This window comes from Lepisosteus platostomus, chromosome 4 (genome assembly GCF_059453375.1).
Source record: "Lepisosteus platostomus isolate fLepPlt1 chromosome 4, fLepPlt1.hap1, whole genome shotgun sequence".
Taxonomy (NCBI): Eukaryota; Metazoa; Chordata; class Actinopteri; order Semionotiformes; family Lepisosteidae; genus Lepisosteus; species Lepisosteus platostomus.
Genome location: NC_142614.1, coordinates 62848233 through 63078482, shown reverse-complemented (window position 1 = coordinate 63078482; position 230250 = coordinate 62848233). Strand labels below are relative to the sequence as shown.

Genomic DNA, 230250 nt, shown 5'->3' with positions numbered 1-230250 from the left:
AAAATTGAGGGGAAGATGGATGCAGCCAAATACAGGACCATTCTGGATGAAAACCTGTTGGAGTCTGCAAAAGACCTGAAACTGGGACGGAGATTTATCTTCCAACAAGACAATGATCCCAAACATACAGCAAAATCTACAAAGGAATGGTTCACAAATAAACGTATCCAGGTGTTTGAATGGCCAAGTCAAAGTCCAGACCTGAATCCAATCGAGAATCTGTGGAAAGAGCTGAAAACTGCTGTTCACAAACGCTCTCCATCCAACCTCACTGAGCTCGAGCTGTTTTGCAAGGAAGAATGGGCAAGAATTTCAGTCTCTCGATGTGCAAAACTGATAGAGACATACCCCAAGCGACTTGCAGCTGTAATCGCAGCAAAAGGTGGCTCTACAGATGCAGCCATTCAAAGTGCGCGGTAAAGACACCGCAGTACAGATACCGCAGGTAAGATGACACGCGATACCGCGGTGCGTGATTGGTTGACCGACAGGGGCACTCGTGGTCCGTTGGTCTGTCGTAGAAAGACTTACTGTACTGTAAACGTCTTTACTGTGCCCGTTGTAGATATTGAATTTTACCACTGAAGGGAAATCTTAGTAGCTGAGCATAAAAAGAATAGGAGCATACTGTAACGCGTGTGAAGGCCATAAACGATATTAATTTTGGAACGTAAACATACAGTATATGGCTGGTCTTGGTACTTTAAAGAAAAAAATACGCACCAGTATTCCATTTCTCCCTAAACATTGTAAGCTTCGAAGTCTTTAACTAACGTGATACCGGAGTCAACAAGCATACTTTTAGAATTTGATTAAAAGGGAATATAATATGGAATCGCGTATCTCAATAATTTAATAACGGTATGATTATATCCGTGTACTGCGGCAGAGCTATGTAGGGCTGTTTCGCCTGCCTGATCATGTGAGCTCCCTTGTAGCCTAGTGGTCTAGGTGCGTGACCACCAGCTGGTAGGTTGGGTGTTCGAATCCAGCTGGTACTGGACTTCTCATTTTTATTTATTTATTTTTTAATCGCGTAACATAAACATATTACCGTATGCAAACTGTACTGTATACAGTATGTATATGTATATTTAATGTCTTAACTGTGCCCGTTTAATTGAATTTAAAAAACATATTTAACACGAACATTAAGCTGCTTACATCTTCCGCCTGAGAACAGTCACCCGTTGCTACCCAACGCAGAATGGTGATTGGCTGACACCATCTGACACCCCTCTGATTGGAGAAAAAAGACGTGCTGGTGTGCTATACCAGGAAGAGGATTCTTTCCATTCAAAACGTGTATTTTAAAAGTTTAAGAAGTAAAAACCTTACAGCGTACACAGATTTCTAAACTGATCAGGATCGTTATCTTTGTCTCATGCATAATAATGTTCACCGCTCTGTCCAGCAAATTAATAATAAACTTTATTTTATATAGCTTTTTAAACGAATAAGTAATTAGATTGCTCATAAACCTAATCACTTGCTTTTTCTTTTTATTTAGGCTCAGATTTCAACTATAGATCGTATTATTAATAACCATAATAACAACCAACCAACAAAAACAACCATATAAACATAATACCAACCAAAAACATAGATAACAACCACAATACAAAATCAAATAATCAAACCATTTTACACTCGCAAAGTCATCCAATTATCATAATCCCGCCCCTTATGCAAAACCAAACCTTCCTCCCATCCCAGTTTATCCTGTTTATCATAAACAAAATCCACCTCAATTTTCAACATAAAGCATTACACAAAATCAATACCTCAACACTCCATACTCAACAACGATAATTCACAAACAGCCAGAACATGTAACTACACATTCCCAAACATACCTACTTTCCATAGCCCCGCCCCTTATGCAAAACCAACATCCCTCCCCTGTTCTCTCTCTCCCCTGGCGGTTGTAATTGTTTTTATTTTCAAATAAATTTTAGCAAAGTCATGTATTTTAAAAATCTTAAGATTTTTCTATTTATGTCTTTATTTAGTGGTTTCATTAGTGACAAAGGCTAAACTTTCTTGGAAAAATGTCTTTTATGTAAACCATGTTTGCTATTAATTCATTCAGGGCTAAAATATGTTCATTGTCTTCTAATGAAAGAAGGGTTCCTTTCGCCGTAGTCGAGAGCCTAGCCTTTAACTAGTAAGTACTGTATTTACTGGGTTTTTGAGGGGGGGGGGGTGTCTTTCGCTGGAAATCTCGCCTCCTACTTTGAAAATACCCGTGAAACCGGTTCAATTCGTCACAGCCAGCACTCCTGCAGAGAGTTGGGTTGTACTTGCAGTGTATACAGTACACGCGTTATGCTCTTCGTTAATGTCTGTGAAGTTTTATTTAATCTCTGAGCCATACTGATTCTTCTGGAAGCACACCAGTATTCCACTTTCTCCCTAAACATTTTTAGGATCAGAGTCTTACATGTGGTTATTTCGAAAACGTTTGTACGTGCTCCTTCTTACCATGTTACTGTTTACCGTTACTGACCATATTAAGTTTAAGTGCCTGTGGGCACTTTTACTGTCCGTGGGGGGTGGACTGTCTTTCATTAGAAGGTTAGTCTGTTCTACTTTGAGAATGTAGGGGGGGGGGGTGGGAAGTGCCCGCGGTCATTTAATTAGTATTAAAATCTTAGTTATCTTTCTAGTTCACAGGTTTGCATGCATAATTTAATTTTGAAAGCCACTGAGACATCAGGTACTACTGTTGTATTTATGAAAAAGAAACAAAACAAAAAACATACTAACAACTGTGCCATCCTACTCCTTAGTTAATACATTTTATTATTCATAAACAGTTAACATTGTTAGCAAAATATTTTGAATTATATTTAACCCTATTTTTTCTTTAGTTTTGTATTTAACTTATTATATGATAGTCAGACTTAATGTATATTAATGTATATTTGAACAATGAAAATATATTTTTACAAGATTTTACATTAAGCACTTAAAATGAATATGGTTAATAATAGTAAACTGTAACATGCTGTAACAAGATCGGTTAAACTTCGAAGAAAATCCTTTCAGAGAAAATGTTTCAGGTGTGAAGAACAAACCTGTTCCCACACACCCTGCCCCCACTACCATTAGAATATACACAAACATTTTAGCATTTCATTCAGAAGACCCTCACACCTGAAGAGTGCTGGCTGTGACGAATTAAACCGGTTTTACAGGTTTCAATCACAGATTGGGACTCAGTAAAGTAACACACAGCGCCAGTGGATTTGATAATACTGTACCTAACCAAAATCCGCAATATGGAAACAGAACCTGTGTAATTGTTGATAGATGATGTACTCGTAACATTTTTTCAAGACGAACTACAACATTTAAAAAATGACTTGTATGTACTTGATATCTCTAATCAATCCACGGGTCCCAGCACAAAACGAAAGTAAAACGCATACCGTTTCGCGCTTCTTATTAGTTGCTCAAAAGTAATTTGACCGTATGAAATGCATAATATAAACCTAGAAACATATACGTGAGCAGTACTTAAGCACTGTAGTATCGGTGTTAAGACATACCTCTCAAATACTGTAAATCAAGTTAAAAATATCTCAAGAACGATTCTGGTCGTAATGAAACCATGTTTCGTGTATGTTTTCTTTTTCATCTTGAAATAACTCATTTCTAAATACCTTTTTCACTGTTAACATCTTGTAGCAACTTTGCGACAAAATATACACTCTGACAGTTCATCCTGCTACCAACATTAAATAAAACAAATCTTAAGATTTCTATATTTATGTCTTTATTTAGTGGTTTCATTCGAAGCTTACAATGTTTAGGGAGAAATGGAATACTGGTGCGTATTTTTTTCTTTAAAGTACCGAGACCAGCCATATACTGTATGTTTATGTTAAGATTTCCCTTCAGTGGTAAAATTAGATATGAATATTCAATACTTAAACGGGCACAGTTAAGATTGTATACAGTACAGTTTGCATACGGTAATATGTTTATGTTACGCGATTAAAAAATAAATAAATAAAACTGGAAGGTCCAGCACCACCATTATGTTTATATGGTTGTTTTTGTTGGTTGGTTGTTATTATGGTTATTAATAATACGATCTATAGTTGAAATCTGAGCCTAAATAAAAAGAAAAAGCAAGTGATTAGGTTTATGAGCAATCTAATTTCTTATTCGTTTAAAACGCTATATAAAATAAAGTTTATTATTAATTTGCTGGACAGAGCGGTGAACATTATTATGCATAAGACAAAGATAACGATCCTGATCAGTTTAGAAATCTGTGTACGCTGTAAGGTTTTTACTTCTTAAACTTTTAAAATACACGTTTTGAATGGAAAGAAATCCTCTTCCTGGTATAGCACACCAGCACGTCTTTTTTCTCCAATCAGAGGGGTGTCAGATGGTGTCAGCCAATCACCATTCTGCGTTGGGTAGCAACGGGTGACTGTTCTCAGGCGGAAGATGTAAGCAGCTTAATGTTCGTGTTAAATATGTTTTTTAAATTCAATTAAACGGGCACAGTTAAGACATTAAATATACATATACATACTGTATACAGTACAGTTTGCATACGGTAATATGTTTATGTTACGCGATTAAAAAATAAATAAATAAAAATGAAAATGAAAAGTCCAGTACCAGCTGGATTCGAACACCCAACCTACCAGCTGGTGTGCACGCACCTAGACCAGTAGGCTACAAGGGAGCTCACATGATCAGGCAGGCGAAACAGCCCTACATAGCTCTGCCGCAGTACACGGATATAATCATACCGTTATTAAATTATTGAGATATGCGATTCCATATTATATTCCCTTTTAATCAAATTCTAAAAGTATGCTTGTTGACTCCGGTTTCACGTTAGTTAAAGACTTCGAAGCTTACAATGTTTAGGGAGAAATGGAATACCGGTGTGTATTTTTCCTTGTGATATTTTAAGCTCTAGTTGAATGATAGGTGTCGCATTTTAAATCATTTTCGTAGCTAGAAATTATGAAACGCCCTGTTAAAAGCAAGGAAGTTTTTATGCCCCGTTGAAGTAAAACAAAATGCCTGACAAAGTATGGCTTGGACAGATTCCAAGTGCTTGTACAAATGTGCTAAAGAAATTATACTTTGAGTATACAGCTTGTCCAAAGTCATCCATTATTAATACTATTAGTAATATCTTCAGTAAAGGCTTTGATGCATAAATATTTCTGATAAAGGTAGGTTGTGTACTTCTGTCCAACTGAGCAATCTTGCTTTCATAATATATACCAACATTTTAATGACTGATGATTAACATGCTGTAATACACAGTTCCAAATTAAAGGCTCAAATGCTGTACATGAGAGGTTAAGCTCCCCCTGGCGGTTTTACAAGGCGACGCCGGATAGTTAGTCACGTGACACACGTGACACACGTGATACCGCGTGATACTGCGTGATACTGTGACACGCCCACCGGGGTATGCCGCGAAATACCTCACCCATTTTGAATGGCTGCATCTGTACAAAGTATTAACGCAAGGGGGCCGAATAATTTTGCACGCCCCACTTTTCATTTTTTTATTAGTTAAAAAAGTTTCAAAAATCCAATAGATTTCGTTCCACTTCACAATTGTGTCCCACTTGTTGGTGATTCTTCACATAAAATAAAAATTTATATCTTTATGTTTGAAGCCTGAAATGTGGCAAAAGGTTGAAAAGTTCAAGGGGGCCGAATACTTTCGCAAGGCACTGTATGGACAAGGGGTGAACATGCAAACTCCACATAGTTGCCTCTGGTCAGAATCGAACCCAGGACCAGTAGCGATGTGAGAAAGCAGTGCTCTAGCAGCCCTGCACTAAGGTGTGGCTTAACATATATGATTCAGTTTCCTTACCATCTTATTTACCCATTTCATATAATCAACAGAGATCTGTGAATGATTTATTTGAACAATGTCTTAGTACTTAATTACCAATGTTTAATGCAAACAAGAAAGATGTAATTCGGTAATATTCCTGTTTCTTGGGATCTGCAACCCTGAAGATTCTTTAGGTAACTTCAAATTTCTCAGTAGGTACTCAGACTTTCATTCATTAGGACTTAACATGACAACATTCCAGCAGGACAGCACACACCCTTTTGCTGCTCATGTAAAAGTGGCTTACAAGATTAGAATGTGACAGATACAGTATGCTGCAGACAACTTGCTTGCCAGACTTGGGTCCTATTGGACATACGTGGGATGATCCTGGGACTACTTGTGTTATCTAGGATTCAGAGACCTGTGAATAGGCAGATGTGTGGCCTAGCATTGAGACCCACATTATGTACAGTATTAAACTAAATGGATGATTTGTTCTGATGACAAATTAACCATATTTAGCAGCATTATGAATTTACCTATGCCCTATCTGTTCATTTAAATTTCAGTGCAAAGACAGAAAAAATATTTTATTGTTCTGATAATTTGAATTCAATGAAGGTTGCAGATGTAAGTGATAGATTTATTTTGATGCAGAATATACATTAAAATAAAAAGACTGCTATAGAAATATAAATGAGTAGAACTGCCTACAACCAATGCTTTTCTTGTATATAAGTCTGAAAGATTAAACATTAGTTACAATAGCAGAAATCATGGTGTGATATACAGTGCAAGAGATGTGCCATAAAAATGTACTAAACCATAAAAGATTTTCTATGAAGTCAGCATTAACCAAAAAACAAAGTATAATACTGTAGGTGTTTTACTTAATGTTGTTAAACATAGCTGAGAGTAATTATTAAATGTTTAAGCATGGTTAGACCATTCTTACTCAAAATCACACTCTAGACTACAAAATTATTGTTTTTTTTTTTACTTTCTGTCCATGTGCATTTTCTTTCTTGCACCATTAAACACTTTTAAAACCTCTAAAAACTTTTTCTTGAACATCAATTCAGACAGTACACTAGAACCATATTCTGAAACTCAATGGAAACATTTACATCTGTACATCCCGAACATGAAGGATGAATTGTTCACATAGTGGTTTATGGCAATATGGATGGTTTGAGGAGTATACAGAGAGTTACTTAGTGATGCAGGAGGTTTTAGATGTAGGCAGTGTGGTATATAGTGATATAGGAGGTGGTGTTCTATTTCAGCTTCTAACAGAGCCTGTAGCTCTGATGTGTCAGCGGGGATTATACTAATCCTTTTGTTTGTTCTTTGTGTTTTTAAGCTTGGCAAGCATGTCTTTAAAACTGTCACATTAAAAGGGCCAAGACATTTGCTGGACATTTGATCCCACTAATTCTTGTGCAGTGGCAGTATCTTCCTAGCTATGGAATTTCCAGTATTTCTTTGGAAGTGACTTTTCTATATGTTTGTTTTTCTCCAGTTGACTTGTAATCTTTCTTACAGTAAATATTTCATCCTTAAGAAAACATCTCTTGCAGCTGAAATAGTCCTGAAAATATGATTTTAGACCATGTTACAAGTTATTACCCATTAGAAAAAACAACTAACACTCAATCCTGTTTTTCAGTTTACTGTTGGTAATAGGTTGAAGTATTATTGGTTAAAGGACAGACACAGGGTTATGTTTTCACTTCCCAGAAAGGTACTGGTTATATAATTATTGGTCATAAATCCTGGAAGCCAAACAATGAAGCCATGTTGGAGAAAACTTGAGAACCTGGGAAGAAGATAGAAGAAAAAGTCACACAGAAGTTTCCAGCAAGAACTGAGACAGCACTGCTCATCTCCATACCACACTTAAAAAAATCAACCAAATCTTATACTACAGTCTAATAGTCTACTATTAACTGATCAAAGACTCTTTGTCATATCATCCCATAGATGATAGATCTAGGAATCCACGAGCCATCTGTTTCACTAGGCAATCATGAATTACTGTGGGTGATGTCTGCACTTGATTATAAAATAGCGCTTGATGATGAAGCAACTTCTCTTTACATACAGTACGTTAGCAGGGCATCACTGTGCTTAGATGTTGTGGAGCACATAAAGGTACAGTATTTATATAATTACAAGTGCAATAAAAAGAGTTGCACATTTTCAATTAAGAGAACAATTTCCTTTTTGTATTTTGTATTATTTTGTATTTGTACTTTCCTCTCAAATGCAATATTTAGGGAGTGAACTCTGATCCATCTATATATAGATTATATATAGAGTATACAGCAAATGTTCATATACAGCAGCTATGACATATCACATAAACACCCAACTCTAAGTGTATTATGTTTATTAGGGACCTACAGAGATTTGCCGTGCTTTTAGAAACCCCCCATGTGTTTCCTGACTGCACGTAGAGAAAGCTCTGTTCTGTTATGATCATGCTGAAGTAATTATTTTTTCAATTAACTTGAACATACAACAGTAAATATGCAATTCTTGAAAACTGGTGTTTCAGCTGGTATAGTAAAGGGCTTAAAGAGAAAGATTCATGCTTCACAAGTTCAGATAAGACAGGTTCAAGTAAGGTCAGTCTTAATCCAAGAGGAAGTGTAGTCATGGCCTTTTTCTCAACTCTGCTTTATAGAATTTTGTTTTTTTTTTTACTAAACAACGTTAACAGTCATTGACCACAGTCTGTGTGGCAGGTAATCAGCTAATGAACTGGAATAGGAAAAGAGAGAGAGAGAAGACAGCATAGAAGGAAACTGAAACATCATTTATGTCAAGTCATTCATTTGGGGGGATATGACTTGACATAAATAGGAGGATTTTAAAGTCATTCCTTTTACTGAATCCAAGCAGTACAGCTGTTTCTTGTACAAAGGAAATGGGTGTGGTTGTGCTGTTTGTGACCAATTTGTTCCATTTTGTTTTTTTGTGTTTTTTTTAAGGAAAGGGGGGGTTAAAGGGGGTTGAAGGTGTTGACTCTACTTATTGTATCGTTTGACATAATAGGCTTAGAATGCATTGTTTTATTTTTTTTTATTTGTAATATTTTCTTTTTAAAAACTTTGTTTTCATAATGCAAATTCAACAGCAATGTAAAAAACTTCAGGAGATAGGACAGGGCATAGATGTGAGACTTAAAAGAGAAACTTCATTGCTAAATTCAGTACAGTTTACTTACATAAACGAGTGGAACAATTATCACCACAACAAAAGTGAGAAGGATTGTTAATAAATCTAACAAGAAGACAGAAATCATAACAGCCCTTTAAAAAAAGGGGAATGTGTGACATGGTAGTGATGCATGTTACATGCTTTGCGAGTATGTGTATATACAGGTTACCGCCAAAATAAAGGAAATACTTGAGTAAATGAGTAAACTACAGTATTTTGAAATACTGAAATACTGTACTTCCACACAGTTATGGTTCCTGACTTAATTAAGCAATTATCATGCTCAGAGTTATGTATAAAATGTTGGGCAGGCCCACTTGCCCATTATTTTGGCTACCATGGCTAGAAGAAGAGATCTCAGTGACTTTGAGAGAGGGGTGATTGTTGGGTCTCGTTAGGCAGGAGCTTCAGTGATGAAGACTGCTCAGCTTGCTGATGTTTCATGAGGAACAGGGGCGAAAGTGATGTTCGCATGGAAGTCTGAGGGAAAGACGTCAACTAAGGGAAACTGTGGACAAAAGAGCACACTCCTTGACTGTAATATCTATGCATTAATTAGAGAAGCAAAGCAAGACAGATGAGTAACTCTGAATCACTTGACTGCAAATGTCAATCTAAGGCGTGAGCAAGCAGTTTCAACAAGTACAGTCTGTCAAGATCTTCACAGAGGGATACTATGGTTTGGTTGTATTTCGTGAACTCCTTATTACAACCAAAAATCTACTTTTCCAAGTAAAGTTATATTATTAAAATTATATTCTACATTATATTAATTGTGAATTTAATCACCATTTTAACTAATGGTATTGAAGAAATTCTGCTCTCCCCAAGTCAGATTTCTGGACTGGGTCTTTAAATATTATAAAAGTGTTATTTTTAAAAGATAGTGGTCAACATTTGTTACACTTTTGTTCTGGAGAATCACTTCCCCTTTTTTTTTGCTGAAAAACATGCTAAAGTCCCCATTTTCAAGCAGCAATGTAAGAACCATTTGGAAGTGGGTTGTTTAAATTGTTCACTATTTAAATTGAAGGAAACAGGGGCACAATCAGTAATTTGGTATCTGAGATGTCAGATATAACTGATGTTACGCTGAGAGTAGCTGATAGTAAGGGATGAACCCTATGTGGATACAGGGAACTCGAAGAGCTATGAGCAGAATAAACAGGGAGATCCAAGGTCAAAGTCCAAACAAACAGAAGGTCATGAAACCAAAAGGTCTTGGAGCAATAAGTATCAGAGGGAGAATTCAGAAATCATGGTCAAAACACAAGGCAAAAATCCTGGGCCAAAAAGGGAAAGCAGAGATTATCTCGTGGAAAACAGGATGTGTAGCTCTCAAGATAAAAACCTAATACTGAGTGAGACTGAAACCTGGAAGGGGAGGCATGATGATTGGTTAACGAGGCCTAAATTAACCCACGCTTCCCCAGAGTGGATGAGGTACGTACTATCGGTTTGAGTGCCATCTGGTGGCAAGATGCTGGTACTGTAACAACTGAGTTACTAGTGAGAAAGAAATCAATATTGGAAAATGACTAATGAAGGGGTAAAAAGTAAGAATATTTCCTTGATGAAGTGTTCTTCAATCACCAACCAATATCTCTTTATCTGTCCAGTGCTGGGTTGATAAAAGAATTAAATGTGTCACCTATTATAATTGTTGAGTTTGCAAATTTGGTTAATGATAAGAAAAATGGGTGAAAAAAGAAGGGTCATCATTATTTACAATGATAAAGTTATTGTTGTTAATGGCAGCACTAATTATAATATACCACCCACCCCCCCCACACACACCCGCCCATTAGGGTCTGCAATGGAAATTGTAAGGCTTAGTGGTATTCTTTTATTTATCAAAATGGAATAGAATAGTCTTAGAATAGTCACTAAAATTGTTTGATTGAATGAAAGGTTATTAATTTCTGATGCTCTGATTTTGCTAAGTGATATGTCTGTCTATAATTTAATTAAGTGATTGAAAATTGCTTGCATACCAATGCCATAAATATTCCAAGTTACAAATTAAGTGATAGCATTATTACAATTTTTTTTGCAATTCTTGAGTCTGTTCAAATGCCTGTTATACAGTATATGCCCTTTGTACAGTGTGTTTGTGCACATGTGCATGCATTAAGAAAGCCAGTGTCATAATTCATAATTGTTGGTGTAAACATTGTTGTCACAACAGCTTTAACATTACAAATAAACTTCACCACAGTTATTCCAGTCAAAGACATCCAACCCCTCTTAATATCCTCCATTTCCTCTCTTAATAGCACTCTTCCCACATGTCATTATGAAAGTACCCAAAGCAACAAATAAACAAATCAGATACAGAACCCAACGATAAATCCCAATCAACGTTACAGTCACACAATCAACAGTACATGAAGACATAAAACACTGAAACATATACTGTATACAAAACAACAGACAATGGGAACTGGGTTTGCATCAAGTAGCATGGTAGAGTTTGCGCTATAGGGTAAAGTATATTGTTTCCTGTTTTTTACAGCATACATTGTAAATATACATCTTCTTCTGTGTACAAGCTTCTATGGGTGACATCTGTGTCACAGTAAAGTCGTAGGTCAACATTTTTGCTTTTCTTTTATATAAATAATAAGAAAGTAGGACTTGAGCCTTTTTACAATATACTATACTAGTAAAAATGTTACAATTTATAGTTTAAATCAGGGGTCTCAAACTCAAATAAATATGGGGGCTGCATTTGATAAAATGCTCAAATTGGCGTTCCGCATTCATACACATATTGTACAAAATGCATCAAATATTAAAAACTTAATTGAAACTGACATTTGTATTTCAGATATGTTGGTTAAGTTTACTCAACGTACTCCACATCATGTGAGTTTATTTCTGAAGTTCTTCATTCTGGCTACTTTGTGACAGCATTTTGCAGAGACCAGAATGTCAACATTAGGCCTGATACAACGTGAAGAAGCCAATCGCAATCGTACTCGTAAATGTTCATCGGTGAGTCTTGACTGTAAAACTGATGTGTCGATCTTCATTGATGAGAAAAACTGTTCACATACGTATGTAACTGCCAAACATTGCAATGATTCTAGCAGATGCAGAGACTAACCCGAGAACCCATTCTTCTACTTCTTTCTGTCTACTTTCTTTATTGACAGCATTCCATCGGCCAGCAATCAGGCAACAGAGACATACTCACCAACTCTCTGGGTTAACACACTCACAAGGGCTGTGAATCGGACACTTACGCAGGTTTAGGGTGGTTACAAGACAAGGGACAAAACAGGAGTAAACAATTAACGACTATTTACATGAGGTTTTATAGTCACTATTTACATAGGCAGGGTGACCTAGTGGTCACTCTGTGGACCCTCAGACCATCTCCTGGCTACAGTTCCCAGCCTGCGCTGCGGCGCATGCATCAGCCAGGTTTGCCTCCGCTTCATCACCTGGCGAGGGGGCTACAATATTTCCATGGCGATTATTGAAAGAGAAAATGAATCTATAGAACAAAAAATGTATTAAATGACCAAAACGACCAAAGTTTATTTTTACTTTTTGTTAGTCCATGTGAGTCGTTGTAGACCGCGTGTTTGAGACCCCTGGTTTAACTGAATGAATAGCTTACATTTAAAAATAATTTGAAAATTAATACATAGTTTATAGTTGAATTAACAATGTTTTTAAAAACAACATAAGAAGGTGTACAAACAAGAAGAGGACATCTGACCCATTTTGAGGTTAATGATTTACTGTATGTATGTAGGGATATACTGTATGCGATGCCTTAGAAGAGTATCAGACCCTTGCACAGTTTTCATATTTTATAGCTTTAAAGCTTGCAGTCATGACAAGCAATTGGACATTTGTGGTCTAAATACGAAGTCTTACTGTACACCTGACACAACCCCAACATAATACCTCACTCAGTCAAAACCATCCTAATGTCAAGCATGATGGTGGCAGCATTATTTTAGATTTTTGTCAGGAAGCATCCCAGTGTGGCAAAGTGTTTAAAATTGTAAAACTTTTAAGACTAAAGAAAACCTGCTTCAGACCCAAAACTGGGACAAAAGCTCACCTTCCAGCAGGACAGTCGTCCAAAGCACAAGGCCAGAACTACAGAGGAGTAGCTTCAGAAAGAAAGTGAATGTCCTTGAGAGGCCCATTCAAAGTCTTCAGTCCTCAAGGTTCTCAATCCTACTGAGAATCTTTGAGAAAACTTGAAATCTCAAAGCAACTTGAGGAAGCTCGAGAAAATCTGCCAAGAAGTAAAAGTAAAAAGTGCAACTAGCCAGTGCAGAAAGTTGGGAGAAACTTACCCAAAAGGCAGCTATAAGAGCTTCACAGGTCTGAACACTTCCACGCTTATATTCAATTAACATTTTTTTTTCTTTAGTTTTTGCAAACATTTACTGTAACATATCTTACACTTGGAAGTCTTCAGTGTAAGCACTCGGGTTTAAAAAAATACTATGTTTAAAAATACGTATATGCATCATTTTGTAATTTCACAAAATGGTAAATCATAGAAAGGGTCTGAATACTTTTGTAAGATGCTTTATATAAAGTATGCATAACTGTATTTTTTTTTCTATTGCAAAGGTCTTTATATCCATTGTGCTGCAAAGGAATGTTTACTCCATATACTGTAGACCTTTCGATACAACTATTATCTTTCTGTTTCCCTATTTCAGTTTATATGAAACTGGGCAGAAAGTGATTGACTTATTAGACTGACAATTTAACCATGATTACCTAACCCTCTGTGCATGTTAAGCCATGTGTAAAATGTTTCCGTTAGTTGTATTTGGTGTTGATTGCTTAAATAACCCGCAGCTGTATTCAGCTTCCTTTTGTGAAGCGGCTCCTGAGAAGTTCATCCCTTCAAAGTTTTTAACCATGCATCTGTGGAGTCAACAGGAAATTATTCAAGAGTGAGGGCTTCATGATTGTGGGTCACTAATACTCTTGGCTTTTTCTGCAGTCTGCTTTGTTTTTTCCAGTGCTAATCACTACATCTTGTAAAAGTAGACAAGCCAGGTCTCAGGAATTTCTGATCAAAGGAAAGACTACAAAACAACATCCTAGTAGGACAGCACATGCCCTTTTATCACGATTCCTGCATAAATAAGTGTTATTTCAGTTGATTCAGTGGTCTTTGGAATTATTGGTACCTCTTGATAAACATGAAGAAAAAAGTAATTATAAAACAAACCACATACTGTGGGTAATGACGGATTTTTAATTATGATGTTATGTGAATAATTGTCTTTTTTTTCTAAAACATTTTTTTCATTTCAACATTTAACTGTAAACAAGTAATGCTGTATTACCTGAAAACCAAAATTATAGGCACCCTTCAAGATCCCTTCAAATACAATCAAACACATCTGAACAAATAATATATTTATCTTGTTTGAGTTCAATTTTGTCTTAAGGAACTAATGTGTGTACTGTAGTGACTTCCTGTTTCCCTAGGGTATTACAATGACGAAACACGCACAGAAAAATCTTTTGTCATCCATCAGCTTGGGGAAAGGTCAAAGAACTAACAACAGAAATGAGGCAAACCATTGCTGATCTTCACAAAGCAAATGGGTACAAAAAAAAAGTAAAGCCTTAAAAATACCAATATCGACTGTCAGAGCTATAATTAAAAAATTCAACACCACTGGAACGACAAAGCCAGGAAGCCTATCTCATCCCCAGGCACAGTGAGAAGGATGGTGAGGGTGGCAAAGAAAAATCCAAAGGGTTCAGTTAAAGAAATACAAGGATTGGTTTCATCGTGGGGACATCTCATCTCTACAACGACTATTAGACAACACCTCCATGCCAACAAGCTATTCTTCTGGCACCCCAACAAAGGTTGCCAGAAGAAAGCCCCTGCTGTTGCGGAGGAACAAATTGAAGCACCTGGAGTTTGCCCAACGCTATTGGCACTTGGACTGGGAGTGAACCTTTTGGCCACAAACATCACAGGTATATTTGGCGTAAGGAGAGGGATACATATAGCAAAAAGAGATCATACCTACTGTCAAATATGGTGGGGGATCTTTGATGCTCTAGGGCTAATTTGCTGCCAGTGGTCCTGGAGCCCTTGTTAAGATCGATGGCATCATGAATTCTCAAAAGTACCAGGATTTTGGCCACAAACCTGGTTGCCTCTGCCAGGAGGCTGCGTCTTGGCCAAAGATGGATCTTTCAACATGGCAATGATCCAAAACACACTTCAAAATAAAAAAAGAATTGGTTGACAGAAAAGAAAATCAGTGTTTTGCCATGGCCGTCTCAGTCCCCTGACTTGAGCCCTACTGAAAACCTGTGGCCTGAGCTGAAGAGGGCTGTCCATAAACGCACACTTACAGTACAAAACCTCAAGGATCTGGAAAGGTTCTGCTTGGAGAAATGGTCTAGGATCCCTCCCAGTGTGTTCAACAACCTGATAAAGTATTACAGGAAAAGACTTACTGCCGTTATCCTTGCCAAGGGAGGCTCCTCCAAATACTAAAAACAGGGGTGCCAATAATTGTGTTTCTTAAATTTTGGGGAAAATAATTTATAATGTAACAGTTTTTTGTATTGGTTGATTCCCTTTAATCATTAATTCAAGATAATTAATTTCTTATGTTGGAAATATATTTCAGGGCTTAATTAATTTAGTATTTGTTTTATACTTATTTTTTCTTCATATTTATCAAAGGGTGCCAATAATCCCGGAGTCCACTGTATATGGCATTTCTGAGCCGTTTGTGATCACCCACAGACTTCCATTTGAATGGCAAAATGACATTCACATCCTTCAGTAAAGCTGAAGTTTACACCTGGAATGAGATTAGCATTAAACAGAAAAATATTATGATATGATTGACAGAAATATTATGATTATGAAAAAGGCTAAATTAGGGTCAGATGATTTGGGTGAATAAAATGTTATAAGCAATTAGTGTATATTTATATGATCTTTGTGGCCTTTTTTGGTGAAAGGTTGCGTGATTCCGGTTTAAATGAAATGATTTGATTTGAAATTGATTTGATTTCAGCATGTCATTACATCTTTCATTGAATACCTGATGTATACAGCTATGCTATCAGAATGATTTATCAGACATTCCTGATGAGGTATACAAGGTTATTAGGTTATTGCGTGTAAATACTTTTAAATAGCCGTATATACAGTAATCCCAATTCCCCAATTACCAAACTGTGGATAAGGGGTACAGATTTTTTTTTTTACTTCAAATAATTAAATGCTTCTGCTTTTCCTAACGTGTACTACCTGATATCAGTCCCACTACGAAGAAGAGCTCCAATCACAAGCATACAGTAGTAGCATTAATCATGAGGTCTGCTGGATCTAAGATCAGAGACGTCTGTGGTGGAAAACAATTTTCAACCAAGTGACAGGGCTACTGAAAAGGATGGCAAAATAGACCAACAGTAGCTCAAAGAACAGAGAACAGGATAAGGATAAGAGAGAAAGCAAGGCATGTAGAGAGCATTCAAGAGCAGTCTAGGCAACAGCTGTTTGAGCAGTCATTACAGCTAAGAAAGTCTGACTTCTATTAAACAGGTGAATGGTAGGATAATGGTTCCTATAAATCTTTGTTTAATAAATCTGTTAAAAAATAATAAATAATATTTAAATGCAATTATGTGGTACCATTATCCCAAAGGGTCCCAAAGTACTTTACATACTGTCCAAGAGGGAACCCATTTCATCTACCATGGAAGTACAGGACAAACCTGGATTACATAAACTGTGAGCCGGATTTAGCCAGGGCAGATTAGCACCACTACTCTTACAAACAGTGCAACGCAGTCTTTAAAGGCCAAGTAGTCAGGACCTCAGATTAACAACTAATCCGAAGGAGGACAGCATCTCCAACAGAACAGTGTCCCCTGAGGCAGTGAATTGGAAATTCTGTTCCTGAGACGGTGCCACCTAGTGGTCCATCTACACCACGTCCATCAGCGACCTGGTTTCCTTCGAGCTCTTCCGTTTCATTGCTCGGCAAGTTCATCAGACAAGGACATTTCTGACCACCTCTTCTTCCTCAAACCTCAATATACGAGTCTATAAGAAAAGGAAATGTCTTTAAATGTTCTCTTAATTGCCAGGTGACCCCTTCATAATAATCAGCAAACTTTACTTCTGCTTGACAATTGAGATTAAAGCTGTAAAATGTGTGGTATATCCAGATTTGCTATATATTCTTCAAAGCATACCCACCAAACCCTGTGACAGGAACCAACACAAATAATTATTATAATGCTGAAAAAACAACAAACAATGGCTGTAATATCTGAATTATTAAAGTTTAGATACAATACTGTAATATTACAACATTCTTACTTGCTTTTTAGGACTCTTTCAAAATAATGAACACAGAAACCTAAAGCATAAGGATAATACATGTTTTTATGGATATAAGATTTTAAGGGGGACATGTAAATTCAATTGATCCTAGAGAGAAAAATAATGAAACACAAGAACAAGATAGCTGTTTCTGTTCTTACAATATTCCTTTTGGTGTAAAAAGAACAAAAAAGCATCACTATACTGTATATAGCATTATACTGTATATGCTGTTACTCTTTACAAAACGAGAAAATGGATTCCAGTTAATAAATGGCTGAAACTCAAAAGTGGGCGATTTCCAGACATACGACGATACAATAAGCTGCAGATACTGAAATCTAATTACTCCCTGTTGTTATTTATTGATTGGATTATTGATTGATAGCAATTTAAAGACATTTCACTTTCACTTTATTTAGAATTTCAATTGAAACACAAAAGGCTATACTGAGAATTTTTTTTATCAACATTCATTTCTGAATCCAGTGAAAGCAAATGTACGGAGAACATTAAAATACACTTCATACATTGATCTATAATGAAATTGATCATGATTTTTCAAAACAAATTCTTAAAAACATAAGGACAACATTAAAAAAATATAATAATGACTGGTCCATCAATTCCTCATTGAAGTCTGAAAGCTTTACATTTAAAATTACTTTCTATTTCACATTGCTCTAAAATAATTTACTTACTAGGAACAGGATTTTACTCTAATGATAATGTGGAGGGGTGACAGATGTCCAGTTGTCACTGTTTTATAGCCTTCCAGTACATCACACTAATTGTGCTTTGTGAATTCCCCCAACTGAGTAGTGTAACACAAAAAAAGGAATTAAAAATTATTTATGAGTTGCTGTATTTTAAAACAAGGTCTGGAACAAGATGCCTTGCAATGCTGTTGAAGCAGTCTGTCTTCTTTCAAGAAACGACTGGATGAGATCTTCAAATCAATTAGCTATGAGCAAACTATTGGTTAAGACAGGCTGAATGGCCTTGCAGCTTTGTAACCTTTGGTATGTTCTTGTTAACCAAGAGACTCTATCTATTTTAGACTGAGGAAATAGCTTCTTCATATTATAATCACTGAATCAAAGTTCCAATTTCAGGAGGGATGTTTTAGTCGGCAGAAACATGTAAACCAAGTGGTCACCATCATCCCATCTCTTAACTTGCTCAAAATTTCGATTTTTACCTCCAAATCAGGCTGTTCTGGACTTGCTTTTCCCATTTGTACTTGTTCCTTTCCTCTTAGTACTTACCATATTGAGGAGAATGTCGCACGATAAAGAAAGCAGCAACGGGCTATAGGCTCTGTAACTAGTGTAACTGTGGGGTTTGTAAAGGGGTGGTTAAACACTCTCCCAAGTCTCCCGGAAATAAGCGTCTCCTCCCTAACTCCCGCCGGTGATCCATAATCTCCCGGAAATCGCCTCCCGCTAAAATTTTCCCAAATCTGCTACACAAGCCGCATCTCTGCACAACGAAAGTTTGCAAAGAAAGTGCGACTATTCAGCTGGGCGGGTGAGTTATAGCATTTATAGTGTATTGCATCTATATCAGCGAATAATTTAATTATATAGCTGTGATTGGTTTTCAAGGAGGACCAACCCCCCCTCTGCGATCCGCAACTTTTCGCGGGAGGGACGACATCCCTCCCCGCCGCTGAAATCAGTTTTTCAAAGTTGAGATATCTGGGATAGAGACTGGTATTCTCTTTTTAAAATGTATTTTAACAGTCGCATTTCCAACTGCTTCGTTCTCCTCTCTCTTCCTGGTATCACCCTTTTTCCTTGTCACATTATTTAGTGTGACCTATCAGCTAACAATAACGTTTTTTAACGTGAGCGTAATCTACAAACTGAAACAGAGAAGGTTATGTAACTGAAAAATAGATAAAATTTCCCAAAACGTAGTTTAGGTGTTTGTCGCGCCATATCTGAATCTGGGAACTTTCCCACATTATTTTTCATTAATGTATTCGTTGCGTGAAAAAATAGTTGTGTAAAACGCGAGTCTACTGTATATCTATTTCCTAATGTTCCAACCTGACAAAAAAAAACTTTGTCAGGTAGCAACGCTAACATCCACATTACAATGGGTAATGTTTAAAAAAAAAACATGCATTTGAACAATAGTTTAAATACGAATACCCAGTCATATAATGAAATTTGGTCTACATTCAACCCACAAGGTGTCACTATATAAAAAAGCACAGGGATGCGAAGCCCTGAATTGTATACCATATTTATATATATATTCAGTTTAAATGACCTCATGCAATCAAAATTGGAATACTGTAGCTACAGTATATACTTTTACTTAAGGATTCATGTAAAATTCAAGGTGTGTTTCTTTCTTAGTGTGTATGACTGACGGCTTCTTTTTGAAACTAAAATAAAGATTTTCTTGGATTTCTTTCTTGGAGAAAGCTGTGCAAGTTTGACAGGCTAAGGAATGCACTTGCTAGTTCTGGTGAAGGCAGGCTGGCAGGCAAGAGCGAGAGATGTGCTAGGATGACTAGCAGCGAAGGGGATGAGCTGGACAGGCAGACCGGAGGCGGACGGTGCAGTTAGGCAGAACTGAACAGGGTGGCTGCACAACACCGCCGGACAGGACAGAACAGGGTATACAGGGTGCATCTAGCAGGCAGACAGGTGTAACACTGATTCAGGCAAGGAACTGAGCTGTACTGGCAGGCTGGTTAGTACAAGAAGCACTTTCATTCACAAGTAGTAAGCTCAATGACAGAGCAGCTGACAGTGGGCAGGGTAGGGTTTAAGTATCCCGGAACTGATAATTAACTGAGGCAATTACCCTTTAAGTGGGAGCAGGGGATTGAGAACCTTCATTAGAAGAGTTATCAGTAAATCATAACACTAGTTGATAAATACTGTATAATGTGGATTTACAATTTGTTAGGGTTACAAATTCTTAATAAGGAGACAGATGCTGGATTATTGTTCCTCTTACTCATCAACTATACTTGCACAAGGTGATCCCTTTCATTATTTCTGGAATGAATCACTTAACTATTTGTCATGAATGTGCTACATCAGGACTATTCAACATGTGGTCTTGTGGTCCAATCTGCTGTAATGCAGTCACCTTCCATACTGCAAAATGGCAATCAAATAATTAAGGTGCTATTTGGGCCAGATTTCTATCATGGAGTGGATAGGTGTAGGCTCTGTGGTGAATATTCTTGTGCTACGTTAGATTAAATGTATAGATTCAGTCTCTTCCAAATTAACCTTTATTATCAAATCTTAGCTTTTGGGGCCTGAGATACACGTTTTGTACAAATACAAAAAAAACATGCTACTGTACATACAGTGGGTTAGTAACTAGTGGTGCTAGCTACAAATGTCCCCCAAACAGATCACATTCTGATACAAAAACATCAGGTCAGGTGGAAAAACCCTGCTGTACTCTGCTAGTGACCTTTGTTCTTGCATTTCAACTTTACATAGTCATCAGTAAACCAAGGCACAGTACCTGAAAACATGATGGACATTTACTAGTCCACTCTTTCTGTTTGGCAAATACAAGCATTTAATTCTGAGAAACCTCAGCTCACACTTAGTTAACAGTATGGCCATTCATCCATCACTTTGCTCTTTAAGCATTGTCATGCAGTACATTTCTGTATTCACTCTACTTGCATATCAACACATGCCACTCATTTCTTTGCAATGTACCATGGCCCATTATATGAGTTGATGTTAGATTACTGGTATTTTTCATTTTTCTACAACTGTAATAAATTATATTTACGATATAATTTTATATTCACCAAAATATCTGTAATTTTAAAATTGAATAAGATAAAGGTACTTCTGTCTGAAATATATATAAAAAAGTGAATGGACCAGACTTGCAAAGGCATTTGGTCATTTTCACTCTAGACTCCAAGGTTATCTTCCCCCAGTTTAACTAAGGCAGTTGCATCAGAGGAGGTCAGAAGGACCATTACAAAGCAACTATGGAAAAAATGCAACATTTATATTACCTCCTGGGAGATTATGGCTCTTGACTGGTCCAGATGGGAGAATATCTGGCAGGGAACCCAGCACCTTGAGTAAGGTTAAAAATGATTGGAGGTCATTCAGCTCATTTTACTCATTTGATTAATTTGCTGTTAATTTATTGGAGGTCCTCATTCAGTGCGCCTCTTTAAAGAAGCGTCAGTATCAGCATTGAAGGCATGACATCTATACTTTAGAATCCTTCTGCATGTGTGGAAGCTGCTTGCAAGCTTATCACGGTACTCAACTGTACATCAACACATAATTGTATTAGATTTATTACATATTTATATGAGAGGTGAGATTCTTTCCATTAGTTTTATTTATTTCAATACTCATTTTTTGTATACTACTTGTCTGAGGTTAGCAATCAGAAGTCAGAGTAGGAATTTCTAGACAATATACAATATAAAATGAGACCCGGGCACTATTTGTGTGCAAGAGAATTTCTATAAGCAAGTTTGTTGATAGCCGTTTTGTGTATTATGTTGAACTAAATCTACGTTTTTAACTTGGAGTTTTAGAGAGGAAATGATCAACTAAAAAATTGCAAAGATATCAACTTTCCAAATGCATTTTTAGATTAGGTAAAGAAATATGTGACTACAGAATAACAACTGGCAAGAAATGTTTTGCAGTCATTCACCATTTGAAACATGCATTAGGAAGACTAGCAGGTCCCCTTTAACCCAGCAGAAAAACAGGCACGCACTTCACATCCTAAAATTTATGAAGGCTGCTCTTAAAAATACTTCCACCCAGAAGACCACGATGAGCTTTAACAAAATTATTCTGGATTTGAAAACATTCCCTTGTCTCGTAGTTAAGCTAATTCATTTGACTTAGCTTAATATTCCTGGCATCTGTACCATGTGAGTCATTGAAACGTAAACCATTACCCCATACTAAAAAAAGAGGTTTGTGGTATATGAAACAGGGGACATAAGTTCAGCAATATTCATGTCATGAACATTAAATCTATTATGGCTTTGCTATTTAAGAAGAAAATGCCCTTACCTTTTGACCCTGTTGCCTGTGGAACATGGAACATGTAATGGCAAGGTAGTTTAAAGACTTGCCAATGTCTGCCTTTGAGCTGTTTATTATTATAGACAATGTTTAATTCCTTTCATTTCATGGCTTGTATAAACATTGGAACACAAATCATATTTTAATGACTCAATGCAGAAATCATTCATTATTTTATAACTCACCTTTTCATCTTAAACTACTTTGCAAACGTGATGTTAATATGGGGATGTCTAAAGACATGGCTGAACAGTGCCAAAGGCCCGAAATTTAAATAATATTAAAATAATAAACTAAAAATGTTTGGGGGATCTTGTAATTTTGTGACAATTGTTTCAAAAGGTACAAAAGGAAGACAATTTTTTCACTGATCCAACTTATATGAGTACTTTTACACAGAGTAGAGAACTATTACAAATTATATTTTAAGACGGAGGGAGTTATGCTTAAAGACTGTTCAATTTCCTACTCTACCAGAAAAAGACTAGTAGACTGGGACTATGTGCACAATAAAAAAACAACAACATTTAGAAGGTGTTCCAATTCAAAGAATGATGCTTCTAGCAATGTCAGTTTTTTCTTAATGTCCTAGAAAGTGACAAATGTACACTTAGATGAAAACAAAAGTATGCAGAAGACAAGGGAGGTCAGAAACATTCTCTTTTCACTGTCTAGCTTTTGATCTTGCCTAATTGTCCTTGAAAAAGTCCAGTTGCTCATTAAATTAGAACCATGAACCATTGGTCACTACAACTCTACATCCCAAGTAAATCTCACATGTCTGAAGTAATATATAGGCTGGGACTGTCTTTTTTCTGTTAATTATTTTATCTTATCTTTACAAGAGGTCCGAGGCTCAGAGGTCATGATCAAATATGTTTCTGGTGGAAAAAACACCACGAAACATCTTTTAAAAGTTACTATGAGACTCTTACCAAGATTTCAGACTTCACATTACTGAAAACAGAGAACACTGCCTCCTTTCAAATTCTCCCTAATGGCAGCATGTCATTGGTTCAGAAAAGTAGGTGTTCCACTAGTGTGCTTCAATTGGTAAACACTTATTAAGATTCTGAACATATCCGCACAGCTTTCAGGGAAAAAAGGAAAAATAAACACCCTCTTACTACAGCTGCACTCCTTTTTCAACAGATGGCCATTAATAATAGTCTTTAAAGTAAGAGGGTCTTCTATCCACAAGCACAAAATAAAATAAAACCTGTTTTCAACAGATCTCTCACAATTACGTGGAAGGTACAGTACTGACTTCTAGTACATGTTACCATGGTAACGTACAGGCTATTATTTTCTAAAGGCCAGGGAAATTTTGCTATTTAAAACAGGGAAGAAGAGATTGACAGAAAGAGAGAAAAGGAAATTAAAATATTATATTTTATATATAATTATAATTAAAAAATACAAAATAAAATACAAGTGGAATGAAGCATAAACTATGAATAGGTGAAAGATTTTTATGCCGTACACAAGGTTTAAAAGATTAAAAAATAATCTGTTTCACACTATTTCAGACAAAAATCTGGCTTCAGCTATTAAGAAAGAATGTTTTGGGGGAATCTTAAATTCATATGAAACAGAATTTTAAATTATGTCTTTTTCTTAAGAGCAGAAGACGAACTTTGGTCTGAAACATACTAAAACGTTTTTTTTCAATAATTTTAACCTTGTGTATGAAAAAAAACATTGTTTTGTCTGTCTATCGTATAAGTCTTTAAAACAAATGTGGACAAAGCATATTGAATATGCATCACTAAATAAGTATTCTCTTTAATGTCATTTAATGGTAGTGATAGCCTATATTAGAGCATTTTTACCATGCGTTGTCATGACACAGTTGACGTTGGAGCTAAAGCAAGAAAGCAAGTAGGCAGGTCTATTTTTGCTGCTTTGCGTAAAAGTGGCAGGCTGCTGTTATTAAGGAGGCTGCCAACAGAGATCAGTAATTTTGTTTTCTATTTTGGATCTTTCATTAGCACTACCTAACACGTTTGCTTTGTTTTCTTTCAAGAAGCAACAAGCACATGATTTACACCTCATAACCCTGTGTCGGAAGAGGTAGTTTAATTTTTATGACAAGATTTCTTCAACCAGAAATGAGGTACAGTACATCCAGCTATAAGTTACAAACATTTATTGTATCCCTTGCCACCTTGCACAGCTTTGACTCTACTTCTGAGTTTTATATTTGTCTTTTATCTTTAATATCTTTTTATCAATTATTTTATCTTCTGTTTACAATAGATCCTAAGCTTAAACATTTGAAGAATTCCACATTTGTTGACTTCTCACTCTTGGTTACTTGATGTTAATTGTAAAAAAATATAAGGAGAATGAGACATCCAAATAACCTAAAAACAAATGTTCTATTGTTTTATTCTTATAAATTCAGAAGTGGTATTAGTTTTCCTTATTTTTTTGTGTTTAAAGGTTTATGAAATAACCCCTGGACTGAAGGCCTTAGTGCGTTTTTTAAAGATGCAGATAAAATATTCAATTAAGAAAGTAAGAAAAAAGTATAAATACATTTTACATTTTTTTATCATTTTCTAACTATATACTGTATGTAGTCTAAGACAAGAAGATAATATCACTTTATTAGCCATATACAATTTTTTGCATTAGGAATTTATCTTTTTGCTTGGACTTGCTCTCCATTAAGAGAAGCTTGAGGTCAGGGTCAGCCATTTAGACAGCACCCCTGCAGCAGCTGGGGTTAAGGGCCTTGCCCAGGGGCCCAATGGAGTAGGAGTCCTCTGCCAGCCATGGGATTTGAACCAGCAACCTTCTAGCCACAGGCACAGATATCTAGCCACAGTGCCACCATTCCACCCTTTATTAAGCTCTTCTGAATCAAAGAGCTGAATGGCCTCTCATTTATAACCTTACTTTTATTCAAATCTTCAGTTAGGCACAGTCTTTTCAGATAGTAAAGCCAAGTGAGTGCCCTTCAGTCACAACATAAACAGCTAGAACATCTTATTGTGAGATGTGCAGTAGTCATCTAAATACTGACATACGGTACATCCCACTTAGAAACAGATCTCACTACGGTCTCAGAGGACAGCATGTCCCTGCCAAAGCTCAAAACCTCAAAACTCACTAGACCAGCCTTTGAATCTTCACACCTTTGAGACCTGCCCTCAAACAGTCTCTGTGAACTTAGTTTTTTAACATTCCTAATAGCATATGGAGTATCTGTCTAAATGATAAAACTCTTAAATAAAAATCATGATAAAAAAATAAAATAAAAATAAAAATGATAAAAATCAAACACATTTTGTGACCTCTAAGGGTTTCCTTCAAAAAAGCCAAAATAGTACACAACCATGTGCATGGAAATGGGAATCCATTAACTTAAACCCATCTTACCCTCTTCTCCCTTTCTTTCTCAAGAATTAAAGGCTCAGGCAAATACCCTATCTCATTGAGTCTGATTGGAGGAACTCCCAAGATTCCTTTGAACCAAATGGAGAAATCAAAGCAGGTGCAGCTAATGACTTAGGTAAGATTCACAGACCTTCACTTTTTTGCTTGGCATAAGATGATCTAAATCTAAAATACCTCTCCCTTTTCTTATTCTTCTCTCAATGGTTAGACATGCAACATTCTCTCCTCCAAAACAGAAATTGCAGCCAGGAGAAACTGAAGTCTCATTTCACTAGATCCATGAACAGAGCTGTAATATGTTAATTCCTTAGATCACTTAACTTGTGTCTCATCCCCTTGAGGTCACTCCCCACAGCTTGCTTAGGGGTTTTTAGAGCACCAATCACTTCATTCAGACCTAAACAGTCTCGTTGGAGGGAAATTTAAATAGGACAACTCCACACCCATATCATAAGACACAACTGTGTCTTGAACTGCCACAGAATAATTTCCCTGAAGTTTTTTATCTCTATACCCCCTCTGTTCTCCCCTAAGACAACCCTACCACTAGCTTGTAGACAGTTGGCAAAAGACTGTGTATAGTGTAAACAAATGAGAAGACTTTCCCGAGAAATTACTCTTCTTCCCACAGTCCAAATGGCTTAACCCTTTACAATTCCCATAAACATGTTTTTACAGTACATGCCAGGGCTCTATACAGTACATCTGAAAACATATGGGCTAAACATTATAAAAAGTAAACCCTTTTATCCTCCAACTTAATCAATGAAGGAATATGTCTCAAACTGTCATACGCTTCAAGGTTTGAAGATAATATTACAGGAACCCCCCATGGTCAAGTCCAAACTATATTCATGTCCAGTACCTTAACAGGAGGTGCTGTTCCTTTTCAAAATTTTCAGTTACACTATTTTTTTCATCAGAAATTCATTAAACATTATTACCACTACAGTCATAAAATAATTAGTCAATTTCTTTAACAAAAAATTCACTGTCATCACACTTCCTTTTTTCTGTTGCATTGAACACCTGGAAGGGCTGTGAGTCTCCCTCCAGGAGATTTCTCTACTCTTCGAGAGCTATGTTCACCACCAGTAGTTCCCTATCCCCTGCATTGCAATTGTGTTCTGCGGGAGAATGTTTACAGGAGAAGAAGGCACATACAGTGCCTTGCGAAAGTATTCGGCCCCCTTGAACTTTTCAACCTTTTGCCACATTTCAGGCTTCAAACATAAAGATATAAATTTTTTATTTTATGTGAAGAATCACCAACAAGTGGGACACAATTGTGAAGACTTTTTTAAATTATAAAAAAATGAAAAGTGGGGCGTGCAAAATTATTCGGCCCCTTTACTTTCAGTGCAGCAAACTCACTCCAGAAGTTCAGCGAGGATCTCTGAATGATCCAATGTTGTCCTAAATGACTGATGGTGATAAATAGAATCCACCTGTGTGTAATCAAGTCTCTGTATAAATGCACCTGCTCTGTGATAGTCTCAAGGTTCTGTTGAAAGCGCAGAGAGCATCATGAAGACCATGAAGACCATTTCAGGTTTGAAGCCTGAAATGTGGCAAAAGGTTGAAAAGTTCAAGGGGGGCGAATACTTTCGCAAAGCACTGTAGATACAGTTTATGTCATGATTGTAGTCCCTCCCCGTTAAGGGCGCTCCGGCCCTTTCACGTTTTCGTTGATTTTGTGCACCTGCTCCCTGTTCCAGCCCACCTTAAAAGCCAGACACTCACTCTGTTCCAGGCTCTGCACTGGAACACGGATGCCTGGAGGCCTGCCCACCACCAAGGTGCCTTACGTCCACGGCTTGAGGGCGTAGGCCTCCTATCGGCGTCCTGAACCAGCCTAGTCTGGGACCTGGAGCGCCTGGTCCCATCACCCCTTTTTATCTCCCTGACCCTTCGCCAGATCCGCTCCGGTTTTTAACTTTGTCCGCTGGATCCTGCTCAAGTTTTTAACTTTGTCATGTCTCTTGGATTGGATCACCCGGCTCAGGACTTTTGCCTGCTCTGGATTTCCCTTCAGACTCTCCTTGGACTGTTTGCCTGGACCACGCTCCCTCGAGCACCTGCACACCTTCGTCACGCTCCCCTGTTCGTCTACCAGCCCAGTTCCTCGTCTCCTCCCCATGTCTATTCACTACCTTCCGGATTGTGCTGTCTGCATAGGGTCCTAAAAACGCTTCGTAACAATTTAGGAGGATTACTTGACCTTTGGGATGAAACAGCTCCCCCACATCCGATGCATCAATCTCAACCTCGAATGGAAAGGACAGATATGGATGATGTAGAATGAGTGCTGAAATGAACCGTCTCTTTAGCTCCTTAAAAGCCCGCTGTGCCTCCGGGATCCTTTCTTTGTGAGTTGGTAATAGGGGCGACGAGGATGCTGAAGTTGCAGATAAATCTCCTTTAGTAACTTGTGAACCCAAGAAAGTATTGCGTTTGTTTCAAGGAGGCAGGGGGTGGCCAATCTCTGACCAGTCTCTGGATTTATTTTGAGCCTAGAGGAAGAGATGACGAGCCCTAAAAGGTCACTTCTCTTTGATGACATTCACACTTAGATTGTGAATGTGCATGAAACCTCAAGTGTAAGTGCAGTTAGTTACTGCAAGGGCAACTATACAGTAAATATAATTAAATTGACCAGACTCTAAGAAACACCTGTGGAAAAAACCCACATACTGTTACTGTATGTACTGTGAAAGACTATAATTGCATAAAATCTGTGTCGGAACAAAACTTTATTTTTTCATCCATTCATTTCCGAACAAGGTCATTCAGGGGCACTAGGGAACCGGAGTCTGTCTCGTCAAGCAGTGGACAAAAAGCAGGGTACACCCTGGACGGGACGCTAGTCCAGCGCAAGCCAGACACAAAGGGAGAAGCACACACTCACACCTAGGTCCAATTTCCCAGGAAGCCAATTAACCTACTAATATGTTTTTGGAGTGTGGGAGTAAATGTATCGCCTAGAGGAAACCCACAAAAACACGGGAAGAACATACAAAGTCCACACAGACAGAACCCCATGCCTGGAACTGAAGCCCCGGCCCCAGCAGTACAAGGCTGCAAAGGCTCAATACTCATGCCACCTCTCAAGCCTTTAAATTATTAAAAATACACAGCTGAAATTGACATAAGAGGTTGCTACACAGCCAGGGAGTTTTGCGGAACTATGGGAATTTTAAACACATGGCTGAGTATTACAATGTCAATCACATAAATATAAGTATCATGATGTTTTACACGAATGTACTAATAATAGGTTCATTTATCATTCTAACTAGATAGAGCAGAGTGAAGGCTTTTAAATTCGTATAATAAAATCTAAAATGGTCAAATTGACACAGTTTGGTTCTGTTCCAGCACCGAAATACTGTAGTCTATAAAATTTTGTATGCAGTCATTAAATTTACAATCTATAATTTTATCTGTCCTAACAAATTATAATTGTATTTAAGGATGTGTAAGGCCCTGCCAGTGGGGGCAGGCTTGCCTCTGAAGTTCAGATAATACGTTAACTTCTGGTAATCTAAAAGTGAAAAACCAATTTTCCTAAGACAATTTATAATAAAGGAACAAGTACAGGTTTATTTCATGCTGAAAAGGGAAGAAAGGAAACGCAAAGTGTTGTGTTCCTTTCTTCTCTTTCCAGTATGGAGTAAACCTGTACTTGTTCCTTTGCAGTCTACGAATGCTGACGGAGCTACCTACAGTACTTCAACTAATTTATAATAAACTCCATTTGGCAAGAAAAGTGACACAACAAAGGATTGGCTTAAATATTTCTATTTATTAATATTACCGGTCTATTCTAAGTGTTTTGTTGTAAGTACTTGTGCGATTATGTCTTTCGTATTGGTAGAAGGACTCAAACCATCACATAACAACAAGGGCTGGCTTGGCCTGTTGCCTTTTTTAATAATAATAATAATAATAATAATAATAATAATAATAATAATAAACTTTATTTTACATAGCACCTTTAAAGGTGGCTTCTCAAACCGCTTTCTGGGCTGCTGCACCCGTAGGTCTCTCTGAACTGTGAAGAACATGCTGTTGAGGTTGTTAATATTAATGTGTTTATATATTTATATAACGAAACATTAATATTTAGTTAATATCTATATTTAAATGTATATGTATAATACATGAATATTAATTAATATTTATAATATAAACAATATTTATATTTCATATTGTTAAAATGAAATGCTGATGCTTGTTTAATGAAATTCTATTTAGGTTTTGCAGTGGGAAATTCTAGTGAGAGGGGCTTCAGGTACAGGAGCAGTTTTGTAAAGGAAGTAGTGCTAAACATTAATGCAAGAGACTGATAAACAGTGGTTTACTCCTCTATAGCATTCAGAAATTGATCTTCATTTTGCCAGAACGTTCTGCCATCTGAAACCCTCTATTTATAGCAAGTCATTTATCAGTTAAGAATACTACCATCATAGTTTTTTTAATTGAACACCCCTGTGAAAGAGCCCCCTTTTATTGAGTAGCGTGACCAGGGGTCACCACATGAACCGCAACCTTGTCTTTCCATAACCAGTAACCATTTCTTAGCAGTGGCAATAACCTCTCCCTTCTGGAGAGGCCAGATTCTGGTTGGCCGGGTGCGGCCATTAACCATTTTCTTATTTGCCGGCGTCCCAGCCAGGAAAACAACCGAGGCTGCTATCAATATTATTCCGCTATGTTCACTGATTCATAACCTTGAGGGTTTGCAGAAAGGCTCTGAAGAAAGGTAACCTTTACTGCCTCAGGAACCACTTATATAGGAAGCTAAAGTTACCAGGTGCAGCCTATTCCATGATTTCCCTGTGAGAAACCGAAGAATGTGGCTCTCCTGATAAAACTGACTCCGCTGCTTGATGACTCACCCGTGCTCCCAACAGCAGCTTCGCTACAACCCCCCACTTCTGTCTTAATGCCATTTCTTCACTCGTTTACTGTATCTGGTAGAATCCTGATAATGCTTTGCTCTGTACTGATGCTTCTTCATACATAATGTGGGGGGCTGATCCACAGCAGAGCTAAAATTCAGACTTTATTTTTAATGAGTCAAACACAGATGTTTTAGGCTAAGGGAGTCACTTAAAACCATTAAATACATTAAAATTTCGCGTTGAATTACTTCATGCTTTACAATGCTATCAGATTTTATAACATTTTAACAAGTTTCAAAACATATCACAATATACAGTAAGGAATGTCTTTCTGCACATTAATCTTGTTGCTAGCTGCTACCTGTATTTTTGGCTGTCTGACTGGGGAAACTGGCAACTAGACTGCCTCCCTGCACAGTGATTGCAGCTGGTTAGACACAAAAATTATTACACAAACACAGGTTTTCTTCCAACTTTCCTTCTGACTCAATGTTGGAATATAACTACTGAACATTGCAATATACAGTGTAAACAGCCAAAGTCTTTAGGAAAAAAAAGTTGAAGAGAAGCAAACTACCACTTGTCCTAAAGTTCACTTGAGAACTAAAATGCGGCACAGAATGTAAAAAGTGTCTAAGTAATGTGGGAATGCTAACCCTAACCCTAGCCAGGGTTTCAAATGTGCAGTCCTGCAGGGTGTCTCAATCATCTCCAATCATCAGATTTGAATTTTTTCCTCAAACCAAAAAAATATGAGTCTCAAACAATCAAAACGTTTTTTAAAACCTCTTGGAAATGTATATTCTTTAATAATCCATCTTCTTTTCATTGAATTTTCATTGAAGTGAAAAATGCTGTCAAATGGTAAATAAATTGGCATGCTTTTAATGCCTGGCTAGGGTTAGGGTTACAAGAACCATAGAATTTTGCCCGCAGTTACACTTCTAGCTGCACTTTAAATGTTAAATGAAGAGAGTTTACCCATTAGAACAGGTATTCTTCACACTTTTCATCTGGCTCACTTTTGGGATAAAATCAATGAATAAGGGCAAAATCCAAAAAGGTGGCCAAAACAGTCCAAAAAGTAAAAGCGCAGATAGGAGCAAATTATCACTCATCCTAAGGATAACTGGGGAACCAAAATCCAGCACCGAGTGTAAAAGTGTCTAAGTAATGTGGGAATGCTAACCCTAACCCTAACTACGGTGTCAATTTTGCAATGTGTCGTTGAAGCCCTCCAGTCCTGTGACAAAACCTCTTGGAATTGTATCTGCTTCTATCATGTATCTTCTTAAGAAAACATTTTAAACTGCTGAAAAATACTGAAAAAATTATATTTACATGAGCATGCATTCAAGGCCTGTGTAGGAAGAAGCATTACATGTTGACTCATGTTGAACATCTAGATGCATGAGAAATTGCAAAATGAAAGGGTTTTACCCAGTACAACAGGTTTTTAACCACCTTTTCATCTGACTCAGTTTTGGAATGCAACTACTGAACGGTTCAATATACAATATAAGCAGCCAATAGTCTTTGAAAGCAAAGTTGAAGATAGGAGCAAACTACCACTTGTCCTTCAGTTCACTTGGGAACTAAAATGCGGCACAGAATGGGAATGCTAACCCTAACCCTAGCTGGGGTGTCAACAGAGCAATTTTGCAATGTGTGTCTGAAGCCCTCCAATGATCATATTTGAAATTGTTCTTCAAACCAAACAAATATGAGTCTAAAACAATCAAAGCCATTGAAAAAAAGATCTTGGAATTCAATCTGCTTCTATCATGTATCTGTAACAAATATTGAATGACCCTCCCTCCTAAAAATGTATTTTACATACAGAGTGTTATCAGTTTCCCAAGTTGTATTATAATGTTAATAATTTATATCCTTGAGTTATACAGTATGGCCTGAATATTCTGTTTTTGTTTTATTTGGAGCAATTAGACCATCTTTGCAATGGTCCTTTCCAATTCTGTGGAATCAGAAAAGAGATTAAAGTTCAGCTCATATTTTAGGAAATGAAGTGTGTCTTTAGAATCATTAGAAAAAACAGTGAAACCAATTCAACCAGAGCCTCCTCCCCAAACATACCTGTATTCACCTACTTTCTTACATAAGGTTTTCTATCCGCAGGAGGGAGTAGAGAGCAGAAAATAAGAAAGTATGAGTCATTTCATGTTAGATTCAGATTTTTTAGTTGAAACATTTGCTGAGCTTTTGTTGGAAAAAAAATCACACTTTATAAGTAGCAGAGTTTGTGTTTGTCAGATTCTAAAGAAGTTAAAGTCTGTGTGTGCTTGTAAAAAAACATCTCTCTTAGGGACTTCATGTCACTGGTAAACTTAGTGGTGCATTAAGAGTATCATGCTACATAGACTGTTTGACAGAAAATAATGCATGTCTTTGGAAAAGATACCCCAGAGGGAGGAATGCAACAATTGACCTAACATTACTTAAAAGTGTGCAAGAAGAAAAACATAGAACAAGCCAGCCAACAGGCAATGTCAACAGGGAATTGTATGAGTGGGAGGTCAGATGTTATCTTTAACCTGTGTAGACTCACAACAGAAGTCTAGCTATTGGTGAGGATTAGTGGAAAGAAAAGACTTGACCGAATGTTTTTGAACTATACTGATCATCACTGAGAATATGCATGCAGTCGATTTACAGGGATGCAGACCCTACTTTAGATCTCTGAAGGCAGAAAAGCTAGGTGTCCCTATTTGTATCAGCAAAAATTATTATGCAACAATTACTTTCTTTTTTAATGATACATAGTGTACAATACATTCAATCACAGCCAACAAATGAAATATTTTTTTGAGATACTGATTTAAAGATCTTTCAGCCATTCCAAAGACAAACTGAATCCTACTTGTTAGGGTATTGATCCGTTAAAAGACACTGGAAAGGAACATAAACACATCTAGCTTTATATTGAGGTGAGTGAGTGGGGATCAAGCATAGATCATCTGGTTTTAGGACAGACAGGTTGTCTGTGTAGCTGAGAATTTCCAGATCCTCTAAACTAAGCAACAGACACAACAAAACTATTCCTCAACTGACAGGGAGCTCATATCAATATTTGGCAAAGGTATTATGTCCAAAACTTGAAATAAACCATTTTTATATTTCTGGAAGTCAATGGATCTTAAGAACAGCTGAGGTGTTATTTGTGCTATATACAGTATACTCAGTTACTGTAGGTACAAAGACATACCTCAGCAGAGACAAATAAATCATGGATGTGTTTTATGGTGAACTTTGAACTGTGCTGAAATTGCATTTTTTATACTGTAGTAGATCTAAAAAATCATTAATCTCCCCATCTCTTTTTTGGCAAAAGCAATTAGTAGAATCTGAAATGGATTTTCTCAAAATTAAAAGTTCAAGACTATCCAGAAGCCTTGATATAATCTTCTTAAAATGTGACCATACCTGTAGCTTTAATATGGACATTTCTTTACTGATTACCAGAGAAGAAAACCTTGGATTTCATGGTCTGTAGAACCATGATAGCCTTGGGATGTATCAGTTGTAAACTGGCAACCTTCGCTTTAGTCATATAAAAAAAGAATAACACATTTGTTAATTTACTTCCAGATATTATTCAGGGATGTTTTACAGCCACCCTTTGCACCCTGTAAATGATGGATTCTTACTTTTGTTACTCATTAGCTCAAAATGAAACCAAATACAGTGTAGTTAAAAGTGTAGCCTTTTTCCTTGATTTGGTGGATATATGATCAACTGTCATTCTTATTAACACAACCATAAAAAGAGCATTTCAATTGAATCAGTTATTTTATTACTAGGTGTCATGATATTAAAGCAACAGCACCCATTCTAAACACACTGTTTGCATGTACAGTACAGCATTTATAATTAAACTGGTTTGACATTTTCAGGAATGCTCCCATTCATTCTTGTTTGCATTATGCACACACAATTGTTTGGATAATCAAAATCATTTATAAATCCATCTAACTTTTGCAATACTGAAAGAAATAAAAACTAACTTCAATCTAGAGACAATGTGGACATAGTACATTTACAATTTTAGAATTTCTTTTTACTGTTTTTGTTCAGTTTCAATTTCCATTACAAGTCACAGCAATATTTGTTTGCATTTATGACTGACCATAGAATGCCTACACTCTCAGGAAATTCCTTAGGCAGACTCTGCTCTTTCTAATTATTCACCTCTTAAAATATATAGGGTATTTTTGGTTTTCCTGTTTAAGCTTCATCTGGGGGATTATGGGCTTTGCACAAATGTAAACGCTCTACCTAAAGTGGGAAAAAAGAAAAATAGTTATTTTGTAAAGATTTTCTAGCACAAGCATTCACCCCTGTTAGTTGACAGAAACTGTCAATGTGTCAGGTCCCACTTAAAAGAAATAAATGCTGCTCCAAGTTTGGCAAAGATTGTAAGGCGCCAAAAGAAACAGACGGACGGTTCATTTCCAGATCCATCAAAATTAGCTGTACAGCTTGTCAGCTGCATTTTTATCACTTTAAACGTGAGCCAAGCTCTCAGGGCAGCACCTACTCCTGTCTTTTGTTTAAAAAACGGCTTCCACAGATTTGACCACTGACCTAGAAAAACATTTTCCCGTACACTTTATTGATTTATCAGATATTGCCCTCCACACACAACAAGGGCTGCCTGACCTGTCTACGTGAACAGTTGCTGCAGAGACAAAAAGACTTCAGATTATTATTCGGTTGTAAGGTCAGACAGTTCAATGCTGACGCACCTCTTATTGTTCATTAGAGAAAACCAGTGTAAGGGTCACAGATAAGAAGAGTAGAAATGGTGAGATAAAAGCCTGTTTATCATAAATCCCCTTGGTGTTAAGCACTCAAAACTGTACCTCCTGCTCTCACAAAAGGTATAGTCTATGTCTTGGCATGGCACCCATGATTCTGTTTCAAACACAGTGTCAAGAAAAGGTGGTCATTCAGCAGCTCTGTGCCTGATGTTCAGGCTAAGGTCTTTACTATTTCGTGCGCATAAAAACTGATGCAAGAGACAAACAGCTCCCCATCCTGGGGATTCTCTAACACTGTTTGAGTAGTACTAATGCCGAAAGTCTGAGATCTCACAGGTTTTATAATATTTTACTTGTGAAAACACACTATATCCCATCCAGGGAGTATCCTGCCTTGTGTCCATTGCTTCTCTAGTTAGACTCTGGCTCCCCCAAAGCCCTGTACTGGATACAGCAGTTAGAAAATGGCTGGCTGGAAAATGTTAATGTTTTAGCTGCTAGATTATTCACCCATATGGCCAACAGTCATATCACCCTGAAACTCACAACTGACAACCCACTGAAGCTAAGCAGGTGTGAGCCTGGTCAGTACCTGGATGGGAGACCTCCTGGAAAAACTAAGGTTACTGCTGGAAGAGGTGTTAGTGGGTGCATGTGGGCCCTAATGCCCCAGTATAGTGATGGGGACACTGTACTCTAAAAAGGCTCCGTCCTTTGGATGAGGTATAAAACCGAGGTCCTGACTCTTTGTGGTCATTTAGAATCTCAGGGCGTTTCTTGAAAAGAGTAGAGGTGCTACCCTGGTGTCCTGGCCAAATTTTCCAGTGGCCTTTACTAATCATGGCCTCCTAATAATCTCCATCTATGAATTGGCTTCATCGCTGTTCTCCTCCCCACTGAGAGCTGATGTGTGGGGAGCTTGCTGTGAGCACTATGGCTGCTGTCGCATCATCAAGCTTTCTAATAACATGCAACAACTTTCCAATGAGAGTTACTGTCTCATTATATTTCACGTTGTTCTTGAAGATCATCAAAATAGGAAATGTATTCATCATTCCTGCACATTTTCCCAATTTAGTGAGGCTAGAGCCTAACAAAGATGGGCTCTTTAATTGTTAAATCTGTTAACATTCATCCCAACACCACTACAGTAGCAGACTGAAGGAGTGGTTGGGGTTTTAGACCTGTAGCTAAAAGGCTGAGTGTTCAAATCCCTGGTGGGACACTGCTGCTCTATAACTGAGTGAGGTACTTCAGTCAGATCATTCCAGTAAAATGCTCAGCTGTATAAAGGGGGTACAAATGCAAGGTGCTTTGGATAAAAGCACCAGCCAAATAAATTAATAACAATACCATCTCAAAACAGACTCTCACACATCAATTTAAACAGAAGAGCTGTGTGAAAGTGAAGCCAATTCCCCTGTTTAGTCTCACAGTGTTACATTCCTCTGACTCAGTTCTGTCTGAGCACTGTACAGTGCCTTGCGAAAGTATTCGGCCCCCTTGAACTTTTCAACCTTTTGCCACATTTCAGGCTTCAAACATAAAGATATAAATTTTTTATTTTATGTGAAGAATCACCAACAAGTGGGACACAATTGTGAAGTGGAACGAAATCTATTGGATTTTTGAAACTTTTTTAACTAATAAAAAAATGAAAAGTGGGGCGTGCAAAATTATTCGGCCCCCTTGCGTTAATACTTTGTAGAGCCACCTTTTGCTGCGATTACAGCTGCAAGTCGCTTGGGGTATGTCTCTATCAGTTTTGCACATCGAGAGACTGAAATTCTTGCCCATTCTTCCTTGCAAAACAGCTCGAGCTCAGTGAGGTTGGATGGAGAGCGTTTGTGAACAGCAGTTTTCAGCTCTTTCCACAGATTCTCGATTGGATTCAGGTCTGGACTTTGACTTGGCCATTCAAACACCTGGATACGTTTATTTGTGAACCATTCCTTTGTAGATTTTGCTGTATGTTTGGGATCATTGTCTTGTTGGAAGATAAATCTCCGTCCCAGTTTCAGGTCTTTTGCAGACTCCAACAGGTTTTCATCCAGAATGGTCCTGTATTTGGCTGCATCCATCTTCCCCTCAATTTTAACCATCTTCCCTGTCCCTGCTGAAGAAAAGCAGGCCCAAACCATGATGCTGCCACCACCATGTTTGACAGTGGGGATGGTGTGTTGAGGGTGATGAGCTGTGTTGCTTTTACGCCAAACATATCGTTTTGCATTGTGGCCAAAAAGTTCGATTTTGGTTTCATCTGACCAGAGCACCTTCTTCCACATGTTTGGGGTGTCTCCCAGGTGGCTTGTGGCAAACTTTAGACGAGACTTTTTATGGATATCTTTGAGAAATGGCTTTCTTCTTGCCACTCTTCCATAAAGGCCAGATTTGTGCAGTGTAAGACTGATTGTTGTCCTATGGACAGACTCTCCCACCTCAGCTGTAGTTCTCTGCAGTTCATCCAGAGTGATCATGGGCCTCTTGGCTGCATCTCTGATCAGTCTTCTCCTTGTCTGAGCTGAAAGTTTAGAGGGACGGCCAGGTCTTGGTAGATTTGCAGTGGTCTGATACTCCTTCCATTTCAAGATGATCGCTTGCACAGTGCTCCTTGGGATGTTTGAAGCTTGGGAAATCTTTTTGTATCCAAATCCGGCTTTAAACTTCTCCACAACAGTATTACGGACCTGCCTGGTCTGTTCCTTGGTCTTCATGATGCTCTCTGCGCTTTCAACAGAACCTTGAGACTATCACAGAGCAGGTGCATTTATACAGAGACTTGATTACACACAGGTGGATTCTATTTATCACCATCAGTCATTTAGGACAACATTGGATCATTCAGAGATCCTCGCTGAACTTCTGGAGTGAGTTTGCTGCACTGAAAGTAAAGGGGCCGAATAATTTTGCACGCCCCACTTTTCATTTTTTTATTAGTTAAAAAAGTTTCAAAAATCCAATAGATTTCGTTCCACTTCACAATTGTGTCCCACTTGTTGGTGATTCTTCACATAAAATAAAAAATTTATATCTTTATGTTTGAAGCCTGAAATGTGGCAAAAGGTTGAAAAGTTCAAGGGGGCCGAATACTTTCGCAAGGCACTGTATCTCTCTTTTCTCTGTCTCTCAGAGAACCTAAGGGTATTACATGTATGCACTGTAAAGAAGCTGTGAAATGCACTGTACAGGTATGGCTCAAAATAGAGTCACACAAAGACATGTTTACAAATTTGTTGATCTATAATCACTGTGAACTAATACTGACAATATACACCAGCATTCAGTGCTGTTTAATTTGTGATATGCTACAATAAGATTTCGCTATTTCTTTATGGTTTTTAAGTGTTACACACCAGTTTGAGGATCTTCCAAATTCTGAAATGATGTAAACATTATTTGTTTTCCCTAACACCTGCAAGTGCAGTAACCATTGTTTTTCATTTCCTTCTGAAAACCTCATGTTTTCAATTAGCCACAGCTTGTCATACTCATTTCCACTAATTGGATAAAGGTTTAACCAACATGAGAGCAGCAATCTATTAACCTGGGATCATAAGCCTAGGCTTCCTTTAACAACCTTGGGGTTTCCAAAAAAGCACAGGAGTGCTGCAAGGTCTTTATAGATTTTTGAATTATTAACATGTCTAACTCTTTCAGAAAGAGGTATTGATAGAATATCAATAACATTAATTATTTAATTGCATAATGCTGGGCGGGTAGCCATTTGCTTCTCATTTGTCAGCACAGACCTTGAAGAAGTGCACTATAAGGGTACATGTTCCTGTGCTAATAAGCATAGTAATAGCTTCTTGGGGTACTGACCTACAGGCAGATGTAAAGGTTTGTAGACTACTTGGCTTTCATAGCTAACTGACTTCTGCAACTCATCCAAATGAAACAATCAATTAACCTTGGAAGAACATCAGAAGCAAACATTTGGATAAAATAAAGTTTTTTATGATACAGCATTAAAAATCACCAGCTGGAGCTCTTCAGAAACATACAAGGAAAACCCCATGCTGTCCCAATAAATTCTTAATGAAAAACTAGCCTTTTTGGAGGCATGGTATTTCCAAGGTATATCTACAAAGGTAATTGAGTTAAATGAACTGCATATTTCTTGTAAAGTGAGCTTGCTTTGAATTATGTGTAGTTCTTGATAACACAATGGCTGCCTTTTAAATGGCGATTATCTTCTCTTGGTTTACAAATGTCTGTAACACAGAGTGAAAAGAAGCAGTGGCCAAGGAATTGTGGGACTTGAAGAAATATTTCCAGAGTCAGACACCGTAAAACATTCATCAAATAACGGCAGGATGCTCCATCACACGCCCCAAACCTTTGTAATCATTTGTATCTGACATGGTTCAATGCAAAAAGACTTCACATACAAATTTATATAAAGTCAAATATGTAGCCATAAATATCAAAACAGTGAGAACTAAATGTGCTGGGCATTTTAGAAATGTAACAGTGATTGTGCCTTAAAATTTGTGATGATCACAATTAAGGTTTCTATACCTTCCTCCTCTCAATACTTGTTAAATGTGGTGTTAGTCTCACACAGAGCCTCCTGTTCAGCCATCTGTGTTGTGCAGTGCAGGGGCACACTGTGGCTGATAAGAGGTGTGGGGGGCAACATTCATATTTTACCTCTGTACTGTGTAAAGGATGCAAATTCAGCCTCTTGCAGATGTAATTTCACATTATCTTGAATTGCAGGTAACGGTCTGGAATTGCAGATAATTGGTCTGATATCTGCTGCCGACTGGCCTCTCACATATTATACTTCTGAAATCATTTTTTTTATTAGGATTCTAAGCGGGTGTTCAACGTTCTGTGTTTGTATATAAATGAATAGAGACAGAGATGATTTCCTCTAGGTACAGGCAATAGTTGATTTCTATTTTTGCTATAATTGTTACTGATTTCCAAGAACATAAGAAATGGGAGAAGGACATTTCTCCCATCTAGCTCATTTTGTTTCTAGCCAGTGATTGATCAGAGGACCTCGAGGCATATCAGCTTTGACAAAATGACTGGATAACTTGTTTCAAACTCTTTGTTTAAAGATCTGCTCCTAAGACTTAAATGCACTTCCTCTTAGCTTCCATGTGTCCTTGGTTTCTGTTTCACTGTTGATTTTGAAGAACCCCTTCGGACTGACCTCAAAGTGCCTTTGAGGATTTTAAATACCTGAATCAATCCCCTCTAGCTTTCTCTGTTCAAGCCTGAGAATACATTTAACTCTGCTGATTGGCAAGTTTTTTTACTCATTTAAATGACAAAATGTATGTTTTATTTGTATTTTTACTATTTCCTTCAATAAGCCCTTAAAACTCCATTTCAGTATACTTTTTAATAATCAAGGAATGTGTGGAATCTAAGTTTAAAAGACAGTGGTTCTCTGTGCAAAATGTCTAAGTGAATCCAGGTGCTGCCATTTACATTTCGAATGTTGAGAATTTGTCCATTGGGTTTTCTTATGTTACAAACTGTCATTTTTCAAAGAAAGACCATTTGTTGTACTTGAATATATATATATAGATAGATCAGATAACTTATACCAGATGTTTAAACCTTCACAATGGATGCTGTTTGTACATGTACTGTATCTACAGTCACAGACATTAATATAGACATACTGTAATCTCCAGCAAACATATGCACTAATTTATTAATTAGTTGATTTTTGTAATGACCGATATTGTCGAATCCATTTTATGACCATGTGAAATACAGTGCTTTTTCATTAAAGTTTATATTACTTAGATGTATTTATTGAGGCAATATTGTAAAAGCATGCATTGGATGATTTTTTCTTGAGCTACTGGATAGCTGTTTGACAATAATATCTCGGCTTAAGCTTGTGAGGATCTAGGAATATGTATTCATACTTTTAACTTTTAATTATCTTGTTAATAAACACAAAATAGAAATGTTGAATTAGTTTAACAGCATTTTTTCAACTTTGTGTAACACATTAATGTACAAAGTACAAAGCAGGACTTCAAAGACACTAACCCACATACAGTACAATACCTCTTTGTGTAAACATTCAAAGGACAGTGCTAATGTGTATTTTTTAATGAAAAAGGTAAATTCAAGAAACTCATTGAATTTGTGAAATTTGTCCAACTTCAACACTAAGTATTAAAACAAGATCAGTCAAAAAATGTACTGAAAAATGTTTATTGAGTGTTTTAGCCACAGTAAATGTGTCTTAACCCACACTTGGCCACAGGAACAGGATGCTGGATCCCCCATGCAGAGTGAGAAGTTAACCAAGTTAACCACTGCATGGGTGGAGATGGGCTGAAGGAGGGAAGCAAAAGACAAATGTGAAAGACAAAAGACTTATGTACAGTATTTTAAAAAAATAGGAAATGGTGTCAGGAATGATTATGATTTTGGACAGCTAAGGGAAATTGAACTTGAATGCTGTCATCCTTTCTAAATGTCCATTGTAAACTCCATTTTGTGTGACATTTTATTTTTTGAATGTTGAAGGGGTTATTCCATTTATAGAGTATATATATAGCTTTTTATTTTTTGTCATATTCTGCGGCTTGCTCATGATTGTCTTTGCAAGCAACATCATTTCTATAATCTGACCTGCAACTTGCATGGAGGACAGAACCCAGAGTGCCTTGGCTTCATTGTAAACAAGAATAAAAGAGGCATCTGCTTACAGCTAGTGTTCAGCAAGCTATGCATGACATCACATAGGAACAATTTACAAGCCTGCACACCTGCACAAGTTATTTGTCTGTGAAAAGGTTATTTAACAAATATTCCCGGAAAGGTGCTGTTTGGATGATTTAACAGGTGTTATCTGATCAAAGCATTGTACTTTTACTTTCATCCGTATATTAGCCAAATAAAGAAGTCAATATAATGGAACGATCAAAAGTGCACATTATTTTTTTATTCCTGTACATTATTCCTGAGAGTAAAACAGGGAAATGTCTTTTTGGAGCATGTACCACAGCTCAATATGTGTCATTTGTATCACAAATGCAGTATATGTTTCATTGTGTAGTGTTTACTTAAGGTGTTTTGCCGTCATTTAGTTAAAATGATGAGGCAGCAAAATATAACACCACAGAACCCTTGTCTTTTTCCATGTAAGTGCAAACTGGGTGAAGCTGTAATTAATTAAAGATTGTTTGGTCTGAAATAATGTGTGTTGTGGGCGATGTTATGTATGCCACTTAAACAAATTCCCAGCCTTTGTGCACCGCAACCTCATCTGTCACATTAAAGTGATCTAGTTGACCACAAATTTACCAAAAGAAAGGGTAGGCTGCTCATTAAGTGCTTAAAACCACATGCAAAAACCAGAGAGCTTCAGTGGTTAATGAGTGGTATTCTTAACTCCTTTTATTACATGCTGACAGAAGTGATAACATTGTTTTGTAGTACCATCTTTTATGATTTCCTCTATTTTAAAAAATGTATGACCTTCCAAACTAAATGGAAAAGAAACCATTTCAGATCTGGAGTACTCTATATGCCCATTAAAAATTCATCAAGACAAGGCTTTCTCTTTAGAGGGAAGACTGAGACATCAATTGAAGGCCAAAAGGTTCTCAACTGCTGATCTTTCTATTGTATTTGCAACAGGCACCAGTATCTAATTATTTATCAATTGATCTATATTATTATTGAATAATATATATTTTGTATTGACCTTCTTGATTTGAACTACTTTCCTGTCACTTGTGAAGGATTTATGCTCTGCTGGAGCCATTTCTCTCTTCTCTGTGAGATTCTTCTCAGTTTAGCTACAGTTTTGACACTGTGAATCACTAGATCCTCCTCAATATTCTAGTCTAACCTGTCTAACGAACTTGCTTGGCTCCATCATATTCTCAAAGGCTTTCTTATATCATTTTTACTGATGATACCCAACTCTGCTTGTCCTTCTAATTTTCTGACACACAGGTCTCCCCCCACATTACAGCACGTCTACCAGACATCTGTACACACTCACAGCTCCACCAAGACCCTTGGTGTTTTCATTGATGACAACCTCATGCTCTCGCATCTCCCACTACATCTCATCTTTGACTTCCTCCTGCAGATTCTAGTGCAGCAGCTGAAAGGTCCATCCAAACCTAATCCCCTACTCAACTCAGCCTCTCATCCAAGCCCTAGTTATCACATTCCCAGAGCTACTGCAATTCTCTTCAAGCTGGACTCCGTACATGTTCCTGTACCAACCATCAGACAGCTAAGGTTCATTCAGAGCGCTGCAGCTGATCTAATCTTCAATCTCCCAAAATACATTCATTTGGTGCATATCTCATACAGATCCAGCCATTCGAAAATGCAAGGTGGGCGTGGCGCAATATACAGCATATACCACGTTAATTGAAATATGATAATAGTTTCCAGAAGCACCTTGTAAAACTGCCAGATGGAGCTAATAAAACTTAACGTCTCATGTACAGCATTTGAGCTGTCACCAGAAAACGCCCGGTTTCGAATCCTGGTCACTGCTGAGGGACAATCTTTTTCCACTTAAGGATTTAATATACTCTTTAGACTTTTAATAATTTTAAACTGTGTATTGCAACATGTTAATCATTAAACATTAAAGTTGGTATATTTTATAATAGCAAGATTGCTCAGTACACAACCTTCCTCCTTTCATCATCAATATTTTAATTAAGTCTTTAACTTGGTAACTTACATGGGTGCTGGTTTTAATGTGCTTCTTCTCATATTAATATGGAGTCATGTAACTAAGCCGCCAAAATATTTTGGAAACATATTTTGGACATTTTGGAAACATTATGACATTCGTTTTTTTTTTCACCTTCAAGTATGTAACTATTACAATATGTAATTATGTAACTCTTCGGAAATTATTCTGTACACTGAAGAGTTATAGAGCAGACACTTTCTATATCGCCTCATACACTTGTTAAAATGTTCCAATTTTGATGCGATATGGAAGATATTATTACTAATATCTTGGACAGGCTGTAAGCTCAAAGTATTACCATGGTCCACGTTCTTTGTAAACGTCTGCATCAGTTTAACTCATTCAAGTGAGATTACGTGAAAACATTTTGCCCTTTCAGCTAAAGCCTTCCCTATCGAGCCGCGCGTTGGTGTAATGGCTTTGGCATGCGACTCCTGTGCGGCAGGCTGGGGTTTCGAGCCCAGCTCCCGGCATGAGCTTTCCTTTAACATCTAAACTTTCCTTTGAAAAATTAAAATAGCAAATATTATGGACACTTTATAGACATTTTTGATATTTCTAAATATCATATGTTCGAAGTTAAGTGATTTATTAATAACAACTAATAATTTCAAACTGCTTGTATTTTAAAATTGTATTTTGTTTGGGGTGATTTGTCACTCGCTGTTTTCACAACCTTCAATTTATAGAGGAGACACGATGAGTCTTTTCTTTTCAGCTTGGAACTAACTTTGACCTACTACAGCATATTCAATTGCAGCCGCTTCATGTAACGCAGCTCCGTACTTCTCGCAGGTTAGGACTGTTACACCCGCTGTTTGTTATGTAAAATAGACAGTTCTGCTCTGGAGATTTCCACTAGCATGCTCTGTTGTCTTTGCTGCTCTTTAATAAGGCAGCCAGCATTCAAACGAATGGCCTCTGACGGCCATGACCACTTTAATCTCTCCGTCTGTGTTCTTAAAGAAGGTTTTCCGAACCTTACATTACATCAGAAAGACTACAGAAACCAAAATTATCCTGAAGCTAGGATCACACCTTCCCCCTTCTCTTAACGACAGCCTACTTTTCTTCTAAATTTTCTCCATTCATTGAAGGTTTTATTTCACACCTCTCTACACCTGTTCTGACTTCACACCTCTTGATTGGCCTCTCTTTCTGTCCCCTGCTCCCGCCTCTCTCTCCTCCTCTCTCCCAACCTTTGTTCTCCCACTACATTACCTTTGCTTACTGCCTTGTCTTTCTCACACCTGAAGAAGGCTCCACGGCCGAAACGTTGTTTTCTTTCTTCTTTTTTTCAGCATGGAATAAACCTATTACTTGTTCCTTTGCAGCCTACGCATGCTGACACAGCTACCCACCTGAACTACTACAGCATTCAAATGTCCTGTTTTTCTTAACACTCTGTACTGTAGCCTTAAAACTTGAACAAAGACATGCCACATGCATACAGCACAATGTTGTATAGTTTTAATGCCACTAAAGTATAGCTTGTGGGGAATACATTTATTTGTCCTGCATCAAAGTTTAACTCTTTCAGAGTGCCCTACTTTTCAAACTCCAAGCGTTTCATTTGTCTATTGCTACAATATCGACAGCAATGTATGTCAAAATGTTTCAAAATTAACCACAAGTGAATGAGTTGAGGGATTTGATAATAGAGAAATCATAACAGATGTTTACAAAGAAAGTGTACTAATGTAATAATTTGAGCTATATTATTATAATTATATCGTTATTAATTTATTTAGTTACCCGATTCCATATTATATTCCCTATTGATCAAATTATAAAAAGTGTGTGTGTTTTTTACTGCGATAAGCGCAAATATTCATAGAAGAGGTTAAAACATTATAACTTTTTATGAAGTATATAAACTTAATATAGTCGTATGGAGCACGTAAAAACTTATCCAAAATAACCACAGTACAGCATGTAACTGAATGAAAAACTTTGATGCTCAAAATGTTTATGAAGAAAGTGGAATACTGGTGTGTATTTTTTATTTAAACTACCAACACCAGCCTTATACAGTATAGTTTACATAATATTTTTGTGTTCCTAAATTAATATTGTTTATGACCTTCAGACAAGTTATGCTCCAATTCTTTTTATGGTCAGCTACTAAAATTTCCCTTTTGTTGTAAAATTCCATATTAATATTCAATATTAAGCAGATTTAAACATGTGCAGTAAAGAGATTAAATGAAGCAATCGTTTCACTAACAACCAATCCACCGCTAGTGCCGCCTGTCGGTCATTTTGGCCAGCCAATCACGTACTGCGGTATAACGTGGTGAACTGTTGATAATTTCGTGCGGTATGGGGTTGTACTGTGCATTTTGAATGGCTGCATCTGTATGCTTCCCCCACCTCATCTCTCTACATTGGCTTCCAGGTACAGCCCACTTCTGATTCAAAGGTTTGGTGCTAGCCAGAGCTTCCAAGGGAACTGTTTGGTTCAGCATATCTCCAGACCACTCTCAGACCCCCTGTTTCCACTAGGACATTAAGAACTGACCCTTCTGGCTGACTGGTAATGCCAGTGCTGAAGGGCTGGAAGTCTGCTCTCAACCCCTCGGTGGCAGAATAAGTCTACCTGCCACAGTCAGAGCTGCAGACTCACTTCTTCTATCTTTTCCAGAAGAAACTGAAAACCCATCTCTTCAGTTCGTACCTAACCCCAAAAGCCTGCAACAAACCCTCACTGTCTATTCTCTGATGCCACCGTTTCCTGTCTTTCAAGCAGTACAGAAACTCCTAACATCCTAGCTTTTAATGCTATGATTACAGTTATATGCTCTGTTTTCATCTTGACTGGATATCATTGTAAGTTGATTTGGTTAAAGGTGTCTGCCTAATGAATAAACATAAATGTAAATTAATGTACTTTTTTTTCTTCATATGAGCTCACCTGAACAAATCATATTGTTTGATTCCTGATGTATCTCCTTGTTTCCAGCAACTACCGAAAATGTGAGCAGGCAGGTTAAGAACTTTGATTGATTGACTTGGCAGTCCAGGCATTCAGCACCAGGATTGATTTGTACATCCGAGTACAGATCTGTCATTTCGATGAGTTAATGTCTTAAACTACAATGAACTCTGAAAAGGAAACTGATCCATTTACTGCACTTTAAAAGAGTAATCGGGACTTCAAAATTCTCTTTCACTGTAAACATGAGGGTTTTATTTTTCATCTTTTAATGAGTAAATACTCTTCTTAGAATGAAGGGCTTTCTTTAATTTTCCCTGTACGTACACAGTTATGTTCAGTAAGTATTCACAATTTAAAGACAATACACAAAGCTTAAAACAGAACAGATGGCAGAATCCTGTGGCTTGGTGCTCAACACTAGACACTTATGGCAGAGATTTATCACCCAGGTACAGAAGTATGGTGTAAAAGTGAACAAGTCCTGTATGAGAGGAGCCGTTTGGACCATCTTGTTGAACCAGTTCTATACTGTATGTTACACTTATTTCTATGGGAAAAAATGCACTATACAGCTCGTCCTGTAAAGTTTACCACACTATAGGATGATTCCTGTAGTGCATGTATTCAGAAATATCTTGCATATAATTGGCATTACTAGTTGCAGCTACATTTTATTGAAAGGAACCAGGTTTTGGGATTTTAACTGCCAGAGTGGAAATCCAAATTAAATCTCTCATTCATTTTCTAACCGCTTCATCTAACTCAGGGTCACAGGAGCTGGAGCCTATCCCAGAAAGCAAGTGGCGAAAGATGGGGTACACCCTGGATGGGAAGCCAGTTGATCACAGGGCACACAGACATGCACACATGAACACCAGGGCCAGTTTTCCAAGTCTACCAGTATGTTTTTGGACTGTGGGAGGAAACCCATGCAAACATGGGGGAAAACATACAAACAGGCAGCAATGCTAACCTCTGCACCACTGTCACCCAGCATTCATTTAGAAAGAGTAATATACTACAGCACGGGTGCCAGGGACAGATCATGCAGAGGAGAAAAGACATTTTGAAAAGACATCTCCTTTGTAAGCCAGTCTGTACACCTTAGTCTGTGATATGCTCTCTTACTTTACATTGAAGTCCCGACAAAGGGGTTTTCAAGTATTTCCTTGAAAGTGGGACTAGATTATAGTTTCTCTTCTTTGTTTTTTATCACTTGTGAATAATAATAATAACAACAACAATAATAATAATAATTATTATTAAAAATAATTTTCTGAATGCTTTGGTGGGGAAAAACACAGGGGAATATATTAAAAGTCAAATCTCTAGGTTAAAGACATTATTTAATCAATCATTAGCTGAAAAATGATGTTCCTGAGAGCATAGCTCAAAGTTCTTTGCTACATGAGAAGTTTAATATCTTAATATAATTATTAGCTTATAATGCTTCGGATGCGATGTACTATGACAAAAGCATACAAATAAGAAAGATAAAATGCATGTAGTATGCAGAGTTCTGTAAGTTTCCACAAGTGCTTATATTTAGATGAAGCACAGTAACATACAAGTAGACATGTAGAGGCATTGATTTAGTCAGTATTAGAAGGACAGGAACTGTCAAGAAGTAAATCTGGGACAGGAGGATTTGAAAGTAAATGGCAGATTATGTATCCTTTGTGCAGCATTCCCTGGTTATTTCTCTCCATTTCCTCCTGCTTATTTGTGTTCACTCTACTGTTGAAAATGCAGTTACTGCATTATTGATTCCTCTGTTATGTTTTAAAAAGCATTTAGAATCGGCCAATTAGTTACTGCTTAATGTAAAATGTCAAAACAGACCTATCTACCCATTAACTGATCAATTGATTATTTTCTTCATGCATGACTTGATGCAAGTTTAAATTTCATTGAAGAAAATGAAGCCGGCTTAAGATAATACTGCTTTGTTTCCACTGGAGAAACACATTTATTTTGAATGAAAGAATTGATAGAAATGGTCTTGCTTAAAGTTGTGTCACTTTGAAATTGGTTTCAACAGGATATAAAGAAAGTGATATGCAATGTGTGTAAATCTGCCCAAAGTTCTTAAATCAGACTTGGGCTTTGTAAAAGGTTTGTATTCTCTATTCTGGAGAAGTGCAACACAGCAATTTTTATTGTAACTTCAGAAACAAGTTCCACTTTGAGAAATAAATGGCATACTGTAGATTTAACTTGAATTTATCGTGTGGCTAAATAATTTTACCAATATCAGTTTCTTAATTCAAGGACATCTGATAATAGAGATCATATAATCACAAATGTTAAAGAAAGCTACTTATTGATTGTCTTTAATACAAAATCACTAAGCGCTCAGAAACTCAATGATTTTATTGTGGACCAAATAGTGGATTTTTGTCTAACTGAAATGTGACATCTAACGACGGTTATTTGCTAACAATGAGGGTGTTCCTGCTGGATAAGTTTATATTGAGAAAGTTTGTGGGATTTTACATTCATTCAATGGCTGGATTTAAACAACGTAGCATCTCAGCCTCTGCTTCTTATTCAGTTAAATGGCTCAGTTTGTACAGTAACCAGTCTGTATATTATTTTTTCTGTATATTTCATCCTATTTCATTTGGGGTATCAATAAAACTTTAGGGCATTGTACTGTATATTATTAAAACATTGTAGTTTTTTAAAAATTCAAAAATATTTGAATCATTCCTGATTTTTAGAACGTTATCATTTCATGATTTCACAAAATGAATTAGTGCTCTTATTTGTGTTTTACTAAACATGTTGTATGTTATAAATTATGCTTAGCCACAGGTATATTCAGGTTGTCTCTGTGTTCACATAGACATTTTACAAAAACAGAAATTAATAATGCTGTAAAGATATGTCATTTTGCAGGATTATGTCACAAGCATTCTGCAAATGATATGGTATTAATGTCAGAGATGGCAACAAATTTGGGTGATAAAAAAATGATCATGTGACTTGGTCATTGTTTTACAAGTAGCTCGCTCAGGTTTCAACATTGACCATAGAGCTCTTCCAGTAAACCTTGACATTTGCTGTATTTGCTAAAGGCGACACACTATGGAATTTCTAAGTATAGAAGGTCCATAATAATCCATCATCAAATGAATTTAAACAGAATTTCAGGGATTTTTTCTTAAGGTGAGTGTATTAGAAAAAACCTAAAATATTTTGTTCTAAACAGTTTAATTTATTGGTATTATTGTGCATGTGTGCGCACCCTGTACATGTTCAGTACTGTAAAGCAATAAAAATGTGACAAATGAGTATTAGAACTATTAGTGTTGTTTTTTAAATGTCCCTGTGTAAGGAGAGAGTAAGCCAATTAGGATGAGTATTTAAAATGTTTACATCATGATCCACAGAAAAGGTCTCAATCTAATAATTTCATTTAATCTAGTAATTTCATTTAAGAGCATTGTTCTATAAAACGTGTTCTGTGGAAAGTATAGACAACAAAACCAACATGGCATGTCAAGTAAGCTTATTTTATTTCTCAAGCAAATGATTGTAACACATATTATTCTATTTATTACTTCAGTTCATGGCATTTGAAACAATACATATTTACCTATTTGCCAAATAATAACAAATCTTTATCATGGTTGACAAAATATTTTGAAGTCATCTTTTGAAACTAAAAGTTATTGATATTAGCATTTCATGTGTAACAATTACAGCGAAAAGCAAACACAGGATCATTATTGCATTCCAATTGCATATTAAAGTAATTACAGTTATGCAGTGCCCTCCAAAAGTATTGGAACTTTGAAAGTCTAAACTGGGATTTTCACATTGAACTTTAATGATCATTCTGCTTGAAATAAAACTTGACTTATACGTACAGCTCCTACTGTAGATACAGTATTTAATTTTTAAGAGTAATTTCTGATCTAAATGCTTGGGTCAATTTAAGAATATTATATTGAACTATATATAAGAACTGATATTTCTGAGTCTCTTTATTTAAAGAGGCAAAAATATTGGGACATTTGGTTGACAGATCTTGTTGGTCATTGTTTGTTGTTGGGCAATTAGACACTTATAAATGAGCTCGGAATGTGTTTTTTCTTCAGCTTTTGGAATGAAAGTCAAAATGAAAATTAAAGAACTTTCTGTTTAAGGAAAGCCACCAGTAATGAAGCTGAAAGAAAGAAAAAAAATCTGCCATAGAAACTGGGCATACAAAAACCAATAATTTGCCATTAATGGCAAAAGAAAGATATCACAAATATAATCAGCCAAAACATGGTTAACCAAGAGAAATGTATGCTGTTGATGACAGAAAAATTATCATACCTGTAGGTGTCAAGAAAAACCCTTACATATTTGTCAGTAAAATTATAATCAACTTCAGAGGTGGTATCAAGATGTAAGTGCAAGATGTAAACCTGGGACATGCAGTTTCAGGAGACCAAGATAAATGGATGAAGTATAATAGGACACATTGCTCAGGGCTATCAATTATCAATTGAGGGACTGGGTTGAGAGTATGCATGGTGGAAAGAGGCATCCCAGGATACTGGACAGAGCTGATGTTTCAGAGGGGTACTGTTGGACTATTTTTCTTTTTAGGGATTTATGTTTGGTATATTGGGGACTATGAAGTTAATATATTGTTTTGTGTTTCCTGTGTGGATATTTTTTTTTATTTTCATTTCATGTGTTCCATGTAATAAGTAATGATAGATTGTAGTAGTTAGAGGAATAAAACTTCTGTATTATGTTATATAATTATCTTGTGCTGGTTTGTGGGTGCACCATTCAAATAATCTTTTTTCTGGGAACAAGGGTTCTAACGCCTTTAAAATTGCTAGGTGGTGTAACTGGCTATTCCAAGTATACTGGAATTTAATTGTCACTAGCATTAACATACTCTGAAACTGGCTATAGGCTTGGAGTTAGTTTCATGATGGGAAAAGAACATCCACCCACATGTATGCATTCTTAGGTGAATGGATTAAAAAATAATGTTCTTTTTTATCTCAGACCCCAATAGCTGAGATGCAGCCACACAATTAAGTATCAAACACCAAGCATCACTGTAGCTATTAAACATATGTGATAAAATATATTAAACAGACATTTATAAGAAAGACGACTATCTGAATGTCTCAAAGTACCTTTGGAATTATTGATATTTTGTCTTTAATTTTGTCCATCAAAATAGTCACTACATTTGTCAGGTCATGGCTACAGTGTTCTGATGAACTCAAATTTGGGAGAAAGTGGTCTGCAGCTGCTTAATGTTTCAACTAATCTGAGGCTAAAGATAAACAAATGGATCATATTTTGGCATTTCTGTTTCCTTTAACACTGCCTCAATGATTATTCCATTATTGTGCCTTATAGTCAATAGTTGAGATTAACACTGTGACTATGAGTATTATTGATTGATATAAACTCAAGACAGTTTAGGGTACAATGTTGTTATGTTTTGATGTTAAAAAATGGGAATATTTAAGGGTGTTCCCTGCTATTAAAGTGGAACACAACCCTTAAATATAGTTTAAGGGTTTTGCTGGAGGTAAAACGAGTGAACAAATAACAAGAAGACTGTCAAGATATAGCAACACTGTACCAATGCTCAAGATGAAACTATTCCACAGTTGCTAAATGTTTTGTCTATTTTTTGGACTACTAGAAACTGTTAATCACATGTTTATTTTACATACAGCTGTTAATCAAAAAATATTCTGTATGTGGCTATTTTAGATTTTATGTATGTTACATGTTACATACTCTATACATACAGTAGTTTATATGTGCACAGATCTAGATTAGAAATAACATAAAAGAATTATACTCCTTTAAATGAAACACTGTGTTGATTTTTCTTTTTGAAGAGCTCAGCTGTTTTTTTTGTCCATCCACGTGTTCTGTACAGAAAAAGGGATCCCATTACCCCCAGGTGACCAGCACAGCATTGCAGCACAAACCTGACACTCACCCGATTGCTTTTATATCTGTTTACAAGCTCGAAACTTAACACTCTGCAGAAGCTGAATTACAGCATCAAAAAATGATTTAAATATTATGACAAAAATAATTGCATCTGGTATAACAAAGACAATCCATATGGGTGTCAGGTTGGCTTAATGATGTTTATATTTGCATATAATTGCACTTTGTTCATTTATTTTTGTAGCCAACATGTATTAACAGGCTTTAATCTTGAACCCTGTAAAATTACACTCATTGTCTTACAATCATTTCATTGTCAAAGAAGTCATGTTGCATTACGCAATTAATTAATATTTTGGCTGTGTGAAAAAATGACTTCTTGAATCAAGCAGTTCTGCACTATGTGTTACATGTGAACCTTTTCTGCAACCGTCTGAGAGCATAATACTTGCCAAGTATTATACTCTAAAAGCTAAAAGCTACTATAATATAATATACTATAGCCATTTTAACTATGAGCAAAGCATGGGTAAGGCAGAAGGGTAATGTTATAGCTCATGTTATGTGCACAACCAGATTTTACTAGTATTTATTGAATCCTGTCTGTTTTTGTAAGCAGGCTCAGAATCAATTAAAAATTTCAAACCTTAACCTGCTATCTGGGTTAAGTAAAAACATTCTTTTCTTTTTATGAATTATCTGTTTATTTATTTCTTTTTGATTTTTGGATTGAATGTGTTGTGTAGGTGTATATACAGTAACTTAAGTTCTACTTCAAAATACCATGACTGAAAGCTTTAAAGAAACTGTACTGTGCATTTTCACATTACCGTAGAAGTAGCCATTGTCCTATTGTGCAAGTCCTTCATGGCTAAAATATCATCTTGGGGAAAAAAGAAAAAAATAAGTTGTAGAAAATCTCCAAGGGAGAAAAAGAAAAATTGAAGGCAGTTTTAACCAAGAAAGTGAAAATAAGTCAAAGCGGTTTTGCAAACACTATTTGTCTTCAAATTGACTAAGTTACCTACATCCATAAATTCCTCTCCAGCAGACACACACTCAGTGCCCATCTCACTCTGTTCCACTCCAGTGAGTTTTTCCTTTTTTCCTTGTATTTCACTACCTTTTTATGCTTCAGTCCTCCATGTGACCTGAATATTAAGGGCCTTAAAAATAAATAAGAGGAGACTATAGTGCAAAGCAGTTATAAATGTTATAGTAATATTGTAACACTGCACCGCCATCAAAGTAACCTCTACTCTTCTACTCTTCTAAACCTTCTTTGCAAAACACTGAGGGAATGACTCAGCAAAAGGTACACATTACAGGGCTGACGCGTCAGCATCAGCAAGAACCAAGAAAGAACTGACCCTGAAAAAATATAATAAAAAACACTTCCGTTGAACAGGTGGAGAAGCAGTTCCTGGTCACACAGATCGTAAGTACTGTAACCAGAACTCTCCAAGTTCCTTCCCCAAAAGAGGGGAAGTCACTTGGTTATAATAAATTTTACTCAGAGCTACCTGTACATGATGCAAGGCAGGTCTATACTCTGCACGGAAGCCCAGTCCATCTTAGTGCTCAGGGCATAGATCTGTCTTCCTTGCTGAGAAGCAGCAGCTTTTAACTAATGATGGATTGTTTCTATATTGTTTCTAGCTTGATTAAGATCTTTATAAGTTTTTAACATCCCTCCAAAGTTGTATTTCCACAGCTGTAGTTTACTGGTACTGTACCTTTAATTTTAATTTCTGTAGTTAATGTCCTGACAACGTTTTACAGTTTTTATGCACATCATGTGTAAATAAGGGAAAATAAGGAATTGCACATACAGTACAGTATCAAGGAACTGGCAGGAAACCCATGATTTGGATAAACAAATATCTGTGAGAGCTCTACCTGTTCAGAAGCTGAATTTGTAATTTGAAAGGAAATATGAAAGCCAGTGTATTCCGTAAAAAACATCTTCTTCTAGGAAGTGTTCAAAGAGCAGACTAAAAGGTCCTTAATTTAACCTCACTGATCTTCATTGTGAAATAAGTAAAAAAGTCATAATATTACCTTTGGAAAGAAAAGTCACAGGAAGTTACTTAAACAGCTTTTGCAACATAGGTCAAAGAATTGTATAACAGTATATTTTTTAAATGATTTTATATTTTAACATTAATATAAGAGCATATTTATGACCACAAATATGGCAGTAATAAGAAATAGTAGAAACATTCATTAACTGAAAATGGGGTCTTAAAATCAAATACATGTTGTATGAAACTTGCATTTCACAGTTAGTGCAAATTAAATACAGGAAACTGTAAAATAAAATTATTTTAACAGCTCATGAATTTTCATTTTGGATGGTGATTACCTATTCTTATTCCAATATTATTTAGTAAATGTTATGATGTACTTAATAAAAAAATCAATTTAATTAAAATTTTGGATTCATAAGATGGATTTTTGTATGCTCTGTTAACAAATGATTAGCAAAATAAGGCTTGTTTTATGAATTTAACAAAGGATTATATTAAGCACATATTATATTAAACACTCATAAACTATGTACACGGGTGAATTTTATTAATCACGTGAATGCTTTTCTACATAAGTCACACCCAATAAAGCTTGAAAAGGAAATGAACTACTGTACATAACAAGACCTAATACTGAATACTGACTAGAGCTAACCACTGAAATAATGAAAACAGTTCTGCATTCTAGAGCAGAGGTCTGCAACCCTAGTCCTGCTGTACCATAGGGTCTTCAGGGTTTCTTTCCAGCTAAGTTCTAAGTAACTTAATTAAATTGTTCAGTGTTCACTTGCTTAATTTGGAGGAGTTAACATGCTTTCCATATCTCTGCTCATTGACCATTGTAAGCTACTTAGAAAACCTGCAAGACTGTGGCTGCCCAGGACCAGGGTTATTAACCTCTTGCTGAGAACGGTCAACTGGAATCCCATGTTTTGTTTAAAAAAAAGTGATGTGTAGGATTGTATCTACATCTGGACCAAATCAAAAGGTGCCTCTGGAACAATGAACTGTTGGTCCTGTATATATTACTTCTTTCCTTTTTTAATACATCTGCTTTATTTTAGTTTCATTGCATCATTTTTGTTTTCATTTATAATAACCCAAAATTTGGACCTTTAACTGCCTTGGCTGGAGCCCAGAGCCCTACCACATCTTCTACAAAAGGCTATAACCTTTTGATATGCATCACTGACTGAGGAAAAGTTAAATAATGTCGCCGCTTGGCACAAACATTCCAATTTATTATTACAAACTGCCTACCACATAGGAGGCATATATTAAATATATCTTCCTCTGAAACAAAATCTGCTTCTCTGTCCTAAATATGTTGTCCCACTGGTCTCTACTTCAGGTTCTACATATACTGTATTAAGATTTACCCTTCAGAAGTCTCTCTACTGGAGTGTACATTCCCTCTTTTCTTATTAATATTTCCAAGATATGTTGAAAACAAAACAACATAGGGGATATTAATTACTGCTTATACTAAGGTGTTGTCTTGGACAGCATGCTGGAAAACCATGTTTCTGCATTTGGGTTCCCACAGATTTTTTTAAAATAAAAATGACTCAAATAATGATGCTATTTTTACACTTAAAAAATTTGTTTCAAATGGTGTAATTAAAACTTCTATAAACTTTTCTTTATCCAGAAAAGAAGCCATTTTTTATTCATTTGTATAACATACTGGCATAACACCATTATTCTCTTTAGCAAGACATTTTGTAGTACAATAATATGACAAAATAAACCATGCAAAAAGGAAACATATTCTCCAGCCAGAAACTCTATCCCACTGCACCCATTTTCAGTAACCCCTTTATCTTTAGAGCAGGGCTGTCCAATCCCAGTCCTAGAAGGCCAATGTGTCTGCATGTTTTCCAGTCCTCTTTAAAGCAGCAGCACCTGAAGTGTTTGGTAAAGCTGTTAAGTTTGCCAAATTAAGCCAGTGTCTACTTTATTAGCTTATTAAGAACCGGGTTGGAAGGAAGACTTGCAGATACACTGTCCCTGCGGGGTCATGATGGGATGGCCTTGCCTTACATGGTGGAAGGGAGTCATAGCTAAGCATACAGTAGCTGGCAGAAGCTGCAAGGTAGGACCACTTTGGACCAGCGTTCTTAAATGTTTTTCACAAAACTGTTTTCTTTATCTTGGTTTTAAGTTCACTCTTGCCCTTGTTTCTTATTAACCTTTCCATAGTTAGAGTTTCTGTGTGTTTTTCACTATAAGCCATAAACAGTATACTGTACATTATATACTTTGTGATTAAAGTTGGCAGCAGAATCTACTGAATTACAGAAATAGAAATGAAAGGAACAGTAGAAACCCTTTGGCCTGTTTTTGTTCCTGTGTACCTTTAAGCCTGCAAGGAGCTGCCTTTTAGTCTTGTCCAAATGTGACATAAGGTAAAGTAAGTGAGCAACACTATTCTTTGGAATAAAGAGCTAATAAAAGTAAAAAAAATCTATCATCTCATTTTTTAACTCTTTGCATAAAACAAAAAGTTTGCATTTGCCTGCATTGCTTACTGTTATTTAGTCTGTTTTTTAAAGGCATATGCATTCCTGTAAAGCTCTTTCAGGAGTCCAAACTATCATCAATCCTTTAATAAGACTTCTAATACAGTATGGTACTGTGCCTCCCACACAGTGGCTTTGGAGTATTATATGACATCATATGTCATCCGTTAATTAAGAAGCATAGTCATTACAGTTTTATGACAGTCAGCACTATTTTGCATTTGCTTTCCACCTAACTTCATACACATACATAACTTGATCTTAATAACCCTTTTCCATAATTATTATAGCTCCTAAGCTGCCAAAATTTAAATTGTCACCCTAACGGACCTTCTGCGATAGCTCTGCAATAGGGTTAACCCAGCACTGGAAGAGACCGGAAATTAGCAATTCTGGGAGCATTTCACTCAAGCTATTGATTTTTATTTCTCTCCCACCAACCTTAATTGCAGAAGACCCAGCGAACCCACATTGGAAGTTCTTTTCTATTTGTAATCTCCAAGGAGTAAAAAAGTTCTCAATAAAATAACCACTTCTTCAGCTACTGTATCTGACTTTCTTCAGACATGACTACAGTAAGTATTCAACACCCCAGAAATACATTAACTGTGCCTTGACTATAGATATTCTAGATTAGAAGTAATCTACAAGAGAGGCTGCAAATATGATGCAGCCATTATAACAATTTAAAATGTCTAGCCAACAATAGAATAGAAGTCTTTGTGCTGAAAGATAGAGGCAATATCACTTTATGTACTACACGATGCACTTTCCCTGTCATAATATCTAAAATTTTCCAAAACAGCTGTAAATCATGTAGTGTATTTGACTCGTGTAGTTTCACCTTATGATCAGACTTCAGTTTTTGTTAGAAGTGGTGACATGAGGTTTGATTCTACATACTGTACAACGGCGTATAAGGCACATTTGGCACAGAGTTCACTGATATTAGCCAAAAGGTGCAAAAAATATCCTGGATTTGTATTCTACATCATCACATGCCAGTATATATTAGGTGCCATGATTTTCACAGGTGTTGCCATGATAGACAGCAAACAAATCTTTAAAATCAAATAAAAAAGCAAAGCATTTAAGCATGTATCTTCAATGGCCAGTTGATAAGAGCCATTAACACATTAACTAGTAAATACAATGACCATTTGAGCTCTGTGCAGAACAAATGCATATACAGTATCATCACAACCTGGTGCTAAAGCGATTCTGTTTTCAGCAGACACACTATTCAATTCCACATTCCCTTCCTTTCCCCTTAAAGATATTGATAAAAGAGCATAAAAGTTACCTTAAAACCCATGGATGCCCTAAATGTATAAATACACAAGTTCGTCTGAAACATTACAAACGCTACAAAAATGTTTTGTGCTGGTAAAATTACACTAGATTGTAGTCTTTTTAAATAAGCCCTAAAAGCAGAAGATCGATGGTCTAAGAAAGTTTGACATTACAAAACATCTTGCAAGTGTTTTGACAAAAAAACTCAACCAAATGCAAAATAACTATATTTTAATTAATCATTAATTGATCTTCTACATTCAGTTTTACTTTGAAATTAATTTAAGTCACTTTTTAAATTTTACTGAGATAATCTATTCATTATTCTTTATACCCTTACTTGAATACCCTTTTAACAATAATTCATTTGACATGCTAATTAAAATATCACCAAACTTTTGCTATATCATTATGTCATGTAATCAGTTTCTAATCAATCATTTCATGTTCCATTAGTACAGTGTAGTGCTACAAATTGCAGACTCACATTTTTGTTAATGCCTACAATGACAGCACAGCAGTAGCACACTGTAATGTGTTTCTCTGTGCAAATATCTGGAGCCATGAATTTTATTTCATGTTCAATATTTTGTGCATGGCTTAATTACAAATAAATTATTTTTACAATCTGGCAAATGTGGAGATACAGTGACACATACTAAAAGTAATTTCATCCAGGCATAATAGTATTACAAAATAATGCTGACAAATGAAGTTATGCTAAGTCTTCTCCATATTCATAATTATATTCTTGGATAATGTTGTGTTACCAATAGTTATTCATAGTTATCAATGGACATATTATTTAATAATAGGAATAATTATGACACTTACTTTACAGAATACAGGTGTCTCTTCCTCCATATATTTTCCAGCAAAGGGCATGAGTAATACAATTATACAGATGTCTGGTATTGGGTACAATTGAAATAAAACACACTAGCAGACCCTGAAAAAGAAGAATGGTGTTTTGGGTGGTTTGTTATTATGGGGATGTCAACAATGGCTCATAAAATACAACGTTCTCTTTCCACTTATTGGTTACAAAACTAAACTCATTTAACACGTGTATTAACTCATTTAACACGTCTGACCACTGATTGGTTAGATTTTGCTGAATAAAAGCATATTGCCTGTTCACTTACATCTTTGACTATTTTTTTTAATCACAAGCCAACAATCAAATGTTTTATCTCCTATTTTTGGAGCATAAAATATAACTGTGCAATTATAGTTTTTGTATTGCAAAACACCTTATGGCACCTTAAAATCAAATATATACTGTACAGTATATATAATATCCTTACACTTACAATATGTACCACTTATTTGGACACTCCACTCAACTTGCTTTACAGGTAGTGGGGACTCCCCTTCACCACCAATGTTTAGCACCCACCTGGAAGATGCTTTGGCAACCATAGTGCACTAGTATGCTTACCACACACCAGCTATCAGTGGAGAGGAGAACAGAGTGAGCCAATTCATAGTTGGGGATTATTAGGAGGCCATGATGGGTAAATTCCAGGGGGAAAATTGGCCACAGAGAGTCAGAACCTCAGTTTTATGTTTCTCAAGGACAGTGCCATTTTTAAGGTATAGAGTCCCTGTCACTATACTATATGTCACAAAGACCACAGGACGAGTGCCCCCTACTGGTCCCACTAACAATACTAACTTCCAACAGTAACCTTAGCTTTCCCAGGAGGTCTCTCCTCCAGGTACTGGCCAGGCTCACACCTAGTTAGTTTCAGTGGGTTGCCAGTTGTGAGTTGCAAGGTGATATACTGTAGCTGCATAAAACTATGCACATGTGTGTTTGTTTTTTCATGGTTTCATGATAAAAGGTGGGTGTGGATCACTCCATAAAGCAATGACTTGTTTTTATCAGGTTATTTCAATCCCATCAAAAGCAAATGTTGAAAAAGCACTAGTCCTGATGACGTCAGGTAGTTGATGGCACAGCAGATAAGGAATGATTGCTGATGATACTGAAGGTAATGAACAGATCTATCCACTGAACCTCCCTTCCAAATTACATTGCATTTTTTGCTTTTTTCTTGCTTAAAAAAACACAGAATGGCAATGATTAATTACAAACCAGGCAAAGTTCATGGCTTTTGAGATTGTGTTATCAATATCCATATACTCTAAAATGGCTACAAGCATAAAGTACAGTATGCATTAAGTAATGTGAAAAACAATTTAACCTAATGTACATTATTATCTTTGTGAACTATGAAGAAAGTCAATGGGCAGAATTTCAATGGGCAAGAAGACAGAAATGGATAACCCCCCCCCCCCTCCAAAATCTTGGACAATTTATGGATTCCGTGCTAGATAATGCACAAAAAATATAAACAACTCAAAGAAATCTAGGATTTCCACCAGATTCTGAAAAATATGAAGATACAAATGCAAAAAGAGGTCAAACTCATTCATACCAGGATGGCCAAGTTGTTACTGCAGAAGACACTTTAAGAATTACGCACTTTCAGTTTCAACTTTCATTTAAGGTGATTTTTAAAAATAATATTGCAACAAAATATTTTTACACAAAATATTGATAAAAGACTTAAGAACTTGTAATACATTTTCATTTTATCAAATGTACATAAATTCTCATGTTTGAGAAAAATTAATACCTGCAAACTTTCATTTAAAGCTAGCGGTGCATCTATTTTTTCACTATCATTGACAGCACATACAGTACAGAATAACAAGAAATCACTATTACATGGTGTAAGTTAAGATAAAACAATCTTAGCATTCAGAATATACTTAGTGTCATTGATAATACATAGCATTGACTGCATAATTTTTAATTAACTTTGTTTTATTAGGTTTGATCTTTATTGCAGTTATTTTTATATCCTTGACTGTATTAAATCAAGCCAAGCTAAGATAGGTATAAGCTGTTCTGGGCAGTATTAACTCTTTGTGTATAATTGGCCCAGACAATGTACTAACTGTCCATTGTTATCCTTTACATGATAGGGCTGAAACCTGATAGCTGAAAAGAAAAAATAAAGATATAAAATGCGTATATTAACTTTCTGTACACAGGGTGACTGGATGTACTCTAAGGGTCAGTTTCATCCTTCTCTTATAATGGGTTACTATCTTGATCTTAAACCTATAATGCTAAAAGCTCATGTCAAGCTGCTGCCTCTTCGGTTATATACAGTACAGTACAAATGTCTGGGTACATGTGGTATGTCTTTATGGTATGATGCCACACTTCTGCAGCTGGCACTAATTTCTTGAATGCAAAACAGCTGGAATGGTGCTCCAGACAGAACTAAACCTAACTAATAACAACATGACTGAATTACATTTCAAGCGAAGAAGAAATAAACACCATCGTGCATGTCCACAGATGAGCAATGCAAGGCTTTCTTTATACTGCGTGCACGGGCCATACTGACACTATGTGAAACCAAATTACCGTAAAATGCTGATGCACCCGCAAATCTCAAATTGGTAATCTATTACATAGCCTTTTTGATTACAAGAGCCCATTTTCCTCTTACTAACAGAATTGACTGTTAGAAAATTGAATTGTAATTTTAAGACGGTGACGTTTGATTTGATACGTTATTAATGCGTAAAACACCCAGATTTCCTGTAGAGAAAAAAAAATGAATGAAAAAATATTCAAACTCTATTCATTCTACCATACTAACAAGGTGCTTCTTAAAACCCTTTTTTAAAAAAAGCAATTGTCCCTTCTAACCATTTTCTATCCATTCATATTTCCCTCTGTATTTCCTTTTAATTCAATAAATCTATAATTGCTTCTGGGCTTTCTTACCATGCAGTGTGCTCCATGTCCTACAGAATAATCAGCAACACAGAGTAATTAATATACAATCCTAAAAGTTAGTTTGGTTTAAATCTTAATTTTAAAGAAATATTTTTTGCCTTTCCCACAAATACATTTACACAGTTAGGAACACAAAAGAATCAGACACATATGGAGCACATTCTTAACAGGTGACGATTAATGCCATTGCCTCACAGCTTTAGGTCGCAAGTTCGATTCGGGCTCTGTGGGGTTTGTATGTTCTCCTTATGTGTCTGCGGGTAATTGCTGGTTATTCCAGTTTCCTCTAAAAACGTGAAGGATAGGTTTGTACAGTGCATTCTGAATTCTACCCTATGGCAATATGCATTATTAACTGCTAACTGTGTAGTGCCTCAGAATCCAATGCACCTCTGAACTCTGCACTTTTTACTTGTCTACCATCTACTGTATCTATTGTCCTGTGCATTTATTGTTCTGTACTACAAGTTGTATGTTATTATGCTTCGTTGTGCTGTTATTATGTATTATTTCTGCCATAATTTATTATAATTTATTGTTTTGTAATGTACTGTGCACATTGAGTGTAAGTGTTGTTTATTGTACTATGTACATCCCAAGAGAACAGCACACATACGAATATCAGTCTACACGTACTTATAGTATGGCAAATAAATCTCACTCTGCTCTCTCTTTCTGTGTCTCTAAAATCTACAGCCTTGTGGAAGATGACTGGGCTCTCCCCTATTTACCCATAAATGCAGTAGATTTTTTGGCTCTCTCTCACCACTTGTTCCAATTGTGTGAGTATGCAGACAGACAAATTATTTCTAATATTAGAGGCATTTTGTTTTTTTCTTGTGGAGTTTTGTAGGATGATGGCTTTTACCTACTACTAATCTTACTCTATAAATCTAAAAGGATTTTTCACATTCAAAACCACATTTTGAATTAGATAAATTGGGGTTGCAGGTCTTGTTAGAACCTTTTCTTTGTGAAGTTCTCAGCATCTGTGAAACAAATTATAACTATCCAATGTTATCCAACCTACATTACTCTTCATAAATTAGATTACTGCTTTCTGTGTCTGTCCGGAACACTTTATTGTGCCATATTATATGGATAAGGAGAACTGAAAGTGGAGTGTCTTTTTCTTGATTTGGGGTGTTAGGTGGAGGATTGGGTTGTTAGGATATCCTTTATCATCACATTTAAAGTATAAAAGTGAAGAAAAGTTATAACACAATGGTTCCTAGGCGCGAGGTGGATGTCATAGGTATGTCTTGTGTAGTACAAAAAAGTGTTGAATTATTTAGGATAATTCCAAATACTTCACTGACGTACAGTATGCTTCAGTTTTTGTATTTTCTATACAGTCTACTCGCAACTTTCGTGCTCTCAACTTACACGGTTGGCTCTGGAACAAAAAAAAATTGAAAAAATCCTTTATTCTCTAAAACAATTTGTCAGGCACACCTACGACAACTAGTGAGCCTATACAGTTGTCTCCCATGAAGTGAGTCTCCTCCCCCAACCCCTCCCACTCAGTGACTCAGTGACCCGGCATCAATATTTCTGTGTTCTCTCATAGAGGAGCATCACAGTGATCAGTGTCTACATTTCTCTTTGTGAGAAAACAGATGGGAACCCTAAACTATGGCCCCTAAGCGAAAGTCAGTTAGTGAATCTGGTGGTGAAAAAAACTAAACCACTTTCTTTTAATGAAAAAATCAAAATATTAGACCAACTCAGAGGCCCCAGCTTTTTGGGGTCATAGGCAAGATGTTGGAAAGAGGTCCCTTCAGATCACAATTTGCTCATACTCTACTCTTATCAGCTTCCAAACCAACACTACTATTTAGAACAATTAAATAAATGAATTACTGTACAGTATATAAGTAGAAAACTTTTATCAACCAGTTTTGAACACTTAATAAATACCTCAAAAACAAGAATCATACATTTTACAAACATAGTGTATTTTAACTTTGAAAAATCAAGGTCGCTCAATAACAAGGGAGGTGAGATCAGTAAGGCTGAACAGATGGGAAAGTTTTATAAAAATGTTCCATAAATCAATTTACCTTGATTTTGACCAGGAGGCAAAATTGTCAATTAACTGATTTACGGATAGTAGTCAATCCTCTGCATGGCTGATGCTCATGATGGTAAGTTCACTGAGATGGTTTTGTGCCAGGCTTGACCTTGGGTATGTTTTAATGAACTTGAGCTCTGAAAAGCTCCTCTCTGCTCCCACTGCTGTCACTGGGAGAATGACTGCAATCCAAAGGGCTACAGGTTGGCTTTACAAAACCCTATTTAATGAAATACAGGAGAAACCGCAAGGAAAAGGAATGCATTTTTATATCGTTTACCTATAATTCCTGAACAGTCTCAGTCTTTTGTACTGATTATTCGCTTTCATGCTTTTTTCTGGCTGGACAGCACTGATTTTTAGCCAAGCAACCCACACGGCATGTGTGCAATTGCAGGAAATGTGAATCAGTTAACGTCTAATAAAACATCTCAAGTAGTCTATACTGTACTGTACGTCTAGCTTGAAAACGTGGCATGTCTACTGTTTGCAAGGGATGTGGATCTGACAGACTCAAAACCAAATGAAATACAAATTATTACATCATTATGCATATTATGCATTATTAGAATGACTTGATTTGCGTACCCTTCTTTTGAGATAACTTTTCCTGCTTTCACTTTCTGCCTTTTATGATTGGTAATTTTTTGACTAGACTTCCATTAGGATCATCCACTGCAGCAACAGAAGGAGGCACTACAGGGATTTTTTTGTTCACATTTGAACTTGCTGATTAAAAAAATACATTATTTTTCATGTTGAGGCCTCAGGGCCCTAGGCAATCACCTAATTTGCCTATATCCACGGCTGGCCCTGCTAAGAGGTGGCGTTTCAGTGACAGGTGTCGCTCGGAAATATGGTGGAAATGAATCCAGCATTTGCGTGATAAAAAACCATGAGAAACAAATTTGCGAAGCTGATTTTCATTTGTACTTTTATTTACTGTTTTTATACTTATCTTTAATATCTTGAATTACAGTTAGAGGAAAGTAGGGGTTTTCATAAGGGTTATAAGGAAAATGTGACTACACAAAGCGTCTTTAGGCACGAGTCAAAATCCCTAAACCCCCCATAAATTGTGAGCTCACTGTACAGATACTTTTTAATTTTCTGAAAAACATTTTCCATTGTCAGACACCTTTACATTAAGCAATGCATTATGTATTTTCCAAGGATATCTTTCAGTTGTTCTAGTTGTTGATCTTCTCTCCCACACTTTCCTATTCGTAGTCCAGCCTCACTGCCTCCACTTCAGTCAGTTGTACTCCCTGTCACTTTGAATCGTACATAGATAATCTTTGCTGTATTTGGGGAATGTGCTGTACCTTAATCCTTCCTTCATCTACTAGTCATTTTCTATTCATTTTGTTATCTACTGTAGTTTATCTGGATATAAAATCATGTGCTGGAAATATGTTCTAAAGCCTCTAAATGCTGTGATGGAAAAGATTTTTCTGTCACGAAATATGCAGAGTTTTACATGTATCAGAATATTTATGTGTCGATATTATCACATTGTATTATGACAGCTAGCTTTAATGAGAACTTTAAACAGGTGTAGGCTAGCTTTAATAGACACGTTTACTCCATTCATGTTTGTATTTCTACTGTAAAAATGATTCCACCACCCTCAATTTCTTAGCTGGCTACTAGCACGAACAGCACAGTGATCACTAAGCCTATATGGAAAGCTAAACATTCGTAAAACTTTTTACTCTTTACTTCGCAATGCAAGAAGCCTGCAGGGGCTTGCAATGACCAAATTTAAAAATGTCATATTCCCGTTGGTTGGATTAGTAAACTCCATTCTGTTGAAAAATGTAGTTTCTTTACTTAACCAACAGATGTCACCTCGCACTTTTATTGTACTGTATAAAGGAAATACACTTCCCTCTGAATAACATCTGCAGATATTCACCTGTTCTCCTGAAAGACTCTTGGCTTGCTCTAAACAAAACCCGTAATGAGATGATCTAAAATAACGTGACTTCTTTTCATTATGTCATTTTCAGCTGAAGATTTTAAATGAGACAAATAGCCATATAATGGGAGTAAAAGCTATGAAGTGAAGCTGTAAAACAATCAACTGTGTTCTGACAGATGGTAATGATAAGTTTCCATGCATCTACACATTAAGAAAAGAATTCTTGGAATAATAGTAAATATATTATTTTTTGGACTTTAACATTACAGTTCTATTGTTGACTTAAATAAATATACATATACAGCTTTCAAAATGTATTCAGAATCAAACTAATTACAAACACTTGTCAGCAATACTATTTTGCACATACTCTGGAATTATTTTAAATATTTAATTCTTCTAACTTTTTAATTTGGGTGAAAGAAATTTGATTTAAGTATGTACACTCTTCCTGTATCAAGTCCAAAATCCTTAACACTATTTTTTTTTATTTATATATTTAACTCTGTGTTCCTATAATATTTCAAATTAGAAATATGGTAAATAGCTGGGGACCCCAATGCAACATAACCTTTGGAATTTCAGGATTGTTTTTAGCTGCTGATTTTAGTCATTTACGATTAGTTTGGGTTGACACAGGGGACATTCCTGTATATGGAACAAAATCCATCACAAACAATTAACATTTTAAGTTTATGTACAGTATTATCCTATTTTGGAATAAAAAAAACTCTGTTGGATCCTTACATTCCAGCTTCCAGATTTTACTATTTTCACTATACATAATGCTGTCTCCCCCTGCTTTTCCTTTTACACATTGTTTCCTGAATCACCTGAAAATTCGAAACTTTGTTTTTTCTGTCAATAAACTTTTCTCTCCTGCTTTAACAACAGTGCTTTTAAAGTTACGCTATGCGCTATAGTTAGAAATCAGAATTATAATGTAATAGTGAAGTTACATTCACTATGCATTTCCACATTCTTGAATCCTCCAAAACTTAAGATTCTAAATTTAAAAAAATACACAGGATAATACAATATAAATCAAATGAGATGGGATTTCAAAAGGATTCTTGGAAGTGGCTGTATGACCTTGAATTCAAGCCAGTTGTAAAGTAAGTTTTTTAGAAGGTGGGATGTTTCTTCCAGATATCAAAGCACAATATGGCATGTGTCTACTGTTTGTCTCTCTGTACCCTTCTGTTTAAAACTAAGTGAGCATACAGTACTGAGCTCGTGAGCAGATCACAAGTCTACTGAGGCTTGGTACGTTATGTTGTCAAAGGTGCATCTGAGTTACAGCAACAAAAGAGAGTACTATTATAAAAGGTATGGTTATCCTCGGACTGTTTAGCTTTAAATGAAACAAACAGCACTAAAACAAAATTTGCACTACATCTTGCACTACAAAACAGGACCCTGCAGCACTTTGACTCACATCCTCACTAAAAATAATAATCCTGAAAATGTAGCTTTACTGAGGTCTGAAACAAAATTAGAAGCCTGTTAAGTAATATAAAAAGGTTTAGCACACATCTGGCCACTTGTGGTTTTTATTCCTATGCCAAGATCAGCAGGAATAGGGTAGCCTGTATTTGTTATAACAAACATGTTGTTAGGAACATCCGCTGCAATACTTCTGTAGTACTGTGGTGAGAGGGACTTTACACACACTTAAAGTCTACGCAAATATTAAAGGGCCATGAAATCCATGAACGCTACAGGCAATAAAAATATTAAACCCTGACTTCTGGAATAAACGTAGGAATCTAGATAATTTAATGCTAAACCGAATCCTTGCGGAGGAAGAGGAAATTGCAAATCAATGAACAAGAGTACTTCTGCTCAATGGAGGTGGCAACTTGCCACAAACCATGGGGTTTTGTAACAAGACTCTGTCATTCAAAAAAGTCCTTCTTAAGTCATGAAAGGAAAGGAAGGCTGCCAATGCAAAACAGGAACAGGATATTTGAAATCTGCTTCTTAAATCCATTAACGTCCCCCCAAAAAACACATTATGAGACCACATACATGTGTATATTTTTGATTGTTTTACATTATTTTCACGGAATCATTTCTAGCATTTTTCTAGCTGCATTTCTGAGGTTGATGTAAATGTTTTTTTTTTAGTTTTTCTTGATTAGAGCTTTAGTAATTGGCAGTAAATCCTGTGTCAATATCCATTTTTACTTGAATGGCCTTACTCTTGTAAACCTCTATTTGCATTTGACATTATAATCCCCTAATGCTAATGGCAGTGAATGTCCCCCTTTTGATATCAGCAGAGATTCCAGATTCTCTTTTGTGTGCAGTTGTTTTCCTCTGTTCTGTTATCCTTTCTGGAGAATACAGCTTCCCCATCTACTAGCATTTCTTTTTGTTGTTATTTTGGCATGCTCCTCTATTTTACGTCATACTCTTTTTCCACCATTTGTCCTGGTTTTAGGGCTCTTTTCTTTTTTATTTTGAAGTCTCATTCATTCATCACTGCTCTTATTCATTCCTTCTGTCTGGTGTGTTCTAAAGTCCCTTCGTTCCTCATTTGTCATACTGTTAAGTAGATTAAAACATTTTAGGTAGCTAGCAGGAAGTTTCTTTCCTAAAGTTTTATATCTGTAATTGAAAGAGATCTTTACAAACTCTGAACACATTTACAAACTCTACATTCCTCATAAGCAGCTGGAATGGTACCCAAACAAACATCTGAAATGTCCTGTGACACACCAGCAATAGCAATTTCACAGCTGAACAGGACATCTTTTTTTAAACACAGGGTTGACCTCACACTTGCAGATTGTGAAAAACAGAGCAATAGCTAACTTAATACACGTTTATGTCTACGTGAATTGCCACAGCTGAATTTTAAAAACCCACAGTATAAAAGCATCTGAGAAGAAACTGGAACGTTAAAATCAGGTTGATTTTTTTCAATCATTTCTTAAGTGGGAAGTGAGGAGCACAGATATTTTCAAAAAAGTAGTAGGAAGATATATTTTCTCTGTGATAGGAAGATACATTTTCCAAATTTAGATCCAGCCCAAATATTTAGTTTTCATGATGCATTGACCGATGGCACTATTTTAGTCTGGTTTAGTCAATTTGAAGAGAATGGAAATGTGCGGGATCTGTGGAAAATTACACTGGCCTTCCATCATTAGGCACTCCTCTCAAATCTGAAGAAGCATACTGTACAGTGTTGCTGGGGAGTCCTTTAAGAGCTAACCATTTATTACACTGTAGTTACACCTCGACTACAGTACAGTGAGAAAAACAATATGGTGATCCATATCATCTAGAGCTGGGGCAAACCAAGAATCATGATTAGAATCTACTGTACAGTATGTCATTTTTTTTCCCTGCAAGGATACTAGAGTGTATTATGGAATTTGACCAGATGCAGGGGAATGTGATTGAAAAAGAGGAGCACATACTGATCAAGATTTGAAATAGCATGAGGATTTTCAATGTTAGATAAATTATTAAAATATTGTAGAGTTTAAAGTGTTCCCAGTGGTATGCAATACTATGAAGAGAATAGATCAAACATTCTTTATGGAAGGAGGTTCATGTAATGTTTAGCTCTGTTTATTTTCAGAAAACGTACACCAGTGACCTATTCACGAGGGGAAGGGATCTAGTACCAAACTACAGCAGCAACACAAACCATCTCTCTCAGAACTGGATGAATGGAAGAGCACTGGCAGTAACAAGTGCAGAAGATGCAATATCATTAACGACAGCAAAATTAATCAATACTGTTTCATAACAACAGTTCATAAAGCAGTAAATCAAAATTTTTGCCTAATCCATATCTTAGTCACCCAAGGGCAGGGCTGAACTCTTACTCCAGGTTCCAAGCAGTGATGTCCAAGCCAAGTTCCCTGCAACTCTTTGCTACTGAGATCATTAAAACTGTGTGTAAGAGTCATATACTGTAAATAAACAAATATTTTACACAACACGTACTGTATGTACTGTACATAGATAAGGGTGATCTCAGCTACCAGTATACATCAGGGTTAGGCACCGGAAAGTTGAGACGTGTAGGAAAACAAATATAGAAGAACAATGAAAATATGGACAGCTCAGGACCATCGTAAGTGCATAACCTTTTCCCATGCAATTTAAAGCAGTTTTTCCCATATTAATTAATTAATGGAATAGAATCAGGTTAAGGACCAGAAGTCAAGCTGAGTGTGTTTCACTTGTGTCTAACTAAACAGTGCTGAGGGTCCTGTTATCAGTCAAGTGAGGCTCCTAAATAATGCAATTTATAGCAAAACACTTTTATCAATATCTGTGAGGAATAATGTAATTAGCTTGAGAAGTGTTGGCAACATAGAGTTCAGACACACGTGTATGCATTTAATGTACCTACAGTATAACTCATAAAAAAAATAGAAACAGCATTATCCGTTCAACTCAACTTTCAAATTGTAGTCTTGTCAAAACTAATAAGTCATTTGTTTCTTCAATGTTGATTTGTTTCCCCACACAATGTTCATGCATTTAAAGTTAGCATTTAAACCTTGATAAAGAGGTTAGATCAGCGAAATGGTTGTAAGAGCACAACTTTATCGCTGAGAAATAACAAATCCTGAGCAACAGCTTTGGCAACAAAAATAATAATTTTAATGTTACATTTTGCTCTTCACAGGTTTTTTTTTTTCATTTCTGTAACAAAATAATTCACCAACCATTAAAGTTGCTAGATTTTGGTGCTTTGAAAAATGATGTACAGTAAGTGCATGGACTTTTTATACTGAGTTCTTCAATTCATTAACATTGTGAACGTGGAACAATGCTGTATATAGCAGAGTGACTCATAATTCAGATAGTCTGTATTACACATCTGTTGTCCTGTAGGTATAGTAGTGTATTTATTGCAGCTGGCTCAGAGCAGTGTTAAACTTTTTACAGCATAATCTCAACACTCATTTATTCCCAGTGTTCTGCTAGAGAAAAATCAACTTTGCAGATTAAGTAAGATAAAACAAGAGAGGATACCATGCTTGTTTAGTCATAGTGCTCACCTATGGTGTATTTCTAACATAACATACAATGTATTTCTAACATAAAGGTGATGGTTGGGATGGTGCTGTTGCTGATGTGGTCAGATCATTATGATTTTAAACTTTAAGAAATTTGGTATGATTTCACTTTTGGGGTCTTTTGGCAGGAGATGTAGAGGAGTTACCACTAATAGAGGGGGAGGGGAGGCTGTGGGGCAGGAGAAATGTTTTTGTTCTGTATTTGATTCATTATGTTCACAAAACAGGTGTTCATTCACGTTTTATGAGGTATGTTTGTCTTGGGTTTGAAGCTTAAGTGAATGAATGCACTTTGTGGCAGCCATGTGGTTCTTATTTTCAGTTATGCAAATATCACCATCTTCATTCAGGTCCTTTCCAAGAATATAATTGTACCCTTATGAGGTAGAGGGTCCCCAATGAATTCTAAGGTCATCTTGCCGAGATCTGATGAACCACGTTTTGCTCATAATGGACGTAAAATGAGCTAATTTGGGTTCATTGTGCAGTTCATCCCTGAATAAATTGAAAGACCTTATGCATTGTAATTGGTTTTCCCAAGGCCTCACCATCAACCAGCATCTTCTGCAGAGCAGGCTGAATTCTCTTTGTTGCATATTTTAGAACCAAGCCCTAACACTGACCCTTGTCTTTTTAATTTGTTAAATTAATATTAAATTTCATACACACCTGTCTAAATATCTATTTTTGTTTCTTGAAGTTTTATTTGAATTATTTCAGGATAGTTCACTTTGCAACAGCTACAAAACAGTATGGTAGTGTTTCTTACCTTTCATACAGTACATTGACAAGTAGATAATTTCCATATCCGGTCTAAGCACACAGGACAGCACAGGATAGAATACCCATCCACCACAGAGTCACCTCCCAGCAAATGCTAATCCCCATTCATACAGCTGGGGGGACTGGAGAAGCTGGAGTAGAGTACATGTACACTCATATTCCAGTATAACAATGTTTGGCATACAAATTTTTGCTAATCCGAACATGAAGAATTTGTACCTTGTGTTACAGTTCCAGCATCCCGCTACCAGAGGGCACTCCAAACTCTAGGTCCTAATTCATCTGTGCAGCAGAGACGCAGATCAAGCAGACTGCAGTAGCCAATCCCTGCTCGCCTCCCCTCCCCGAACGTATTTAAACCCTACTCTTTGTTCAAGCTGTGCTGAGTATTGTTTTCAACTCTTTGAGCTCTCGAGCTATCCTTTGCTGAATTCTTCCTGGACTCCTTGCCTGATTTTTGCCTGTTTCCTGACCTAGGTTTTTGGATTGTGTTTCTGGTGCTTGATTCTAAATTTGTCTTCTGGCTTTGGAGTTTCACTCACCTCTTGACCCTGGCCTTGGTTCTCCCTTATTTACTGTCTTAGGATTGTGTGACCTTGAACCTTGCATAGGGTCCATTCCTTGTTTTCTGAGCTGTGACCAGCTTAACACCTGGTAATTTGTTATAAGAATTCAATTTCGCTTATCTGAATTTTGAAGTTCGAAAGTGACCGATTTTGGCCGAGAACCTGAATTCACCATCACCGAACAGATGTTTGTTTCTGCACATATGCAAGGCATTGTGGTTAAGGACACCTTGAGGCAGCACTGCTTTGTTTACAATCACAGAGATAATTTTCAAAGTGTTTTATTGTGTTTGTTTTGTAGTTGCTGTTCATTATGGGGTCTTAAGGAAGAGAAAAAGATTCTTTAGCGTAAACAGTATGCACCTTGTCTGGCCGATCGCTTGGATAGCGATCTATTACGAAAGAATGAGAAATGTAAATATGATATAATTAATTTTACAACAATAGTTGGCTTATTTGAGTAGAACTGAATTGTTCACTAAGCTTGCTATAATGGTTTGTATGGTATTGTATGTTTAGGGTGGTTTTTGATTGAACTTGTCTTCGGTTCGGAACAGGGTGGAATTGTTCCCACAAGAAATAATGGAATTTTTCAATTTACGATCTCGATTCGATTTATATCCGGGGTATGAGTGTATTCAATGGCAGAACAGTAGTTTCTTGGAGTAATGTACTGTACAAGGCACAACAGAAGTGTCTTGACCAGGGACTTGACCCCACAACCTACCAATTTCTTGTGAGATCAGAGACTTTGTCCACTATGTTATGCTGTGTCCTATATGGTTAATAAAATGAAAGAAAATGTTTGGATACTAAATGGAGTATCTCAAACCAAGCAGATTGTAGTCAAAATATCAATACAGCCCATTCTTGCAGTTGCATCACTGGGTACTGCCTGTTAGAAGTATTGGAGAGCTCAAAAACTGGGAAAATTTGTACAAAACATTGGAAAATAATTAAAGAAGAAATAAAGAAGAAATTAACTGTATAGAAAATTTGAGAAATAGAACTTTGGAAGCTGTAGAACCAGAAACAACTTTATTAAAGTCTTTAAAATGCCATTGTTTTTATAAAAGTAGAACCTCGGTAAATGACATGTAACCTCAGGCCATGATGCTTTCGCTATCAAACCCAACTCACATTCTTATGAAAACAATCTGAAGTGTTCATGAAATTGTAACAAAAAATAAAATCATTAGTGTACTTGCCATTTAAAGGATTTATAGATTCAGAATTTTGTTATGCTTTACCTGCAGTCTGTGTTTACTTGCCATATACAGGGTAGGTGATATAGACTATGAAGACTAGATCAAAGCATTTTTCACTGCTACTCGGGGGTGCTATTTTTTTTGCTCACACTGTACTGACCCCTTTTCAAAAAGCACTATCTCCAGACAACCAAGACAATCTTCATTTTTTATTTGTTTTAGTTATTAGTTATTTAGTATAATTTATTGTTATTAGTTATTCAAATTTAGTACGTTTAGTACATTTTGGTTTAATACACATTTTAACTGCTTAGTCTGACAGAACAGTTCCAGTTACACAGAAAGATCTGTAGAAGTTTATTCAACTTCTAATGGACAATAATCAATAATATTATAACAAAAAGGAGAGCAATGGCAGGGTGGGTCACACTACTGCTTCACAGCTTTTGAATCCTAGTTTTGATTTAGGATAGGTTTAGACTTTTAATTAGTTTCAGATGAAATGCAGTATTTGGAATAAACCTGCTAGCTCTAGTATGTCAGTATCCTCATCCACAGCCTATCCATTACCGTAAGACTTAACACCAAAGACAGAATTACCTCATTTTTTAGGTAGTCAAGCACGCATAGCTCACCGCCAACACAACTGTAAAATCCATCATGTGAACAGGAAGCCTCATCATGTCTTTTTGAATACCAACACTCCTTGCTGCACAGCACTCTGTATTTGAATTTCTGAATGGATATTTCATGTTTTCCATTTGATACAGTTTGTTAATGAAATAGTAGAGTCACCCTTGAACTCCACCCTGTTATTACCCCTTACATCATGTTACACCTAATAGACCCTAAAAGGCATGCTTCACTTGGTCTGCATGTACCTTTGAACTCCAGATGTGTGTTATTGCTCATTCCGCGTGTCTGTTTTAACCATATTTCAATGCACATGAAAAATTCACATCTTTCACACTCAGCAAAACCAGAGCTGCCCACAACTCACATGCACTAAATGGTAGAAATATTAGAGCTGCTCAGACACTTCTTTCTGTTTTAACCATATCCTGCCTTCTTAAACCATAGGCTAATTTAAATTGTGCTTATCCATTATTCCCCCTTTTCACCCCCCCCCCCCAATTTGTCTCTTCTTCTATTACGGTAAACTGCCTACTGTAAATACAGCATCGACAGCTTTATTGCCCAAGATGCAAATAATACCAAGCAGTCAGCCTTCGTGGTTTGTGTTTTTCTTAAGCACTTGAAAGGAAGAATATTCAGATGCATTTTGATGACAAAACCCTTCATTTTATAAATTGGAAAAAGTATTATTTGTAGTTGCCTTGTTCCTTTTTGGTTGGTTATTGAAGTAATAATTGGTTTGACGTAATTGGACGGAAGACAGGTACAACTAGGAAATCAGACCCTAGAATCAGTAACTGACTCTGCAGCTATAGTGCAGGGGAAACCTGAGCCAACACTCAACAACCTCAATGAATAATCTACATTGTTAATCTTATCTCCAAGCTTAATACTGTAGATATTAGTATACATTATACAATATTACCTACTATTATTGTATTACTGCAATAGCTGTTTGATTAGGGGTATATATCTGGATATATCTGGATACTGTTTATTTTTTCAAATAACTGCTTGATAAACATGATTCTGTTGTCATTTATAAAATAAAGAAACATGATTTTTGGTTACATCCATTAACGCAGCACATTCTCCAAGCTGAATTGCATCAAATAAATGTTGACATGGTAACGGAATGGAAAAGGAATCATTCTAAAAGGTTTTCTAATAAGCAGGAGCAGCTAGCATTCACTTAGTAGTATCAATAGAAACTGGCATCTGCTATTAATTTGCTTTCTTAGGTTGAGAGAGAGGCAAGGTAATTGAACACTTCAGGGTTTTCTGGGAACAAGCTGGATAAAGTGGCTCTTTGAATGTTTTTTTAACATTCAGTCCTTTGTCCATGAAAACAAAGAAAGGTTCCTGTTTTGTTTACCCTGGAATTTGACGAGTTAGGAATGAAGTGCTGCAACTTTGTTAATTGTTTCGAATCAGAATGAGCCCAAAGCAGACATATTGTTTGAGCTTCCTTTTACCACTTAACCATTAGCATCCTCCTTGGAATTAAATGTGTAGACCTGATAAGCAGCTAAACATTTTCCACCCAATTCAATGAAATCTGCTGCAGAGTATAAAATGCGTGTAGAATATTAAGTTAATAAATTAACATATCTAAGGGACTGTATGATCTTGAGCAGGACATGTTACTAGGGTAAAAAACAGAAAATGAATTCTCGTAATGACGACACTTGCCCTATTGATATAAAATAAAGAATCAGACTGCTACAGTATGTTATCAGAGAGTTGTAAAATCCATATTGAACCTTTCTATGCCTTGTGCACATCTATTATGAAATAGTGTTCATATTTGGGTACCATAGTGAACTTTACATTTGTTTTGTGTGTGCCTTGTTCACAGATAAAACTAAGCAATACATCCTAGAAAATGGAATATTATTATCACTGAGCACACTAATGCATACCATAGCTAATGCATATAATTCCATGGGTTTCAATGGATTTGTTGCCTTATGTGTTGCTTTATTTTACTCTGTGTATGGTTACTATATCAACACTAATATTAGCTCTGTTTGAGATGGTGATAACCTTATAAAGACACTCATTTGGATATTACATTATTTTATGAGAAAGAAACCAACAAAAATATTCTTTAAATCAAGGTCACTATTTACGTAAGTTTCAAAAGTAGTTAATTATAGGAGAATATGTAGAATACCACAGAAGTTGAGGCTTACTGTACAAGTAGCTGAGCCAGTTACTGTACTCTTTGGTACTGCTGGGTGTGCCCTGTAATCCACCCTTCACTGACAGGTGCTAAGGCAATATGTCAGGTTAGTATGTATCAAGCTGAGGTTGGGTAGACTCGACTTGAAACAGTGAGAGTATGGCAAGTCAAGGATAAAACAGGGAATTCAGTGATTTCCAGCTGGCTGTGGTGGCTGCAGTGTTGTAATGAAGAAACTCCACCAATGTTAACCTCCTATGGGCAACATGGGGCTTGTAGTATGAATAGGGGCACAGGAAAGGAAAACTTTCACAATCCCCCATCTCCTCCAAGTTAGTAATGAGAACTTCAGCTGATTCACAGCTGTGATTTCTAATGGGGGGATGTATAAAAGAAAATGTCACAATCCAATACCATAAATTAAAAAAAAGCACACAAGTGAATAAAAACATAAATCCACAACTAGCTGCTGGACAAAATCAGAAATCTATAACTTACTATTGAACAAGTAAAGAATGTAGATTAGGATGGTACAGTGGGTAAACACCTACTGTGATTTCATCATATTAACCATTAAATATTAATAACCAATTTGCTTTATGAATGTTATAAATGGCCTCAGACTTCCCAAAATCAATACACATTTGAATGCAATGTCTGCTCTGTCTGATAGCTTGCTGGAGACATTACAGTTTGGCTGATTGATGCGTGGAATATCCTCTTATAATGTTTTTAATGCAAATGCATTTTGTATTCCTAAACATGTGACCCTTGTGGGAACCATATAACAGGAAAGTGAAGGTTTTTCATAAAATGGGGATGTGAACAGTTTCTTTACTGACAACGTAAGTTAAGTTTTACAATTGAAATTCACTTTACTTCAATTCACTGTCAATAAATTATGAAAATTTAAAATGGCGTTTTCTCAAATTTAAACCTTTGTGATCATTATATCAAATAATATAAATGAACATTCATAACTATCACTTCAGAAAATATATACAGGCATGTAATTGTTAATAAGGCATTTGGCCATTCATTTATTATAATCTGATTGTACCAAATGGCTCTAGGTCCCAGAACACTTTGCGAGTACAGAAGGTTGATTTTCCTATCTTTAGGTACACACAAGTTATATGTATAGGATTAATAGTTTTTGAAAGAACAGCCATATTTCACAAAGCATTTGACCCTAACAGCTTGAATCAGATATCAGGGTAAAAATTGATTTTATTTTGAAACAATTAGATGGCTGAAATCTTTTGTGATTCCACCCACTCACATCATGATTTTATTGTCCATTTTGTACAATACATTGCACAGAGCAAACTTAATTGCTTTCACAAGAGAAACAGTGTGAAACTCGGTAGTTGCATGAAACTGAGTTTATGAAATGGTTGCAGTTAAGGGGGGGGGGTGGCTACCTTGGTTTTACCCATAAAGTGTATCCATTACTCATACCAGTCAAACCTCCAGTTGAGTACCTTCACTTTTGAGCCACTTGAAAGTACCCAAGTGTGTTAACTTTTAGCTTATTGGTTAGATTTGAGATGAGAAAAACTCCAAAGCTGGCTATAAGCAATGTAATGAAACTACCAGTTCAGAATTGTGTTTTACTTGGCTTCCTTTCTTTAAATTGCAAATTAATGCTGTCCAACTCCCCTATCTCCATAGTGACATTTTCAATTCATACATCCAAGTCACAGCATAGTGCTTGTATACTGTACATTATCGCTATGGAATCATCCATCCGTGTTCTGATAGACACAGATGAAATTAAAGATTATTGTAGCAGTCTTGTATTAAAATGGTATAGTAATATAAACAGAATGCATATGCATTGGGCAGATATTGTTTTAAATTACTGTGAAGACAATACAACTTTTAACTGGTTCATTTTTAACAAACATAATGCTTCTTGAAATTAGAAATTCCTATCTATGTCTCTTGTTACAACAAAGGGTTCATCTGAGGAAAAAAAGTAGTTGGGAGCTCAATTAAGCATCTTTCATACTTCATTGATATGCCCAATGTTCCACCCAGCTTTAACATCATGTATTGTGCCTGTGGTGTTCAAGAACCTCTTGTTACCATGAGGACCAAATTAAATTCAAAAGCCCACAATAGATGTCTAGATGTGTAACTAGGTCACCACAGTATAAGGTGTTGTGCTGATATACACTATTTTGTCCCCCCGATAACCACAGCCCTTTCTGAAATGCTTCTAGCATATTCATTTTGTTCTGTTTACGTTCAACACAGTTGGAATATGTATTTTACCTTTTAGTGTAGTCCATTTAACAATCAAATCTTGTTTCCATTCCCCTTTGTCAAAGCACTGTCAAATTAATCTGATTGATCAAGTGTTGGTCTACATTTGAGAGCAGAAGGCACATCCCTTGATGATTCTTTTTATTTTAATTGGTTGTACATGTATGGATAAAATGAAGATAGGATAACTTTATTTAGCCACATACAATTTCTTGCATTAGGAATTTGTCATTTAGCAAACCCCAGCTTCTCTCTCCATGAGACACAGGCAGGGAGAGAGAAGCTTGGGGTCAGAGCACAGGGTCAGACATTTATACAACACCCCTGGAGCAGTTGGGTTAAGGGCCTCACTCAGGGGCCCAAGGGAGTAGGATTCTTCTGCTAGCCATGGGATTTGAACCACCAACCTTCCAGCCACAGGCACAGAGCCTTAGCCACAGTTCCACCGCTCCACCCGAAGGAGGTGTGGGGGTATGGATTTCTGACTAAACTAGTGTGAAAATAGAAATACTTGTCTTAGTGTTTTAAAAACATACAACAACAAATGACCTACTGTACAGTTCCTATTGGTGAACATTGCTAACTTAAAAAGTCAATTTGCATCATGAACATTATGCAGCTGTACAGACTCAGAAGTTTCTCTATATACACTTACAAACTTCTTTCCTTATTAGAATTATTTCTGGAGCTTAAGTACTACAATTCAAAACAGATTAACACTTTCTGGCACCACATTTAAAATGTTTATCTGCTATGAATTACCAATATTAAGCAGTCACAAGGTGCAAAGACATTGTTTTTCTTCTGCTTATATACTGTATGTGCACTCCTGTGTCTGTAGACCACTTGTGTCATCGGGAAAGGTTAAGGAACCATTACCACTTCAATTACAGTACCATAATCAAAATTAAACTCAGTGTATTGAGACTAAGTTTTAAATGTTTTGTCGCAGTAGTGATTAACATCTCTTTTCTGTCTGTTTTTATCCTAAAATTTAATTACTTCCAAAATTAAAAAAGCACTGTTCTTTTGCTACTAGTTTTAGATATTGCCATCCACAATACAGTATTATATATAAAATTAATATGATAATTCAATCACAGTGTGTTACGTCCCAGTGTGTGGTCCGTGTGTGTTTTGTTGCTGTGTTCCACACTTCCTGACCTTGATTGTTCTCTCCCCCATTGGTCCATCATTACATCATTGCTTCTGTGTGATGTCATCATCAATCAGTTTCTCAGCCATTCAGAGTCCAGCTTATTTAGTATATTAGTTGGAAGTTTTCTGAATTAAGGGGCCTTTTGTTTGACTTCAGTCCTGCTTGGCTTCGGTTTCGTTTCACTTCACTTCCCTTCGCTTAGTTAGTGTGTATTCGTACAGCTTCGGCTTTGTTATTTTGTTGGTTTGTGTTTGTCTCTTTGTACTTTCGCATGTTTGTGTGTTTATCCTTGTTTAGCCATTACCTTGCCCAGACATATTGTATCAGCCTCTGTGTTCTTTTGCACCCTGTTACTTGTGTCTACTCTCATTTTCCCTTTGGTATTTGTAGTTCACTTGTGTATTTGTGTGAACTTTTGTGTACAGGGTTAGTTTAGGTTGTTGGGTACATTCCACACATGTAGTTGATTATTTGCATTAGTAACACTAGTTTAGTATGGGTGAGTGCCATTTGTCTTGCATGGTTTTGGGTAGCTAGGGTGTTTGAAGATGCCGAAGACCGTGTGTTTCGGGTTTTCTTTTGTAGTTAGGTTAGCTTTCCCTCACTTTCTTAGCAAGTTCCATTTTGTTTGTTATTTTCTTTTCTTGGCACCACTCTAGTTCCTTTTCACTTTGTGTTATTGTGTCTTATTAAGTACCAGTCACTTATTCACCTTAAAATAATCACTTTTGCCCTAACCCTTGTTGACATGCTTCCTAGTCCCTCACCAGAACCCACCTGCATCCAGAAATTATCATAAAAGTTACACCCCTGTACCCATAGACACTTGGGGTCGTAACAGTGATATAAATAAAAAAAGTGGTGAAGTGGAGTGAAGAGTGGTGAAACTATCTAAGACAGATGTGAGAACAGTTAAGGCCTGATTAGTAATAAATTAGTTTTTAGTAATAAGACTTTGTGTAGTTCTCAATTCATAAATGATCAAATTTGCCTGTTGTGTCTTTGATAATAATAGTTTTTGTATGGCAGTCACATATTTTCCAATCAATGAAATAGATTTTAAAACTGTTTTTGCTACTGTAACCTTAGAAATAGTGTATAGTACTGAAACGCTGCTCCTTGGCCTTGCTTTAAAATTTTAATACTGTATAACCGCTTTGGATGCTATGTCATTACTGGTCAGGCTCATTAAGTGGTCTTCTAGTGTCCATAGTGCTGCAGAAACAGCCTATGTAACTCTTTACTCTAACGTACTGATTTTTATTGGCATTTTCAGTATATCCCATGGTTTAGGATATTTCCAGAACGCCTAACAAAAAATAAATTTAACTTCTTTTGGTTGCACACACTGTACATGCCCTGTTTATCGAGGGATTGTGATTTTAAAGGCATTCATACATAATCCTACAAATGAGGGCTTCATATCATTGGCTCCTCAGCCAAGTAAAGATACCAAATGTCTGAACCTTAGGGTTAGGGTTAGGATAGGGGAACAAAACTCTTTCTCCCAGATTTTCTCTAAGACGGGACCATCTGGAACAACGAGGGCTGCACGACCGAAACCCTCCCAGTTTATTTTCTGATGTTCAGGCCTTGTCGAAAGATAGTATCAAGATTTTTGATCCACTCCATTTCCTTTTTCTTTCTTTCTGTCTTTGTCCAGTTGGGGTTGCTCTCCAGTCCCATGGCCTCCAGCTCTTCCAAACCGTGCTGTAGGAAATGTGCTACCAGGTGAGTGCTCCTTTCCAGCTGGCTCCGGATGGGTTAGGGTTAGGATTCTTGTGCCAGTCGGGTTCGGATGGAGTTACCTGTTTCCCCCACATAGGTCACCCTGCACTTTTTGCACTGGATGCGTTACAGCGTTATTGGTGGCACCCTTTGCAACTGGAAGATTTTGTTGTTTTGGATCATTGTTTTCTGTTTGAAGTGTTTGGCTCTTGGTGTACGTGATCTGCTTTGAACCGGTTTTAGCTTGCTTTTGGACTAAATAATCCTGAAGGTTTTTCTGTTTTCTCTTTGTTCACCATGACATGTTTTTTTTTTTTATTTTCTTTCATTTTTGCAATCATCCTTCGTACTTTAAATTTTTTGGATTGTGGATGATTGGTGCTCATTTCATTAGGTGTAATCCATAACGTCTGTAGAGGAGGCCTTTCTCTAGTCAAGGTTTCCAGTGGCTAAGAAAGCTAAAGTCATCTTCTGCACACCAAGTCCTCATTCAGGTATTGTGCTGTTTATCTAGCCACATCATAAATCATGAGAATAGCCACATTGTGCAAGCAAGAAGAGTCATACTGGCCATGTTGGAACAACACTCTTTATTTGCCTATTAGTATTTGGATACAGCAGATGTACCTCATTTTAACCAAAGTCTAAATCAGTAAACTGGTACTAGAATAACTCATCAAGTGTAGAACGATTACAGGATTTTGCCAAATAACCCCTCTGGGCTCAGACCCGGATACTGTATATTGAGCCTTTTCTATTTTATTGATTAGTTTGTCTAATGTCTAGTTTGTCTGGTCTGATTACTTTTTGCCACATCTTTCCAGTATTACTTAAATTAAATTACTTTGCTTTGTTGCAGACTTCATTCAGATTTGAGATAGGTTTTCCACAGTGACATATACAGTAGATCCCATTAGTGAAGCCAGAAATATTGTTGACACATGGACGTTTTCTCTCAACTCACCAACTTACAGTATCTCCGTAGCTCTTTCACAGTTGTCATTGTGTTAATGGTGACATCCCTAAACAGTTTCCTCCTTGCCCAGTTGCTCAGTTTGAAGGCAAAGCCTTATCTAGGCAGTCTCTTGGTGCCCTTCCACTTCTTACTGATTGAGTTCACCATGCTCAAAGGGACTTTTAGTAGTTTTAGTGAATAATTTTATACACTTCTCCCGATCTGTGCCATTATACAACTTTATACAACTTTATACAACTTTAACCCTGAGTTTGTTAAAAGCTCCTTGGTTTTCAAGGCTGAAAGTCTTGGTCAAACTGAACTGCCTAACAACAGGACCTCACAGAGACAGGTGTATTTATTCTGAAATCACGAGAAACATTATTATTACATACAGGTAGGGTCCTCTATTTTGTACTTCATTAATGTAATTTAGTGCACCTAACTTAACGTAGATTTGCCATAGCAGAGTGTTTCTGTACTTATGCAATACTGACTCTTCCATTTTTAATTTCACATTAGTTATTTCTTTTTGTTTTTGGCTTTGAATTTTTGTGGTAGATTGGGTCTATAACCTGTATTAATTGCTACTTCAAACCGTCATGACTACAAGCTTTAAAGTAATTAAATTATAAAAAAGTATGCAAGGGATTGAATACTTTGCAAAGTGCTTCCCCAAGTTTGTTTTCAGACGAAAATCAGTTTGCTTATCTGTGTGATGTATGCTTATATTTGTATGGCTGATAAATACATGTAATCAACCTGTACATGGCAGGTAACATTCCTGTTGTCCCATGATGAATATGTGCTAGCCCAGTGTATAGGAAGTTGTGCAGATAGTTCATTGAAGCAATGTTCATTTAGCTCAGTTGTTAAACTTGAATCTTTAATGATAAATCTACTTTAAATGCAAACTCATAAAAGCAACATAATCTGCATGAATTGTAATTGATTTCCAAGCATTTTAAAGGAACTGTGTGCCCTTTTTGATAGAAGCACAACCAACAGCTGATGTAAACATTTTTAATAATACAGTTAATTTTAGAAACTAAAAATGAGTGTAATTTGTGCCAGTGAAAGGCATTGGTTTAGTGGTGTTGATGATTCCGGGTTATTGTGCCCCTGAATCTGCTCATTCAGTCACTAGTCACCTAGGAAACAAAATTTGACTTATAATCGTAAACACAGATGGCTAGAAGAGTGGTTATGGTTGAATGGATCATTTAAATACTTCCTTCCTAATGAAATATTTTCTGCACTTTGTTGAAATGAACATCTTGAATGATCCTGAACATCCATTGATTTAGATCTCCCAGACTTAAAATACCCTTAAAAATGTAATTTTGTTTGCATTCTTTGAGGCTACCTTGGGCTTATCTCAACACCTGCATGTCACATTTTACACTTCATGGAATTTAAAATTCATTCCAGTTTCATGCACTTTGTGATCTTTGCATTGCACAGTAAGGTCTGGTCACAGGCGTTAACAGTACCTTTCAAAAATGGCGGTACTATCATGAATTCATTTTTAGCATTTGTATGCAGATTCTGTTCAGAATCAGGAGAAAAATATAAATAAAATATGCAGACAAGGCTGTTGCTGCTAAACCATAATAAGTTGCTAAACCACAATACAGTTCTTTAAACAAAAATTTTCATAGCAATGTGTTTAAAAGAGTTTGCTTTAGACACACAATCTATCGTAAGACATAACACTTTTATTAAATACACTGTATTACAAGAGACTTTTCCATTTCAATTTGAGAAGCTGGTCACATGGTACACAAATAATAATAATATACTGATATTCAGGCATTGGGTACAAATCAGCCAAGATGCAATGGATAGCTGGAGCAATGAATGCCTGTAACACACTGCAAAAAATCTACTAAAACGGTAGCACAAAGACATCACATATGTAAAGTACAGCATTTGTAACCTTCTATGTATGTAAATAGTAATGCCTTTTAGAATTGTTCTCATAAATTAAAAAAAAAAGAATTAAAGAACACAATATACAGATACATTCAAAAGAAGAGATTGTTCTTTATGCCAAATCACAGTTTTTCATTTCAAAGAAAAAAAAAGATTTAAACAGAACCAGAGCTGGGGGCAAAACCCTTGCACTTCCAGCCTGTGATGCTTCTTCCAGTACGTAGTCTGTCGGATGAGACAATGCCTTGTGTTATGTCAGCAGGTTTCTTGTCACTGTTTTTAAATGCTACTTTAAAAATCTCATGGACACCTGGCAGATGAGCAAAACTGTACACACTGTAGGAACAAACAATATATTACAGAGTTTCAGTGTTCGTTAACATCAAGAGAATACAATACTGCTCCGCTCTCCAAATAAGGATAAAAAGAAAGGCCTGCCATTTTGTAGCACACAGGAACTTTCGAATCTGGTAAATGCAATTTAAAAAGCTTGTTTTCTTCAATATAGTGCAAACTTACTTCTCTATAAATACTGAACTTGCCAAAGCATACAAGTGTTAGACATTTTATATAGTACTATTACGATTGTGCTGCATCAGATACAAGGGGATACATTTGTCTTTAATACACAACAAGGGCTTTTTTTAATCAGGCTGATGGTAAATGCAAAGACAGAACATTCAATAGATTGTATGAAATAATTTACAAACAACTGTTACCACAGATATTACTTTGGCCTAATAAGCATTGTGCTGGTTAAAGTTACCTCAAGATGCTCAATAATAGCCTTATATATTGCCACTGGACCATGAGAATTTTTATCAGTTTTATTCATCTGCTGTCACACATTTTGCATTGCCTTTGACCTGTAACAGTGTGCTACGGACTGAATTTACTTTTAAGGCTTTAAGACCTGACACTTAACCCTCATCTCAGCCCTGGTCAACCAAAGTGCTAAATACTGATTAAAAAATATAATACATTACTCTGTCAGAATATTAGTGTCTTTAGCAATCTTATTTAATAATAATAATAATAATAAGAAGAAGAAGAAGAAGAAGAATATAAAAATCTCAAAGATGTAACAGTGTCCTCAAATGTTACCAGCTAGTTGTCAATCTTTGCAATGTGTCCACCTGGTAAACATTTTATACATTTGAATACATTATATAATGATAAACCCTTGCTTTACCTGTGCTATAAAACAGGAGAAAAAAAATAAAATGTAAAAAAATCAGTAGTTTTCATGTAACAGGTATTCTTTTGGATACAGCATCTACTAAAAGATTAGATAGGAAAAATGAGCAAATTGAAATGCAAATTATTCATAAAATTGCAGATATGTATTTACATTTAGATTTAGCAGCAACTACTATACTGTATGTCGCTCTGCAATCACCAGCTGGGCTTGTCAAGTGTGTCACGAACAGCACTGCCCTCATCTATTCTGCGCTGAAGTAAGGATGTCTTACTATTCAGTGGCTGCCAGGGGTGTTGCAAGTACAGCACATTTTTACAAAAACAAAACAAAAAATGTATATATACAATTTAATTGCATATCTACAGACACACAATACATGATATAGTCTTACTACAAGGTCATTATGCCAGTAGAAACTCTACATTCTTGTCAATGCTTTTTGTCACCTTGAAGTGGAAGGGGATGGGAAGTGTAAACAAAGTGAAAGCTGAATATAAACTTTTTCCTTGAAAATTGTCTAACAGCCCACTCTTAACTCATATGTAGCTGTGTGGTTCTTCCACAGTTCTTCTCTGTTTTATACCAATCTCAAAACCAGAGGAGGCACTTAGCCACACTGATGGAATTAATTTCCTTATTATCAAACAATGGTGTTATCCAGCATTCAGAAAGAGTATAATTATATACAAGTACATCTGATTGAAGACATAATGAATACTCAAAAAATAATTGGCTGTTGATTGAACTAATTGAATTTTTGCTCTCTCTGTGTAGAGCTTTACCACGAGGGACAAACAGGCCTCTCAGAAAAGTGTAAAGTTTCTGCTCCTTCAAAAAAGGGAAAATTTGCCCAAAGACCTAATTCTAGAAAATACCTGGCTCCTAACATTATTGTTGCTGAAAGTTTCCTTATATTAGAAATTCTGGTGAAGTATAGACATATTTAAAATGATAAGTATTTAGTATCTATTTTGTTATCTGGCAAATCTCCCCTTCCTGCATCATAATGTCTTACAAACATCCCATTCCCTTCAGCAAGTAAGCTGTCTTCGTTTAAAAATAAAACATTTAAACATATAATAATACCATAAATAACCGTCGCGCTACATTAGTTATTGTACAGTGCAGGTCAAACAAAATAATGTCCAATTGTTAGCTTAGTTCAATGGACAGAACCCTGCTGATACCAGCTACCTAGCATTAAAAGATAAAAAATATAGCTAACTTTGAAGAAGCATGAAATCCACATACAATAAGCATATGGCACTACTGCACTGCATGGTACAATAAACCGTAGTTGTGCAATGCTTGATGGATTTTCTATTCTGCTACTCAAAGCAACTCTACCTCCAGTATATTCTTTCTTTACCAATACTTTCAAAACGCTAAAGAGACATGTGCTTTTATTCAGTAAAAGTTGCACAGTATTTAAAATAGTGAAATGCCTCATATTGTTCATTGGCATCCACCCCTGGAATGAGTTTAATTATTGATCCTTCAAAAAAATGAAATTTTATTTTGCTTGTTCATGCAATGAACTACAGTTTAAGAAAAATATAAAATGCTTCAGTGAAATAAATTAAGGGTGCTTACAAAGGAACTGTTGACACTATTAAAATAATGCATTACAATCTGGAAATCCAATGAAAAATGATTAAATAATACAGTGCAATAAGCAACAATTTTAAGCCATTCAAAAAGGAGAACAGAATGATGATCCTTCCCAGCATAATTTATTTTTCAAAGTCACATTGTTTTTCTGACATAGCTTATTTCCAAATTACTATCACAAACAGATTTCAGTGTTGGTTTTGAAATTTAAAAGTTTCTGAATGCTAGAGATTGATGTGGTAGAGAGCTAAACTTCACAGCTACTACTATGCAATTTTTGCAGCAGTGGATTCATTCTCTGCATGTCAGGAAAATTACTGAAGGATTCTGAGAAAAGAAAACCATAGTAACTGAGGTGTGGTGTTAAAATCAGATTTCTATATGACATAGATCAAATGTTAATTATGAAAGTGATTTCTACATCCATAGGGAACAAAATATTTTTCCTCATAGTTTAAAATATGAAATATCCAAATAGCAAATCAGAATTCACTATCTTCCTATCACATTTAAACAACATAAAGCCATTTATCCACCATTATTATGACCTCCATTAGCTTTTCTTAATTAAATGTTAAACTATTATGGATAGCTTTGTCTTTAAATAGTAAGTTACCCAAGCAGTGACAAGAAAAAAGGATATTAGACTATAAAGACCATGCAAAATTTAATTTTGCACCATTAAATAAAGGGCAATAACTTTAAAAGATGCATTGCAACAAGCAGATTTTTGGATATTTTGTCAGGGCATTTACAAGTGCTGTATTATAGAATTCCCCTGCTTCCAGTGGCTGACCCAGAATTAAATTCTGTGCAGTAGTCCAAGCCTGTAGTTCAAAATGATTGTCAGGAAATTGTGGTCATTATTACAGACAAATGTAGTTCAGCCTCTAGTTCTGCTATTGTATACGTTTTTATTTGTTCTATGCTTTTTTGTAATATCACTGTTGTTTTCCCAAAAAGGAGAAGCTTTTTAAATGATACAATTATGCAAATACTCCCGAAGTCGTAAGACCCAAGTAGACGTTGCATATTTCCTGGGGATGTTCATCTACCAGAAAGCAACAGCAAACCTACAAAGTCCTAGACAGGGAATAAAGTAAAATTTTCCTTAAGATAACAAAATTGTTTCCTGCTTTCAACTTTGTACATAGTACTGTACCACAAAATGTCCTTTCATGAGTCAAAAAAGAAAAAGCCAAAGTTTAGATGAATCCCTATAATTGTTGGTATTTACAGCAGATTTTTATTGTCAGTTTTCCCTTTATTCATCCCAGTCGAAGGCAAGAATACGAGAAGGCAATTTTCATTACAGAGGGCGAATATGAGTGTCTTCAGAGGAAAAAAAAACACTCACAATCAGATATAAGGCCTTTTGTCTATGTAGAGTTATGATGAGGCAGAAGCAGGATCAATAAGAGAAAGTTAACACTGGTCAATAATGCGCCTGCACATGGGAGAATTTATTGAGGTTGCCCTTTGAAAAAGCTTCTCCTCGCCTTCTTCATTAACACCATCGGAGATAAGAGCTGGATTTCAGCTGCACTCACGACTACTGTATATCCCACACATACATGCCTGCATACACACATACATTTACATACACACCCAAAGTACTCCATACACACAGAGGGAGAGGCAGTGATGAGAGTCTAGCCCAGGATATCCAGGTATACAGGTGAGGCCTTTGCCAGGTTTAGAAGGAGGCTGTGGATCTCTTTGATGTTCAGCCTCATATGGGGCTCACGCTGCCAGCAGCCCAGCATAAGGTCATATACTTCTTTTGGGCAGGTTCGAGGACGCTGCAGGACACGGCCCTGAGTGATGCATTCAATCACCTGTATTTGAAGGGGAAAAAGTATAAGTATTTCCTCCCTGAATAACATAAAGCCAAAGGTATGCTCATCTTTACAAGTGATGCACTGTGATGCACAGAGCCTTTATTACAAGCAGGTCAACCTGAGCTGGTAATAACTCAAACAAACATAACAGACTTGCTTACACCTCTTTTGACAATCGAATCTGTCGGCACAACATTCTTTGTTTTTTTCCATTCAATGCAATGGAATCTCATGGCAACAATGACTCATAGTTAAAGAAAAAATTAAATGACAATGAAAAACAAAATAACACAATATTGGAGGTATTATGTTTTCTATTTCCCTACTCAAAATGTGTCTTAAAAATTTATTTTAAGACACTGATATTTAAGTAATTATTATCCAAAATTTAAGTAAATAGAAAACATACAAAAGGCATCTTTGGTTGTTTTCACCTTATTTATTTTCCAGTATTTTAGGGGTTAAAGTATTTTAGGGATAAAGACATTTTTCTAAAATGTATTAGTGTTTAAGATGTGTTTTCCAAATACATTATCTGTACGATTTAGTGCAAGTGTCATAATTGTAGTGTCACAACTGCAGGTAGCTTTGGTATATGGCATTTTAATATTTGTGAAATTTGAAGAAACTCTATCCAAATTTTCTATCCCATCTTAAAGGAATGTGTGGAAATAATTATTCATCCAGGACATAGCCTCAAAAATGAACAACCTCTACCTAACATTTCTTAAAAACATACTGCAACTGTTTGGTACATCACATGACACAACCTATTTATTTGTGAGACCGGCAATGCAAGTTCATCAACTTGTTGTACTATTGTAATTGAGCAACACTATAACTTGTGGAAGTCTGTTACTTATGCACTAACCTCATTGTTAGAGAGTTGGTACCATGGTTGCTTGCCATATGTGAAAATCTCCCATAATACAACGCCCAGGCTCCACACATCACTCTCTGTAGTGAACTTCCTGTACATGATACTCTCAGGTGGCATCCAGCGGATAGGCAGCATTGTGTGGCCTCCGACCTTTAAAAATAAACAAAAAGATTAAAGCATTTTGTCATGTTTAATTGTTAAGGTAAATCCCTTTAGAAACAACATTTTAATAACATTAGTAAATGATGATTGGATGAAGGAAAATTCTGATTGTGTCAATATTAAAAACTGGAATTTTGCCCTGTGTTTGGAAACTTGGGTATAGAGGGTAAACTACAAAGTTATTATCAGAGACTCATGGCAAACAATAGCACTGGCCTTTGACTATAAATGAGAGTGAGAGATACAAGGTAACTGCTTAAAAAATGACAGTAGATAATGACATCATCCCTAAGATCACAGTGATTAAAATCTCCTGGAACAGAGTGGAAGCTACTGTACTTATGAAACAAAAGCTTCAACTTCAACTGCTTTCTCCATAAAAAAAAGCTAAGAACATGAAAATCAAGGACAGAACTGAAATTAAATGCTATATTGTTAACAAAGCACATTAAATGGAAACAAGACACATAAAAACTCAGTATAAATTAATGTTTACAAACATGATGATCCTGCTTGTTTCTTAGCTGTTTTGGTGAGTGTAATTTTGTGAATTACAATAAATTACAATAAAAGACAGGTAAAGAAAAAGCTCATTATATACTGATGAAAGAAGATTTATAATGTAACTCCATTTAGGAAGGTTAACTTTGGTTAATTTTCTTGAAAATAAGTCCTTTCCTAATAAACAACAAAATATATTAACATACTTCTATTATCTTTCAATTGACATAGTAGCCAGAACTACTGTCATGTTATAATTACTTCACATCCATCCATTAGAAAGCCACTAATTCTAGACTAGAGCTCAACTGGACTACACTTTGGACAGCACACATTCTTCAGCACGCATACACAAAAGCTTAGAGGAACTATAAAGAGAGACCAATTAACCTGTCTTTGGGAAGTAGGCAGAAACCCGAGTAAACAGAATTTAGTCTTATTCCAGAATCAGATTCAAGAGGTATGAGACATCAGCCCTAACCACCACGCCTCCCTACTTTACAACAATCTGTGATAATTGCACAACGTGACACAATAGCGTATATGCCTTCACCACTGGAAAACCTAGCTGTTTGGCAGTTTATTTAAACCAAAATCCATCTGCCATTTGTAATTACTATGGTTTACACTTAGCAAATTGGTAATTTATCAAATGTACCTACATCACATGGATGCTATCCTTGTCCCAATACTATAACTTTTGTTTTCTAAAATAGAATTAATTCATCATACTTCATCCCAAAACAGCTGCCACTTACTGAAGACTGAAAGCCAAAGAGAAAATGAGCACATTTTTTATAATTAGCTTTAAATATTGATGTTTCCATTTCAGGGTTTTTTGTTTTTTGTTTTTAACACACAGTTCATGAATAAAAGGTCAAGTGCATTTAAAAGATGATTAATTGTTACAAGATTCTGGTCTCATAAAATATTAAGACAGAGCTATTAGGCTTGCTTGTAATGCTCATGATTGTCAGGTATAAGCTGTTTCGTTGATTAAAAAATACCACATGCCCTTACTTCTCATGGGGATGTCTTATACCACAAATATTAATGTACTCTACCCACAATCTCACTTATCCTTACCCATAAAAAGTGAGAATTTCGTGGTATGACCTCTTGACTGTGACAAGCTACAAATGTTATCTTGATACTATTCATCATTTTAACAATCTTTGGGTTGACATCTGCATTGTGTAATAGCCCCTGTTGTGTACAGCTCATGCAGATGGAAGCTACCATATTGTGTCTGTCTACCTACTTGCTACAGAAAAAGAATCCCTGTTCTATATTGTACTCTACTGCCCTCTGTTTCTATAGAAACAGTGGGTCTGTGAGGGGATAACAGAATTTGCATTTAAATGGCAGTTTAAAAATATGCTGTATTAGTTTTTGACACTGCATGTCTTAGAATTACAACATTTGATTATAGTTGATAAAAAAACAGACATTTTGGCAGGGGGGCATGTAGCGGTAGGCTCCCCCTTCGATCAATCCGGGGAATATTTCTAATGCTGAACTGATGCACCTGCTTTCTCCACTACCAGAAACCTTATTCGTGATAAGGTTAGCAACAAACTGCAGCCCTTCTCCGCTGTTGATTAAAGCACGCATGTGTTGTAATGGGTCTACTGGTCATTCCCTTCATCTTAGAACTCAGCAACAAAATGCTAATTTTTCTGCAGCAGTATAACGGCAAGGCAGTAGAAAAAGTATTATATAATTTGCAAGAAACTCCAGTTACCCACGCAAACCAGTCTGTTTCACAGAGATTGCAGAACGAAAAAGCAGAATTTGCCCCAGTGAATCAGCTTCAGAAAGTGCTAATGAAACACTACCCACAAAATCTTTTCAAAAATACATTTTTTTTTCTCTGCTTTGATTTTGAACTGAAATGTCATTTATTTACTTAATAAATAAGCTGGAGTATATAAACCATGGGGATTCTTTTGTAACGTGTATTAATAAAGTCAAATAAATTACCTTGTATGATCAAGTCAAGAAAATGTGATAAGTAATATTAATTTCATGGAAGATGGAATCTGAAAAAAATATTATAAGGAATACCACAGTAAAATAACACATAATAAGAGCGCAGTAGGTTTTGACAAAATGGTGGTTCTTGTTGGAAACCACATTTGCCAGAACGACCTGAGAAAACTTGGTGAAAAAAATGATTGATCAGGTGACATTTAAAACGAGGAAGCTTTCAGTGGTTGGTCTACATGTAATATCTGGGGAAAACATCAATTCCTCCAGGTTGTGCTGCATCAGAGGGAGGAAGGAAGGAAGCATTTGATGGACTGTGGAATTCGGGGTTGACGTTTTTTTTTTTTAGTTTCAGAGAGAGATTTTTGTTTCAAAGCAGGTAAGCATCTTATGGCCTGGTTGTTTATAGAGAGGGCACTGAAGATATAGTATTTAGATAGAGCTCAAACAGGGGCTTAGAGATGTTTTTATGGTTTGTTTTGGAGTTTCCACACTCTGTAAAATGAAGACTAGTTTTTATATGGCTGTGTGTGCGTCTGTTTTCCCCGAGATCCTCCTTTTCCCAAGATCCTGCTACAGCACCCTATCCCTGGGTATGCCATAATATCTATTAAATTTGCTTGCCCTTAAAGTATTTCTGTGAAAGTAATTCCTCAAATTGTGTTAGAGGACAATTATAAGATTAATCCCATGTTGGCAACAGCAACAAAAAGTAGAAAAAAAATGAAAAAATTGAAAAGAGACCAATAACATTTACAACCCAGGTCATGAAATGCATTCTCTCTCTCTCTGGTTGCCACTGGTGCTAATAAACACAAAGCAGAGTAACAGCACAAGAACCAGGCCTCCTGGGATAGTAGGACACTCTCCAATGACCATCACAAGATAAGAATGAAGATTAGGACAATAGGATCCCATCTTATCTGAATGCACTTCCACAGCAGCCTGCTGCCTCCAGTATATCAGGAATAAAGTCAATTATCAAGTCAACAAATCCCATTATGGTTTAATCTTGATCAGAGTGACCGTAATGTCCTCAGTTCTGTAAAAATAAAATGGCCTGCACTTTGCAACAGTTTTTGTACATTGTTATTTAGTAGTTGGTTTGTAAATAACCAAAAATGGAATGGCAATGAAGGAATGACAATAATAATTACATTACTTGTCAATTAAGGTGTTTAATATGATGGTCTCCACTTTGGATCAAGAGCATTGAAGCTTGTTTATTTAAAAATGAATGTATGCCAGTTTCTTAACACATTTTTGAAAGCTTAGAAAAAATTCATAGTTCTAAAGTCTATTCAATATACATTTTTACAATAAAAATCTTTCACTGTGCAAGAAAATCAGTGGATCACTTCATAATCATCATCATCACCATGTTCTCTGCATTTATATTAAAGCATACATTAATTACAACTATAAATGGTGCCTACTTTTTATGTTTAGCTCTCTGGTCGGCAACTGAGAATTATATTTTAATGTTACTGCATAACAGGCTTATGGTACTTAAATCATGTTTATATCCCTATTTGCTTTTCTTTTAGTAAAGATAGTCTCCCACAGTTGCCTAATGCCCATTATGTGCATTACATCACCTGCAATACAAAATTATGCACCAATTTAGAATAATGGCCTGAAACTGTGGCATGTCCATTTTACCCATTGCTATTGATTTTTTTGTTAATAATTTATTGTAACCCACATTCTAATATGCTGTATTAAATATGGATATTAGATCAAGGTAGAATCTACCTCATTTCAAACATAGCTACAAACAGATTTGAAACAGCTTGATTTTTTCTCTATATTTAACCTTACTTAAATGCAGTTGCTTATTGAATTTGTATTGTTGCTGGTGATGAGGATGCTGGATGCTGGTGTTAACACACTCTGATTTATCCATTAAACAAAAATTAGCTCATTTTAACACAGAAGCAAATCTAGTTAAATTGTTTTTTTTAATATAGATTTATTAAGCATTATGGTGTTCCTGGGAAGTGAAAAAGATACCTCAGATTGCTGTATCATTCCTTTTGTTGCAAAAAGCCATGAAACACAGACTACTCTTGCGGAACACACTGCTACACAGCCATGGCACTGCATACTAATCGGAGCTCTTTAATGACTTTTTTTCTCTGAATCGTCTGATACGTCCCTGCTCCTATAGCAGCCGAGGTTTGCTGCCATGGAAACCGGGCCTCCAAATGCGCAAAACCCCCATATCAACATTTACAGTGTATTCCACTGGTGAATTTCGTAGAGAAGGGAGGGTCGCAGGCTGGCAGGCTGCGTTTGGAGATAAAATATCCAATAACATTGCAATAGGAAATGAATTTGCTTTTAATTAAAATTAATAGCGTTAGAAAGGGACTGCCTTCTGCAAGTGTGCGCAAAGCAGGTTTAACCCATTAAGCAATGCGTCCTGCATTCCTAATTCCTAATCATTTAATTCCAATATTAACAATTTAGTTTAGAAGTTAGACACTGAACTAAATATCCACATTTTCTCTTCAAAATTGTTGCAAATTTGACAATTTCTATTACATTTATGCAATTGAATAGTAAACATTCTAATTGTTCGAACAGTGTTTATAAATAATGTGTTCTACATAACTACCCTATTTTGTTATTCGCATGCATTAAAGTTTTAAATAAGAAATTCAAATAACAATTTTTTTTTTCTTAAAGTTTGTAGCATTACTACTTTGATCAAATAAACAATAATAACACACAAGTCATAAAATTCTGCACTGCAAATTTATCTTAAAAATAAATAATCATGTTTAGGATAAAGCTTATGAATGAAATTGATGCCATTTTTCAGATTGGTGATTTTATCACACATCAAGCCTGAGGTACAGTATCAATGCATTACAGCAGTTATTGTATGTTGTTTTGATCTTCCCACAAAGTTAGAAAGGTCATGAATTCAACCCCGAAAAAGTGGTGCTTAAGGGTTAAATCTTAACAAGTATTAGCCAGCTCAGAAAATGCATGTTATTCAGAGTAGAGTGTGCCAAACAGTAGGCGTTTGTGAAAGATTGAAGGGGAAAAATGAAAAAAATAATCTAGCAAAAAAAGCATAACCAAAACTGAAGTGCCACATTTTTATTTCTCCTTTAGAATGACGTTAAACTGAAGAAGGCTGAGAATCTACACGAGCTATTTCCTGAAAGATGCCAAGGTATCAGTTTCCACAATGTGGAAGGGCAGCTTGTTCCAGACTCATTTATGCAAAAAGTGTCTCTGTTTTCAGTTTTAAGTAAACTTCCCCATTGTTTCCATTTTAATCCCCTAGTTTGTATTTCACCGTTGACTCTCAAGAAATTCACTGGTGTGACTTTGTCAGTGGCTTTGAGCATTGTGAGTATGTGTCTTGTGTTTAATTGGAGCAATATATTTCTTGTAAGCTGATTATCAAAACCGTACACCATACTAAATGAAAACTTTCTAGTACAGTGTGCAGTTTGAACATGTAAGAGCACAATCAGTCCAGACAAGATGGCAGCCTTTTCTGGAGACCACATTCCCCAGAAACCTCTGGGGGAATAAGATGTTGCTTTCAGTCATGTGACCTGTTACTGGAAGACAACTGGTCAGATGACAGTCTGAAGAAGCAGGAAGCGGAGTCTTTGTGCATCAATCCTGAGGACAGAGGGCAGATCCATTGCTAAGCAAGATGCACCAGAAGGGGCAAGGGAAGGACATCACAAACTGACTGAGCAAGTAGAACAGTAAAACAGCTGTGAGTTTTGTGAAACTGAATTTGTGAGTTTTTGAGAGAGTATTTTTTGGAAGTCCCAGAGAGAGACACAGGATAAAGTCTCGGTGAGAGACTTTGTTTTTGTGAAGAGTTATAGAGAGAGACTGTAGTGCTGTGAGTTGTTTGTTTTCATGCCAGTAAGAAGTTTACAGTAGCTGACCAGTCTGTAAGAAAAGGACTGTGTGAAGAAGCTCAAAAAGGAGCTTTGGCTTTGTTTTGGTATTTCGTTTTGACTGGAGCATTTTGATTTCCCTAACTTTTATTTTACCTTATGGCTGTGTGTTGGTGTGTCTCTTGACCTGGATCCTCCCATTATGACACATCCAGCATGGTGTCACTCATACTGTTACATCTCTTAACTTCAGGTCTAAGATGTTAGTATAATTGAAGTCAATCTCACACAAGTCAGTCTCACACAGCTGTATCTAACCATCTTCATCATTATGAAATTAGCTACATGTACCAAACTCAGCATTTAATGAACTGCCATTTGTATTCATCTGAAGCATCCCTCATCTGCCCTATCTCCACTTTGCAGCTATCCCTTGGTTCATTCACTCTGAATGCAGTTTTGAACCTAATCGTCCTATACCCAGGAGGTTACCTATTAACCAAGCAGGTTAAGCCAAAGTTTTCTCACCATATATTCCAAGCATTCCCAAAGCCTTCAATTCTTGGATGATGCTCTAGTCTCTAGTGCTCTAGTCTCTAGTGAAATCAATTTAAAAATCATTAGACTTAATCTTTCTAAATACATAAATGCTCAATCAATAAGTTTCTTTTGTTGCTCAGTACACAAATTAGGAAGGTCCTAATATAGATCCCTGTGGTACTTCTATTTTCAGCATCACTCCTTACCTGCACTCTCTTCTTCCTATATATTTACCAGCTTTATACCCAAATACATGCTTTACCTTGAAAGCCTCCCACCAGCAGTTTAAGAACGTATCTTTTATTAGAACTTTTATCAAAGTCTTTTGAAAATCTAAATGTTTGTGTCCTTTACTGCTTGTTCAAAAAACGAGATAAATTAGTTAAGCCCTAACCACAATTATGAGACTTTGTGATCTTTAATTTGCCTGCTTTAATTTGATCATTTCTGTCACAGAGGCACCTCACAATATCTTGTTTCCGGCAGCCTCCTCAATATTCTTTCCTCTTTTCTAGCAGAGCACTCTCACTCTGTAGTGTTCTGCTAAACTATCCTTCCTCTCTTCCCCCTTTTACATTTCCTACACTATCTGTCTGGATAAGGGAGCGAGAATATTCATACTAACTAAATCTAAAGGAGATCTTCCTTGTCCGTAACTATATAAACGATAAACAGTATATGGGAATACATACAGTACATGGATATACTGTATACAGCCGTATACATGGGGAAATTGTGCCTGCAATCTACAAAAAAAGAAGACAAGATCTGTCTCAAGTGAAATCCTAATGTTTTCTGTGTAAGTCAGTGCAAGTCAGTCAAAGTAGGACACTCTATGAATATTTTGTAAATCAAATGGCAATAACAATTGTGATGTAAACATGTTTATGATCTTATTAATATTTTTCAATAAGCTCTCATTTATCTTTCTCTGTGTTCTTTTATTCAAAACTAGATTGCCAAAAGGAATGCCACTCATTGTGGGAATGCCACCGCACTATATTCAGATGCTAAAAATAAGAGAAAGAGGCACAGTTGAGCATCTACCGCCCACACACCTCCCACCCAGTAACAGTGTGGCTGGAATCTTGTCCTTACTCATTGTAACTTGATTATACATTGCTCTCACCTTGCCCTCCTTTAGCAATGGTTGCCTAACAGGAATATATGAAGTAAACTACAGTTCAAAGGTTTATATCCTTAGTTAAAATGTTTTATGTAACACCTAAAGGTGGGTGAGACATACTGGATATTGCATGTAGGTTGTACAAGTATTTTTTTTCATCTGTGAACCTTGTTGTCTAAATCTAAGACTCATTCATTTGAATTGTAAATTCTAGGCTGTAGCGGCAATAAAATATTTACCGATAGCATTCTTTCCCAGTCACATATTCTAATTTTGATAATATTCCTACAAATAAAGAACATACAAACTTAAGCAACAATATAAATTAGAGGAGGTGATCGGCACCATTGTAGCTGTTTGTTTGTTAGGATCTTATTAATCCACAGATTTGGGCTATTTCTTGAAGGAGGCCAAAATATTGGCTTTAACCAAATGTCTAGAAAACCTGTTCCATACCCCCACAACCCTTTGAGTAAAGAAGTGCCTCCTATTGTCAGTTTCAAATTTAATTCCATGCCAAGGTATTGCATTCAGATGAACTGAATATGATTTGAAATATTTTGTTTATACACTATGTATTTTTAAAGTAAAAAAAAATACTTGGGGAAAAAGGTTTTGAAAGCCATTTGCACAGAGTGCCAACAGGATTTCATCTGGGAACAGTTGGAATGTCACAGTGTAACAATAATCCACAAACCTCTGAAAAACAAATTATGTAAAAGAAAGGTGTAGTTGTGTTCTCCCAGTATATCTGCATTTAACATTCACATACACTATAAAGATTTAGCCAGCTCAAGCTATGTGCAGAATATCCCTTAAGGGCAAAAGGAATAGTACACCTTGTGTATTACAAAGGTTCAATTGAAGGGTGAAGAATGTTGTTTCTGGCATAGCAATAACATGCCACTCTCGAGTAAGAGCACCTGCTTTATGCTATTGGTATCCATTCCATGTACTGCAATGATTTGTACAGCATGTTTAAGAGCACTTAAATTAGCTTTGCTTATCACTTGAAAGGATCTATAATACTGGTCTGTATCATATTACTGCATTCAAATACTCCCAATGGCTAAACACAAAAGTCTGTCACTAATCCCAATAACTAGACTCTACAATGCATTCAATGAATATAAAGTATATAGAATTTTTGTACATTCAGTGTTACATTTTGTACAATTGTGGATTTTACAGTTGCAGTAACAGCTTTCCTATAGTTTGGTTTTACTAAATATAAGTCAATACTTTAATTATCCTGTCTGGGAAAAATTCTGGTTCTATCTGGCTTGCATCCTCTGTCTCTGCCAAGAGAGAGCGCTCAGTTACTGTAAACATCCGGCATAGCGGAGACACAGTATCTCAGCTTGGGCTAGTTTTATCTCGGTATATTTACATCATGACCTGACCAGCAGGACAAGGAGAAAAATGTAAGCATGTTGCACTTTCAGTCAGAAGTTGTAGGCAGCATGGAGACTCGAGGAGGGTGAGAATGAGGATAACATGATAAAGGAATTCAACATTGGCTCGTTGACAATCAGCAACATCATTCTGTAAGCTTTAGCGGTATTGATTATGTGATAACATACTTAAATCTTGCCTAACTGGCATATTTGCCTAACCAGCACTCCTCAGTCGCTAAGGATGTTGGATACTAAAGTTCTTACAATAATTTGATGAACAACATAAACAGTGCTGCTTGGACAAAGCTCAACGTAGAATAAAATATTTTGCCATTCAGAGACTCAGATTATGCTTTCTTACGCTAAAGTCATCAAACTGGACACCTGTGAAGAGAAATTGTCTTCCCTAGTGCTTAACTCAACATCTCACATGGCACATAAAGTGATATTTTATACATACAGCACGTTAGCTGTTAGTGGGGTTAACCATTACTATTGAATTCCATAAGAATTATACAGTACATCTTAGTCATATAGTGTTCTGTTTTAGTGTGCTATGCTGTACAAAATGAGTTTTCATGCATTCTAAAGCCTGTATTTGAGATCCCTTATTTATCAAAAAGGGCCCATTTCTCATTGTTGTAACTAGAGAATATTGAAGTTGGTCACTTAATTAATTTTACAGCCTGAAATTCTTGGACAACTAAACAGCAAACAGGCTTTCTGCACCTGCCAAAACCTTAGAGACAAATGTTTATCTAGTATCAAAAGGACCTCAACAATACAACCCTGAACCCATTTTTCTTAGGATCAGTTCCAGATTAATATTCCCTCATATGTTATCTTACGTGGTTTAGATAAGATAATCATGGAATGATTTTCAAATCCCTTTTTATGGTAATATAAATATAAATCTGATAGTGTAATTTACTATTTATCAATCTTGCGTGATATTTGACACATGGTAACAAATCTACTACATACTGTATGAAACTTCTATTTGAAAAAATCTATCATAAATCTGTGACAGTATAAGTTTTAAATACTAATGTCTGCAATATACAAATGGAAAGAAACAAAAGGAACTTAATACAACCCGGGAGTGCTTCTTGTAAATACCATTCTCACTAGGGTTATATTGTTTGCATAAGCATAAGCATTTCAGAAAAAGCAACAACAAAATAATAAAAACACAGGTGATGTAAAAAAATGGCCTTGACTTGCTAATGTTGATAAGGAGTTTGCTGAAAAGAAAGGCAGTGTTTATACTTACTAAGATTACACGGAAATACCAAAATCAATTAAGCAAAGCTTCACTGAAAGGTAAATGTGACAGAAAAGCTGGCTAATCAACACAGATCAGCTTTTTTACATTGTCATCAAGCATTATGATAAAGCTTGAAGCACAATGGAGGAGGCTGATGTGTGTACAGAGATGCTTTAAGTTTCGAAGTCGGTACATGTTATGTACATAGAATTTCTGATAAAAAACAATACATTAAAACTACTTTTCTTTTGAGTCTTTCTGTATCCTTAGGGGTAATAAATCAGATGGCTTGCCAATTAGATGACAGAAAACCAAATCAAGAAAAAAAAATTCTGTTCCACTTCAAACAGCTGGATTTAGTTGTGGCTGTATCTTTTCCACCTTCAGTTCCTACTCTAAAATGTTTTCCTCTTCAGACACCTTGATAAACCGTGGTAAGCAACATTGCAAAATGTCTCACAACAAAAACAAAAGGCACATTTTTATCACAACCTTTTATTGACAGGGATAGTGAAAATTGGCTATGACTTGTTGGACAAAGGGGAAAACATCAACCAACCACTAGGCCCATGGTCTTCTGGGATTTGTAGTTTCACTTCTGCACCCCATCTCCTCTAAGGAACTACAAATTACTAATAGCAGGTTATGAGTAATACACACTTTTCAACATCCTGAACCTACAGTACACCCCTTCTACTATCCTACCCCACATCTTCACACATACTGTATACAGGTACTGTAAATGGGTAAAACCTTGAATATACTTAAACATAAAAAACTACACAAATCACTAAAATTACTCAACAATGCTTTATCAAATTAAAACATTTTTGTTTATGTAAGAAACCAAGGCTCCTACTCTTTATACTTTTAACACTTAAGATAAACATCTTCAGACAAAATAAGATATAAAAAAAACAATAAGCACCATCAACTGATCTACTGACATTCACAAGTTCTAAAGAACCCAGTCCTTCCTCTTTACTGTAACTAGTCTAAAACTGGTGATTCATAGGAGTGGTGTTTCAAGGGGGGAAAAAGTGGGACATATGTACTTTTGTACAAAAGCTTTTGAGGAAAAATCAGTGGCACATTATATACTGTAAAGCAGCAGAAATATAAAAAATAACACCTGTACTGAATTCTCCACTTAAGGTTTTGCAAAGTTTATTTGCGTAATGTGTCAATAGTGCTTTGGCCAAATGCAAATGAAAGGGGCACAGGAAAAATACTATAGAGAAAACTTAATTGATATGCAGCAATTAAATGAAATTCAAACAAAAGAGTTTTAATTTAAAGAAGAGAAAAGGTTAAAAGCTCCAGCAAAAGAAAAAACACCCAAACAGATATTTTAAAGCATTTTTTCTCGTTCAAACTTAAGAAATGAAAAAAAAGCATTTACCTGATTTCTATAAACTGTTAATCAACCTGCATTCAGTATATTTTCACAGATACAGTAAATAAACAAGAAACAAATGTGTTTATCTTTTTATTAAATCTGAATTAGGATGGAAAGATAAACCCGCTTAAAAGGAAGTGTTGTATTGATTGGATCTTTGCAGAATGTCAGCAGAGCAGTTTGGAGTGAGAAACAACTAATTACCTGTCAGTCATTTGCTTCTAGATAGAGGTAGGCGGCAGTGCTGTGAAAAACCATTATAATTTAATCGCGTCTTTGGGTAGATACAGGTGTGCTTGGAAAGATATTACCATTTCATTATGTTTTAGCATTCACACCACAACAACACAAGGTGACCAACTAGTTGTATTTATGGCTCTTTGTAATCTGTATCGTACTTTACAAATGCATTCCAGTTCTTTCTCTCTCTGTCTCATCCATCCATGCATTATCTAACCACTTTATCGATTACAGGGTCACGGGGGACACTGAGCCTGTATAGGCAAGCAAGGAACAAGGCAACATACATCCTGGTCGAGACACCAGTCCGTCGCAATGCCCTGAATAAAACTGAACTTTTTAAAATAAAATCCAAAGAAGTGAAAAAAATATATAAATTCTCCACACACACTCACACCATGGCCACCGGTATTTTTTGGGACTGTGGGAGGAAACAGGTAGGCCCTGAGGAAACCCATATGAACATATTGAGAACATACAAAGTCAGCACAGATAGCACCCCATCTGGAATTGAACCAGCACTGCAAGGCAGGAATGCTAATCACTGCACCACCGTGTCACCTGCTCTCTCTCATTTGATCTTTATTTTATAAAAACAAAAAAATATATAATCACGTGCGACTTTCTCAACATACTGTATCTCTACAGATTATTTGAAAGACACAGTATCACATAATATACTGTAGCAGTGTACTGTAGTTTTTCTAATTTCTGAGTCAAATGCGGTAAAATAAACACTTTGCTGAACACACCTTCCAGGTGTGTTACTGTATCACAAAAACTTACCCAAACAAAAAAGCCCTACGTTAATGGTACATAACACAGAAATACAACTTACAACAAAGTTAGTACCATAATTATTGAGCAAAAGTTTTGCTTCTGATAAACTAACATCAATAACCCTGAGAATCACAACGACATTAATTACAAAAAAGTTCATGCTACCAGATCTAAGGTAGAATTCTAAAGAATAAATTGGTTAATGAAGTAGAATGTATGGTTTACAAGTGTTAGCCTCTGGATTTTTCTTTTCTAAACCATAGGCAAAGTCTATTAATTCAGTGTTTTTTCACAGAAATTCCACTATTCTATAGAAAAAGATACTATTGATTCCCTAATGTGTTCAGACACATACTGTACATACAGCATCAATGCAAAGAACTATGAGAAATTTTGGTCCCGTGTCTTTAGACCTCTGTTTCTATCAAATAAGGTAAGGCTGTGAAAAGGGATGTTAAAATCTCTACATACTGTAAATAAATATACCATTAAAAACCTTTTGTGTTTGTGTGCGTAATAAAGGATTTCAAAGCATAGTGACTTCAATGCACTAGTCCATTTTTGTTTGTATTGAAATATATCTGAAACAGCTTTTGAAGGATGGTTATGAAAAAAAACAACTTTGACTGACAAGTTTAATTAAGACAACACTCAGTAAATGAAAGCATGCATTACTACATTGTGCATTTTTGCCTAACCCGGCTTTACGATTCATAAAATACAAAAGACTGGGACACACTTACACTTACCCGGTAGTAGTCAGTGCTGTACACATCCCTCGACATTCCAAAGTCCCCAATCTTCACTAGCAGGTTTTCTCCCACAAGGCAGTTCCTAGTGGCAAGGTCCCGGTGGACAAAATGTTGGGAAGCCAGGTACACCATTCCTGCTGCGATCTGTTGGGCAATGTGCAGCATCTGAGACTGGGTGAGTTCTATTGGACGGTTATTTTGCCCATCTGCCATTAATACTGCATCAGGACCATGAGACCTGCAGAAAAGACAAGAATAACATAAAAATAAATTGACATGTACAGACAGATTCCAATTTAAAATGATGAAGGTGGAACTGTAATAAATGCAGATGCATGAGTTTTAATTTTGAGCCTATAGTTGACCAGAGGTTCACAACCAGTGAGACTACAATGTATCACTCTGTATATTATTTACAGCTGCATAACTTTAAAATAAGGAGCACTATCAACAATTTAATCGTGTTTTGCTGCTTAGGGATATTCATTACTGAACAAAAAACCCTATATATACTGTACAGCTTCCTTATGAATGGAAGCATTGTTTATAAAATATTCAGCTTATCTTTTTTTCTAGTCTTCTCTCTGCTTCTTATATTTTGTCAGTCACTGAAAATCATACTTTTTGCAGAGTTAACTTACACTGTCTTTAAAAAAGGAAATAAAAAGAGGTGACTGGTTTAGCATAGATTGCCAACGACACAATCATTGTTGTGAAATGCTCTTAGTAACCTTTTGTCACTTTAGCACATACTGTATTTCATCACTACCTTTAGAAGTGTATAACAGAACACATCAACCGGGCACTGTTGTGAAATGCTATACCTGAGGAATTTATTCAGATCTCCATGCTTCATGTACTCAAAGACCATTATGAGCGGATCTCCCTCCACACAGACGCCATAGAATTTCACAATGTGCTCATGCTGTAGGTTAGTCAGCAGCTCTGCTTCCCGATGGAAGTCCTTTCGGGCATTGTCACTGGCTTCTTTCAGTGTCTAGAAGAATAATGTATAAATAAGACACTCTGATAATAATTATTTTCTGTCCTGCTGAAAGTATTCTGATATTCTCAAAATTTAGTATGCGTCTAATAATCTGTAATGGTCAGTGCTGTTTCTCTGTGGAGTCACTTTCAGAATACCAAATGTTGTCTCCAGACTATTCCTGTAATTTTCTGCTTCTCATCATCAGATAAACCCAACACCCTCTATATGTTCCATTTTTCCCCAAAGTACTGGTCACAAACAGATTTTGTCAATCATCGGGATGGCATTATTTTCTAAAATAAAGAAATCTTCAAAAAATAAATAGTCTAGAAAACTAATAAAGCACACCCACCACCAATATGTTGTCCCTCCTTATAAGTAAAGCTAATGTAACTTTGACAATTCTGAAACAAGCAGTAGCTTACCCTTATTTGCCAAAATCAGGGACCTCAAAGCACTTGTAAGAGCTCCCTAGCTCAACCAAGATTTGGATTTGCAAATGTGAACTTGGGCGAAAAATATCACTAATGGAATGCATTATTTCAAATATCCCGTAAAACAAAATTAAACCCAAATCTCCAGAAACTTCCTTAATGGTCATCTCATCAGATAATCAAACTCCTTTCCTTCCTATAAAGTGCATTCAGGAATCTGCAGTTCCTTTGGAGATACAGTATTTCAGTGCAATGCGCTTTCCTCTCTTTATATTGCACTGTTGTTCAGGAATCAAATTCCCTATGTCTTGCTCTGAGAAAGCATAACGGTAGTATACTGTATATAGGTTTCTCTATAGGCACCTTTATTGCTTTAGCTATTATACCATCTATGATAAATAAATATTATTGAGGTCTTATATGCCTATCAAAATCAAACTCCACCTAGATACTTCTGTGGCAATTTTAAATATGGTTTATTCATAACCCATTTTTATATAAATAATTTGATAAATAGAAACACTTCTTGTGTAATCCAACACTTTTCAGGTTCTATTTTTTTAAAGTGTAAGACAGCTGCTGGCTTGAGTTACAGATACTGGTGTCATTCCCTCATGATTTAATGGAAAATTGAAAAATGCTGGCTTTGCAAATGTAAAGAATCTGAAGGAAAAATGCTTAGGTTAGTCTGGAAAACAAGACATTTTTAATTTATTTGTATGAAGCACTTCTTATCCACTATGGGGAATGTTTAGATATCATATAAAATATAGAGTGAAAGTGAAAACCATTTTAACAAATAATGTGTTACCTACACATGAAACACGTGACATACTGTAGGACTAATTTAATATAATTTCTGATTTTCCAGTATGGCAATTCTCCTACAAGGTCATCTTGGTCAATTCTATATGATCCCAGGAGAATCAGAAATGTGCATTCTGGAAATCTACTGTATGATTAAATAAAAGTCTGATTTTAAGTTTTGTTCCCTATCTAAAGTTGGAAATAATAGATCTATGTCATTAAAATGCATCACATTTCCACTACTGCTTTAGGACTCTTTCAGAATCCCAAAATTTAAATACATAATCAAAAAAGAATACTGTTGCCCTTCACTTCTGAGTCTTTCCTTAATGTGAAACTTTTTAAAAGCTTATATAATCTCCATTTTGAATATTGTAGTTGACTCCCAGTTGTCTCTAGATGTCTTTTAGCCATAGATCTAAACACTTGGATTAATTCAATCCTGGGCTTCTGAAATGTGGTACAGTATATCTTAAATATCACGTTACATTTTTGATACTGTAACATTTACAGTGGGTGTATGTTTGCATAGTTCAGGTGGGTAGCTGTGTCAGCATGCGTAGGCTGTAAAGTAACAAGTAAAGGTTTATTCCATGCTGAAAAGAGAAGAAAGAAAACACAATGTTTCAGCTGTGGAGCCTTCTTTGGGTGAGCCGAAATGTTGTATTTTCTTTCTTCTCTTTTCAGCATGAAATAAACTTATTACTTGTTCATTTGTATGTTTGCATATACTTTAATACTGTATTTTGTGTAACATAAATTAAATGGGTATTTGTTTTTAAAACAACATAGTCATGTTGTCATAGCAGACAGCCTTATCCATGGAGATGTAACATTATATTATGCATTTATTTTATTAGAAACCATGTACAACTTTAAAAGGATTGCCTACAAATAAACATTCTAATAAAATTAGTCTTTTAACAGTTACATGTATTTGCAACTTGCAAATGGAAAGAACTGGGCTTATTATTATAAATATATCTATTTTATATCTCTGATATATATCTCTGATATGAAATATAGAGATTTAAAATTTTATATCTCTGATATAAAATAGTGTTAAACCTTGATCACAAGAATATGGGTGCACAATATACATGTAAAGTAGAGAGTCACCTTGTATTGATACTAGGGCAGATTACTGCATTTATCGATCATTCAAGTGTATCAAGACCACATGTCATAGAGGAGGGTAAGCGAAAGAGCTACCAATCTGCCATTACATGTATTTTTAATGAAAGTTATGTATTTAATGATATCACATTTCATGATAATCATGGAAAATTTGGCCCTTTAAACTTGTCATATCAGTAAGAATGTCGTCTGTGCTTTCAATCGCTTGCACTGAGATCACATAGCATGCTCTCATGACATTCCATTAGCCTCCAGCCAGCCACAAGCAATATATGTACAGGACTCTTAAATTTGATTTATCATAAAGCTCCTGCAGACCCATCTCTGAATTAATAATGGAAATTCTATAGTCGAATACCTTGACAGCCACGAGGATCTTTTCTTGATCAGGACAGAGGTTATAGCATTCTGCCAGGAATACTTTGCCAAATGCTCCTTCTCCCAGCTCCCTCTTCAGGACAATGTTGTGACGTTTGATGTGTTGTACAACTGTGGAAAAGGGAACAATAGTATTATTAGAATCCCCTTTTCTTCGTCATCTTACAGTCTTCAACCAAAAACACTTACTGTATATTATATTTCCAACAATGACCACAAAAATTATATCCTGAAATGTTCTTTATGTTAGGGCTTATGAAGTTAGATTTGGTTTTAATGTGTGCAAAGTTAGCATTTTGTGTTTCTGCTTGTTTGCATTCCTCTCATCTTTTTATTTCATAACTTGCAAATAACACAGCACAAAAGGTGACACAATCTAGTGATCCACAGCCATCACAAGCTATACCTGTGACTTGATTTGTCACTCTGTTTCTAGCGTCAAAGCATTTGCAATATTCTCTGTTAATTACATACCTAGTGTAAGCTAAAATTAAAAGTAGTTGAATCCCTTTACAGCGTCCTCTTTAATTCCCAAGTTAATTTTCGGATCAAGCATATAATTTGTATAGTGCATTTAACAAGATAAAGGTTAGACATCAGAGACAATATGCTTCCCTTGTTACCACCCTAGTATACTGTACATACTGTAGGTGAATTACCAACCCTGTGTTAAGTCATATTTATGAAAACAGAAGGCACAAAACAGAAGAGTGTTATGAATATAAAATCTTCAAAGAGTGGATTTGTTTCTATGTGAATAAAATTTGTCTGCACAAGATCATTGCTTCACTGACTTTATAAAATTTAAAAAGACATGAAAGTGTTTTTAGAACATTATATCTGATCTGTTATCATTATCTCCCTTTATAAAGATAATTTATAGATTTAAAACGCCTTCTGATTTTCACAGCAAATTGCAGCAGGACACAATGATGGAGTTTCTTTATTTAATTTTAGTAAAGATACTCACACAGAGCCTACAGACTTTGGAATTGATCTGTGAAGATGAAATGAGTAAATTGGGAAAGACACACTCTGCACAGCAGATTATGTTCAGCAAAAGAGGCAGATGTGATCAATAGCAGTAGTAATATATTTAAGGAAATGGATATTTTAACTGACTCTGTTATGTTATGCCATTACAGTAGAACTTTGCAGCACAGAAGATGAAATTTAGTATTAAAGATTGATTTATGATGAGCAATCGTATCTTCTTTGCTCCTCTCAGTACACAAAGAGAACTCAGTGCATAAAACAACTTATTTTAAATGATTTGGAAAGGTTCTGTTAATTGTATGAATGAAGTTCACTTGTTGTTTTTATATCTGAAGTAACTGTAATATTGCATCAAGTATATTTCTGTGTGGGATGTGCACTCTAATTTTTACAAGTCAAATTGTTCTCTGCTTACCAGTTTATTGTAGTGGCCTTCGGTGGCAAGAGATTTGCTTAGAGAACAGTAATGTATGATTGGGGTGAAAATTATTTTAGTCAACGACTGAATCTAATAACAACACCACCATACCATCGCTGCATCTAATTTACAACATAGGTTGTGCAAAGTCAAACACATATTTGATAAAAAGCTGAAAACAATGTAGTGAAAAGATAGCAATAACAGAAAAAAGAGACACAATGTTTCGACTGTGTCTCCTTCCTTTTCTTTTCAGCATGGAATAAACCTTTACCTGTTCCTTCACAGCCTATGCATGCTGAGGCAGCTACCTACTTGAACTACAGTAAGTAAACAAACATCTTTTTACTCTTAACTTATATCCTAATTTTATCAAATTGCCAAGCACATTTTCTTTCAATTATATCTTCTCTACTTCAACTGCTTTAGTTTCATCACTCAATCCATCCATCAATCAAGAAATAGATCAACATATTCCACAGCAGATTTTGAATTGATGCTATGCTACTGTACTTCATGGTTCAGTCTAGAAATCACGATTAAGCATTCTTTAAAAAGAATCTTATATCTGGGTATCTGGGCTGTTTGTCTTGTTTTATCTTGTTTGTCTTGTCTTGCCTGATTCTGAGAATATTTATTAAATACAATTCAAACCAAGTTACGAATATACCACACAACCCAACATGTTTTATTATTAATAATTTAAGAAGATATGGAAAACATGCCTTGTTGTTATTAATAACGTTTTCCAAAGAATATTTTTAAAACCTACAATTTAAAAAAAAATTCCAATTGTTAATTTTCTCGATTCCCCCTACAATTGCTCATTGCCACAGGCTCTACTCAAACAATAACTTCACACTCTTTCTCTAATTTCACACTAGTGAGAAAATTGCCATTGGACACACTGCAGAGTAAGTGTCAACTGGAAGAGTGAGGTTTCTCTCATAGACAACAATGCAGATTCCAGAGACTGTGGGTGTGAGATGAGCTAAACACACCCTTGTCGATTCAAGGCTGACTAGGATCAAGAAGAAAATGGGCTCTGAAAGTACACATATGACGGTTGGGAAAAGTTAACAAAGATGTATTCTCTTAATTTCTTAGCTTAATTTATACATTCCATCTCAAGTATTGACAGTTTTTTTTTTTAATTCTTTAAAATTAAAAAAAATAAAATAGCCCAAATTCTTATGAAAAAGGAAGAGGCTTTACTGTTCACAGAGTCTGAAAGAGACTCTAATTAATACCTTTTATAGTGAAACACTATAACGTTTTATGCAATGTCTGTGTCAAAAAAGGAAAATAAATAATCTACTAGGCAGACTACCAAAAGAAAAGAAAACATTCATATCAAAACAAACTGTTAATAAAATGCACAGATAAAGATAGACAAGAAAAGGATAACTGAAATTGTAATAATAGCATTTTTTTAACTCGACTGCAAACAGCTATGTGGGTGGTCTTTGAAAGACAAGAGAAAACACTCCAAAATTGTGTTTATATGCTGCTGAATACAGCCCTTCTTTTTTCAGTACTGGTTAATCCTATGGTTATTCCTATGTTGCCTTGGACATCTCTCATACTGTATATACTGTAAATGATATGACCAGGTGAATCAAAATAATGGCATCCTTTATGTCAGGAAAACTCACATGTAACTTTTATGATCTATATTTTCATGTGCCACATGTATTAAAGAGGGAACAATACAAGAAACAACAGTTATTCAAAAAAAGCAAATACATTATAATTGGGTGTATGGTGTAAGAAGAACACTCTCCACATCATACAGAGTACATATACTGTAGTAATTGCATGTTTGCCAAGACAATTCCAAATATTTCAATTATTATGTAAGACATATATGCTAATCAAGCTGAACTGTAGAGCAAGTAAAAAGAAAATGCATCTTTAACAGACCCCTGTACATTTTTCTTTAATACTCCAGTTAATTCTCTGTTGCTATGGAAACTAGCACGTTCGTGGATTTCCATTCTGTGCTGACAAATGACAGAATACACTCTTGAGTTTAATCAAGCTAGATTATAACTTTTAGGAAACTGTGTTGTATTTCAGTGAAGTCTATCGAGAAATGATAATACAGTACATACAAATACAATCACCGCCAAGACAATACATTTTATCACATAAGCCTATGAAAATGGCATGCATCCATTAAATTATCCATGTTGTAAATTTTCAAATTGTGCTGGCTACTTAAAGACAGAGCAAAACACACTGGAGAGCATCATTCTGCTCCTGAAGTGAAAATTAATGGACTGCATCATATGGAAAGTTATTGCAAAACAGGTTTCTAAGTTAAAGTAATTTATTTTTGGTAAATGATTAACATGGGTTATATGTATTGGGTGACATTATTGTCTAGTTTATTTATTGTTTCTTTTTACAGCTTGTCAGACCCACTGAAGTTAGCAACCCTGACCTGGGTCAACACAACAGGTGCCTTAGCACAAGGGTGAAAGGACAATTAGGTCAAACTGCAATAAATAAATGTAAGACACTAATTGTTTCTTTTTCTGTATAGTAGTGATGTACTGTAGTATAGTACCACTTGTGAGTGTATCAACACTATTTTGAGCCATAAGTTACCGTTTCACAACACCATTTTACTGTACATTGTGAGCACATTAGCAGCACACCACAAAAATATCTGTAAAAATTGTTAAAATCTTAAATTAATAATACATCTTCTAACAAAATCAATCTCTCAAATGTTCTTATTGATTTCATCCCCTCCCAAAAGACTTGTGCAATTTGGTAATTATGACATTAATAGAGTGCCACTAGGTCTGGGCCTTCCATTTATATTATTTACAGGGGCAATAAACTCCAGTTTAAAGGCACAGAAGTCATATCAACAGCTAGCATGGAGTCAGAGTTCCAATGCTCAGTAGACATGACCTGTAATTTCCTTAATTACGGTCAGAGATCCTGGTCAGCACTAAATGCTGCAGAGACCTTTTGAAGCCACTCTGGCAAACTAAATTAAGAAGCTGTCACAGCAAAATATATAACAGACATATATTATGAGACAGTGGTTATTCTACTTCAAATTTGAAGTTATGTGCTAAAATGTCATTTAAATACATTATGCTCTTTTCAAAATGGTACATAAAATATTCTTTAATTCTGGATCTTTCTAGTACATTTTAAGCTTTCTGAGGGTCAGTATTTGCTATAGAGAACAAATCAACTCAAAAATAGCCTGCCTTAAATTTGAGATCCAGTGCATTAATTTATCACGTATTTGCATGGAACACCATAAAATGCATAACGACTGCAATTGTAAGCCCAAACATAATTTGAAAGTCTTTGCCACTGAAAATATTCTCTATCATCTCTTAAAAATGAATCTTAGAAAAAATCCTACAATTCTAAATAGATGTGAAAAATGGCATCCCATGAAAAAGCTCCAAACTACTTCTTTCATTCTCTCAAAGAGATATTCTTAAAGATATATATATAGTGTAGAAAGAGAATTAAAAACTGAAATTAAAAAGAAACATAATTAAGAACTTCATGGGATATATCCTAAAATATATCAAGGAGCTAGGCTAAAGAGGTACTTACATGTTAACAGCACAAAACTATACACGCAATGCCTATTGAAAGTCACACCCTGAATTGAAAATCTGTGGACTAGCAAAGGTTGTAGTCCATCAATGATGTCCTCACAATATGACTGAGCTTGAACAGTTGTGTAAGGAGGAATGGGCAAACACTGCCAAGAAGTACTGTATGTCTGTAATTCAAGCAATATGTGCTTCCAGCAAGTACTAACTCTGTAAGCCTGCATTTGCCCAGAAGTTTCAATTGTTTGTCACAGTCCAGCTCAATCCTCGTTCTGTCTGTTATGTACAACTCTTTAAACTGAACTGGCTACTGACATGACTCATACTCAAACTCATAATAAACTCTGGATTACAGACCTTAACCTATAAAAAGAGCAAACATCAGACAGTTTAGAAAATGTAGAATTAATGACAGCCATACTCCTGTGTATACACAATGGCCATTGTATTTGAATGGTTTTGGAAAGGTAAGCTGTACAAGTAATGAAGCAACACAGGAAAAAAAGTGTTGTAATGCTAATTTGTTTTAAACTTGGGTTTGTAATCATAGTGTTAAAAAATTACAAACCTAAAATTAATACTTACCACAAGAATTCCAAGGAACTGACACATCAACAGCTTTTTTTTATTTTAAAACATTCCAAAAAACTAATCAAGTCCAGGTGCAATATTTATAATATCTTGCCTGACGTCCTTCAGGCATTTGTCATGTACAGCCTACACACATTCTTTTATAAACTTTATTTTGTTTTCTTTGTACGATGCTGCAGTATTTCCAGTTTCAAATGACAGTTTTATGTACAGGTGAGCCACCCGACTCCACAACAATGTCACAAATGTTAGGTTAAATCAGTTTCAGTCAGGTAGAATACTTTGGATAAAAGCTGTCCATTCTGGTGTTACTGTAGTATCTGAAAACTACAGATAAATGAGATATTTACTTTTATTGAGATGATATAGAAACAGCAATGAGGAGCAGAAACCCTACTCTGCCACCCTCAATATCTACCCATAACCATTTACTCTAGAAAGGTTATATCTACTTTAAATGAGAATTGGTAAATACTTTCGTGTCACATTGCAAAACGTATCGTCAATCTATTGATTAAATTAAAACACTTAAATCCCCAAATCATAGTATATGAGGCTGGGATACTTCTGGAAGGGAACTTAATCTATCAGGTCACATGTACTGGATATGCACACAGGGACAATTTAGAATCACAAATCAAGCTAACCAGTATGTCTCTGGTGGGGAGAAACAGGAGCAACTAGAGAAAACTCATGCAGATACAGGGAAAATATACAAACACCGCACAGGAGCTGCTCCAGTTCAGTATCAAACTCAAGAACTGTGAGACAGCAGGTTATATATAACATGTATATCCACTGATGTCTTGCAGCCATCGGTGTTTATTCAGAAACTGAGTTTTAAATGTTCACATATAATAGATACTTAACACATTAACACAGTGAAAATTTCTACTATTTTTCTCTGATTACAGATATTTTAGCCTTGTGGATTTACATTGTTTTCCTATTGGCTTAAGTCTGGATCTCCTTGTGAAATCAATTAAAATGTTTAAAATTTGAAAACAATTCCCACATATTCTTATTTATATTCAGCATGGGCTTGAATTGCACTTTTGCCCCCCAAAAAGCAAATAAAAGCTATGTACATTTAAAAAAAAAATCTGCTGAACATTTTTAACCTTGTTCCTAAGGTAAGTGAAAGAATGATGTTGACACCTCTAGAAGCTAAACAAGACAAGGCATGTTACAAAGGAAGAAACATCCCAGTGTTGATGATGAGCAGTCACAATTTAATTGGGTGAGAGGGGAAAATATTTTCAAAACAAGTTTAAGGTTAAATACTCGAGACTCCTTTTGCTCTCCAGATTCACACACAAATCTAAAAAATGCTATCAGGAAGACACAAGGCTCTCAAAGCGAAACACCTAGGGTTTAATATACAGAATGAAGAACCTTCAACATTGACTTTAATTTGAATGAAAAAGACAAAACCATTTATTTGTCAATAATATCACTAAAAACAACTGTTAATATCTCATTTTAGTATTGAGATTAATTAGTTTTTTAAAATTTGTTATCCAGCTTATTAATTTACACAAATATTATTAAAGGCCACCAACAAGTAATACTTTCAGACATCCGAGAACAGTTATCCTTTCCTATGGGTGGGAAAAACAGATTGCATCAGCACCTTTCGAAGCAGTAAAGCAATGACTGTTATGTCTAAGAAAAATAACCAACAGCCTTTGAAATGAATGTCGAATGAAGCCATGGAGAACATGCTGTCAACAGGGCTTAAGCTTTTGTAACACTGGTGATTACCAGATTAGCCGTAAAGGAAAGCAGAGAAATCTGACCTGAGAAACTGAAAGCTCTGAAGAAAAGCAATTGCTGGCCTTCAAAAATAAAAAAAACAGAAGTTTAAAAGGGTGTGAAAGGAAAGTAGACTATAAGACACAATGTGCAAAACGGTTACAGTTTAATTCCATGGTAACCGTTAATATAGCAAATGGGGAAAAACATTCATATTCAGTTATTTAAACTGAAAACAGTTTTTTTAATGTAGTCTTGATCTGTACTGTTTATGACTGTGATATAAAGAAAAGTCTTCAAATACAAATAAATTACGTTAACAGATTTTGACTTGCTTCTGTCACAATAGAACTATCAAACATGGTCCCTCCTGCACCTACATTTCAGTTATATGTTGTTTTCAAATCAAAATATTTTATATAACAATATTATATTAACTGTACACCTAGTGAATGTACTGGAATCTAAATGTTTAATGTTTAACAGCCTAGCAGCTTTTTCTCAAGCATGATGAATTCTGATGTGTTTATAGTTCATGCGGAGCTTATGTCTGAATATAATCATACATGTCTAGAGAGGGAAAATAGAAAGTCGTTTTCAAAATGACTCAGGTACAGTATGTTCTTTATTGGCATTTGAAAGAGGCAGCAATCAGAATACGTACTGTTTTGAACGGCTTTTCTTACTGTAAATCTTTAACTGCTCTGATAGACTGATCAGAGTAATCAAGACCTGGGGTCTGAAAAGAAATAATAAAAAGTGCCACTCATTCTACCTAGCTCAGGAACACAAGGCTTAGCAGACATTCCAATGTCATCACTATGGCAGTAGCAGTAAAGTTACTATGGTAACAGTCATGCAAGAGTAAGTGAAGTACCTAATATGGTGCCTGGGAACTCTCAGGAAAAATACCAGGTATTGAAGATATGGAGTCAACAGCAGCAGCAACGACAAAAATAATAATAAACATTTTATTGTATATATACTGTAGTGTCTTAAAAGCAATCATCTTAAAGTGCATAGTTATGTCTCCTTAAGCTCCTGCCATACCTAATCTTCACTAATGAAATTCTAGTAAGAGTTCCACATATTCTTGGGCATCCCCTGTAAATAAATATAGTGAAGTAAAAGAAATGTCAATCCATCTATGGGGAGCTTTGCAAAGCCTCAATTAAAAGTCTTACCAGTGCCGAAGAGTTGAAATCTGAATTGCTGGCATGCGGCATACCACAAACCCTCAACACAACTGCTCAGCTCAGTAGAAGATCAGTATCAGGAGTGTACATTGACTTTAGGTGAGGAGAAGCACACATGAAAAACTCATACTCACAGGTATCAGACTTGAGTAAACTGCTGGTGCTCCTGAAATACTGAGGATTTTCGATCACAGGAATCTTCGTCATTCCAATGATGACAGCATCAGGACCGATCTCTGAAGAAGAGGGAGTGTTGCTGCCATTTGACACGTGATGAAGGGGACTTGCAGAGTCATCGTCATTGCTGATCACAGAAGAAGGCCCTGAAACAGAGAAAAATGGGCCTCTGACTCATCGTTCATCCAGCCGTATTTCGGACCAAACGCTCATTGTGATTTACAGTATCCCATAAACAAAACAATGTCTGCATTGACTGGGTCTTTGCATTCTTACTGAGCATGCATAGCTGAAGGAGAAAAGAAAGCTAAATACGTTTGAAACTAAACAGGTACCTTAAAAAAGTGCTATTGAAATATGGTGTGTTATTGGCATTAGTTTTCCAGATCATTTTAATTGTAGTTATATCTTCCCTAAGAACACCAACCATAATCTTGGACCTCCTTTATGGAAGTTATTGAATGGATATACATAAACATAAAATGTTTGTCTAATAATAATAATAATAATAATAATAATAATAATAATAATAATAATAATAAATCACCATGTTCATCTCATCATAACGATAGATTTAGGCTCTCTGGAATAATATGAATATATAGTAGTATTTAGTAGTACGTGTGTGTTGAAAAGAATACATACAGTAAAAAAGAAAACCGTGTCCTGTTTGCCTTTTCAGCATGACTCACGAGAGACAATTCAGTGTTATATAATCAGCTACAGGCTATTCAGTTTATGCTCTGTTTTCACCAGTTCAAAGACAGAAAAGTTCCCTTGAAGTGTCCAAAAATAAATCACAGCACGGAAGTCAATGCAAGCAGTGATATAGTGCAATATACAGCAAATTTAGGAGATTTAAGAATGCATACATTCTAAAAGAAGCCAAAAGGCTAGATTAATGGAAATGGTTAAAAAATAACATCATAAACTGACAATTACAGTAAGTATTTGCATGAGAAAGAAAGTCAGTGCACAAACTATGTCATTCAAAACCTTATACAAGAACTATTACTTTCTGCCTCCTTTCTTTCATCCAGTGTCAAAATGCTCATAAAATGCATGCACTGTATCTCAACTCTTTTACATATCCTGAAACATTTATTTTTTGGAAAACTCTGCAGTTCTAATGATGATCCATTAACAAGGTTTTAATCTGACATTTTCCAACTGTGAAATGTGTTGCTCATTAAGACTGACTATAAATATGCTATCTGCAAAATCAGTTTAAATGTTTTTTCAGAAATGTGCTTATTGCCAAATTTCCATAAAGTTAATGTGAGAATTGAGTACTGAAGTAAACGACTTAGAGATTACTAAAAAATGTAGGTTTTGTAAATTGGAAAAGCACATTTTTATTCTGTGTCCATAAGTATTTTTGTAGATTTTGCTCTACATTTTCTCCCACTGTTGCTTTAATGAACATTTTAAGATAATATTTTAACTATTGTTGACCATCTTTGACTCGGAGAGATCAATTTCATTATGCACATGAATTTTCTGCAATAAGCAAAGTAAGAATAGCAATAAACAAATTGTCTTATTTGGTCTTACTGTTACTGTTACATACAGTACATAATACACAACAGTATTTTACTGCGACATTTATGCCATCACCTGTTAAAGTACAGTATTTTGGTCTGATTGAATATTTGGTGAGTTAAACTCATAATTGTTCAGAAAAACTCAATAATTATGAATGTCTTCTGAGGCTCACATTCCAACAATAAAGAAATGCTGCCGTCAATACTTTGTCAAAAAATCTCTTAAAAGATGTATTTTCTTTACAAAAAATAATGCAAAGGAAACTGAAAATAAAGAGAAAACCACTTCAGAAAATTACTGTGCTTACTCTACAGTACTGGCATCATTAAGTTACTTTTGAACCTTAATGTAATGACCCTGAATAAACATTTGGCACTGGTAATGAATAGAACTACCTTATGTTTAAGAATTTTCCATTCAATTTTTCATCCAACAGTACAGTATGTATCCAACAAAGTCACAGACCACAAGGTCTAAGATCTGCATGTTCTGTGGTATTCCCTCACCATACACAAATGGATTGCAAATGAAAATTGAAATAAACACAATCAGAAATGTCCCGGCTTTAATGTAATAAAAAATCATGCTGAAGTAAGATCAATTTAAAGAATTATGTAAACAGTACTGTGAAACCATAAACATTTCTAAATGATGGTAAACTGTATTTGTAGATTGTTTTCCTTTCAGTAGCTGCCTGCAAAGAAAATATTAGTCAGAATTACAGAAAATGTGATGTAGATGAGACCCAGCTGTTGCTCCTGCCTGTTCTGACTAGAGCTTCAGAGATTGAAACTTTCAATCCCTGTACTTTTAATTTGCAAATTGTATTTTGATTTTACTTTAGGAAGTGAGATCCTGTTGTAAAGATTTCAGCACATAGCTATCCTGTTTCTTTACACTTACAACACACAGACTGCTGTGAAACTAGTCTGAAGAGCTTTGGAACAATGACATGAACAGTCCAAATCACATTACATGCACTGCACTATTATTTAGAGAGCAATATCAAAATATTAATAAATTATTAATCAACAGTACAGTATATGCAATATGTTAATATAAACATAGTACAATCTTATCAATACAACATAAGTGCCCTAGTTTGTTTTGTTTTATCCCCATTGTAGATAGTTTTTTTTTATCCTTTCACTGATATTTTGAGAGTGCAGGGTTTGGACAGCAGGGCACCTTGTAGCCCGATCTTGTCAGATTTCTTAAGCTATGCAAAGCTAGACCTGGTCATTATTGGCGTGGAGCCTCCATGGGAAGCCATGGTGTTGCTTAAAGGGGTGCTGGTGATCCAGTAGGTGTTGCTCTTCCCTCAGGAGCACAATTTTCAAAACCAGCACCAGCCTTTGGATGAGACGTTAAATTGATTTCCTGACTGCTTGAAAGGAGGGGGAGTTAATCTCTTGGCTAAATTCCATTTTGTACAATCTGCCCTGCCCCCCTTAATTCAAATTGGTGAAGTAATTTTCTAGGTTGTGTACTGGGGCCCCATAACAGTGGTGAATGAACTGGGTCCCTCTTACATGTAAACCACATAAATGCAAAATTATTTAAACACGTTTTAGTGAATGTGTAAATTGTCATCTTACATAATAGAACATACAATATTCGAAAATGAAATTCCACTCTACTGTAGTTTCCAATGTAGGAATTATTGAAGCTTAGTGACATGCTGTAAGTGTTTTATAAACTGCTTTATTTTCATTTGACCAGTACACATAGCATCTTCTGCTTCCCTTCTCATAACACATAACCCATTACTTAACAGATGTTGTGATATTAAATACTGTATATGAAAATATATTAAATGTATCAAATATTACAGGAAGCTACACCTGGATTGCATTATCAAGCATTAAGGGAAAATGAGCACTGATGGTAATGTTTATTGATAGCTATGAACTGGTGTTCATCTTAAAAAAACTTGACCCACTACGCCTTCCCTCCTTGGTTTGGTCAAGGCCAGGGATAATTAAATCACAAGGGAGTCAGCAGCACAGCCACAAGCAACAGCTGTGTGTGTGGATCAAGGTAGCATCATAATCCGCTTTTAAAGACCGTTTTATATAGCTTATATATGGTTCAACAATGCAGCAAATGAGAATTCCTAATTAAGCAGCTATGAAACAGTAAAGATACAAGCATTCTGCTAACCTCAGTAAAATATATTTTGACAGAAATATCGAGCCCTTTTTTTAGAGAAAACCTCCTGTATGAATTCCACTAAGATGTACAGTACAAACGCAAAATTATTGACTTGCTTGTTCACACAGTATAAGATAGTAAAAACAATGATCATATTTGCTAATAGTTTGAAAAAAGTAATACCTTAATCTCCATTCCTGGCAATCTGCTGGTTTAAGCTCCCAATACAACTTTTAAGTCTGTTAAGTAATTCAGCTTTCACAACATAGTATGGAAATTATGTAACTTAATAGATGGTTAAAGCCTTGTGTGAAATAGTAATTACAGGGATTTGATTCATTGCACAGGTACAGTAGATGCTTACAGACAAGATACTGTGGAGTTTTCTCCATGAGACACTTAACCATCATAGGACTCTGATATTAGTATTTTAAAGAGTGCCTTATGTAGTCTGCCCCTTTGATTAAGTGGGGTCATCTTATTGCGTCTTATAGTCATATTGAAAGGGGGTAATGGCCTCTGTCATATTATATTGATTTTCATCTTTATTTCAGATAAGACAGGAAAGAACTGAAGATTAGTAATTGTACTGTAATTTTAGTTTCAAGATACATATATTTTGTTTTCAGCAGTGTAAAATAAAAGATACAGTATTTTATTCACAATACATGTGCTTATATTTAAATGTTGTATTTATGAACTAATAGATAATAGATTAAATAACAGATACAGTACATATTTGATTAATTAGAAAATAGGGTTTGGTTATTAATGTTACACTCAACATTAAGATAATAGAATTAACCAAAATGTTTTAATTATGCAACAAAAAACACCCAATATATAACTTTCAGCATTCAATTAACTAAAAGTCAATAAAAATGAATACTTTTTATGGCAATTATAATTTGTTTCTTGCTTACCATATCAGTAGGCTTGCCAAAAAAATGAACAGAGCACTTTATTTCCTTTTAAAAATACTTTCCTTCATTTCACCTTTTAGAATGACTCAAAATTTCTTTTGACATCAGAAATAAAAAAATGCTCTGCAGAGTTTATTTAACTGGTGCATTTTGAAGACTGTTTTATAAACCTGCTTGTACCATTCCATATTTCCACTGTTGGCAGTTATGTTCTTCAACAGCCAGTCAGCAGGGATGGCAGGTGCAGAGCTCTACTGCTGGATTTCATTGCCAGCAATTACAATGACTCTTATATCCTTAAATCTCAATATCCTTAAAATTCCGTTTCAAATTCACTGAATGATAATAATTTCCCTTTTTTTTACTTTAGAGCATTTTAAATATCTTATGGTTTCCTTTTAAATCAATAATTAGCAATAATTTAAATTCGTAAGTAGTAATAATTGCCAATAATTAGTTAATATGTGAACAAATAATTAATTAATGAAGAACAAAATGAAGTTTATAACTAAAGCTTGAGAGGGATGAAGTTCAATCAACCTCAGCTGTCAGTAATTTATAATCACACTTGACGTCATTTCCTCAAATAAACTATTATAAATACTGTACGTAATGTCCTCCTGTCCCTCACATGCGGTACATCTTTTTGCATTTCCACCTTTCCAATGACTCTTGGTCACTCCCCAGTCTGCATGTCCTGTGGACAAGCGGGTTAAGCCAAATTTTATTGTGAACTAAAACACTCGATAAACCTTTCAATAAGTTTAAATTCTTTGGTGCTGTTATTCCTACTGAATAATAAATTAATTATCTCTCTCTACTGTATATATAATCTGTTTTAGGAGATATACAATTGTATAAATCTCTGTACAAACTTATAATTCTCAAATGAACCTGCAAAGACTATAGGTAAAACATATTTCCTGAACGTGTATTCATGGTTTGGCAATGCTGACTCGATATTTTATTTGTATTTTATTGAACAGCTGAAAGATTTACTGAGAGATGCCGAAATTCTCAGTTCTCCAAGAGCCACTTCACTCTACTCATGGGGCACTATGTTCTGCATTCCTCTGACTCTTCCAAGAATGGAAGAGGTTTTGAAATTCAGAAATAAAGACATAAAAAAAACAGTAATGCTATGGACCTGAAACTGAGTAAAGAAAATGCTTTTAAATTCACAGCAACTTAGAGTCTATCCTAGAAGCACTAGAAGCAGAGGCTGCAAAGACAAATCATGCTACTGATAGGATTCCAGTCTATTGCAAAGTATACATACACAGAGACAATTTGGAGACACAGAGTAACCGAACCACCGTATAATTTGGAGATGAGAGGAAACTGCAGTCCCTTGTAAAAAACCTACATGAACGCTAACTAAATTGCCAAAGTACTATATTTTAATATTACATAATAATATAAAATTTAAAGATACATTCATACAATGATAACATTGTAACACAATATGTTAAAACATTAAATGAGATGCATTTTTACCAACATTTCATTTTTACTCACCTTAATCATTCAGTGATTTTTTTTGTGACTAGTAGAAAAGTGTGAAACATCTGTACATGCTGTAAATACAGATACTAACCTTTTCAACCTTGCTACAGTACTTCTTAATTTCTTTTTTTCTATATAGACCAGAACTAATCAGGCTACTGGTAGCAACATGTTGATGATCTGTAATCAATTCCAACTGATCCTTTCACATAAACAGCCAGATTCGCATTTTCCTTATTGTAAAAGTGCCTCACCCTGCCCCATGAGCAGTAACATAGCCGTTTAATATTTTAAACACTGCAGACAATTTAAGGTAAGAAAGGATGTGAATTATTGATTTTGTTTAGAATAACAAATTAGTGTTGACCATTAAAGAGGGCACTCCAATAAGCAACATGAAGAAAATAGAATACCCAACCTGTCACAGGATTTCAATTATGTAAGCAATATTTACAGCCTAACCCAAGCGTGTAAGCGAATTGGCAAGACAATGTAAGCCTTTTGGAGTTGCATTCATTATAATGTTATTACTTTCATTTAAAAAATATAGTTTTGTTTAAAATTACAGAGCATAGCTTGGAGTGGTTCCATCTTCAGATTTATAGAATTCAAAATACTTTATTCATCCCCAGGAGGGCAAGTAAAGCAATATATCTTATTGTCTTCTTGTCTCCATACTCTGGGTGTGAAATTAATTACAGAAATATTTTTTTTTTTAATTGAAGAAGCATTTTTTTAATTAACAAGCAATTTGCTTATTAATGTCATGGACCTGCCTATCTTTTTGAGACATGACACAGTGACAGCTCTGTCCTGCATGTAGCACTGACCTTTTAACCCCCAGCACACCGTTATAATCACATTAATGGTACTGATACTAACCTGTGAATGCTAACTTGAATATATTAATATTGTTGGTGAGATGCACCAATTCGAGTACTAAGAGTAATGCATGTTTTCAAATTGATAATAATGGTAACAACATCCCAAGATAGATTTGGAATGGTTTTCATATGGAATTACTACTCACTTCCCCAGAGTAACGCTCCTGCATTCCTTTCCTCCAACCCCACATTAATTAGCAACCTGCCATTATTGCGAGCAATTTCATTAAATGCTTTTCCAATTACTTAGAGTTAGGAAAATCCTGGAACTGCTGCATAAATTCTAGCTGTAAAACTGCCCACATGAGCAGCATTTGATAGACACATTTACGCCAGCAGCAGTCTGCGCACCATGACCTGTACATGGTTTGATGACAAATTTATTGGTGATCATTACTGGCAATCAAACATACCACAGATTTGACACAAACTGTAGAGGCAGTGCTATACAGTACCTTTGATTACCACAGGTTGATGAGCTAAAATAGAAAACAATATGCCAAAAATAACCACTTCCACTATTACCACATCATAGTTTCTAGTGTATATATTTGTTGTGTATGTGAACTATAAAAAGCTATAAATTACTGAGAATCATGTGTGTCAAGGACTAACAATCTCAAGAGAAGAAAACACTTTTTTCATTCAATTATCAATTAATTTGAAATTATTTCTCCAAAAATGACTAATGTCATGGTTCAGAAATCAGTTCTGATGCTCCTAAGCAGGAGTTTTAGATAATCTGAACGCTAAAACATAGATTTATATATACCGCTTGAACCTACAGTACATAATTAGTGGTTCTGTTTCTTTAAGACTCTACATAGGGCTCTTCAATTGTTTCTTTCTCACAGTAGGTTAAAAGGAAGCAGACACACTATTAATCGATCACACTGCCAAGCATAGGCCCTTTCAGAAGCACACTTTGAAGCTCATGGACTCCAGTACCTGCATCAATCTGTCTTTTACTTCTGGAGGAAAAATATTTTACCACAATGTTAACAGGAAGTCAGGTTTACACAAAGTCCTGCTCATCATTTATGTGATAATACTTACAGTATGTAATCTGCACAAAAGATAAGATCAGTACTGGATGCATATACTGTACACACCTTAATTACTTAATTACTGTAGCTGTTGTTTTCAAACATTCACATTGTAAATCCATAATTTCATTAGTGTAGTTTTGTAATACTGTGTAACAATGTAGAACACATTTAATAAGGCACAGGGTTGGTTAGAAATTAAATGAGAAAAAATATCTTATAAATTCTAGTCATATTGATTGCATCACTATATTAGATTCAGGTATAGCAATGGCACTGGTCTTATCAAAGTTGTGTATGAGGTACTATAGTCTGCTCACTCTGGAGTTACGGTATACTGGATATAATGCAGCAGTGTAGCTTGGTTCGCACGTGCAAATGTGTGCTCATAACTCACACACACTTAACTCACACATCTCTCCAATAACCTGGTAAAGATATTTAACCATTTATATGGCTTTTTAGAACCCTCCATCCATGTAGGTTTGCCTTTGCTGCCCTGTAACAATACATTGTATACAGTAGAAACAACTTAAAAATATTTTTCACTTTCCATTTTGTTTGAACAGAAAAAAAATCAAGTGATTTTCAGATAATTGCTGCACCTTCAAGCAGAGCCATTGTCTATTCCCTAATTTTGTGACTGTCCAATCTAACAGCCCATCACACTACACGCAATAACAAGAACAGGAAAATACATGCGACAATAGGAACTCTTTACAATACAAGCCAAGGAATGGCTTTACAAATAAATACAATATCTGCCATTAATGACATAACAGAGTGAAATAAGAGTGGGTATTTTATTCTCAAAAAACAGCATTGTTAACCAAACATTAATCGCTATGAAGCCCAATGTGCTTTTAAGAGGATCAAGGAAATTAATACCATACAAATAAAGGAATCAAATCCATTGAGCGAAGAACATATTCCTACAGCAGCAGATTTGATATTTTACATTTGTAACATGTTTAGACATCACAAATATGCTAAACACAAAGAGAATTTTTAAACACACACACCCATAACATACTGCAACAGAGACATACAAAAAATAATCATTTTTATAGACATGTTTTATTAGTTTCGAAGAAAAAGGTTTACAAATCTTTGCGGCAATTACTTTTACATATGGGTATAAAAATATAGAGCTAAACAGCATTTGCCAAGAATGTTACACAGTAGAAAACTGTGGAAAAGTTCATCCCATTTATGCTCATTAGAATAAAGTTAAACATTCAGTGTTAAAATAAACAGTTCCTGGTGCTAATGATTTCATGGTTAAATATTTGAGTTAGGTTAATTTATTTTGCAATAATCTTATGTTTTTAATTGTGTTTTGTAATAATATTTGAATTATGTCAGTAAATATATACAGGACAGTTTGCATTGTAAGGCATTTGGATCTGAAGGTGCAAACTACAGTATTGATTAAACCCATAACTGCTAGACACAATAAAGCCCTCAAAAATTACTTTTTAAATGTTGCCTAAAATAAGTAAAGGAGTGTATTCTTTTTGAACAAATCTCTCTACAACATCATCATTCTGCAGGCTTCCCTTTTTAAAAAGAAAGGGCCAGAAAGATTTGGTTAAGGGCTATACATTATACTTTATATAAATTACATTAGAACTATAAATTCTTATTTAAGAATACAATCAATTACAAAACTCTGATTTTTTACATTTTAGAGGAAAACCTTAAACTGTCTCATTTTTTTGTGTCATAAAGTACCTAATATCTTTCAATGATCTGGTTGTTTCATTGATTTGCCTCTTGATATGGGCTCTATGTACACCTTTGTTGATGTTATCCACATACATTTCCTATGATTTACTGTACGTTTTACACTTACACATATGACTAAATTATCGAATTACATTTTATAAGAGAAGAATCATGGTGCTAAAACAAAAAAATATGTAAAAATATATTAAAATAATAATAATGATTCCTCTTTACTTCAGACAGTAGGAAACTACAACATTTAGTAAACCATGATTCCAGCTGAAATTAGTAGATGTAAGTATTCAATTGAATTAGTTTCGAACCTATACACACACAAATAACTGTGGTATACTGTATATTTTTCTTAGACACATCAGAAGGACAACTTTCTTAACTGAAACTACAGCTGCAAATGCAGTCTGTTGTTTGAATTATGAAACACAAAACAATATCTCTTAATATAACGGGACTACAGAAAGTCAAATTTAATTATTTACAAGTCTCAAGTGATATACAAATTAATTTCAATATTAAAATAATCTACTGTTTAATTATTTTTCTTTTTTTGTCTATTTTCAAACAAGTAATTATATTATTTTTCAGTAAAAAGACTCGTATTTATGCAGTTTGCGTTCTTGGGTTTTATTGTAATGACCAGTAATCCTGCATTTCAGGCTACTGTCAACTGCTATAAATTCATATTTTAAAAAATATAACTGTAGGGAGTATTGAAATACTACAAGAAAGGAGAAATAAATGTTTCTTATTTGAAATTTCTCATGTTTAAGAAGTAAGCTATTATTTGGCTTCCTGAAACTATAACAATGTATTTAATAGTAGTAGCTTAGAGATAGAGCAAAACAGCATAAAGTGAATTAATCTTTTTCAGATTCAAATCCAAAAGCAATATTTAATTTACTAGGTCATATATCATTAGGTTTTAGATAATTTTTATTTACACGTTGTTCCCTTAGTCCAAAGCTCAACATAAAGAAAAGAAAATTGCTTAATACAGTACATCATAAGACAAAAGACAGTGACGTAATTATAAGTACACAAATGCGTATTCACAGATCCAGCTGTTAAATGATGATGGTTGTATCTTTACACTCTTGTACCCTAGGAAATATCTTCTCTTAACCAGCATACACAATTCATGATTTACAGCTTTTGTTAATATAGGCACTGTGAATGTTAAAATGGATATGCTTACATGTGACATTTCACATTATTATTCAAAGAGCCTTCGTCTTCAGTTACTCATCATTTAAAAGGGTAGTATATAAATTCATTTAAGAAGCAAAACTAGTTATACTGCATCCTGGAATTAACACATTTAACTGGTCCTTTGTTTGCAGGAAAACACAGAAATGACAGAAATATGAAGTGTTACAAATCAGGAACTTTTCTTTTTTTTCTTTTCCAGCCATAATGGCCAACCACAAAAATGGACAACTCAGTTAACACCTCATTAAAGTAAAATTTGCTTTGTTAAGTAATTTGCTTGTAAACATCTTTTTTAGAGAGCCCTAAGCATCCTCATTTCTTTGATTCTGCACAAAATGCACTACCCAAATGTTGCTACTTTGTGATTTATGAGACCACATCCACTGAGGTGCTCCCAACAGGAGTTTTTTATGTTTCCACAGATGCTACACTTTACACCGAGTCAGAACCTCAGTGAAACACAAACTAGACAACATTACTGGAATCAATGTTTTTAAAACTGAGAACAGGAGGCACTTCTTTGCCCCAAAGGTTGTGGGCGTGTGAAACAAGCTACCTAGTCATATTGCTGAACGACGCCAGGGTATCATCTTCAAGAAACAGCTGGATGACATTCTTGGATCAATTCGCCTTTAACTACCAAATGGTCCCCTCTCCTTCATAAGCTTTATTACTGTATGTCCCAATTACCCATTTGTTCTTACGTTATGTTACAGTAAATACTGTTACACACTACAGCCATCTTTACACTGGTTAGGAAACTGCACTGAGAAGAATGATCTTTGTTTTGAAGTATACAGTGATTAGACAATGACCATTACAAATGATAGTACAACTTATTTTATGTTCCAGTTTTGTTTCAAACTCTTCAATTAATGCTAACAAAAATTAAAGATGAAAAAAAACGAGGAAGGAAAAAGAAGAGAAGAATAAATGCAATTTAAAGATTTTGATTTTGGTATATTAATCTCTATTTATTATCTTAATCCCCATTTTCAGTCCAGACCAGAGCCTCAAAATGATTCTGCCTGCTTTTCCTGTCCCACCTGAGTTGTCACCCAAGTGGATTAAGAAAATGGCATTATCACTCTGAAGCACGTTTAAAACCAGAACATTTTTTTTCTTGAAATCACTAAGAAATTGACTAAGCTACATACAATTTTTTCCTTAGAACTACATATAGATGTTTGCCTAATATTTGAAGTTGCTCTAATTGTAGCCCATTATGAATTTTGTGATAATTACTGTGGTGGGAGATAATGGCCTCCCATCTTAATATGAATAATATGGATAATATAAAACTGGTATTTGTTACAATTAATTTACTGTATAGTTACTGACTTTGCAGCATGTAACACAACAGACACAAAGGGCCTACCTTTAGATAGATAGAGATAAGACTTTATTGATCCTGAAGGGATTGAGAAAGAGAAATGGCATGGTCAAGTAAACTGTCCAGTTTTTTCCCAGACATACTTTATCCATAGTAAAATGCATTGAACATGTCATTAGTTTTTGGAATTCTTCCTCTGCATACTAAGGGTTACCTTTCTATCAGGAGTCTCTTACTGCTGCTGTTTCTCAAACAACAGCTGTAGCTCTGATGCCACCAACACTGTTTCTCTATTAGTCTGCAGTATCCACCTCTCACATATCCTAGCCTTGGCCTAGCAATTGTCTGGGACCGAGAAAAAAAGCTGAGAAGCAAGCATTAACAACTCTGTTACTTGAAAAAAAACAATCCGAGCAGGCACAGCAGAATCAAATGTATCCTTTTGAAATGTTTTGCCGGTTGTCTGTAACAAAGCCAGTTTGCAGAAGAGTTCTCACCTGATCAAATCACCACATTTCACCCTTTCTGAAACAAATTGGCTTCAGTAGAAAAGAGTGAAATATGAAATATGACATACAGATAATTGAGAATGAATAAAAAATGCTTTTGATTTTACATACTACCCCATTTAAACGTTTTCATTAAAATATTGATTAATGCCACTGAGTATCAGAAGAACTGTAGGCCCTTTTTATTGTGCAAAATAAAAAAGATAAAAAAAAATATTAATTCAAAATGACACACAAATACAATACACATGACCAACATTTAAAACAGCACGTCCTCTCTCTAGTGTGCAGCTTACAGTTCCAACCACCCAGTGCATTAGGGCCCTCTCATTGCTTATTTCATCAAACCATCCACTGGAGTGTTATGAAACAAAACAAAACCTAAAAGAGACACAGACAGAACATAAATGAACAAATAAATGAAATAAGGATTGGCAGGTAAAATAATATTTCAAAATAAGGAAGGGTGAAATGAAACATGAAATCATTTTTTTGTGTCAAAATATAAAACAAGTGCCTCTCCCCTCTGCTTTTTAAAATTGTCTAAGCACATCTAAGCACATGAGTTCTACTAATTACTTTTTAAAGTATGCACTCAATTAAAGAGCAGCACATGCAGATTATCTCACAGCTGGGTGTACCCATAGTCTTGTCCAACATAAACATAAAACAGATTGTGCCTTTTTAATTTTCTGCTGAGGCATGCAGTACATTTAATTAAATGAAATGTCCTTACCTCAAGATCTAATGTACATAAACCTGGCAATTCTTTATTGCTTCTGTTATTACTTTGTCACCACTATATTTCTTTTTTAACACTTTATTAGCTTAAACAGAAATCTGCAGGAAGCAAATCCTCTAACGTCTGTGTAGAATAATCATTCAGTTTATTTAATCAAATTGTTTATGTCATTACTCTACTGTACTTTACTTTTTTCCATCAATTACCAAATCTGTTTTTTTTATTTTCATTAAGAACCTAAATTACATACATCTTACGGTGCTTCAGCTGTCAATGCAAACATGATTTTTCTATCTATTCTGTAGGATAACTATCTGAATCATGAATATAAGTACAATTATATTATATATTATATTATAATACATGAGTACAATTCAAGGGCACCTAATTAGCTTGTTTTCCATTTCACTGTTGGTCAAATATTTTTCTTTTCCATTACTGGTCTACTAAAAGAACTTTCTGTAAATTCAGTGGATTTCATAGGTTTAACTGATCATTTTTGTTAAAAGCTATCAGGTTACATTCATAGCCCAGTGTACACCACTGTCACTATTGGAGTTTTCCATTTAAAAACATTGGTCGCCTCAAATCTGGTATCTGGAGAACCTCTTTAAGTCTCTTTAAAGTCTGTTTAAACTGTAATCTACTAAAAACTTCAGATATATTGTAATTATGACGAATGAAATAAAAAATTAACCATAGAGTTAACCACCAAAGCAGAAGCGATGTGGCCCACAAAGATTGAGAATTGGACTGAGACCAGGTCTCTTGAATGTCTGGTCACATTTTGCGTTATGATTGACATGTAAACTGGAGTGCCTGATACCTTTATACACAACATTAAAGTGAAGATGCCAATACAGTAAAATGATCTGAATGTATAGCATTGCAGAAACACTAGTATTAAAGAATATATGCATGTCATATAGCTTGTCATATAGCTTGCTCACACTTTGTAATGAACGACACACCTTTTATTAGAACTTGACACCAGCAGCTCATACTACCTGCACAATGTATTGGCACTAATAAATGATTAGGGCAACCATGTTGCCTCAGCCTTTGACTTTGAGATTGGAAATTAATATGTGTTGTCATGTACTGTTATCCAAAAAGGGACACATGGCTCTATCTCAAAAAAGGGACAAGTAGAGGTTAATTCAGTGCTGAGGAGTAATCATTCCAGGATGGAATGATCAGCTGCCAGTTTCTTTACTGGTGGCACAATGATGTACAGTATCTACATCTATGGAAATAATAACCAAACTGAGAGAGGAATACTTTCAATGGTTTTTTTCTAGAATTGTTTTGTCAGCATACAGTATTACAGTTACTTTAATAAAGTAATTCAAATTCAACAAACTGTTTTCTTTGCATTCTGTTTTATATGAGTCTGTCATCAAATGTTTTTTCCAGACACATACAGGTATAACACAGAAAATGTATGTGTCTTCGTTCTTGTGCCATTTGCTGCAAAATGCTGAATAAAAAAATGTGCTGAGCATTCAAAGCATTCATGGCACTAGAGAACTATCCTTCATAAAATCTGAAAAAATGGTAAGTGATTAAGTCATTAATAAGGTGAATGAAAGATAAAGACATTTCATGTTTTCAGTAATGTCACGTCAAATTCATAAAATTGTTTCACTTTATACCTTCAACCCCTGTGACAATGGTACTGTGCAATCTTTCATGATACGTAAGCATAAAAAATGTGTTTAAGGATATCAAGTGCATATTGTATTGTGGTATGTTCCAATTGATATAAACAATAACTGAAAATTAACTGTCACAGCAGGAGTATTAACACTATGTAAGAAACTAAATAAATAAATTAGTATTGTTTATTTTTTATTTCTTCCAAAATTTACAATGAGTAAGGTAGTTCTGGATGACATGCCAACAAAAACACAAAAGATTTTCATCTGATTTCATTTGCACAACATCCTTGTTAAAATATTTCAGCAAGTTTAGAGTTGAAAACTCTGCTCCATAAAACCTTAACATCAACATTAGAAAGTAACAAATGTGTGTCTCTATGCATTGTGAAGCTGCAAGGGGAATTATCCTCAAAGAACTGTGGTTTCCCTGAAGCATAATCCATTTTTTTTACTTTTTTGTAAAAAAGAACACCACTCAAAAACAGTGTCAGCCAATGTGTCCTGTTTCTATATAAATCTACTACTGAATTGGTAAAGTGAGTCTATTGGAAAGTGTAAGGTGAGAGAAGGCAACTCTACTGATGATGCTACAGGACTGCTTCAGAAATGGTGCAGACTTAGGACTGGTAGAGGAATTTGAATAGTTGAAGACTTAGGACCAGAGAAGCAACTGATTTGAGAAACAAACGCTGTTGTGGCCAACGGTCCATGAGTGTGGAGAAGATCTGTTTGTTTATTTTAGAAAACAGTGTTTCAAGCATACCGAGTCAGAGTAGTTGTCCTGTATTTTAGACTGGGAAACTCAAAGGCACTTAGGAGCCTAGGTTCAAGCTAGGTTAATTTAGTTTCAGGTATTTATAAAACAACAAAACACCATCTGTGTGTCGGGACCTTCACAGCTTATATTTTGTGTGCCTAAGTGATGAACATGTTCCCCAAGGTATCACAACATATACACCTAAAGGTGTACACAGTTATGGAGCCACCAAGAGAAACAGAAAAGACAAAAATCAGTATAGAATTTTAACTTTTATAAAACCTCATTAAGGTCCTCAAAAGAAAAGTTAGTCTAAGCTTGGTTTTCCTTGCTTTTTATGCGTAGTTTTGTTTTGCAGGCTTGTTCTCAATAACGCTAAAAGGAAGATTAGTCTGGTTATGTGTTCACAGCCATTAATATGTTAAAAATAAATCCTTCAACCAAGTAGCCTTCATGTGAGCTGTGTTTATTTAATGTTATTTTAAACACCGTTTTCTGCTTCTCCTGCATTTGTAAAAGAAGAACTACAAACCTTAATATTAAGGTTTTTAGTTGCTTTTCTTCACTCACATTGTTTCTAAAACTAAAAATGTTATTAGTTTTTCATTCGGTCCATAACTGTCTATTAGTTAGTTGCCTTTTTGAGCTTCATGGTCTAATGTCTATTTTATGCCGTTTTTATACTTTCAAACCTCACTCCTTTGGTCCTCTCAGAGTTCAGTGAGAAGTACCTGTTTTTTGAAGCTACTGTTTAATCATAAGAAACAGGTGGCAGTATCAATGACTTTCTTAAAATGCATCTGCTTTAAACAGCAAATAATGCTCTTCCACAATGATTTATACTGTGTGTTCTCCTTTAATGAACAGCTGTGAAATTTGACTGAGTCTATTACTGTAACTCTCACAGTTGTTTTACATTTTCTTTTTCAGCCACTTTTATATTATCCACTACTTGTTCTGTATCTATGATTGTGACACTATGACCTAAACCATCAACATTTGCCATTTGTTTAAAATATTCCTGGTTTTTAGTTGCTTCCTTCACACTCTGTTTTAGCTTTTAGTATCTCTTCATGGTATTGTTTATTTATTGTATTTATTGTTCGCCTGTATAGGTTTAATTGCTGATATTTGCACTTTATTAGATAAAGCACTCTTCATTAGTTCTGGTTTACCTGAGACTGGCGAATTAATTTGTTTTAATGCACATTGCCACCTATGCATGGTGAATGTGTTATAATACAGTTTGAACTGTTTTCATATTAAGAGAATTTGTGTCCACTTTATTTTGAAAGCCTTTTCTGTTTCAGTCTGTTATGTTTTGTTTTCAATTTTGTTCTCTTCACTTTCTGCCAGGTCACTGGTGATCTTATTAAGAGAGAAACTTTTCTTCTTTATTGTTCAACTGTCTTTGTCATTGTGAAGATTCTAAAGGGCAGGACCTATCACTCTGGTTCAGTGCATTTGAAGCTTAATTGCTACAGAGTTTAAATTAAAAAAAGGAAAATTGACATCTACTTCAATCCCCTTTTCTTTAATCCTCATTCAGTTTTGAATACTTTACTAAATGGTTGTGGTGTATTATTAAACTTTGGAGAGCATGACATTTTTAGTTTTTATACTGTAGCTTATTTATCATCTCCTTTACTCTTTTAAAAAATACTCAGAACATGTAGATTTTCACATGGTCCTCTTGCTTCAGTTAGTTACATTGTTTCAGGTATTCTGAAAGCTGTCTGCAGCCTTTGGACTGAGAGGAAAATGTGTGCTCCATTAGAAAGGGTAATGGTTTCCTAAGCACAACTGAAGTACACTGTCAACAACATTGTATTAACTGATATATTTCACTTGTAAAGCATTGTCGTAAAAAGCTCCTTTAATTTCAACTGTGTACACAAATGCATATCTTTATTCTAATGTCAACATGATATTTGCATTCCACTTCATTTTTCAGTGTCTTTCAAACATAGACTTGTGATCTGAAAAAACCCTTGGTTCCCAAAGACACCCATCATGATTCACATTTCTATCTGTGCTGTTAATGATGCTCAAAACCATGGCAACAACATGCTGTAATCAGAGAAAAATTCTTTTTGTCTATTTTTTTGACTGAACAGACTAGCAGCATCAGCTTTATTGACAGCCTGCTGCAGCTTTTTTATATACAGTATATACTGATCACTAAATTGGCTTATACCTGCCCTTGACAAGAAAGATAATGCTCCTTTGTATGGTTTGCCAGTATCTTTTAATATTTTTACTAATTTCTGGAAATTGTTGTCAATCACTATTACAATTACTATTACTTTGATAAATATATAGTATATAACGCTCAGCTTTAACTCTCTGTTGTCTATGTGCACTGTTTTTGCATGGCTAAAGTAAATAAGCACTGTGGAATATTATGAGTATACTGTGGCATGTGAACTTCAAAAACCTAAATTGTCTTTATGTATTATTCATTACTTGTACTGTATTTCACTCTGATTTAAAATTTGGAATTGTTTACCAGAATATTGATAGTTACAGTATTGACAAAAGTCATGAAGGTGAACCAAGTGAGACAACTTGGCCACAGAGAAAGTATCAATGACTGGGTTTTATAAGTGAAAGTACAGTATATGATAATTTGAACATGAGAAGCAATTCACTCAGAATTAAACTTTTCAATATGTATCATGATATATTTTCATTTCCCCATTCCTTGTTAAAATACTATATGTACATCTTATAAGACTACACAAAATCACAACAATTATACACAAAGAATAAATTGTACCATTGTCAAATATAAAGACATCAACACTATAACTAATGTTAGTAGTAGTGCATTATATTAGTTTATTAGTTTTAGTAGAGTACATTGTACCATAGTATACTTATTAGTAATTGTGCTGTTAGTCTAATTTAATTTTTTTAATTCTTATTGCGTTATATCTAACAGGAACAATACCTTTTTGGTAGCATTTGTGAAAGGATGCACCACACGCACCTTGTACTAATCCATTATCCCTGTGGCTTCCAAAAGAATGTTCAATAGACATTTCCTCCTCGCAGGGCTGCAGTGCTTTATCAGTTTCTATATTGATTTCTGTTGAACAAGGACAAACTGAAACATAAGCTCCATTGCTTAAAAAAGTTTTATGTTATCCACACAGAATCATTGCTCTGTGTTATTCTATAGCATGCTATACAAATGAGCCATGTTTGCATTTTTTTCTACTATTAAGAGACCAAAGTTATCTATTAACCCTTCATTTCTCAGTCCTCCTTCACAAAAATACAATTACCAGATTTACAAAATACCCTCTTTTATGCATATTTTAAAAATTGCTTAATAATGTGCTGCAATGAATATCTTACTGAAAATCATTATTGAAATGGTCATTGAGTGCATGACGTTTTATAAGACTCCACTATAAAAGTGCATGGTTACATTAACATAGGCTGCCCAGACAACAACGAATAAACCTGATAATATCAAGCCCAAATTAAAATACTGGTTTCTTCTTATTGTTATTATTGAAAATTATAAATTGTTTATCTTCTAGATAACAAAGGCCTTTGCAATTCTTTCAGGATACTTGCTTTTTATGTTTAGGTGCTTAAAAAGATTATTTCCCTGTAGGAATTTCAACAGACCTACAGTTGTTCCATTTTGAAGTGTATCAGTTGTTTAAATGTTGCTGAGAAAATAGAGCAGATAAATTCATGATTCCCTTTGAAATGCATGCCCCTTACCCTAACCCTATTCACCCTGAAACACAGCAAGACCAACAGGAAGTTACCTGTATAAAAGAGATATTGTTGCTCTCAGTCCAAAGAAGAGTGGGACAGCCTTAAAGGAATGTCGTTCACTGACAGGCTAAAAGAACTGAGTTATTTTAGTTTTGAACAGACTTGATTATGGTATTTAGAATCCTCTGAAGTACTTACAATATGAATAACATTTTAAAAATACATTAATTACATTACATTTATCTTATAGTTTATTCTGCATTTGAAACTACATATTCAAATAATGCATTTGGATAGCAGTCATGCTTTGAAAAGTCATGGTTGATTCTATCCCTAGACAATATTTTAATTCTGCTGAAATATATCCCAGTCTGTCACACTTTTCATCAAGATGGGTTATAAAATGCACTATTGGGATTTTATAATTTCAGTTTTAGTCATTTCAATTGGGAGTTTCAGATGCATACCTACTAGGATTGCTATGTAGTCTAGAAAGATATTCCTGGCTGTTCTTAGCTGTATGCTTACATTGTAGTATACTGCTGAAAACACAATGATTTCATTATTTTTTCTAAATTTACAAACCCAAAATACCTTGAAATGTGAATCAATACTGGTTCAATAAGGTATTTGAATGCATTCGTTTTTCCAGAACTGTAATTTTTTTTCTGACTCTTAACCTTTTCAAAACTTCCATAAACATTTTTTAAATGCACAGATCTGATAATTACTGTATAACAATATATAGTAATAAACCTGGTTTTAACCATGTGTAAAACTCTATGGTCAATTCATTCATTCATTTTCTAATCCTTATCCAGTACAGAGTCACAGGAAAGCTGTAGCCTTTCCCAGCAAACAAAAGGGCACAAAACTTGGTGAGATGCCAATCTGTTAAAGGGCACACACACTCACACCTGGGGCAAGTTTTCTCAGTTGTCTTTAACCTAGCAGTAGGTCTTTGCACTGTGGAAGGGAACCAAAGCACATAGAGGAAACCCATGCAAACATGGGGAAAACATACAAACTCTATATAGATAGCACCCCAGGTCCAGAATTGAACTCAGAGCCCCAGTGCTGTGAGGCTGCAATACTAACTGCTGTGCCTTGGTGCAGCACCAAAATTATAAGTCTTTGTAGTGAAAAATAATAAACAATCTAAAATTAGGTTAAACAAATTTATGATACAGCTGGAGCCAACCACAGACCTGAAGATAAAATCAAACTGTCCTACCTGTTTGTCTAGATAAAGAGTCCGGAATCAGTTATCAGTTCTGAAGAAAATACACTTACACAATACAAGTATGCGCACAAGAACAAAGGATGCTCTGTTACCTAAACTGTTTCTTTATGGCTGAAGCCTGGGGAATGATTTGTGCAGGTGTTCAGGGGTGTGTTCAGAGCACTCACGTTACATGAAAAGCACTCAGAGGGCGGACTATTCATTATTTCATTACCGATTGTCACTAGATTCTCACTCAAAATGGTTAACGACCGAGTAGCACAGGAACAGGGAGATTCCAAAGCAGTTGCCCATTGCAGATGACTGCCCAGCTTGATGTACAAGCTTGTGTTTCCTTGAAACTAATTTACAATCAGGCTTTATTCCTCTCATGGAAAATACCCATCATGACAAAGAAAACCTAACATGTCTTTCCATTATTACATTATGTTCATAAATGGCAAATTAACATTTGTTTTTTTCCATCCACTACAGGAGGCTGCTTTTGTGATTTAACTTACTACAACCTATAAATTAACAAATAGAACATATGTTACAAATATGTACATACAATGTATTTTTTAAATGTATATAGTTAATTCTATCACTTGTGTGTTCTGTAAATCTCTCTTTGTTCACAATAAACAATAAACAACAATAAAATCCTCTGTGCTCACACAGACACATGAAGTCTGTTTAACACTGGCTTTAACATACTTTCCTTGCAGGAGTTTGGTATTTCCAGAATGAGAAAAAAAGATGATTAGCCACCTCTTATGCATTGATGATCTTCTTCTGATGATTTCAGCACAGGCGATAACCTTTTTTCTGACTATGACTAAGACCCAATCAAATATTTCAGTAATGTGTGCTTCCAGTAAGTCTCAGAGAAGTCCAAGCTAGTAAGCAAGATGCTATTCATTTAATTACATTCTAAGAGCCTTGTAGAACAAAATGTGCCTGTTACTCAAAAACACGTCACAGATTTGATGAGGTATGAAAAAGGAATTCAAGCACAGTCCTCTTCCTATGATAATGCAAGGTTAAGTGAAATAAGATGTTAACCTAAGACTAACTACTTAGATGTCAATGACTGGCAAGTTAGCAACTGATTCAGAGTAGTCATTTACAACTGATGCAGAAAGAAAGGCAAACACATGGAAGAGCAACTGGTAATATCACATCTTTGCTAAATAAAACCTAGTTAAGTTTTAATTTTGTCAGTCACTAATTTAAAATAATGTTTTTGGTTTTTTCCCTTTTTTGAATGTTGAAATGTATATGCATATGAGACTTCACACATATCATTCAAAACATAACTGAACAAAGCTGATACCTTCATACTACATACAATAGTTCTTCATATTATGAAGCACAGATATAATACTAATGAATAATATCTCCTAAAAGTTAAAATAATTCTAAATAATTTCTCCTTTGGAATAATAACACCTCAAATGTTTTGAAAGTATGTGGCAAAATATTTGAAAATTGCATTCTCTTAGAAAAAAACTCTTTATAAGACACAGACAGCAAATGAAATGCAAAGGAGGGTGCTGTGAGAGTGGTTTGCAATATCAAACTACATAACTTTAAGAACCTACTTAGAATGAGAGAGGTCAAGATGTGTTTTCTGCCTTAAAATAACAGTCAGAAAACACTTTGACCACTCGGATCTCTTTATAAGAACTCTGTTTCTTTGTATAGCTGTACACCACTTCTTTAAAATACTAGAAAATCATTCTTGATTTTCTCTTCCTCAGCTGTACAAAATACCATTTTGATAAAATCAAAGCTTGAATGACTGAAAAAGGATGCCTACTCCACACAAAAACAAGGAACCATTAAAACAGTAAGCTACTGCAGTCATCCAAAACAGACCACTTTGGATGCTTTCCTTCCTAAGTAAGGGAATCTCTCATCTTCACAAAAGGCAATGACTGTTTCCTTTCCAAGGAAAAGCCATCCAAACCATTACCCATGTTAAGTACTAAAGTGCTCTCTAAGATACTGAGGGACATGTGGAGACGTTTGTGACCTTGAAAGTGATTTATTGATCAGACAGCACTCATTTGAACACAGGGAAAACTGAAACCTGTACTCCTGAATCATTAATAAGGATGCTTCTATTGCACTCCTGTGTACCTCCTTTGCCCTCTGAACGGACCTAAGCCCACACACCCTAACGTTACTAATGCAAAAAAGCAGGCCTCATTCCTCTCACATATTGTTAAATTATTGTCTGAAAAATGTTAAACAGATTCATAATGGATACAAATGGTAGGACAAATTAATAAAGTACAACTGCCTCAAAACCAAAAACTGAAGCTTGGAGACAGGGAACTAGGCATGCCCCCCAAATCTAATATTTTAAGAAAGAATTATGTTTGACCTACAGCCTTCAAGAGCAAATGCATATTGATTTAAAGTGAAGTAAGTTGCACTGTTAAAAATAGAAAAGATTCCAAAGTTTACATAGATTTTTTTTAACAGAGATGCCGTGTTCAAATAATTTAGCACACCATTCTCCCTGTAAGTAAATTTAGAAGGAATAAATCCACTAGTTCAAGGTGAAAATTCTTAGTGCTGGTGAAATCTAATCCAGATTGCTTTACACAGCCACAACAAAAAGAGTGCTTGGCTCTAATAGGATTGTGGGCTTCTGCTGATAGAATTGATAAGTAGCCTGTATAGACATGCATTTAAAAATAGAACAGATGCCCTACTAAAATCTTAGTTTTCACTTATATATTTAGCAAAGCCAATCTTTTAACTTTACATCAACAAAAAAAATTCTGAAAATCAATCAGGGATGACAGTGTTAGCCTGATAAATATCTTAAGAAAACAACACCTAACCACATTGTAAATGCACATTTAAATTATAACCATATATGTATTACAGTACATAACCATTTTAGAGCAAGCAATAAAACATTCGATTTGATTTTTATTTATGTCTGGAGCTTAAGGTTCACATATTCTCTGTGGCAAAAAGTTTCTGTTTCTAGATTAATAGTAAACATAAAGGGCTTAAATATAAAATCAAAATCTGGAAAATTCTAATCGATTCATATCCATGGAAAGTTACAGTACATAAACTAATGAGAACCATAAAAAGAGACTTAAATACATTAAATAAATGTATGGTATAGGTACTATTTTATCAGCGCAAAACAAAACCAATGCATCCTGTATTTAATTCTTTAGGAGTTGTTCATATTAGTAATTTATACATATTTAAAGACAGACAATATAGGCAATACTATATTATAATAGCAGAGCTAATTTAGCAGAAAAACAAGCTCTATAACATTTTCACTTGACAAATAACAGAACAAGAAAGTATCTCTCTTTTTGTACAGTTTAATTATTTAAAACTACAGCCATCAGCACGAGCCTTTATATAATGAAGTGGCTTTGGATAAGAAATCAATGGAATTCTATAATTACTGTATATCTTTGGTCTTATACATTACCAGGTTAATGAGTGGCCTCATGTAAAACCAAAATATTAAAATATGTTTGCTTCCCGTGAACAAACAATTTTGTATCCATCATAAAAACCCAGCCTCTGCTATGTACTGTGCATGAAATTTCATCATAAGATCACATCTGCATACTCAATGGAAGCATCTTTAATATACTTGTAATATTTTATTACATAGAAGGTAAAAATAGTGATAACGTGGAGAATAAACATCTATTACAATGAGTGAGGACAAACACTGGAAAACGTAAAGTGAACTTTATCTTAAAAGGCTGTTCATTTCCTTATTATTGGTAGTTCTGAAAGAGGTACTGAAATCCTTACTACTGTACATACAATATGCCCTTTAAAAATAAGCCATTTTGAAAAAGATACTGTAAATATTATGCTCCCTATCATAAAAGGTTTCAAAAGAGTTTTAAAATTCTTAAAAATTTTCCCCTAATCACATATAAATAGAAAATGAATCAGTCACAACAATCACTGAATCCAGATGCAAAACTAGTATTTAAAAAATTAAGTATTATACACACAAGACCTAAGATAATGTGCAAAATTAAGTAATTCTGGTCCCTAGTGTGCATATTAAATCTACAACCAGCAGCAACTCACAGCATAACTCCAAATGTGCCTGGAACCATACAGACTGGTGTGTTTAAGGTCATGAACTTCACTGTGACATTGCATAATCTCTGAATCTATGAATGTTATTTTTCCTCTTTGTCAGTAAACTAAAACAGATATCCACATAAACAATGTTCACAGTTTAGCTGGACATGTAAATAACTAAAAGACACAAGGGACAGTTTAGAACTGTTCAAAAATATCACAAAATATAGAACTTTAGCAGGGCTATACCCAGAATTATCATAGTGCTGGAACTGGAACATGTGCGGCTCACAGACAAATATGGCTTCCCCGGTTTTCTGACACCAAGCAACTTCACAGCACCATATTTCATTCAACTGACGATGAACAATATTTGCTAAAGTACATAAACCTTTATCAAGATGCCACCAAGTAATTCACAGTTTTTCTGAGTGTATTCATAGCAGCCTGTGGACTTGAAGTAAATGTCACTGACTACCAAGGTACTAAATTTCACCTTCAGAACACAGAAGGACATTTATGAAGTACTACATTGTAATTCCAAAAGGTATATTTATAATTGTGCCTTCATAGTTTAGATACCATGTTAGGAAAAATAAAAAGTCAGTTGCAAGAATCAAATAATCCCCTTTTTTATGTAAAAAACTAGGATCTATCAGGTACACTCAGCTCATTTTCTAAAGCTTGCCCATTTTAAAATCTAAGCTTTGAAGAAAACCCAACATCAAAGAGTTTAGAAAATTGGCCTACCCTTGATCCCGAATTTGGAATTCCTTCCGAATTTAAGGATGATCAACATCAGTACAAATCCTGTGAAGGCTACTGCTGCAATTCCCACTACAACATACACCTGAAAAAAAAAACATTAAAGATATGAGCACTTTAATTCTTCTCTCTTTTAATTCTTCTCTCTCTTCCTCACACATTGATGAAATTCAAAAACTTCAATGCGAAAAAGCTGAACATTGTTTCCTTGTTTCAAATTAGAAAGTAAACATAAAAAATAAAGAATTGCCTTTCATGTAAAACAAATGTAATGAAATGGCTGTGGTAATGTATCACATGTACACATTTTAATAATAGTTTTTAAAAACTAGAAACTCTTGAGGTGTACAGTATATAAAGAAAGGTGTTTACATAGATGGAGGGGATCTGTAAATTGTAATGGAGGTTCAACCATTATTATTATTATTAATATTAAAATTAAAACTTATACTTACAGCAACACTATCCTCATTTACTTCTGAATCCATTGGCGTGGTATAATCTACTTAGAAAAACAACATCAAAAGGCATGGTTATTTTTCCAACACAGACAAAAATGTTTTCAACAACAAAGTTTAAGATACCTTTTGGAATCCTTCTCTGGAAAGTTATAATTATATTGTGAAACTTGTGACTAGTCTTCAAAGCTGAACACAACAAGGACATGCATGAGTTCTTTGCAGTTATGCAGCAGAAAACGGTTATTATTTCAGAGTGGAACAAGACATGTTCCAATTTGAATTTCAGTATCGCAGCCAGGTCTTTATTAATGCAATATATAGAGATTAAACGAATTAAAGGTTTACTTTTGTGTGAGTCGCCTGGCAGAAAGAAATGCAGTCTGCTTTGAGAACTAGGCTTACAGAACCCTCCCTCTTGTGACAAGGAATGAGCCAAGGAGCTGCTGCGAGAGTGAAGATGGGGTGGAAGGAGCAGTGTGAGAAAGAAGCACAAAGGGGGTGCTCAGCAGGCAGATATTTATGAGTATAAAGGCAGGGGAGGAGTGCATTGGAATTTGCCTTCTTCCCAAACTTCTGTCTAAAAACACCATAGGGCATGTTTTGACTCAAGAAGGCACATCTGTATCCTGCTTACACTGTCATCCCTTTTTTATTTTTTTTTCTTGTGTCAGGTATAATCCTGGGCATCATGTTTTGTTGTTGTAATTTCACGACTTTGTAATGAGAACTCGAAAACTTCTATGCTGTTTCTCCTTATCTTTAAATTGTTCAAAAGGGGGGTTTCCTTCTAAAACTTCCACCTAATGAAATCAAGAATGAAAGAGGAGATAAGTAAGAGACATGCAAGGTAAGATATATTCCATAGATTTCCTCTGTGGTTTATTTTCAGAAAAAGCAATAATAAAAATAATAAATATTTGTAACTATCCATAATTAAATTACTATTCACAGATAGAACCAGACAATATGTGTCATTAAACTTTTCAAGCGACATTTGTGAGCTTAAAGAAGCTCTACACGCACTTAATTTCATCTAAAGAATGTGAAATCTTCTCCCTTTCTAGAGGACAATGGTAACTGCTGCCCTGCTGGCAATTACTAGTTTAAAATTATGTGGTTAATTTTTGGAAGAATGAGGGGATAAATGTATTTTGGTCAAATATAAAGAAGTTATTAAATTTGTTCTCTACACTGCACATAATAGTCCATTTTTACTAGTGATCCTGATCTAAGACTCTTAAGTCAAACGTAGATCTGGCATGCTGCAAACTTCACTTTGAAGTGCTCTCCTAAAGCCTAAAAGCAGGGCACTAGGGTCCTATAATCTCTCTTACTAGGAAACTAGGAAAGGTCAACATGATACATGATGGTCTGATAAATGAATACAGCATTTGATTTTATATAACAAACCATAATATTTAAGCACATTTTTCAAATTCAGCATTCTGATATTTTTTTATGATTCAGCTACATGGGCTGAAACTTTATTAGCCTCTACAGTAATTGCACATTACAAGCCCATCACTTGATGACCAATTTCCATTGGCTAAAGCCAACAGACAGCAGTTAACACACACTACATTTCTAATTTGAGAGCTGAATTATTTAATTTAATTAGGTCTGGTGGAACCAAAAAGTACACTTCCATTCTCAAGGTTCAGAGACAATTTTCAGAGACAGTTCAGAGACAATTTTCAAAAGCCTGTTGGGTTGATTTGGGGAGAGAATATGTATGGATCCGAACATTTTCAGAAATGGATAAACACCAAAATCACCAGTCCAACCACTCTTGAACTAAGAACAAGTAGTTCAATATTTATATACTGTATGAGCAATATGCTTCATGGTGGTTTCTTAAAGGCGTCTTTCTGTCCAAAGGTCATTTGTGATTAAGAAAAGAGTTTGTAATGTACAATATGACTGGCAAACAGGTGAAACGATATGATTTGGTTCAGGCAAAATCTGATGTTGCACTAAGCCCTATTCCCTTTACAGTATTTTTAGCCTTTGGGCAAAATAGTACCTCTCTATGAGATTATATCGTGTCCACTGTGCTATTTACTTAGTTGATTATCCATCCATTTTGTAACAGCTTCTTTAAATTTAGGGTCATGTGGGAAGCAGAGCCTATCCTGGCAAGCAATGGGCGTAAGGCAGGGTACAGCCTGGAAGGGAGGCCAGTCCATCACAGGACAGACAGACAGAAACACAGACACTTACGTCATGGCCAATTTTCCCAGAAGCCAATTAATCTACTAGTATGCCTTCTGACTTTGGGGGGAGACCAGGGCACTCAGAGGAAACCCACATGAACACAGGGAGAACATACAAACTCCATGGAGATAGCAACCCAGGTCCAAAACTGAACACATATCCCCAGTGCTGCAAGGCAGTAATGCTAACCACTGTTTCACCTTACCACCCTAGAATATTATATACACCATTATATGATTAAACACCAAAGTACTGCACCACAAACTAGAATAGAAACAAAAGAGGAAAAAGAACTGATTTACAGCAAACTGCCAGTATGTACAAAGGAAAAAGGATGACATCATTCAGACCACTGTCCATACTATTTCATTCTTATAGTCTTATGTTTCATTCTTATTCTTACCAGTGGCCCTAACTGTTCCTTTAATGCAAGAATGTTAAAACATATCAGTGATATCTTCAAAACACATTCATATTTTTTTAGACATTTTGTCTTCAAACACAAATAATTAGTTCATGTCAAAGTTGTATAACTTTCCTGGACTAGCTTCCATGTAATTTCTGTCACAAAATGCTTTATTATATCACACAAAAACAGAAGCATTCAATCATCTTAAATCAAAGTTAGCAAGCTTTTCATCTTGCATTTACTCATGTGCTAAGAACACTTGGGAATTATAAGAAAAATATGCAGAAAAAATGGGCATTGTTTGGATGAAGGATGTGACTGATGGTGCATAATGGCTGCTTTTCATTGGTGGAAGACTGGGTCATACTCCTTCTGGATGAAAAGCACTATAATGCATGGATATTAATTATTAATTAATTGGCTATCCATGTCAACTCTGCAAACAAGGCAGTTTTTTTTGTGGGGGGGAGTTATTCCAAAACATTGCAAAACAGGTACTATAAACACAAAATAGCCTTTGCTTATGTTAAACTATATTAGCTATTAGTGCATGAGAAATGGCTAGAAATGTTTCCCTTTTTCATCAAATCATCCCACCATCTATTATTTTTAATTGACAGGCTCTTAAGAAAAGTCTGCAAGATTTTTTAAAAAGAGGTCCCAGACTGTGACTAACAAAACTAGAACTTTTTGTACAAAGTAAAATGATTCTATCTTTTAGGTTTGCATCAGGATCACCACAGTTAAACAAAAGCGTGTACTTGATTTAGTCCTGTCATAGATTCAGCACTGTGACAAATAACATTGCTGACCCCTGCTGTAGTACAGTAGAGCTGTAGTGTAGAATTGAGATCATATATCTATGTCATCTGACAATCCATTACTGACAGCTACTGTATGTTGTTTAATATGTAGTATCTCACAATGATTTTATACATCTGTTTAATGTCTGTATTGTAGAGCTACACTTACTGTACATATTTCTGTCATTTTACCACTAGAATTCAGTAGCTTGCATTTTTTTAAGGGATTCTGTCATTTTTATGTGGCAAAGACCCTCAAAGAATTGACTGATATCTGTCAGAATTATGACACGTAATTATTTGTACTTACTGTAGCACTCTGCTTTGCCTAAACACACTCACACATCATCAGTTCAATGTGAATGAGGCTTTGCCATCTCTAACTCAATTTACACCCTGGTTAATTGGATGGTACAGAATAGATCACTCACATTTCCCAAGTAACTCAAGTACTACTATTGTATAAAACAGGCTCCTTACAAATTTGCTCTTTTATTTTTATATAAAAAATATATTATTTCAACCTGACATCACTAGCGTTTAGATGCCAAAAGGAAAACTGCCTCAGCACCTGTAAGTTCTAATACGTCTGTCAATACCAACGAGTCATCAAGTCCTATGTAAGTAGGAAAAAATTCTCATTGTTAGATTTGGATTCGTTTGCACAAGCCTTAGGCATTCTCAAACCATAACAAAAAAGCTAATTCATTTGTAAGCAGCTCAGCAAGGGACAAAAAATAAACAACAGCTCAGCACACTATTTCTGTAGTATGAATATTATCAACCTATTGACAGAAGCCTTTCAGATGTTCCCCTACAAGACCAGGTTTCATACTAAATAATCAAGTAATATTTATTGAATTTCTCACAGCTCTCAGCAGAGTGGTTCCTGAGAACTTGGTAGGTTGAATGCATTTTCTTCTCAAGATACCTAAGGGTCTTTGTAACTGCTTGGGCCACAGTGCATCTACAGGAGCTCTTCAACAAGTCAGGAGCCATCTAAAGCTGTTGCCAGTTTGATTATTGAGACTCAAGAGCAACACACTTGATGTGAACCACCCCACTTGTTCGATTTGTTGGACTAAACAAGTGGTTTGTAAATGTTGCTGGATTTGTATACGTGCCTGAAATGCCTAAGAAGGCTGATGTTCCTGAGCAACAATTGTTCATTATCTATTGTGTAACAATTCTACATGGCAACAACATGTGACATGATGAATAGCTATTGAGGAGTGTAAATTCTAACTTTTAAAAAAAAAAAGATTTTTAGACACTTTTGAAGACAAAATGGGCTTAAAAATACTTCAGAATGTTTTATTTTCCACATTATAATATGGACATTATAATTATTATCAATTATCCTTCTTATTTTATTTCCATAAACTGACTTTCCAAATAACCCAACCTAAAACAAAATCAGTATTAGGTATTAAAACACTCCACACCCTTCTATTTTTTTTTTCAAATTAACATCTGAATTCTACATGCATTTTAGCCTTTTGATGGCAGCTGCCTGTGTTCTGGGATTTTCAAATATAGAAAGCTACTGTACCATCATGTATTGTGGTAGAAAGATTGCCGCTCACATACTGTACAATCTCCATGCAGAGATGGCACCCCAGGTCCAGAATAGAACCCAGGTCCCCAGTGCTACAAGGCAGCCATGCTGATCACTGCACCACCATACCACCCTAGCTGAATGGTCCAAAACTCTGATCTAATTTGCGCCTAAGGGATCTTCCTTTATTATGCAGAACGGGAATTAATTGACACAAGACCTCTAATGAGGTATCTCATTAGAGCAGGTTTACTTTCTTGGCTCTCAGTAAACTACTTGTATAGAAAAGGCATCGTTAAATAACCAAAAGAACAGTCATAAAGCAAAATACATCCTATGGGATTGCAAAAAAAACCTTTGTTGGCCCTGAAAATATTTTGGGTGTGCAGAACACACTGCATCACAGAATCACTGGGACCTTTATAGAAATTAACACACCTGTAATTCCATGAAAAGTTTAAGGGGAAAAAAAGACGTAACAGAATTGCAAGCAATTTATGGTGCCTCCGGCATATGCACTCACATAGTACATACTGTACAGTATATATTTATAAAAAGTGCATATAAACACATTTTGACAAGTTAGCTCTGATCCCTGATTTTGGGAATTGGGGTCAGATTTTCTCTGTTCATTTCCTGATGTTAATAATTTGTTGGCAAAATGCCTAGAGGAAAATGCCATGACTCAGTATGTCGAACAATGAATGTATTTCACTAAGTATCAGGACAGAAACCAGATATACTTTTGACTAAGCATGCAGAAACATTTTATACAATATATGCTAGGTAAGATCGGGTAGTCCGCATGTCTGAATGGTTGAATAATGATTGACTGAACTGGTCAGGAGAGTTAAAGCTTTTTGGGGGGAGGGGGATTTCTGATTGCTAATTATACTTTATGCACAAACGTAATGCCTGAGGGGAAATAATACCAAGAGAATATCAGAGTTAAATGAAATTATGAGGGTTAGGGATGTATGTTAAAACAACTGCATTTGTTGATTAGATTGACATAAAGTGCATGCTTTCTATGACAAAGTCTTGAATACTACAGTACATCCTAAAGTACATGTCTTCTTTATGAAATGCTATTTAAAAGGAATGCTTATACTATATAATGTTAAGCTACTTAGAACTGGATGTCACCATTTTGATACTCTTCTAGTTAAATCAATACCTATGACAACCTACCATTGTAACATCCATTACAATGGATTCTAGTTAAATCCAAATTGTGAACAGGCTTTCTACAAGCTCACAGTCATGAAGCTGAAGTACAGTAGTTACTCAAGTAGCAAAACTAACTCATTCAGCAGCAGAGCACATCAATAATGGAGAAGTGCACGCTCTCTCTTTATAAAAAATAAAATCACATACTTACAGTAACAAAATAACAGTGTTTCAAATAAAAGCCACCTCCCAAGTCAACATCTAGCACCTAATTTTGACAATGTCAGTGATTTGCACCCTTTATATTGATTTATCAGAATCTGCACTTGATACATTTCCTTCAATTAATAAAGACATTTCTACAATTTTTAGCAGAGAATTGTTTAGCCAAGCAAATTTCTAGCAGATAAATGTTTTATCTACTAAAAGAATGTTAAGAATATTCTGTGTGTGGCGCAACCTCTGTTGTTTCAGTCTGTATCAATGCAGGATTTTATTCAAATTAGTACTTTAAAATCAGAGCTTTCAGGTAATTGATCTTTAATCACTCAGCTTATCAGGATTACATAATATGTCCATACTCCCAAACTCTTTAATAAAGTATTATTTCTCTGTTGCCATACACAAGCTTTACTGACAAAATAACACATTACACAATAGAAATACCTCTAATTATATAAGCTTAGCTTGTGCTGTCCAATGTTTATTATTCTATCTTCATCTACACAGGCTGTATATGAAATTTATCCATTCTCTCTATTTATAAATCGCATTGCATTGAAGAATATCTGGTGCATAAAATGAATTAAGACATGGGCATTCCTTGTGATATTATATTTTTTAAAAGCACAAGAATCTAGGGAATTATTATGACCTACTCATAAGGACATTTTGCTAATAATTATTAGGTGTAGCATAACAGTCTTGAATATGCTCTGTCTTCAGAGTAACGTAGATAAAACCTACAGTATATTCAGCAGCACAACATGCAATTTCAAAACACGGATGTATTGATATTTGTTTTACTGTCTGACATTTTCCTTTTTATTTATTTTGGGAAATTACGATAGAACCTGTCCCAGAAGAAGCACTGCAAAGAATGATAGATAAAGTTCAGATATGATTAAAGGAAATCAAAGAAAGTGCTGAGTATCACAATACGTCTAATACCAATGTAAGGACATTTATAACTTGGGGGAGGTTACATTATCCCTTTTATTTAGACTCTAAAAAAAGAATTACCAAAACCTTGTATTGAATTCTCCTAAATTGCTGAAGTTGAGATAAAATTTGGTATGGACTTACTGATGAATGTCCTACATATTTTTAAATGGTTTAGGAATTAGGAAGGATTTGTAAAATGGTTGCTAATTTTCCATATTAAAATGTCATATAAGATAATTCATTCATTTATGTGTGGTATTTAGATGCTAGTTTGTATCTGGTTCAATTATCTGCAGACTTAAAAGTTCAACACAGGACAGCATGGGGGCACAGTGGTTAGCACATTGAGTCCTGGGTTCAATTTCACACCTGGGGTGCTATCTTCATTGAGTTTGTATGCTCTCCTTGTTTTTGAGTGGGTTTCCTCTGGGTGTTCCGGATTCCTCCCACAGTCCAAAAATGTCCAGGTACAGTAGGTTAATTAGGTTTCTGGCAAAATTAGCCCTAGGAGTGATGCATGTTTGCATTTGTGTCTGTGTGTCTGTCCGTGATGGACTGGCGTCCCATCCAAGCTGTACCCTGCCTTGAGCCAGTTACTTGCCGAAATAGGTCCCCCAGCTCTCCCACAACCCTTCATTGGAAGAAGCGGATAGAAAATAGATGGATGGAAGTTCAATATAAACTGTAGCCATGTGTGTTGTACATAGATGTCAACATGTTTGCCTTTTTTTTCTTGCTACAATATAAAACGTACTATTTTTGTTAAATCCATTTTTGTTTCTCCTCATTGAGACTCAACACACTATTTGATGGGGAGGTTTTTCATACTTGGCAAAAGAGGCCTGGCAAAATAGTAGTTTCTGTAGCTTCTAACTGATCACACAATATGACCATGGAGGAAAAGATGGTACATGGTAAAAAGATTTTTCATAATATTTTATGTCCATTGGGCTCAATACAGAAATTTAAACATTCTTTACTTTTGGCTTCCATTGCCAGTTTACCACTAACAAAGCACACATAAGAATAAGGGGAGCAGGTCTGGATGACATTTCCTTGGTTTCCTGGGTTCAATTCTGGATTCTCACCTTCTGTGAGGACTTTGCGTGTTCTCCCAGATGTTCATATGAGGTTTCTCTGAGTGCTCCTCTTTCCTTCCACTTTCTAAAAACAGGCTGACTACGTAAACTGCCATATATAAAACTACCTGTGTGTTATGTGTGCTCGATAAAAGGACTATGTCCTATCAAGGGTGTTGTCCCAGCTTGCGTTATGCACATCTACTGTAGAATAGGCTCCAGACAGGAACTCCACAACCTTTACTACCATGGAATAAACAGTTTTCTGATAACTAATGGAAAGACAAAGAAACAAATATGATACGATCTATGCAGGCCCTGAGTTACATTTAGTTAAGCAAATGGATAACACAATTTGGTATATTCCTTTTCTTTGAAAATAAAAATGCCTTTGGCAGGGTTTGTGGACGTAAATCCTAAGGTGCTAACACCACCACACTTGAAGTATTTATCAAAGATGGCACTATTGTTGAAGATTTGAAGCAGGCAATTTAATTTAAATTAAAACAATGACCCCAGAACCTCCATATTTTAGTAAAGAGAACATGCTGTATATGATACAGATAATTCACAGTAATAAAAAGTCAGTTTGCAATTTTCTCAAAACTTGAAGAGACACCTTCAGCACCATGGAGAGAGTCTATTCTGCTTTGTAAGCAGAACCTCGTATGGTTAAGCCTAGTTGCTTCAAAAAAAATTCCACCTACTCTAGTTTTTCAGCCCAAAACAAACCTGAGTTTCAATAATGATCAGGGAAAACGGAAAACTATGCATGTCGCTACCAAAAAAACTTGGCATCTGCTGCAGGTACTGAAATAAACAAATTGTATTGTAAAAAATAAGATTTTTTTCTAATAGAATTATTTGAAAGCATGACATGACAGTTTTAATTAACAGGTTTTCAGTGTCTTTGGGTAAGGGAGTTATTTGCTCATTTTCATTTTCCTTTTTTATAAAACTTTAAAGGTGCCTTGGTTACTCTATTAGCTAACTACAAGTATTAAAAAAGAAACCTACCATAGTAAACAGGATCTGTACTAGATTCCCCTGTAAAAAAAAAGTAAAAAAGCATTGTTTAATATGGTTTCACAACATAAAAGTGCAAGAAAATACTCTCACAAATAAACACAAACAATAAATATATCACACACAACCCGACACTTTCAATTTGTTTGAACTGTCATAGTTAGAAATCCTAAGCAGAGAAAAAAAAATAACTACCTTTATCTGTTCTTTACTAGCTTTTTCTTCTTTTAAATATCTGTATCGTGAATCAATTTGAAGAAATAAACAATTGTTTGTCACTTATTTAACTCGTAATGTCATCATTGTGTTCAAACCAGTCTTATTGTAAGTTACAAGTGTAAATCATATGCTCACAAGAATCAATTCAACCTAGTTTTTTGCCTCCATAAACTAGTACTTATGGGCACAATCACAGCCATAATTTGTTTTATTTTGTTAGGGACATTAAAATAATCTTGGGACACATTTAATAAAACTTATTTCACTTAGTCTGTACCATACAATTTCACTGTAAGACAAATAAAATATCTCATTTTTATTCTAGCCTAACTTTTATTCTATTGCAGCTTAATTTTTCCATCTAGCGCGGTCTATGTTGGTATGATTTACTCATTCTTAACACAAAGATATTGTCTTTACGTCTAGTATTATCCACTTACATAATGACTCCTTTATTATTCTTACTTACTGGATGAAACCCAGCTTTTACTATTACTCATCCTAACCTACTGTATAATTAAGATTAAGAAAAAAATAATATTCATCCTTTTCATCTTTCAATGCTCTAGTGAAGTTAGTGAGGTTAAGGTGCATTCCTGATAGGATGTTAGTCAAGTAATGAGGGAATTTTTTTAGTGAATTTTCATGCAGTTGTGATAGATAACCTCTTAATTTTTCATTTTTGTTCTTCAAATCTATTTTTTATTATAATACACCGGAAGAGTTTAAAACTAATTATAAAAATAATCACCAGAAGTTTAAAAAGAAAACATAAAGCTGTTATATTTAAATATCTACTTTGTACCTAATGCAACATTACCGTAGTTTACTACAGAAAATCACCTGTTCACCAACATCTGTATTCACACAAGATTCTCATAAAATAGAATAGTCATCAGTACAAGAATTACTTCTGCAATTAAGTTTGAGAAAATATACCAAAGAAATATTTTAGATAACTGCATAATAAGAAAAAAACATAAAACCAAAAAGAAAAAATCATCCTAGAGCTACTACACACAAAACAAATGTGATCAATAAAGAATAAGAAAGAAAGAGTTTGGGTCTTCCTGTCTGAAAGAAGAGAAAGGAAAAAAGAGGCCAATAAACCTTCAAAGTCAGTGCCTTGAAATGACAGTTACAGACTAAAAAACAATATATGAAAATACTGTAGTAAAATTCCCAAGGAAACCATTCTGTTAAAATCATCACGTCTGGAATGTTAACTCACAATAACACACTGAGAGACCAGCTGTCGCAATATCCATTAGCATTTTGAACTAAAAACCAAAATGCATTAACTGAATGTTCTCACTGCACTATCCACAACTGAACAGAGTTGATTACAACAACAATAAATCCCAGACTGCATGAACCATTGATGTGAATACATTGTAGTAGGTCTGTCAAATTCCAATTCCATACCCATAAGGGTAGCATATTAAAGTTCCAATGGAATGGAATTCCAACTTTATAAGGGTAGCACATTAAACCTTGGCATAACTCTACCGGCAGAGGTATTGACAACCTGATTGTATAGTCAAGGCTGACAAGTCCCCCCCTCACATGTGAAGAATGAAACGGAGCTGATGTAAGGGTGATGACATACTGAAGGCAGGGGAGTGAGAAAAGTTGGGACCAAAATGTGTTCAGGAAGTGAGATATTTACACATAGGATAGCAGAAGTGGCTGAGATCAGATTCTGACCTCCTCCCGAAACTTCTGTTTATAAGTTATATTTTAGTCATTGATTCAAAGTTTAATTACTGTAACGAGACAATGGAATTTGTAGATCAAGGCTCACAAGACCCCCCAAAGTTATTCAATGACCAGAGCTTGTTGTGTACAAGCTTCTGGTTGATTGGACAGTAGTTTCAGAGGACCACTAAGGGCTCCAAAAGATGCTTCACCAATCCATGAGTAATCTGAAGCCAACAGCTGTGTGTCTGGCTTTAGTTAGCGCAATGTGGAAGTTACAGTATGTAGGACCCAGGAGTGAGAAACTACTTCCTGATGCTTGATGGAATGGCAAAAAAGTGAAGGGATTAATGAGTAATGGTAGATTTGAGTTTGAAATGTTCTGCCTTGTCTGGTCCATCGGTCATCCATGGAAGCAAATTTAAAACTGAGAAGAGGAGGTACGTCTTTGCCAAAAGGTTGTGGGTGTGTGAAACAAGTTATCCAGCCATGTTGCTTAATGCAGATATCTGGCTTCTTCAAAGAAACGGCTCCATGAGATCCTTGGTTCAATAAGTTACTACCAAACAGGCCAAACTGGCCAAATGCCCTCCTCTAATTTATAGCCTGCCTTCTCTTCTCTTTTTCTGAAGGACTTCTTGTTTGGCCTTTGTTCAGTGATACTGTATTTATCGTTGGGGTAAAGTAAGGACAAGAAAGAAAGGGTGAATACTGCAAATTTCATTTTGGGTCAGGCCTTTAATGAAAAAAAAGTTGGACTTTTTTAAGACCCAAAAGAATAAAAGTTATAGCAAGCTTTATAGTGGTGATTTGTTCACTGCTTGGTGTTGAGTCTACATTCATTAAACTGATTCACAAGTTAGATATTTCTCAAAGTCTTTGGAAAAACTGCACACAAGGGTGCATGCAAGGCAAGATATTTAAAGGCTACAGAGCAGAAGTGGGAGACATTAGAATCTGACCTCCTCCCGAACTTCTGTTCACACATTCCAGAAGTACAGAATCCATACTTCTCACAACAGTGCAAGAAAACCCAAAGTAAAACATATCTTTCAAACAGAGTTTGAAGCCAAAGTCTTAGGTCCAGAAAAGAAAATAACTGAGAAACCAGTAAACATGATCATACATAATATTCGTAGACCTTACATTCCAATTTACAACACTGGCATAATGACAAACTGGCACAAGATGAAGTCTCAGTTTGTGCAGCCTGCAATAATAATTTTGGTTGTATGTACCACAATACTTGCAACCAGCATTTTTCAGTTTTTTTTTTAGTTTTAGCTGACATTTACTGTAACGTATTTTACACTTAGAAATTTTCAGTTTGAGCATCCAGGTTTTGTGTAAAATATTAAGCTTCAAAAATGTGTATGGCATCAGTTTGTAATTTCACAAAATGAGACACCATAGGAAGAGTCTTAATATTTTCGCAAGGTACTGTAGTAAGGCCAGAGAAAAGTGAAAGAATTTTGCATAAATACATTTACTTCTGACTCCACCTGGACAAGCTTTAATTTTTTATTTCTTTAGAGGATTAATTTAATTAACTTATTTTTTTCTTTCATTAGAGAGGCCTGCTTTTGCATTATTAAATTCCTTTGAACTGCATGCCTGACATATAGAAAATGTCACAATTCATAGTGTTAAAGAAAAAAACAAAAAGAGAGAAGAAAAATATGGAAAGAATGAAGAATGCTAATGTCAATAAATAAATCTGAAAGCAGACTTAAATACTGTAAGTATGCTACCAATATGTTCTCCAATGAATTACTTAAAATCAGCCAACATCAGCAACAACCTGTGTAACATACACAACAGCAGGTTTTCTAATGTGGAGCAGCCTAGACATCAAAAACAGTTTTGATTTTCCCTGTCCTTAAATTAGTCTAATTTCAGACAATCTATTCTTTCACACCTCTCCTTCTCCATCAACCAAACACATAAAAACATAATAAAAAGCAAAGTTACAAAAACACAATGTTAGAAAAATGAGAAAGGAATAAGAATGAAAAAGAAGCTCCTAGAGCTATCTGCAATAGGAAAATTCAAAAGAAATATGATCAATGAATTTGTTGTTGCTTTTTCTTGATTGATCATATTTATTTTCTAGGAGCTTCTTTTTCATTTGCTGTCTAAAAAACTATCGGAGAATGCTAGCCAATCACCATTACCACAACTGCATGAACCCTGTTCTTTAACAAATATTAAAAACCTAGAAATAAAGACAATATAAAGTGAAGGCAGACTAGACCATCTGGACTAAAACATTAATTAAAAAAACACCCAACAATAAGATTCTGAAGGAAACAAGAAACTGTACCCGCTGGGTATTATCTCTGAACAGCCTACACTTTTATTTGCAACAAAAAATATTGACTTCTTGGACAAATACCTTGGAGAGAAGAACACTATTCTTCAGACAACAGCAGAAGACTGTTAAGAAATAAGTTACAGAATCTGAAGCCAAATCCAAAAATTCAGACAAAAAAAATCTGCTACTACAGGGAAACGTGTTAAAATGGCCATTCACAAATTTAACAAAAACATTGACCATGAGTTGAAAGCAGTAGCGTAGAAATGCTGAGTAAAAATGACAAACTTAAGCCTGTTTTTGAAGATGACAGCAACAATTATGGCATCGGAGAACCACACATGTGATCACATTTAGAGGTGAAACACCATATTGGAGATGTTAAATTAGTGAACTCTTTTTGCCACATTGGTTCATCTGAAGCCTGTAGTGGAGTGCATACAGTATATAACCACTACCTATATCTCTTAAAGAACCAATTTATGTGTACATCATGATACAGAAACAAAGCATGTCTCTGTTCTGCTAACACAATTCCTCTCATAATGGAATTGTAAAAAGATGGTATGTGGAAACTAAAACCTCCTATGGAAAAGGAGTCATTTGATAGCACTGCAGTAGTCTTCAAGTACTTGGCTGGCAAAATTCAATGCCCCATGCAAAAAATGAAGCAGGTGCTGACACTGCTTCTCCAGTTATGTACTACAGGTTAACTGCAAAAGGAATTGAACATAAAAATACACTTATACCCACATGCTCCGAAACCATGACATTTCAGCTAATGAAATTAGTTGTTTTCAATCTTTTTTGTATACTAATTTTGCAGAACCCAAATAAGCTGATGGAAGTTCTATAAACTTTCTTTTCCTAAATGTTTCCTTTCATAGCTGACATCAAGCCATTCCGGCAGGATGAGACCAGGAGAAGCTTCATACTAAATCATGTCCTTTCACTGTTTTCTCTCATGGACTTCAACCTTGGCCCAGGCAATTCTGAGGAAATGGATCTTCCTCAGGTCAAAAAGAGGCAAGAAGCTAAAGTAAAAGCACACGGAACATATATAGGCTTCAGGTATTAGTTGAATGCAAATTTGACCTCTTTGCTGGTGTTGTTACACAAAAGTGTAAACATGAATATGACATTGAAAAGAAATTAAAAGAAACATTAACAATTATTGATTCTGTGTCAATGGCTATGTTTATATGCAAGTCTCAAAGTCCCAAATTTACAATCAATTCTTGTGCAAAAGTGACACAGTGGTGAGGTAACAAGATAACATTGCTGTACAGAGTACAGATTTATGAAAAATCGTTCGTGTTAACAATGCTATTTCTAGAGTATTTCTGTACTTGATACAATAACAGAGAGTTAGATCACCTCTTTGGCTCTAAATTCAAATTCACTGAGGCCCTTGGGAGTGTGGACTGTCTTGCAAATAGCTACTTAATCAGAATGGTTACCAATCATTACTGCATCTATTTCCATCTGTGACCTCAGTGCGTCCTGTGTCACCTTGCATTATGAGACTATGCATAGCAGTGGAGCACCGAGTCCCTCACTATAGTACTCTACAGCACATCTGTGAGCTTTTTGTTGTCTTGGGTCTGTTATAGCTCTCAACCAGTGAGAAACACTTTCAACTTTGAGAAAAAAACTCTGGACTCATCTCTATAGCCTGTCTATTACTCATAGATACTAGTGTATTCATGAAATTATCTGATGGTTACAATTACCCAAGAAACTTTGCCAAAAAAAGTACCACTTTCCATTATTTGTTTTAGAGAAACTGTCACAGTTATGAGATTTTATTAGTGTGTATAAATTCTATTTACTGATTTGGATTTGGATAAAATGTCTTTTTCATTTTTACCCTTATAACAAAAAAAACTTTCTATCTACTTACCATCAAATGGGTCCTGCATAAACTGAGCATACACAGTACTGCTGTCATTGCCATACTCATTCTTGGCTAATAAGGTGTACTGTCCGTTGTTTAGGTGAGTCGGGCTGTCTAGTTGTAGGCATCCATGGTGTTCACTATCCAGAGTCTCATGAATCATTGTCTTGATGAAATCTGTCTCTTGTAAAACAGCTCCTTCATAGAACCAGTGTAGTGTAGGCTTTGGGTTTCCTCTCACACTGAAGGGAATGCACCAGTGATGGTCTGACATGGCTTGGGCTAAGAGCGTTATTTTTGGTGCAACTGAAAAGATGAGGGAAATTTTAAAAATCATTTGTTATCACCATAACAACTCACTCAAAATAATTGTAGTTCTGTGGGTAATAATCATTCTAATGACTCTAAGCAAGACAAAACCACTAAAGCCCCGTCTTCCACTTATTATCATTAACAGTAGCATTAATAGTAAGTATTTGTAAAACTAGTAACATACAAAAGTTTTTTTTCGAAATGTTGTTTTAGAATCTGTTTCTAAAAAAAAAATTAAGAAGAATAAAAAGTTTCAATTTCATAATTTTGAAAAAAGAAGACTCAATTGTCATTTCCAGTGAAACAAAGACAAAATTATGGTTTTACAACAATTACTTTTGATTTCTAATTACAATGCATGTTGTAATTTTAGATATACTAATAAATCAATAAAAACATTTATATTACCATTATCATTTTAAGTTGTGCTTAAACTTGGGATTTACTAGATAATCATTAATTGGGAAAGACAAAGAAAAAAATGACCAAATACAAAATATTGTTGACTTACAGAGAATATTTAGAACAGCAGAAAGTTCACTTCCCCAAACAATGTTTTCTGCACTGCATGGAATCTTTTTACCATTATCATGCGATGAAATGTTTGTCAGCTTAAGTATTGAACGTTGCGCTGAGGTATTTACCTTCTAGGGGAAAAATAAATAATTATTTCAATCCATATATCCCTGTACATGTTTTTATATATATATATGATTATACAAAAATATGGAACTGGCTTAACACAACATTTCAGAAACAGGATATACAATAAGATAAACATGTTGAACTAAAAAAGGCTTTTGTTTGAGAAATGGAAAGGATCAAATTTATATTGCACAGCATTTTACAGGAAAAAAATAAATCATCAATTTAAATACTAATTTCTGAGCTCGTATTTATTATCTCTAACTATTTTAAGAAAATGTTGGGACTGTTGGAAAACAGTTGCCAAGGGATTTAACCTGAGAATACAACCATGTATACTTTTAGAATGAACATGCAAGAAGAAAAATGCCATTTAAGAGGCATTTTCTTATATGGCTCATAATTAGGCACAAGGCAAAATTGTGTCATCTGAATTATACCATGGTATTTATAATTCTATTGAGGAATTGCACTGTCATTGTGGTCAGCCATTTTTGATGATAGTCTATGAGTTATCTCTGTTAATTGTGGAATTTGCACTCTCCTATGACAGCAAATTCTGATTTGTACAAAACCTGTGATTTAACACATGGAATATTGTATGTAGGTCACACCTAAGAGTGATTCTTTCTATTAATATCTTCTCTTCCTTTCATCTGCTGTATTTATAAACAGTTGAGTTGAATTTTTTATCTTCAGGGAGTCCAATGAAATTAACCTAATTTAATCACAGGACAGTAAATATAACGTTAAAGAATACTAATATGTAGTATTCATATGTTTTAAGAAATTCATATTCTGTATATACAGTATAGATAGTATATCTCTAGATAGTATATACTGTATATTCTTCTCTAAATGCCTCAGTAAAGTGGCTCACTGTATATCACAAAAAAAATAATTTAATGAATGTAATGAATAAATAATAATGAACACAAAGCTATTTTTGTTGAAAGTGAAAAACTGGAAATCATGCAGTTTCCTTTATTATTTAAACAGTTTTCTTAGGTCTCTTACCTCATAACTGGAAACTAAATGGTCAGTATTCCATTCCAGAAGAGGAGTAGGAGACCCAGTAGCACTGCACTCAAGTATAACATTCTTTCCTTCATGTATGGTGACATTCGAGAGACTAATATCCACTTTAGGCAAGACTGTTTAAAAAAGGTCAGAAAGAAAGACAATACAACATATGAACATTTCTGAATACATCACATTCCAGTCATTGGCTAACACACTATAAAACTTACCTTTTATTCTATAAGATCATGCATATTGAGCTAATTTAAATTTAAAATATGAATGAAATAACTTTACACATTTGATTACTGAAATATTACAAAATAGTATCTAAAGGAGAAACACAATCCTGCACGGTTAATAAGCAAACTAACATTCTCAACAACTAAAGATATTTAAACATTAACAGTTCAGTGCCAGTTAAGTCAATAATTGGAACAAACTGAATGAAACCAGTATACTCTCTGGGTCTACATGAACAGGGATGAGTATGAGCAATCTTAAGTACTTGTGAACTTTTAAATACTGGATCCACATTTTACTATCACTTCTTAATCTAATCAAGACCCCTTTCAAAATCTGAGAGCAAATAATATGTTTATGTTATAACAAAACCGAACTACTTTCTTCACATGCACTTTACTGGACGTTTAACTATAACTTTCCTAGAGCATCTTATGTGCCTTTAAAAAAGAACATGTTATAATAAATAATTGCCAATTGTTTTTTTATTGATCACCCACAATTTTGGAATTGTCAAAAGAGTTCCAGATCATGGTGATGACCCTACATCCACAGAAGGAGAATAAGGATAGATCGACAGATTGTTTCAACCCACCCATTCATTAAACCATTTATCTTTTGACATACTAGAAGATCCACAGCATCCTGTAGCTTCAGTGTCAAATGGACAGTGTCACAAGCCTGCAGAAACCTGAGTAATTGCAGAGGTTGCTGTTTTTCTGTGGACCAAGAGAATTAAACCCAATCCTAACACCAGCAGCACTGAGCCAGTTATAAAAAAAAATTGATTTTTAACAAAGCCCAGAAACATGTTATCTTAAACTAGCAAATTCTGGAATCTATATACTGTACTATATAGTAATACAGAATTATATTACAGTATAGTATGTATAGTAGTATATCAAGGGTGTTTCTAATGCCAGCCTTTTCAAGGTGCACTCTGTGGCAGTGGGATTTGGCAAATACACCAATGAGACCTTGGCAGTGGCAAATTCCAACGGATAGTGACAGGACTCACTGAAGGGAGATTGGTGGCAGGTGTGCTAGCTGTTTTCAAGGACTGATTACATGTTCTCTGGCACAAAACTGTAGCATTAATGGTTGTGATAGTGTGGAACAAGCTACCCAATCAAGCTAAAGCCAATACCCTGACTTCTTTTAGTAAACAGCTGGATGAGATACTCAGATCAATCATCGGTTAACTACCAAAAAGGCTAGATGGGCCTGTGTGCATTCATTCATCTTGTTGGGTGTGTATTAATGTTGTTTAATATTGTTCCCTATGGTCCCAAGTATTTTTTTTGCCAAATGCCAAATACTCCACAATACCCATTTTTCACTATGCAGATTAAATATTGTATATTAAAATCTATTCATATTGGGAAGAGACACAAAACCACAGCTCTAAATTGTAAATATTTCAATCAAGTCATGAAACACACAGATAAAAACCAGAGTTTTACTCAAATACAGTTAAAACTGTATAACAGAATCAAGTAAATCAGATATTGTACAAATTCACCTATAAAGTTTATACAGCAGGAGAAAATATTTAAGCACCACAAATTGACAAGGTTTTTCTCATGCCTTTATCATGTCTTCCTTTCCCGGACTGCATGTGAATTATGTTAAATTTTCAGGAAATACAGCTACCATTGTAATTTGTTTTATACTTAGAAATGTTCTCTTGTCATTTTTCTCCATAAAAGTGCACTTCACATACTACAACAGGCATACATTAATCCTGCTCACAGCTTTTACTGCATATCGTTTATGCCTTGGAATCAATTTTGCATAATTATATTACCATAATGAGATGTTTGCTATGAATGCTAAAATAAGCTTATGACTTTCATTTTACCTATGCTTATGGCTAGGCTTTAGTTTAAATATTAAAAGTATTGCTGTATTCCAGTCCTTACTTTTGGACAATACTCACAAAGTGGAAAAATTATTTTAAAATTGCATCTGGAAACAGTCTGATAGTAATTTTGGTGATTCATCGATTTACATTTCTAGAAACATAAATGTCTAAACTTTCATTGTAAGCATGCAGTGAATTTCATCCAGAAAGGCTCATGGATAATTTCTGATCACTTTTTGTAATGAAAGTCTTTTAGGATATTTGACATTCAAATGATTATGGAAGAACAAAAAAAATACCACCATGTATCTGTTTCAGTATGTAAATTATTTGAGTGGCTTAGATACTAGATAAATAGAGAGCACATTTTGATCTGTATTAATTTTCTCCTGTTCCACTTAATGAAGTATATTGACTTCCATTAATGAACTTCACAGTAAGCAAATAAATATATTAGAAAATATTGCATTTCAGCTACAAACCATCTCTCCTTATACTTTATTTTAAGAATGATCTCCAATCCCAAGCTATCAACAGCAACTAGGGCACCTCAGTGTATTCAGCACAGTTAACAGATCCTTTCAACAGACCGATAATATCAACAATCCAAAAAACGTATGCCACCAGTTTCAAAACAAACCAAATGGAGCACAAAAGGTCAACTTCAGTTAAAACATGTGAAAAGTAGTAAAAACAAGTTTACTGACTTATTGAGTCACTTTAGACTTTTCCATATCTGTAATTACAATATTTATTTGACACAGTCAGTCTTATGAAAAAAAGAAATTATAGCTTTTAGAGATAAACACTAAATAGTTTAATACAGCATTATTTTTACATTTTTTATTGTTTATTTTTGTGATTTATAATTTGTTAATTAAAAGTGAAGATGCTGAACTCAGCTCATTTTTTCATTACATAAGCCCACCTGAATGGTGTTTTAATATGCAAATAGAAAACACTTCACTGTGCCAGACGCCTCTCTAAGTACACAATCCAAAATAAAAAAGTATTGTGAGGATGTCAGATGTGAAACAAGCATATAATAGAGTAGTTTTTCGTTTGTCATGATTCTGTCATTTGAGCTACTTCTTATGTCATTGTAGAGATTTATATACAATTAAACAAATTTGCAGCTTGATAAAGTAAACCAACGTTAATCAAAGTAAGTCTCAGTTGCAGAGAATGACAGAAAAAATGTTTTAACAATTCATTATTCATCTTTAACTCCATAGACACCTCTAAAAGAAACACTTCCATATCTATAATAATGATGTTTCTGCACTTGATATAATGATAACAAAAGTTTTCTAAGACAGTGAAAATGTGATACATTAGCCTTAAAAACTTAAATTAGTACTAGAGAGACATTCTGCAACTGGCCTTCATTAATAAGCATAATTTATTGTCTTACATCCAAAGCAAGGTCTTCAGATTTTATAAGTTATATGTATCTTGCAGTGAGGCATGCACACAATATGACAGGATTTCAAATAAGAAGGTCAATAGTAATACATTTCAAGGTTCAACTATGAAGACCAAGGAGATTTCAAAACTCAAAAGATAAAGTTAGAGAAAGGCACAGATCATGAGAAAGATGTAAAAAATATGAGACACTGAATATCTCTTTGAGAATACTGAAATTAATCATTTAAGAAGTGGACAGTGGTTCATACCACCCAAACACTGCCTAGATCAGGATGTCCCTCCAAAATGAGCAGTCGGTCAAGGCGGAAACTGGTTAGGAATGCCACTCTGAGGTTAAACAATGATTTTGACGGAGTTACAGAGTTCAATGACTGAGATTAGAGAAAATGACCATGAATCACAGCTGGTTTCTGTAGCACAATGGCTAGAAGGAAGCCATTACTGAAAAAACATCATCTTAAAATCTTCATGTAATTTGCAACAAAGCATTTAAGTGATACTGCAAACATGTTTCAAAAGGTTTTATAGTCATCTGAGACAAAATTGAAACTTTTGGTCTAAATGAAAAGCATTCAAAGCATTGCTGGTGCAAATCCAAAACAGGCTATCACCCATTTATCATCATCCATAATGTCAAGAATGTTCATAACAACATTATGTTATGAGACTTCATCTCATCAGCACCAACTGGGAAGCTTCTTATGATCGAGAGTGAAATGGATGGAAGTACAGCTAACTCTTAGATGAAAATCTACTCCAGTCAGCTAAAAACCTAAAATTGGACCAAAACTACCTTGTACCACTTGTGGACTGAAGTGGCCTAGCTAAAATACTCACTAGAATCTAATAGAAAATTGCTGGTATGACTTAAAAATTGGTTTTCATCAATGATCCCCAACTACATTTGAAAAGGCTTGAGCAAATTTCCAAAGAGGAATGGGTGAACACTGCACCATCCTTGTGTGCAAAGCCGGTAGATGTTTATCGAAAAAGACTTGGCTAAAATTACTCTCAAAGGTACAGGCCATGACTAAAAGTGTTTAGTTTGAGCATCTAAGATTCCCTTAACAATATTCACTTTAAAAATGTGCATACATGATTTAAAATTCCACAAAAAAGACATGATTGAAGAACCTTGAATACTTTGACAAGGCACTGTATAATCCTTACATCTCTGCATTAGAGATATCAACATCAGAGAAACGTACATCTTTGTTGCTATAAACACTGGTTATAAACACTCTCTTGATGAGATATAATATTATAATAATTTCCTATTGAGGAAATCTCACATAAAGAGTCAAGTCCCATAGACAATAACAACAAGATACTTTGAAGATGGGCCAAGACATACCATAGCTCTTCTCATTAGCCTCCTTACAAAAAAGGATTTTTTATAATGGTGTTGCTGAGAATACAGGTACAGTATGTGTATTTAGTGTACTCCCACTGTTCTGTATTATACTGATTTACACATTCATTTTAATTCAGAACACTCAGACAATGGTTAACTACCTTCGAATGAAACTGGGACTCACCTTCTATTCAGTCTGTTAGTGCTCCATTGGCACCCTAGTAATACAAAGCCTCATTAATCTTTTTTAATATAAGGTGTTAGAGGATTCTGTTTCCAAACTATCAGGATTCCCAATTATTGCTGTAGCAAAATAGAAGGTCCTTTTAATTTTATAACCAATTATCAATTGATTATTATTATGAGACTACAAAGACCGACTCTTGAGTTGACCAGAGAAGTCCTGATTGGTTTGATCTGAGATACTTCTATTCGCTTAATAACTTGTGACCGCTGACTGAATGAAATATGTTGTATGGTTGCATGGATAAACCCAGAAGACATCTCTGAACAGGTAAGACACAAAGGATTAACAGAGACAGTATGGTAGTTTTATAATGCTATACAAAATGTAAAACCTTAAAACTCATCTAGATGAATTAAATCAATAAAGTATTAAAAATCTATGTTCCCTCTCACAAACAAATCTTCCAGAGGTCACTCAATACAGGAGTATTGCTGTTTAGTGCTCAACCATAAAAGGGAGAGAGAATTAAACCAAATTGACACAAATGAACATTATTCAGTGTATTCAGTGATGAGTGTAGGGTACACATGAAATAAAATATTAACACTATAGTATGGAATAGTTACAGTATAAATAATTGGGAATATATTGTAACATTTGGCTTATGTAATAACAAAAGTGATATTTACATTTTAGAAAGAGGGGAGACCAAAATAATCCCTGGCTTTAAGGAATACAATACATAAATAGCTTCATCATCATCACCACTTTCATCAACTACTTATCCATTTCAGGATCCACCTAGGATGTGATGCCTGTCCATCATAGGGCAGACACACAGACACGCACACACATTCACACCAGGGCCAGATTTACAGATGTCATTTAACCTACCAGTTTGTCTTAGGACTGTGGAAGGACATCTGGAGAAAAACCACACAAACACTGGAACAACATGCAGATAGAACCCCAGGAATTAAGACAGGACAGACAGGACATAAGGAAATGCATTTTACTGGAACAAACTACCCAGCAAAGTTAATGAAGCAGATTCTAAAGAAATGGCAGAACAAAACAGGATCAATAAGGCACGAGCATTTAAAATATCATGATGGGTCAAATGGTTAACCTTTCTTATGTTATATTGTCTGCCAAGACCTGACCAGACACTGCTGGCGATCATAAAAATAAAAATGAAAAGGTGTTGGGAATCAGAATGTTCCCTGTATTTTTTATTTGTTAAACATCCAACAAAATGTTCTGGCTTGCTCTTTTGTTGTTTTTACTTAGATTGCATTTAATGTGATATAAAACAATTACAACAAAACCTAAAGACACAGATGGAGAACAAACGATGTAAGTAAGCAATCCAAATTTATACAGTACATTGAATGTTTTACCGGTGTCGAACAAAGTACACCACAACACTTCCTGCTACTATACTTTTCAACTGTTTCTGGGACAATAGTAGAATATCATGACAAATAAAAATGTAAAGGGATGCACCTAAAGTGAATTAAAGTGAGGGACAAAGAGAACAATTTAGGGCAATGTTTCAAACTTATTTACACTATTAAACCTATATCTCTGCAAAACACAGTTATATACTGGGTAGGAAATCACAGATACAGGCCACTTATTATCCAGTTAGATGTTGCATATATTCTAATTTTAAATGCAAAAATGTAACAACATTATATTAACAACAGATAATCTTTCACATTCACACAGACTTTAGAATAAGATGCAGAAGTCATGTTCTAAAGTTACACCAAGAAAGATTTGTGCAATGTGGGCAGAAATACTCAGCACTCCTAGAAGCACAGTAAGATCAAATATTCTGAAATATAATAATAGGTTAAACAAAGATCCTAACCATATCTGGCCGAGCATATAAAATATCACCTAAAAGCAGAAATATAAAGTGGCAATCAAAACCCCTTACTCAGATCATCAAGGTCATAGAAAATGCATTAGTAGAATCTGTAACAAATAAGACGAGAATGCAAAAATGCAGAGTCTCATTGGACATGCTGTAGATACAGTTGCAAAATTATTTTTAAATAAAAATACTAATATTGACAAAATAACACAATACTAAGAACGTATTGGGTAGGGTAACACTTCTTCGTTGTGTCACCCTACCCTGTAGGGTGACACAATGAACTCCAAACTTACTAGGTTCTTAGACCAAGCATCATGGGGATTTATTAAACAAAAAACTATACTGTATTTCCCACTCATGGATGAAAACTCATTTGGAATCAAAGATGAGAAGCCTCAATTTACAGCAGTGTGAGGCTTCTATGGCTTTTCACATCGAGAAAGCGAGACATATGAAAGCAGTTTTAAAATGTTAACATGTTCTTTTCCAGTACATCAGAATTGAATTCGTTCGTGATTTTCTGAGAGCAAATTAATAAAAATTAAAGCTGAAAATTTGGTGAAAGGCAGAATACACATGAAAATTGTGACATTATTTTTCATTTTAGTTGAATTCTGTTTGTATAATACTAAGGTAAAGTGATAGCTCCATTGAAGAAAAATGCTTTTTTTTATTAAATGTAGTATGCAGCTACACCCCTGACTGAAATAATTCATATTATTGATCACAAAGTAATCTAACACAGTTTCATATTTCAGTGTGACAGCAATCTGCAACCACATAGTCAACTCCAAACTTTTCAAAGACGACAAGGATCAAAGTGCTGGTATAGTCATTACAAAAGCCTAACCTAAACCCTACAGAAATATTATGGGTGTGTCTAAAGAAAGGCACAAATCTGAATACAGGTCAACTGTACTAAAGAATCAAACAAAGCAAATCTCTTTATATACTCACTTCTGATGTGCCAGGTCCTTGTTTTCCAGCCAAGCCCTTATTTTATTTCCAATCTGCTTTTATTTTAAAAAATTTACCACATGTGTTTAAGCTACATCATGTGATTTTTTTAAATGAAAGTAAATTGAAAATAAAATAATGGCATGGTTGGAAAAAAGGAACGTGTGTTTTTCCTTGAATTTAATACAGTATAAGAATTTGACTAAACCGTTATTAATCTGCATGCTTCTTATTTTGCACACTGTTGGTTTAATAATTATTTCCAAACTGGGTACCAAAGTTCATTTAGAACCAAAAAGGAAAAGCCTACAACTATTCTCTATAGCTTCTGTTAAGCCTAGAGAGACAGATAAAGCTCTTTAAATGAATACTATAATTTAAATATAGTCCAGGGTTGGCAAAGAAACCCTTAATGAAAGGTAAATAGATCTGAATTACACAATGGGAAGGATCATCATTGGATGATAAAAAACTAGAAACATTTACTTCAAAGGCAAAAGAGTGATGTCTTACTTGTTAACATATTAAGCTTTTTCTGAACACAACTGCAATCAAGTTCCTTTTGCTTCTGAAGCAGAGGAAATGTGTTTGACCAGATAATGCATCTTAATGAAATGCCATCACTGTGAATACAGAACCTGAATGCATTATCATTAACTCCAGTGGGCGAAGGAAGAATGCCAGACCCAGAACTTTACCGTTACCCTTCATCCACGTAAAACATATTAAATGCTAAACGTCATGTTATTTTTCAGTTATTTTTCAAAAGTTATCTTTAATAATTGAACTATCATCCCACCACTTGTTATTTCACAACAAGCCCTTCAACAGTTTTTTTTTTTAAATGAAAATACATGTTTTTATATATAGTACACCAAATTGCATGGTTAAATAAATCATGTGCATTTTATTCGGGGGTTAATTTTAATAATAGTAAAATTGAAATTACCGCACTCTGGAAGAGACAGTTTGGAGAGTAGCTTATTTCTATTTTTGTCATCCCAGCACACTATCTCCTGGCTCTCTGTTTCATCTCCCAGCCATAGCTTGATCCACAAGTTACCACATGAGCACTGCAAAGGATTGCCTGAAAGGATACTAAATGGCAGGGTTTTCATATTAAAGTGCTATTTTGATAGACAGTTCTAAAAAGACAAGAAAATAAAGGAAATCCGTGGCGAAGTTTATTTTTACTGGGTAAAACTACTTTATTCTGTATTTTATTCAATTATCTTGAATTTACAAAAAAACATATTTTTGCTTGTGTCCCACAAAAAGGATTCATATCACCCTTTCCTAAGGTAAAAGCATGCATATTTTATCAAACAATCCCATAGACAGATATTTTGCTTTATCACAAATACTTACAAACTTGTCAAGTTTAAATGGCGGAAGGTCCTCCAAGATAATGATGACAGCCTGTTGTCTTTTAGATTCCTGCAATTCAATCAATCCACAAATAAACACCTTCATAGCACAAAACACGCAGTGAGTAAACCTAGCAGACAAGGCCTATTAGTACATCAGCCAAAGCTAGGATTTGGCTCTTATTTGAGAAGACACAATGCTCAGTTTCAAATTGTGCTGCACACAGAATTTTATTTATAGTTCTTGACCAGTTATAAAATCACAATACATCTGAACACTCTCACTGAGATATACTGTAGATATAAAGAACCTGCTGCAAAGTAAAATGTCTGAATCATTTTGTGGCAAAAAGAAAAATACAATATTTTTAGCACACTCCCCTTTGTCAAGACATTTTAAAATTAATCACTTGAAATCCAAATTAACACCAAAGTATGTGTACATGACTGAAAAAGAAAAATAGGTTTTCATGTTGTAAACAAGATGTTAGTAATTTATTAAAATAATTAAAAATGTGTATATAACATTAAGTTTTTTTATTCATTTATCCATAAACTGAAATGAAAGTACTCAACTTACAACTTACAAAAACATTACTTACAGATATTGTAGCTTCACATTGTTCTGAAAAGCCAAACGGGATATGTAAGTCAATCCCGAGTTTGTCACAGTTCTGTTGATAATGAAAACAAAATGATTATTGTTGTTGTCGACTGTTGTGATAAGTGTTATCATTGCTGTTTTTAATATCTGATACTTACAAATTCCTGAGGCTCTTATAGAACTTCACATCATTATCGGTGATGGCATGTAAATTACTTTGATTTGCAATGTATCTGTTAAAAGACATTAAAATAATGTTACAAAAAATTAATTTGCCTTTTACACAGTTAATAATATAATGTGCATAACTTCAAATAATGGCCTTACATGTTCACTAACCATTCTTGAATATTTTTGTCCAAAAACTATTAAAGAATCCCTTTGATCATTGTGTATTGTGCTTTTATAAAAATAGAGGCCCCTTTAAGATATTTTATCAAATTAATTTATGTTAAGTCCAGTTATTGCTTTTTAGCAGTTCCTTATATAATCGCTTCTGTAAAACGCCTCTATAAAGTGGGCTACATGCTTTAGTCATTTTGTATGCCTTAGTAAAGGCCTTTAAATATTTTGATGAAAACAGCTGGCGAGGTGAATTTTTTTTTATCGATTAATTGATCTAGTCTCTTAAATTCAAAGTTGGATCGATCTAACAGTTGTGTGTCAATTAACGCTTTTCTTGATGCACTGGTGGTTTCCCCATAGTTATATCACAGTGTTTGAAGACTTTATATCGCAGCAAATTATACAGTATAAGAACCTAAATGACTAGTATAAAATAAGGCTACACTAAATGCGCTCTATCGTCTGTTTGTTTGAAAGAAATCTGCATTGTACAACAAATAAGAAAAAAATAGTTTCAGGTACCTAAGGGGCTTGATGTTAAATCTTTAGCAAAAAAGACACTTCGCGGATTAATGTGTAGCGAATTATACGACTCTGCTTCCTTTAAATTTCAATGGCCACATTTATGTTTAGGGCCTTTTTTTATCTCAGCAGTCTATCTATTCAATAATAAGATAGTTATAAAAAAGGAAGAATAACAGTCTTATAATTTCACACCACAGCTGATGTATAATAGCTATGCTTCTGCATAACCTAGCTGACCAATAAAAAGTCAATTTATCGTATCTAAAACTAAAGGTGAGCCAAGAACTAAATTCGTTTGCTGTAGGGAGTGATTCTAATATGCCGCGTCTTTGCTCGGATTTTGCTAGGTTTGCGTTACTTTACAGTCTATCAATCCTCTTATTACGGGAATGCAAAACTGGCTGATAGCAGCAGCAGCCTAAGCCGTTCCACATTTCAGCACCTTTCCAATGAAAAAAATGACATACATCCTATTGAAAGTAGTTTTCGCAAATACGTGTTTCTTGTTCCGACACACGTTGTCTAGTGTCGGGTATTGGGTCCATTTTAGTTAAATAATTATACCACGGCCACTGTTTGAACATACATATCAGCGTGTAGTTCAACTGATGCTGCCCTTTAATGGCTCATACAGTACATCGCATTTACCACTGACAATCCTTTAAGATCTACATAAACCTAACATATACAGTAATCCATTTACTTCCAGTGTATTTGTGTGAACAGAATTGGCCACTTTACAAGTTTATTTTAAAATCACTCTGAAAACAATCTGCCGGAGCTTCCTTTTGATACATTCCTTCAATCTTTCTGCTCATCCTTTCCACACATGTCCTCCAGCGATTTTATTTTCTTTAACACTAGCCCGCTGTAACAGATGAGCCGATAAGTCAACCTTGCACGATGCTGCTTGAATGAAACTTAATTCTGGCTTTGCTCACCGCACATTGCAACGCGTTTCGTCTTAATGTTTTTTTTTTCATTTTCGTTTCGTTATGATTTTTGTAGTACAACTGGACACATTATTCCAATCCTGAACGTATCCATCTCTCATGTGGATGATACTCACATTTCAGTAATGTTTTCCATTTCTATATCGGTGTTTAATACAGGGAAAGCCTTGATTCCCCATTCTTGATCGATACTGGTACATGAAATTCTTGAGGTGCTGCAAGTACAAACTGCAGGACAAGCGGCGCTAAACCTCCAAAGCCCCAGCAAAATCCAACAAAATCCCAAACGAGCCATTACACGCCACTTCCAAGAGGAGATCATAGTGGATCCCTCGTTGCCCTTTCCAGATTTGGTTAAATGATCCTTCCTTATAAACCTGTCGGCGATCTAGTCAGAAACAAAGGCGAAAAACCATGAGATAATCCTTTCGGTAAGAGGTGAGGTTGTGATCGAATTGTCTTTTCTCTCTCCGCAGTAAGGGAGTCATACAATATTAAATGTAAAGGCTGTAAAGTGTGCCAAGGTTTCCTTCCCCCCTCTCTCCTTTTCGTTCGGTGTCTTCACTCTCCAAGGAGATTTGGGTTGGCTGGTTGATCGCAGTGGTGCAAAACACCACAGAAAAAATGATGCTGTTGCTGCTGCTGCTGCTGCTCCGTTTCTGCTGCAGGGCTGGAGGAAAAAAAACAGGCAGAGATGATCCACGCAGGCTGAAGCGAGCGTGTGGTGCTGTAGTGAAAGAGCGAGTAAGTGCGTGATGAGGACAAGGCAAGGAGGTACCGAGTACCAGCAGTCGTATATCGATAATTACCACACGCGATAAACCTACAACAGCCGCTCGTTGTAATTACGAGCCTGATATCAGAAATGATTTTCGCTGCGATTTTCCAGCAGCAAAAGGTTATTGCTAGAACAGAACAAAATAGATCCTATATAGACAAAACTGGAGACTGGCTTTGCATGGCATGAAACATGTTAATCATTTACAATACCATTATATTAAAACATGGTGAGACAACCTACATCGGAATATAAATTTCGAAAGGAGATTGACATTCGAGAAAATCAGATTAAAAAAATGTTTGAATTTAATCAAAGGCACACCTTCATATTACCTAATGAGGCTGTAGTGATATAATGTACCTCAGAACAAGCAAGCGGTAAAAGCTTCCAAGTGTGTTTAATTTACAAGCAGTCTGATTAAAGATATGATTTGTACTGTACCTATAAAATGTGAGGTAGGAAATGTATGGATACCAAAATAATGCTATAGAAAATGTTTAACAATACCTATTGCCAGTCACTAAATCCAGCATTACCAAATATCAGATGAGAGTCAATGTGCTGCGTTGTTTCACACACACACATAGGCACTCACTCACGTAGTGTATTCCAATAGCTGTGAATGTGACGTGATATTTGACGCAAAAGACGGAGAGAATCTCAGAAATCAAAAATACGCCAAAATGCCTACTGTAAAATGCTTAAAGTGATTCCAAATATTTTGCTTTTATCTTTACAATTTTGAAACTAAACATGTACACGCAAGCATAGTGTCTGTATTTAGCGCAAAAAAAGTGAAGTACGCTTCGAGGTTTCTAAATGTGTATTAGTGGCAATATCACCTGTTAAAAAACAATCAGCAGCAAACAGCCGTTGAAAACACTAATACTGTACTGTATATCCGCAGCAATAACACTGGAGCAGCATCGCTTCTGTATAAATTCTTATTTATACAGGAAATAAATTGCATAAAGAATTGAGAAATTACAGGATAATGCTCAGGGTTCAAGGAGGCAGAAACGCAATAAAACCCTGTCTCCAGCGTCACAAGACACCTAGTCGTGTCTGTCAAAACTTTCGCCTGCAGTGTAATTCCGTGTTTTTGTCACGTAATGTCACCAAATGGGAATTTCCCATTTTCCTAGCACGAAGTCACGATGTTCTCCTCACGGATTTACCGAAGCATAAACACACCTCACACATTCTTCATAATAGTCTATATTTGATATGATTACATGTAAATAGATCGTATTTACACAAATAGTATCGTATCTGCATTATATGTAATTCAACCCCTTTAGGTTACTAAAAGAGTTCTGTCGCGCTACCTATTATCAAAATTCAAAATTTGTCTAATTTAAATATGTATAATGTATGTATAAATAACAATGTGTATATACAGTATATATGACTAAATGCTTCACTTTAAGGGACAAGCTGTATTCTACTGTATAACCTTCAGGGTACAGAGATTTGTTCGTCGTTTGCCGATAAGAAACTTGTAAAGCAAGCTTTTATTTTCCACCCTCACAACGATAATAAAGAGCACCTGTTGTTAATCGTGGTAATTGTGGGATCGTGGTTGCCGAAAGGTGAAGACAATGTGTTTTCTGGGAATACGCCGATTCATTTGGCTCCAGACATTGTACCGCAGTAATTCAGCAGAGTGATAGGCACATTTTAAATGGCTGCCCTGACACCTAGCGAGACTTCAGAAAATCTGCACATTTGAATAATGCACAATCCCTTGACCTAGCTGCGCCCTTGCGTCTTCAGAGGCTTATTGTATTTATTACATACAGGTCATGATGAATAAGCATTTGTGTATAAATAGTATGAACTTTAATGTATTATGTGTTGGTATTGGACTGCAAACATTCTGAAATGGTTCCCAAGAATGGCAATACCCACTAAGTCTCCAGCAAGGAGGATAAAGATCCAAAGAGCACAAATCTGAGAAGGAACTGTACGGAGGCAAGGGATGAAGAGTATTGATGATACACAGTATAGTTGTGATTCATAAAAAAAACCTGGTAAAATGTCCAAAAATATGCCATCATCAGCATTTTGAAGACTCATACTGAGAATTCAGGCAACGTCAAGTCAGCTGCAGTTCTGTACAGCCCAACAAGTGGAACTATGTGATTTACATAATGGAAAGGTATTAAAAAACACCTCTACACATATTTCCTTGGCAAAACCACTCTTTTTTAATTGCAATTGTTACAAGATTGTGTTTTTCCCAGCATGAAACAGACAGAAGGCATTCAAGGTTATGCATGACTTTGAAATTAGAACTTGTTCATGTACAGGAAACCAAGAGTAGCAAATACAGTAGGTAGCTGTGTCCGCATGTGTAGGCTGAAAAGGAACAGATAAAGGTTTATTTCATTCAGAAAAGAGGGGAAAAGAAACACAACCTTTCAGCTGTGGAGCTGCTAATGTGGTCCAATTAAGCCAAAAATGTATTGGAAAAAAAAGGTGCGCACACATACACACACCGTATGCCAAAGAAACTTAAAAGAAAAGAAAATATGAAATCTGAAAACAAGCCATTCCTTATTGATGACAAAATTCTTACTGGCACTTTCAAAGTTTTTGTAACTTGTTTGGGATTATGAATGTTGTTCCTTGAAGCAACAAAAAAGCTTGTTTGGACTAGCTTGATAATTAATGTGGGCTGTAATTATTGACTGAAAAACTGAAAGGCAAAAAGATGAATTCTTCGTCTGTGAACGATCTCATCTGATTTTATTTAAATTATTTTGCTTGCAACTCAAACAATAAAGTTCAAAAGGATCAACTGTGATGTTTGTAGAGTCTTTGCACAAACCTGTTACTAGATAGAGTTATGATTGTTACAAGATAAGTAATCAGAAATGACAAAACCTACAGCCTAATGCAATGAACAAAAGCTATAACTACAGGTTATCCTTTAAAACTACAAAATAATATTTCAATACAGCATTAAACACATTATCTGCCTGTTTTTACAGAATAGGTGCATATTAACAATATTTTATATGACAAGCTCCAGATGAGCACTTCTGCCTCCTAGATAGCACTAAATTAAATTTGTACACATGACAGTCATTACACTGGTAAAATGAATACATTGGCCAGTGTTGGCATACCACAGGACCAGTAAACAATCCAACCTGATCCCATCCAGAGTATCCAGTATTGAAGTTTGAAACAGACCAGCCCTTTATCCATTTCCCAGCCAAACCAGATAACTAGCTAACTACGTTTTGAATTTCAAATTCAAGTTCTCATCCTGCCACTGTAGCTGCCCATCAATCTGTCTGCTCATCAGTCCATCGTGGAAGTAGATGCTCTCCTTTGACTGCTATCTTATACATACTTCTTATACAATTATTATGCACTCCTTAAATGACTTTGGGTAGAGGCAAAAGATTTCAAAATTAACTAAATTAATAACAATCACATTTCAACGTTTCAAAACAGATATGACTTTCACTGGATGTTTATAATTGTTCTCCAACTACCTTTTCAACCCCTCAGTTTTTACTGAAGTATGGTCTATGTATGCAAGGAAAAAATTGCTTGACCATTCTCTTAACATTGATATTTTTTCTTGATAAGTACATCTTAAAAGACTCAGACAATTCGCAAGGAAAATTGACATGCAGCTGTAATTGAAAAATGGCCCAGTGTCTAATAGGCGCATATTTAGCATTGATTCACTTAGGGAATCTTCTCCCTGTTTTATTGTGTCTAAGAATATTTCAAGGTTTGCAAAATCAGCAAGTCTGCCCATATAAGATTAATGTTGAGAGCTGGATAATGTGCTTCACTCAATAATTTTGTGTTTATCTAATTATATTAAATATCATTAAATCAATATTATAAGGGCCTTGTTTGTTCTTAGTAGTAATTCAGACATTCAAAAACAATCTTTTTTTCGCTCCCCCCAAAATATCCCACTGAATCAACTTTTTGAGAACTATTGGATAATTGTATATTACTTGAGACCTGGCATTTGTTCCACAATGTATTTTACCTAAGCAAATTGAAGGTAAAACAATTGACATGTACTTGAATCACCAAAGGATGTTTATTCTGGTTCAACCTTTATGTCTTATGTTTTTCTCCTTACAGTAGGCTAAAATCCTTCCAGACAAAATCTGTTCTTTTCAAGTTTACATCTAGTCTGCACTCCTTTTAACCTACATTTAATACAATTTGAAATTTTGCATTTTATTAGATGTTTAAATAGTTAAGTTAAATTTGCATTTTATCATATATAATCTCTTTAAATTTGAATGTTTTAATTCAGAGCATTAAAAGACATCTAACCTTATGATTACTGTTCTGATCAGTAGCTCTGGTTGGGTGTCCAAAGTGTGTTACCATGTTAATGCTTAATCAAACTGCTCTCCTCTAAGCAGTAATTCCAATGGATCACAAAGGGGCTCTGACAGTACAGGAGATGATGAGACAGAGTTGCTAACAGATGGCTATTTCAAGGTGATGTATAACAAGTGAAAGCACAGACATTACAGTATAAACTGTATAATAAAATATGCCCTATTATTAATCCAAATACTGTAAGGAATTCCCAACGAAGAGATATGTGGATCCTGTGCAGACACAGGAGTAGGTAGGTGTCGAGGCAGGCGAACAATCCGGTATGTCAGGCGAGTTCGTGGTCAAAAGGAGAAAGGTGGTTCGAAATCCAAGAAGTACAAATAGTGGCAAACAATCCAAAACGAGAGGCGAGGTCCAAAGTCAAAAGGCAAAAGGGAAGTCCAGAATCCAGAAGAGTGTGAGGTACAGAATAAATGCCAGGTAGAGCTCTCAAAGAGTAGACTCAATACGGAGCAGCAAGAAGTGGGTCTGAATGGCTAAAATACTGCAGCTGGTCGTATGGTAGGGCTTCCGGTACTGAGTTAACACGTGCGGCGGCGCTTGTAAGTATTGCCCTGCTGCTGACACTGGTTAGCTCTCTTGGGGGCTGGTCTGGGCAGGCTGGTGGTCGTGACAAATACCAATGACATGGTCTGATACTTACAAAGCCTGAATTTCTAATGTAGTATCAGGGCTATATGAAGGGATTTATTACAGTAGCTTAGGTGCACTAATGCTTTTTCTCAACATAGGCCACTCTAACTACAGTTCCTCCGTAAAAGATTTTGTATAGCAAGGCCAGCTCATGTAAAAACCTCCCCAAGTGTACAGTACCGTTCAAAAATCTTTACAGGTGTGCCAGGGAGAAAATAAAATCTACAGAAATGCTCATTCTTTATTATCGGACAAATATGTGTATCCATGAACAGATAACTGCTTCCTCGGTTTAAAACTAGTTTTACCTCGCACATATATATAAAACACTCCTTCACAATGTGAGCGTGAGAGACAAAACTGTTGAATGTGAGAGCATTTTGTGTGTGTATGTGAGAGGTAAAATGGAGAGTGTGAGAACATTTAATGTGTATGTGAGAGGTGAATTATGACCCAATGTAGGTGGTCCGGCTAAATGGCACAATGTGATTGGCTGCGAAAATGTAACAACAAGCTGTCTCGTTTTCTGCTGCACTCCAAGATAAAGGAAAGAAATCAACCCAAACTGTAAGAAGCACTAAGCCAATCTGTAGCTTTAATTAATAACATCTTAGCCACACCAGAAGCAATAGCTTCATTGTCATCGGCTACGACGCCCGCCATTAGTGTTCTTCTGTCTTTTCTTGCTTCTGGTATGTCCCTATCTGTTTTGTACAAATATGAGGATAGATTAACCTACTTGAGTAATTAGTTATTCTATAACTTAAATCGCTCATTCATGGATCCATTTAGATATTTTTGTCTTCTTTGTTCATCATTTAGTCATACTCAATTTGTCAGGCAGTCTTATAACCATGATTATTTGTGCCAATGTTTCCAGAGAAGATGATTACAAAAAATCCAGTTTTATCATTTCAGATACAATGTCTGTCAAAATTATAAGAAAGAAAATAATGTTTTGTTGAACATAATACTCCAGGTTCCTGAAGAACCCTAATCCAATAGGTTACCATGAATACATCAATTTCTCATATTTGCCTTGTAATATGAGTAAAACTTATGCGCCTTGTACTTTTCTTCATGTTTCTGGAACAATCCTGCTTCAGCAGCATTATTGAAACATGTAGCTAGCATAATATCTGTTTTATCAGAGTTGAGACCTGATCTCTGTTTATTTGTGTCAAGACGACCACTCGCTGAGTGGTTTTAAAGTAATGCAACACAAAATATATTGGTGGGTTTAACAGCAGCTAAGGGAAATCATACTTAAGCTCTGGACTGAACCTCTTATGGCCACATAACATTGCTGGCTAATTGTGTTTTGGGACATGTTTCAAAATGAACTATCGAGTGCTAGATTAAAAGGTGCAGGTCTACATATACGGTATTAAAAGGATAGTCTCCACTTTTCTGGTCAAGTGGCTATAAGAGTAAGTTATTGTTAAAGAATAATATTTGTTTTATTTATTTGCTATATTTGTGTATAAACATATATATATAGTTATTTTTTTCAACAACAACAGATGATCTCCAAATAAAAAAAGAACTTTAGATATTTTCTTTAAAAAAAAACCATGGAGGAATGTCATTGGGATTGATAAAGCAGGTGATTTATTGAGTTTAGGAATATACAGATCACTTAGAGCCAAAATGTGAGTGCTCTTAAGACCTCAAGAACCTGTCAATGATGATGATCTGGACTAAACTGTTTCCTTTAACGTTCTTCAAACTAGATACAGCTAAATGCACTTGAGTTCAACAACCTTTTTCCTGAGATGCCTTCACTGAAGAAGAGGAGGTCATGGCGCATTTTCCCCACTGGCTTCTAAGTTCCTTGCCTGATGTTTTCTAAGGAATACTTTTTGACCTGTTGTGCAGCACAGATTCATTTTCTTTGTGTGTTTGGTTTGATGGTTCAGTAGTGCAAATGTTTGGAAACACCTGGGTTTTGTTAGCCAGATTCACTTCACCTTTGTTTGATGAATCCTCTGACACATCACACTTTCCAACCAGATGATCTAAGTTTGGTCTCTATAGAAAATAACAGTGGACCAAGGCAAGTTTTACCCAAGATGCTAGTATTCCCCCTGTCTGCTTTAAACAAACAAAAGCCACTGTTTTACTTAATTGTGGAATACCTAAGTGAGGAAGGATCACATGTCTGACTTTAATGCAGCATGTAATCTATATCATAAATTATTTTAATCTTACTAGTTATACTGCAAATGTTCTCAGATGATGAAATATCAGTATAAGAACAGTATAAGAGAATAAATCAAGGCCTCAATTAATTTTTTTCTTGGATCTTGGATTTTGGTTTCTTAAGTGTTTCGGCATATTTGAAAAGCTGCACTTGCACATCTTTTAATAGGTAATAAAGATTAATGGTTCTTTCCATACAGAACTTTGACCATGTTATTGCGACGTCTTTAAAAGTGTGACCTCAGACCTAACAATATCCTTGCTAATGCTTTTAATAATTTGCACAACATGACCAGGGATATGAAGTACTTTTTAATGCCACATTAGTTGTACTAATAAAATCAACAAGAAAAAACAGCATAAATCAAAGTTGTGACCATTTAATATCTGGTGCCTTCTTTTCACAGAACCAAGATACATTGTAGTGACGTAAACAACAGACTTATAAGATGCACATAAGTCCTTACGTGAGTTAGCCTCTTAGTATAGTTGATCTATTATTCATAGAAGCCTCCTAGCATCTTCACTATTGTCTTCCTATATTTGCCATAGTTAGGCTACATTTAAATGTAATTGCTCATAAAAGTTTTAGCCAAAAGAAAACTTCTAAATAATGTATATGTTGAGTTATTTTTCAATGCACATCTTCATTCATTAAAGATGGGGCACAGATATCCAAAGAAAGTAAAGTACATCTATTAAGTGCTTTTGCTTCATAATAATAGTATTTAAATTTAAATTTTAAATATAATTATTTTATTTTTTAATATTTTATGGTAAATACTACTTCTTTTTGAAGAATAATTGTAACAAAGTGAGAACTTGTTCACCCTAAATATAATATATGAGTTTTGTTATTATTGCATTATATATCCTTTGCTGTAGAAGATGAGTACTGGAAGGTGTTAATTGATCTAGAAAAATTAACTGCTAGAATGATCTAGAATTGATCTAGACTTAACTCTACTATTTCTTAGCAAGAGCAATACTTCTATCCATCCATTTTCTAATGGCTTTATCTAATACATGTTCACAGGGGAAGGGCAAGGTGCAGAGCTCAATCAATGCTATTTGTAATTTAAAACTTAGTATACACTTTGAAAAGCTAGGTAGCCAATCTTAACATAAAAATACAAATGGACTAACTTTATTGACATCTTCATATTTTGAACATTTACCCAGGTAGTGCCATCATACAGAATCACATGATATACAATTAACAACTAGTTGTCACAAAATAAAGCTTCATACTTTTCCCACTTTATTTACTTGTTACTGTTTATTTTGAGGTAATTTAATGTTTTCATTTTCACACAATATTTTGGGGTATACAGTAACTTCTCTAAAGGTCTATAATAAGCATTCCAGTTGACAACCCACTGTATCTACCATTTTAATCAACTACAATGTAACACTTATGTAACACTTATTATTTGTTCTTTAAAATGTGTCCACTGATACACAACTGTTAACTGTAAACAAAGACCTTATTTGATGTGTAAGAAGTCTTATTGAAAAAGCAATCTGTATGGATCATTTTTATTTGCTATATGTAAACTTATTTAAACCTAGTCTGACCAGTGTTAAATTTAATAAAATGGGTCTAAAAGGCAGAAGACATACCAGAAATGAAAAATGAATGAATATTAATTATTTACAAGAAAAATACCGTACTTCTATTTGCTGGTTTTGAGAAAAATAAAAAAATAAGCTTTCTGCCTTTGAATGACTGATATGGTAAAGAATGGGGGTGGCACAGTGTTCAGTTCCAGATCTCGGGAGCCATCTGCATGGAATTTGTATGTTCTCCCCATGTTCGCATGAGATTTCACCAAGGGCTCCCCCAGTGCAACGACACACTGGACGCTTAATTGGCTTCTAGGACAACTGGCCCTAAGTGTGAGTGTTTACATATCTCTGTTTGTGTCTGTACAGTATGTGCCCTGGAATGGACCAGTGTCCTGTAGGCTCCAGTTCCCCGTGACCTTAAATAGGATGAAACGGCTAGAAGATGGATGGACATGGTAAAGAGAGAGGCCTTTCGAATGATAACCCTGCAACATGAAAGAAATGCTACTTGCTCTTTTATTTAAATGGTATATCAAAATTGCAAAGGACAGTTTTATTTTTTATTGTTAATGGTCCTTTATTAATTCACCTACAGATGTGATTTGGAGAAAATAGTCTGGAAACTTAAGAGCATTTTTAAAAGTAACAGATTAAAAAACAGAAATACAAATGCATAACTACTAAACATTTAAGATAGGTATAAACCTAAAAGTACAGCAGAATTATGATGTTCATTTTTTAATACTGCTGACTGTGTATGGTTACCTGTTGCTAAGCAGTGGACCTGCCTGAAAAAGTTGCCATCTGAAGCCTATGAAAGATGTGTGTAACCTTGATACATCTGTTTTGTGCCTGTTTTGATCCATCTCCATCATTACATGAGGAGATCCTGTTGTGTCCTATCATTGACGTTACATATGGAATTATAACATCTCAGAAGTGCAGTAAGTGTTACTATGACATCTGAAGCCGTTTGCTACAGCTTGTTTGGAAGTTCCAGCGTGACAGGTCTCAACCTGAATGAGGTGACTGGCTAGAACGGTTGGTTCAGACTCCCGTGTAGTGCGTATTTAGGACCTATGCAGACCCTATGCAGACGGTAAAATCCGGAAGAGACTGGAGAAGGGCAACAGGGAAATACAACAGGATCAGGACGAGATGACTGACAGGGGGGCGTGACGGCAGTGTTCCGGTGCTCGGGGGGCGTGGCGCAGGCGAACAAATCCAAAACTATACAGAAGGGGAAACCAGGAAGCAGTTCCAAAAGTCCATAGCCGAGAGATCCATCCAAACAAAGACAGGAACGGGGACGAGGAATCAGGGACGAGGAAGTTAAAAACATAACGGAGCCGGGTGCTCCAAGCCTCGGACCCAGATGGAAGACCTGCCCTCGGGCTACCTGCAAGCCTGGGGAATAGGCAAGCCTTGTGGCACCCATCTTCCAATACTGAGTGCAGAGCTTTGGAGGCACAGGGAACGCCTACACACGGAACAAAGCCATATCCCCCAGCCCTACGCAGGCGGGACTTGAAATTCAATAAATGTAGGAGCTTTTTTCAAAGCAACATAAATTTATATTAAGTGAATCATAATAATAACGTTAATTTTGAGGGACAAGCAAGGAACGTCCATTACAGGATAGACAGGATACATACGAGTACATGATGGGACAGACACGCATGCTTCTCCCCGGCTGCCCGCGGCCCGTCTGCCTGTATTGCGGTGACTCAGAGGGCAGTCAGTGCCAGGCAGGCTGCGAAACGTTGCGAAAGTGTTAACACACTGTGTTTTACGAACTGCGGGATGAAGTCAAGCAGTTCATGGAGGTGGAGGGAAAACCTGTCAGGGAATTCAATGATAGCAAGTGGCTGTTTGATCAACTGGGCTCCAGACTGACCGACGCAAACCTGGAAAAGCAGTTGCGAGTAGCAACATTATCAATACCAGCTAATATCACACGCCTCACCAAAGAGAGGCAGTTCCAGCCATCACATTAGGGGTGAGTTAATTAAATGTTTGACCAAATATAGCAGGCTAATTTTTAAATTGATAATTTTGTATGGCCCGCGAATGATGTTATAAATATCCAAATGGCCCTTGGCAGAAAAAAGGTTCCCCACCCCTGCTCTAGGGTGTTGTTTTCTTGTTATCACAACTTATATTACTATCAGCGTTGTATGTTTAAATATAGCATCTGTCACAAACACATTTTAAATGCATTTTTAAATACATTGGAACTTTTGTCCTATAAGATAGTCCTCTAGTTTAGTAATAATGTATCCATAACCTTACACATAACAGCAGCCAGTGAATGTAATTTATTGGTCTAGAAATACTTGATTAAATTTATTACCCTTTCTGAGGATGGGTACTGCATTACGAAATTCCCCAGTCAATGGGTACTGGCGGTCATCTGATTGTTGGAAGAGTGGCATCAAAGGCTTCTTAACAACATCTCTTGTTTCCTTAAGTGCAATTGCTAGGATATCGTCGGCAATGGAGAATTTTTAATCTTGACTAAAACACTTCTGCTTTTTCTGTTAATACTATTTTTTATTTATTTAAAACAAACGTATATACAAACAGACAGAATTTATATTACATGTTTGGGGGTTATGAGAGAATTTGTAAACAAAAATAAAGATTTAAGAGCAAAAGAGGTAAAGGGAGAAAACAATAAGAAAAAAGTGAGAGAGAGGGAAAACTTGATCTACTGTTTATCTTGTTAAGGCCCTGTTTAGTGTTTAATATGGGAATAGAAAAAAGAATATACAGTAATAAGAAGTTAAAATAATGCATAGGCAAAGTAAATTTAAAAATAGAGTAATGACTGTAATAAGACGAACAATAAAAATGGTGTCAGAATATTAACGTATATACTGTATGTTCTGTATATAGAGTAATAGTGTGTAGAATACATACAAATTATTTATTACTATTTTTTCCATGACTATTGGATTAGAGGACAGAATGAATTGGAATGGAAGTAATTGTCAGAAATATCAGATGTGTATTGTGTAAATTTGTCTCATTCCGAAAATCCCATTTTAAACATTTTGTGTTTGTGTAATATGTATTCAATAAATGACTTTAAATTGTTTGGGATTTTAGTCATAAAAAAGTATTGATACAGATTTGAGTTCAGGGTAAATGAGTAAATGAGTTTGCATTTACATGTTTCAATTGGAGATAATGCATGTAATGTTTTTCTGCAATGTCACACTTCTTATTCTAGTCTGAGAAGCTGAGGAGGGTATTATCCTCCAAAACATAAATGTTGTAAAAATGATTTTGTCTCCAGGAATTACAAATGTAATAATTAATGAACCATGTAAGAAATCTGGTGCATTTAGCCCACCCAATTTATTTTTTTTCTCTAAAATTGCCAATTTAATTTGACATTTTTGTCATTTCAGAAAAAACTAGTGATAATGTTGATAAACAATTATTTGTGAGGGTGACAGTTTGATTGTCTTCAATGTTTTTCAACTTTTCAAAGTTGAGGTGAAACAATCCTGACTCCTAACATTCAAAATATCTATAGTAAGGGGTGATAAAATATTTTTTATCCAGTTTATTAAGTCGTCAGGTATATCTGAGGATTGTTGGAAGTGAAATGGATGGATTTTATAAGTAAAGAAATACATCATTGTCACAAATATAGTGTAGGATAAATTTTGGATTTGTATACAGTGTTTTTTGTTATTTTGATGAATTGCTGCCGCTAGTGACTCTACAAATATAGCAAATAATGAGAGAGAGAGGGGGTATCCTTGACTGAGATTAGGTCATTAATGATAACTGTTGTCATAGGTGATTTGTAAAGTATCTTAATACACTGAACAAACAATTTATCAAATCCGATTTTCTTTAGGGTTGCACATAAAAAATTTCAGTTCACTCTGTGAAAAACATTTACTGCACCTAGTGATAAAATTGTTCTCTTTATTCTTATTCATTGTGAAATATTTATTTGATGAACTAGACAATACATGTTATTTGAGGTTCTTCTACATTTAATAAATCCTGTTTGGTCTGGATGTATAAGTAATGGGATGACTAGTTATTATCTGTTTGTCCATTCTTTTCTTATAATTTTAATGTAGGTCTTAATGAGAGAAAGGGGGTGGTAGCTAGAGCGCAATGTTTGCTCTTTATCCAGCTTTAGCAGTACAGGTTTAAGAGCTGATTCATATTCATATTAATATGCACTGAAATAGTTAGAGGGTGTTTTATTTCCACTGTCATTCTTAAGAAAAAAAAAGAGATATTGTTTCCCAGAACTGTAATAAAATTCAGCTCTGTAGCCATCAAAACCTGGAGCTTGATTAAATTCAAAACTTGTGATTGGCATGTCAATTGTGTTGCTTCTTCATGACCGAGTTTTGGTTAGTTCAGTCATTCCAGGAAAGAGTATACTGTATGTCGATTGTATTTGGATACTGGTTAGATGTAGCCAATTTGAATACTGGCTAGTTAGTGGGATTGTATATGTTAAATTTATTTAAGTGCTCAACAAGTTTCGGTTCTAATACAGTAGTTTCAATTTCTTTCTTTTTTTATGAGATGAATATGAAATATTTTTTGCTGCTTTAGCCATTTCCTGTAGAAAGGTAGAAAGGTATCTTAATGTTTCTTTTTCAAACATTAAAACCAAAAATATAGTTTCTTGTAAACTCGACAATGTACAAAATAAAAGTGGAATGAAAAGGATTCACAGTTCTTTCCTACGGAATGACTGGCCAGAAATACCCAAATATAGGACATCTACAGTATATACTGTATCTATATATCTAGTCTATTGAACAATTAAAAGCTTGTATCAATATTTCTTACTCAAATTATTTAGTATTACTAAATCAAATCTTAAAACCACAAAAACCTTTTATAGTACATTCCCTAATATACAAAATGTATTTAATAATAAAACAAATATAATAAATAATGTATTATAGTATATCATAAATGATATATTACAGTGACTTTTATCAATTTTATAAACCATACTATGTTAAATACTAAATTAATATTAATAATAAATGTAGTAAAACTTAATACACTAATAAATTGATCAATTTCAAGATCCCATCAATCCATTGTGTAGTCTTGTGTGCAGCTCTCTTGTTTATGTTGTTTATTTTCATGTTATATCTCTTATATCTTATATGCAAAAAATACATGTGCAACAATCACCAATGATCAACAAACACTCCTGGACCTGAGATTTAGAGCTTTGGATCTACCTTCAGTGGAATTGAAAGTACATGGCTTTGTTTCTCAAGCACAGACCAAACAGAGACACAAACCCAAGAGAAGCGGTGTATGCCGGCCCCTGCTCCCCAGCATCTTGCTTGCAAATGTGCAACCGCTGGACAGAAAGACAAACTTAATTTTCCTATCAACACTCAGCGCAACTTGAGAGACTGCTGCGTCCTCTGTTTCACTGAAACTTGGTTGAAACCCAACATTTCTGATGCTGCTGTACAACCTGCTGCATTTACGCTTTACAGAATGGACCGCACAGCTAATTCTACCGGCAAGGAGAAAGGAGGTGGAGTATGTTTTATGATTGCACCTTTGGTACACTGATGTCAACATTCTCTGCAGATCTTGCTCACCTAATCTGGAATACCTCACTATTAAATGTCGACTATTTACCTACTGAGGGAATTTATGGCTTTTATTATGATCACTGTATACATTCACTCACATGCTAATGCTTAACCGGCTCTCGGCGGGGCTATACAGAGTCATCAGTAAATATGAAAACATTCATCCAGAAGCTGTAGGCTGGAGAGCCATAAACAAATGCCAAAACATCCGCGTGGGTATCTTATATTGCTGCTCTTCCAAGTGGGAGCAGCTGTTGGCAATGATCTTGTCATGGCATCCCCATGCAGCTGTCCAGGAAGAGAAACAAGCTGAATTCCTGGCTCTTGGAGGCCCTGTAGCAGGTGTCTTAGCGGAAACTTTGGCTCGCTGTGTCACAAAACTTGTATCAGCTACAATGCAACTTACAGTATGAAGTATTAAAAAATCATTTACATTTTAATCCCTTCTTTTTATGTGTTTGTTTGCTTGAACTTGAACTTGAACTTTATTGCCATATGTAACCGGTACTGGTACAATAGAATTCTTACTTACAGAAAGTCTCTCGATTGTAAAACAAGTGTAAAAAACAAGACAAAGTGCAAACAGTGCATCAAGACAATGTACAAACAAACAATAGACAATGTGCAAGTAAACATGTAGACAGTTTGAATGTAAACAATACAGACGTGTAAACAATGACTGGAGATGTGCAATAGATAAGAAATCATAAAGAGGTAGATGGTGATGGTGTAGGTGTGGTCCGAGGGGGATGGCTAAATGTGTTCACCAGTCTCACTGCTTGTGGATAGAAGCTATTGAAGAATCTAGTGGTAAGTGTCCGTATGCTCTTATATCTCTTGCCTGAGGGCAGTGGGGTGAAGAGCTCATGCCCGGGGTGGTGACTGGTGGTGCTTTAAAGTTATATGGCTCTGGAGCAGTTTACAATCATATTTACTGTCTTTTATAAGGGCACTTTGAGCTGTAATGGAAAATGTAAAATTTTAAACCCAGTTCATTCCATTCCACGGTCCTCCATGGTTTTCTCAGGTATTCTAGAGAAGATCAGGTTGTCACACATGCTGGGGCATCGTAGATCAAATATTGTTTCTTGTGTTTTTTTATTTTTTTATCGTTTTGTTCATTTCAGCAGTCAGACCACTGACTTTGAATTTCAAAGTGTTATTGTCCCTCTGGAGATGATCAATTTGTTCCTCCCTGAACTTCAGAATCATTCTTAATCTTTTGATTTCTTTGTGAAGTTCTTCAATCAGTGTGAACCATGTTTCAAGATGTAAAGGTGCAATTAATAGATTGAAGGACACTCACCTCTGCCTTGCCGCTGCCATGATCGTCCATGTCTGTAAAGGATATGCGGGTGAGCCTCCTATCTGGTTCATCTGACATTGTAATCAGCTCTTGAAAGCTCTTGAATAAAACGTTAAAATGTCTCCATATTTTTCACATTGGGGAGTTGTTGAAGCATTACACTGATTATTATCCAGTGATTATGCAAAATAATTTACTTAATTTTTTCCACAATAATAATAATAAACTTTATTTTATATAGCGCCTTTAAAGGTGGCTTCTCAAAGTGCTTTACAGGATGACAATAACAATAAATAAGAAGAATAAGAATAAGATAAGAAAGGCATAAGATAAGAAAGGCAAAAGATAAGCATGGATTACATCCAAACTGTGTCACCAAACAGCATTTTCAGTAAATATACATATTGTGGTGAGTTTCAGTTTCCCCTAGTGCCAGAAGACCTAGAAAGCCAGGCTGAAGCAGATGAATCAAAGTTAGAATATTACATTTACAAACACACACAATACTGTGAGATTATGACTTCTAACTTCTACAAACATGTGAACATAGATATCTAACCAGCAACAGAGGCACAAACACTGTATAGGGAAAAAAGGAAATAACGAATCTTATCTAATAAAAGAGCCTACTCAGGACTAAAATTCTCTGGAAACTGCATGCTAAACAAACAGTAACCTATTGCCCTTTATTATCCCAAATAATGCTTCACTAACAGAATCTTTTGGCATAGTGGATACCATAAATAAGAAATCACTACTTCCACAAATAAATTAAAATAATGATAACATTAAAATATAAATATAAAACACCAGTCCCATACTTAAAGCCTAGGGTCAAAATAAGCCTCCCTTTCCTATGTCTCATCCCCTGCAATTGGTTCAGTCTTAGCTTAAAATCAGTAAATCCAGCCAGATCTTTGTCCATTGCGACTTCCCCAAGTGACAAAATAAGATAACAGAACAGTTATGCAAATACTTCCTAGTCCGCCTTTTGTTTTATCTTTAAAGAATGTGGTCCTTTTATGTGAAATGTAAACATTATATACACAAGCACCAAAAGACTCATAATCTTACTGTGTTTTATAACCTTTGGAACATTGTTGTGACACATTTCTGTTGGAATGTACAAATGTAGACAATACACTCAGTAACCATGATGGACTCCAAACATTTTCTCAGTTAATCGGCATTTGTTCCTTCTCATAACTGTGCCTCTCTATGCCTCTTCAGTTGTGGCCTTTTCACCTACTTTGACCAGCTGCAACAAAGGAAATGGATTGTTGTACTTCAGCTGAGCAAGGTATTTATGCAATTCGCCTCTACATTTTGTGTCTGTTCCACAATATACTGGCACCCAATCCAGAATATAGTCTTGCCTTGTTCCCTCCACGCCTGGAATAAAGCCACAAACCATTCACATTCTTCACTTTCCTGATTGAGTTAAAGAAATAAATTAATACAAACAATAAAGGTTCCTTAAAAATACTTCCCATTCTCACATAATTTCTTTTATAAAGAATGTGCCAAATTACCAGTACTCTTTTCAACTACTAGACCTTTGTATGCGTTCACTGGTAATATAGTGAATTATAGCAGGTTAAAATGAGTGCTGTGTCAGGTCAGAACATCACATTCTGAACAAATAGGCCAAAGTAAAACTAGTTCTAGAAAACTGGATACTGTGAGGTGAGCTGGGTTGATCTGAGGTAATTGCGTACACTCAATACATCATTTTAAAAAACGATTGTGTCATGTCATTCTCCAAGAAAAATATTCACCCATCTTAAATCAAATGAAAGCAAATCGGTTGGTGTTCAGAAAAGGGAGTACGGGAATCATCCGCTGGAAGTTTTGTTTTAACAAACGCTGCACATTTGCCAAAAGTCCTCTTGGCTGTCACCATGTATACATGGATTACTGTAGCAGCTACACATCAGAGCTCTGACACCAGGAAGATTTATCATCAGGTAGAATTAAAAACATAAATCAGTTCACCAGTTTTTTATTAAAATAAACAACTTCACCAAATTTTAAATTCAGTTCTGCATGTTCTTTGCCCTTGAGCTGAATAAGATGAGATTTTATTCTCAATTTTATTTTTAATTTTTTGTCTTAGAATTATATTGATTGTTTTGCAAATTGATTTTTTTTATAAATTCATGATTCATAATAAGTTGTTGTCTTCAATGGGAATCATATTTTTTATAAAAAATCTTCTGTTTGCTGTTTATGCCAAACATTATTCACTATTATTCACACTTCTTCTTTTCACTTCTTTTTGTGATCTTTCTTTTTAGAGAATCACTATTCCAATATTATTATAGGGATGTGAAGTCTCCTTTCCCTCTGAACATTAACCATATTTTCTGGAGCTTTGGGTCTTCTTGCTATACACCTATCAGTATTCTATTTAGTTTTATTGATTATGTCCACGCCCAGCCACACTATATTTTCTATTAATGTCCTATTCATTAGTACTTGTATTATTCTACAAACTGTATCATTGGATTGTGATTCTGGTTGAGAGGGAATGGTGGCGCATTTGACTGACGCTTCTCTTGCCAGTTTTCATTTTTTCATGATCTACTTTTTAATTTTTATTTTCATTGTGCATATCCTGTGTATTTTTTACAGTAGTTGTTGTCATTCTGAAAAGTGTCTTGAGAAGCCACCTTTAAAGGTGCTATATAAAATACAGTTCATTATTATAGTTTATTATATCATTTAAGTTTGATATAGTCACTTCAGGTAATCTGGTGAAAAAGCTTTGGTCTACTTGAAGTGAGAAATAAAAGAATGTGGGCTGATTTAAGTTTCAATGCACACCTTCAAACAATAAATCCATTCACATCCATAACCACCTTAAAATGTGACCCTCCCACCTGTCTCACGAAAAGGTTTTCATTAACACCACTCACTGTGTTCAAAAAGGTTTGACACAATGTAGCTTAATGAAAATTTCAACGGAAGACAAAAGAATGGGGTCACAAATCTTGGTTTTGAGGTAAGAAAAGTTTATTAAACTTCCTTCTGTATAGGCATTATCTTCAAACATGTTTTATAGAGCAAGGATTGATCACCAGTCCTTCAGTTATTTATTGAACAAAGGCACCACACAGATTGTATGATTTGGATTTGGAAGGTGCCGTTTAAAGTTTAAACACAGAAAACTACAAAAGCACGAAATCAGCAAGAAATATTTAAACAATTTAAAAATAGTGGTATTTCTGTGCTCCGTTTGTTATTTAGTGTGGAGTTAATAAAATCCTTTGGACTAAAGAAAAAACTCAATTGTATTTCAAAAGCATATTAATTAATAATTTGATACCTTTTACAAGCAACATAAAAACATACCTATGTGAGAAAGGTTCTTGCATTATAGTATATTATTAATCAGTTCCAACTTAATAAATAGTATAATCTATAATCTATATTTTGCAAGGCCTTAAAATCTACAAATCAACAGAACTGACGGAACAAGTAACGCTGACAAGTTAAAACTGTTCTATCTATGCAGCCTCCCTCAGGTATAAATAAATATGTACTGTAAATGTAAAGATAATTATCTTTATATTTACTGATGTAAAGTAGCTTTAGTTAGTACATGAGTTGCAGAATTCTGGACATACTGAAATCCCCAGAAAACATGGCATTATTTTTATCTAGTCCCGATGATATACTTTGTTTTCATACTACTGTATGTATTCAGACACGCAACACTTTGCAAGTGTATACATCCCATCCAATGATGTCCCATTTTGTTGAATCATGAATGATGAATTCACATTTTTAAAGTGAATATTTTTAATCAAAACCTGAATGCTCAAATGAAAAACTTTTATGGGTGTTATTTACGTAGTTACATAGAACCAAAAGGCATTTGGTTAGTCTGATGGGCATGCAGATGTTGTGGAAGGCACAGAGGATCGTGGTGGAGGGGAGGACGTCGGGGACAGCTGGCACTCTGCCACTTGGGGTATCTGAAAATGAGAATGGACATGGATGGCTGCTGCCTGGGCCACAGATTGAGTTCCTGAAACAGCAGGAGCTGCAGTGTGGGTGCTGGGGAGAGCAAGTGCTGTGAATCAGGAGCTGACACCGTCTAATGCGTGGCTACTGTCACTGCTGCAAATGTGGGCCTTCAGGAGAGCTTTGGGCATCACAGGCAGGCTGGGCTTCTGTGGGGATAAGTGAAGTGAGGAGGTAGATGGGCAGAAGGGGAAGAGACAAGAATAGAGTAGACATTGGTGGGGCAGATGGCAAAGTGGGTAGGATGCCTGATGTTGAATGGAAAAAGACATTGCGAAAGATCAATCATATAGACCTACTGTAGGACCTAGAGCTCAATGGGTTACAATTTTTCAGGGCTTATGGATTTGGGCAGTATATGAGATTTGAAGAGGTGGAGATAGCTGGAAGTGGCCATTAACTCATGTTGGAGAAAGGGTCTGAGGAGAGAGCATCAGGAAGCAGTAAGGGCCAGACGTCAGAAACTGGAGCTTGGGGCATCAAAGAAATTAGTTTTAGGTTAAGCTGGATGCCAGGCAGAGACACAGAAGAGAATAAACATTGAAATTTGTAAACATGGAGGAAGGGCACAGACCTGGAGCCTGAGACTTAACGGATTGGGGTTCTGGAAAATGGGGGTGATCAAAAAAGAAGGAGCAAGAAAAGATGGCAAAGAAGAAGGGTGAACATTAGAAAATTAGGTAGAAAAAAAGGCCATTTTATTAAACACAAAGAGAAGAGGAAAGAGCAACAGACAGCATACAACAGAAGGACCAGTCAAGCACAGACACGGGTTGCACATGGATCCTTAAAACAAACTGGAATCCAGCAGCACAATCAATGACATCATCACCGAGCACTGAGAAGGCTGATGAAATGGGGCTTTATTACTCCCTTGATCTATTGTAAACATGTTTTTGTGCTGTAATAAGCCTCTTTTTTGTGAAGGATCTTTTGAAATGAGTTTGCAGTCCAGCTGTTACTGTAATAAAGTTCTCTTGATGCACAGGAATCAATACCAGGGCTGTGATACATACAGTATGATAAAAGCTGGAGCCAGGGTTCCAAGGTAAGATTGTTAAGAGATGGCTTGAGAAGGCTTACTCATCAGTAAAGGTGGTTAGGAATGCAAGGTGAAACAACTGATGAAGAGGATGCAGAAGAACGCTGGTAGTTTGTTGCCAGAGAAACTTGCCTGATCCAAAGAGGTCCTCCGGGGTGTATTCTGCCTTGCGCATGTTGCATGCTGGGATAGGCTCTGGCTCCCCTGCAATCATAAATTGGATAAAGCAGTTATAAGTGGATTATGTGGGCTCATACATGTTTGTATTTAATTCATTTACCATTTTAATCTTTTGTTTCAATGAAAATGTTAACAGTTCATACAGAACCTGGTGAATTTGGTAGCTGTAACATACTGTATTCTTAAATATAAAACTTGACAAATGTGTTGCAAGACAGAATTAGAATGCTACTTTGTGTTCTCGGCTTTGTATTGAAGACAGGTAATAAAACTATTTTCTAACTTATTGGTCAGAGTCGTTTATCCAAGGATCCCAGGATATCAGCTTCAACTTGACTGAGTAGCTTTTTCCTTACTTTCACCATCCTTTGTGTAAAGAAGTGATAGCTGTTCTCTGCAAAGGAACAGGTAAACATTTATTGCATGCTGAAAAGAAAAGAAACAACATTTTGGCTGTGGAGCCTTCTTCAGGTGTGAAGGTGTTTTTGCAGAAGATTCTAGGCCAAGATTGGTCACTTTCGAACTTCACAGTTTGGATTAACAAACATTTGTCCTTATAACAAATTATAGGGTACAAATTCTTTGTGTTCGGATTAAAGAACATTCATATACCAAACATTCTTATGAGTGTTTGAGAATGTTTGAGAAATCTGGCTATAACAATGACATTGTCTCAACACAATTACATTTTGAAGCATGTGTATTATATTCATATATTTTTCTCTACAGTTACTTTAAGTTGTATTGTTCATATTTTTGTAGTTTTATATATTTATGTGTGCTGCTGATTTGCTCCTATGTCTTCATGCCCTTTTCCTTCACGATGGGGGTCGATTGGGAAGACAGTTTCCTGATGGGGGAGCTAATTGGCTACAAAACATTCTTCAATACATTTGTTGCCTATGAAAAGCTGTCAGTCCTCATAAAAAAGAGACTTGAAGGAGGTCCTGAGTATGTGGATAATGTAAAGCACTATCTTTCTGTGAGTGGCAATATGGAAGCCTACAGTTCACATTTAAGTACAGTATGGTCTCTGCATCTCCAAATTTAACATGTGCGAATTCGCTTATTCACGATTTGGTCTGGCCAACGGGGTCCAGGATAAAAGAAGAGCAAACTAGGATAAAGCCGAGCCAAAGGTTGTTAAGCGCAACTTTCAAATTAGCAGTGCAACAGTCTAGGATCATGAAACGAATCTAGCTAGTGAGTGAGCCTCACCCTACCCCTTGCCCAAGTATTCTGTACCCAGTGTCCACATCTTGCAATGATCTTGTATTTGCATTCCAAAGAATATTACAAGTACTGTTTTAGTGGCATTGGGACACTGTACAGGCTTACTGACAGTTTTAGTGCCCTTTTCATTACAGTGGGGTGTACTATTCATGGAGGCAGAGAGAAAAAGTGTACAGTAGGCATTCATGTTGTTTATTTTGACTGATTACTATAAGCTTGTGATTACTGTTGTTTTAGTTGATCAGAGTTATTTTTGTTAACTTAAAGCCAATGCATGAGCACTGTACGTTAATTATCACATTAGGGAGGATTACTTAGATCTTTTATTTGATTTTCCCTACCCTACCTACCCTTTTAACCATACATAATATTAACTGTAGTACAGTACATTGTGCAACAGTAGAGGGGTGGTCTTAGTTGTATGAGAATTTGGCTATTCACAACAGTTTTCTGCACCAAACCCTCACAAATGTTGAGACCCTATGTATTGTATTTAATCATATTTACTTTAAAAAGATTAACAGTGGAATGATGGCAAGCGATTGAGTTTGATTTTGGCCTCGGCCATCTGTCTATGTCAAGTCTGCATGTTCTCTCCATGTTCACATTTTTCATGGGTTTTATCACTAGATCAACCAGCATCCTCCAACTCTAAAGACATACTTGACTGTCTAGTCTTAAATGTAATTTTCTCTGTGGATTTGCAACAGACTAGGAGAGAGCAGTCATTTATTCTCATTGCAATCTTGTGCTTTCTGAGATACAGTAGTATCTGCTTTTCATGTTGAGGGTCATGATAAGTCCGTCCAGTAAACATGTTGTACAACTCATCTTTTACTTTATTTCTACAGGTTCACTCAGAACCTATAGCAACCTATGCATTGTGTGGATTTGCACACATTGGATCGCTGAGAATAATGATTGGAGGCTTGTGTAAGTTAAAACATTATTGAGATTCTTTAAGCTCAGAAGCCCAGTTCCTTTGACATTTCACTGAAATTTCTCTGGAACAGAATGATGGGTTCAAGAAAGGACATATTAAGTTAGGATTCAATTGACGTTTTTAGTAGTTAAGAGGTAGTGGTTAGCCAAATCTAGAAGTATTTCCTTTTTTATGATAGATGTATTTTGGTTTTTTGTTTTGGAATAACATCACCACATTACTAAAACATCTTGCATGAATATTTGTCACTGCATTACTAAAAGATATTGCTGCTTTGGAATCAATCCAAACAACATCAAAAGGTTACGGTCTCTGGTTTAAATGAATCGCCTACTGACGGTTAATGAGCTTTTCAGTTTTGAACATGGAGGACAATAAAGCAATCTAATTCAAGTATTCAAAATTCTCAAAGGCATTGACTAAGTCAACTGACTGGACTTCTTCAAAATCAACAAGGACACCCAAACCTCAGGGAGAGTACATATAAAAACTGGAAACAAAGGGACATTTATTTGCCCAAAGGATTGTAGGAGTCTGGAACAAGCTACTGAGCCATGTTGTAAATGCTGATACAGTTTTCTTTCAGGAAACATGGACGCAAACCTCAAATTACTTTGCTACTAGAAACCAAATGAGCAAGAGGCCAAACAGCTTTTTCACCTTCTTAAACTTTGTAATGCTCTTAATTAGTAACTTGTGGCGAACCTTTATCTGGAACATTGCAGTTTTGATTTGTTAAAATATCTTTGAATATAGTGGTTAGGATGTACTGAACCTTTACAGTTAGATTAGTATATTGCCTTCACATAGTTTAAAAACTACAATCAGGGTTGGTTCTACCATAAGGCATGGGACTTCCCATTTCAAAATTCACTTAAAGCCTACCCATATCAACAAACATCAATCACTGTGCAGAATGTGCAGCCTAACATGACAGTACAGTTCTGGATACAGTACGTAAAAAAATCTAGGAACCTTAAAGCCCAGCATCATTTTATAGATTTACTATTATGACAGATTAGGAAGAAATATTATTAGATATCAAACTGCAAAAAACTACATACAGTAACTTACAGCAAATGGATTGATGAGAATCAACATGGTGCTATCAGCAGAAGACACAGAATCAGCCTATTGTCTGCCAACATTTACTAATGCTCATAATATTATGATACATTAATGCCCTTATGTTCTATTCATTGAATTACATATATTAAGATTTATATTGTGTCCTTGTGTTCTTTGCAGCACCAATGGCTCCAAAAAGGCAAGGAAGTGACCTTGTCAGTTGTGCTGTCAGGGCTGTGATTCCCTGCACCGTCGCCAGCTTCATGACAGCTTGTGTCCCAGGTGAAGAGGGCGTCTGAGAAGAATAAGAGGCAGACCAAGGGGGCCCCATGTATAACAAGAACATGCTGCACGTATTCTAGCAAATCACATTAAAATCCTGGTTGTCATTTGAGTTAACAGGATGCTAGAAAGCTCCTGTATTCTTTACTTATTTTCAAATATCTAAAGATATCTATCTAGGTAATTTTATCTATGGAAGGAAAGTGGAAGTAAATCCCATTTCAGCTTATCTTATTTTTGAATGCTAGGTTTAGGATGAATATATTTTCATTCATTTGAAACTTTTACTGTTTTCACAGGAATTCTGTACATACCTGTGGCACAGTTACCTTGCCACATTCTCCTTGAAAATGAGTTTAATTCAACTTCACCACGTAACAGCACCCAACTTGTTAACTGTTGTTTGGAGCTTTATAACAGGTAGGAGCAATAAAACATTCCATATTTTCTGATTATCATCCAGAATGATCAATTATACCATAAGAGACATGGGCTGAAACTTTAAATAGAAAGATTAGCATTATGTGTGTTATGCTTTTAAAACTCTGTGATAAAAAGTGCTGTTTGAGTCTGCAGGCTTAGCAGATTTGAGTTACTGTACTGTATATAGATATCTAATCTTAGCTTTGCAAACTGAATAAATTCATACAAACAGACAGATAACCCATTGTATGAAAATCCAAATTTATCTCACAGATTTTATGAACTTTTTTTTGGGAGTTTGTCTAACCAATTTTTTAAATGTACTGTTCCTGTTGTAGCTCAGTGGTAAATCCCCCTTCAGGTGGCATACTGCGTGGAAACTACAGTTTGATTGCAGGGTGCTGCTCCATGGTGAATTCCACATAATTTGACTGCTCTTGGTTCCTTCCTTAAATCAGAGGTGCTGGTGGAGTTGATGGGTAAGAAATCCAGGAGATAAAGATCTACATTTTTCAATAGTCCTTAAAGTCACACGTGAAAAAGCAAGATAAACATATTTACATTTGCATACAGTTTTTATCTGATTACTTACACTATTGAAATTTACTAAAGCACAGTCCCCTTTCTATCACAGACTGAATATACATCACATGCAAATTGGATATGGAAAATGTCTGCCTGCTGCCTCACAAACGGAACAGATATTAATCACAAATGTTACCTTGGCTACAAGGGTAACTTACAATGAGCTGTGATTTATGAAACAATCTCAGTTACGTTTCTACCAGGAGAGAGCAAATCTTTTTTTTCAGGGACAGGCTGTGGGTTGCTTTGACTCCCACCAGGAATACGGCTTTCTGTAAAAGGATGAATAGACTTAAACACACCTTTGAAAAAATACATTTAGATATACTGTATATATTTAAGTGTATCTTGTAACTCAAAATACAATGACTGCCCTACTAATGTGTTTGTCCAAATCCAGCTTGTGCTGTGATATAAATACATCACATACAAGACGACAGCAGTTTCAGGTTATAAGCTGGTATTGAATTATTTCATCAAAAATAATAATAATAATAATAATAATAATTGCTTACACTTATATAGCGTTTTTCTGGACACTCCACTCAAAGCGCATTACAGGTAATGGGGATTGATGTTGATTGATGTTGATTGATATCACTTAACATTAACTAGATAATGACAATCCTGTATGTTGCAAATAATTTATTCAATCCATATGTATTGTTTTAGTTATTGTATAGTTAATTTGTGATACAACTGTTTTTGATGTTGAAACATACAGTACCTTCTTGAAAAACAATAGTTCTATTGATAGACTTGGGCAAAACTAAATCAGTTTCGGGTTTGATATAGACTCCACATAGCTACCACGAATAATCTCAGGAATTCTTTAAATGTCACTTTTCTTTGCATAATTACATGTCATGTACTGTTTTTTTTTTTTCTAATTTCAGCATACTTGCATAATTGTAATGAATATCTCTTGTGGTGAATCCCTGGAATTATCAAAGTCATTTGTTCATATACATTATACTGCTGCAGAAAATACAGAATGTTTTGACCAATTAGCCATAATTTTTGTATCTGACATAATGTAAAAGACATGAATGATGAGTGTGAATTACTGTATTTGTGGCATGAGACAATTTTTTTAAAACAAAAATATTTATCACAAAATCTCAAACAGTCGTTGTAATATGAAAATTCAAAAATAAATCCAAGTAAACTTTTTTACATACTAAAATCTTACATGTTCACTAAATTGTATTCTTATGACAGAAAAATAATCTAGGCACCTATATTCGAGGGTTAATTAGTAGAAAGGGGTAAACCTAGATTTATTTGTGGGTTGTTGTTCTAAAAAAACATTTAATGATTTGTGACTGTGATCAGAATTGAGATTTGCCCCAATTATTATTATTATTATTATTATTATTATTATTATTATTATTATTATTATTATTATTATTATTATTATTATTATAATCACCGCTGGCCTAGTCCTCCAATTCTTCATTCCCAAGAGTACAATTTTACATTTATTCCACAGGAGGTCAGTATTGCTTCATGCAACCGATATAAAGTTTTCCACGTTAATGTCTAATGCTATTGCTGTCATTCCTTCGATGTAGTTAAAAATTTGAAGATTTTAATAGTTTTTCTAAATATTTAAATAATTTTAAAATGTTATATTGAAACTGCAAAAAGCATTATATTTGGTTTGGGATATTTATACGTATCAAAAACCAGTCTGTTTTCATTAACAAGTGAGATCACCAAACATATGTAGGGTCCTCTCCAGAGCCACATAAAGCACTAGCTTGAATAAGGTATTCCCACACCCAGAACCACAATCTACTTGTGCGATCATCAACGACAACACATTTCACAAAATGATCCTTCAGCGTTTCCCTGACCAACTACTCAACCACCTACTGTACCTAATATACACTGCTCTACTCCTATTCCCAGAACTGTCCACAGTCTCCATCCACTTTCTGCTGCAACAGGAGTTGCTGAATCACTTGCAAATACTGTATATATCCAGCAGCACACGTACACATGGCCTCTCTGGCCTGTTAAGATGGCCAGCATTTTCATTTGTTGCATTTCTTCTTTGCAGATCATGCTGTGCCATTTAAAAGAACTCATCAAGAAGTTTATTTCAAAGACCACATCAGAGCACTGAAGATCAAGATCTCTGCCATTTTACCTCTCTCCCTGCCACGGTTACTCTGACCTTTCTGTCTGCTTGCTTTCAATTGGATGTGAAAAGTCACATACTGTACCAGAAACACATCATAACCCATAACTATCCTTCCTCAGTTTGCACATCACTCATATTTAAGATCTGTCTCCCATTCACACCTGAAAAAGGTTCCATGTCCAAGTTTTCTTTTTCTTTATGACTATCCGACATGGAATTAACCTCTACTTGTATATTAATACATAGCTAGAGTATGGCCCATAGTACAAGGCACAGACTTGTAGAGATTATTTCTGTATCTGCATCTTTTTGCTGACAACATCAGGAAAAGAAGTATTCTCAAACCTAAAAGTATAAGGTTCCTACCAGTGAATTCATCTACATACATTAAAATGTCACTAAACATTTATTTGACAATTTTTTTGACTGGACTAGATATCTCAAATCAATAATGATGAATTGTGTACACCAGTCTTGACAATTATTCTTTTAAATTCTTTGAACAACACAATCCTTGAGAATTACTATTCTGTTTCAAGGTCACCCTTTTTCACAGAGAAGAAAAGGTAGTCCAGTAGCTATCATACATGAATGCTTCTCTGTTCCAAGCACTTAAAATGGAAAATTCACATAAATATTTATTATTTCTATATAGATTTCATTTTTAGGGTTTATCTTGCTAAAATAATTTGAAGAGGAGTTTGTCAAAAAAAAAAAGTCGTGAAAATCAGACCAGCTTTAAAACTTTGAATTTCTGTAGAAGGCACTTGTGAAATTTGTTAAAACATCTTTCTCTAAAAATGTCCCTTAAAGTAATCCTAATTGCATTACTTTTTGTTATAGCTTATTATAATCATTGGTAATAAGCAGTCCAATATGTGTCCATACCAAGAGTAACCACTGGGACAGAGTCAGATCACAATTTTACTTTGTATTACGGAAATACTTTGGAAAGACCATTAACAAAATTAGTTTTTGTCAATAATAATTATTCTTCCTCAATTACTCTTTAATTTACCACTTGGTTAAAACAGCAGCAGCTTGGTTTTACAATATGTAGTCTCTCATCCCAGTGCTGACTCCCTCAGCTTCTGAGATCTGACAAGATCAGACTACAGACAGACAAGAAATAACAAGCCAAGAAAACAGTCACCCCAAAAAATACACAAAACATTGAAAAAGACAGAAAAATTATCAAATCAAAGTGAGAAATCACATTCTTTATTTCTTCATAAAAAAATGTATTTTCAGGGTTTGCACCGCATTCCGGTTTTGAAGAGCAAAGATGAAACTTTTGATGAGGTGTCTTAAGTGTGTGTTTTTGGATGTAGTGTCATGCATTGAACTTTGTATTATTGCATCTTTTGTATTTTTCTAAGCATTTCCTCTGAATAGTGGATTTCATATCCCTGTTTCATTTTTTTCAGAAGTACACTAGATCTCCAGTATAGAACAGGAACCAATGAAGTTTGTTTGTTACTTTGACTTGGTAACATTAAGCAAAGATGGACTCGTTACTTATTTTCAAACAAAACCTGAGTGGCTCATGACAACATCAATTTATTGTTTTGGACATTTTCACTATTATACTGTATGTGCACTGTCTTTATTCAGCTATCGTGCCTGAATAAATGAATAAACCCAGAAAACAATCTCATTGTGCTCTATAACAACACCAAAATGCACTTTGTATTTTCTGTCAAGTCCTCCCAGATTGTATGAAGAGAATGGGACATAGCTTTTTTTATACAGAGCATTTCCAAGCAGCTGAAAATGGTTAACTCTGGAAGGTATAAAAGCAAAATGATGATGAGTAGAACAATACATTGTGCATTAGCAGCATTGTGGAAAGATGAAGTTGCTCTTATTAGAACTGAATTATGGTAATACAATTAACTACATGAATTGAAGCTGTTGAAGTTTCTTCCTCAATGGAAAAAGAATTACTTGGTTTAGAGATTATTAAGTCTTGTTAATTTATTAAATATATAATGTAACACTTGGCAAGCAGCTGTTTTCTGCAAATTAACTTTGAAACTCAGTTTTTTGCTGTCATGGGAGAATAAACATAACATAGCCCCATGCATATATTCATGTTCAATTTTTTTCTCTGGATTCATGTTTATTCCATTAGTGTGGAAACCTAGCCAGTTGACACCGTTTGACATTACTGACATTTTAATAATTGTGAGCCTGAAAGTAATAGAAAATGTAAGAATGGTGCTATAAGATACAGCAGTCTAGTCATAATAATGGTACAAAATAAGAATAAAAATCTATGTCTAAACTGCCACGGGGCAGAAAATATAGAGGTTGAACTGACTGATGTGAATTCATATCTTCTTTCTATTTGGGGGGCAGGCATTATTCAAAAATGTTTATCACAAATTATGATAACTGGCCCAGGTAAATGGTGGCAATTAATTCTGAAAGATGGAAAAAGCTTTGAGTACGAAGTTTTTTTTATCAGAAAGTTTAACATTGGAACCTGAGCTAATAAACAGTGATGTGATGAGCAGTGATTCAAAATGCTGCACTTGCAGAACAGTGATTCCACAGTTGTACGTGGCCAATGTGCTGGATATTGTCAGATTGCCATGGAAACTATTACAGAATGCCAGCCTATTATTAAATGCACTTAGACATTATGTTTACCTGCTGCTTTGGACAAAGATGATCTATTTATCCTAACTCTTCATAATCTGTTGTTTACAGAACAATCTATTTCTCATGTTCTACTTGCTGTACTTAAGTGCTAAAATTACTTTAATTACAAATAATCGGGAACACATTTGCTAAACATTTCATTTTTTATTTTTCATAATGTGTTTATTTGTGTTTGATTTTCTATTTGATCCTGTTATTCTTGTACCACAGCATGCTGCCCATATAGATGTTAAGAGGTCTAAAAGAAATAAATGCATTTCATGTCAAATGTATTTATGTGTTTATGAGAATGTGTAGTTTTAAAGTTAAGCAGAAAGAAAAATATTTGGAAGCTGTGAGTAAAATCATAATCAAGAGTTACATAGCAAATTGTTTTTCCTTAGGGCATTCAATCAATATACTAATATTCAATCAATACACTGTTTATCTTCTGTCTTTAACAGCATTGGGATACTACATATTCACAATAAAACTTGAACTGCAGACCAAACAGATATTCATGAAAGAAATACTTCCCGCCAAATAATCAAAAATCAATATATTGAAGGTATAAAAGAACAGACTATTATGTATTGGTTATGAACTGTTATGAACAGCACAAGTTGCTCAGTAACTTTCTCAATCCATTATGACGTTATTAATCCATTATTACGTGTTTGCAAAGAATGTTCCGAGACTAAGTTTTATGTTAAAGCCCTTTCACCTGAAAACTAATGAGAATTACGCAGCAAAAAAAACAGTAATTACAGACACAGCTGTTAGTGGGTGAGGTACAGATTTATTGATCACCAGTGACTACCTGGAATAGAACATACTGTAAAATCTACCCTATTATACAACCCCAGCCACAACAGGCTCGGAAACAAGTTTTATCATGTGTCTTCTGCAGCTGTCTGGTCACATCTGTTTGTTTAGGTTTCAATGTAGTACAAGCAAGTTACTAGTCAGTACTGCAGTTATTTTTAAAAAAAACAGACGTCTTGTTCTTAAAAAACACAAGAACACCAGAGGCACATTTTACTCTATTACTCATAATTTTAACACTACAAACATTTTGTAGCGACAACAAACTAATCTTTAACCAGACACTTTTTTATACTGCATTTACCTTGAGAAATAAAGGAGATGCGTTTGATTTTTAACGCTGCTACTACTACGCTTCCTAAAGTACTTAGAACCTGCATTCTCAATTGCACGACGCTTAAAACTCACCATCGTATTAAAAGATCAAATTTAAAAAAAAAAGTCGTCGCTGCCTAAGTTCACCACCAATACTTTTTTTAAAAACCAAAAGTTATTTCAGTCGAAATCGACTAAAGTGCAGGAAATCTTTAGGTCGCGCCCCCCCCAAAAACGGAAAACATTTCGTCGCGTATCCGCGCCGAGTTTAGGGCAACTTATAACGGAGACTGCTTCTATATCGGTGAAATGTACAGCGTACAAAAGTAATTGGAATGTGACGATGACTTGATAAGTGCGATGCACAGAACCAAGTATAAATTAATCCCAGAGTAAAGAGTGAAAATAATATAATATAATATATGGAACAAGATACGGTTAATTCCACGCTGAAAAATAGGAAAGGTAAACAACGTTTCGGCTATAGAGCGTTCTTCAGGTCTGAGATATTAGGTGCTAATTAGAATCATATTTAATGATACAGTATAACTATGGTGGCGTCCTGTGAGGAATGCATTGACACATTGCAAAATTGATTGGAAAATTGATTTCTCATAGAGTCTTAAAGATTGAGAAATCCAGGATACTAACACGAAGCTCGAGATAATGTGCCTAGGTAATTGTCATTATTGGCCCTGCTATTTGGTTTTAACATTTTGCGTTATGTCGGGAATATATTGGTGCTTCGTTTACAGTAAAACAGCAGAAACATACTGTAGGCCTATACACAAAAAATATTTTGTCATTTCAATATTATAAAAAACATTAATGTATTTGTTTAGTATGTAGTTCAGTAGAACGTATCTTGAAAACAAACCTAAACACTAGCACGTACTGTATGTTGATAATGAAGGAAAGCAGAATAGCAAGAGTTTCCACTTAAATTGTTCCGTTCGTAATTTCGTTAGATTGTATGAAAGGATGCGCTATCTAAAACCTCAGCTGAAGTATACTGCATGTATTTATCAAAAAGCAATAAGAAAGTGCACTTTCATGACGCAGGGTGTTTTGTAAATGTTCACTAATATTAATATCAGAATCGAATGGATAATGTAGTGCGAGTTAAAGATTAAACGGCTAGATATAAAACCTGGTAGATTGAATATTCTTCAGAGCAAATATGCTTTAATATATCAATATATTTTGGTTTCCTGGAATAATATAGTGGATGTTTTAGTTTTCCACGCCCTACGGGGATTGTTGGTTCTCAGAAACGTTCACTCGAGTACTAACATTCGTAGACTTCTAAGGGTTTTTGCAAGCAAAACTTATTTTGCGTCTTCCATAAAAAAATAAGAGATTTATAAAGTGCCCATTGATATAACATTCAATCCACATTCGATTCAATTTCGGCAGATCCACTAGTGATCACTAATGCAAAATATATAGTACAAAAGTCAGATAAACTGTTCCTCAAAGTTGACAAATAAGGCTATACAGGTTGTTATTATGTTGTAGAAATCTGACTCTGGACTGGAGTCATTACTCCTGGCCCAGCTTGAATGAATTTTAAACAGGTACCTGTTGTTGTATGTGACATCTCAGGGATAGTAGAAAGGTGGGGATAACATTATCAGGAATAACCACTGGGCCACAAGTAAAAGCATTTTGGTAATGGTCATTCAAACACCCATTCATTGCAATAACACAAGACCATGGCTGCATCTATAACATAGTTGTAATTTGGTGCACTTGTTAAATACTATACATTTTTTGTGTGGCTCCTTCTGTGTTCTCTGGAAATGGCCATTTTCTTCACAATCAAACTCATCTCAAACCTTCTCTGGACTGCGCTGTGACACCTTGCATCTCTAAAATGTGTTCTTGCTCCCCTTACTATTCAAAATTAATAACATGTTTTAATTGTGCTAAAAGCTGGCTTTGAAATTACAAATAATCACAATTTCATCCCTATGTACGTCAGAATTTATGTAGCCTTTTTATTTAAGGAAGTGACATTCCTGTGAAAAAGCACAACCCAAAAGCTTGGTGAAAAAATTAAAGTAAATAACTGCTAAATGATTTTTTATTTTTTTTATTTTTGCACCTATTCTACAGTATATCATGAGGAGGGACATTTATCTCACCTGTCTCCTTGGTGCCTAGTGGGAGACCTAGGGAGAATTGTAATTCATATATCACTGCACTGCACGTGTGTACCCAAGTGCCCTACAAATGATTACAATAACTATTGCAGCAAAAGGCAAGGATACACTTTGATAACATAAAAATTTGGTTCCTCTTTAAGAAACATACTGTTATCTCTAGTTCTTTTTAAGTCTTGTATTATGGAGGTTATTAGCGGTGCTGGTTCATAGCTCTTGGGTCCTGGGTTCAGTTCTCTAGATTGTGTTTACAAGTGTTTGTGTGTTCCTTGAGATGAATTGACATCCTGCCCAGGGTGTAGTTCTGCCTTGCCACCTGTGCTGCTGGGATAGGTTACAGACTGCTGTGACTCTTACTAGAAATAAGTCTTTCTCATAATGGATAGATGGGTTAATTATTGAATTTTTTGGCGTTTTAATTAAAACAATTAAAACTTCAAGGCAACTATGTATTCAAGACAAAAATGAAGGTAGGAAAGTATTCCACGTCACATCACTATAAAACACAGGTTGTCTGAAGAACAAGATGGACTTCATAGTATACTGTGCATAAGTGAGTCTTTTCAGCTACCTCATGCTAATTACACTGTACTAGCAAGCTGTCCTGTGGCCAGTTGACAAACTAGTTGTTGAATAGAGAGAAGCAGTGTTCCTTAATTAAGAAACTTGACAGTTCCATCTCCGTGTCTCTAAAGCTATTCAAGTTAAACATGATGTTTTGCTTCACAAAGGTAATACATTTGGAGATCTCAGACCTATAATACCCCCTATACAAAGCAATCCAAATACAAATTCTGTCTTGACATATTTATTCATTGGCCTTTCTTTAAACTGTTTCATTATTAAAATTTGCTTGTGTTCATAATTTGGTTCTACTGTGAAAAACAGAAATACAAAGAAAGAGAAAGGTGGTACTGTACTGTATGTACTGTAGATTTTCAGTGTGCTGGAGCACATATATACCTCACAAAACTTCACATACGACAATATTTATGAAAACAACGAGTACTGTTCTAAATATTTTAAATTTTAAGTGACAAGGAATGCCTTTAAATTTTGGTTTTATTTGTCACAACCACATGCTTTTTAGCTAAAGTTTAGTGAAAGTTTTTTTTGATGTTTTTAATTCCTTCATAATTTTTAAGAAGAATCTTTTGATTATAATATGAAGCCTTCTACTTAGATTAGAAATGTGAAAGCTGGGCAAACACCTTGTGTTGCTATGGTCTGTGCACAATCAATGTAATATTGTACAATTATTGTACATTTTATATTGAAAAGTCAAAAGACCTTGAGAGTATAACCACAGTGACAGTCAAGGATGACAGGAAATAGAGATCAGTATGAAGGTTATAACTGAAGTTGTGTTCAGGCAAAAACTATTCAGAAACATATGTTTTAGGTCTGACCCCACTTATTCAAGAAATTAAAAGTAGCATGCTATGTTTTTTAAAGGAACAACATCTCAAAAACATGTTGTCTTTTACTGATTGAAAATAGGAATTAATAATTAGATGCTGTCCATTAAAAATTAAAACATGCTGCTGGTTTGTTGTATTCTTCTAAAAAACCATTTGACATCCATCTAAGAAATCACCACACTGCTTCATAGAATGGATTTTCTGTACTGTCTAATGAGGTAAAATCTGCTATCAAAAATACTTGTTAGTCTTGTGACCTGAAATTCTCTTCATCTTTCAGATAAACACTTCATGAGTATGTTTTCATATACAATTTAAAACAATATAAAAATGTTTAAGTACACTTGTGTTGTTTTAATATTCCAGAAATGTCAGGTTTCCATGGAAATAATACTAATGTAGCCCTTTATATTTCTTATAACATTAAAGAAGTACTCTTACATATACTTGTGTGCTTTGTTTTCATCTGGAAATGCACTCTTCAGGAATCCATGGCAACAATAAATACAACTTGAAGATCTAGTATTATTAAGGAAGCTATTAATAATAAGCTTGTTTTTCCATCAAACATCAGACTATATATTGTTCTAAATTTACTGTTGCATTTAGTGGAGCTGTATCCATGGAAAACAGTGCTTTTTCTTGTTAGGATTTTTTTCCTATTAGAAAAATCTTATTCTGTGAATAATTTGTAAGCTTGCTATCAGAGTAAACACTTTGATAAAATGTCACAAAAGAATGAAACTTGAATGTGATACAAGAGAATGAAATGGGCCTTCAATAGACACAACTAGGAAGCTCACCACAGAAACAAACATTAGGCGTGTTATATATATTACCCTCCAGATTTATTCATATCCCAGATGTAATAACAATGAAAAACATCATATAGCCAAATGAGCTATGTAATTGATAAAATTCTAATTATGTTAGACAATGCTATTATAAGTACTATTAGAGTGTTTATAATAGCATTGCATAGAGTAAAGTGGTACTTACCTATTAAATATTAATTTAAATCAAATTAAACCAAAAAATCTACAGTAACATTCTGTGCTTTGGAAGTACAATGGAGCCTCCACAACTTTAGTATATTGAGAGCTTCGAAGGTTTGTTGTTTCCCTGAAGTATAAAAGGAGGTAAGACATGGAAGACGCTCAGTAGTCTCATGTACAGTATCATCATGGCTAAGGTCAGAAACGTCTCTGAAGACAGCAGAATACATGGCCTTCTATAGCACTGGCTCATTCAATTTAATTGATAATGTCATTATTGATGGCATCATCAGAATGAATTCTGAAGTTTACAAAATCTGCTCCTACATTTGTTGGGTGATGCTTCGCTATGCAGCAAGACCATGACCCCAAAGCGGCCATATTTCCCAATACAGTATTTATATGGCACTTAAAATCATTGGGTTGATCACAAAGTATGTTCTTGTGCTAATATGATCAAATGCACATGTGGAATTATCCCAAACTAAAAATGTATCCCATTTCGTACGTAACATTCCCATTAATCTCATGAAAAATAACAGCTTTGACTCTGCTGGATTTTTTTTCTAAAGTGTTACAGCCATTATGCTCGAAACCTTTGCATTGCCATTACTTAAGACTATTACTCTCTGTATTAGAATAGATTGTTGTTCGGCATAAATTGCTTTGATGGACAATTAGTTTTGACATAAGAACGTTAGAGAGGTTACAGACAAGAAAAAGCCATTCAGCCCATCTAGGCGGTTTGGTACTTAGTAGTTAATTGGTCCATTGCATTGGTCATGTTATTTTTTAGGTAAATGCACATTATGTTGTTAAAGAGGGCAGCATGGTCATGCAGTGGTTAACGTTGCCAGCACTGGGGCCCTGGGTTTAATTCCTGGAATGTTATTTGCATTTGTCCCTGTGTTTGCATTTCGTCCAGGTACTCTAATTTCCTCCCACAGTCCAAAGACCAATTAGTAGGTTAATTGGCTTCTGGGAAAATTGGCTGTGGTGTGTTTGTGTTTGTGTCTGTGTGTGCCCTGCAGTGGATACGCATCCCGTGTGGGGTGTATTGTGCCTTAAGCCCATTGCTTGCTGGGACAGGTGCCAGCTCCCCCGTGAACCTGTATTGAATAAAACACTTAGAAAAAGGATGGATGTTGTTAAAGAACAGAAGTTCCAAGAAATTTGCAAAAAAGGCAGAATTTTCAAGCAAACTGATGGTAAATCTAAAATGCTCATTTAAAACATTTGTTTCGGTCATTATGACATTATAGAAAAACAGGAAGCCAAACAACATAAAAAGAGGTCAAGTGATGCTGCGTGCTTTTTGTAACCAATATCTGCAGAAATATTGTTAAACTAGTACACTCTGTTCCTTAGTTATAAGGTAGATAAGATTTAGCTCCACTGAGCAAGGTAAAAACTCTAAGCCATGAAAGACATACATTGATTTATGTAAATTATTGCACCGAAATTCTAAAGTGCCTAGATATAGGCTATTCATGTTGTTAAAATGGGCACAAAGCTAAAAAAAAACAGCATCTTTACTTAGAAGACTATAGTCTCACCACATGATATCACAACAGATTTAATCTCTTAATGTTTCAATGTGATATCCCATACATTATAACCATTTTAAATTGTGAAAATAAGTAAGTTTGTGTATATCAAAAAGAGAACCTTGTTCTGTGCAGAAATGGGTAAGATTATGTATCTCAAATGCATAGCATGTTTTTGGAAACTCTGATCCAAATATAATTTATATAAGCATTAAAACACAGCAGGATACAAAATATTATGTTAAATGTATGTACAGTCAAAGTGTATTTAGAGGCAAAAGACAAAATAAAGTGCCTTTGAGATTACAAATGCATTAATTTATTGTGAAAAGAAGATAATAAACTCTTGTGTTGAAAGAATAACTACAGAGCATGAATGAACAGAACCACTTATATGGTGGATCACGGAAGTATTTTAGTTACCTGTTAAATATTAGGCCTTTTACATTTCACATCAAATAAATGAATAAAAATTGAAGTTAAATGACTGTGATAATCTGTTCAAATTGATGCTGTATTTCTTGTAAACCAAATTAATAATGACCAAACTGACACTTCTTTATTACATCAAATTAAATATTTAATTTGGCAGACAGCACATTTCATGCACTTTCCACATAGTATGGAAGATATATTCTACTACGCTGCTTCATTCATATGTCTCAAAACATTATTTTTCCTTGTTTAGTCTACAGCCTAACGTACAACTCATGTCACCCTGGTTCTCTTCGATTCGGAAAAATAATGGATCTGTATCGAAACTACTTAAATCATTTCAGGGGTGTCTTGCTGTTGTTTCTTTTGTCCAAGGCTAGAAAAAAACATCCCATGGAATCATCCATTCATTTTCTAACTGCTTCATCCAACACAGGGTTGCAGTGAAGCCAAAGCCTATCCCGGCAACAAATGACCTCAAGGCAGAATTCTTTAGTCCATCATTTTAGTCCATCTCAGGACACACAAAGACACAGACCAATACACGCTGACATTAGGGCCTAATTTCCCAGAAGCCATTAAACCTACCAGTATTTCTTTTGACTGCAGGAGAAAACCAGAACACCTGGAGGAAATCCATCTGAACATGGGACCGAAGGTATCATTTAATGCTTTATTTTTTCTTTGATATTCAGAACTTAAAACTTCTGTAACACCAAATTTAAATTATACAGGTCTTTAACATGACATTAGCGGTACAACACAACATAAAATATACTGAGTGGCAAAAAAGTTCCACTCAGTTCCATGACTGAAATTATTTTGTGACTATTGTGTCTCTATCTGTTCATATGTTAAATACTGTACATTGCTAAAATGATGCAAGAAGTCATAGTGCAGTTCAGAGAAGATTTGAAATGAGCTTTAATTTATCATGAAAAACGCTATTTTATGGAGAACGCCCACAATGACACACTCAAGGTGAACCTCCCATGGTGCTTTCAAATTCAGGATTTTCAGGAAGGGTTTTATAGTTTGAGTTCATTTCTGGCCACTTTTATGCTATTACCATAAATGGATGTTTTGAAGTGATCATTGCATATGCATTCAGTCCTATACAAAATATTTACACTTCTGGCACAATGGCTGTTTCTGAGAAGATTATCCCACCTTTCAGTCATTCCTGAAACGTTACATACAACAGTTTGTGTTCTTGCAAAGAGTAAATACTGTATATAACCACAAACACAACAGATCAGATCAAATTCTACAGATGCAATAAGCAAAGGAAATAACCACTGTCTACAGTGGAATGGGTTGGCTGTAATGGGACAACTGAAAATGAGGCCACTGGTGCCTGGAGTGTCTAGCTTGTGCACCAGTAGATTCTTGAAGTCTGCGAGGCGTTGACCGCCATCCCACAAGTGCTTCTGTGAGAGCTGTCCAACTAGCCAGCATCAGCCAGCCAACATTGTGGTGCAGTGGCTCTGTGGCTGAGGGTCTGCACCTGTGGCTAGAAGGTTGCTGGTTTGTATCCCGTGGCTGGCAGAGGAATCCTACTCTGTTGGGCCCCTGAGCAAGGCCCTTAACCCCAACGGCTCCAGCGGCGCTGTATAAATAGCTGACCCTGCGCTCTGACCCCACTCTTCTCTCCCTGTCTGTGTCTCTCATGGAGAGCAAGTTGGGGTATGCAAAAAGACAAATTCCTAATACAAGAAATTGTATATGGCCAATAAAGTGATCTTTTCTTATCTACAATGATCAATGCAAAAAATATGCTCAGAAAGCTTGTTTTTCAGAGAATGAGTTGAATGAGAACAAGTTGTTTGTGCCTGCCATGCTATACAAACTGCTGGAGAACTGGTTACAGGATGATAATAGTCCAATAGTCTACATAATATTGTTCAGTGATGCTTACCAGCACAACAGAAATTTCAAACTAATCAAAACTAAGTTGCACCCTATGTCATCACATCCCCTTTCACCAACACAAATTGTTTTGTGCAAATTGCTCTGTCTGGTGTTAGACATGGAGTCCTTCATCAGCCATTCTCAAATTTAATCTTGATTTATCAGAGAAAATGGTTTCCTCCCAACTGACTGAAATTACCTTGATTTGCAACCACAGACTGCTCTCCAATTTGATGTTTATAATAAGGCGTAAGCATATTGTGCCATATTTCTGCAGAATGCTGTGTCAAAAATAAGTCTGCATTGAGAACCAAAGACAGCATAAGCTGTAGTTCTGCTCAACTGAAGCTGGATGAAACTGAATGAAGCTAGTCTTGTTTTGGTGAGACATGTGGTACAGGGATAGAGAAAACATTAACACTTCCAGTTGTCCTAAAATTATCTGAAATTATAATTGGATAGATATTAAGAAAACCTATCTTACTTAAAACCACAGTGTTCACTATCAACACTATACAATTGTAGTCAGAGCTCTACACACAGACCAAGAAGGTTGTGGGTTCAAATCATAGATGGAGTCCTGCTGTTCTACCCTGAAGACTGGTATTTCACCCATACTGGATCATTAAAATGCCCAGCTGTATAAATGTAAATGCTTTGGATTTGTGTCAAATGAATAAATTAATAATCCCATGTGCCTGGTTTCTCACTGAAATTGCCAGTAATGGCATCTTGCAGATGAATGTTAAAACCCATTAATGAGTCCCTTTTATAAGGATGAGATGTACATAATGCAGGTGCAAAATGACATTCTCCAGTCATAGTACATTGCATGAAATTCATACTCAGATACATCTGTTGTACAAAACTCCAATTCAGAAACAATGTTGACGAAGTCAATGCCACAGAATTCCACAAACTATTCATTTTTAGTGCATACTAGTAACAAAAATGACCTGCTAATTTATTGTATCATTTTTCTTAAGAGACTGTCAAAGTGCCTTATTGCATCTCAGTATATGTCTGCCTATTCGGCTAACAGTCAAGAATCCTCTCAGCCTCTCTTCAAAATCAGATTTAAAATCTGAATGGAAAATGTAAACTCTTGATTGATCAGGAAGACAATGTAGAGTGTTTTGCTTATTACAGTGTCATACTTATCTTCACCTCTGTAGTTCATTTTTGGTGTACCACATGTACTAATTTTCTAATTCTTTCTTATGTTTTAAATACAGAAAATCGCAACTTCAAAATTAAACAATGCAATACAGGTTTGTACATTTGATTTACACAATATGTTTCCCAGGATAAAATTAGTTTCATTTTATGTACTGCTACAATAATAAAAACTAAGAAGAATCACACACAAGAGGTCTTTCAGTCCAACTATCTTGTTTGCTTACTAACATCTATTTCATCCAGTTATCTCATCCAGACATTTCTTTAAAGAGGCAAAAGTATCAGTTTTGACAACCTATCAAGTCAACTACAATTTCCTTTAGTTTTCTTTCCTTTAGTTGTCTATGGCTCATGATTCAATATTGATCCTGAAGAGGTCAACTGAGATAAACTTTTGAATACACAAACCACCAGTATCAATATATAAATATCTCAGTATCTTACAAACTTATTTTCTTAAATTTGTTCTTGCTCTCTGGACAAAGAATATCTATGGTTTCTATCATGCACTCCTTCAAGAGCTCCCCTTGAGAGAGCGGCTTGCTTTCTTTAGCAATTTTATATGCAGGCAGGTACTGTAGCTTGCCTTTGTGCTGGTCTCTTGGATAGTAGAAGGGCAGAAAAATACATTTTGCTGAGCCTGTAAACTAGCGGCTAGTTGGGAAACTATTAACCCACTCCTCGCATGACAGATTGGTAGCATAGTTAGCATGTTTGGTAGAAAAATGCCAACTGAGATTGTATCCTTTGAACACTGCACCACTTTCCTTACAAATTAAACATATAGCTTTTGTTCCAACCTCTGTGAAAAAGTATTTTGCAGTCCATTCTTTGTTGAACACTCTACATTCACTGTCAAATTTCTGCTTCTTCAATCCACTCATTTTGTCGCAGGTTTCCTCACAGTACGATGCTTTATTAACAGATCTTAATAATAAAGTCGTTACAGTGGCTAGTGAGCACAAAGGGCAAGTTCACGTTGCAATTATCACAAACTTTCGCTCTTACCCATGGAGAGACCAAGGGTTTGCAACAACATGGTGACTATACAGTACTTTCACAGTTCACAATTTTGTGCTTAATTAGAATTTTTGAAAAATTTTGTGATACAGTCAATTAATCGTCAATTAATTTATTTCGTTTCCAAGATTTAATAACTGGTCTGAGAAATTGGGACTGCACTTCCCCTTTAATGTGAAGTGGGGACAACGTTAATTGGATGGCGTTTTGAAAGCGTAACTCTCCTGACTGAGGAAATGTTAATTAACTGTAAAAGGAAGACAAGCAGGACTGTATTTGAACCAGGGACCGCTGCAAGTGTCAAGATGTGGTGGAGAGAGTTAAAAAAAGATGTGCAAATCAAAACCCAAGAAACAAGATATATGTAGGAGAGGGGGACCTGGGCATAGTTTACTGTTCCAGAACTTCCATTTAAAAACAAATTTTATTATAAAAAATATGACATAATTGTATTGTAATATTTGATCAATTGTACTGCATTTACTTTTTGTGTTAAATCTTAAGTGACTGATAATACGAAGGCATGAACACCTTTATCCAAAACTGTTTTAGCAAATTCAAAAATATTTAACCTTTCTTTCCCTTAATTTTTAAATGGCAACAAAGATCTGTAACATAGACAGATTCCGTTAAATTTGATTCATGTATGCAGCAAATTGCACACAAAACCTGACATCAGAAACCAGTCTGGGGTACCAAGAAAACAAGGCAAGACATACAATGATGTTTTATGTTTGCAAAACAATAGGGCAACTGCAACATTATCTAATTAAATCTTTTGCTGTTACTTTCTGAATTTACTTTGTACTTAGAATTGAATGAATTTGAAAACGGTTTTGTAAAAACAGATGGTGTTTTGATGAATGAATCAATAGTTAGATACCTGAGCTTCAGAAACAGGAGACATTACAGGTGGTTTGGTATACCATCTGGAATTTAATTTCACAAATTATGCTTGCTTCATAGGATACAATACCGCTCTGAAAATCTAGCTGCTCTTCATATCATTTGAAAAGGGAATTTAGAAATATTTTTTCTTTTCACTAAATGACTGTTTTTTAGGTCTCATATTATTTGTGAAAAAATAGTGAATTATAACATATATTTATATATTTGTATTTAGAGTATATATACAAAAATCAAAATATATAGAGAAGAAAAAGAAGCTCACCACAAAATCTAAAATGAGTTTTAAAAACTATCTACAAATGAGTTTTTTATGCGTTTTGATGTACTTTTACTTTATTTTATTTTTAAAAAAATTTTCATTCATTTTTAAAGCAATTACCTGTTTGGCCTTTGTCCCATTGCAGGTCTGCAACTGTTGAGTTGCAGTTTCTGACAGATTTTTATTCAAATCGGAAACAAAACCAAAACAAGATCTGTTCACAGACATGAAGAGGGTTAATTTTTTTTAGTATTATTTCTCTTTAAAAGGTCTTCTGAACCCACACTCAGATTTTAAAATGTTTATAATAAGCAGCAAATTAAGCACTAAAGTAATTGTTTTAACCAAATCAATTTCACAGAACCTTGGAGTCAGTATTTTTCAAAATGTTCCACCCATACTGATAATGTTACATTTTGAATTACCCATAACATATACCAGCATTTTCAGATTATCTTTTTTTTTTAAGTAATGATCAAACTAAACATTGTTATACATGAAAACGATTAAATATTAGCAGAACCTGAAAAGAAAATATACAAATTGAAATTTACTGAATGTAAAAATAAATGTGGTGGAAACAGTGAGACTGCTGGCTTTGCACATTACGCAGTAATATTTGCATGTTCTTCCTGGGAAAATTGTTCCAAATCTGACAAGTTTGTTGGGGATAAACAGTAGATTACAATCTCCCATTGCCATCATAAGGATGTTGACTGGGCCACTAAAGAACTACCACAACCACTAAAGAACATTCAGTCTCTTCCTGATAGACCACTCTAGCATGGATTTGGCCTTGTTCTTGGGGTCATTGTCCAGTAAAAGGTTAATTTTCTCCTGATTTATGAGTTTTAGATTCTTGGCTCACTCAAGTAGGTTTTTCTCTAGGATTCACCTGTACTTCGTACCATTCATTTCCTCAGTCCTGACAAACATCACAGTTTCTGATGATATAACATGATATAACGGTATGCTTGACAGTTGGTATGGTGTTGACTGGGTAATGTGCTGTGTTTGATTGCACCAGATGTATTTAGTTTAGTTCCAAGACCAGGCTTTCTAACCACCTCCTATTCCTTTACGGATGTCCTCATTATAATATCATCTCTAAAGGATTTCATCTGAAATTTAACACTTCATCCGTTGACTCTGACACCACCCAGAGTAACACTCGGGGACTCCTACAACAATTTTTGAGGAAACTAATGCTTTCTACCATTTTCTCCCTCACACAACAGATTACTTTTTCTGACAACATCATCAAAGAAGCTCCACATCATCTTCCCTTTATAACTAACCTCATCGGATCCCTCAACTTTATCAGTTTCTCACTGCAGAGAACGATAAAAAACTCAATAATCATTTACATAAAAAAACATAAACAGCCCCACTACCTCCACTAATCCTAACCTTATTGTTACTATACCTTCAGACCTTTCCCTTTCACAGGATGAGCAATCTCGTCTCAGAAAAGGCCTCAGTTTTGTATCAGTCCCCAAGACACTGGATATCCCCCAAACCCAAGTTGACCTCAACTGCTTTTACTGTAGGATTCGGCTTAAAGCACATTTTGCTGATGACTCCTCTTCACCGGCAACTGTCAACAACCCCGTTATCGATACCATCAACAATATCAATCCCAAACAGAGCTGTTGGACTCCTCCTTCCATCCGTTTTCCGTCGGTAGATTACTTCATTAATCAATGCAACAATCAAGCTCCCAAGTCCCTTTCCACACCCAGGAAAAGGTCTAACCTCACCCAAGGAGAAATTCAGGTGCTCCATTCTCTCTGGAACAGAGACGATATTGTCATCAAACCAGTAGACAAAGGCGGCACTGCTGTGGTGCGACAAAAAGACCTATATATCAATTAAGCTTCCAGACAACTAAACAACACTTCCGTCTACCGTCCTCTCCCACAGGTTCCTACTACTGACTGCAACACCCAAAGAAGGCTCCAGAGCCAAAACGTTGTGTTTTTTCTTCTTCTCTTTTCAGCATGGAATAAACCTTTACTTGTTCCTTTGCAGCCTACGCATGCTGACGCAACTACCTACTTGAACTACTTCAGTATGAACGTTGACTCCCATGGCAGACATACAGCTATGCAAATCTTTCAGAATTACTTTTGGCTTCGCAAACGAGTCTAATAAATTCATAGTTGCTTAGTTTCTAAGGGTGACATGATCAAGTTGTGTCAAGTTGGTATGATGGCCAATCCACTTAAGTAAGGTAATTGTTGAGATAATATTAGAATTATTAAATAAGACAGTTATTTAGTAATAAACTTAATACTTTTAATTGCCAAGAATTCCAAAATCATTTAAGAGAGAATGGAGAGTAGTGAAAGGGATGAGAGAAGGACACACTTGAAAAGGAAGTATTAGTTTAAAAATTAGCTCACTAGGAATAATGAGAGCCAAGCATTAAGCATATTCAATGGTTTAAGGAGTGTGTTAGTTACAGTAAATTACTGACCACAGGACGAGGAGTGAAGAGTGACCGAGGGGCAGCTGCAGATCTGAAAGTGGGCTGGAGGGGGGACGCAAGAGACGAATGTGAGGGAGAGTAGGGGCTGACGTGTAGAATTTATCATTTTTTCACATAAGGAAATGATGTCAGGAATGATGTGATTAGGGCAGATGAGGCCAATTAAACCTGTTGTTTAACTGTTTTTTGTCATTTAAGTCTTACATAATCTAGAAACTGCAAATAAAAAATGTTAGATGCAGGATTTGCTTGTGATCATTCTCTTTTTTATTTACTGATTTGTGAAGCCATCTTATTTTATCAGTTTTAACACAACTCAGACTTCTTTATTCAAAAACAGTTTTTGAGACCTGAAACAAACAGAAAACCCAAGAGTATTTTTAAATCTACAATGTACTACCTTAAAATCTGTTAAGAAATTAATAAAAGATCAATACCCACAAAGATTCACTTGCAATAATGAATTGTCTTTTTATTTTGGCACAAAATCTTTTTTATCAATGATTAAATTACTAAAAACATTTCATGTATGACAACAGAAATATCTTCCTCTACAATACTGATTAGGGTAAAACATTTAAAACAGAAAATTATATGTCTTGCTTTATGGTAAAATTTACTTTGTTACTTTGAATCTGACATTTTCTGTCTTATTTTTTCCCTTTTATTTTTTTGTATCATTATTGTGCAGAATGACAGCTTTCACATTGTTAAAGCTATTTCTTTCCTGATCCTGTTGCACTAATTCGGCAGAAAGTGTGTTAAAGTGTCAAACTGTGAAGTGGAAATTAACCCTTTCACCTTTAAGAAGGCAGTTTTGAACTCTGCTTTTTATATGTGTCAGCAATCATAATTGCTGGTTCAATCACAAGATGTCAAAATTCCATTACCGAAAAGCACTTATAGGTCCATGAAAGCTGTATGAATATGCGGCATGTCAAAAGCTATTGTTAACAGTCTAAATAAGGCCTTTATTATTCTACAAGAGGTTTCATTATTTCTCTTTTTAGCATAGATTTATCCATGAACCTGTGACCTATGTGGTCAGCTGTTTCTGATTTATCGGTTCTGAAAATTTTCAAAAGACACAAAGTATGACTGATTAATTCACTTCACTTCCAGTCTCCATCAACCAACATTTCAAAAAGTACATTTTGTGTTTGTTTAAACATGAGTATGTCCATATTGTAATCAGACTAATAGGTCAAGAACTTTATGTCCAGAGTACAGCCACCAATATGCAATGAAATGCATGCTACTTATCAAATATGGATTTTGTCAATATGGAGCCAGGGAATCATTCGATAAAGCCAAATGAGGAACATCCACTTAAAGATATGTCATAGTAAAAATAGGATTCAGATGACATACTTTTGTGCCATATATCCATTTGGATAACTGAGTTCAGCTAATATACAAGTTTAGACCAACCACTAATACAGTACAAGCATCAATGTGTGATGACAGAGTATCTGCTACAGCTTGCTAATGCCTATTGAGCAGAAAGTTCATCACAAAATCAGAGAGGAGAATAAAGCAGTATTTCCTTGCAATGGACGAACAGAAAAGTGTGAAAATAGATGAAAGCATTGTTTTAATGACCGAATGAATACTAACTTTAGAGAAATGAACCCCTAATGCCCATTTTGAAAATATTAATCGGCATATAATAGACAAATCTCTTTGTTTAATCAGTTTTAAACCAAGGAAGTGCTCATTGAGCAAACAAGAAAAGCCTTCAATCAGTGTCACATTGGGCCCTATTGGAGGTGGGAAAATAATTCTGAGTGACACTGATTAGAACTCCTGTACCATGACCTTTGTTAAACCTAATTTACCATTTCACACAGTGTCTCTCTACATTGTTTCCTGATAATATGGTTTTCTTTTCAGACTATGGCCTTTTCAGTCACATCCTCCTTCATGAATAAAAAACATTAAGAAAACCCATAAACAGACTCAAATGCCCTGTTTTGCATTCTAGATGGATGTGATGCATGTGAATTCTGTTTTATTCATTTTGGAAAGTGCTGAACAGTCAGCCAAATGATTTGGAGTTAAATGGCTAAACTGTATCACATGTTACCATGATTTCCTCTCCAGCCAAATGTGCAATGTTACCTTAAATGGAAAAAAATTAAGTTTTAAAACATCTGAGTAAATGCTGTAATATATAGACGTTATGTATTCATAATGGAGTTTTCTTCACTTGACATTTCTTGGTTTTATGTAGTTCTATTTATGCACCAAACTTCCCGGCTGTTTTAAGATAAGGTTATCAGTCATATAGGGATTCAAATAAAAAATCAATACCATTGACAACAGCTGGGGTGCCACTAGATACTTTTGTTTATTCTGCAATGAGTTTTCGGACTGGAATAATATTTAAGCACGCACATTCAGAATTCTTCATACTAAGGTTGCTGTCAAAAAAGAAAGAGTTTAACATATGATAATTTTTAATTCTTTTTCTTTTCGTCATGTAAACATCATAGATTTACTTTCAATTGGCAGTACTGTGCCTCTTAATATCTCTGAAATGTAGAGAGCAGACTGTTCTTTTGGAGTTTGATAGGCTATAGAAAGTGTAGAAATACTTATTCTTTTTCTCAGAACATGTTCAAATTGATATAATTATTTCATATAATGAATAAATCAGTCCTGCCACAGAAATGAGTAAAATGAAATGGGAGTTTTTTTATCTTATAGTGGTCTTGTCAACCTTTATTCAGGTCTTTGGAAGTAATAGGCTTTTTTCTTGATTCAGTTCATACTAATCTTGAGGTAGTCATAATACTAAATGAATGGGTGGCACTAAATTAAATTACTGAATAATTGTAGCAATTTTTAGCAAATGCACAGATGCATATTGTTTCCAGGAATTATATAAGTAATTTTCTATGTATCAGATGGGGTCATTTATCTTACAGTATACCTATTTTGAAAATCCACATATTTAAAAAAAGTAACATGTTTTTCCACAACATATAGCTTACTATACTATTTTTTCATTGTAGATTCCATGACTCTTTGTAGCTAAATACTGTACATACTCCCATGACTACATTTCTGACTGTATATATTGTATGTAGAAAAATAAACAAGAGACACATGTACTTGTACATGTTACTAGCACAATCCAAAAATCAGTTTAAAATGTATTGATTTATACTTTTTGAAGATGTCTCAGTGTCAGCAAGAACCAAAATCCAAATGTCTGCCTTATTAAATAAATAGTGCAACACTGTCCACAATGCAATACTTTTCCAATTGTATCGCAACATACAGTAAATAAGTCCAAAAATAATTTATTTACTAACCTGACATAACTTTTTAAATGCTAACATTTGTATTTAATTTTTATTTCAGACAGATGTAAAATATCAATGTTCAGAATAAAGTGGATTGTTAACACATTATTATCCTGTTGGCCAATGGTTCCCTACGTGGAGAAAGTAAGCAAAACACTTTCTGTTAAACTAAATTTGAATCTTTGCAGGTAAAAGAAGATTGTATCCCTACTACAATAAAAGTGTCTTTGACTCCTGTAAAAAAGTAAACATGACTTCTGATTCAGTAACACTTCATGCCTCAGAGTTAGGCTGATTCCTCACAGCGGTCATGGTGAAAAGCTACTGAATTGTTGCATTGAAATATTTCTTTATTATTTCAAACTCATCTACTAGCCATCCAGACATTGCAAAAAACATGTTTGTTTCTGATAAGGGTCATGGCAAATATGACCCTAGCCTGGAAGCATGTGGCCCAGGGTGGGACCACAGCTTGGATAGCATCCGAATCAGTTCATCTTGGGGTACGATTACACGCGCACACACACAGGAATAATTTAGAATCAACAATTAACCTAGCCCCTTAGTCTTTGCAAGCTAGGAAGAATGTGGAAAACTCTAATGGAAATCCACATGAGCCCAGAGAGACCATCCAAACTCCACAGAGGCATCCTCGTCCAAAATTCAACCCAGGACACAGAGTGCTACTATTTCACCAATTTATCACATCACATCACTTTCAGTTGCTGCTTATCTAATTCAGGGTCAGAGTGGCCTGGAGCCTATGCTGGGAAGCACTGGGTCTAAGGTGGGATAAACTCTGGACGTGATGCCAGTCCATAGCAGGGTGCACACTGACACAAAACACACAGACACTCACATCACGGCCAGTTTTAGAGAATTTACCTACAGTACCAGTATTTGTACTTTGGGAGGAAACCAGAGTACCTGAAGGAAACCGACATGAACAGAGGGAGAACATACAATCTCCATGCAGATAACAACCCCGCAATTGAACCCTAGACCCCTGTGCTGAGAGGCAGCAATGCTAATCACTGTGCCACTGACCCTCTTATCTATTTCAATAGTTTATATATAGCATGTTAATTACCAAAGACTTGCAGATACAAGAGAATATCTGCCTCATCCGAAAACAACCGACAGGGCCTTATAATGTCCATCCTATCATTACTTGTATAATGCTTGTTTAATGCCTGGGCATACCCAAGTGACCATAACTCTCGCATTTAAGGCTGCCATGAATTGTTTGTATGTGTAACTGTTAAAAATAGTGACATCTTAAAATTATAGATCATATCAAAAGGCAATCTAATAACTTTAAGTATATACAACGACAATTATTAGATGCTTCATACAAATGTGTTGGTACACTTCTGTGCATGTGAAAACCAGCCGAAAGGACCTGTACAGTTTTGCCTCCCTCTGTTGGTAACAAAACAAAATGCTGTCTTGGAAGCTACCCCCTGATGGGAGGCTGCCCCTTCGTCATGGCGCTTGCAGAACCCTGTGACATACTTCTTGAAATGAAATTCAATTTTCTTCTGTTACTGCTTTTACTGACTCCAGATATCACAGCCGGAGATTGGGAGGGTTTTCTTCATTTTGAAAGGAACTGTTACACAAATAATTCTTGTTCTGCACTGCTCCAAACAACAGTGAAACCTATATTTACTCTTTCACTCCCCTCTCTGTATATTGACAAACATCAAATTATTCCCAATAACAAATTCCAAATGAGTAAATGTCCAGTTAAAATAGGGACTCAAGATCCATCTGTTTAGACCCAACAGTCTTAACCTATATTGTGTTGTGCTGAAAATTTTGTATACAGCCAAAACACTTTGTTTTGCCCTATGCTTAGCTTTACAGTTCAGTGATCATTCATGTTTTAGATTGTGAGTTGCAATGGATAAAAGTGTCAGCAAAATAAAGATGAAGGTACAAGAGTAACAGTGTATAAGTCTGGTATATTAAAAATACATTCTAATCTATTTTTGCACAAGGACAGCATACTACAATATAGTTCAGGTGGGTAGGTGCGTCAGCATGCGTAAGCTGCAAAGGGACAAGTAATAGGTTTATTCCATGCTGAAAAAAAGAAGAAAGAAAACCATTAGCACTTGAAGAAGGCTTCACGGACGAAACGTTGTGTTTTCTTTCTTCTTTTTTTCAGCATGGAATAAACCTATTACTTGTACTACAATATAGTAGACCTTACCGAATAATATAGGACAACTCAAAATCTGTAAAAGTTATACAAACCAATTGGACCAATAATTGTTCATATAATAGTCTATAATTACTAAGCTACTAATTTAATTAACAAGACACAGCATGGCAGATGTAGACTAAAAGCATTGCTCAGCTGAGTAATAACCCTTCAGCATTAATTACATACATTTTATTTCTCCTCATTAATACAGTATTTCTTTTTTTCCTTGCAGCTGCTCATTGTAACAAATGCACTATGAGTTTCTTTTCTCTTTCTAAACCAAGAAAAATGTCCCTGGGCGGTAGAGACTGGTTACTTTTTTTTGTACCAAAAGTTGAAGTGGATTGATTAGCATCATTTTTTTTTCTCATGTACACAATAAAATAATGAATTGGATTTTTTGTTGAGCCAATTTTCAGAGAGGCCTCTTCTCTCTAATTACTTCCAGCCCAACGCAGAAGACCACTCATGACTAGGTAAAGAAATCCATTTACAGAACTGCATGACATTTAAACAAAGATGAGGTCTAGTGAATTTTCATTACGCTCCCTATTAGAAGACAGAAATTGTAGCTGTGGACATTAGTTTGTGTTTCCGACGCTCACTGTTCACTAAAACAAAATAGCAAAAAAAATAAAAGGCAATCTTATAAAAAATACTAACCCAGAACCAAACATTAAACAAAGGAAAGGACCCTTTCATTATATCCTTATAAGATATTATTTGGCCTCTCAGTTTCTGGAAAAAGAGCACATCCCTGTCATGTTTTACAATCTATATCATTATGAAAACTGTTCAACTCCCTTCTAGTAAAGATTTTTCTTTATTAAAATTGTTTGTAAACTTCAATAATCTTGTTTTATTATACCTTTTAATTTAAAGTTCTCTCAACATTTAACTCTTTTAGTTAACCAGCTAAATTAACAGAAATCCAGTTCTCATTTATGATAACAATCTGGATAATGCCCACTTCTTTATCAGAGCATTTACTAAAACAGTCTGAAAGAGGAATATTGCTCACTAGTACAACAGCACCGTCCCACTTGGGATCTGAACCCACAGCCTCCCCATTTCAGTGTCCAGACTGTTATTCTCCACTGTCTTTTGGATGGTAAACTGTTTTTCAATCAACTAGGTTGTCTTAATATTAACCCAACACCCATTTCATAGGTTAATAAACTATATATTAGCCACCACTCCACACTGCAGCACCTAGACACTGCTATACTTATCCTTTATGTCCAAATATTAAAATAATACATCAGGAGTAGGGAAGACTGTGGTCTAATCTGCATTGTTAAAAAAATCATTTTCACTATGCCACTATGAGGCAGCTTATTTTGAATTATGTTTTATTCAGTGACTTTATCCAGAGACAAAGTAAGAGTTTAAAGTAAAAGGTGCAATTGGGAATACTTCCAAGCCAAAAACCTGTTGAGGTCAACAGAAATTGCAACTAGAATGTGATCATTCCTCACCAGAACTGACAGGGAACAGGGAAAAGCAAAAACATTCATCAGAATTTATGGAGGCGTAATGCACAGCGTTCTTATTTCTATACAGAATGGCGCAATATGATTTAACCCTTCAGGAAATTGGTGTGTGATTACAGGACACAAAGCAAGCAAAAGGGGCTCTAGGTCCGGTTTAGTGCAGCTTGTATAGGGCTCATCTGTGACATTACACGAAAAACGTGATGGTCTCAAGAGCATTTTAGGGCAATGATGGTAACTATAGAGTGATCTAATATGTTGTTTCAATTGCAAATACCCTTTCCTCCTCTACACATAACCTAAGGCTTCAGTAATACCTGGAGAAAACATTTTCTCAAGGATTTCTTTAGAGCCTAAGGTAGAGATCTAGTGAAATATGCATCATTAACTGTTCAATATGTTAGCATTCCTGCTCCCACCCCCCTTCCCCGCCAAAAAAAAGACATAGATCACTGTACCATAAGCTTACAGAACCCTAAGTGAATTTGCAATTATCTACGGCTGCTACATTTAAGAAAAATCATGGGCGTTGTCCTTTTTAAAATGAAGGTACTGTAAACGGTGCGGCTGGGTTGATCCCTCCTGCCGCACACGATCACAGACACCATTTGCCCAGCATATGAGAAGTCGGACCGAGCCGCTTTGGGTGTTTTTCAACAAAGCACATTCTACTTCCTGGGCTCACTTCAACGGTGCAAACTGGGAAGACTGGTGATCTGGCCCTCACATTCTCCGTTCACCAGGATGTACAATTTGAACGCACTCAATGGCACACATGCATCAGTCAGAGCCAGGGATGTGCATGGTGCTCGTGACTACATTCAGCTTCAAGTTCATGCCTGGCCTGCAGTCCGGTTACCTGCTGAGTATGGCTTGGGGGTACAGGGTGACCTGTGTGTAAATCTCTTTGTGATCATCTGGGATAACAAAAAATACCTAAACCTTGAATGTCATCTTTCACAGACAGCTGACAACAGCTGACAACAGCTGACTGACAGAGATCTCATCTAGTAATACCTGGGGGAATGCCAGCTCGTACAGTACTACTACCACAGCGACTGGCCCAGTCTCTACTCGGTCTGCCAATTCATAAGTCGCAGTGGAAATGAAACCGGGACGATTTTCAAAAATCACTAGCTCGCTATAAAGCCAGTACTTACCTCGTTCCAGCAGGTAACAATGTCCCTTGCTTAATCATCAAGTCTTATGATAAACCCTTAATCCCAGCTGCTTATATAGGGCTTGTGTAGTGCCATAAGCACATAACAAAAGGAGATTTCTACTTCTTACAAAACTGATTAATATGTCATGTATTATTGCTCATTTTCTAGTCCATAATGGAAGGTCATGAAAAAATACCTCACAGCTATACAGTATGTAAGTCCATATCTACATAAGATTTGTAAGCTCTTTTAAGGCCACACTGTTCAGATATCTCTGGTACTACAGTAAAGGTAATAATGTAATAATCAAAACAGTTTTAACCAAAGATAATTGGGCAATGCAAAAAATGTGTTTAAAGGTTTTAAAACCTAAAATTTAAAACTGTATTTTGCAGAATACTTAGAATTGGACAGTGACCTAAGCAGGAACAACAAATAATAAATTTCTACTTGAATGAGGACTGAAACACTTTAAACATTTTATGTTAAATAATGTAAAACATTATTTAATGATCAACATAAGTCTAAAAGATACATAGCATTCACATAGCCAACCAACAAAGGGGAAATGCCATTTGCAATGTCTGTTCATCCTCAGTAAATACCAAACAATACTTGGATAACTGCAGCTCTTCAATTAATTTATAAAATACCTTGCAGAAGTAAATGCATTCCATTTCAATTATATTCACAAGGTTAATATATAATGTGCTACGAAAACCAGAAAGGATTTAAGTTTATTTATTTCTGCCTTTTTTAAAAATGAGAATCAAACTCCACTAAGCAATATGTTAAATACACATACTGTATAAATAGGTTTTGACTCAGATTACTTCCTTTTAAGATGAACACAAATAAAGCACTACATTTTTGAAGCAGCTCTGTAACTTAAACTATCTAAGGCTTATATTGAGCAGAATATCCTAACTGAAATTAAGCACTGCCTCCCCCCCAACTAAAAACAGAAATTCATTAAAAAGCATAACCCTAAGTTCACTATATTACTCCTTCTCCATGTCCATCTGTAGCTATAATTTTACAAGATTATGTGCTCTCACTACTGGTTATTAGTTGGCCTTAAATACATGCTGAGTAATTAGCAAATAACAGTGTAATCAAATGCAATGCAGGATACTAATTAAGATGTTGAACTTGATTAACAAGTAATGAATTCAGATGGTGAATTCTTATGCGCAGGCACAAGGATGCATTTCAATGAAAATGTGCAGAAGACCTGCCAAGATTTTAAGTATACAAAATAAGCAGTATGAATGGTCTGCACGGGAAAGTGGAATTTTGAGAAAAGGGTTCTCAATTTACAAGACAGCAATTGTCCACATTTAAAAATATACTTCTTATAAAAAAAATGCTGGTTATATGATTGAGCAAATAAAAATATATGATTAAACAAATTACAAAGATATCAGGTATATTGAAACAACTTTTATGTTGCTGAACACATTGACTTATGTATCACTCCAAAAAACACCCTTGACATAAAAAAAATGAACACAAAATAATTCACTGAAAAAAAGTGAATGAACAAAATTATGTAGGTATATATTGTTCGGATTCACAGAGCTATCTCCTGTACAGCTCATTTCACCCCAAACACAGTAAAAACTCTCTCCCTTTTTCACAGTTCTTTCGGCTGAAATGACTCTGCAGTGATTACATGGATTTCCAGAACCAAGCACTCAGAATGCACTCCTTTTTCATCAACAGAGGATACTCCATCCATGTTATTGACAGGGCCCTCATCCAAGCCAAAAACAACCCCCGGCCTAATAACTGCATTCCTTTGGTGCTTCCTTTCCACCCTAACACACTTAATATCCCCAGGACCATAAACGACAACTTTCCATCCTACAGGCTGATCCCTCCACTGGGGCCCTCTTTCCTGACCGCCATATCATCTCATATCACCAACCACCTAATCTGCGTAACCTTATTGTTCACAGCTCCCTTGACCGCCCTCAGCAATCATCCACACCAAGCACTTTCCCCTGCAACAGAGCTTGCTGATTATCACCTGCAACTCTCCACACTCATTCAAGGCCCCTCGGGACAATTCCGGATCACCCAGGAAACCTCTTGTACCTCCAGCAACATTATTTACTGTATCACTTGCAGGAAATGCCCAGCTATCTATGTTGGGGAAACAGGAAGGAGACTAGGAGACTGCTTCAGAGAACATGTTAGGGCTATGAAGATTAAAGGTTTCTCCAAGTCCATACTTTCTCATTTCACCTCCTGATGGCCATGATCACACCAATCTCCCCACCTGCGTTCTCAAAGAAGGATTTCTTAACTCCTACAGCAGGAAGACATCAGAAACAAAAATTATCCTAAAACTTGGTTCTCACCTTCCCCCTTCTCTCAATGATAGACTTGTTTTCGTGTAATCTTCTCTATTCACATGCGTGTTTCGACTTCACACCTCTCTCCACTTCGCACCACCTGAATGACCTCTCTGCCTCTCCCAACTTTTGTTCTCCTAGGCCAGTGGTTCTCAAACTGTGGTACGCGTACCGGCAGTGGTACTTGAAGTGCCACCAAGTGGTACGCCAAATGACCCTGGAACTGTGTCGTGTGCGCTGAAAAATCGGGACGGGTTTTCATATTTTGTATTTTAATA

The 230250-nt window shown here is 35.4% G+C and overlaps 1 protein-coding gene and 4 long non-coding RNA genes across 9 annotated transcripts; 3 read left to right on the top strand and 2 right to left on the bottom strand.

The window, feature by feature from the left end:
• Positions 1-12184: 12184 nt before the first annotated feature.
• Positions 12185-54726, bottom strand: LOC148673574 (uncharacterized). Its single transcript, XR_015936059.1, has 4 exons — positions 54193-54726; positions 53977-54047; positions 18695-18744; positions 12185-17144 (listed from the first exon to the last, which is right to left on the bottom strand). It is a non-coding gene; the product is annotated as an uncharacterized LOC148673574 (long non-coding RNA).
• Positions 18738-30245, top strand: LOC148673575 (uncharacterized). Its single transcript, XR_015936060.1, has 3 exons — positions 18738-18956; positions 25901-26009; positions 27648-30245. It is a non-coding gene; the product is annotated as an uncharacterized LOC148673575 (long non-coding RNA).
• A 21532-nt stretch (positions 54727-76258) lies between the features above and the next one.
• On the top strand, positions 76259-96765 carry LOC148673573 (uncharacterized). Its single transcript, XR_015936058.1, has 3 exons — positions 76259-76335; positions 82356-82423; positions 96622-96765. It is a non-coding gene; the product is annotated as an uncharacterized LOC148673573 (long non-coding RNA).
• Positions 85074-174282, bottom strand: ntrk2a (neurotrophic tyrosine kinase, receptor, type 2a). 5 transcript variants are annotated; one of them, XM_088630198.1, is made up of 19 exons: positions 174175-174282; positions 173003-173556; positions 171222-171296; positions 171062-171133; positions 170461-170529; positions 170042-170190; positions 161172-161308; positions 160021-160156; positions 159204-159503; positions 153061-153090; positions 143641-143690; positions 143171-143270; positions 136355-136453; positions 117305-117493; positions 108599-108729; positions 105699-105871; positions 104866-105112; positions 90835-90993; positions 85074-89960 (listed from the first exon to the last, which is right to left on the bottom strand). In XM_088630198.1, exons 2-19 carry the CDS (start codon positions 173206-173208, stop codon positions 89775-89777), a joined length of 2508 nt encoding a protein of 835 aa, XP_088486324.1. In that variant the 5' UTR covers positions 173209-173556; positions 174175-174282; the 3' UTR covers positions 85074-89774. The 5 variants fall into 5 exon arrangements, with proteins under 5 accessions (XP_088486324.1, XP_088486326.1, XP_088486325.1 ...); XM_088630200.1 differs by lacking the exon at positions 174175-174282 and having other exon boundaries at positions 104872-105112; positions 173003-173672; XM_088630199.1 differs by lacking the exon at positions 174175-174282 and having other exon boundaries at positions 143641-143687; positions 173003-173672.
• Positions 96920-112559, top strand: LOC148673572 (uncharacterized). The gene is made up of 3 exons (XR_015936057.1): positions 96920-97243; positions 110289-110357; positions 112446-112559. It is a non-coding gene; the product is annotated as an uncharacterized LOC148673572 (long non-coding RNA).
• Positions 174283-230250: the final 55968 nt, after the last annotated feature.

Excerpts from the sequence above, each read along its gene's own strand:
- ntrk2a (XM_088630198.1), bottom strand. The coding sequence starts at position 173,208 with ATGATCTCCTCTTGGAAGTGGCGTGTAATGGCTCGTTTGGGATTTTGT. Across the intron at positions 171,134-171,221 it reads TATAAGAGCCTCAGGAATTT|AACTGTGACAAACTCGGGAT; the intron begins GTAAGTATCAGA and ends CATTATCAACAG. Across the intron at positions 90,994-104,865 it reads CTGACTACTACCGGGTAAGT|GTCGGAGGCCACACAATGCT; the intron begins GTAAGTGTGTCC and ends TTATTTTTAAAG.